This window comes from Panthera onca, chromosome X (assembly GCF_046562875.1).
Source record: "Panthera onca isolate mPanOnc1 chromosome X, mPanOnc1 haplotype 2, whole genome shotgun sequence".
NCBI classification, from domain to species: Eukaryota; Metazoa; Chordata; class Mammalia; order Carnivora; family Felidae; genus Panthera; species Panthera onca.
The window spans coordinates 116911569-117179685 of NC_138357.1; the positions used below are offsets into that span (position 1 = coordinate 116911569).

The 268117-nt window shown below is 39.9% G+C and overlaps 1 long non-coding RNA gene and 2 pseudogenes across 1 annotated transcript; 2 read left to right on the plus strand and 1 right to left on the minus strand.

The window, feature by feature from the left end:
• Positions 1 to 5893: 5893 nt before the first annotated feature.
• On the plus strand, positions 5894 to 234491 carry LOC145713946 (uncharacterized). Its single transcript, XR_014136738.1, has 4 exons — positions 5894 to 6065; positions 17485 to 17932; positions 21118 to 21308; positions 234034 to 234491. It is a non-coding gene; the product is annotated as an uncharacterized LOC145713946 (long non-coding RNA).
• Positions 41299 to 41474, minus strand: LOC145714047 (small nuclear ribonucleoprotein G pseudogene; annotated as a pseudogene).
• On the plus strand, positions 112465 to 119125 carry LOC145714424 (calcium and integrin-binding family member 2 pseudogene; annotated as a pseudogene).
• Positions 234492 to 268117: the final 33626 nt, after the last annotated feature.

The following is a 268117-nucleotide window of genomic DNA, read 5'->3' on the forward strand; positions in this document are numbered from 1 at the left end:
CCCCTAGTGGTGAGATGAGTGTGGGCTGCCTTTTCCACACAGTGGGGACTGTTGTAGGAATTGTACCTCCCTCCAGGGCTTATAATGGAATGTGAGTTCTATTAAACAAATGCATCACAACCTGGCATCAGTGCTGCCCTTAGATCAGGGCATTGTTGGGCAGGGGCGCTCCTGCTCTGGGCCCTTAACCTTAGAGGACCCCAGCACATCACAAATAATAAAAGGCAATGACTTTCACAATTTTTTTGAACTCATAAAATTTTAGAGTTTAAAAAGTTTTATGAGTTTTTAAAGTTTTAAAATCATTTAAAAAAGTATGACAACTAAATTATGTTATTGGGAATTATGGGAGAGAGATGCACTGGCTAACCCAGGCTCTCCAGGCCAGAAAGCAAGTCCCGCAAACCGCCCCCCCCCCCCCCCGGCCCCCATCTTACCACTTTGACCAGAGAAGATGATGATAGACTGGGAATCTGTAAATGTATTATGTGTGGGTGAGTGTGTCAGGAAAGCCCTACTTCTGCCCCAGGAAACCAGAGAAAGAGTGGCTGCTTTTGTTTCAAGTTGACCATCCTAAATCACTCCTAAGTGGGTAATTAAGCAAATGGCATTACCAGATAACTGTGTTCCCTCCTTCCCTTCTGCTCAGCTGGTGTAGTTTTGAGAAGTTCTTAGTGCCTGAAAATCTTGAGTTGATAAAGTGCCTTCACAGGCTTCTTGGGGAACTTGACCTGGTTGATTTGGGGCAGATCCAGTTAGACCTGGGACTGGTTTTCATTGTGCCTGACTCCACAAGAAAGAACTATTCTGTCATTTAGACACACAGTAGGGCTGGCTACTGGAGGAAGCCTCAGCAACTTTAGCCTGCCCGGAGGAATGGTGGCCCCCAGGCTGTGGGGTGTTGGCTGGGAACATGGGCTAGGCTATTGCTATAGCTTGGTTTGAAAACTCTCTATCATTACACTTCTGCAATGTGAACCTCATTTGTATTCTTGCTTTCAGACTCTGCAAATGTTACTTTGCAAAGTAGCTTTGAGGGCTTTATGATCTTTGCAACGTTGCTTTGAATCCCTTCTCTGGGTTACTTTCTATTATGAGTTGAATTGTGTTCCACCCCCCCCCCCCCCCCCCCCCCGCCCCCCGAAGGTAGATAGAAGTCTTAACCCTTGGTACCTGTGAATGTGAGAAATCGGTCTGGAATGTGTGGATATAATGCAGATGTAATCGAGTTAAGATGAGGTCATTAGAGCAGGCTGAAATCCAGTAAGACTAGTGTCTATAAGAAGAGGAAAGCATCAAGTGAAGACAGAGAAGACATAGGGAGAAGATGGCCATGTGAAGATGGCGGCGGAGACTGGAGTGATGCCAAGATATGCCAAGATAAGCCAAGAAACCCCTGAGGCTTCCCAAAACTGGAAGAGGCAAGGAAGGATTCTCTTCTATAGACTTTGGAGGGAGGATGGCCCTGCCACCGTCTTGATTTTGGACTTCTAGCCTCCAGAACTGGAAGAGAATAAAATTTCTGTTGTTTAAACAGGGTTTGTGGTACTTGATAACTACAGCCCTAGAAAACTAATACACCTTCAAAGATGGTCCTGGAGACACCTAAAGAAAATCAGCCTCATTCTTTAGAGATAATCCCCTGGACTGACCCAAGTTGCAAACAGTTGTAGGGATGGGAAAATTTTACCTTTTTCTGTTCTAGAGTCTTTGGCTGTTCTAATAATTAAGTCAACATTAGATTAACGGAGAAAAACAAATTTAGATTTGTACATAAAGAAGCCCCATAAAAATATGAGATCCAAAGGCAGTCAGGCAGTTGAAGCTTATATGACATTCTGAGCCTAGAAGACAGGTAGGGGTCTGGGGATCCAAAGGGGAGAAAGGCCATTCACAGGAAGGAAAAGGAGAAATTTGGGAAACAAAGGCTGCCCAGTTACACAGATAAGTTTCTTAGGTAAAAAGATATCTCTGGTAATAGTTCTCTTCCTGGTACAGACCCCTTTTTTGATGTAAATTTAGGTAGTTGAGAGGGAGATAAAGAATTTCTCCTGAATCTTCTGAATTTTGATTGCCTTTAGCTCAAAATAATCCTCATACCAAAGTGATATATTCCCGGTGGTAGATTCTGCTGCTTTCCACTGTTTTCCAATGAGGAACCCTCACATGGCTTTAAGAAACATCTTTAGGATGAGAGTAATGTCCTCACACAATGTCTGACTCTAATGTCATAGACAGAAACACAAAGACCAGCATGTATATTAGTGTCTCCAGGGTTAAAATGACTGCAACATTCTGTCTGTGTAGTGACATTTTACACATTCAGTTTCAAAGACAGAACTGGAACAGATGTGATTGCTAATAAAAACCCAGGGTGTTTTTTTTTTTTTATTTATTTTATTCTTGTGGCCTAGCAAATTAATTCACTTTTATGGAAATATGCTGAGAATTTGCCTTTCCAAGAGGAAGTTGGTAAATTGTTTTGAGTGAACAAATTTCTTTAGCATAGAAGGTTACAGGTTGATGTTAGAGACTCTGAAACTGTCAACCAAGGCAGTGTGTTTCTGCATTTGCATCTATTGCTTCCAGAACATATGAATGTTTAAAGAATATTTTAAAATTCCAATTTAGCTCCTCTGAAGTCATTTTCAGTCCTAGGAAGTGGAAATGGAGCTTACACCTGTATTTCCCAAGGGACTGATGTAATGCAATTTGTATAAAATAATCATAGGGAGTGAGAAGAAAAAGTGGATCTTTGCATTAAAATAAAATCAGCCTTGAAATCACTCTTTTCAGGGTCTGCCTTTCAGAACCCCATTTAGCTTTTTAAATAGACTCATCTTTCCTGACTTGCTTTGATGAACCACTTTCATCTCAGTTATTACTCCTGACATTAGCTACGTGTGCAATTAAGTGGGGCCATTCTTTTCTCTTTGAGAATGACTGTGTGCAGCTAATGTGCATTTGTAAAGTGTTCCCTTGACTTGGGAGAGTAGCTGTGGATAAGCAGGTAAGATGATGCCTGGAGTAATTTAAAGTTGTGATGGAGAACCCAACCACTCACTCTTAGCAAAGCTGTGAGTGGTTATCAGCACATGCCTGCTCTGCCTCCCTTTTATTCTCTCATTAAGAGTCATGGAGTTACCAGCTAAACTGGTTTTTCTTACTCCAGGGAATGAAAAAAAAAAATCTGATAAGCTTCTTTAAGGATTGGGGGAGAACTCCATATGCCACCATTACAGGTGACTGCATTTTTAGCAAGCTGTTAAAAAATAGGGAAATGACTCAGATAAAGGATTGAGTTTCTTGTGATGGGATTTTATTATTTTATTCTTATTTATTTATTTTATTTATTTTTAAAGGTTATTTATTTATTTTTTTAGTAATCTCTACCCCTAGCGTGGGGCTTGAACTCATGACTCTGGGATCAAGAGTTGCATGCTCTACTAACTGAGCCAGCCAGGTGCCCTGTGATGGGACTTTAGATATCAAGGCAGGAGGCATTTTTCTCCCGGCATGAGTGTGCCTGAGCTTAAGTCTGCCCCAGCAGGTAGAACAGGCAGAGCTGGAATAGATCAATGAGGCTGTAACAGAGAAAATTTGCCACCCACCAAAGATTTGACTCCCCTTTGTGGCATAGAGCTATTGGTTGGGGCTACATTTCCCAGATTGCTTTGCATCTGGGTGGGGCCATGTAACATTTTGTTATAGTTTGTGAGCAGAAGGATGTGTGTCACTCCTGGTTGGAGGCGATTGAGAAACAGGTCTGCCTTCTTGTCCTTCACTTTCCTCATCTGCTAGGCATCTTCACAGGACTCTGAGACTGAGAATGTAGAGCCAGAAGATGGAAGGAGTCTGTCTCCGAATCACCACATGGAGGGAGACTGCCCTGAACTCTTTTGAGAGCCAGAAGTGAAGTTTGATCGATGTCTAAGTCACTGCTTTGTTTTACCTCATTAGCTTTTATCACTACCTAACATCCTATATATTATTGTTCGTTTCTCTTTAACTAGTATGTGAGGACCATGAGGACAGAGATTTTTGTCTTGCTTGCTGCTTTATCCTTGGGATTTAGAACATTGCCAGGCACATATTAAGTGCTTGATGACATTTGTTGAGTGAATGAATGTAGGAATAAATTCAAGGAATGTCGTTGTGATATAATAGAATTTGAAGATCTCAATCCTGGTTTCATCAGGTATCATGACCAGAGAATTTTATTCAAGACTTTTTTTTTTTTTTTTTGGTGGAGAAATGAGGTAGAATCCCAGAGTTCAGAATGATTTATTCAGAATTACATTTGGAGAATCTGTATTAGTTATCTATTTCTGTGTAAAAAATTACGCCAAAATTTAGTGACTTAAAACAACAAAAAGTTATTATCAACCAGTTTCTGAGGGTTAGTAATACGGGAGTAGTTTGGCTGGTGGTTCTGGCTCAGAGTCTCTCATGAGGTTGTAGCCAAGCTGTCATCTGGGGTTGCAGTCAGCTAAAGACCTGACTGAGGCTGGAGGATTTGATCCCAAGATGGCCCACTCACATGGCTGTTGTCAGGAGGTCTTAGATATTCATGACTATTGGTCGGAGGCCTCCCTCAGTTCCTGACCACATGGGTCTTTCCGTAGGCATGCTTACAGTATACCAGCTGGCTTCCCCCAGAGCAAATGAGCAGAGAGGGCTGGAATTCTCTACCTTCCAGATAGGTAATTTGAATCTTTCCGGTAGCTTGGATTGCTACTTACATGTCCTTTTTAATGGAGAAGACACTGGCTTAAATCTGCATAACAAACCTTACTCTTGTTCCCTGTACTTTTCCTGGTCACTTCCCCATAATTGTCCTCCCTCACACCTCTCTCTCTCTCTCTCTCTCTCTCTCTCTCTCTCTCTCTCTCTTCTCTCTCTCTTTGTCTCTTTTGTTTTTAGCTGAAGATGGTATTTAAGCCTGAATTCTAAGCTAACTCTGTGAGTTACTCAGTTTTTCCAGGGTATCTCCCATATGTACATGAGGTATACATGTTAATAGCCTACAGTTTGCTTCTCTTGTTAATCTGTCTTCAGCTGCAAGGGTCCCAGCTGGGAATTTGGAAGGATAGCCGAAAATAATTTTTTCCTCCCCTACCTTGCCAGTTGTGGGATAGAACTGGATTTTGATCCCAAGACTGAATGATGTAGGGACTTTCTCCCCACATAGCTCACCTATGCTCACCCTTTCCTTTGCTGGATTCTGCCCTTTTCAGTGGACATATGATAAACACTGTTTTGTTTTTTTGTTTTTTTTTTATGTTTTTTTTTGTTTTTTAAATTTTTGAGAGAGAGAGGCAGAGTGGGAGCAGGGGAGGGGCAGACAGAGAGGGAGACACAGAATCTGAAACAGGCTTCAGGCTCTGAGCCGTCAGCACAGAGCCTGATGTGGGGCTCGAACCTACGAACCGTGAGATCACGACCTGAGCCAAAGTTGGACGCTTAACCAACTGAGCCACCCAGGCTCCCCAATAAAACACTGCTTTGATTCTTATCCATTATTTTTTGTCCTCCTAGTTTACTCAGGAACCCCCCAAAGGGAAAATGGAGTGATTGGCCAGGCAGGATTATGGTATTCTAAGGCCCGTGACCCTAATACCATCAATTCTGGTTTTTAAATTCCATCCTCTTTCCATTGTATCATCAAGGGGTAATTTAGAGCAAGAACTGGGCAAACAGGAGGAGTTGAGAAATGTAGCAATGGCCAAATGCCATTCAGGGGATATTTTTAGTTACCTAAATAAACTGTATTTCCACAATGTCTGCAGAACTTATGGTTTGTGTGCAGTAAATAAAATGATGGAAATGCCATGAAGGAGCCCAGCCAGATGACTTCATTTGTGTGCATTCTGTTCCGCAGGAGTCCCTTAAACAGCAGACGGGCTCCATGTGACTCAGTGAAGGCACACAAGCTGCTGTCCAACACCATTGCTTCTCTCTTGTGTTTATTGTATGCCAGTCTCACCACACTGTGCTCGGAGCAGTTTCCCAGGGAGTGTTCTGTGGGGTGCTCATCAGAAGAAGAAACAGAGTTTTGTGATCAAGTAAGAAATGCTACTGTGAGCAGAGTCAGTGGGATTCTTTCCCAAGGGATGTCTTAGCCGCTAAAGCACTAATGTGCATTATGAGGGTGGTATGTTAAGTAGTGTTTTCCAAACTTTATGTGAGCACAAACTTTTTATTTGAAGAACAGCTGTTAGTATCTGTGTCCATTATCAATTTCTTGTCTTTCAGCTCAAATATGCTCTTTGTGGCCCTGATTGTGATACTGGAATGGTTTTCCATTGCCAGCCAGCGCAAGGTTATGTTTAATAGGTCGAGGGTGCTGGAGAAACTCTGGAGGAGGAAGGGGCTTCTTTTCCTGCTTTCGGTGTGTTTCACTTCTTCCTCCTGTGGCATTGGGCTGGTGAAGCTCCCCCCAGTGCGTTTCAGTAGCACCCCTGCAGGCAGTTTCATGGCAACTTTTGCAGGTGCCCTTGCTGGGTGGGCCCAGAAACAACACCTTTCTTAGGTGCCCTGGCTGGCTTCCCTGTGAGTTCAACAGCCCCCCGCCCTGGGTGGCACCCTTGTGGCTTTCTGTAGAGTCTGGCCAATACCCTTGCCAGCTTCCCAGCAAATTCAACAGTACCTCTAAGGGCAGCTTCCCGGTGAATTTCATCGGCACCGGAGGGGCATTTTCCTTCCCACCACCTTCCCCTGCTGGCTCCCAATAGGGGGATTTCCAGGTTGCCAGCCCTGGCCTGTAGCTCCCAGTCATGGCTCTTGGCTTGTTTCTGGCCCAGGGCAATCGGACAAACTTCTCTGCTATCGAGTGCTCCCCAGCTCCACCTTCCCCAGTGAGGGCTGAATGCCAACCCCGGGGAGCCCTCTCTCCCCCTCCATTCCAAGTTTGTTTCTTCCTGGAGTCTTCTCTCTCTCTCCTTTTTTTTTTTTTTTTAATTAAAAAAATTTTTTTTTAACATTTATTGTTGAGAGAGGGAGACAGAGCACGAGCAGAGGAGGTGCAGAGAGAGAGAGAGGAGACACAAAATCCAAGTAGGCTCCAGGCTCTGAGTTGTCAGCACAGAGCCTGATGTGGGGCTTGAACTCACAAATCGCGAGATCATGACATGAGCAGAAGTCAGACACTTAACCAACTGAGCCACCCAGGTACCTGAGTCCTCTCTCTTAGTGCTGGGTTTCCTTTCTCCCTTCCTTTTCCCTCCCTCCCTCCTTCCCTTCTTCATTCTCTTTCTCTCTCCCTCCCTTATTTCCTTCATTTCTTTTTAAAATTTGAGATATAATTCACATACCATAAAATTCAGAGTTTCAAAGTTTATGATTCAGTGGTTTTTAGAATATTCACAGGGTTATGCAACTATCACCACAGTCTAATCCAGAAGATTTTATCACACCCAAAAGAAACTCTGTACCTGTTAGCGGTCACTCCCAATTTCCCACTCTCATCTCCCCAGCTGTCGACAGCCACTAACCTCCCTTTTGTCTCTATAGATTCACCTCTTATGGAAATTTCATATAAATATAGTCATATGTATGTGGATTTTGTGTGAGTCTCCTTTCACTCAGTGTGGTATTTTCAGAGTTCATCCATGTTGTAGCAGGTGTCAGAATGTCATTCCTTTTTATGGCTGAATAATATTCCATTGTGTGGAAATGCCACATTTTGTTTATCCACTTATCGGTGATGGGCATTTGGGCTGTTTCCATTGTTTGGCTGTTGTGAATAATGCTGCGGTGAGCATTCACGTACAAGTTTTTGTGTGAACATATGTTTTCACATTTTTTGAAATGAATTCGACCCGGGAGTAGCATTGCTGGGTCATATAACGACTGTGTTAACTTTGAATTTGACCAACAGAGAGTATCAGGTGACAAATTGCTTTATTAAAATATTTACCCCAGCCTTATTTTAATGAGCAAGCAGCCTTCGTACTGCATTTAAAGCATAATCTAACGTCTTATCGTGAAGTGCAGATAACGTGGGCTTTACAGCCAGTCTGGCCGGTGTCAGATCCCACCTTTACCATTTTTTACCTGAGATGTGGGACACTGAGAGGGAGAAAAAAACAGAATGCGATCTTCCCTGCTCAGAGGTTGTGGGTTGAGGTCAAATCCCCTCTCTACTGGGATGTGGAACATTCTGATAGGGGAAAGAACAAAGTATGATTTTCCCCGCTCAGGGGTGGATTCAGAACAATTATTTCTCTGTGACTTGATGTACTCAACTGTGTACCACTACATGTGAAACTGAGGTCTTCCGGTTAATTAAACATTCTGTCTGAGAGAAATAAAGCACAAACCCGCCACAGATAGAGTGCTTTTGAAAAGAATTCGATCATAAAAACCACGCACTCAACACTAAAAGTACAATAGCCCTTTGCAGCCATTTGAAGTGGATTTCCAGAAATCGGCAGTGATGTGTAGACTGTCACAACTTGAGGGACCAGGAAGCAGGGCTAGCCAGCACTGAGTAATAAGATGGCAGTTCAGCTGAAGTGGAGCTGAGAGACATTTTCTTGGCCATTCCAGGACCAGGTGCATGTGCCATTGGGTATTTTCAATATTTGTGTCTTTAAGGTAATCCAAATGGGTTCCTGTATCTTCTTGTCAAAGTATACATGAATAAATTGTGTATATTGGTGGTGGGGTATGCCGTACAGCCTTTCATTACTTCTGATTTGAATCAAACCAGTGAAAGGTTTAGGAGTAGCTCCAAAGATCATTTAGCCTTTGTAAATTCCCAGCAATTCCCCCCCCAGCCCCCAATCAAATGGCTTTCTAGTGGTGAAAGCATTTCATATAGTAAATGCATTAAAATGCTTTTTTAGATTCCACTATTCCAGTTAATGATTCCATTTTCTTTACAAGCTTATTGACTGAGACGAAAGTGATTTTCATGCAGGAGGCATGATTACACATTTAATTTCTGAGGACTGCCAGCATCCTGGCTCGGCATCATGTCCTCTGAACTTGCAAGCTGTTAGGACCAGAGCAAGTCTGTGATTGAAGCAGGTCCGTGCTCTGATGCAGTTTCTCTGGCTGTGGCAATTTCTGGGACTTATCAATGTCCAATGGGAAACAAGGCTCTAAGAAAGCCCACATTAACTGTGCAGGTGATAGAGAAAAATTCCACTAATTCTGATGATTCACCTGGGGTAGAGTACATATGCAAAAATTATATATAATTACAAATGCTCAGACCACGCTGCCAGAAGACCATGCTGAATGATACCAGAAATCCAGATTATTGTGCAATATGGGAATAATCTAAAGAAAGTCGGGTGGGGTAGATATTCTTACAAGTCTCAGTGTCTTCCCTTGTATTCTTCATGCCTAAAGTTTCAGTGAAACACATTTATGTTAGGGCTCATTTCCCATGGAGCATTGATCATAAGCTTTAGAAACGCCTGCAAGGCAGAATCCACAATGCCTGAGAGAGAGTGTGACAGCAATGATACCTGCCTCACAGACATAACTTGCCTGTCAGATATCATATGGTATATATTACACAGTAAATATTATATATCAAGTATTATGTGTTATGTATACTATAATCTTAGGTTTCAATAGCTTGCGGGTTCAGACAATGGCATAGGACACTCGGCTGCACCACAGTATGTGGAATGCTCAGATAGGAAGTGTAAGTAAACACTTATAAAAGGCACACACATTCTGGTCAATACTCTCATGTACATGACAGTTATTAAATGCAGTCAAAGGCGACCTTGAAAGAGTTTCTACTATATACATTCATACATCATAATAAAATCTATTACTTCTAATATTTATAGAGTTGTGATATATGATATTGCCAGTCTCTCAAGAAATCATGGATAGTAGGAGTGGGTCCAGGAGAATAAGAGGTTGGAAGTTCCAAATATTAAGAACAAACAAATAAACAACAGCGCCTTGATCTTTGAAAAGAGAAAGCCTATGAATTCCCCAAACTATAGGCTGGTGAACTTGATATTGATTTTAAGCCAGAGGTCGGCAGACTTTTTCTCTAAAGGGCCAGATAGTAAATATTTTAGGTTTTGAGGGCCACATGGTCTTCATCACAAGTATTCTCCTCTGCTGTTGAAGCATGAAAGTAACCAGATGATATGTACATGGATGCACATGGCTGTGTTCCAATAAAATTTCACTTTCAAAACCAGGTGGAAGGCCAGATGCAATATTCTAGAACGAGCTTAAAAAAAAGATTGTGAGCCCATTAAAAGAGATGGGTTGATTCTCAGGAGTCCGCATGAATATAGATAGTGGTCCTCAGCCCTGGCTACACATTAGAGTCACTCAGAGGAAGCTTTGAAAAGTCCTGGTGCTCAGCCTACACCCCAGAGCAATTAAATCAGAATCTCTCAGATGAGGTCCTAGGAGTCTTTTATGGAGACTTCCTAAGTGATTCCAAAGTGAAGCCAAGGTTGAGAACCACTGCATGAAGTCATGAAGTAGTGCTAAATTAACCTCATTTCTTTTTCCTCTTCCTCCTCTTCCTGCTCCTCTCCTCCTTCCCCTGGTGGATGAGGTAGCCAGATAGCTCTATTGGGACAAAGTAGTAGACGCAGTTCATCTGGATTTATGCTAGCCATTTGCCAAAGTCTTTTATAATTGTCCTGATGGACAAATTAGAACAATTGGGGTGGATGACAGAGTCAGTTTCTGATGGAATAGATATTATTTATAATTCTTTGAGGGCCCCACCCTTCCCCAGTGGTGACTGTACAATAGGCATCTAGTAAATCTTGTTGGGAGCGGGGATTGGCGTCCTACCCTATAAGAAATGATTGTAAATGAACAGAGATGTTAAACTTGGAAAATAAAAAATTTGCAGTGGGGGTTGGGAAGGGGCAAACATGATAGTTGATAGTTGTCTTAAAATATTTGCTGGGCTGTTACAGTGAAGAAAAATAGCTGCCTTTTGGATTTTCTTTTCTTTCTTTTTTTTTTTTTTTAAATTTTTTTTTTTTTAACGTTTATTTATTTTTGAGACAGAGAGAGACACAGCGTGAATGGGGGAGGGTCAGAGAGAGGGAGACACAGAATCTGAAACAGGCTCCAGGCTCTGAGCTGTCAGCACAGAGCCCGACGCGGGACTTGAACTCACGGACCTCGAGATCATGACCTGAGCCGAAGTCGGCCGCTTAACCAACTGAGCCACCCAGGCGCCCCTGGATTTTCTTTTCTTTCTTAAAAAAGTTTATTTCTTTTGAGGGAGGGGGAGGGGCCGAGAGAGAGAGGGAGAGAGAGAATCCCAAGCAGGCTCCATGCTGTCAGTGATTACTACCTGAGCTGAAATGAAGAGCCGGATGCCTAACCTACTGAGCCACCCAGGTGCCTTCTTCTTTTGGATTTTCCAGGGTAGAAATAGAATCATGGGAAGCCACTGGGAGACACTCTTTCATTTAACAACTATTTTATGACTGACTGCTCTGTGCCAGGCACTATTTGGGTACCCATATCAACGAACATATCAACGAACCCAGCACAGGCTAAGATCTGTGCTCTGTGGAGCTTACAGTCAAGATTTATTTTAATGTGTCTGGTTATTAGCAGTCAGAAAATAGAATGGGCAGCTTCAGGAGGCATTACTTACAGGTTGGATAACCACTTATTTCAGGTCATTGTGAAGCCACGAAACTCAAATAAGAACCTTCAACTTCGAAGTTCTGTGAGTCTAGGAAAGGACCTTACTTCCTTCTCTTTGGAGTCATCCTTCCTTTTCCTGCCACCCCCCTAATCCCGGCACTCACTTTCAAGGTGATGCTATCAGAAGCTTACAGTGTGACCTGTAATGCTGAGGTTTCTGGGACTCTTCATGCATATGCCACCCTACACATTCCATACAATGGAAAAATGACACCCTAGTGTCTGGGGGTGTAAGAATTTGAAATATGTGTCTTTGCATCTTGAGGTCTCAAAGATCGATGGCTGGTTGGTTGATACATGGTACTGGAGTGAGGTGTCCTGTTTCATTTGTGCTCATATGCTTGTTCTTTTTAGCTCTTTGTCACAACCATAAACTAGGAGTGGGTAGAGATAGGGAGGCTGTGAGGGGTGGAGGAGGAAAAGATCCTCTATTTTCTTTCACTTATCACACTGATGCACATACACATACACACCTGTATATATCATTTGCTGGGAGGCTGGTGGGCAAGAGAATGAGCACAGTGAGAGAGTAGAGGTGACAGAGTGGTCTGATGGGGCATGGCTCACACCTATGTCGGATGTCCAAAGCACATCTCCTAAGAAAAACATTCACCATTTTGGGAGGCTGGAGTTACATTTGAGGTCTGGAGCCTAGGGACAACATGGAAGGCAGGCTCAGCTCCAGGCTGGACTCCAGGCTGAGGGGGAGGACAGGCTGGCATGAGGGTGTGTGGGGGACATGGTTTGGGTGGTTGGGGGGAGCAGGAGAGAAATAAGATTGAGGGTCTTGTGACCCTGAATTTTAAGGACAAGGAGGGCAACAGGTTTTGCTTTTCTCTCTTAGGCATGGAGCCTAGGAAGCTTACTTACATTGCACAGTTACTTTTTATTTTATGTAACGGAGGAAACACAATTTTTTGTCCGTGTAATATTTGTCAATTTGAGGATTCACTTCCCTCAAGAATGTAAAGGCTCTGTTAATACTTTGTCAACAACTGAATTCACATTTTGGAAATATCTAGAAGCTGTAAAAATGATATAAATGTAAAAAAGAGCATTTACCGTAGCAGGATTGAAAGATAATCTTATCTGAAGGTTGTAATTGATTTTAATTATCAGAGCTGAGTCATGACTGGCCTCTGGCTTACTGTGTCATCTGTGGTATCAAGCTAAAGCAAGCCTGATGAACAGTTTCAGTTGTACCATTTGAGGTCATATTTGTTCACTGAACTTTACCCAGAGTCTTCCTGAAAATTTAGTCTGGGAGCTTGGCCCCAAAGACAGGAGTGGTTGATATAAAAATCAATGTCAATACATAGCCATTCAACAACATCTTTACTGCTTTTGTTTTTCTTTTTAAAGTAAACTCCACACCCGATGTGGGGCTTGAACTCATGACCCCAAGATCAAGAGTCACATGCTCTACTCACTGAGCCAGCTGGATGTCCCCATCTTTACTGTTTTTAATGTCAGTTGAGAAGAAGTAATTTAATGGTGGTTTAAATGAGATCAGAGGACATAGGACTTCCCTGCAGAATTACAGATCATATAGATTTTTCTCTAGAAGCAAGAGAGTGTTGTAGGAAAGTTTAACCAATTCTTCTTACTGCTACATGAGTCTCTTGATATCAGAACAATTCTGTGTGTCTAGCTCACTTTAGAAACATGGCAGGTTCCTCAAGGAGGCAGTGTGTGTGGCTGGGGTGCCCTCCCCCTCTTGGATGTGCTCTGCCTCATTTCTGCATGGTGCCCAGGTTATCCAAAGCTGGCATCCTTTTTGGCTCTTGCCAGCCCTCTCAGGAATTGGTGTGCTTATAGGGCTTATGAACTCCCTCTGTCAGACCTAGATATGCACCCCCCCCCCCCACTTCTACTAAGATAGCAGCAGGTAACTCCTCTAATACAGTGGCTCCCAACACTGGTCACACATGAGAATCTGATACCGATGTCCAGGCCCATCTCTGGAGATTCTGAATTAATGGCCTGGAGGGAGCACTAAGGATTCTGACGCACAGCCAGGGATGAAAACGTTGCTTTAATCAGTTGAAATTTTGGTTCCAGACTCTTGAACATTCTCAAAGTTAGGATAAACTTTCAGGAAAACCATGTAGTGGGGACAGTGTGACTGGACTGGGATTTTTTTTTTTTTTTTTTTTTTTTTTAAGAGCGAGAGAGTAGGGGAGGGGCAGAGAGAGAGGGGGGCAGAGAGAGATTCCCAAGCAGGCTTCACAATGTCAGCACAGGGCCCCATGCGGGGCTTCATCTCACAAACCATGAGATCATGACCTGAGCTGAAATCCAGAGTCTGTCACTTAACCGTCTGAACACCCAGGCATCCCTGGATTGGAAATATTTAAATAGCAGTTACAGTGGTCCAACAATGAAAGTTTTAGAATGATTCCTTCCAAAGGGGGTATTTAGAATCCTTTTAATAACATTTACATATTTCTGTGGAAGATGCAGTGAGTAAATCTTTGATTGTTAGGCCATGCTAGGCTTTGAAATACATTAGTATATTGCCTTAAGTTTTGTACATTGTGGTTCTGGATTTTCAGAAGCTGTATTGATTTGGCATGTAGATGAGCAGGACAGGATCTAAATTGTGAAATAGTATGAGAAAGGAATGGAATATGACAGATTGCTGTATTCACTCAGGCTCTGGGAAAATGCTTGTATGAGAGAGGTACTAAGCTGATACCTGTAGAATAAATTTTTCCTGGTCATAAAGGACTGATTTCCTTCAATTTTTAAAAAGTCCTGTTGCCAGAGAGAAGCCAGTAAATTTTTTTGTAAAGATGTGATGTGATGAAAGCTGTGGTTAAGGATTACTTCCATAATAACATATTGGATAGATGGCAGGATTCAAAGACAGCAGCTCAACAATACGAATTATATCTATAAGTTGAGAGAAGGGAAGAGTTGATGGCCAGAACGTTTGAGGAGGCCTCATGGAGGGAATGGAAATTGATCTGAGCCTTGAACGATGCAAAGGATATTTGGAGGGAGGGGAGAAAGTGGTTTTAGGGTGGGGGACGTTTACAAATTGTTATTCAGTCATGTTAAAAAAGACATAAAATTTTGACATCGTATTTCAGAATATTCTCTTCTGTCACCCTTATGGAGGCCTTCACCATTCACGCTTGGGCAATTGTCATTACTTCTGCTGTCATTACTCCTTCATTGCATGTAAAGCCTGCACTCTATGCTAGGTACTGATGCATATCGTACAACACACTCATGTCTCTCAAAGAATCTCTGTAGTATCTCTTGCTAAGTCCTCGCAGCCATTAAACTCTCTGGTTTTAGCCCCAACATCACCACCCACCCCACCTATCCCTCCAGGCTACTCCCCTTTCTTCATTTCTTTCCTTTCTCCTCCTGTCCTGGCTTCTTTCTCCAGTCTTGTGTATTCCCAGTCAACAGTATTCCTCATGCATGGAAAAGTCATTTTACTGAGGATAAGGCATTCAGGGGTATCTCCAGCTCTCCATAACTGCTTATCCCCAGCCTGCTGCTGGGGAAAGAATAGAGATTTATTTATTTATTTTATTTTAATTTTTTTAATATATTTTAAAGTTTTTAAATTTATTTTGAGAGAGAGCAAGAGAGCGAGTACACGTGTGTGAGCAGGGGAGGGGCAGAGAGAGAGAGAGGGAGAGAGAGAATCCTAAGTAGGCTCTGTGTACAGAGCCCAACATGGGGGCTTAATCTCAGGAACCATGAGGTCATGATCTGAGCCCAAATCAGGAATTGGACGTCTAACTGACTGAGCCACCCAGGTGCCCTGAATGGAAAATTTTAAAAATGAAAGTGTTTTTTGTTGTGCTATGGAAGTATGAAACACAATTCTTGACTTCAGGAAGCTTACAACCTCACTCTTGGGTGGGGATACACAAGACTGAAGGTGAGAAGCCAGGAAAAGGCTAAAATGTTCCACGTAAGTGGAGAGGATGGTGGTGTCTGAGATGGAGGAAAAAGGGAATTGCACAGCTCAGAGAAGAGACTTGGGGAGAGAGATCTATAGGAAATTTTTTGAGACATGTGTGCTGTGCAATGTAACTTCCTCCTTCACCTCCTCAGAAGACAACCAGTAACATTTTCATGGTGCAAATGGATCCTTCATGGTGTCTGAAAAGATTTACTCAGTCCTACTTGTGGTGAGTGGACAGAGGCTGTGATCTATGAGGGTGGGCACAGGGACTTTCTTGCCCTTCTGCTTCGTTTGAGCTAGCACAAGGCGGGGGCACAGGCTAGCCCAATAAACACTTCTTTTTAAAAAAAAATTTTTTTTTTTGACATTTATTTATTTTTGAGAGACAGAGAGAGACAGGGCACAAGTGGGGGAGGGGCAGAGAGAGAAGTTGACACAGAATCCGAAGCAGGCTCCAGGCTCCGAGCTGTCAGCACAGAGCCTGATGTGGGGCTCGAACGCACAAACCATGAGTTTATGACCTGAGCCGAAGTCAGACACTTCACCAACTGAGCCACCCAGGTGTCCCATCAATAAATACTTCTGATGTGAATGTAGTTTTATTTTTGCAACTTCCTTTGAAGCCCACAGTTTGATCCACTTTTCCACATAAGAAAAAGCGGAGCCTGGAGTACCACACCATCTGCTTCCTGGATTCTTGTGTGCCACATGAGGGGTATCGTAGGGTTTATGCCAGGTCCTGTGTTCTACTTTGTTATATCTGAATGCAGGAGTGATGTTTCAACCACAGAGAAAGCCTCCACCTTTGTGTCTCGTTTTCACTTTTCAGCCTGAAGATTATAATATCATGTTTGAGTGATAAAGCTGGGGGTGATATTTGCCTTCAAAGAAAGCAAGCTTCAGTCTACATATATTGAAATTTTATCCCTTTTTCACTGTGTTTCAAGAGCAGAAGATGAATGCCTAAAAATGTAGTGCTAAATAAAAGGAGCATATATCATAAGCTTGTATAAGGACACAAATGAACAGATGCTCAAGGACTTTTGAAATATTTGAATCCATCAGGAATTGTATTGGTATGCTATCAGTGTTTGCTGGAGTGAATGGTTAGTGATGGTTCTCGCTGCTCTTTGAAGTACAGTGGACATTCGGAAAGGGGGCCCCCTCTACAACAGAAGACAATGTTTAGATGTTGTAACCACTTATGGAGTCCAGGATCTTGTTTCTTGAAGCATTGCAGAATGTTAAGGGTAGAGACGAGGAAGCTGAAACCCCTATTAGAGACTGAGTTTGGTTCAGAACCCAGGTCTCTTGAGATCCAGCTTGATGTTCTTTTTATCAGATATTTTCCTGGCATTTGATGAGACAAAAAGTGTAGTTGACAGAGAGAATTTAACATTTCATCTGGAAGTATAGATTAAATGGTCTCTAAGAACCTATGAGGTCGATATTCCATGAAAGACTGTATTCCATATTCCATGAAAAAAAATGAGGATGTTTGTTCCCCTTTAACTGAATTTCTTGAAATTTTGTATCCTCTTATCTCTCTATCAGCAAATATTTTTTGAAAGTCATGGAGAAAATGACTGACAAATTTATTATTTTTTTTTAATGTTTATTTTTGAGACAGAGAGAGACAGAGCATGAATGGGAGACACAGAGAGAGGGAGACACAGAATCTGAAACAGGCTCCAGGCTCTGAGCTGTCAGCACAGAGCCTGACGCGGGGCTCGAACTCACGAACTGCGAGATCATGACCTGAGCCGAAGTCGGACGCTTAACCGACTGAGCCACCCAGGTGCCCCCTGACAAATTTATTTTTGACTTATTTACTTGAAGTTGCTGTTCTTCAGGGTAGAAATAAACATACTTATCACCCTTTCCAGGATGGAAAAGGAAGAATTTTCTGGGAGGTGCGAAGGCTGCCCTGAAGACTACCTATACCTTGGTTGGATCATCAGAGAACAGGAGAAGGTAGAGACATCCGCGTAGCAGTTTGAAGAAGGGAATATCTTGATCCTGGGTGCTGTGGATCCTTGGGATCAGGAAGAGCAACCAAGATTGCAAGTCTCACAACTGGAAGAGAGTGGAGCTCCAAGGACTGTCACACTTTAGATGTGGTGTAGGACACAGAGGATGCCCTGTGGATGGTCATGAGGATCCTGGTTAGCAGCCTGCCCAGATCGTTTGTGCTCAACCAGTAATGGCAGACCAGTTTTCGCCAGAGGCCTCAAGGCACAGGAAGGTGAGATAGCTCAGTGCTGCTTCAGTGGTGGGAGTCTCAGAAGGGGCACCAAGAGTCCGACGCTTTACTTTCTGCCAATGTCAATTCAGGTCAGTGGATGCTCAAGTCAGAGCGAGAGTTCTTTTGTTTTAGACTAAGCCATGCCATTGTAGCTGTTTTCTGAGTGTTGATACCTGTCTTGTTAATAATATAATATAAATAATAATTGTAATAGTAATAATAGCTACTGCGTACGTAATGCCTAAATTATGGACTGAATGTTTGTGTCTCCCCAATGTTGAAGCCTTGACCCCCAATGTGACAGTGTTTGGAGAAGGAGGTCTCTCCTTTCCTGTGCACATGCTGAAGAAAGGCCATGTGAGGACATATTGAGGAGTTGACTATCTGTAACTCAAGTGAGAAAGCTCTTACCAGGAAGTAAATCAGCTGGCCCTGTGATCGTGGTCTTCCCGGTCCTCAGAACTGCGAGAAAGTAAATTTCTGTTGTTTAAGCCATCCAGTCTATGGTATTTTGTTATGGCAGCCCAAGCTGACTAGGACAGCTACCATGTGCCAAGAACTTTCCACATGTTATTTCAACTAATCCTTAAAATAGCTCTGTAAAGTAGCTATTTGTATCTGGCAAAGGAAACAGAAACAGAGAAGTTAACCACCTTGCCCAAAGTCTCACAGCTAGCCTGCGAGAAAATGTGTATAAAGTTCTCAGTGCAGTGTCTGGTACAGAACATGCACTTCATAAAGATCCTTATGACTTAAAAGCTTATGTTTTTTTTCAGTGTACATTTGGGCCACGCTTTTGTCCCAGCATGTTAGCTGTCTCTGTCCTTTATGCTCCATAGCTACCACTTGACACAGAGATTATGACTCTACTGTGGCAGAATGGAAATGAATGAAGTTCAGCCAAAGGTGGCTCTCAGTATGGATAGAGAACCCAGTCTCATGGTTTCTTAAAGTTTCTTCTCTGAAGTTAGAAGCCTCTGGAATAAGAACCAGTAGTGGCAGAATCCCAATCAGGAACCAAATGGGGAGACTTCTCTTGAGAAACTCCTCTGCCAAGGCCCGGTCCTGGGCACACTTGTTAGCTTCCTTAGAGGAATCTAGGCAGTCATGGGGAGCAGTTGGCTTAGAGGAGGCTGGAGGACGAAGTCCACATAGGAAACTGGGTTCGTACTGCAAGGGGCTAGCTCTTCTCTGGATGGCCTTGCGTGAGGAGAATGACCTTTAGTAGAGGGCCTTTGGTTCTAAATTGATTTTGTGGCACACAGCAAACCCAGGTGGGTCTGGAGGGAGTGATGCACCTGTCCCCTTAACACTGGCATTCCGGACGTGGTATGGAGACATGGCAGGGCTAAGGAGATGAGGAGGAAGAAGAGAGGAGATGGGGACAGAGGGCAGGGAGAGGAAAGTGTTCAGAAGCCTCTGAATCTGGGAAGAAGTGGAGGAAGGGTTTCAAAGTAAAGCATTGAACAGCTGGACCCACGGACCTTTCGCTTCCTTCTTGCTCTCCGTGTGTCACTCTTGAATGAGGAGGATGTTCCTAGCTACTAGCATAAAGGATCATAAGAAAGGGAACAAGTAAGGAATAAAGTTCAGGGTTAATAAAAAGCACCTTTACTATTGAATTCTTCTGAGAAGTTTTCAGAAGTGAGTTTCTTGGGTATATTTTAGTTTATCTTTCATGGTAGGGAAATGTCAGCTACTCTCTTCTAATTAGCACTGTTAAAACTCCATGGTAGGATGGGTGACTAGAATCAAGACTTTCATTTCTTGTTGCTTTTGTACATGGAGCTGCCATAGCAATCAATGTCGGTGTAGCTTTCTTTCCCTCCGTACTTGGTGTTCTTTCTGACAGTAAGAAATCCTCTTCCTCCATGAAGCAAGTGTCATTTTGTTAAAACTGAATGCCTGTCATTTATTCCTTGCAACTAATGCGCACTTTATCAAAGGGTTTGCATGGTTCACAGAGAAGTCCCACAATGCAGTTCTCCGTTGGAAGCCATTTTTATTCCCTGAGGCTATTAACCGGCTTACAATAAAAACCTTTAAGCACTCCTCTTTTCTGAGAAAATTGCTCTCAGCTTCAGCAGGACTGAGCATACGTAATGGAAAGAGACAATAAGATCATCTTGCATGTAACTGAGTTCCCATTTAGGACTTAGTTTATCTGTCTAACCTGTGGAATTCTAGGATGCCACAGAAACAGTTCCTGAGATTTCAGTTGCACAGAGAGTATTTAGGATTGTTGCCTAAAGGTTGATTCTTCTGAGGGAGTGATCCACCCAGTTATGTAATAACCCTGAGTGGGGCAGTGGGTGCATTCTTCGGATGGACGAAGGCTCACTCTGAATGTTAAGGCAGTTTCTCAACCGTGGCACTACTGGCATTTTGAACAAGATAATTCTGTGTGGTGGGGCTGTCCTGTGCATTGTAGGATGTTTAGCAGCATCCCTGGTCTCTATCCGTTAGACGATAGCACCTTTCTTCCAGTTGTGACAACCAAAAATCTCTACAGACACTGCTGAATGTTCCCTAAGCGAAAATAGCACCCCCTGTTGAAAACGATTGACCTAAAGCACACACAACTATTTCTTCTTGGTACAGTTGTAGAATGGTTTTGAACACTTTTCTTAAAATGGCTGAACAACCTTAAGGAGCCACTAGAGGGCGACCAGGGATGCAAATTGGAGCAGGTTTATAGAGGTGTCCCACAGGGAACTCCACAGAGGCTGTGGGAGCAGAAGGGGTCCCCTTGAGAAGCTTGAGGAAATCACTGATAGGAGCAAGTCCTGCATTCTAAGAGCTTGGGAAGCAGCCACCGAGAAGAACACACTCCTCACCCTAAGAGCTGAGAAGACCTTGTGTTAGCAGGTGACTGTCCAGTGATAGGCCCCATCACCCACAGTGAGGTGTTCCTCTGTGAAGAGGGGTCAGTCAGACTCTTCCATCCGTTTGATGTGGTGTCCTTAGTGCAGAGACGGAAGAGACTGTTGGCCTTACCTTGATCTTTTTCATGCAGGAGAAATAGCGTTCAGTTCAATAAACATTTATTTTGTGCCTACTATTTATTAGGTTCTGTGTTTGGTTGTGGAGATCTTGGTAGATTGCATAAATGGTCACCAATTATTTACCCTCTGTATCATGTCTTTGGGTAGTCTCTTCCCAAACTGATTCTGGGCTTGGCCATGTGATTTGCTTTTGCTTTGGGTCAGTAGCAAATGTAATACAAGTAGAGACCTGAAAAGCTATTGTTCCCTGGGGCTTATCTGCTCTTCAGGCTCTTGGGACTCTGCCACTGCTGCCATGTGAAGAAGGCCCAGTGGCTTAGCGGCTCTTGTTGTCCCAGCTGACAGCCAATGTGTGGAAGCAGAGATGCCTTGCAGACCAGCAGCTAACTGACGTGACTCAGCTAAGCACAGCAGAAGACCAGCAAAAGAAAGCCCAGCTCAGATGCCAGTGCACAAAACTGTGAGTGAAATTGATGGTTGTAGTTTTTAGGTACTTAAGTTTCAGACTCGTTTGTTACATGGCATAAAGCTAACAGGTACAGAAACAGATAACATAGTTCTCGCTTTTGGGATCCCACAGTATAACAGACCACTGATTTTTTCCCCAAGGGAGGCTGCTTATGTAGTTGGACCCTCAGAGCCATGGTAGATGATAATACTAGTCACTAGTTAAAATAAGTTAAAAGCATGAACTCTGACACTGAGGTACTTGGGTTCTGTTAAAAAACAAAAATTCAAAAAAAAAAAAATTCAGCTGAGTAAATTTGAAGATCTGATTGGCTTAATTAAATTATTCATGAATCAGATAGCAACAGGGATGCTAGATGGAGGGGGACTGCAAGGAGTTGTACAAAATGGAAGGCTTTTATAGGAATGATGATGGGGCAAGGAAGTTGTTAGCAAAAGAAAAGAAAGGATTGTTCCAGACAAAGTCACTTTCCCTTAGGGGGAAGGGGATTGGGTCTTATTGGATGGAGTTCCTCATCTTCCTTGGTGGAGGCTGGGGGGGGGGGGGGGACGCAGAATGGAGAGAGCACATGTAACAGATTACCTCATTTGTGCTGATCAAAAAATTCCTGACTAACCTGTTAAGACTACGTTTCTCTCGGAGGTTGGAACTGCAATTAGGTTAGGTATTAAGCCCTGGTTTGGTGACTTGGCCTAAGTGACTCCATTTGGGGCCTGTGGTTTTCTTTTTAATAGTTGAAATCCCAGCTCCATTACTTACTAGTTGTGTGATGCTGGGTAGACGCTTAATCTTTGGGTCTCTATGTCCTCATCTATAAAAAGGAATAAAATAAAAAAATACCTACCTCATAGAGTTGTTGAGGTGATTAATATATACAAAGTTCTTGGGGTACCTGGGTGGCTCAGTTGGTTAAGCATCTGACTCTTGGTTTCAGCTCAGGTCATGATCTCACGGTTTGTAAGTCTGAGCCCCGTGTCGGGCACACTGCTGATAGTGTGTAGCCTGCTTGGGATTTTCTCTCCCTCTCTTTCTGCCCCTCCCCAGCACACGTGTGTGCGCGCTCTCTCTTTCTCTCTCTCAAAATAAACTTAAAAAAAAAAAAAAAAATATATATATATATATATATATACGCACACACACACACACACCCACACATATACACAAAGTTCTTTTAACAAAATCTACTACTTACAAAGTGTTTTGAAAGTTTTAGCTATATATAGTTGGTCTAAAATAGAATCAGCATTAAAGTTTTTTCTTTTTTCTTTATCTTTTTTAAACAACACTTTCCCCTAAATAGCAATGTATGTGTTTTTGGTGGAAAATTGAAAAAAAATACAGGAAAACTTTAAAGAAGAGAACAAATGTCATCCCTCAGATTTTGTGCCAACTTCAGCAATAACACTATTTATTTATTTTTTAGTTTATTATTTTTTTTAATGTTTATTTATTTTTGAGACAATGTGAGAGACAGAGTGCAAGCAACAGAGGGGCAGACGGAGGGAGACACAGAATCTGAAGCAGGCTCCAGCCTCTGAGCAGTCAGCCCAGAGCCCGATGCGGGGCTCGAATTCATGAACTGTGAGATCATGACCTGAGCCAAAGTCAGACACGCCACCGACTGAGCCACCCAGGCGCCCCAACACACTTTATTTTAAATCAAGCCACTATGTGATCAGCAGTTGGAAAAAGGTCATGTAAGACACTCAGAATAATTGTATCAAGTACTTAACCAGGTGGTGCCCCTTTATATAGACTTTACTCGATGTACATTTCTCCAGTTGGATTGAAGGGGATCTGGTAGTTCCTTGTCCTATAGCAACTGGGGGATAATTTGCAGATCCCAATGGACCAGCTGAAACGGTAGGGCAAAGTACAGAAGAAAAATAGCAAGGAAGGCAATGATTAGCAACTCTGGACTCCTGGAACATTTTTAACTACAGAGCACATTCTTATATGCTGCCTCTCTTGATGTGCAGGGCTGCTTGGTAAGTTCAAACGGGCAGTTGTTATTAAACCTGCTTTTGCCGAAGCAGAAGCTGCCTCCTAGAATGGTACAGCAGCTTGGTGAGTTCACACAGCTAAGTGATTGGTGGAGTTGGGCTCAGGCCCAGGGCCGCTGACTTAAAATCTGGTGCTTTCCTTACCTCCCTGTAATATCTCACCACTCTGGAAACCGTGCCTGCTGAGTGGGCAAGACTTGGAGCCAGTATTTATTTCAGGGGCTTTCCGGTGAAGTTAGTATGACCTCATTAGGACAACACAGCTAAGTATGAGAACATAGTAAGGTATCAAAGCCATGGTGAAGCCTGCAGGGCTAATTCTAACTACCGTATGGGCCAACATATAGAATTGGTGAGACTGGGTGCCATTCATGCACCATTTTACAATCCTACCAGCAATATACGAGAGTCCCAGTTTTCTTCATGCTCTTGCCTACACTTGTTATTGTCGGTCTTTTTAATGATAACCATTCTAGTGGGTGTGAAGTGGTATCAAGTATCTCATTTTGGTTTTGGTTTACATGTTCCTAACAACTAAAGCTGTTGAATATTTTGCAAATGCTTGTTGGCCATTTGTATTATCTCCTTTGGTGAAATGTCATTCAGATCTTTTGCCCATTTAAAAAGTTGGTTATGTGTTTTCTTTCAAATGTTTTGTTGTATGAAAACTCAACATGTATAAAGAACTGGGAAAAAGAGAATGGCAGCTTTGGGCACCTGAAGGTTAAATATGTCTATAGTCTGAGGAGGCTGAAGGGGTGGGCATAGTCTTGACCTTGTAGAGCTTCACTGTCTAATAACCACATGGGGCTATAGAGCATTTGAAATGTGCCTTGTCCAACTTGAGATGTGCTATAGTAGACTTCAAACAGTGTGAAAAACTGAACGTAAAGTATCTTCAGCTTTATTGAGACAGAATTAATATGTCACATAGTGTAAGTTTAAGCTGTACATACACACACATATTGTGAAATGATTACCACAATGAGGTCAGTTAGCACATCCATCACCTCACATAACTACTATTGTTATTTGTAGTGAGAATATTTAAGATCTACTTGAAGTATTAATTACATATTGAGATTATAATTATTTGGGATAGATTGGCTAAAATGAAATATAGTATTAATTTTATCATTTTGAACTTTTTTGAAAAAATTATGGCTACTATAAAATTTAAAATTACATATATGGCTCATAGTATATTTCCATTGTATAGTACTCTTCTAGAACCTTGACCATCAGGAATTTGGATCTTCATCTGTGGAGAAGTGGCAAGGCATCCATGAGTTTTAAGTGTGGGTAAATTATGACCACTTAAAAAAAAAGAGATTACATTGAATGTAGTGTGGAGAATAGATTACAGGGGACAGGGGTTGGTGGGACAGGGGTGGCTGTCAAGAAATGGAGTAAGCGGCTTCATAGTATCCAAGTGACAGATGATAGTAACTTGATGGTGATTGGGAAAAACAGCTTTCTGTTCAGTATCTAAACAGTATGGGAGAAAACGTAAAAAAAAATTATGTAGAAGGATGTCTGTCAAGGCGAATATCCAATGGAGTGTCCTTCACAAAGGAGCTGCTTAAGATTCTAGGGTCTTCTGTGTCTTAGGTGAAGACCACAGGTTACCAGGAGCACATAACACCTGTTCAGGGAAGAGCCACTTTTTAAATGGCAAATCTATACCATGCAAAATGTGACCATGGTAGATATTTGGCTTTGACCCTGAGCAAGGGGAACTATGGGAGTCTTTTGAGCACAGGAGTGACATACCCATCAAGTCATTGCATTTTAATTAGATGATGCTGGCCACTGTGTTGAGAATAGACTGAAGCAGGGACAAGGGTGGGAGAAGAAAGACCCATTTATTGAAATAAATATTGGTAGGCATTTTCATTGTTTCCAATTTTCTCTAACTTGAAGTATCTGAGAAATCAATGTGCAATACTTTATTACATCTTTCCTTTATTTTATTTTTTTAAAGTTTATTTATTTTGAGAGAGACAGAGTGTGAACAGGGGAGGGGCAGAGAGAGAGAGAGAGAGAGAGAGAGAGAGAGAGAGAAGGAGAGAGAGTTCCAAGCAGCCTCCATGCTCAGTGCAGAGCCTGATGCGGGGCTCAATCTCACAACTGTGAGACCATGACTTGAACCGAAATCAAGAGTTGAACACTTAACCCACTGAGCCACCCAGGCACTCCTCCTTTATTTTCTTAAGATAAATTCCAAGAAGTGGAAGTCCTGGTCAATGAGGACATCTGTTATTATGGCTTTTGCCAAATCGCCTTCCAGAAAGTTGGACCCAGTTTATAATGCTGACAACTGTGTGTGTAAGCATGCCTGTTTCCCTCTACTTGTGCCAGCCCTTGGCAATATTACTTATTTATTTATTTATTTATTTATTTATTTATTTATTTATTTTTGAGAAAGAGACAGATTGCAAGTGGGAGAGGAACAGAGAGAGAGAGAGAGAGAGAGAGAGAGAGAGAGAGACAGAATCCGAAGCAGGCTTCAGGTTCTGAGCTGTCAGCGCAGAGCCCAACGTGGGGCTTGAACTCATGAACCATAAGATCATGACCTCAGCCGAAGTCCGATGCTCAACTGACTGAGCCACCCAGGCACCCCTATATTACTCTTTCTTAAACTTAATCAGTAGTTCCAAGTATGCCTTTAAAAAATTCTTATATAAATTAGACCATTTTTACCCCTATGAAACACCTCTCCCCACTATACCCTAGTTCAGCTGTTCCACTAAACTTTGGGTCAATTAGATATTCAATCCTTTCTGGTTAGTGCTAACAATTTATTGTTTTTCCTGTTCCTGAAGGTGGGAGGACCTTGTCAAATTGGAATGTTATTTAATTTCCACTTTAATATTTTTAAAGCAATTAAATGAGAAACCCAAAATAAGTATAGAAAAGCAAGTCTGAGTATTTTTATGAACTTATGATTGGATATTAAACTTTTGATGAATTTTTAATTAAGAATCTCATAATTGCTAAAACTCTAAAGAAAACTTATTTCAGGCTGGCTTAATTATGAAGGCAGAGTAGATTTTACATTTTTTGGTTAATTTTTTTTTTTAGTTCTTCAAGATTGGCCACCAATCTTTGAGTTTTTCAGAAGGAGGCATCTTTTCCAAAGACTTTTTTTTTTTTTTAAGCTGAGAAGCCTTAAGCAGCAATTTAGAATTGTTTGTTGGGAGAAAAAAAACGTAAAGATAAAGAAACTTCAGTATGTTTATAAATATGCATGCTTATCTTTAAGTTCTATTTCTCTTTGTTCCCTGGAGAATCACTGGGTGAAATTAATTTTAAGAGAACGTTGACCAGGCCCTTGTAAGGTTAAATTATATTGAGGAGTGCTACTGCAATTTGATTATGTTTTCATCTTTCGCATTAGTCATCTAACAAAAAGCGAAGCCCTACTTCCATATGCTGAAGAGGTCACCTAAATGGCTTGTTCAAAATTCTAATTTTTTTCCTCATGAATAATTTCCCTCAAAAGGTAACCTTTGTCTTCTATGGGCATAATAGAAATATTTATATAGAAATAGCAAGGGAAAATTATTATATTTTGTGACATTTTGAGTTGTAAAACAGAATGATGCTTCCGTACTCCACAGCTGATCTTTTCTGTTTCCCAACATGGAGGTTTAGAAGAGAATCGACCTGCTATTGTAGTTGTGTCGGAGGGGAAGACACAGCTCCTATTACAGATAGGAGGAAGGGGTGCCCACAGGCGTGGTATGGTTTAGAGCTAGTCAGGAACCAAAAAGAAAGAAAAATTGTCATAAACCTGCCCCTGATGTCTCACATCTCTGAGATTAGACAATTCCCTATGTTTAATTGGTCCTCATTGATTCTTCCAGAAATTTCTTTCTTCCTTCTAAAATCCTCCAGCTTTGCATCTTACGCCATCAGACTTTACCACCTTCGACTCTTTTCTTGTTGCGGTCGTCTCCAGATGCCTGGGTCACTCTACTTCCTTGAAAACATGTATCCAGGCTTCCTGTCATTCTTTCCAGCACTACTTCGGCATACTTCTTGGTGATTTAAATACAGTTGATTCTCATTATTTATCATAGTTCTCTTCCGTAAAGTACCAGTGAACACTGAATTTGTGAATGCTGAACCACTGCCCCTCAGGGGAAATACAGGTGTAGGTTGTTGTGAGCCTCTGGATCGATACATAACCTTGTTTTATGTATGTTTCTGTTTAAAGACACATTATTTAACCTATCTTATTGATTCATTAGCCTTGAACTCACAGCCAACAGCACTATAACTCATGCCTGAAAGAAGCTTATCTAACATGTATATTTTCTCCGTAAGGTACAGGATAGCCTTCGTGCACTTAGGAACACTAGGCAACATTTCAGCACGACTCCTGGGCCATTTTAAACAGCGAAGTCACCAACAAAAAGCACAAAAATGCAGAGAACACAGCACTAAATAGACCGTGAAAAGGACACTTGTTTACAGTATGAAAGCTGAAACAAGAACACCTTGTTCGACCTCAGCGATGAGAGTGTGCATTGGGCAGCTAGAGTTTCTTCCTGCTCTGCACATGTCCACGGAAGACTACTATTGCACCATCAATATCAATTTTGAGATTACACATAAATTTTAGCAAGTAGGTGAATTCACAAATACAGAATCTGCGAATTATGAGGATAGACTGCATTTATGTTAATGATCCTTCTAATAGTATGATCTCTTCATTTCTTGACCTCCTCTCTGCTAACAGCCTTGTCTGCCACACTCTTTCAGGCATGCATCCCCAAGGTCACACCAAATGTTATGAAAGGACAGTATTTGTATTCATTTTCCCCTCCCTCCCTCTGAACATTTCTTCTTAGTACAAGGTTCTGAGAGTGTCAGAACCAAAGTAAATTTTTCTTTAATGTCCCACCCTCTTTGTTATGGACTGAATGTTTGTATCCTCCCCATGTCCATATGCTGAAGCCCCAACCCTTTTGTGGCTGTATTTGGAGATGGAGCTTTTAAGGAAATAATTAAGGTTAAGTGAGGTCATAAGGTGGGGGTTGGATCCAATAGAATGACGCCCCGTTGCAGCCAGGAAGAGAGCTCCCACCAGAAACTGAACCCTGTTGGAAACGTGATCTTGGACCTTCTAGCTTCTAGAAGTGTGAGAAAAAACAAATGTCTGTTGTGTAAGCCACTCAGTCTATGGTATTTTGTTAATGGCAGCTTAAGCTAAGACACCCTTTTCAGGTATTTTTCTCTCTAAAAGAGCTTTCTCACTGGCCCACCTAGGTCTGTTGTCCTAAACAGGTATTCCCTACTTCAGCCTTTTCCTACCCACCATCAAAACATGTTTCTTCTGTATTCCTCAGTACTTTACTTTTCTAAAATTGGCTCACTGATAGACCAATTAGTATCAGTTAGGATTATTTTTATTATGTCTACTCAGAGTTTAATTGTAAAAATAATACATGTTTGCTTTGGAAAAATCAGAAAAATAAAAATAAAATAAAAATAATTTTAGTTCTTTTTAAAAAATAATTGTTATGAATTTTATTATTTTATTATTTTTTAATTTTATTTTTTAAAATTTACACCCAAATTAGTTAGCATATAGTGCAACAGTGATTTCAGGAGTAGATTCCTTAGTGTCCCTTACCCATGTAGCCCATCCCCCCTCCCACACCCCCTCCAGTAATCCTCAGTTTGTTCTCCATATTTATGAGTCTCTTCTGTTTTGTCCTCCTCTCTGTTTTTATATTATTTTTGTTTCCCTTCCCTTATGTTCATCTGTTTTGTCTCTTAAAGTCCTCATATGAGTGAAGTCCTAGGATTTTTGTCTTTCTCTGACTAATTTCACTTAGCATAATACCCTCCAGTTCCATCCACATAGTTGCAAATGGAAAGATTTCATTCTTTTTGATCGCCGAGTAATACTCCATTATATATATATATACCACATCTTCTTTATCCATTCATCCATCGATGGACATCTGTGCTCTTTCCATACTTTGGATATTGCTGATAGTGCTGCTATAAACATGGGGGTGCATGTGTCCCTTTGAAACAGCACCCCTGTATCCCATGGATAAATGCCTAGTAGTGCAATTGCTGGGTCGTAGGGTAGTTCTATTTTTAGTTTTTTGAGGAACCTCCATACTGTTTTCCAGAGTGGCTGCACCAGCTTGCATTCCCCCAAAATAATTTTAATTCTAAGGGCACCTGGTTGGCTCAGTAGGTTGAGCGTCTGACTTAAGCTCAGGTCATGATCTCATGGTTCATGAGTTTGAGCCCCGCATCAAGCTTGCTGCTGTCAGCTCAGAGCCTGGAGTCTGCTTTGGATCCTCTGTCCCCCTCTCTCTCTGCCCCTCCCCTGCTCACACTCCCTTTCTCTCAAAAATGAATAAACATTAAAAAAAAGAATTTTAATTTGAAGTGTTGACGTTTTGATATGTTTCCTTTCAGTCTTTTTTTCTGTGAGAACTTGCCCAAGTTCTTGATTGCAAATCACATCAAGCAACTCTCATTACATTGAATAGGAAAGAAACTTATTGGTAAGCTATGAGGCAGCTCAAAGAAAACATGGGAAACTTGGAGAACCTGATTTAGACTGTTGTAGGAGGAATATGTTAAGCTGAGCCACTGGATCTTCTTTCAAGGACTCTGCAGTGGAATAGTTTGATTTGGGCCCTTCTGTTGCCATTGCTGGACGTAAATGCTGTGAGTGTACTGCTGCCCTGGACCCGGGGTGCCCTCCTGGCGCCACTGCGTGAATTCCCTGGAGCTGGGGTGCCCTCCTGGTGCCACTGGATGAATTCCAGCTGCCCCTGCTTCTTTGAGTCACTCACCCAAGATTCAAAGACTGATGTGGGAGTGTTGACTGGCCAGACTTAGTGTGCCCTTAGCCCAGGAGCCAGGACTCAGGGAAAGCCAGGATCTCATCTTTTCTATTTGGCAGCAGGAGAGAGGAACTGCTTCCCACAAGATTCACACAGTGGCAGATTCTCTAAGTTTAGGGACAGCATGCAGATCCTGGGAAGCCCCTCCTAAAAAAAAAAAAAAAAAGATTATAATTTATCCTTTGGCCGTATAATATTCATGTGCACCTTTATTTCCATATTAAAAACTTTTTTTAATGTTTATTCGTTTTTGAGAGAGAGAGAGAGAGACAGAGCACGAGTGGGAAGGGGCAGAGAGAGAGAAGGAGACACAGAATCTGAAGCAGGCTCCAGGCTCTGAGCTGTCAGCACAGAGCCCGATGTGGGGCTTGAACTCACGAACTATGAGATCATGACCTGAGCTGAAGTCGGACGCTTAACCGACTGAGCCACCCAGGCGCCCCTCCATATTTTTATGTCACAGCAATAAAGGAACCATGTGAATTTTGCTGTCCCTACCTATACTTCTGTCCACAAGTCAGCATCTAGTATTTATAACTTCTGACTTCCCATACATATTTCAGGTCTCCTCTGCCAGCAACTTGTATCTCAGATGCTCAGTGTTTTTGCCTAGTAGAGTGACTCAAATCTTCATTCCTGATGAAATGGAACCCTTGGTGGTCTTGCTTGGATTTGCCTGTAGTAACATTTCTCTAATTTTTATCACTGGACTTGAAAATAGTAGGAGGCACCGTGAGACTTCACCTGGGCTCACTTGTACGGATCCCTGTCTGCACTGAGCTGTAGCAGCCCAGCTGACCCCTCATAGTAAGGATCCATCAGTCTGGTCGAGACAGTACCCTCCCACCTCTTTTTTTCCCCCCAGCTCAGGGGAAAGCAGAAGCTGATGTGGTAATGTGAGAGTCCAGGCTTCTCTCTAAATGAGAACCATTGTTGCAGAAAATGTACTCCTTTAGGTACTAAAGCCCTTTACAAATAATAACTCCTTTAATTCTCACAAAAATACTATGAGATTTTACATTTTACAGAGAGGAAAATGGAGGCCCAGAGAAGTTAAGTAACCTGCCCAAATGCAACAGCTAGAAAGCAGTAGAGAGAGGATTTGGACCCAGGTTCCTGCTCAGTATGATACAGTATTTAGCATTGTTCTGTGAGATGGTGAGAAAATCATATTTCCTGCACACTGAAATGTGGGACAGAACTAGAAAAGCCTGTGACAAGCCTGTAAGGTGTTCCTCTGTCCCTGCTAGGTAAAAGCAAAATGCTCTGGTGTTTATCTGAAAAGACACAAAAATATTTGTTAGGTCTATTACTCCATAAGCATAGGCATTTTTCTTTGTTTTGTTCACTGTAATATCCCTAGCACCTACGAAATTACCTGGAGCACTGGGTGCTCAATGCACATTTGTTTAAGAAATGAGTAAATATCAGATCCCAGGGACTGGGTTAACTTTCCCCAGTGAGAAGGGCACACTAAGAAAGCAGCTGCAATTAGAATCCCCCCCCCCACCCCAGGGAAGCTGATGTCAACCCCACATCGTCCTCTAAGCCCCCATCCTCTGCACTGGACAGACAGGAAAGTTAAGTGCGGATGTACTGAAACCACCATCCCTGCATTTCTTAGGAATTTCGTGGTCACACTAAGTGCTGTAATTCCCTCGGACATGATATTGCTCTTTATTTTTCCTTTTAAGTGAATGGGGTGACTCTGGGGGGTCCCGTTTGCCTTATTTTACCTGTGCATCAGAGACAATATGGGGATTCTATCAGTGATAGATAAATCCTTAAAACACAGGTAAACCATCATGGGCTGAGTCCAGAGTGTCATTATGTCCACTTTAAGGCAGACTTCGACGTAGACTCAAACTTCGTTTATCACCTGAATCTTCTAAGTCTCTGATTAGTGAGTGCAGTGGTGTTAACTCAGATCCAATGTTCAGTAATCTGTGAAGAGGTATTTTCCTTTGCCCAAGGCAGTTGGGCAATACTTTGGTAAATACAGGTCCCTTGGGAAAAGATAGAAGGAAGACTGCCAATATATTTTCGTGAAATAATTTCAGGACTCTTTTTAAAGCCTCCCTGGCTTCCCTTCATTAAGGGGTTTCAGGGTCTGCGAACTGACATAGGCTCTCTATGTAGGGCAACTCTAGCAAGGACAGAGAATTACAGAGTCTTCAGGTAAGACATGAATGGGCTTATCAGATGTGGGAGGAAGGGTAGCTTGAACTGAAGATTGAGGTCCAGTGGAGTTTGGGATTTGGGTGTTTGAATTCTTGAAATCCTTCCACAATTGCAATTCTCAAGGTATACTTCCTTTATTGATGCCCTAACTTTCATATAAGGGATTTGATGAGGCTGTGATTCAATTGACATTACAGATTAACTCCCCATTAAAGTGGAGGTTTGATTTTGGGTGGTTTTATACTGCTGCTACAAAAAATAAGACATTCTTTTCCAGCACAGACATAAAAAGTCCCTAGTTTCAGTTTTTGCTTTCAGTCAAGAATTAGGGACTTCATTGTGGCATTTTCTTTCTTTAGCTTTTCTAATATTAGCCGTGTCACTCTTCAGTCCTGGTTTCTCACACTGTTATATATGGCATTACCAATGTGGTCCCCCAGGGCTTGCTTTCAAACAGATACTGGAAAGGTTGTAATTTGATTAGTTGCTTTTCCACTCTGGGCAACAGATTACCCGATTTCTGTTCCTGAAGGCAGACTGCCTTTACCCCAACTCGGTTATATAATCAAGCCCAGATTCCCCTCAATTCCAGATCTGCTGTCTAAAGTCCCCTCATTGTAACAGTTGCCGACCCAATGGTTCATGACATAAACTGATTTCGTTTATCCTGAGTAGAAAAGGAATTGATTGGAAGGATATCAAGTATTTCATGGAATTGATGGGAAAGCTGTTGAAACAGACTTAGAAAATGGACCAGAACCAAGGAGATCCAGACAGGTGGAGCCACAGAAAATGTCACAGACCAGGCTCTTTGGGTTCCATTGCTCCTCTCACTGGGCATTGAACGCTGCTGTCACTGACAAGATTGGAATGGATCCCAGACTTCCTTCTTGCCATCTTGTTTGGCTGAACTTAGGTCATGTGCCATGTCCTTCCTAGTTGCCTGGGTCCAGGGAAGGCAAGTACTTGGCCTTAGGTGTCTATGGGGAGGAGGCCCTATTTGTACTCAAGATTTGACAAGTGACAGATTACTCAGATATAGAATATGAACATATAGAATGACATTGGGGTTGCAACCTTGAGTAAAGGGTTAGGCCTCAGCACAGGGCTGATCCAGGCCTGCCTATAAGAATGACCTCAGAGTCCTGTTTCTTTGGAAACTGCAGTGATCAATAAACATGGAATGTTTTGCCTGTTTTGTTTGTTGTGAAACCTTGATATGGACTTCTGGACTGGGGCTGCTGGGGGTAGCATGCAGGTTTTGGGTGTGTGTCACTAGACCCATATGAAAGATTGTTGGGAAGCTAAAGCTGTGGCTTTTCTGTGTCAAGATGACCTTGGATATAGTTCTGTGGCAGCCTTGCATTTCTTGCATGGGTGTAGGGACAAAAGAAGCTGTGTACGTGGGTAGCTGTTAACCATTGTATTTGTTTCCTACGGCTACTGTATCAAACTTAGTGACTTAACATAATTTATTACTTTATAGTTTCACAAGATAGAAGTATGACATGGATCCTAATGAGCTAGATCAAAGTGTCAGCAGGTCTGTGTTCCTTTCTGAAGGCTCCATTTCCTGGAGCGTCCATTTTCTGGCCTTTCTGGATTCTAGAGGCCACCTGCATTCTTTGGCCTGGTGTCCTTTCCTCCATCTTTAAAGTCAGCAGTGGGGATAGAGTCCTTCTCACATGGTATCACTCTGGTCTTCTCTTCTGCTTCCCGCTTTCACTTTTAAGGACTCCTGTGTTGACTTTAGACCCATCTGGACAATCCGGAATAATCTCCCTATTTTAAGGTCAGCTGATCATCAACTTAAATTTCATCTGCAACTTTAGTTCCCTTTCTCCCTTTAACATAGCATATTCATAGCTTCTGGAAATTAGGATGTGGACATCTTTGGGGGACTTACCACAGGTGTCCTGATAAAATGAAGGTACTGTTTCTTGTCCTCTATCCTTCTACAAAGCTATGCACATGGAGAGTAAAGCCTGTAATGTGTCTTAAATCTGATTTTCAGTCTGAATCTGCAGTCACTGCTATGTGGATGCCCACTAGAACCACGATGTTGAGAGGGCAAACCTTTATTGGGAGTACTTTCACATGTTCAAGCACAATTTATTAAATCTCCATAGGAATCTACTGTTATTAGGAAAATGGACTAATTTTTTAATTGTGTGGCTCCCAGGATATCTTTACTTTCCCAAACCTCTGAGAATAATTCTCAGATAGGATTCTGGGCAATAGGTTTCTAGGACTCTGTAACTATTCAAATCTCCAAAGCTTTAGGACATTTTTTTTTTGTCAGCAGAAGGAGTTGAAAGCTACTGTTTTCTTTTAGAGGAAAAGTACTTTTAAAAAAACCTGTCTGATATAAATTTTAAATGAAGTCAATATGCTAGGCTGGGCTGTTGTAAAATTATTTTCATCATTGCATTCATTGTGTCAACCAGATCTTTGGCTCCAAATATGCTGTTCTCATAAAAATTTCATTTCAGCTGTCAGGGTAATCAAAATGGTTTCAAAAGCTTTCCTTGAATACTGAATTGAAATAAAATAATAAAATACACTATCAAATGCCAGATACTACAGGAGGAAGATGCCACATATAGGCAGGTTTTGCTTTTTAAAAAAGTTGATTTTATTAAGTTCTTTACTTTGATGTAATTTTGAAGCAACTATTCCTGACGTATACAATTTCAGCATAATTCAAGTGGCTTTTCAGTCCAAAATCATATTTGGGACTACATAATTAAACACACAAAATGCAGAATAATATCTCACTTATTTAAGTTGTCTTTTGATGCCACAGTTTATGTTGTATAATGGTATATTTACAGTGTATAATGTATAATTTTGTATAATGGTAATTTTATAGTGCATGGGCAAAGAAACAAAATGATGGCTACAAGTTTTATCTTTTAAAAATCTGATACTACAGATCTCTGTTTCTAAAAAACCACAAGCTACAGATGTCTGTAAGCGACACGATGTTATTATTCTATTACAGAATAAAAATGTTGTCGAGCTTATGGATGACATAAATGTGGCAACGAGAAACAAATTTTGGAGAGAACTCCCTGAATAGTCAAAAGGCTATGCAAAATGTTATTTAAAAGAAGCTTCTGTTTCAAAACGTTACCTAGCTCAGTCACAGTAAAACCTGAAATCAGCCAAGCACATCAGGCCGGATCTTGTTGGAGACACTGTGGGGATGGAAGTCGCAGAGTTGCTGTTGAGCGAGTCGGCTCTGGAGCAGCAGGTGTGGGATGTCTTCATTCTCCGCACTCCTCTTCTTCCACGAGAGCTTGCTGACAACCTTCCCATATCCGTCCGCGAGCTTCCATCTCTGACCACTGCTGTATTTGCTCCGCAACATTTCTTCTTGCTCTTGGTGTTCATTTATTCATCCATCCTTCCTTCCGGTAATTTTTTGTGGCGTGCCACTTTATAGGAATTTAATTATAGAAGAATTGGTGAGGGTAGGAATGATCTTGATCTGTATCACTTAATCACTCAGACATAGGGAAAACTTGAGGAAAAAGTGTCTCATCTATATGTATGCATCCTGCTCTGTTATGGCAGAGTCCTCTTCTAAGGGCCAGTCTTTCCTCTTGATTAACTAGCTAATGAAAATACATAAAAGGGGACATTCTCCCCGGAGGCGATGCAGCAATGCTAGTGGCTGTAATGGAACTTGGCAGATAGGCAGGGCTTTTCCTACCAAACACATACCGTGTAAGTGGTTACCTATGAGAAGTCTGGATATGAGCTGTGCCAAAATAGTGCTCCCAGTTCAGGGGCAGCCAGGAAATGGTTCTTGCCTAAGTTCCTCTACAGTACACGGGAGGAAGAGTGCATGAATTTTCAGCTATGAGTGTCTTTCTCTGGGGTAGGGGGAGGTGAATTCATATGTATCAACCGTAGAACAGATTGCAAAAAATGGCCTCAATACTTTTCAGCTCCTCCCATCAAGAGATGAACTCTATTTTCCCTATCTTTGAAATCGAGAGTGACCTTGGGATTTGCTTTGACCAATGCACAGTGGTAGAAGTGACATCAAGTGAGTTCTGAACCTAAGCAGCAAGAGGCCATGTGGCTTCTGCTTTTGTTTGTCTGACCTGCCATGTGGAGGAACCCGGGCAATCTTGCTGGATGATGAAAGACATGTGGCCCTGTCATTCCAGCTTGCCAACTGCCAAACATATGAGTGAGACTACCTTAGATCATCTGCCATCCGACTCCAGACGCATGCAGAAGTCCAGCAGGGATTGACTAAACTATAGCCCCAATGAGAACAACCAACCAGCTCCCCAAATCATGAGCTAAACAAATGGCAGTTGTTTTAAACCACTGGGTTTTGGGGTGGTTGGTTACATAGCAAAAGCTAACTGATATGAGTAGTCATATGAGGTGATTTTTAATCCTATTTTATTATTTTTTAAAGTTCATTTATTTATTTTGAGAGAGTGTGTGTGAGCAGGAAAGGGGCACAAAGAGAGAGAGAGAGAATCCCAAGCAGGCTCTGGGCTGTGAGTGCAGAGCCTGATGTGGGGCTCGATTCCATGAACCATGAGTTCATGACCTGAACCAAAACCAAGAGTTGGACGCTCAACGAACTGAGACATCCACGTACCCCTGATTTTTATCCTATTTTAAATGGGAAGGATGGGATGGATTCATCAATAGAGTGGATTAAGATCTATAAAATTTGACCCTGTGGCCTGAAGAGGAGAATAAGAAGAAAATAAGGATATGAAGGTAAACATATCTAAAACTACCCATGAAACACAAATCTCTTGCCAGCATTTGCTGGGGAAAATCCAGAATGTTTGAATGGATTTGAGTATCTTAAACACACCTACTGGTATGAAAGAAGATAGCTCTGATTTTAGATAGTACTCAACTTTTGTGGCATATGTCCCAGTTCAGATCAAACTAAGTTTCAGATGTTGGTGACCTTACGTGGTATCTGGTTTATATGTGTGATGTCCTTGAAGGCCATTTTTTTTTTTTTTTTCCTAAAAAGAGAGTGAGTTCTTTATAACTTTGTATAACCTGAATACAATTGGGACCCCATATGGCTCAGTCTCTGAGCAGTGTTGCTTTCAAAAAACAGGATTGTGGCAAAAAAGCATAATAGACAGTAATTCATCTACTCAGTCTCTTGAAAAAAAAAAAATGCCAAGAGGAGAGTACATTCTTAATGCCAACAAAGCTTAAGAAGCATCTGGGGAGCCTGGGTGGCTCAGTAGGTTGAGTGTCCGACTTAGGCACAGGTCATGATCTCATGGTCTGTGAGTTCGAGCCCCTCATCGGGCTTGCTGTCGGGCCTCCTGCTGTCAGTGCAGAGCCTGCTTTGGATCCTCTGTTCCCCTCTCTCAGCTCCTTCCTTGCTTGCTCTCTCCCTTTCTCTCTCAAAAATAAATAAACAACAAAGAAGCTTAAGAAGCATCTTCTTAGGGGTGCCTGAGTGGCTCAGTCTGTTAAGCGTCCGACTTCAGCCCAGGTCATGATCTCACAGTTTGTGGGTTTGAACCCTGCATCAGGCTCTGCTGTGACATTGTGGAGCCTGTTTGGGATTCTTTCTCTCTTCCTCTCTCTTCCCCTCCCCTGCTTGTGCACTCTGTGTCTCTCAAAATAAATAAATAAACTAAAAAAAAAGAAGCATCTTCTGTAGACATCTTTATTGTTCTCAATATTTCTAGTATGCTCTGGAGTGGCATTCCTAAGAACTCTCTTTCTGGAAGTGGCTCATAAAAATATAACTTCCTATTTTCTCTTTAGTCTTTGAAAACTCTGAAACCAAAATGCATGGCTCTTCTGTCTCTTGACTGTGTGTCCCCACTCAAGTATATAGCTGAAAATCTCGTGTTTGTCCCTCTCATCTAAACTCTCCTCTCACCACTGTGCTGGTCCCTCGTTTACTTCTTCTTTTCCATCCCTGTGTTGTTCATGCACAGCGACACCTTCCTCAAAGGTAGCAGTCCTTGCATCTGACCCTCCATGCTACGCTGGGGCCTCCAGGGTGGGTAATCTGTTTTCATTTCTTTGAGAATCATCTCATTGCTCAGATTCTACACACCCCAGGAAAGACTTGGCACTTAATTCTCAAGTTAAGATTTCTTCCCCTTTAGAAATGGAGGGGCGAGTGGGAAGGGCCGAAATGTCATATATTAATATAGCTTTATGTGAATTTGGATTGTTTAAATATGAAATAATATGATACAAACATACTTACAAAATCTCGTTTCTGGAACAAAATTCGAAATAGTGTGAACCGCTCCCTGCAAAATCAATAACACATATGTTTCAAGCCGGTGGACTGAGTGATTTGGAAACTCTATTTATGCTATTGCCATGGTCGCTGATAAACACAACTACATGATACTGTTCTTTGTCAGTCTTATGAAAAAGTTATTCTTGAATTATAGGGGTTTGAATTCTGAAAGGTGTTCTGTGGAACACCCTAGCGTAAATAGACTTTGGTAGTCTGTCCTGTTTGCTTTTGTGCCTGAGGCAAGGGGATAGGCACTGGGAAAAACTAGGAAAGGTGGGTCAGATTTTGAACCCTCATGCGGAAAGGGGGAACCAGACACTAGATGAACTGCTTCGGGATCCAGGTGACAATGGGCGTCACTGTGAAGGATGAGAGCCAGAGTGCCTACTTCTCCATGGCAGGACTGCTGTGGCATTTTCAGAATTGGCAACTCCAGGACCACGGGGACACATGGTCAAGGATGTCCCAAGATGTCTGTCAGTTGTGTGAGCACTGAGGCTTCCCCTAGTGGCTGCATTAGAAAGGACATTGATGGAGTGGACTGGAAGGGAGAGAAGGACTGTGAAGATGCCAGGTCCTGACTGTGGCTGACAAGCTGACCCATGAGCACAGGAGAGGCATCCTGTAAGACCTTTAATAATATTTTGGGGTGGGAGGAGTTTTTGGAGGGTCTGCGTCTGCAGGAAGAGTTAAATGCAACAACTTTGAGATACTGATGATAGTCTGAATTTATGGACAGGTGGCTTTGACCTTGGGATTCTTATTATACCTATACGTGCCAGTATGGTGGCTTTGCTCTTTAATCTCTTTATGGGCTTGGGCTATGTACTTAACTCCCTAAACCCCTGGTTCCTCGTTTGTAGAATGGAAGCAGTAATGGCCTTAACTTTATGAGATTTTTGTGAGGATTCAATGAGCAAGGAAGGAGCTAAGCATGGTGCATAGTCAACGTTGTAAGTGCTCAGTAAATGTGAGCTATCATTATGTTGTTAACACATTCGCTGTCTTTGAAGCATACATTCTCAGTTTCATAGAACCCTTGGAATTGCTAACAAGGTTTGCTGACCAGACTACTTTGATATCATTGGTAACTTTCGGGTTTTAGATCCTTCCTGATCTTTAATGATTGATGTGGCAGGAGGACACAAGTAATGATTCCTTCTTAGGCTCAGGCCTTCTGTAAAGGGAACTGTTGTTGCAGCTGGCATTTTCTAATTTTCTGCCACATCCTTCTGGGAAAAGAGTACTTCTTACGGAGGAGAGATGATATTTTATGAAGCAAGATCAAGCCATTCTGAGAGAGGAGAAATTACCCATATGTTTTCATTCACTGACATTTTGGGAAAATTACTACAATTTGCTTTCTTCTTTATTAAATGGCAGAAAAATTCTGTAAACGCAATTAATGGAAGTATTTAATTTTAACTGTATTAAAACCAATTTTTTCTGTCTCTGTTGCACTCAAAATGGCAGGTCAAATGAATCTTTGAAAGTATGACCAGGGGTTTCCATAGCAACCAGATGGGAATAAGGGAGAAGACCTAGTTCTGGGACATAGGTGGTTTTCTTCTACTTACCGAGAACCCTAGTGAATCTGTTTGTGGATGGGACCATGCCATGGCTCTCAGCGCACCCAAGTCTGGAGCTCCAAATGCTCCTTTCTACCCAAGGTGAGGCCAATGGAGGTCATAGTGACTGCTCATAGAAAAAGGACCCCAGGGAATAATAATAATACCATCGGTTGGATTATATTTTTCATTCCATAAAGTGTTTTTATTTACATTATTTTACTTAATCATGTTATCACTCTAAGGTAAGTTATTGCTATTCTAAAGGTGAGAAAACAGGTTAAGAAAGGTGAGATGGTGTGCTAGAGTCAAGTTGCAGAGCCAGGGTCTGAATCATCCAACTCCAAGACCAGCGTCCATTCCTTGGGGCCATGATATGGGTCAGAACCTTCTTCACAGGGTGTTCCCTGTTCTTCATGGCAGGGTGGGTGGTTGGAGAGAGTGAGGCTTTACCTGTGTCCTCACTGGGGGCTGTGATGGAGAGTAGGGCACAGCTTTATGTATTTCCATGACAAGCACACTTGCCAGGATGGGAGATTAATACTTTGTGGAAAAAATACATGTTGCATTTCTTCTATGGTTCCTGATTCTTTGCCTGCTGTAGTGTGGAGCCCCTCATCAGTTGTAGTAATGACAGACACTGTCTTATTGCATCTATTAACACATCCTTCCACAGTTTTCTTCAATTACACTGATTATTTCTCATTATGAGTTTATTCTTTTCTGAGCTTTTTTCTCAAGAAGCTTCTGTAATTTCATTCCCAATTATTATATTATTGTAATAAGTGGCTCTCCAGTGGCACAATGGGTCATTTCAACCTCTCGTATAAAGCAGCTTCTAATTTTTTTGTTGGTGAAAGAACTGGTTACTGATTAGAGTTGGATGGACTATGTGAGTATCCTAGATCTTTTTTTTTTGTTGTTTTTTGACTATTACAAAAGTTTATTTAACAAAAAAGTTCAATATGAAAATGTACACAACCCAATTTTTACATTTAGTAAAACAGGTGCTGTGGAGAAGCATTTGATTTCTCTGGGGAGCACAGAAGTTGTTTATACTTCTGCCAAGGTTTATAACATGATGATTCTATTTCCTCATAATACCACTATTCCAGTATTGTCCTGTTGTCCACTAATTGCCATCCCCACACATTCGTCTATCGCAAGATTCATAAAGGGATTGAGTCCCTGCAGTAGTCTTGGACATGGCTGCCACCATTTAATTTCAATGATAACTTCTTGTCCATGAATTTTGTCAGCTTGGGAGAGCGAGCTTTGCTCAGTGTCTACTCAGAGAGCTCAAAGATGCCTTGAAACAGAATTCGTGGCCTCCCTTCTACTCCCACAGTAGGCCTGGCATTTTCTCTCAATCTTTAATTGTGGTGAAATAGCATTGTAATTATTTTCCAACTTTAGAATTATATCCCTCTTTTACTTTCTACTTCCATCCTGCCACTAAGCATTTTTTCCCCCTGGAAACTCTCCTGACTCTCCTGCTTCCTTTTCACTCCCACAATGATCCCATCGTAATCCGTGGCCATCTTAGATCCACAGTGCCTCATCTGCCTCCTTCTGGCTTCTGAGTTTCTGGTCTTTATTTTAATGCATCCTACATATAGCAGCATGGATACTTTTTCTGCTTTTATTTGGTTTAGACCACTCCCATTCTAAGAAACCCAGAATAATTCTAAATTACCTCTTGAATAAAATTAAACCTCCTAATTATATACTCTAACGTCCTCAGCCTGTAAGCGCCTCCACTTAATGGCTCCCTTGCCTGCCCCACTCCACTTGGACATCCCACTTCAGCTACATGAGCCCGTTTGCACTTCCCACTTGGAGTGCACATTTATACCCACCTACTAACCCATGAGCCTTTGAACATCCCACCTCTCCCGTTCAGAATTCCTCCCCTCTTCATTTTACCGGGAAAATCATTGGTTTGACTTTGTTTAACTTGATGTTTCTCAAATTTATTTTACTGCAGAATAATTTTGCTTACAACATAGCTATTGAAACTATAGCTTCTGTCTATTCTTTGCTCCTCCAGGTCCACCCTCCCCAAACCCTCCTCTGCTCTGCTGTGTGTCCATGAGGGAGTCCAACCTGTATGAACCACATCACCAGGTCCTTCTTGACCTCTGTCATGGTCAGTTTTATGCATCACCTTGGCTGTGCCATATTGCCCACTTATTTACTTAAACACAAATCTGGGTGTTGCTGTGAAGATATTTTGTAGTTGTGGCTAACACCTACAATCAGTACACTTTAAGTAAAGTGGATTACTCTCCTTAATGATTGCTTTCATCCAGTCAGTTGAAGGCCTTAAAGGCAAAACCTGAGGTTTCCCAAAGAAGTTCTAGTTCAAGATTACAATATTTAACCACCCTGATTGCATGAGCTAATTTCTTAAAATTAATTTCTGTCCTCTCCCCCGATATAGGTTCTGTTTTTCTGGAAAACCCTGACTAATACACCCTTTAACTTCTGAGTTGGTTTGGCCAGTGAGGCCTATTCACAGGTGATTAGAGGGAAGAAGGAGACTGGGGCTAGCATATTGATTCCCTGGGTCACTCTCTGCTGGGTCGCTTATAGTTGGCTGTGTCTGTGGACAGAAATCCCAGCTCTGGAACCTTCTCTCTCTGATTCTTTTCTTCTTCTTCTTTAAAACATTTTTAAAAATGTTTATTCATTTATTTGGAGAGAGAGAGAGAAAGAGCTTGAGCAGGGGAGGGGCAGAGAGAGAGAATCCCAAAGAGGCTCCACGCTGTGAGCACAGAGCCCATGCAGGGCTCAAACCCATGAACCATGAGATCACGACCTGAGCTGAAATCGAGTCCGATGCTTAAGTGACTGAGCCACCCAGGCACCTCTGATTCTTTTCTTCTTAGTTCTGGGTTCAGTAAACCACCCCACCCTCTATCCTCTTTCTCCTTGGGGCCTAAGGATGGTCACAGCTCCTTGCTGTTACTAGACCTGGGGTCCCGCACTATCTTCTGTGGTTTCCCTGTACTCTGTCTTTATGTTTGTGAATAGCCCATTGTAAAAATTTCCCCCAGTTGCCCAATTTGAATGTATCAGTTGTTTCCTGACATGACCTTGACTGATATAATATCTCATGGAATTAGTGTCCCAAGAAACATACTTTGGGAACCTATGCTTCAACTTCAACCTTTCTCTTATTAGGGCAACAAAGCTGTAGGGTTCACTGTTTCCCAAAACAGTCTAGGAGAAGACAGGACAGACTTCATAGAAAAAGAGATTTGCGGGTTAATAGTTGAACTACAGGTAAGTTTAATTCAGCTGGAGAGAGGGTGGACATGGCAACAGAGAGTGAAAACTTCAATTTGTGGACTAGACAGTTATAAAATGCTTCTGCACATTTTATCTCATTTGATCCTCTCCGCAATCCTGTGAGGGAGGCAATTATCCTGTGTCATAGATAATCAAGGAGATGAGCAAATGAGCAAGGTGTGTTCAGGGGTACAGGAGACATTTGTCTGATTAAAGTGGAGAGTTCTTGGTGAGAAGTAGGGAAGAATAAGGTTTCCATAGGTCAGGCAGGACCAAATTATGTGTGATCCTGAGGCTGGAGGTGATTAGTTGGATTTGATGCAAGAGGCTGTGGAGAGCTTTTGAAGAATTCTTTGAAAATTTTTAATTTACTTTATAAATAATACATGTTCACAGTAGAATATTTAGTAATATAAAGTATAAAGAAGAAAACAAACATCACCCATAATTTTAGCATCAAGTGATACCCTGTTTGTGCTTCTAAAACTTGAGATCAATCAGCGTTCATAGTATTGTGCCCTGTTTTATTCATCTGACGCAGTTTCTCGACTGTGGCACACTGACATTGGGCAGGATAATTCTTTGTTGCTGGGGGAGAGGGTCGCCTGCGTATTATACAATGTCTAACAACATTCCTGGCCCGTACCCACTGGATGCCAGTAGCACCTCCTCCTTGTCCAAGCTGTGACAACCAAAAGTGTCTTCCAGACATTGCTGAATGTCCGTTGGTAGGCAGAATAATTCCCAGTTGAGAATCTGTGGTCTAACTTTATATTGTGAACATTTTGTCCCATATCATTAACAATCACTGAAAAAATCTCTGTGACAGATGCAACATACTTTATTTACTCATGGCTTTTTTTGTTGAATGTTTAGTCTGTTGTATATATATATATATATTACCATCATGAATAACACCATGAATGAGTATCCTTTCACATAAATCTTTAGTTGGATCTCTGCTTATCTCCTTCGGACCAATTCCTGGAAGTGTATTTCTGAGTAAAAGGGCATGAACATTTCAGGGCTCCTGCTACGTTTTTCTGAAAAAGTGACTTCCCGAATGATTTGTACAGATATCTACGTCTGCTAACCAGTGACGCATGAGTGTTCCCATTTTACCAGCCTTCGTAAGCACCGAGGATTGCTCTTAGAAACACTCTTGGTATGTTGTTGAAAAAATGATATCCTGATCTTCTGATCTTCTGATTTGTCTTTTTTGATCTTCAGTAAAGTTTTCTCATGTGTTGCTTAGAAGTCTGTTTACTTCCTCTAAACTTGTAAATTGTTGAGTGTTTTAAGCATTATGAGGGCAGCGTTTAGAAAAACACCTGATGGCCTGTGTTTAGGGGGAATGTACTGATTTTAGCTTCTTTTTCTCAGGTGACTTGCTTTTCTAATTTTCAGCTCAGATTCAGTTTCTTGACTATGTCAGAAAGTCATTTTCTTTGTGAAGAAAATCTGACTCTTTCTTCAACTTAAAAGAAGCATGGAAAGTAAGAAAGAAAATAAAAGGACTTGCAAATAGACTTTTCAATTTTCTTGTTTACAACCTCAAAGTCACCCTTTATGTAGCTGAGTCTGCCAGTGTTTTCTCATTAGTATTATAAAGTCGATTGTTATTCACTGTTGTGCTCTCCTGGGGATGTCAAACTAGAACTGGAATCTAGTCCAACTCTGCCGCCAGCTACTTCTGTAATCTTGGGCAAACTGCTTCATCTTTCTCAACCTAACTCTCCTCATTTATAAAATAATGTGAGAGAAGATGATCTTTCAGGGCCTTTAGAATTCTATAAATGTGTGTTCACATGACGAGAAGAAAAGAAATAACAGCAACAACTTGGGACCCTGGAGTCTTGTTCTGGAAGGGGAAGGAGAAGGGATGCAATTCTAAAATAATATACATATTTTGCAATGGCAAAATGCAACACTTGTATTTGTATTTCAGTTATTAATGAACCTTAATTCTTCTTCTTCTTTTTTTTTTTTTTTTTTACAATTCTGCACCCCTTTTGTTCATCAACTGGGAATTTTCCCCATGTACAAAATGTTACAAGGGCAGAAGTAGAATGTGAGTGTTTACATAGGTTGTTCTTGAAACAGGAAGTCACAAAATTCGCTTTGCCAATGCTATAATATTTATAATTGTTATATATACCTGTTATAACAAAACATATGTAAATATATGAAATATAATAAATATATATTATATATACATATATATCCATCTATCTCTGTCTATCCATCCATCCATCCATCCATCTATATATCTGCTTATTGAGTGTCTTCTCCACTGGAATGGAAGTTCCATGAGAGAAGAGATTTTGTCTGTCTTGTCCATCATAGGATCCTCTCAGCACCTAAGATAGTGCCCAGCACATGGTATCTGTTCAATAGGTAAGTAAGGAATGGATGCATAAATGAATACATGAAGATGTATATTTATCAAGAAGACAAAAGATATATGTTGGTGTGGCTGTGGAGAAAAGAGAACCCTCATGCTCTGTTGGTGGGAATGGAAACTGATGTAGCCACTATGGGAAGCAGTATGGAGACTCCTCAAAAAATTAAGAATAAAACTGCCACAGGATCCAATGATCTCACTTCTGGCTATATATCCAGAGGAAAGGAAATCGCTATTTCAAAGATATATCTGCACCCCCATGTTCGTTGTCAAACTATGGAAACAACCTAGGTGTCCATTGATGGATGAATGGATATCGAAACTGTGGTATATATGTAAATATATATAGAGTGGAATATGCACAAACCCCCACACACATACACACAATGGTATATTATTCAGCCATGAAAAAGAAGAAAGTCCTGCAATTTGCAACAATATGGATGAAACTAGAGAACATTATGCTAAGTGAAACAAATCAGACACAGAAAGACAAATACTATATGGTATTGCTTAGATGTGAAATCTGAAAAAAAAAAAAAAAAAGTTGAACTCATAGAAACAATAGAATGGTGGTTGCCATGGGCTGGGGCATGGGGGAATTGAGTCAATGGGTACACACTTTCAATTATAAGAGGAATAAATGCTGAGTATCTAATGTACAGCATGGTGGCTATCGTTACTAATTCTGTATTATATACTTGAAATCTACTGAGAGCAGATCTTAAGTGTTTTCTCAAGAAAAGAAAAGAGGAAAAAGTAACCATGTGAGGTGATAGCTGTGTTAATTAACTTGATCGTGGTAATCATTTGACAATGTATATATATATCAAATCACTTTAAATATATTACAACTTTATTTGTCAATTATACCTCAATAAAACTAAAAATAATGAAATAATGAATAATAATAAAAATAACTGGATATCTCTGCAGTATACAAATATAACTCATGAATACAACTTACAGTCCCAAGAGTTCTCTACTTGTAGTTTTGTGTCCATGGAGCTTGAACCCTAGTCATATTTCTCAAAATGTGCTTTCTGTAGAGGAACTCCAGCATATGTAGCTATTTTTTAAGTTAACTAAGAAGATGAAATCAGTCATATTTGGGAATGATTGACTGATGGAATGAACAGAGAAATGAAAACAATGAAGGAACAAATAAGCTAATACACAGGTAAAATGAACTTGGCTAAAAAATTAATTAAATTTAAATTAAAAATTTTTAGGGGCACCTGGGTGGCTCAGTCGGTTGAGCGTCCGACTTCAGCTCAGGTCATGATCTCACAGTTTGTGGGTTCCAGCCCCACTTCAGGCTCTGTGCTGATAGCTCAGAGCCTGGAGCCTGCTTTGGATTCTGTGCCTCCCTCTCTTTCTGCCCCTCCCCCACTCATACTGTGTCTCTGTCTGCCAAAAATGAATAAACATTAAAAAATTTAAAATTAAAAATTTTTATTTATTTAAGTAATCTCTACGCCCAGTGCAGGGCTCGAACTCACGACCCTAAGATCAAGAGTCAGATCCTCCTCCAACTGAGCCTGTCAGGTGCTCCTAAAAAGTTAATTAAAAAAAAACCCAGTTTGGATTGTTTGATTTTCCTTTGCCATCATTTAAATGTGTTTATGTAGACAATATTTTGGGAAGGAGCTCTACCAATATGGTTTTCATTTATTAGGATAGAAATTCATGAAAACAGATGCTATCAACTTTTTTTTTTTTACCACTTAGGATGTAGATTAATACAGGTTCACAAATGGATTAAAAAGAAAGATGATGAAACTACAGATGCAGGCAGATCTCTGTCTACATATATCTGTCTTTGTCTCTGTCTCTGTCTGTATCATCTACATCTGTATTTCTGTGTGTATGAGTATGTCTATGTATATTCTACATCTATATCTATATCATCTATTTTCATATCTATGTCTTCAGGTATAGATAGAGGGAGCCTCATTCAGGACTGCAAAATAGTGAGAGCCTTTGAGCTCCGTTTGCAGCCTCACTTATAAAATGAGAATGGAAATTTTGTCAAAGATGGTGAAGGAATAGCTATGATTGCAGTAATTGCAAGGCATTTGCAAAATACAAATAAGTTTTGTGAAATTATCGTTGCAGTAGCAAGCAGTTTCAAATTTATGTTGGAAAGCTCCTTTTGCTATGAAGTTGTAGACAAGCAGTTTGAAAGAGCACCAGCTTTCGGCTATGTAATTATGTGTAAAATTTGTTCCAGAAATTCAGCAAGGCTGGGGCATAGAACTGTAAGTTTTCCAAATTGTTTTCAAATGGGCAGTAGAGGTGTGTGGGCAGTCAGATATGCAAAAGTAGTAACATAAAGGAGAATCGATTTGAAGCACATATTCTCTTCAGAGACAAACTCCTTCAGCCCTTAAACAAGTTATGTTACTACTTAAAATGAATTACCATTTCCCATAGTAATTGATGGCAATTTGTAGCATTTAACAAGCACTTACAATGTGCATTTGGTAGTGAGCTTATACTTGAAGATTTATTCCTCAAAATTATACTTTAAGATTTATTCCTCAAAAAGCTTTCATTCAGTGTCTTTTGAGGTTCTAATGACTACAGCAACTATGTTTATTTTGTGGCAGAGACTAGTGGATTGTTCACCATACTTGTTTTCTTTCCTCCTAGACACAGAGCTGGACTACATTTTCCAGCTTCTCTTGAAGGTAGGTATGGTTATGTGTGACTGAGCCCTGGCCATTGGAAAGTAGGTGGAAACTGTGTGGGTCACTTTCAAGCTTGACTCATTATGATTTCCCACATGATCTTTCACTCTAAGGTGGCAAAGTATTTGTCAGTCCAAGTCCCTGGGATACTCTGTGGAGCAGAGACCCAACCCACATCCCCAACCTCTAGGTGACTGGGCTTTATTTGAGAGAGAAATTGGCTTTGATTGTTTAAACCACTGAGTTTCAGGGCATCTAGCATTACCATAACTAACGTATAGGATAGAGAATGGAAACATTCTGGAACAGAAGCAACAGAAACACATAAATAATCATTACAGTTATAAAAATAGAAACAACAAAAGTATGAAGTCATGCTTGACTTTTCCCATTGTAACTATTTGGGCCAGTTCATTTTCAGAATATTATGTAGCAGCTGCCTACATGATGGGAAATAATTGAAGTGGGGCCTTAATAGGAATTAACAAAAATAGTAACCAATATGAATGTAAAAAATTTGAGTTCAAAAATTACACGAAAATGGATGCCTGGCTGGCTCAGTTGGTGGAGCATGTGACTCTTGATCTTGGGGTTGTAGGTTTGAGCCCCATGTTGGGTGTAGAGATTACTTAAAAATAAGATCTTTAAAAAACAAAAACCAACAATTACATGGGAAGAAATGAAAATGAAAACACAGCGATCCAAGATCTTTGGGATGCAACAGAAGTGATTCTATGGAGGAAGTTTATAGCAATATAGGCCTACCTTAAGAAGCAAGGAAAATATCAAAGAAACAACCTAAACTTAAACCTAAAGAAGCTAGAAAAACAAAAAGCCTAAAGCCAGCCGAAGGAAGGAAATAATAAAGATTAGAGCAGAAATAAATGATATAGAAACAAAAAAATAATAGAACAGATCAATGAAACCAGGAGCTGATTCTTTGAGAAGATCAACAAAATTGATAAATGACTAGTCAGACTCATCAAAAAGCAAAACACAAAAAACAAAAAGAAAGACCCAAATAAAATAACAAATGAAAGAGAAGAAATAGCAACCACACTACAGAAATACAAACAATTTAAAGAGAATATTATGAAAAATTATATGCTAACAAATTGGACAACTTAGAAAAAATGGACAAATTCCTAGAAACATAACCTCCCAAAACGGAATCAGGAAGAAATAGAAAAATCAAACAAACTGATTACCAACAATGAAATTGAATCAATCATCAAAAAACTGCCAACAAACAGAAGTCCAGGACCAGATGGCTTCACAGGCAAATTCTAGCAAACATTTAAAGAACAGTTAATACATATTCTCAAACTTTTCCAAAAAATGGAAGAGGAAGGAAAACTTCTAAATTCATTCTTTGAGGCAGTATCACCCTAACACCAAATCCAGATAAAGACACCACAAAAAGAGCCTACAGGCCAATATTTCTGATGAATGTAGATGCAAAAATTCTCAACAAAATACTAGCAAACCAAATCCAACAATACATTAAAAAAATCATACACCACAATCAAGTGAGATTTATTGCTGCGATGCAAGGGTGGTTCAGTATTCACAAATCAATGTGATACATCACATCAATAATAGGATAAAAACCATGTGATCATTTCAATAGATGCAGGAAAAATATTAGACAAAGTACAACATCCATTCATGATAAAACCCCTCAACAAAGTAGGTCTAGAAGGAACATACCTCAATATATTAAAGGCTTTATATGAAAAACCCACAGCTAACATCATACTCAATGATGAAAAACTGACAACTTTTCTCCTAAGCCCAGGAACAAGACAAGGATGTCCACTCTGACCACTTTTATTCAACATAGTACTGGAAGTCCTAACCACAGCAATCAGACAAGAAAAAGAAATAAAGGCTTCTAAATTGGTAAAGAAGAAGTAAAACTTTCATTGTTTGCAGATGGCATGGTATTATATATAGAAAACCCTAAAGACTCCACACACACACACAAAAACCTATTAGAATTGATAAATCAATTTAGTAAAGTCACAGGGTACAAAATCAGTGTATAGAAATCTGTTGCATTCCTATACATTAATAATGAAGCAGCACAAAGTGAAATTAAGAAAACAGTCCCATTTACAATTGCACCCAAACCAGTAAAATATCTAGGAATAAACTTAAGCAAAGAGGTGAACGACCTATACTCTCAAACTATAAAACACTGATGAAAGAAATTCAAGATGATTCAAAGAAATGGAAAGACATTCCATGCTTATGAGTTGGAAGAACAAATATTGTTAAAATGTCTATACTACCCAAAGCAATCTACACATTTAATGCAATCCTTGTCAAAATACCAACAACATTTTTCACAAAACTAGAACAATCCTAAAATTTGTATGGAACCACAAAAGACCCTGAATAGCCAAGCAATCTTGAAAAAGAAGAATAAAACTAGTGGTATCACAACTCCAGTCTTCAAGTTATATTACAAAGCTATAGTAATCAAAATAGTATGGTACTGGCATAAAAATAGACACATAGATTAATGGAACAGAATAGAAAACCCAGAAATAAGCCCACAATTATATGGTCAAATAATCTTCAACAAAGGAGGAAAGAATATACAATGAGAAAAAGACAGTCTCTTCAACAAATGGTGTTGGAGAAATGGGACAGCTACATGCAAAAGAATGATACTGGACCATTTTTGTACACTATACACAAAAATAAACTAAAAATGATTTAAAGACCTAAGTGTGAGACCTGAAACCATAAAATTCATAGAAGAGAGCAAAGGCAACAATTTCTCTGGCATTGGTTATAGCAACATTTTTTTTTAGATATATCTCCTGAGGCAAGGGAAATAAAAGCAAAAATAAACTACTGGGATTACATCAAAATAAAATGCTTCTATACAGCAAAGGAGACAATCAACAAAAGTAAAAGGCAACCTACTGAATAGGAAAAAGTATTTGCAAAAGATATATCCGATAAGTGGTTGGTATCTAAAATATATAGAGAACTTATAGAGCTCAGCATCCAAAAAACACATAATCCAATTAAAAAGGTGTGCAGAATCTCCAAGGAAGACATCCATATGGCCAACAGACACATCACTCAACATCACTCATCATCAGGGAAATGCACATCAAAACCACAATGACATGTCACTTGACACCTGTCAGAATGGCTAAAATAAAAAAAAAGAAAACCACAAGAAACCCTGGTGCACTCACTGTTGGTGGGAATGCAAACTGATGCAGCCACTGTGGAAAACAGTATGGAGTTTCCTCAAAAAGTTAAAAATAGAACTACTCTACTGCACTACTAGGCATTCACCCAAAAATTACAAAAACCTAATTCAAAGGGATACACGCACCCATATGTTTATGGCAGCATTATTTACCATAGCCAAATTATGGAAGCAGCTGAAGTGTCCATTGATAGATGAATGGATAAAGAAGTGGGGTGTGTGTGTGTGTGTGTGTGTGTGTGTGTGTGTGTGTGTGTGATGGAGTATTATTCAGGCATAAAAAATGAAACCTCGCCATTTGCAACAACATGGATGGAGCTAGAGAGTATAATGCTAAACGAAATAAGTCAGTCAGAGAAAGGCAAATACTGTATGATTTCACTTGTATGTGGAATTTAAGAAACAAAACCTATGAGCACAGGGGGAAAAAGAGACAAACCAAGAAACAGATTCTTAACTTAGAAAAAACTAATGGTTCGGACTTCAAGCTGTATTACAAAGCTGTAATCGTCAAGACAGTATGGTACTCGCACAAGAACAGACACTCAGATCAATGGAACAGAATAGAGAACCAAGAAATGGACCCACAAAAGTATGGCCAACTCATCTTTCACAAAGCAGGAAACAATATCCAATGGAATAAAGACAGTCTCTTCAAGTGGTGCTGGGAAAACTGGACAGCGACATGCAGAGAAATGAACCTGGATCACTTTCTTACACCATATACAAAAATAAGCTCAAAATGGATGAAAGACCTAAATAAATGTAAGACAGGAAGCCATCAAAATCCTCGAGGAGAAAGCAGACAAAAACCTCTTTGACCTCAGCTGCAGCAACTTCTTACTCAACATGTCTCTGGAGGCAAGGGAAACAAAAACAAAAATGAACTACTGGGACCTCATCAAAATAAAAAGCTTCTGCACAGTGAAGGAAACAATCAACAAAACCAAAAGGCAACTGACAGAATGGGAGAAGATATTTGCAAATGGCATATCAGATAAAGGGTTAGTTTCCAAAATCTATAAAGAACATCAACACCCAAAAAAACAAATAATCCAGTGAAGAAATGGGCTAAAGACATGAACAGACACATCTCCACAAAGACATCCGGATGGCCAACAGACACATGAAATGATGCTCAACATCACTCATCATCAGGGAAATACAAATCAAAACCACAATGAGATACCATCTCACACCTGTCAGAATGGCTAACATTAACAACTCAGGCAACAACTGATGTTGGCGAGGATGCAGAGAAAGAGAATCTCTTTTGCACTGCTGGTGGGAATGCAAACTGGTGCAGCCACTCTGGAAAGCAGTGTGGAGGTTCCTCAAAAAATTAAAAATAGAACTACCCTACGACCCAGCAATTGCACTACTAGGTATTTATCCAAGGGATACAGGCATGCTGTTTTGAAGGGATACATGCATCCCAATGTTTATAGCAGCACTATCAATAGCTAAAGTATGGAAAGAGCCCAAATGTCCATTGATGGATGAATGGATAAAGAAGATGTGATACACACACACACACACACACACGATGGAGTATTACTCAGCAATCAAAAAGAATGAAATCTTGCCATTTGCAACTATGTGGAAGGAACTAGAGGATATTATGCTAAGCGAAATTATTCAGTCAGAGAAAGACAAATATTGTATGACTTCACTCATATGAGGACTTGAAGATACAAAACAGATGAACATAAGGGAAGGGGAGCAAAAATAATATTAAAAACAGGGAGGGGGACAAAAACATAAGAGACTTAAATATGGAGAACAAACAGAGGGTTACTGGAAGGAGTATGGGCGGGGATGGGCTAAATGGGTAAGGGGCACTAAGGAATCTACCCTGAAATCATTGTTGCACTATATGCTAACTAACTTGGATGTAAATTTAAAAAATAAATAAAAATTAAAAAAAAAAAGAAAAAGAAAAACCTAATGGTTACCAGAGTGGAGGTGGAGGAGGGGAAATGGGTGAAATAGGTGATGAGGATCAAAGGTGCACTTACCTTGATGTGCACTGAGTAATTGTTGAATCAGTATATTGTATACTTGAAACTAATATAACACTGTATGTTAACTATACTGAAATTAAAATAAAAAACTTAAAAAAAAGAAAAAATTCATTGTAAAACTGTTAATGGAGAAGAAGAATACTTTGGCATTTATAATTCAGTGACAATTATTTATCTATTTATTTATTTAACCTATTGTGGTAACTTACTAAAGGTGGTGATGATGGGGAGAGGGAAGAGAAAGAAGAGGAAATAACTAGCTATTGGCTTTCTCTCACTGGCTTTTGTGGTTCAGGACTTGATCCAAATAAGGTTAAGTGGGTCACGCTGTGTGTGACCACTTGGTAAAGGGGCACTGTGCTAGCCTAGTGCAAATATCCTTAGCAACCTTTACAAGGGGAGTCTTGAGTACAAGGTACTCTGGGGTGAGAAACCTTAATTGAGCATCATTAAAATGAAGCACAGGCAAAGGTGTAAAAAAGACCTTTCGTGCTGAGTGAAATCTTTTCTGCCCCTGTTGTGATAGCTTTAGACCTTCTCTTGTTTTGGAGTGCCTGGGTGGCTCAGTTGGTTGACCATCCAACTCTTGATTTTGGACCAGGTCATGATCTTGCGGTTCGGTTTGTGGGGTTGAGCCCTGCATTGGGCTCTACACTGACAGTGCAGAGCCTGCTTGGGATTCTCTCTCCCTCTCTCTTTCTGCCCCTCTCCATGGTTCATGCTCTGTCTCTCTCAAAATAAATAAATAAACTTAAAACAAACCTTCTCCTATTTTAACCATTTAAAAAAATTGAAGTGTAGTTGACACACAATGTTACCTTAGTTTCAGGTGTACAACATAGTGATTCAACTCTATATGTTATGCTATGCTTATGACAAATGTAGCTACCATCTATCACCATACAATGCTATTACAATACCAATGACTATATTTTCTAGCTGTTTCTTTCTTCCTTGTGCCTTGTGCATTCCACAAACGGAAGCCTGTACCTCCCATTCCTCTTCACTTGTTTTGCCCATCCCTCCCATCCACCTCCCCTCTGGAAACCATCAGTTTGTTCTCTGTGTTTATGAGTCTGTTTCTGCTGTTTTTGTTTTATCTTTTAGATTCCACATATGAGTGAAATAGTATGGTATTTGTCTTTCTCTGATCTATTTCACTTAGCATAATACCTTCTAGGTCTTTCCATGTTTTTACAAATGGGAAGATCTCATTCTTTTTTATGTATATATGCATACACATATACCACATCTTGTTCACCCATTTATCTGTTGATGGACACTTTGGTTGCTTCCATATCTAGGGTATTGTAAATAATGGTGCAACAAACATAAGAGTGCATTTATCTCATCAAATTAGTGATTTTATTTTCTTTGGGTAAATTCCCAGTTGTGGAATGGGAGTACGTGGTATTTCTAAGTTTCTGAGGGACCTCCATATTGTTTTCCACAGTGGCTGTACCAATTTACATCCCCACCAACAGTACCCAAGAGTTCCTTTTTCTCCACATTCTTGCCAAGGCTTATTATTGTCTTTTAAAAAAGTGGGCTCCATGCCCAATGTGAGGCTTGAACTCATGATCCTGAGATTAAGAGTTGCATGCTCTACTGAGTGAGCTAGCCAGATGCCCCTATTATTGTCTTTTTGATAGTAGCGGTTTGATAGGTGTGAGGTGATATCTCATTGTGGTGTTGATTTGCATTTTCCTAATGATGAGTGATGTTGAGTATCTTGTCATGTGTCTGTTGGTCATCTGAATGTTTTCTTTGGAAAAATGTCTATTCAGGTCCTCTGGCCATTTAAAACAATTTTTTTTTTTTTTTAACGTTTATGTATTTTTGAGAGAGAGACAGAGTGTGAGCTGGGAGGGTCAGAGAGAGAAGGAGACATAGAATCTGAAGCAGGCCCCAGGCTCTGAGCTGTCAGCACAGGGCCCGACGTGGGACTCAAACTCATAAAAGGTGAGGTCATGACCTGAGCCAAATTTGGATGCTCAACTGATCGAGCCACCCCGGTGCCCCTCTGCCCATTTTTAAAATTAGAATATTTTTTCCTGTGTGTGTGTTGAGTTGCAGAAGATTTTTATGTATTTTGGACATTAACCCTTTATTGGATATATCATTTACAAATATATTCTACCATTCAGTAGGTTGATCTTTTGTTTTATTGATGGTTTTCTTTGTGCAAAAGGTTTTAATTTTGGTATAGTCCCAATAGTTTACTTTTGCTTTTGTTTCCTTTATGTTAGGATACATATCTAGAAAAATGTTGCTAAGGCCAACATCAGAAAGATTATTGCCCATGATTTCTTCTAGGATTTTTATGGTTTCAGGTCTCACATTTAGGTTTTAATCCATTTTGAATTTATTTTTGTGTATGGTGTACGAAAGTGGTCCAGTTTCATTCTTTTGCATGTAGCTGTCCAGTTTTCCCAGCACCATTTATTGAAGGGACTGTTTTTTTCCCCGTTGTATATTCTTGTCTCCTTTGTCATTGAATAATTGGCTATAGAAGTATGGCTTTATTTCTTTTTTTTTTTTTTTTTTTTTTTTTTTTTTTTTTGTGTTTTCAATGATTTATCATTGTTTACACACATATTGGATCAGTTTATTTGTTATCCACAATTTGTCAGATCAATTTCGGAAACACAAATGCACTTGTTCTTAATAATGTAGCTGGCTTTGTATCAATGGCTGAGTATGGCTTTATTTCTGGGTTTTCTATTCTGTTCTATTGATCTAGCTGTTTTTTTTTTTTTTTTTTTTTTTGTGCCAGTGCCATACTATTTTGATACTGTAACTTTGTACTACATCTTGAAATCTGGGATTGTGGTACCTCCAGTTTTGTTCTTCTTTCTCAAGGTTGCTTTGGCTATTCGGAGTCTTTTGTGGTTCCATAGTATTACTTGTTCTAGTTCTGTTAAAAGTGCTATTGGTATTTTGTTTAGGATTATATGAGATCTGTAAATTGCTTTGGATAGTATGGAAATTTTGACGGTATTCTTTAGATTCATGAGCACGGACTGTCTTTCCATTTGTTCGTGTCATCTTCAGTTTCTTTCATCAATGTTTTATGGGTTTCAGGGTATAGGTCTTTCACCTCCTTGGTTCAGTTTATTCCTGGGTATTTTGTTCTTTTTGTTGCAATTGTAAATGAGATTGTTTTCTTAATTTCTCTTTCTGCTACTTAAAACAACTTTTTTTTAATGTTTATTTTTGAGAGAGAGAGAGAGAGGGAGACAGCATGAGTGGGGGAGGGGTAGAGAGAGATGGAGACACAGAATCTGAAATAGGCTTCAGGCTTTGAGCTGTCAGCGCAGAGCCTGATGCAGGGCTTATGAGCTGTGAGATCATGACCTGAGCCAAAGTCGGACACTTAACCAACTGAGCCACCCAGGCAACCCTGCTACTTCTTTATTAGTGTATAGAAATGCAGCAGATTTCTGTGTGACAATTTTGTGTCTTGCAGGTTTTCTTGAATGGAGGGTAGTCTCATCTCTGTTCATGGATATTGAAATGTGTCAGTATTTCAGCCCAAGTAATTTCTTACATGTACTATCATTTTGCCTCCAGGTATCTTTAACAAATATTTTATAAAACAAAACTTATCTAAAAATGGTCTCTTTTTAATGATTCTTTTGAATGTCACCAAATTTAGATGCTGCAAAATTGTAAGCTTTATCAGTTTGAATTCATTTAATGAAGAATACATGAGTTTTTCCAATTAATAATAGGAGTGCCATTCAAAGGGTCTTCCCACAAAAAGATATCTCAAAACACAATAGCAGAATCTCAAAGTTAAATAGTTTACATAACTGAGGTCTCATCATTTATTTTATTTAGTTTTTCTCGTGCATTTGTAGGGATTTTTTTTTAAGTTTTGTTTTAACTCCACAGTTAGTTAAGATTGTATGGATATGTTCTAATGATTTCTGTCTGTAGGCTTTATTTCAATCACTACAATTTTTTAACAGCTTAAATATTTTGGTTCTCCATTAGTTGAATACTTTCATTAAAGATATTCAATAGATTTTGGAAAAATGTAACCAAGATTTTGAGAACTCTTTGCACCACTCACAAAAATCCTATACATTGGAAGACTCAAAAGCTCAAACATTTATCAAATCTGATGGATAAGGGTAGCAAGTGTGTTTGCTATGGTAATTATTATTTTTTGCATTCATCATTGTTGCAGACTAGGAGTCTGGAGTTCTCTCTTATCCAGCAAGAGAACAGACACAGAATTGAATACAAGAGAGGCTAATGTCCAGGAGGAGACAAGAGCCCCTAAAAGGGGTTTCATGTCCATATTTATTAAGATTTTTTTTTAACGTTTATTTATTTTTGAGACAGAGAGAGACAGAGCATGAACGGGGGAGGGGCAGAGAGAGAGGGAGACACAGAATCCGAAGCAGGCTCCAGGCTCTGAGCCATCAGCCCAGAGCCCGACGTGGGGCTCGAAGTCACAGAGCGTGAGATCGTGACCTGAGCTGAAGTCAGACGCTTAACCGACTGAGCCACCCAGGCGCCCCTCATCTCTGTATTTATTGAGCACTCAAGATCTTACACACGTGGTGATCATGAAGAAAACAAGATGTTACACACGTGGTGAACATGAAAACAATTAGTAATCATAAACTTGTATGTGTAAGAAGCAAAAGGTCTGGGCGGAAGGGGAAGTGGAGTTTGTGATCAAAGCACAATAGTATATTGGCGCCAGATGGAAAGTAATTTCCTGTAGGTGATATAACAATTTACTCATGATCCTATTACAGTATCTCGCTAGCTAACCTTGGGCACTTTCACCCGTGGTGGTGGCTTTCTGCCTTAAGCTTTTTTCTACCTAATGTCTAACCTTTTTATGTAAGTATAAGGAATCCTTGAACCTATTTCCCCACACACCATTGTCTTTGTCATGCAAATTTTTCGTTCAGGTACTCTGTATATATAGAAACATTTGAAATTTTGACAGGTACAGCTTCTGTTTTGATTGGTGGGATACTCCTGCTGGTTTGAGCAAAATCATGAATAATGTATGCATCAAGCCAATTTTAAGAATATTTTATCCATAGGTTTCTTTATGAAATGATGCCATTGTTTGCCCCATGTCACCGTCCCTCATGAAATAAAGAGTACATATATTTCACATAAAAACAAATAATTTTATTTTCCATGTTGAATATTACAACCAAATTTGTAAGAGCATTCACAACATCGGATGTTTCACCTTTGAGCAGAATGAATGCCGAAACTTTAATTTCATGATATAGATGGAAAAATGAAGTCATCATTGGTATTAACTGATTTTCCATTTGAAACATCTGAAATTGTTGGTATAAATCTGATATCATTTAACTGTGAAGTTCTTTTCTGCTAATTGACCTGACACATTAGCTGTAATGTGATGTGCCTCAAACATTTGGAATTGAAAATTAGCAAATAGTCCTTTGGTCAAAATGAATAGCCTTGTTGCATAGAGTGCTAGGTCTTCATACCTTTGGCAACTGCTTGTGTTAAATTGCTATCTTCATTTGCAGACTTTTAAAAATGACAAATTTTGAAGCGGATGTGTGTGCTTCTCTAGTAGGTTTGGTCTTCTGGTTTTCAGGTGGAAAATGATATCATAAGGACGCTTATTGTAGATGGTGAAAGGTAAATATTCTGTGCAAGTTATACATTCATCAATACCTCTCTTGAGAAAAGGGAATTAAGTACTTAATTTTTCATTAAACATGCACTTTTTATGAGCTCACTGCTACAAAAGAGGTTATTGCTTTAAACTAAAAAGTAAAGTAAAAAAAATAGCTTTTCCAAATAATAAAATAAATGGTTGAAATTTACCCCATGCCATAAATGACAAGAACACTATAAAAAGAACATTCAGACTATTCTCCACATACTCTATGGAATGGTTACTGTTCAATCTGTATTTTACAAGTGTTTCACATGGTCTTAATTTAAATTGTATTGTGTTTCCACCAGCACCTGTAACTGGTGACCCAATTCATCTGTGTATTTCTCAGGCTGATAATGGACCATGGACTACTAGGCGGTTAGCAACAGCCAATACTTGTCTTACCACCACCACCCAATTCTGGAAGGGGTTAGCTGTTTGAAGGAGATTGCAAAAAAGGCCATATCTTTGCACTTCTCCTAATAAGAGATGGAGTCTGTGTCCTCTCCCTTTGAATCTGGGGTGGCCCTGTGACTTGTTTTGATCTAAAGAAAGTAGTGGAAGCATCCTTGTGGGATTTCTGACTAAAGCATCAAGACCCTTTACAGCTTCCTCTTTTATTCTCTTGTTGCCCTAAGATCACCATGGCCAGGATAGCTTCCTTGTTGATGAGAGGCCATGTATATAGAATAAGGCCCAGCTGTCAGCCAGTACCAATTGTCAGACATATGAACGACACTATCCTAGGCCAGCAGTTCTCAAAGTGCAGTCAGGTGACTCTTGGTGGTCCCTGAGGCCTAACTTGTGGAATCCATCTAAGGATTAAAAGCATAATATATGACAATACATTGAAAACAGTGCCTGGTCAACAGTAGGTACTCAATACCTGTTTATTATTGTCCTTAGACTCTTGAGATAAGTATTAGTGAATACAGTTTGTGACAGCCTACATGAGAAAAATCACAGGTCACACTCAGTATAACATTTTTTGTAGTTTAGGTGCTTTATTCTTTTAGGTTCTGTGGTCCATTAAGCAGTAATGATGGACACTGACACTGGGTTGGGTTGGTAGGCCACTAAAACTGAAAATAACCAATCAAACTAGCTGCAATCATTGCTTGCAATCAGTAACCAACCAACTTATACTATATCAGTTATAGAAAGTGTCTAAATTAGTGGCTTAAACAAACATTTAATATTTTCCACATAACAAAGAATCCAGAGTTAAACAATCTAGGGCTGGTGGCTCCATAATGAGAGCCCTATCAGGCTCTATCTCTTTCTTCAGCCATCCTCAGTATGTGATTGCTGCTCAGGCCATCATCAGCCACTTCTCCTCCAGCCCTGTGCCCACCTTGCAGGCAGGAAGAATGACAGTGCAGAGGACACAGGGTGGAGTGTGCCCTATCTGAGTCTACTCTGGTGTAGGAGCTCTCTAAGAAGCCCTGTAGAAGTTCGACCTACACCTCACTGGCCTGACCTGCGTCAGCTGGTTATCCCTGTGCAAGAGAGGCTGGGGAATATAGTTATTGGCTGGGCATATTGCCTCTTCCAGAAAAAGCAGAATTCTGTTGCTAAGGGAGAAGTGGGGATAGAGATTGGATTGTTAAAGGTACAATTCTCTTTGTTGTCTTTAGGTCTCACTTGCTATTGCACAAGGTCATTGTGAAGCTGGAATTACAAAGTAGATATGTATTGAACCCACCCCAACGGAGTCTGCCACACATCATGTTTTTCATTTTCCATCCAGTTGTCATGAAGTGACACTGATACATTCATTAAGGGACTAGAGGAATTTATAAGCATCTGGGAGACCCATCTCTCAGAGTGTTTATTGGAAAGACCATTTAGCCAATTCAAGAGATTGCATTGTGAACAATAATTTGTCATTTTAAGGGAGTATGGGGAAGTTAAGCCATTATGCTTTATTTGGGGGAGTTTATATCATCCCATCCCTGGATAGATTTTAACACCACTGGCAGGAAATAAAAACAAGTCTTTTTTCTTGTTCTCAGAGCCTTTTGAGGATGATAATATCTTTGAGACCAGGTTTGGGTTGGTTTTCTCTAGTCCCTGTGCAACTGTTAGCAAAAGCCTATTGTGATAACGCACATTTCTCTGTGAGACAAATGATGACAAAACACAGCAGGGTAATTTCCTGTGTAGGAATCCCCACTCCCACCCCCCACTAAAAATCATCCCACAAATAAAACCCAGTTCTAGACTACCTCCCTCCCCTTCATTCAAGTAGCTCTTTGTACCTCTATTGTCTTGTCTCAACAGTCACTCTGCTTTCTGTTCGTTGCCTTTGGATCTATTTCTTCTCCCAATTTCTCTCTATACTATACTAAAATAATTTTAAAATGTTTTTAATTGTTTTAAAATTGTATTTTAGAGAGAGAGTGAGAGCACAAGCAGGGGAGAGAGGCAGAGGGAGAGAGGGAGAATGAATCCCAAGCAGGCTCTGTGCTGTGTGGAGCCTGATGTGAGGCTTGATCTTACAATGCTGGGATCATGACCTGAGCTAAAATCATGTTTCCTAGATCTTTGACACTCAGACTGTGGTCTGAGCACCAGCAACATCAGTATCACCAGGGAGCTTGTTAGAAATATATATTTCCAGACTCCCATCTCTCTTACAGCACCCCAGACTTACTGAATCAGAGTCCGTATTTTAACAGTATCACCAGGTGATTTGCAGGTATGGGCGGGGGGGGGGGGTTGGTAGCAATGAGGAGTGTTGAGAAGCACAGATCCAGGATTCCCTGCTGAAGATGGTCTGATGCTGGGATTAGGAGCAGAGATTTTCAATTTTTATTTGAATCTCAGCCTTGTAACCAACTAGCCACATGACTCTGGGAGATTCAGCTATCTTTCCCAAACTTCAATTTCCTCATTTCCAGAATGGGAACAATAATTTTTATTTTACAAGGAAACTCTGAAAATTAAATTAGATAAGTATGTAAAGTGCCAAGCAGAGTACCTGGAACATGATCATTTGAAAAATAACTGCTATATGATCAATTTTTAATATTGCAGAATGTTTTTATTGACCTTCCATGTTAAATTTTTTCTTGCTCCTATTAGGTCATCCTTAAAAGAAAGAAACCTACAATAGTTAAGGTGATGCTACTCACCCTGGTTATGTTCATGGACTAACTGAGGCTTGTCACAATATTTGACTCAGATTATAATCTCGGGGGAGGGTTGATGGGTACAGCCTTAGCTGAATTTCTAATATATACAACCCTAAGTGCCTCAGAAAATGATTTTCCTGCAGAAAAATTGTGGCTTGGACCTGTTCTCTTTGAGGTAGGGATGGATGTTGGGGCCAGTTATGTCCCACTCCCACCTGCTTCCTTTCTGACTCTGTCCCATTTTGAAGGACTCAGACAGTGCAGCTGATGGGGTTCAGGGCAGGCCACCCCGAGATATGCCACTTGGGAATATTGATCATTTGGAATTCAAGTTACTTAAGAAACAGCCAGTGCAATAAGGACACTCTGACCCTCCTTTGTCTCCCTGGAAGCAGGAAATAAATCTCCAATGTGAAAGGTACCCTCCCTGTGTCAGGAGGTAAAGAGACATCCTTATCACCAGAAATAAAAAATTCAGAATCAAGAAGGCTATATAAACAAACCTTGTTACTTCTTCACTAATTTACTACCTGAAGCTAAAACTTCTTTGTCTTGTCAATTCCTCATACATTTATTGTTTCTTTGTCTAAAATGTATAAAAGTTGTCTGCTTTGGTATTTCTCTGAGACTCGTATTTCTATGAGCTCCTATATGTATGAATTATATTTGTTTCTCTCCTGTTAATCTATTTCATGACAATTTAATTCTTAGACCAGCTAGAAGAATCTTGAAGAGTAGATAAAAATTTTTCCTCCTCAACACTACCATCACACCTGGGAAGTTCAGTATTATTTTACAGTTGGGATGTGCTGACCTTTGACATTGGAGTTTTATGTATCCCACACATTAATATTCATTAGGAAATCCTTAAAACTGCCCTTTAAAAGCCAAATTGAAAATTTCATACATCAAGTGATGAATGAATATTTTAAACCATCACATATTGGCACTACCTGTTATTCAACAGTTAAGTTTGGAAACATCTTTATCTTTGCACAGCAGTGCTTATGTCATTATTTGCATGTTTTATGACATTTTGTCGCTATTATTTTATAAAAATGTCCATGTGAGAGAAGTGAAGAGAAGTCTAGGTCTCAAACTCAATATAGATTCTTTTTTTTTTTTTTTTTTTTTTTTAGAGAGACAGACAGACAGAGAGAGGGAGAGAGAGAGCATGAGTCGGGGTGGAGCAGAGAGAGGGAATCCAAAGCAGAGAGACACAGAATCCAAAGCAGGCTCTAGTTCTGAGCTGTCAGCACAGAGCCCGATGTGGGGCTTGAACCCATGAACCAGGAGATCATGACCTGAGCCAAAGTCGGACACCTAACCAACTGAGCCACCCAGGCACTCCATCAAACTCAATATAGATTCTTAAGCATGCTGGAAGCTGATAATCTTTAACTTTATTTGGATGCTTATCAGACTCATATGGGTAGACTGTGTTAATTATGAAGAAAATAAATAAAAATAATAAATATCTCCAAAATGCTGAAAATATATTGTTGAAGAGCATCAAAATGATCAATGTATTTTGAGTTTTTTAAAAATGTTTTTTAATATCTTTAGGAATTACATCCTTTTGTAGAGAAAGAAATACAATTTTCCCTCTACCCTTCTGGGTTCTTGGCTGAGATCCCCCTGTACCAAAAGACAGGTTAACAGGAGAAAAGCAAACAGAAGTTTAATAAAACGTATACCTTCTGTATACGTGGGAGAGACCCAGGAAGACTGAGTAATTCCCTGAAATAGCTCCATCTCCAGCTAAAGACAAAAACTGTTGGGCAGGGGAAAAGCCGGGTCTTTAGGCAAAGCACGGTAAACAAGGGTATGGTTGTTATGCAGATTTTGGTTCATGCCTTTCCCATTGACTAGAGTTTCTAGAGATTTAGTTATGCTCTTCTTCCTGGTACATAGAGGGAGATACCTTTACAAATGGAGATTTTTTTTCTTTTACAGAAGAGTAACTTCTACTTGGTTTTCAGAGCTTCTGTGTGTGTGTGTGTGTGTGTGTGTGTGTGTGTGTGTGTGTGTGTGTGTTTAATAACCAGGTCAAAATAATCTTTATTCCAAAGAGGTATATTTTGGGGTGGCAGATTCTGCTTTCTTTCATTCTTATGTAATCCTATTGTTTGACTTTCTCACATTGCAATTTGTATACATTGTTAGGGAGATACTTTGTATCAAGCTATGGGGCTCTTGTATCGTGATATTTATGATGCACACATAATTATGATATATTTTCTAGTTTTTCTCTAAGTTTAAAGTAGGTTAAAAATTCAAATGGTGGAGATTCCTGTTAATTAATAAATAATTCTGTTCTTTTTTTCCTCATAAACATGTGAGGTGCCTTAAATAATTGTTGTGGGTTCTTTTACTGAGATATCACTGGCACTAAATAAATGACAGGGCTGCAGATATCATTTCTAAATTATTAATCTCACAGCAATCAGGGAACCACCAAAATAGTTTTATGATAACCCAGAGGATAATTCATCATTAAGTAGCTTTTACAAATGTCATGGCTTATTTTTTCCCATTCCATTTGGGAAGAGGCATTTTTAGGTCTCAAGTTTTTGGCTAGAGAGTGGTTATTTTATTTTATTTTTTATTTTTTAAAAATATTTATTTTGAGAGAGAGAGCATGTGTGCATGCACATGAGCAGGGGAGGGGCAGAGAGAGGGAGAGAGAGAATCTTAAGCAGGCTCTGTGCTAATAGCACAAAGAGTGTTATTTTGCTTATTTATTTATTAAATTTTTTTTTTATGGTTTATTTATTTTTGAGAGAGAGAGAGAGAGACAGCATGAGCGGGGCAGGGGCGGAGAGGGAGACACAGAATCTGAAGCAGGCTCCAGGCTCCAAGCTGTCAGCACAGAACCCTAAGTGGGGCTCGAGCACGTGAATCGTGATATCATGACCTGAGCCAAAGTCGGACGCTTAACTGACTGAGCCACCTGGGCACCCCCAAGGGTGGTTATTTTAGAAACAATATATAGTGTTATCATTTAATGGGCTCAGATTTCCAAATCCAAATTTCTTTTTATGAACTCTGAAAGTCCCTGGTTTCCAAAAATATTTTAATGTCTCAAGGTGATCAGAGGAATCCCGTTCATTTTGGGGTTACATTTGGACTGACATGATGTGGTTTTTGCTATAAATTTGCTGTGTGATTTTGGGAGGTTTACTTAATCTATGGAAGTCCTGTTTTTCTCATATGTAAAGAGGAACCTAACAGTGTTAATTAGGTATTAATCTAACAGGTTGATGATTGAATTAAACTGGTTTGTACCTTGTTTATGATGCTCTTTCATCAGCTCTTAGTAGTTATTCATAAAGTATTGACACATTTAATTTATTTATTCATAAACTTCATCATCAATATCATTAATAAATGTATTCTTTTCATCAAGCACACTTGATTAGTTTAATAACTGAATGTTCCAGAGCACAGTGATAGGATGTCTGTGACTAAATATAGATTGTGGGGGGTATGAGTAAGTTCTGTGAAAAAAATGTATCCGTGTGTCAGATCCTGAAGGGCACTCAATACTTATATTCTTCTGCACTGTATTTTCTTTAAAATAGGTAAATCATTTTTGACATTATAGTCAAAAGCATTCTATGATTGCTTTCCAAATGATTAAGTAAATATAAGTTTAAAAGTATGGGGGCCCCTGGGTGGCTCAGTCGGTTAAACGTCTGACTTCAGCTCAGGTCACGATCTCGCGGTCCGCGAGTTCGAGCCCCGCGTCGGGCTCTGGGCTGATGGCTCAGAGCCTGGAGCTTGCTTCCGATTCTGTGTCTCCCTCTCTCTCTGCCCCTCCTCCATTCATGCTGTGTCTCTCTCTGTCTCAAAAATAAATAAACGTTAAAAAAAAATTTTTTTTAAAGTATGTACAATTCTAGTTTCAGTTCCTGCATTTATGCTTACTTAGGAAAGCTGGAATGGTCCTGTGAAACCTTTTTGGATCATTTGTTTGTTGGGAAAGAATTCTCCATGAATGTCTTGCATTTCTGCACATCTCCTGAACAAAAACATCATCAGATTTGCATTCCAGACTATGTTTTCAAGGCTGTTTGTAGAATGAAAGGCCTTAAGAAGATAGACATAGCATCTCCCTCCAAAGCAGAGGGCAGATTTGTCTGCTTTCCGGGATAGTAATCAGAATGTCTCTCTCCAGGTCAGGTTTGGTATCAGTCTCCTTATCAAAGACTGGCACTTCCAAGGCTTGGAGTTCCTCACTGCATATTCAGGCATTACTGGGCTTTCGCTGCATTACTGTGTGGGAATTGAGGCTTGGGGAACCAGTGAAAGTGATGTTATTGCGACTGCTGCTATTGCTGTCTTTTGTCCTTTGTCTCTGACCCAAGAGATCAATCATTCTATATGCATGAAACATAGAGGATGGGGCTGGCGCATGAAAGATTTTATCTAGTCACTTCCTGCCTTTGCATTCCCTCTCCTGACCACCTCCCCAGCAGGTGGTTGGGAGACAGGGACAGAGGAGATAAAAGGCTAATGATAGGACTTACTTTTTAGAGTTGTTTGAAGACTAAAGGTGAGAATGTTTGTATAGCATTGATTGCAGGTCTGGCACAGAGTAAATGTTCAATAAAGCATAGCTATTTAAATTTCCTTCTGTCTATTAAAGGGTTTTGTATACATTTCCCCAAGGTTCATCTGAGTATGGTTTTGGTTTTCTGTTAATTGGTAGATGCTTATGTCTCCATTGATTCAGGTGGTCATGTGAAAATCAGGCCTAACTTCCCTTGGGGAAACATCCCTAAATATTTTATATATGAAGATGACATAGTAACTACTAGTGTAGTGCATAGTATACAGCAGAAACTCAACAAATGTTAGATAGGATGATGATGATGATGACAGCTGTTAGTGTTATTTTTCCCTCCATCCAAACTCCCTTGTCTCACATCTTATTCTGTTGTTCAGCCTGGCTCTTCTCCATCTGCTGGCTAAACATACAATTTAAAGTTATGGAAAGAGAAAATATTCAAGGAGCTTAAAAAATTCAAAATGTGGAAGATCCTGTGCATTTGGGGATGCATGGTTGTCATTTTTTCTTGTGTTGGTTGCTTTATCTGGTAATGTCAGATAAGGAAGCAAAATGGTGAAGACAAATTAAATGATCTTGGTTTAAGTTTCATCTTTATTAATTAATTAGTTATGAAAATTTGTGAGTTTCCTCAATCCCTGTGCCTTAGTTTTCTCATGTGTAAAATGTAGACCATAACAGTATTGACCTCAAGGAATTGTTGTGAAGATTAAGTGAATTAACACTTCAAGAACACTTACAACAGTGCTTTTTTCATGGTGACCACTCAAGAGATGTTAAGTATTATTAATACACTGTTAACCTATTGTTTAGGAGGACAGGAGGCTTTTTTATTGGCGGTGGTGCTGATGTTAGCAAAAATATATTTCAGCAACTCATGGACTTTAAAGCAAAGGAGATCTATTAGGGGGAAAACTCTTCCTTATTATTTCTTTTGAAACCAATCACTTTCTATGGTATTATGTTGATTAAGACTAGACTTGGATATAAGTAAGAGAAAGTGCAACTTTTATGACTTAAATAGAGAGTTGTGCATCTCTGGAGGCAGGAAGCTCTTGGCATTGGCTTTGCAGCTCAACTATGTCACGACTAATATCTCTTAATTCTCTAGGCCTTTCCCTCATGGCCACAAGATGGCTACTACAGCTCCAGGCATTGGGCAGTATTCAAGGCAGAAAGAAGGAGGAAAGAGTGGTGCTAGCCATATTTGCCTATTTTTATCAAGAAAGCAAAATCTTTCCTGGAAACCCTTTAAATAAATTTTTGTTTCTGTCTCATTGGTCAGCATTACATTACATGGCCACTACTAGTGGCAAGGGAAGCTGGGAAAGCCAGTTAGTAGAGTTTCCAGTGTTAAAGTTTGAAAGCAACAAGGAATAAGGGAATGATGGTTGGGTCAGCCAATTAATAGTATTTGTTTCAGGTAGTATTTGGACTTTTTCTCAAAGTGAGCATTTGATCTAGCAAACCGCAGATTCTATTGAAAGTATAGTCTGACAGATTCTGTAATTGTCCATGAAAATCAAATATTATTTCTGGAAGGAATATTTTATCTAACTCTTTCCTGTTAGTAATGCCTGATATTAAATATGTCAGTAAATATTTGTTGACTTAATAAAAATAACCTGAGAAATAGAAACATAGAATGACTCTTCCTACTGGGTCATTGTATTAGTTGTTGATCCCTATGCAGTATTACCTCAACATTTAGTTGCTTAAGAAAATAAATATTTATTATGCCATAGTTTCTGTGGGGTATGGATTTGGGAACTACTTAGGTGGTGGTTCTGGCTCAGAATCTCTCTTGAGGTTGCAATCAAGATGTCGGCCAAGACTGCAGTCATCAGAAGGCTTGATTGGGGTTGGAAGATCTTTCCAGTTCCCTGAAGTGACTTTTGGTCATAAATCTTTGTTCCCTATCATGTGGGTGTCTCCATAGGGCTGTGAGTGTTCTCAAATCAACTGGGTTTTCTCAGAGTGAGTGATCCAAGAAAGGGCAAAGTAGAGAAGCTACACTGTCTTTTATGATCTAGGCTTGGAAGTGATACACATCACTTCTGCCACGTTCTGTTGGTCACACAGACCAAGCCTGACTTAATGTGGGAGAGGACTATACAAGGGCCTCAATACCAGAAGGAAGAGACCGTTGGATGCCATCTTGGAGGCTGGCTACTATAGCCATAGACCCAGTTAGCAGTGAAATGAGAACTGAAAGCCCAGTTTTGCTGGTGATCAATCTGTGGCCCATGTCACATTCTGATTTTTATTTTTATATATGTTTTAAAAGTTAGAACTAACAATAAAGATAAATTTTCGTTAAAAACAGTCATCACTTAAGTTAAGCTGTAGCATCCTCTATGTTTTGTACATACCCACATAGACACATTGACACACACACACACACACACACAAATACGCAGATGTTTTGCTATGGCTCAATTCCTGTCAATGTACTTTAGAGAGGGGAAAAAAAACCCATAGAATTCTTGCATACTGTAGCTAAAGCCCACAATTGGAAAATTATAATAGCTGTGTCATTGACAAGAGTATAGATGTGCCATCATACAGTTGGTTTCCTCTTCTATCAGTGAAATAGAAAACAATCAAGAAAAAAGAAAACCATCTGCAAGATAGAAGGGCATGAGGCAAAAGGTAATTGAAAGATTTTCAAATGAAAAGAGCAGCTTTTGTATTTTATTGTAGAGCAAACCAGGTTCCCAAGCTATTTTTTCATGTGCCTGTGTTTGTACAAAAATACAGATTGGGAAAAAATTGTTTGCTGTAGTTGGGTCTTAATGGGAAAGGAGCCCACACTGGATTTCATCTTATTACAGTGATATTATTTTCCAAGTGTATCTTAAAGAAAGTATAAATTTGTTTTCAGAATGACCAGTCCTTAACACTTTGCAGAAGTAAGCGGTTTTCAGTTTTATCCATTCTAGTTTTGGAACTAAAAATAATAGTGAGCATTTGCTTTACTTTAATAGTGTCCTTTTTATTCCTGTTCTTCTGAAACTCATCAAAACCATTTCTGGGTTTATGTCAATGAATTGATACCTCCTGGAATAATGAAGGGGGAAGGAACAAAGGAAGGATTTTTTTGTCTGGCCTCTTTATGGAAATATGTATTTCAATTATCTTCAGTTGAAATTGAAATGGATTCTTTTTGGCTCACATACTTATGTTTCTAAAACAAGTGTTCAAATGTAATTAAATATTGCTAATCACTGGCTTAATCTGAATATATAAAATGGATCATACTCCAGGGCCATTTTTTTATCCATTGAAAATACAAGTTTTTGAGAAAGGAAAGAAACCCAACATTTATAGAGCAGCAATATTGGGTTAAAGACTGTGCCAGGCAATGTTTAGATGTTTTGGGCTTGAAACATCTTGATATAGTGAACTGGATTCTGCTCCCAACTTATAGTTGGGAGCACTGAGTCTTAGAGAGGGTACCATTCTCACTTGTTCAATGACTGTTCCTTGAGCTCTTGCTTTAGGTGATATGTATTGTAGTGGATGGTGTAAATATAGTGGTAAATAGGACAGGACCACACAGCTGGTGAGTGGAAAAGCTATGAGTGGGACCGTGATAGTTTCAGAGTCCAGTGTCCCTTCATTCCACCTCTGTGCACTTCTGCACAAATAGCCATAACACAAGGAGGGATATATGGTGGTTGCAGAGAGGTATGTATTGGCAAGTTCATCTGGACATTCTGGGCAGGAGGCTTCCATAGTTGCTCTTTTCCTGACATAGGCTCCTTCCTCAGTTATGGACAGCTGGGGTTCCTTTTTCTTTTTTTATATTAGTGCATGTCAGTAGTTATTCCAGTCTATTTCTCTTCTACCCTGTGTATTCTAAGCTATTCGTCATCTGTTCTAAGCTTCTCTTAGCTTATGGTCTTTAAGTATGGAGGCTGGAAGGCTCAGAGCTCCTATCTCCAGCCTGTCTTCTAGCTATGTTGGACATATGACTTCATCCTGGCCAATGAGACATAAACAGAATCTGCTGTGCTGCACTTCTGCTTCTTCCTTCCTGCTTGGAGCATCTGTGATACTTAGGGGTGTCAGCCCTCTTGCGAAGGATGGGACAGACAGAAGGAACTTAGTTTCTTCCACCATTTATGAGCTGCTGAACCGTCTTTGGCTACCTATTTCCAGAATTCTTGGAACCTGGAATAAATACATTTCTATTTGGATGAACCACTATTAGTGGGTTCCTAGATATCCTTAACCAAAACACTGGCTTCTCCAGGTCATCTTATTATGCACCCTTCTGAAACATTTTTGAATTTTGATTCATTAACTCAGAAGGTACACAAGGCTGGCTTTCTACCTTGAGGCTCCAAGCCATTTCTAAGGAAATAGTGTTGTTCAGTAGTGAGAACAAGAGCCAGTCTCCCAGGTGCAACCTACAGGGTCCCATGCTTAGAAGGGCTTTCTGCCATCTCTGTCCTAAAATTCTTAATTTTTGAATAAAGGGCCACACATTCTCATTTGCACGTAGCTCCACAAATTATGTAGCTGGTTCAGGTGACAAATCAGTGTTTCCAATAAAAGAACTTTATTGTTTAGAATAGAATTTTACCTGATAGTTCATCTTGCCTAAATGAATACCAGGAACTCCTTTCTGTCTTAGTTACTGTGACAGTTTGATACTATTGCCTTTAAAATATCACACCTCAAACTCCAGCCAGGATAATTTTTATGTATGGATGTTATCAGTGATTTTGAAATTCCTTAATTTTATGTATTAGTTTATTGTGCCAAAGGTTATCAAAGGCTATATCTTCCTGAGATCCAGATAAATTGTCTCTGGTGGCTCTGTCAGCATGTATTTTACTTTTCTCCCAATCCATAAAACAATCTGATTTGGGGGGGAAAAGATTTATCCCTTAGAAATATCTGTTCACAGACACTTTATTTACTATACTCTTTAACTTATATTCATCTCATTCTTTAGTAAAAGTAAACATGTGTTGTGTGGTTTATAGAAAAGCTGCCACAGAGAAGCCTCATTATTCACGAGGTTTTATCCAGTTCAAGGTGTTATCCAGTGCAGATATGTAATCAGCAGCTCAGAGACTTAGCTACCTAAGGAAGGACTGATTTATTTTTTCAAACACTCCCCAATTTTAGCATTAATCCCAGGTTCCATTGAGATGAATCTTCAGATGAAATGCAATTGTTTGCATTATTCTGATCTATGTCCATAATAAGATGACTAGTTTTTTTTTTTTAGTCAAAAGACTATACAGTAAAACCTTGGATTACGAGTAACTTGTTCTACAAGTGTTCCACAAGACAAGCAAATATTTCTAATAAATTTCAACTTGATAAATGAGCAGTGTCTTGCAATATGAGTAGTACGTGACGCCGAACATCACATGATCACAACTGAGCCAATGGTTCTTCTCTCTCTCTCTCTCTCTCTCTGGGGGATTGTGGGCGATCATCTCCCACACTCGGATGCTCGGTCTGAGGCCATAGTGTTTGGCAGAAATCAGTGATTTTTCAGAACATTGGAAGGTGCCCACAACTGGCACTAGTGCATTTTTTGTCCCTTCAAAGCACCTATGGACAGTCCTTGCTTCTCCAGACAAGAGTAAGCTTAGGAATGCTCTGCTTCATTCTAGGTCAGGCTGTCTACAAATACAGACCCTTTCCTCTGCTGCCTTACTGCCAATTACATTAACTACAAACTATGACAAGAGTTGATTAATACTGTACTGTAGTCAATATCCATGTGAGTGTATACAGTGGCCCCCATGCAGAAAAAAGGCTGAAAAGAAAGGTGATAAGAAGGAAATGATTACAGTAGAAGCTAAGAAGGAAATCATCGAAAAGTACAAATGAGGTATGCGAATGGCCAAAATTGCAAGATTTTATAAGACATCGACGTCTGCATCTTGGAGTCAATAATGTAAAAGGAGGAAGAGGGATGGATATATCTAAATCTCATGGTTAATATTTAAACCAAGATTTGTGTCTTTCGAACTGACTTGACTGATAGTCTGTTTTGCTTAATGCCTTTTGGCTTGGGTGTTGGATGATCAAAAACAGAAAAGTATACTTGGTAAACCCTTATGAAGAAATTAGAAAAAAACATGGATATAGGACAAGTAGTTCCTGTACAGGGTTGAAGAGTGGAGAGAATTGGGAACAGTGCCTTTTAGAACTGCCTGAATTTGTGCTCATTTGGAAATCCTTTATGGAAAGCTGAGACTGGTCCCCTTCTTTTTCGTATCTTCTACAGTGCTATAAATTGTTGAATGAGGCCATTAAATAAGTAAATAAATACATACATAAAATAAACACCTTTGTGGTAAATGGCCCATAAAAGGTGTTTTAGAAATTGTCAACTGGCATTTGATTACATGTGACAGTTTCAAATTTAGCAAAGTCCTTCTAGGTTTGGCTAAGTAACTTTCTCCCTATCCCCTTCCATATTTCACTGATGTTCAAAACCAATCTCTAGGGGAAGGGCTTGTCAATTATTATCAGTCAAGTCCAAAATGGCCTCCTAATGCATTTTTCTCTGGCTTTGTGTTCTTCATTTATCACCTGCTTTGATGTTGTTAAACCCAAGGCCAACTTACAGTCTCTTTTTTACTAACAATGAAACACATTTATTTCAAACTAAGACACCTTGGGGGAAAAGGAGAGAACAAAGTTATCTGATTTACTTAACTACAGAACCAAGAAATGCAATAGCCCTCCTCAGTTTTTGTCAGCCCTTCCCCAAGGCCATAATATATTCCTCAAAATAAAACACAATCGACTAAGATGTACTGCAACTTTAGAAAAGGAGACATTGTTCAAAAATATAGTCTTTTGGGGTGCCTGGGTGGCTGATTTGGTCAAGTGTCCAACTCTTGGTTTCAACTCAGGTCATGATCTCACGGTTCATGAGTTCGAGCCCCACCTTGGGCTCGGCACTGGCAGCGCAGAACCTGGTTAGAATTCTCTCTCTCTCTCTGCCCCTTCCCTGTTCTCTCTGTCTCAAAATAAATAAATAAATAAACATTAAAAAATATATATGTGCAGTAAAACCTTTGTTTGCTAGCATAATTTGTTCCAGAAACATGCTTGGAATCCAAAGTACTTGTATATCAAAGTGAATTAGAAATAATGGAAACTCAGATGATTTGTTCCACAACTCAAAAATATTCATATAAAAGTGATTACAATACTGTAATATAATACAAAATAATTAAGAAAATGCAAAATATGAAGAAAAAAAACCAAATTAACCTGCACTAACCTTTGAAAACCTTTATGGCTGGTGTGAGGGAGATAAGAGAGAGGAGGGTTATTGTGTAGAAAGACTTCCACTATCACTAACAGAATCACTGCTATCTATCAATGCAATCTTTTTCTTTTTGTGTAACTTTAACAAGGAACCTATCCAATTGACACTTGCTTTTGCCTCCTTTTGAGGATTTCGTGGAAATACGACATTGCATTGTCGTTAAACAGATTCATCGCTGGCACTGCTACAACCTTATTCGGGTGGTGCTTTTCTACAAAATTTTGCACTGTTTCCCACATTTTACACATCTCCCTAATTCCATTTGAAGTGAAAGTTTCCTCTGCCTTTTTCTCCTCCTCCTCTGCAGTCGAGATGCAGACATAGAATTCTTATAAAATCTTGCAATTTTGGCCACTTGTATACCTCGTTTGTACTTCTCAATTTCCTTCTTAGCTTCCACCGTAATCATCATCTTCTTACTGCCTTTCTTTTCAACCTTTTTCTTCAAAGCTTTTCAAGCTTTTTCTGCATGGGGGCCACTGTATATGCTCGCATGGATGTTGACTACATTACAGTATTAATCAACTCTTGTCATAGACTGTAGTTAATGTAATTGACAGGAAGGCAGCAGAGGAAAGGGTCTGTATCTGCAGGCAGCCTGACCTAGAATGAAGCAGAGCATTCCTAAGCTTACTCTTGTCTGGAAAAGCAAAGGACTGTCCATAGGTGCTTTGAAGGGACAAAAAATACACTAGCGCCAGTTGTGGGCACCTTCCAATGTTCTGAAAAATCACTGATTTCTGCCAAACACCGTGGCCTGAGACTGAGCATCTGAGCATGGGAGATGATCACCCACAATCTTGCAGTGAGAGAGAGAGAGAAGAACCATTTCTGTTGTAATTATGTAATGTTCGATGTCACATACTACTCATATTGCAAGACATTACTTGTTTATTAAGTTGAAATTTATTAGAAATGTTTGCTCATCTTGTGGAACACTCGCAGAGCAAGTTACTTGCAATCCAAGGTTTTACGATGAACACACACACACACACACACACACACACACACACACAATGGAATGTTCCTCAGCTGTAAAAAAGAATGAAATCTTGTCATTTGCAACAAAATGGATGGACCTAGAGAGTATAATTCTAAGTGAAGTAAGTCAATTGGAAAAAGACAAATACCACATGAGTTCACTCATATGTAGAATTTAAGAAACAGAACAAAAGAAGGAAAAAAGAAACAAACCAAAACACAGACTTTTCTATAGAAACAAACTCGTGATTACCAGAAGGGAGGTGAGTGGGGGGGCAGGGGATGGGTGAAATAGGTGAAGAGTATTAAGGGTACACTTATCATGATGAACACTTAGTAGTGTATAGAATTGTTCAATCACTATATTGTATGCCTGAAACTAATATAACAGTGTATGTTAACTATACTGGAATTAAAATTAAGAAAAAAAGAATCTTCCAAATCAGCCTAGCATTAGACAACCTCTTCTGCAGTGCATAATAGTGGGGTTGGAGGAACAGTGTAGGGATTTGTGATGATCAGACTGATGTTGCCAACAGTGATTGCACTCATCTTCCATCTTTTCCTTGTCTGCTCTTTGCATCTCATGATCTTCAACATACGAAGAATCTCGACTGTTGTAAATATTTTGAGCCTTAGGGTCATCCACCATATTCGTAAGCAATAGCTAAGTAGTAAATACTCAGATGTTCATAAATACTAAATTTTAAGTAGTTTAGAAGGGGAAAAAAGTTGTTGGAGGTAATCACCAGGTGACTCTGTTTAATAGAAGAGGAAATACCGAGTGAAGAACAGTAGCCTTGTTTGGGACAAGATGGAATGTCATGGACATGTTTTCTGATTCTTGAACATTTGTGTTTCAAAAGCCCAGAATACTCCCTTAATCCCATTGATGATATCATAGGCCAAAGCTTTAGTTTTTTTCATCTTACTTACTCATTACTTAATTTTTTTAAATATCATTACTCATTACTCATTACTTAAGTCATCTAATCAACGAAGATGGTCAGTGTGAAAGGTGAAATCACAACATACGTTTCTGATGAATATTTTTAAAGAAAGAATTTTGATTGCAATTGCATTAAGTGTATATATTATTTTAGGAAGAATTGGTATCTTTATAACAATCTGTTATGAAAGCCAGTAGTATGGCACAATTCTATATATTTAATCTTATCTTTATATGTTTTAGTAGAGTTTTATAATTTTTATCATAGGGATTCTGCCTATTAAATAGATGGGTATTCTATGTTTTTGTTGTTCATGTAAGTGTGATCTGTTTTTCGAGTATTTTTTTGTCTACTCTGGGGAAGGAAAACTATTAATTTCTTTATACATTCCTTGTTTGCAACCACTTTACTGAACTTTCTTATCAATTTAAATAATTCCTAGTAGATTTTGTCTTGTTTTATATGTGTATTGTTTTTTTAATTCCTTTTTCGATTTTTCATCTTTAGTGTATAGAAATGCAATTTATTTTTGAGTGTTGATTTTGTATCCTGCAAAATTTCTGAATTTGTTTATTAGCTCTAACAGCTTTTTTGTTGGAGTCTCTGGGGTTTTCTATATTTAAGATCATTCCATCTGCAAACAGACAATTTTACTTATTCCTTTCCTATTTGGATGCCTTCTATTTCTTTTTCTTGCCTAATGGTTCTGGCTAGGACTTCCCAGTACTATGTTGAATAAATGTGAAAGAGTGGGTATCTTTGTCTTGTTCTTGATCTTAGAGGAAAAGCTTTCAGCTTTTCATCATTGAGTATATTAGCTGTATGCTTGTCATACATGGCCTTTAATATGTTGAGGTACATTCCTTCTTTATCTAATTTGTTGAAAATTTTAATCAATAAAGGATGTTGAATTTTTTCAGATGCTTTTTCTGCATCTATCGAGACAATCCTATGATTTCCCCTTCATTTTGTTAATGTGTATCACATTTATTGATTTGTATATGATAAACTATCCTTGCATCATTGGAATAAATCCCACTTATGATGTATGATCCTTTTAATGTACTGTTGAGTTTGGTTTGCTAATATTTTGTTGAGGATTTTTGCATCTATGCACATCAAAAGTATTGGCCTGTAATTTTCTTTTCTTATAGTGTCGCATGAGGTTTAAAAATTTTTTTTTAATTTATTTATTTTGAGAGAGAGAGAAAGAGAGGCAGGGAGGAGCATAGACAGAGGGAGAGAGAAAATCCCAAGCAGGGTCTGTGCTATCAGCACAGAGCCCTACGTGGGGCTCAAACCCACGAACTGCAAGACCGTGATCTGAGCCGAAATCAAGAGTCAGATGCTTATTCCGAGCCACACAGATGCTCCTGGGTGATGCATTTTTAAGATAGAAATAGAAGCCAGAGGCCAAGGAATACTGACAGAGACACTAGAAGGCTAGAAGATGAATGAAAATGGATTCTTCCCTGGAGCCTCCAGAGGGAATGAGCCTTGCTAGTGCCTTGACTTTAGCCCAGTGAAACTGATTTTGGACTTCTTACCTCCAGAAATAGAAGAGAATGGTTTTGTATTGTTTTAAGCCACCAAATTTGTGGTAATTTGTTACAACAGCAATAGAAAACTATTATACTTGCTTGCTCCTCTACAGATATTATCTCTTAAAAAAGTACAGTACTTGCATTCAAATTGTCCTCTCAATGTTTGCTTCTGGGAGAATGCAAACTATGACACTCACCATCTTTACTTTCCATCCATTCTTGCCACCCCATTCCAAGACATCATTGTCTTGTCTTGGACAGTTGTGGAGTCTCTACCTGAAATATTTTTTTTGCAGCTATTGAAATATTAAACCCACTACCAACACACAGCCATATTTATTGATTTCATTATAGGTTATGCTTTCTGCATTCTCTTCACTTGGCTTCCTTATCTCTGTAGACCTAATATTTTATTTGCTATGATAGTGTGAAAGGAGATTCTTGTTCACATGAAGTTAGGTCGCTCCTAGAAGTTCAAAGTGATTTAGCATTCATTAATTTCATTTGAACAAAAACTCTTATTTTTTTAACAATGATTTTAAAGAATTTTAAGGCACCTATTCATCAAGTACATTTATCATACTGCATTTATGAAGGCAAGGAAGTGAACACCTACTGTATTTACTGGAGATTACTTACAGAGATAGAATCTGTTATAGTTGGCTTAGGCAGAAAGGGAATGTTAAGGGGTACATTACATGGCAATATCATTGAAAGGGCTGAAGACACAAACTATGAGCGGCATTTCCAGGACTGACTTTTGAAACAAACCACGAAACCAGGTCTCCAGGGATACTGTTGCTCCTTCCACAGTCTGAAAGGTGCTTTTTGAGTGGGCTCCTACCACTAAAGTGCTGGCTTGGGAGCCACTGCCTCTGCTGTGTTAGGGAAGCCACTTCTGCTACATCAGGAAACCATAGCCTCAGCTGCTGGCATTGGAACCAGACCACTTCAGCTACGATCTGCATCCCCAAAATGAATTTCTCACACCTGGCCTCTCTTCCTACATAACTTGGTTCCAAATCCAAGTATTGGATGAGTGTGCATCTGTTATGTAGAATCTAAATCTCACCCACGATTTTTAGTTGTAAGGGAATCTGGAAAATAGAGCTTATTGCTTTCAAGTCTCTGTAATCCAGGAAGGCACAGATGGGGGTTGGAACAGAATTGAGCAAGCCAATCCCCCAAACCCACTACAGCTATGTGCTAGCAACAATATTGGAACAATAAGAAGGAAAAATGTTCTGCTTAATGTTCCCAGAATATAAAACTGCCTTAGCTTCAACAGCCCATTCTAGTTAATTGAGATTAATACTATTATTACTGTACTTTTTATGTAGCAATATTGGTTCTCCTTTGCTTATGCCAGTGTTTTGGGAAGCTTTCGTGAGTCCATTACAAAAATAAACTGACTCAGGTCACAGACTCCAACTTCCTTTTCTTATCTTCCCATGCACCAATCATGATGTTTTGGAGCCTAGGGGTGTTGCATAATAGTTTTTGGCTAATGATCTTGAGCTTTCATTCCACAACCAAAGGGGAAAGTTCTTAAATTAATGTAGAAATTATTTTGTTGAATTAGATCCTGGGGCTAAAAATCTTGAATTATGCCCCAATACAAGTAATGTTTTGTGAGCTGTTGTTATGCTGTGAGGCTTTGAGCATCCAGAGTCCATGTTCCGGGGAAAGGAGAAGCAGGTGGTATGACGTGAAAAGACTTCATGGTGAAGTCCTGTTTATTGTTTTTTTTTTTGTTTTGTTTTGTTTTTTTTTTTTTTTAACGTTTATTTATTTTGGAGACAGAGAGTGAATGGGGGAGGGTCAGAGAGAGAGGGAGACACAGAATCGGAAGCAGGCTCCAGGCTCTGAGCCGTCAGCACAGAGCCCGACGCGGGGCTCGAACTCACGGACCGAGAGATCATGACCTGAGCTGAAGTCGGACGCTTAACCGACCAAGCCACCCAGGCGCCCCGAAGTCCTGTTTATTGAAGCTAAGAAACTTTGATGGAGGCTGTTACTATTTTCCCTTCTTTCTCATTTCATAGTTTGCTTTGCTAAGAGTTCTGGTTCTCTTGGATGCCATGAAGGGGGAAAACCAGCAACAACCACTATTCACTTGGCAGAGTTGTTTTGCCTTTGCTCTCTATGGGAAACATTGATTAATTTAGCTTTGTGAAAGTAGCATTTTAAAGTACATGGTCGTGGGCTTTTATAATTTTATAATTTTACCCCTGGATTTTCATGCATATATCTTCAAGGATTTTTGGATTGCAGCAAGAAATCAAGGCATAACTTTAGGAAAATGGTTTATTCATCAAATGGTTTTGAAAATAAATGCTCTGTGAATGCAAATTGTGAAACTGGACTCTCAGAAACAGTTCTAAGAGCAAAATGTTTCTTTTCAGAGCACATCATTAAAGTTTGTATGTTGCAGTAATTCGAATAATCTTAAGGGATCTTGGGAAACCAGCAGCGAAATATAAAATAACAAACATCTGGAAAGTTGGCAGGCGTGACCTGGAAGGCAACCATGTGGAGTGACAGGTGTGTGATGTAAACGCTAGGGGATCAGGTGGGAGCTGTTAGTGTAAGAAGTAGGACTGGAGGCTGCCTCATGAGAGATTGAGGTTTTCTGTCTTTATTTGTTCCCAAAACAGATGACTGGAAAACTAGCCATTAAATGATGCATGTATTACATGTTATATACATCTTTCTAGGAATATTTTGTATTTTTATTAAACAAATTCAACCCTTGGTATTCTTAATCCTGTATAGAACTCTTTTTTTTCCCTTGGATCTATTTGGGCCCAAATAAATTAATGAATATTTTAATGAAACTGATATTATTTCTCATCTAAAATGATTATATAAAATACCTCTACCATTGATTTCAAACTCTGCTATCAGTTATAAATTGTCCACATAAAAATCAGTCTTCACTTCAGTTAAGCTTTTCTTTCTTTTTTGCCTTAGAGCAGTGGTTCTCAAAGCATGGTCCCCAGACTAGCAGCTTCAGCATCACCTGGAAACTTGTTAGAAATGCAGACTCTTGGCCTGACCACAGATCCACACAGTCATAAGCTCTGGTGTGGGGCCCACTGATCTGTGCTTAAATAAGCCCTCCAGGTGATCCTTATGTGAGAACCACTGCTACTCTAGGGCCAGAGACATTAGAGAGAGTAGGCTACGGTCATATCAACTTAAACTTTTGACAAAATTTTGTTTCTTTCCATTTGCGAGGGCAATCTTCCGTGTAGTTAATTTATGTTGGAAGACAGTGCTACTGGAACTAGATGTTGCTAAGGTCTTTTGCCTTGATGATAGACAAGGAAAAGGATGAGGAGGCTGGCTCTGAAAACTTGCGTTACTCATTAGCAGCTCTAGCCAAAGATGATAAAAGGTGACCTCTTGAAACAAAGGAAGGTCTGGTTGGAGTTGGGAAGATGGCTGACATAATCGAGAAGAAATAGGCTTGTCACTTGGCATTGATTTCTCCATAAATAATATCTGTAATATCTGGGTGTTTGTACAGGGCACAGAGCAGAGTTGGACTTTCAGGGGCACCCTTGACATGCATTATTCATGTCATGGTAGTGATCCCCAACCCAGAGACCTCAAGCTTGCTGCTGTCAAGGATTCAGTGGATCCTTTCTCTTCTGAGGTCGTCCTTGGGAGGCCTGGCTTTGTGCATGCTGCTTCCCAGTTTAAATCTAGACTGAGAAGCATTTAAGAGGGTGGAAATTGTTCACTGTTACAGCAGGTCAGAGGCAACCCCAATGCCATCCCATTCTCCTGATATGCACCAGCTGACTGTTAAATGAAAAGTTATTTTTTCCTTAGGGTATGGATGGGTAGGTGTTCACTGGGACTAAATTATGGTACCTAGTGCTCGGAAGGTATTATGAGCTGAATTGTGCCCCCAAAAGATATGTTGAAGTCCTAACCCCCAGGACCTCAGAATGTGACCTTGTTTGGAAATAGGGTCATTGCAGACTTAATAAGTTAGGAGTAGGGTGGGCTCTTAATCCAATATTATTGGTGTCCTTAGAAGAAGAGAAGACACAGAAACAGAGACACGCAGGGAGAACCCCATGAGACCACAGAGGCAGAGATTGGAGTGATGTATTTATAAGCCAAGGAATGCTGAGGATTTCCGACAACCACCAGAAGCTCTAAGAGGCAAGGAAGAATTCTTTTGTAGAGCCCTCAGAGGGAGCATGGCCCTACCTATATCTTGATTTCAGAATTCTAGCCTCCAGATTTGTGAAAGAATAAATTTCTGTTGTTTTAAGCCACCTAATTTGTGGTACTTTGTTACTGCAGTTATATGAAACTAATACAGAAGGCAAATGAGTTAGTTCAGTTTGCCTCAATATGTTTAAGAGAGCACACCTGAATAAACAGATTATTTCAGAAATGTTGGGAAATTAGGTAGTCTAGTTAACTGAATTTTCTAGTTTGAGCATTAACCAGCTTACTCAGTACTGAATTTTACCAACAGTGTTACAAGTGTTAATCTTCTGGGTTGTCAGTTGTAATTATAATGATGTAACTATAACTAAAAAAGCCACATGGCCACCAAATTATCTGTAGATTCTATAATATTTCCATGTTCTTAAAAAAATTTTTTTAATGTTTATTTATATTTGAGAGAGAGAGAGAGACAGAGCATGAGCAGGGGAGGGGCAGAGAGAGAGGGAGACACAGAATTCGAAGCAGTCTCCAGGCTCTGAGCTGTCAGCACAGAGCCTGATGTAGGGCTCGAACCCATGAGCAGTGAGTTCATGACCTGAGCCAAAGTTGGACGCTTAACTGACTGAGCCACCACTAATATTTCTGTGTTCTAATAAAGAGATTAAAGGACTTGGAAAAACTTGCAAATCAAAGACTTATATTTAACTGAACCAAATTCCAAGAGGTAGGAGATAATGTGATATAATGAAAACTAAAACTATGTTGCCTTTAGACTTTGATAGGTTTGTAAAGCACTTCAAGATGTTACAAATATTAGATTTAGTAAACATATCCTCATTATCAAACTAGTTATGGTTGTTAAATCTTGAGTCTCATCGATTAATCCAGTGTATTCATTTCTTCTCTCTCTGTCTCTGTCTCTGTCTCTCTCTGTCTCTCTCTCTCTCTCTCTTTCTCTCTCTTTGGTAGTCAAAACCAGTTCTGGTTATTTGAACTTTCTGTTCAGAACCTGGCTGGTGAGGTCACATTGTTATGTGACATGAGAGTCCAGTGGCAAAGCTTTCTGATGAGATAATCCATGAGTCATGACATAAGACAGGACAGCAGGGTGACTGCAGTCATTGGCCCTAGAAGAGAGAACCTGGGTAATGATGCATTCAGCAGTCTTGTGATTTCTCCCAGGGTCTCTCAGCTTTTGGACAATCCCACATTTGCTCTTAGGTCCTCAGAGGGTTTCCAAAGTCAGCAGGGTACAAGTAAAGAAAAGATATTGTCTCCTTATGACAGCTAGATAATGTATATAACATTATACAGACCATACAAAGCCTAACGTATTCATCCCTTGTGGCATTTAATTGATGCAGCTAGAAAGACAATCTGAATGGTTCCTCGAATGTGATAAAAATGCTGGTCTTTAGAGTCACTCCTTATAAAAGGTTTCAGTATGTGTCCATTTTAGGGTACTTCTTGCTTTAAGCAGACTTTGTGTTGATGGGCTGACCAAGAGCTATTATCTTAAACATCTCCTGAGCACAAGACTGGAGGAAAACAAAGACGAGTAACCCAGAGACTATTTATATAGTTAGGTAGGGGACATAAGTAAGTATATGGAGATTCTTAAGATAAGGTAAAACATGAAAAAAGAGATGCTAAAGATGCAAAGGTAAAGTATCATATTAGTCCAGATTCAGATGACTCCTTTCAGCCATGGATGTCCTCAGCCATAATGGTAATGAATTTTGGGCAGATCTTCTCTTATTTAGTTAAATCGTTAACTAGTCAATTCATTAAAAAAAACAAAAACAAAAAAAAAAACAACCCTCGAGTTAAACAATCATTTTGACTGATTTCTCTTGACCAGATTTTAGAATTTTTGACTGAAGAGACAGTGTCTTATTCTTTTGTTTTTCCCATATTGTCTAGGACAGGCATGAATGATAGATGTTCAATAAATACTTTGTGCTTCCATTCCTAATGCGAATCTGACACTAGAAACTGTGAATAATTTGATTTTGAAAGCCTGCATATTTATTTTTTTGTTAATTATTTTTTATGAAAAGGTGATGCAAATTTGGCTATATCTATCAAACTTTACGGACGTATTTATTCTTTGCCCCAGTAATTCTTCCTCTAGACATTGCCCCTACAGATATATACATACATGGAAGAAAGGCCATATGTATAAGGATACTCACTGCAGCACGGTTGACAACCTAGTGTCCTCAATAGAGGCCTGTTTTATTGGAACACAGCCACACCCAATAATTTACATATTGTTTAAGGCTGTTTTTGTACTACATGGGCACAATTGAGTGGTTGCTACTAAGACTATGTGGCTCGCAAAACCTAGAATAGTTACTATCTAGCCCTTAAAAAAAAGTTTACTGATCCCTGTCCCCACCCACCCCTCCCTCGCCTAAGTGATTCCATTTAACAGAATCTTACATATGCTCAAATAGTACATGCAAGTACAAGTACAAAGTTGTTAAAATACAAAATGGTTAAAAAGAAAACATAAACCACCAGCTTCACTCTTGAGAATGTACACAGGGGATGGCATTCTCTTTGACTTTAAGAATCCTTCCCCTCAAGAGAGAAAGGACAGAAGGTGAGGCTGCTGTATCATTATTTGACAAGGATTCATGGGGCATATGCTGTGGGAAGGTACTCCTGGGACTGCAGGTTGCAAAGACAAATAACACATGACCCTTCTTCTTGGGGGCTCACAGTCTAGCAGGGGAGTCAGACATGTTAAATAATTACGAAACAAAATGACAAGTGCTGTGAGAAAGAGAGGGAAAGAGTGCTGTGGGAACAACAGCGACAGCACAAAATGTGTGAATCTGCCCAAGGCCTTTAAAAAAAAAAATCATGCACTATAACTGAAAGAGGGTATTCACAAAAGGGAGTCATGTTAAAATAAAAATTGCCAGTGACACAGGTTTTACTCTTTCTGAGCAAACAAAGATGGTGAAAGAGCATTTGTCTAATTCAAAACCTAAACCAAATGTTTAGGCCAGGAATATCACTGGCTTGTCTTTATTTTATTTTATTTTTTTCATGGTTCTAACTCTATGCAGCAAGATTTGTTTTCTAAATGCTGACCTATTTAAACTTTTATAGTGGCTCATTTGGTGCTTCATGAAAGTAAAATCTGCATCTTACTGTCATAGGCATTTTTCACAGAAGTAAAATTTATTTTCCTCTTTTGGTTTACCATAGGTCTAGCAAATAATAGAAGCATATCAATCTGTAAATGTGTTTAAAAATGAAGGCAGTATTCATCCATGTGAATGGAGGGAGATGAAAAACCATCAGCTTCACTTCTAGCATGCTGAGCTTTCATTTTCATTTTTTTAAAAATGTTTACTTATTTTTGAGAGAGAGACAGAGACAGAGTGTGAGTGGGGGAGGGGCAGAGAGAGAGGGAGACACAATTTGAGCAGGCTCCAGGCTCTGAGCTGACAGCATAGAGCCCGATGCAGGGCTTGAACCCATGAACCATGAGATCATGACCTGAGCCGACGTTGGATGCTCAACAACTGAGCCACCCAGGCACCCCAATTTTCATTTTCATTTTAAATTAGTTCCCGCTATTTGTTTTAGAGGCTGTTATATTTAAGATTTCTTTACTATTTCTCAGATATGGAACAAAATGCGAAGATAAATGATTGATACATAATGTAGAAAGTTCAGGTTCACGTTACATTTCCTTCATCGCTTCCTTTTGCTCCCACAGGCCAATTCTCTACCTTTTCTACTCTCCTTTATGGATAGAAAGGCTGACCTGCATGGATTTTATGAATGTGCTTCCTGCCCCCTGGCTTCTGGTTGAGTTCAGCCAATGGGAAGCCCTGGTAGATTGCAGAAAGGGAAGGAAATGAAGTTCAGGGTGTTTATTTCCCTGTTTCTTCCTGTAGGATTATCATAAGCCACATCCTTTGGCTGAAGGAAGGACACATGGCCAATTTCACTCAATTCTCACTGTCTACAGGTTCCAGTAATGCCTTCCCCTTAGCACTTCTTTGCCTTGTTGTTACTAGCCTTGGGGTACTTCACCATTCTCAGTGATTTGCCTGTTGCTTCCCACACATTTGTCAACAGTTTCTTTATAAAACTCAAATTAACCCAGCTGACTATGCCATGTGAGGGAATTGAGGAATTCAGTATATTCCTTTAAGGTTTTTTGGGAACCCAAATCTTAAATGCATAGAGGAACTTACTATTCAAAGAACACTGAGATGGCTCTTTTTATAAAGGGAAGAATTTTATAAATCTAATATTTATTTATTTGGGGTATAGTGCAAGCAGGGGAGGAGCAGAGAGAGGGGGACAGAGGATCCGAAGTGGGCTCTGTGCTGATAGACTGACAGTAGAGAGCCCCATGTGGGGCTCGAATTCACGAACCACGAGATCATGATCTGAGCCAAATTCACTCAACCGACTGAGCCACCCAGGTGCCCCAAGAATTTTATAAATATAAATGGGCATCTCTTAATTTTTTAAAAATCTAGTTTATACACCGGGTTTATATGGAATGATGCTTTTTTTCATGCAGTTTCAAGTTTAGGGTTTTCAGATATCATTCAGAATAAATCTCATTCCTCTGTCTCAAGACAGTCCCCCAAATATTTGAAGATATCTACTATTTTGTCCCCCTGAGGTTCCTCTTCATTGTGGTGAGTCATGCCGTACTCCAACAAATACTCCTTATAGGGCATAGTTTTAAATTTGTTCACGATCCTGATTTATCTCCTCTGGATATGCTTTGTTGGAAGCATCCAGGTTGCCTGACTCACATGTAGTCTAGTGGAAAATTATAGGCAAAAGTAAAAATTTTAATCAAATCTACTAGCATCCATAGAACACTAAGGTATAATCAAATTCCTATAAGGTGCTTGAGTAGTCCTGCTGAAAAAACATGAGTCTGCACTGTAAACTGAAGGCTGCCAGCTGTGGTCCCACTAGGGCAGAAAAACATCAGTCCAACCAGCACTGCCCTTGTTCTACATGCCACACTTGTAGGACTGCATTTATTTCCCCACTCTGCTGTCCCCTCCCCACAGCTATAGCACACTGTTGAGTTATATTAATCTTCCAGTGAACCAAAACCTTCAAGTTTTTTTAGACATGGAGCTGTTAAGCTAAATTTCCCCTATCCTATATTTGTGTGGCCATTAGGTTTTTCATTTGACGAAAGAGTACTCCATGACCTTTGTCCCTGCTTCACTGCTTATTGGCTGGGCAATCTCACCTTGAACCTCAGGTTAGGATGAAGACTAAGAAACCGTAACAAAGAAACCCTTCATACAGTGGTTTATATATCATATAACAGCTGTGATGTGAGCAAGCTTTGCCCCATCTGGTCATCCAAGGACTCAGGTCCCTTCTGTCTGTAGCATAGCAATTCTCCTGTGGCATTATTTTCATCTGCATCCTTGGTGCTGGGCCACTGTCATGTCTATTTTATTTCTAGCTAGTGGGAAAAGAAAGGAGAATATATAAGAGGCACCTCAATATCCTAACAGACCTGGAAGTAGGACTCATCATGTATGCCAAGATTCAATGAGTCAAGACTTAGTCACATGACCACAGCTAACTGCAAAGAAGGCTGGGAAATATAGCCCAGTTGATCAATCATACACCCAACCACAACTCCATTTCTTTTCCTTTTTTTTTTTTTTTTTTTTTTTAAGAGAGAGGGTGCAAGTGAACAAGGGGCAGAGAGAAAGGTAGAAAGAGAGAGAAGTAGGGCTCACTCAAGGTGGGGCTCGTGCTCACCTGAAGCGGGGCTCGAGCTCACCCAATGTGGGACTTGAACTCATGAACTGTGAGATCATGAACTGAGCCCATGTCAGATGCTTTACTAAATGAGCCACCCAGGCACCCCACAACTCCATTTCTTTGTAAGAAGGGAAGTACGGACTTTGGTGGTCAACTATCAGCTTCCACTACTAACCACATTGTCTTAGACACTTTCTATCATTCATTTATTTATTCATTCATTTGTCCATTCATAAAACTTTCATTGAGAACTTAATGTCAGGCACTGAGATACATACTGGAGGAATGTAGAAGTTCATGAGACAGGGGCCATACAATGAAACAACTGAAAATTTAGTCTGTTAAACCTTCTTTGGATCTGAATTATGTTATCTTGCATATTACTTAACATACCCAGCTTCCTGTTACTTTTGTGTTTGGTCAGTATATCACCAATATTCTCTTCTGAATTCATGACCAATACGTTAAATGGCCAGAGGTGAGAATAGAACCTTTTGGCAGCCACTAGGAACTTCCCCCTTGGTTGACTTGACTCAACAATGAGTTGCTATGTGGTAAGGATATTCAACCATTACATATCTATCCAAATCTCATTCAGCCTGTCCTTAATGATATCTTGATGGACTTTGTCACTGACCTAGTCTTCAGATTCTCTTTGGCTACCACATTCCCTGATCTACCATTCAGGTGTCTCCATCAGAAACGAGATTCAAATGGCCAGGGGTTACTGGTCCTGAGAGAATCTTTCTCCCTCATATGTATCATGTCAGCCTTTCAGTCTTCATAAATAGTTTTTTCAATAAACTGTTCTAGAATCTTGTGATATAAATTACTCATTAGTCTATAGATACAGAATTCTTTGCCCTTTTTAAAAAATATTTTTTATTTTATTAAAATTTTTTTTATGTTCATTATTTTTTTGAAAGACAGAGAGAGACAGAGCACAAGCAGGGGGTGGGGCGGAGAGAGAGGGGACACAGAATCTGAAGCAGGCTCCAGGCTCTGAGCTGTCAGCACAGAGCCCGACACGGGGCTTGAACTCAAAAATGGCGAGATCATGACCTCAGCTGAAGCCGGACGCTCAACTGACTGAGCCACCCAGGCGCCCCTACCCTTTAAAAAGTTAAGACCACTTGCTCTGTTCATGCTTTTACCATCTCTCACATATTTCATGATTCTTTAGAGTTGTTAAATATCATCTCGTGTCCAAGGTTTCCAGAGTCCCAGGATGTAACTGGTTCAAGCTGAAAAACTTAAAATAGAAAGACTTGTTTTCTTCTTTAGGTCTTCTCATCCATCTATTTCTCAAACTCACTTTTTTTTTAATGTTTATTTTTTAGAGAGATAGAGTGCAAAGAGGGGAGGGGCGCACACACACACACACACAGAATCTGAAGAGGCTCCAGACTCCGAGCTGTCAGCACAGAGCCCGACACGGGGCTTGAACTCACCAACTGCGAGATCATGACCTGAGCCAAAGTCAGACACTTAACCGACTGAGCCACCCAGGTACCCCTCTCCAATTCACTTTTAACTTTCCAGTCCAAAGATCATTCTTCTTAACAGAGAAGAATAAGAAAATGGCTTTGGGTTGAGTAGGGTCACTTTCTCAACCATCTATTAATACATTATCTATTAATTACATTATCTGCCTTGAGTAATAACTTTTTTCCTTCTTAATTTGTCTGTTTCTACTAGACATTTAAAAATGGGAGCTCCTGTCTTCACTGTCTTCTCTTAGCTAAGCTCACTATATTTGATGCAGCCTTTCTTAAGCTTGGGATCTGTTAGGAAAGCTTATCTACTTTCCCAAATCAAAGATACTCAAAAAAACCTCTTACCCTTTGTCACTTGTATCCCCACTCAATAATTTATCTTGTTTTCCTCCCATCTTGGAGTGACCCAATCTCCTGGGTTCATATTTTCTCAGTGTCCCCTGGCTCTTTGTTCTGTGGCCAGATTTTTGAGAATTAGGACTAAACTATGCATGGTACACGTATATGTGTGTGTGAGATAAAGTATGTGTGATGAACCTCTTGCCCTTACTTGTTTAGTTATTTCCTCTTTGGTACTGAAATATCCATAAAGGCAAGATGCTGTCTTATTCACCACTGTTCCCCAGCATCTAGTACAACCTTTGATGTTAACGTGCTCCATAAATGGCTGTTGAATAAATGACCACTTCCTCATGCAAAGGACTTGTAAGCAGCATATCCTTGATGCAAACCCTCAGACAACTCATGCTCAAACCAAGTAACAACTAGCAACGTGTTTTTGTGACTTACTACAAGGATAGTGCTCATAGAAGATGGTCTCTTTTTCTCAAATATAAAGAATCGACAAAATAGTAGACAGAAAAGTAAGACAAGGTATTTTGGTCTTCAGCAATCCCCCAACATGTCATTTCTCTTGCTGCCAAGAGCATCCCTTTTCACCTAGTGATCTCTCATGGGTTTTTCCTGTTCTTAACTAAAATAAACATTGGGATAAAATGTTTATTAGGTACTTGATATTTGTTATTCCCAGTGCTAAGCCTCTCACTTGCATCTGTTCATGTATCCATGACAACATCTCCATGAAGTATGTATGATTATTCCCATTTTGCAGATGAGAAAGTGAGGCACAGGTTAGTATCAGTGTCAGGTTTCTGGTTCATAGTAAGTATTCAAGAAGTAGTAGCTATTATTATTATTATTATTTTCCTATTGTGGAAGTACCCCAAGGGAGGTATGGAGGAAGAGCTTTTGTAGCTCAGAGAATATGGTGATGAACTGCCATGTGCAGTCATTGTGCCAGAGTTCGGGGGAAGGTAGTGAAAAAATGAGCAAGACAGTTTTCATTCTCGAATTGTGTGTGTGTGTGTGTGTGTGTGTGTGTGTGTGTGTGTGTGTCTGTGTGTCTGTGTGTATGTTTGTGTTTGCAGAAGAAGCAAGGCAAAATGTCCTAAAAATTATCATGGAGCACAAAGGAAGCACAGAGGAGAGAAGATTAGCACCAGCCCCATGAAGGAGATTGCATTTGAAATGAGCTAGCAAATAGAGTTAGAATATCCTATACATGCAAAGGCAGAGAGGTAGGAGAGTGCAGGGCACAACTGGGGAATGTTGGACTGTCTGGTGGCTGTGCTTTCCTGTTCCTTCCATCATTTGGTTATAGGTTTAAGCTCTGGCCCAGCTTTTGTCCTATTAAGACACTTCCCCCTCCCGCTTCCAACACACACTATCCATTGCCTTCTTCACTTATTCTCACATTGCTTTCATTTTGACCCATTTGCCCTAATCCACACTCTGAGTTGTGTAATCTTAGGGTTTTTTTTCTTTAAGCTTATTTATTTTGAGAGAGAGAGGAGGAGAGAGAGAATCGTAAGCAGGTTCCATGCTGTCAGCACAGAGCCCAACACAGGGCTTGAACCCATGCGAACTGTGAGATAATGACCTGAGTCAAAATCAAGAGTCAGATGCTTAACTGATTGAGCCACATAGGTGTCCCATGTAATCTTGTGTTACAAAACAAATCCTGCCTGTTGGCTTCTAGACTTTCTGTTCTTGGCAATTCTGATAACGTGGTGTCTGCTGTTTCCCCAGAACTTGGATTAACACCAACTCCTGCCTTGAGTCAGCAGGAACCTCTACTCTAATTGTCCTTCTTAGTTACCTAACCCCTTCTCTCTTTTCTTGGCCCACTTCTCAGGCCCTTCTCCCCACACATACAGTCCAGTTTGATGGATATAGGGGGGCAAAATAGAATAGACCAATTTTACCTCTATTTCAGATTTTGACATGATTTGAAGACGGTTCTCCCACTCTCCCTTATTTTCTAAGCCAAAGATCTTCAGAGTCATTAGTTTCCCTATGACATGATTTGTGGCTACGTCATCATCAGCTTCATTATCTTCTGGATGACTCTCGTTTCCACCTTCCACTCCTCAAACCTGAAGCTTACAACTGGGACAGAGAGTTAAAATACCATCTATGAGTCACTTACATAACTCTACCGAAAAACAACACACAAAACAAAAGCAACCTAAAAATTAATGGAGTTTTGAGAAAGCCAAAATCAACATGTATTTCAAATAGGGCAAAGAATATATCCCAACCATCTCTGGATGCCTGTTTATTGGCATGGTGACTTGAAATTTTGGACATCATATTAAAGAAGTTGTATTTCTTAGTTAGGAAACCCTTGAGTTATTACAAAGGGATTATGGAAAGTGTAATGAATATTTAATGAGCTCAACGTATTGCTTTAATGGAAATCTTTGGTTACTTCTTTTGGTTTATAGATCTCTCTCTCCTGCTTTAGTCATCATAAATTACTTTCTGCAAAAACTAATTTCTAGACTCCCAGTAGTGTATCAAAAGAGTATGGTATTTTTTGTCTTGTACTTTCCATCATTTTTACTTAGGAGGAAACATTGTTGCTGCTCCTTCTGTATTCTGTTGACATTCACACACAAGTTCATCCGTGACCCAGTTGCGGAGCAAGCAGGAAGTGTCAGAGGGTAGATGTTCCTGGAGCAGCCCTCAATCAACCACAGATTCCCTCATCCCTTAGTTGGGCGACTCTGAGGCATAATCTGCACTATTTTACAGAATTCACAGGCATTAGCTGTAGCTGCCCACACAACTGCCCACACAACAGAACTTCTTTCTCATTGGCCCATTCCAGTACTGGTATTTCCTGGGCTCATCTTCCAAATAATCTCTTTACCCTTAAATCCTTGAGTAGGATTTGCTTCTGGAGGACAACCCAAACCAAGAAAATATTTTATATAGATTTCCCACATCTCACAGATTTCTTCCTTTGTGCTTTACATATATCTAAAGCTGTAGTGGTAAGGTTATTTATATTAAACTTCCTTTGTTTTATTACATTTTAAAGATTAGAAATGAAAAACATTCAGAAATTATAATTATCAAAGTATTTCATTGATGTAACAATAAATTTTCCCAGGCTGTAGCTTTAGGACACACTCAAAATTAAACACGTGCTTGCCCCTCAAGCGACTTTCAGGCCAAAAAGATTTGGACACCTCACAGCAAGAAAAGCATTGCCCTTGTGAAAAATTGGCATGACTGGAGCCATTTTAGAATAGAGCCAGAGTAGTCACTGTGGGGAAACTGCCTTACTCATATTTGTTTGAACTGGGCAAAACCTTTGGACGAGGCAAAACAACAGTTGTTCTGAGCAATTGCTTGAGAAGTCAGTGAGAGAATCAAGTCTCCTGATCAGTGGCCTGATGGATGTGGGCTTTTTGAAGGTAGAATCAGTAGTTAATCCATGTATAACCCCGAGTTGCTTAGCTTATTAACACCCATAGCAAAGTTTTTCTTTAACTCATGTAACTGTTCCCCCTCCCTTTTCCTCATAGAAACCCCTTGCTTTTATTCTACAAAGGGGACACTATTTGGGTTTTTATCTGATTCTGTGCTCCCCAAATTGTAATTTTTTACTCCCAAATAAATGTTCGTTTGCTTCTCATTGCACCTCTTTATTTTCAAGTTAACACTCTTGATCAAGAGTCATTTGGCGGGATAGTATAGCAATTTTATAATCAATAAAAATATTTTGGGAATATTTTCCCACTCTAGTTCATCATGTGCCATTTTGAGAGCTTTCCTTCTGGTAGCACAATACATATGTCCTCTTCCCCTTGTTTGTGATCTCAGTTTCAAAAATCAATGCATTTTTGATTGAGATAAAGATAAATTGAATAAATTGATATAAAGATCAGAATAAAGGAAAAGCTGGTCCATTTTATGATGACTTCCCACATTTAAAAGAAAAGATCAGATTAAGCCATCAGAATAGTCAAAATCTTAGAGGATGGCAAAGGAAATTGGGCTTTAGACCATTTACACTGACTATATGGGGCATTTTGCTTTGAGCAGAAAGTACACAAACAAGGCTTATGACTTATAAATGAGTAAAAAACTTTCATTGTAGGCATGGACTAGGAAGTAACAGCTTGGCAGTATGTTTTTGAGAAATTAACTCGGGAATGATAGCTGCATTATTAAGCATGAAAATAATTTTCATGAGGAGCAAACACATCTATTTTCCTGCATTTTGAAAACTTTCTTCATTAGTGAAACAGCTCATTTAGATTTCCCTGAAGAAAAGCCTGCTATGCAAACTTCAAGAGTCAGGCTTGCATTTCAAAATTCTTAAAAACAAGCCCAAATGATAAAGAAGATGAATCACCCTCATCCAATGAACACCAAGACAAAGGTGAAGCCAACAGGAAAGCTGGAGGGGGGACCACAGGAAGATTGAAGGCAAGTTGAAGCTCACCATCAGGTGCCCGTCTCCATCTTATTTTACAGTGTTACCTTTCCCTACCACCTCCTGCCCCAAGACATCCCCCCAAACTTCTCAGTCCCCAGACATATCCATATGCAGTAGGAATAACACCAAAGGCCTAAAAACCTTACCCTTGGAAATGCAAGACTTTCACTTGCACCGTGCATGTCATGAAAAAGATGGTTATCAAGCCTTCTATATAAATAGAGTTGTTTGAGGGGCACCTGGGTGGCTCACTAGGTTGCGCGTCTGACACTGGCTCAGGTCATTATCTCACGGTTGACAAGTTCGAGCCCCGCGTCGGGCTGTGTGCTGACAGCTCAGAGCCTGGAGCCTGCTTCGGATCTGTGTCTCCCTATTTCTCTGCCCCTCTCCCACTCATGCTCTGTCTCTCTCTGTCTCAAAAATAGATATAAATATTTTAAAAATTAAATAAATAGAGTTGTTCGGGGAGAATTGAGTCCCCTGGGATCTCTGGGGGAAAGGATGGAGCTCTTACATATGGAAAATGCATATTCATGAGGGCTCCTTAGGACAGTTAATGGGCAAAAATAATTGCAGGTGACTGATGTGAGTGGAGAGCCTGTCGGGATGGCCAAGTCCTTGAGCATGTGGATTAACACTCAAGACAAAACCTAAGCAAAGTATGGGCACCCATGATCAACAGTTCCCAAGACTGATCCCAATGCCACAAATGCAAAATTCCTCCAAATGAATCAAAGATCTCAAAAATATCTTAAAAGAAGACAATAAAAACATGGGTGAATTCCTTTATAACCTGGGAGTGATGAAACACTTTCTAGTTATGACTTGGAATCTAGAAGCCACAAAGGAGAAGATTAGTTTACATATTAGACTACATTAAAAAAAAAAAAAACCCAAACTTTTGCCTGGCATAGGATAATATAATATAATATAATATATTAAATATAATAATAAATATAATAAGGCATAGGACTAATGACAAACTGGGAAAAGCTTTTGTAACTTACATGTCACAAAATAAAGGGTAATATCTTTCCTAAGATCTATATGAAAAAGACCAAGTGCAGAATAGAAAAAATGGGCAGTATAGCAAAAGAAACGTAAATAGATGACCAAGCTCTCACCAGTAATAGCGAAAATACAGATTAAAATACATCAAGTGACCAATTCGCACCTACATATTCCAAATGAGCAAGTGTTTCAGCATTTGACAGCACACACTATAGTCAAGGCTGAGAGGAAACAAACACTCATAAAACATTGCTGGTGGGAAGGCAAACCATAACTTGTATGGAAGGGAGTTTTGTAATGTCTAATGAAATTACAGATGCATTTATTCTTTGAGCCGGGAACCCCTCTTCCAGGAGTCTATCTAAAATATATTTCTGAACATTTATGAAATGACAGATGCACAAGGTTATCGATTGCAGCATATTATTTGTAATAGCAAAAGATTAGAAACAACCCAAACATGCATGATACAGGACTAAACTATTGTGAGTTCATGCCATGGGGTTCTATGCACCCATAAATTGGACCAAGAAAGATACTGATCTGGTGTGGTCTCCAGGCTATTTTGTTCAGTGCAAAGTTGCAAGATGCAGAACCATGTAGCAGCAAGCTATGTTTTGTGCATTTCAGGGGTGGAAGATGAGAATACATCTATACATTTGCTTCTATTTGTAGGAAGAAATGCTGGAAAGATAAATAAACAACCTATTAACAGGTTAGGGAGTGGGAGGTGGAAGGAAAGAGAATGGAGGAAGGAAACAAGACTTATCAGAGTTAACCTTTTCACATAGCTTATGCTTTGAAACACATCAGTGTTTTACATATGCAAAAGATAAAATTAATTCCGAATGTCAACAAATGCCTAACTTGAAAATAGAAGGAAACAAGTGCTCTAACTCAATATCAAATTGATAGCATAGCTGCAGAGAGATAAAATATCTTCCAAGAGACTAAAACATAGAGCTTGTGCTGCACATCCTCAGTGTACATTCTTTGTCATGTTGGAGAAAACAAGGAGAGCATTGACAAAATGAAGTGTGATTATCAGGATGAGCATATTTTACGAGAGACGGTCCTGGTAATTTTTGTGGGGCCTGAAGCAGAACTATTACGGATGCTTAAATACCATATGTCTGAATATTTGAAAGTTGTCAGTCAAGCTAACAAACTTAAGTAAAATATGTTCTCTCCCTCTATTTTGATAGCTATCCTTTTGTCATGAGCAGAAGGCCAGGTTGGAATGTAGTATTCTTGGACTCCTTGGGCACCACGTCATATTGTGGCAGCAGAGAGGTTTATGCCCTTTCTCTTCCTACTTTGGGATCTGTCCCATGAGAAGACTCCCATGCACACATATGAATACCCCAGTCCACATATTAAGGCTCCACCCACTCCTTCACAACATGGAGCAATTCTTTGGCCACCTCTAGAGCTTAGCTGAGTCCCCACTAGCTGAGGAGTCTTAGGCAAGATGTTTGCCCATACCCTGGGAGTAGGCTTGAGGCCTTTTGGGCAGGGAATTCTAGGATCTGGGGGTCTCCAAAACATGGTCTAGAGCAGGGAGACACAGGCTCTGAGTGAGCACATCCTCTTGACACTCCCTTAGTCCCCTTGCCTCGAGATTGGGGGAGAATATGGCAAGATGATTTATTATGTATGAAGTTTTATTTATTCCCTTTATATTATCCATTTCTTTTCTTTCAAATGAGCCCTAGTATTTCCTTGCCTCAGGGACTTTTTGCAGCCCAGAAAATTTCAACTTGCTCATGTGAGGTAAGGAGAAGCAGGGAGAAATAAGTGTTTTTGAGGACAGCAAGAGGGAGAGGTAGAGAGATTTGCTGTCAACTAGAAAATGGCTGGAAGCTGAACATCCTGGAGGAGTGGGGATCTGTTAGGAAGAAGAGGAGAGACAAGTGTGCTGAGGTTATCATCTTGAACTGTCTGGTGATAATTCTCAAGGCTGCTTAGAAGGCTAATGGAATATGGTTTTGAATTTGGACCATTTGATAATGGAACTCATACTAATAGGTAGCAGCTTGGAGGCTTGGTTCTAAAGAGAAAAAATGTATGACCGTCTGCGATAAGATTTATGCTTTCAGTGTGCTTACATTTTGGTTATTTTAATTAGTACTACTTATATAATCTGATCTTCAACTCACCATATTGGCAGCATGTGAGATGCCATACATATATGCAGGTAAATATAAGAGAAAATTCTCTTTTTGTTTCCCCACTGAAAATACTTCTGATATAAATGGTCTTACCTACTAAACAAATAACTCTTTTTTTCCTTGGTGTTACCCATTCCTTCCTAGGTTTTACTTGGGGGATAACGTCTAGTAAAGTATGCATAGGAGTCTTTGTCTGGTTACATAGTAGCTTAGAGTAGTGCCATACAAGTGCAGTCTCAAAGTATCTGTGGACTAATGGTGGTACACTAACTGTAAGTTAACACTCCCAGCAAGTAAATAGATCAGGAGGAACAGCCTTAGAAGCATTTAAAAACGACAACATGAATGAACTTTGAAAACAGTTCAAATAAGTGAAATAAGTGAAATGAGCCAGACACACAAGGACAAATATTGTATAATTTCGCTCACATGAGGTACCTAGAACAGGCAAATTCATAGAGACAAAAAGTAGAATGGTGGTTACCATTGGCTGAGGAGAAGAAGGAATGTCAATGGCCATGCCAAAAATGGTTAAAATGGTAAATTTTATGTTATATGTATTTTACCACAATAAAAATTATTTTTTTAAAAAAGCAATGTACAGAAAAATTTTGTTTATTGAATCTAATAAAAATCTAGTAAAAATCTCATAATAAAAAAGAAAATAAGAAATAAAAATTTAAAAATAAGCCGGGTCTTGTAGTTTGCACGTCTTTAGGTTTTTTCCCCCGATTTCATTATTCTAGGGATTCGTTTCTCTTGGAACTGTACAAAAGTTTTGGTCCACAGCAGATTAAACTTAAAAACGATACCAACAAAACCAACTTAGTCCTTCAGTAGGGATACTTTTGCTATGCACTATGCTATATACTGGACTGTGTTGAAATCCTAACCGCCCAGGATGGCTGTATTTGGATAAGGAAGTCCTTAAGGTTAAATGAGGTGTAAGAGTAGTGTGCTGATTCGATAAGAGAAGACACGAGAGAGCTGGCTGTCTCTGTCTGCCCTGTGAAGGCACAGTGAGAGGGTAGCCATCTACAAGCTAGGAAGAGATCTTACCAGGAAATGAATTGGCCAGCTCATTGATCTTGGACTTCCCAGCCTCTAGAACTGTGAGAAAAGAAATTTCTGGTGTTTAAGCCACCCGGTTTGTAACATTTTGTCATGGCAGCCCAAGCTGACTTATGGCCACTGGCTTAGAGGATCAGTGTGAAGTCGCTGGTACTGGCATGTGATCTGCCTTCAACAACAAGGGAGCCATGTTGGAGGTGGTGTGTGGAGAATGAAAGAACAGCTCAGTTCTCTAAGATTGAAAAAAGAAATGCCTCTGAAGTGTGTTGATGCTATTCTGGGTCTTAACTTCAGCTTCAAGGGAGAAGTATGCTTGGGTAAATTGAGAATATTCAGTGTTTTAAATAGGGAGAAGTGTACTATTGAATAATAACTAGAGGATGTTAACAAATCCTAGTCTTTTAGAAGGCTTGTAATCCTCACTTGAACCAGTGTTTGCAGAGGTTGAAACAGTGAGCTTTTATTTAGGCTGAATGGAAAACAAAGTTATTATTGAAAAATTGGCTGAAATTCTAGAATAAGACATATACTATTATGTGTCACAAAGAAAGAAGAGAAGAACAACTTCTATTTTGATCAAAAGACTCAGGGCACTATGAAGTGATTTAATTTAACTCCATACTGTGTGCATTTGATTTAAAATTGAATGTGAAAATTTCTTCTTTTGGAATCATTTTAGAGTGATACATTCAAACTGAGACCCTGATGACCCAGGGAAATAAAAATGTGTAGTCCGTTGTCTGTCAGGATGCCATCAGAGTAAATTTCCTGAATTGGTCCAAGGTTTGGGGTTCTCTTGATCCTTTTTCCCCTTCTAGCCTGGTCCTCCCTGTGGCCTGTCATAGCATCCATAAGACATTCTCTAGAATCAGGGTAGAGTCTGTAGACAGGAGATAGAGCATTCATTTCACTGCTGAATAGCCTTCCATTTTATGTGCATATATATTATGATTTATGTACCCAATTTACCATATTCATGGATATCTGGATTGATTCCTTTATTTATTGTGTATATAAACATGATTCTATTTATATGATCTAAATGTCTCCTAGTACACATGTACAAGAGTTTAACCAGATATATTTCCAGAAATAGAATACATGGGTGGTGGTACATTATACATATGTTTATTTTTAGTAGGTAATGCCAAAGAGTCTTCTAAAGTGGAGAGTTTAATTTTTTTTTTTTACATTTATTTATTTTTGAGAGACAGAGAGAGAGCACAGGTGGGGGAGGGGCAGAGAGAGAAGGAGACACAGAATCTGAAGCAGGCTCCAGGCTCTGAGCTGTCAGCACATAGCCCGACGCAGGGCTCGAACCCACAAACCATGAGATTGTGACCTGAGCTGAAGTCGGACGCTCGACCGACTCAGCCACCCAGGTACCCCTAAAGTGGATGGTTTAAAGACTGTTAATTCTTATTATCAATCTGTAAATTATTTTAGGATTTTTTTGTGAATAATAAATAACAGTTTTTCTAAATCCTTACATCTTTGAGTCATTTGCCTTACCTTCCTGCACTGGCTAAGGACCTCCAGTACAATGTTAAGGAAGTGGTAGTAATGGATCCCTCTTGTGCTCTCATAATAGAGGAAATACTTTCAATATTTTGCCATAAGTGTGATATTTGCTGTAGGTTTGTTTTTATAGAGATTGATTATCAGGACAAAGAAGTTTATTTTTATTCTTATTTGCTAAAAATTTATGTTTTCATTTTTTATAAACCAAAGCTTTGTCATTTTTAATATATGATACATATTTAATATCAGTAATTTAAACCATACAGAGTAGTACGAAGAATAATTTTAAAAATTATTGTATTCTCCATCACCAAGATAACTCTGCTAACTTTTTTTCATATTTTAATTTTTGGTATGAAAAAAAAACATAAAGAAAAGCAGACAGAATAGTTTAACGAACCCTATATAGAAATCATGTCATCTGATTGGCATTTGACATGTTAGTTTCATCTGTTTTTAAATTCTGAAGTATTTTTTAAAAAATTTTTAATGTTTTATTTTTATTTTTTGAGAGACAGAGACAGAGTGCAAAGAGGGGAGGAGCAGAAAGAGAGGGAGACACAGAATCCAAAGCAGGCTCCAGGCTCCGAGCTGGCAGCACAGAGCCTGATGTGGCGCTCGAGCCCAAGGATGCAGGTCGTGACCTGAGCTGAAGTCGGGCGCTCAACCGACTGAACCACCCAGGCACCCCTAAATTCTGAAGTATTTTAAAGTAAATTTAAGATATTATATGGTGTTTCACACTTAAGATATTTATTTTGTTATCCAGCCCTTAAAAATAATATTTCATATAAGGCCACAATACCATGATCACTTTTTTTTTTTTTTTAATTCTTTTTTTTAACGTTTATTTATTTTTGAGACAGAGAGAGACAGAGCATGAACGGGGGAGGGTCAGAGAGAGAGGGAGACACAGAATCTGAAACAGGCTCCAGGCTCTGAGCACTCAGCACAGAGCCTGACACGGGGCTCGAACTCACGGACCGCGAGATGGTGACCTGAGCCGAAGTTGGACGCTCAACCGACTGAGCCACCCAGGCGCCCCCCATGATCACTTTTAGTAAAATTAGCAGCATTACCCTTAATACAATCTAAGAGTTCTTAACAGGTGAAAATTTTTTCTTGGAAGTGTGTGTGAAGAGTATCTTACTCTTTTTAAAGCACAGATATACACTTAGTACATACACAGAAATGCAGCATGCCTGTGGTATTAAAATTTCTTTTAGGGGACAGTTAGGAAAACAATGTCTAAAAAAGTTCCTTGTGTGGGTTCCTGTCCAAATTTCCCCAGTTTCCTCCAAAAGATTCTTTCAGCTGATACTTAGGTATGTTGGATAGAAGTCCTTAGTGAGACATATATTGCAAATATATTTTTATATGTCTTGTTTTAGCCTTTTGATTTTTCTAATGGGATACTTTAGAGAAAAAAATAATTTTGATGAAGTTCAGTTTATCAACTTTTTAATATTATGGTTTCTTCTTTTTGTATCCTATTTAAGAAACATTTGTGGTGCACCTGGGTGGCTCAGCCGGTTAAGTGTCCAGCTTCAGCTCAGGTCATGATCTCATGGTTCACGAGTTCGAGCCCCATGTTGGGCTCTGTGCTGACAGCTCAGAACCTGGAGCCTGCTTGGATTCTGTGTCTCTCTCTCTCTCTCAGCCTGTCCCCTGCTCAAGCTCTGTCTCTCTCTGTCTCTCAAAAATAAATAAAAGGCGTAAAAAAAAAAAAAAAGAAAGAAAGAAAGAAACATTTGTCTATTCTGAGCTGACAAATATTTTCTACTATGTCTTCTTCTAAAAGTCCTATATTTTAGCTTTTACATTGGGTCTATAATCTATACTGATTTAATTTTGTGTATAATGTGAGGTAAGGGTTAAGGTTTATGTTTTTCAGTTGGATATTCAGTTGTTCTAGCATTGTTTGTTGAAAAGACTTTCCTTTCCCCCCTTTGAATTGGCTTGGCACCTGTGTCGAAAGTCAATTAATATATATACGTGCGTCAATTTCTGTACTCTCTATTTTGTTCTATGGATCTATGTGTCTATCTTTACATAAATATCACACTGTTTTGACTACTATAGACTTATAGCAGGTCTTGAAATTAGGAAGTGTGAGTCCTCTAACTCTGTTATTTTCAAAATTGTTTTGGCTATTCTAGATCCTATGCATTTCCTTATAAACTTTAAAATCAGCTTATCAATTCCACATGAAAAGATTTTTGAGATTTTGATTAGTATTATGTTGAGTTTATAGATTATTGGTAGAAAATTGAAATTTTAACATTATGGAGTATTCTGTACACTATACATGGTATATGTTCTACTTGTACTTTGATTAAGTTGCTGGTAAAAGTGATAAACAAATCGCAGTATATTTGCCTTTCCTTGTGGCAAGGATGTGCAATTATATGTGAGTCTATTTGGTTCTGAAACTTCTGGGGTACTTCTTGAGTGCCAGCAAAGCACTGTCTGCCCTAAATCATTATGTTGGCGGCTGGGAGCTAAGAAAGAATCAGAGTTAAGGATTTATATCTGCACTGCATGCTGGCTTAGATTTCCTTTTTTATTTTTTAAAGTTTATTTATTTATTTTGAGAGAGACAGAGACAGAGCAAGTCAGCGGGGGGCGAGGGGGGAGGGTGGGACAGAGAGAGAGAGAGGGAGAGAGAGAATCCCAAGCAGGCTCCTCTCTGCCAGCCCAGAGCCCAATAGGCTTGAACTCCCGAAACCATGAGATCATGACCTGAGCTGAAATCAAGAGTCAGATGCTTAACCGACTGAGCCACCCAGGCACCCTCCTTTTTTAAAAAATATATGTTTAACCCTTTTTATTTTAAGTAGGCCACATCCAGTGTGGGGCTTGAATTCATGACCCCAAGATCAAGAGTCACATGCTCTGCCAGCTGAGCCAGTCAGGCACCCTTAGATTTCCTTTCAATAGATTTTGGAGATTTAATTAAAATCATTTTGAGTGTCATAATTAATCCTCTTAGTGTTAACCTTACCCAGAACTATTCATTCTTCCCTTTATATAAAATAATGCTATGAAATACTCTCAGAAGCACGTGGTAAGAAACGTGCATGTCTATCTGGATATGTTTTTCTATCTTTTCAGATGCAGAGTACAAGAACTTAGAAATATAATTTGTTTAGATGTTTGATCAAATTCTATGTCATCTACCACTAAGACACACTGATCTCCCACTCAGTGGCACAGGTTATCTTCCAAATATAAAATACCAATTAAATAGTTTTTCTTGGGGCACCTGGCTGGCTCATTTGGTTGAGCCTCTAACTCTTGATTTCGGTTCAGGTCATGATCCCAGGGTGGTGGGATCGAGGCCCACATTGGGCTCTGCACTGAACGTGGAGCCTGCTTAAGATATTTTCTCTCTCTCCCCTGCCACCCCTCTCCCCCTCTCATGTGTGCACTCTCTCTAAAATAAAAAATGAACAAATAAAAAGTTTTTATTTTCCATGAGAAGTGCCTGATTGAATATTGAAATGTTAATAGGAACACAGCTCAGCAATCATTTATTGATGTTATTGTTTTTGTCTCCTCCAATTGACAGTGATAAAACAGCTGCTTATTTGTTTTCTGCCCTTGCTCTTTTTTTATGATTTCATTTCATTTATTTTATTTTATTTTAAAAATATTTATTTATTTATTTATTTATTTATTTATTTATTTATTTATTTTTGAGAGAGAGACAGCATGTGAGCAGGGAAGGAGCAGAGAGAAAGACACACACAGAATGCGAAGCAGGCTCCAAGCTCCAAGTTGTCAGCACAGAGCCTGATGCGGGGCTCGAACTCATGAACTGTGAGATCATGACCTGAGCTGAAGTGGGATGCTCAACCCACTGAGCCACCCAGGCGCCCCTTTATTTTATTTTTTTAATTGAGGTATGATTGACATACAACATTATATTAGTTTCAGGTGGACAGCATAATGATTTAATATTTGTATATATTGCAGATGATCACCACAATAAATCTAGTTAACATCTGTCACCACATGTGGTTACAGATTTTCTTGTGATGAGAACATTTAAGATTTATTCCTTTAGCAACTTTCAGATGTGCAGTACAGTATTGTTAACTATAGTAGCCATGCTGTATATTATATCCCCATGCCTAATTTATTTTATAACTGGAAGTTTGTTTTTTTAAAAAAATTGTTTTTAATGTTTATTCATTTTTGAGAGAGAGAGAGACAGAGTGTGAGCAGGGGAGGGGCAGAGAGAGAGGGAGACACAGAATCGAAAGCAACTCAATGCTCTGAGCTGTCAGCATAAAGCCTGACGTGGGGCTCAACCTCATGGACTGTGAGATCATGACCTGAGCCAAAGTTGGCCATTTAACCAACTGAGCCACCCAGGTGCCCCTATAACTGGAAGTCTGTATGTTTTGACCCACTTCACTCATTTCACCCCCATCCTGCCCCTTGCCTTTGGCAATGACCAATCTGTCCTCTGTATCTATGAGCTCAGTTTTATTTTTTATTCCATGGTATACATATATACCACAATTTCCATATCCATTCATCTATCAGTGGACAGTTAGGTTATTTCCCTATCTTAGCTATTGTCAATGCTGCAGTGAGTATGGGGGTACACATAGGCTGAAATGAGGGATAGAAGACATGTTGCATGCAAATGGAAATCAAATGAGAGCAGGGGTAGCTATACTTATATCAGACAAAACAGACCTTGAGTCAAAAATTATAACGAGACAAAGCAGGTCATTATGTAATGATAAGGGGGTCAGTTTATCAAGAAGATGTAACAATTGTACATATATATACAGCCAGCATTTGGCATACCGAAATGTATTAAGCAAATACTGACAGATCTGAAGGGAGAAATAGACAGCAGTGCAATAATTGTAGAGGACTTCAGTACTTTACTTTCTACGAAAGATAGATCATTCAGCCAGAAAATCAGGAAACATCGGACTTGAACTACACTTTAGAGCTATGTGAGATGATGGATATGTTACTTAGTTTGACTGTGATAATCATTTTACAGTGTATATGTACATACAATTTTTGTCAATATTACTGCAAGAAAATTGGGAGACAAAAGAAAGCAAAGAAATTATTTAAGTAGCAGAGGTTCAACCCATTTTTTAAATTAAGTTTTTAATTTTAATTCAAGTGTAGTTAACATACAGTGTTATATTAGTTTCCAGTGTATAATATAGAGATTCAACAATTCTATACATTACTCAGTGTTCATCGTGTTCAGTGTACTCTTTAATCCCCCTCACCTATTTCACCTATCCCCCAATCTTCCTCCCCTCTGGTAACCATCAGTTTGTTCTCTGTAGTTAAGAGTCTTTTTCTTGGTTTGTTCCTCTTTTTCTTTCCCCTTCGGTTGCTTGTTTTGTTTCTTAAATTCCACCTATGAGTGTAATCATAAACTATTTGTCTTTCTCTAACTAACTTATTTCACTTAGCATCATATTCTTTAGTTCCATCCATGTTGCAAATGGCAAAATCTCATTCCTTTTTATGGCTGAATAATATTTCGTTGTACATACATATCACTTCTTCTTTATGCATTCATCTATCAGTGGACAGTTGGGCTGCTTCCATAATTTGGCTATTGTACATAGTGCTGGCATAAACATAGAGGTGCATGTATCCCTTTGAATTAGTGTTTTTGTATTTTTTTAGTAAATACCCAGTAGTACAATTACTGGATCATAAGGTAGTTCTATTTTTAACTTTTTGAGGAACCTCCATACTATTTTCCACAGTGGCTGCACCAGTTTGCATTCCCACCAACAGTGTACCAGGGTTCCTTTTTCTCCACATCCTCACCAACAATTGTTTCTTGTGTTTTTGATTTTAGCCATTCTGACAGGTGTGAGGGGACCTCTCCTTGTAGTTTTGATTTTCATTTCCCTGATGATGAGTGATGTTGAGCATCTTTTCATACGTCCATTGGCCATCAGTATGTCTTCTTTGGAGAAATGTCTATTCATGTCTTTTGCCCATTTTTAATTTTTTAAAAAGTCTTATTTATTTATTTTGAGACAGAGAGCATGAGTGGGGGAGGGGCAAAGAGAGAGGGAGAGAGAGAGAGAAAATTCCAAGCAGGGTCCGCATTCAGCTCAGAGCCTGACCTGGAGCTTGATCTCACAACCATGAGATCATGAGCCAAAATCAAGAGTTGGACATTTAACCGACTGAGCCACCCAGGAGCCCCTCCCCAATTTTTAATCGGATTATTTGTGTTTTTTTGGTGTTCAGTTGTATAAGTTCTTTATATATTTTGGATACTAACTCTTTTTCGGATATGTCATTTGCAAATATCTTCTTCCATTTAGTAGGTTGCCTTTTAGTTTTATTGTTTCCTTTGCTGTTCAGAAACTTTTTATTTTTATTTGTCATCCCAATAGTTTGTTTTTGCTTTCATTTCCCTTGCTTCAGGAGACATATCTAGAAAAATGTTGCTACAGCCAATGTCAGTGAAAATATTGTCTGTTTTGTTTTCTAAGATTTTTGTCGTTTCAGGTCTCACATTTAATTCTTTAAAGCATTTTTTTAGTTTATTTTTGTGTATGATACATGAGAGTGGTCCAGTTTCATTCTTTTGCATATAACTGTCCAGCTTTCCCAATACCATTTGGTGAAGAGATTGTCTTTTTCCCATTGTATATTCTTTATTCCTTTGTTGGGGATTAATTGGCTGTATAATTGTGGGCTTATTTCTGGGTTTTCTGTTCTGTTCTATTGATCTATGTGTCTATTTTTGGGCCATTCTGTTTAGATTCAACCCATCTTTTACAGTGTGGTGGTTTTTAATGAAGACTTTCCAGGGGCCCTAGCTCTCAATGCCATGTCTCAACTGCTCTTGGTTACAAAGAGAATGTTCTGTTGTTCTTGCAGCATCTGCCCAGACATTCCACATAGCCTTTTTTACTCTGGAGTCTTGCCACTTTACAAGGTTCTGCCCTGGAAAAGTAGGGCAAGGTCACCTTTGCTCTCAGATTCCCCAAACTCATCTTGTGGTTTCTGTCCTCTCCTTTCCTCTAATTGTCCTTCAGAGAGGGGCAGGCACAGGACATAGAGACTCTCCCCCTTTCAGAGAACATGTTCATCCCCAGTACATAAGCTGTATTTACTTCCCTACTGGTTCTTTCTTTATTTACATCTCAAGGAATCTTTTATTTAAACATTTTTTATTGGGGTATAATTTGCATACACATTAAAATGTATAGATCATAATTATGAAATTCAGTAAGATTTGTCCAATGTTTATAAGTATGTTACTCACACCCATATTAAGATAGGGAACATTTTCATCACCCCCAGAAACTTCCCTCATGCCCCTTTCCAGTCAACCCATTCCCAACCACTTTCCTAATTTTTATCAGTATATATTAGTTTTAGCCTGATTTAGAACTGCATATCAATGGAATCATATAGTATATACTCTTGTGTCTGGCCTTTTTTCACTCAACATCAGGTCTTTGAGATCCCAAGAGTATTTTTAATTTCACTCTTAAATCATTATGTTTTATCCATTCCTTGAGTCCTTCAAAGCCTAGGACTCTGTGGCTATAAAACCTGAACTTCTGAAATTGAAAAGCGCTTTTTTTTTTAATGCTCTTTTGCTATATCATCTCTTCCCTTTGACCAAGATTCATCCACTTAAGCAGGAAAGGTTCAAGAATGGCCAGGAAATGTGGAGGGAATCTTCCAAAAGCTCCAAGAATTATCCTATCACAGAGTCAAGAGCAAAGTCCGGATTTCAACCCAGGAACCCTGGAACATCTGCTATTAACATTGCTGCCCCCCTTCCCAGGTTTTCCTGGAGGATTTAAAGGTTTAAAAGATTTAAAGAATTGTCTGCTGAGAAGAAGGAGGAAAATGGAAAGTTTTGAAATATGCATTGCTTTTTACTAGAGACAGGTGGCCAAAAAGCATTCCTTTGGCAGATAAGCTGGCAGTGCTGCAACTCAGCACTAAGCAACAGAAGTTTAAGAATCAGGGCACCTGGGTGGCTCAGTCGGTTAAGCGTCAGACTCTTGATTTCAGCTCAAGTCATGATCTCACAGTTTGTGAGTTCAAGCCCCCCATTGGGCTCTGCAACTGACAGTGTGGGGCCTGCTTGAGATTCTCTCTCTCTCTCTCTCTCTCTCTCTCTCTCTCTCTCTGCCCCTCCCCTGCTCTCTCTCTCTCTCAAAAATAAACATTAAAAAAAAATTTTAGGAATCATGAGTGACTGGGGTGCCTGGGTGGCCTAGTCATTGTGCATACAACTTTGGCTCAGGTCATGATCTCATGGTTCATGAGTTCGAGCCCCGGTTTGGGCTTTGTGCTGACAGCTCAGAGTCTGGAGACTGCTTTGGCTTCTGTGTTTCCCTCTCTCCCTTTGCCCCTCCCCACCCGTGCTTTGTCTCTCTTGCTCAAAAATAAATATATGTATATATAAAAAGAACCAGTTGTGAAGGTTCTTACTAGTGAGATTAAGCCTTCTTCAGGGTATTCCTGATTAAAAACAAACAGCTGAACTTAGAAGTATGGCTGACCAAAATAAGTACCTTTCCATGCCTTTCCCCTCGTGGTTTGTAGAATTAGTTGAGTTGGGCTCTGCCAGAGACTAGTTGTGTTGCTTTGGGCAAGTCTCATCACTTTTCTGTGCCTTGTTCCTGCAGTGCTGAAATGAGAGGATTACAGATATAAATGGTCACTGCACTTCCTTCTAACTCAAAATTACAATAAATTAATGTTTGTAGTGTCCAGTAAAGGAGCAAATCAGTGTACATATAAACCAAAGATCCTTGCCAAAGATGCAGGACATGCTAGCTGGATGAACATGGAGGCTTATTACTGTGTTTTCTGTTCCCACAAGGAATGGCATCGTCTCCCTTTGGATCCATCATATATGCATGAAATGAAAAGAGGTAAAAATGGTTTTACTATGTTTTTAAGTTTTTATTAGGTAGTGCTAGGTATGGAGTGAAAGAAATGGAACTCTGATCCTCTTGTTTGGAAGCATAATAATGTGACTTTTAAAATAAATTCAGTTTTGGTGACAGCAAAAAATGGTAGTTTGCAGTACCAGTAAAATTTGTCCAATTCTTCCAAAGAACATGGGTGCACCCTAGCTTAATGTTGAGGTTACATAAATGAGAACATCATGGTTTTCAGAGGTATACTAATAAGTCACTATATACCCAGATGTTCTGGGTATAGTACTATTTAGTACTATAGTACTATAGTTTAGAACATTTCGCATATACCATATTGTGTCACAATAAATTATAAAAGTAAGGCTGATATATTATTGTCCCCAGAAAAGATGAGTAACTCACCCAAGGTCAGGAAACTAATTAGTGGAAACTTTCAACTATTACACGTGGGAGTTTACTTGGATATCATTTCAAGATTCGTTTTTATATGCCTTACTGCTTCTGAATTAAGCTTATAATTTTTTCTGTTTTGTTTGTTCAGTCATAAGACTCTGTTTGACACAAGTGTTTGTTCTACTGTTAATATTTTTTTGAAAACTGTCAACGTTGGAAAATGTTACATAAAAAGAATTATGGTGAGGGAACAGAAATGGTCTTGGGGCATCTGGGTGGCTCAGTCGGTTAAGCATCCAACTCTTGATTTCAGCTCAGGTCATGATCTCACGGTTCATGGGATCGAGCTCCGAGTCCAGCTCTGCTCTGACAGCGCAGAGCCTGCTTGGGATTCTCTCTCTCTCTCTCTCTCTCTCTCTCTCTCTCTCTGTCTTTGCCTCTCCTTTGCTCGCACACTCTCTCTCAAAATGTATAAATAAACATTAAAAAAAGAGAAAGAAATGGTCTTGCTTTGTGGAGTCTCCAGACAAAAATGACTAAATCAACTTATGCTGAAATCCTAACTTTGGCATTCTGAAGAAGGACACAAATAATAGATGGCAATGGTTAAAATCTAATGATTCTCTGAGATCTATAGGGATGTAGGAGGGGCAGGTACTGAGGTAGTCTTTAAAGTTTCTGAATTTTCATTCAGGCCATTACTTTGCCAACTGTTCCGTGCTTTCTCCTGATGCTATTTGTGAAGTGTTTTCCTTCAGAGAAGGGTCTCCAAAGAACAGCGATCTGGTGAGCAAGCAGCACACTGGGATCTCCATAAGAGAGAACTCCCTACTTGTGTCCTTTGCTCTGACACTCCAGGCAGCTCTGCGCAGAGCTTCACTCCAGGAGGTCTCTTCTGAGCACCATTGGTACAAAAAATTACCAACTTTCAAAATAAAGGTCAGTTCAGGGGCACCTGACACAAATTTCATCTCTCCCCTATGTGCCACCAGGTGAGCCTTCTCTGGAATAACATAAAAACCTGATCAGGGCAACTTATAAAATGGTTTGCAATAATAGAATAGCACCCAAAGACTGGAAATATTTCAAGTTCCATGGCAGATGTTATCTTAGGCCTGTGTGGAAAACTTTGGAGAAGACTGGGCCAGCTATTTAAATAAAGTGGGAGTAGCTCTTTTGCATTTGGGAGTGCAGGCTTCCTAAAGAGACGAATCAGCAGAATAACTTGGGGTTCTGGTTTAGAAACTTTAAGATTTTTCCAACATCATGATTATTCTTATTACACCTCCCCAAGGTGGGGACCAAAGTGTAACTACTTATCAGCTTCAAGCAAATGACAAGTCAATACAGAAGAGAGAGTAAACGGTAGATTGTTATGGCCAGAGGAGAATACCTTACAGTTTATTTCAAAACCGATGTCTACGGGATTTTATGAGACAAAAAGATTTGTATAAAGTATTATTTTGTGGGCCTTGTTTGTTATAGTCATGGTATAATACAAAAATAAATGCTTTCAGCTATGATCTGCCTGGGGAAATGGTGAATGGGCAGTGACAGGTAATGTTGATATTTATTTGCTATTTGATATAATGGAAAAAACATTGGATTTATAAATTAGAAGAGTTGGATTGGTTGCAAGTTAATTATGTGATCTTGGATAAGTCACTTGGCCCACTGGATCTCAAAATGTAGTGGTTCTTAAGACAAGGAGGGGTTTTAAAACACAGCTTCCTGGATCTCATCCCTTAGAGGTTCTGGTTCACTAGGCCTGGAATAAGACCTGAGATTCTGAATTTCTAACAAGCTTCCAGCTGATGCCGATGCTGCTGGCCTCGGGGCCATACTGGGAGGAGCAAGGAAGTCTGAGACAAGGCTCTCTTTATTTTCTTTTTTTTTTTTTCAACGTTTTTTTATTTATTTTTGGGACAGAGAGAGACATAGCATGAACGGGGGAGGGGCAGAGAGAGAGGGAGACACAGAATCGGAAACAGGCTCCAGGCTCCGAGCCATCAGCCCAGAGCCTGACACGGGGCTCGAACTCACGGACCGCGAGATCGTGACCTGGCTGAAGTCGGACGCTTAACCGACTGCGCCACCCAGGCGCCCCGGCTCTCTTTATTTTCAAAAGGTGACCACTATGTTAGAAAATTACTCAGGTCTCTTTTGGCCCATAAAATTTTCTGAGGTTCAGTTTTGTTCTATTTGCCCTGCTCGAAGTGTCTGTAATTTTTCTTTCTAATGGAGATGGCTAATGGCAGGGCATAAATTAAATCATTGAAGGAGCAACTGTCTTAGGGAAAATTTGTTGCTTTAAAAGTATTAGCCATTAGCAACAGGTGCCCACTTAAATATTTTATGTTCAGTTTTATGGTTGAGTCTCCTCAGTGAAATAAAAAAAATTCCTCTGGAAGGCTTGAGTTTGAGCATTAACTCTGCCGCTTACTAACCCCATGACCTTAACCTTTCTTAGTTTCCTCATCTGTAAAATGGGGAAACCAAGTCCAACTCTTTCCTGTATTGGTAGTTCCTGGAATATGCACACGAAAGCACCTTGTAGGTTGCTAGGAGTCATACAAACGTAAGGAGTGACTGTATTCAAGGCACAGTGAATAGGAGTCGCAACGCGGGGCACTCAGCCAGTTCCCGCATGATGCATGAGAGGCCATGTGGCCTCTTAACAGCACTCTACAAGCAGGAGGGATCATTGTTCTAGCTCTGTGGCTTAGTTTGTCCACAGGAGTGTCTGTTACATGCTTTTTACAGCCTGGCACTGAAATAGGAGAAATCCAAGCAGATAACGGTATGAGTCAGGGTAGCAGAACCACGATGAGTATTATGGAAGAAGAAATCTATTATAAGAATTAGATCTCGGCAGTGGGAGAGGAGCTGGGGAAGCAAACATTGGGCAGTGGCAGCCGGGAGCTGAAGGGTTGTGGGAAGGTCACTAACTAGCCCTGGCATCAACGAATGAGTCAGAGCTTCCAAGGAAACCCTGGCGCTTGGCACATCCAGTGTCTGCAGTCAGATCAGAAATGGGAGCTGGTAGAGTAGTCATGGCAAGCTGTTGGCTCTTTGTGGCCACTGCCTCTGCAAATTGCAGAGAATTATGTGGTGGTGGGCCTGGGATTGCTGTCAGTCAGCAGGGGCCAGAGAGCTGGAGGGGTGGAAGTGAAGAGAGTGAGGACCAGCCGGAACATGCTCACACCTGTATCTGTGTCTCACTACCTCTAACCACCTGTGACCTCAGAGCGTAATGGCTGCTGCTTCCTTCTGCCTTCTAAATCTTGTACAAGCTCACCTTTTGTTTAACTTAGAACCATGCAGAGGGGCGCCTGGGTGGCTTAGTCAGTTAAGCGTCTGACTTTGGCTCAGGTCATGATCTTGCGGTTCATGAGTTCAAGCCCCAGGTTGGGCTCTGTACTGACAGCTCGGAGCCTTGAGCCTGCTTCAGATTCTGTGTCTCCCCTTCTCTGTGCGTCATCCCTGCTTGTGCTGTCTCTCAAAAATGAATAAAAGTTAAAAAAATTAAAAAAAAAACAAAAACAAGAACAAAAAGAACCACACAGAAAGGGAGATTTTGGAGAACTTAATCCCCGGCATAAAAAGTTGATAGAACAATCCAGCATGATGTCTGACAACATTTCTGAAGCACATACTGACTGAATAATGAGCTATTTCCTTATCCAAAGGGGACAAGTTATCCCTCTCTAAAAGTGAGAAAACAGCACTGTGTTCAAAGACATATTCCGGTCCCAGAATAATAAATTATAGTCATTTAAACGTCTTGAGAATGCACATGCATATGTAAGAATTATGTATAAGGCCTTGTTTGTGTTGGTGGACATGCATAAACATTCACAAAATGCAAGCAATTTCCACATGTAACCAAGAGAAGGTCCTAGGACTCTCATTTATACAGTGTGTAGTAAGAGGATTTGGATTGCAGGGAACAGCACTACATGGTAATGCAAGTGGGAAGAGCTGTGCATGTGGGTCCTAGAGAATGCTTCCTCAGTATGTAAACAGAGGATATGGCAGAAAGGGTAAAAAATGTGTTGTTCCTGTACAGTCGATCCTCATTATTTGCAGATTCAATTTTCAAATTCACCACTTGCTGAATCTTATTTATAAACCCAAATCAATACTTGCAAGACTTTAGTGGTAATTCTCAGCCATGCACGGAGAAGCAGAAAATTTTAGTTACCTGACACACATTCCCAGCTGAGGTCGAAAAAGGCAACGCTCCGCCTTTTTGTTTCAGCTCTTCTACTGTGAATAAGTGTCCTTTCTGTGTGTTTTTTTTTTTTTTTTTTAATTTTTTGTATTGGTTTTTTGTTTATTTTTTGAGAGAGAGGCAGAGAGCAAGCTGGGGAGGGGCAGAGAGAGAGAGAGGGAGACACGGAATCTGAAACAGGCTCCAGGTTCTAAGCTCTTAGCACAGAGCCTGATCTGGGGGCTCGAACCCACGAACCAAGAGATCATGACCTGAGCCGAAGTCGGACGTTCAACCGACTGAGCCACCCAGGTGCCCCCCTGTGGTTTGTTTAGTAGTACAGTTTTCATATTTTTGTGCTCTGTGTTGGCAATTTTGCTGTTGAAAATGGCCCCCAGGTATAGTGCTGACATGCTGTCTAATGTTCCTATATGTGTGCTTCTGTTTAAAGACACTTTATTTAGTAGGTATTATTGATTCATTAACATTGAACTCATGCAACAGGAGCTTTAAACAGAAGCACACATAAAATAAGGTTACGTATTGACTGGTTGATGAAAATGTTATAATTAGAGGAACCCAATCCTTTATTACCTCCAGGAGCAATGTTCAGTATTCATTAACACAGTATTCAAGTATTCATGGCTACTTTATAGAACATAACGCCTACAGATAATGAGAACCAACTGTACATCTTAAAAGGAAGGGTGGATTACTTTCGGTCTCTCAGAAAAGGCTAGATGTAATGGTGAAAGGCAGATCTCAATCTGTCACCATTTGGTTGATGCCTGAAATTATATTCTTAGTCTAGTGTTTTGGCAGCTTATTGCAGTGCACATACCTGGGGTGATTGCTCTTTTAACCTTCTCAGCCAATCACACTTTAGTATGAATAAACCTCAGTAATTTTCCCGAGATCAAGAACCTATTTGGGATTGCATATAAAGGAATAGTCATGAAAGAAAAAAATGTGCTTTAGATACCAAATACATAATGTTCTGCCCTTCACAGAAGAGGCATATTGAGGAAAAGAGAAGAAATATTAGATCTGGAACTGTTCTCTCTTTTACTTTCCTATTCCCCTTTCCCCACTTATTTTCTTCGGACGATAGTACCTCAAATCTTGCAATATGCCATATGCTCATTTATCTCTGCGTCTTGCAAAGTTGGCCCCTGATCACTGACCTCTGCTTTCCTACGCCCTTGTCAGCCTCGGAGCTGCTCTTCATCCTTCAGGTCTCAACTTAGATGCCTCCTCATTCAGACTTCTTAGGTTCCCTAGGTCTTCATCAAGTATGACACTCTGTATTCTCGTATAATATCCTTATATGGTGCTGTGTGTTTCTTGTATAATATTCCTCCCATGGGATTAAAATGCTCTGTTTACTCTCGCCCTTCTTTACTGGGCTAAAGTCTTTTTTTTTTTTTTTTTTTTTTTTTTTAATATATGAAATTTACTGTCAAATTGGTTTCCATACAACACCCAGTGCTCATCCCAAAAGGTGCCCTCCTCAATACCCAAGGGCTAAAGTCTTAATGAAGATTTGGGAAAGATTTATCACGTTATCATTGTAAGCAGTAGTCACGTGGAAGAAATAACATATATTGTGGTTGAATATATAACTAGCTAGCATGTCTCTTCAACTTTTGAGTCAGATATAAGAGAAAAATTCCAATATGGGCTTTTCTGACAAGAACCTCTGAATATTAACTGTTCCCATACCTTAAGTCTGTGCATGTTAACTTAAACATCTTAACTGTATTTAGCAGGCAGCTATAGCTCTGTCATGAATGATCACAAAATCTTAGTGGCATATTAACTTAGCGGCATTTATGTTGCTCATGGTTCAGCAGGGGAAGCTGTGCTTTATGCTCTTGTTCTGAGAGTTGGCTGCGGTGAATTCTCCGTGTGGCTCATCGTGGGACTAGAGCTAAATGGTTAGCAGTTATGTAGGACAACTTGGCTCCTGGCAGTGGCAGAGGCATGCTCAACAATGCAAGCAAATTTCAAGTCTCTGCTTGTGTCATGTGTACTAATATTCTATTGGTTAAAACAAAGAGGGGGCGTGTAGAATGGGAGCTCTTCTACCCCTCTGGGCAAAGTTGACAAATCCTGCTCTTTTGGAAGAAGGACATAGACAAGATTTTCCAGGCTAATTTTGCTTCAGGTCTTGGGAGAGTGTGAAAGAGGACATCAGATGTTTTGCAGTAGTCTCAGGAATTGCTGGTCCCCGTCCTACCTGGAAATGTTCAGCACATCCCCTCTCTGGGGAAGTTAAATCTTTCTAAGCAACACCCTTCCAAAGAAGTAGTGTCATTAAATATAAAGACAATGAAGAACTGCTTTACATGATAGACATCACCCTTTAAAAATAGCTCATCAAGCTTTTAATTCATTTTTTTAAATTTTTAAATGTTTATTTTTGAGAGAGAGAGAGAGAGAGAGAGATGTTGCGCTAGCAGGGGAGGGGCACAGAGAGGAGACAGAGAATCTGAAGCAGGCGCCATGCTATCAGTGCAAGGTCTGATGTAGAGCTCAAACTCACAAACCACGAGATCATGACCTGAGCTGAAGTTGGACACTTAACTGACTGAGCCACCCAGGCGCCCCAAGCATTGAATTCTGATGATGACTGGTATCTTATGGAGATGAACAGAAGGTCTCCCCATGGCCATGGTGATGTCAACAGCAGGGCTTTCCAAAGGATTTTTGAGATTGCTGAGGAGATTAATGGCAGTAATGTCCAATAGGGAGATTTCATTCTGTGGGTTTTACTCTATTTTTTGTTGTTGTTGTTGTTGTTTTTGGTTTTGGTTTTGTTTGGTTTTTATCATTACTGTTTTTTACATTTAAATCTTAAATCCATTTGGAATTTAGTTTTGGATATGGTGTGAGCTAGGGATTCAATTTTATTTTCTTTAACCTATATAGACAGATGTGCCAGTACCATTTAACAAATACACTATTCTTTTCCTCTTGAATTTGAATGTTGCCTTTATCCTATATTTTAATGTATTTACTGGAATCTATTTCTGGGATTGCTACTTCACTCTGCTGCTTTATTTGCACATTTGCACATTTTGTTTTAATTTTAGAGAGAGAGAGAGAGAGCAGGGGAGAGGGGCAGAGGGAGAGAGAGAGAGAGAGAGAGAGAGAGAGAGAGAGAGAGAGAGAGAATCTTAAGTAGGCTCCACACTCAGAGTGGAGCCCAATGTGGGCTTGATCCCATGACCCTGGGATCATGGTCTGAGCTGAAATCAAGAGTTGGGCGTTCAACCAACTGAGCCACCCGGGCACCCCGATTTGAACATTTCTGTGCCAAACTATAGTATTTCGATGGTAGTGGTTTTATAGCATGTTTAATATCTAAGATAAGCCCTCCCAAATATACTATAATCTTCTCTTTAATAATTTTATTGGATTGGGTGTTTGGACTTACATGAACTTTATATGTACTTAAAAATTCTCGTTGGGGTCATAATGAATATTTTACTGAATTATATATTAATTTTAGGAAAATGACTTTTTATGATAGTTAGTGTTTCCATCAAAGAATACCTTACCATTTGTTCAGATATTGTTTTATGCATTCAGTAAGAGTTGGAAAAGAGCCAGGTATGATTTAAGACAGAGAGAAGGCCAGTATGGCTGGAACAGAGAGCCAGGGTAGAAAGGAGATGACCAATCATAACCTAGAGGGCATTCTCACTCTTCAGCATGACTTTATTGAAGATTTATGTGTTGAGGTTAAAGTTTACTTCTCAGAGGATATATATTATTTTATCTTCCTTATTTACAAGTCCTCGAAGAAGCCATTCTATATATTTTTTGCTGCAGAAGAAACTCTTGTTTTCATAACTTGTTAAAGCACCTGTTAAAGATTATCAGTGGGTAGAGACAGAAAATAGAATGGTGGCTTCCAGGGACTGAGGAGGGGGTGGGGAATGGGGAGCTTTGTATTTTTTTTTAAGTTTATTTTCAGTAGCCTAAAGATTTGTTTATATCACTGTTTAGTACAGATACAAAATGTACAAGTCTTCAAAAGTGATTTATACTAAATAAGAATAAATTTGACCTAAGAAAATGTTAAAAGAAAAAAAAAAGGATTCCCATTGCAATGAGAATTCCCATCAGCAATAAGAAATTTCAAAGATTTCACTGATTTCTGAGAATATATCCATAGATCTCAGTTTAGAAACTCTATTTCTTGTTCCTGCTTTAAGATACACCTTGGAAGGGCACCTGGGTAGCTCAGTGGGTTAAGTCTCAGGTTCTTGATTTCAGCTCAGGTCATGATCTCAGGGTTCGTGAAATCGAGTCTGCCTGGGAATCTCTCTGCCCCTCCCCTGCTCATGCTCTGTCTCTCTCTCAAAATACATAAATAAACATGAGAAAATTAAAAAAAAAAAGATACACCTTGGACAAATGGTAAAGCAACAGACACCATTTGTTTTTGGCATCCTCTCACTTCCTTTCTGTGTCCACTACCCCCACACTCTGCCACTCCTTTCCTTATCCTTCAGGTGTCCAGTGTCTCTTTGTGCTCCTTTGATCACTCAACCACCCCCACCTTCCACCACCAGTTAATTAAGTTATGGTTGACATACAAAAAGCTGTGCGTATTTAATATATACAACTTGAGGAGTTTGGAGATAAGTATATGGCCATGAAAATATCACCACAATCTATGCCATAAACATACCCATAACTTCCAAAAGTTTCCTCTTGTTCACTTTATTATTGTGTGTGTGTGTGTGTGTGAGATAAGAACCCATAATAGAAGATTTACCCTCTTAGTAAAATTTTAAATATATGCTGCGGTCTTTTAAACTACAGGTGGGGCCGTGCCCCCCCCCCCCCCCCCCCCCCCCCCCCCCCCGGTGCTGCGGGGGCTGCCGGGTGGGTCTGCAGTGGGCGGGGCTCAGGCTCTGGCGCCTGGGCAGCAGAAGCAGATCACCTCCACGGAGGAGCAGCTGGACCACTACCGGGACTGCACCTTCTTCGGTGAGCAGGACATCCTCACGCTCCACGCGCAATTGCACGGTTCTACCAGCTGGCCCCCAGCCCGTCCCAGTGGACTGTCGGAAAAGCCCCGTCGTCCATGTGCCGATGAGCCTCGTCATCGTGATGCCGGAGCTCCGGGAGGACCCATTCAAGGAAAGGATCATAGAGGCTCTTACTGAGGATGGCAGGGGGAACCGCACCTTCGGCGACTTTGTGGGTATGTCCTCTGTGCTCTGCGAGTTGGCTCTCCGGGAGCTCAAGGCAAACTATTCCTTCAACACCTACAACTTCGTCTGCAAGGAGGATCTGGAGCGGAAGCTGGCCGGGCTCACCCAGTCGGAGTTGGACGAGGAGGAGGTGATGCTCGTGTGCGACAAGATCATCGAGGAGGCCGACCTGGACAAGGAGACAAGGATGGTAAACTGGACTCTGTGGACCTTGAGGACGTGATTGCCAAGGCCCGCGACTTCCTCAGCACCTTCCACATCCAGATCTGAGGACGCTGCTGAGGGTGCGGTGGCCCAGAAGCTGACTATCTGGCTCTGCTGCTGTCTACACAAGTGTGACCTCCAAGCTGCCCAGAGAAGGGGCTGTGGCCTCTGGGGTTATTCCCACCAACATTTCCTTGGGCCCTTTCAGCAAAAGACCCTTACCCAGGGAAGGGGGGTGTGAGGAGCAGGGACCTTCCCAGACCCCAGGGCCTCCAAAGGCCTCCTACCTGTCCCCACCCACTCCAGCTCCCCAGACCCCGGTCCTCTCCCTGTCACAAACGGCCCCACTGGGAGGGGAAGGCGGAGACCTCATGGGGCAGGGGATACCCACGTGTCCAAGGGCTGGGCAGGCATCCCAGTCGCGCAGGGAAAAGTGAAAAATGAAAGAGGACAATGTTTTATGAGCTATGCGGTCTTTGTCTCAAACCCACAGCTGGGCCGCACACCGGTCCGCCGGGTCTCCGTCTCCCCCAACCCTCCCATCGTGAAGCTGTGAGGAGAGTGGGCCAAGGGCTCTGTCCCTGTCCCTAGCTCTGAGTCCTGGGCACCCCTTCTCCTCCACCCTCCCCAAGACCTGGAATTCTCACTGGTGTGTGCTGGCCACACATTTGTGAACTTCTGGTAGTAAAGCACTTTCATGTCCCCATAAAACAAAACGGAACAAAAACCACAGGCACTGTGCTGCACTGTAGATCTGTAGGACTGTTTCATCTTGTGCACCTGAGGCTTTGTGTCCTTTCACGAATACCTCTGCATTTATCCTTCCCTTGAGCGGCTGCCAACCGCCACTCTGCTTTCTGCTTCTGTGAGTTTGACTAGATTCCTTGCGTAAGGGAGATCATGTATTATTTTTCCTTCTGTGTCTGCCTAATTTCACTTATCATATCCTCCAGGTTCATCCATATTCCGGCAGATGGCAAGATTTTCTTCTTTTTAAAGGCTAAATAATATTCCATTGTTTGTATATAGCACATTTTCTTTATCCGTTCACCCATCAGCAGACATCTAGGTTGCTTCTGTATCTTGGCTATTGTGAACAATACTCCAGCGAACATGGGAATGCAGGTAGCGTTTTGAGATAGGAACCTTATTTCCTTTAATATATACTGGAAGTGGGATTGCTAGATCATATGCTAGTTCTATTTTTAATTTTTTGAGGAATTATTCCATAGCTACTATTCTAATTTACATTCCCAACAGCGTACAAGGGTTCCCTTTCCTCCATATGCTCACCAGCGCTTGTTACATATAAATATTTTTGATAATAGCCACCTTAACAGGTATGAGGTGGTATCTCATTGTCATTTTGATTTGCATTTCCCTGATAATTAGTGATGTTGAGCTGCTTTTCGTATACTGGCCATTTGTATGTATTCTTTTTTTATTTTTTCTTTTTCATTTGTACATATTCTTTGGGGAAATATGTATTTAGTTCCTTTGCCCATTTTAAAATTGGATTTATTTTTCCTGTTGTATTGTAGGCATTTTTAATACATTTTGAATACTAACCCTTTATTAGATATATGGTTTACAAGTATTTTCTCCCATTCTGAAGGTTGCCTTTTCATTTTGTTGATCGGTTTCTTTGCTGTACAGAAAGTTTTTACTTAAATGCAATCACATTTGTTCTTTTTCCTTTTGTTGCCTGTGCTTTTAGGTGTCTGCAATATTGTGATTTATAAGAAATATACATTTGGTCATCCAGATGACCAAAATACACATTTCTCATACATTCATTGGCTATTCAACCACAGTTCCTGGCTCAAAGCTCCCCAAACCCATGAAATTGCCTAAGTAATGATGGCAACAAGAGTTCTTTTGTAATGTTAACGAGGTGACCTTTGGACTGCACCTCAGGATGGGGCATCCCCTTGACCTCCTAAGTGGGGAGAGGGCCTGGAGGTTTAATTGATAGCCAGTGGCCAGTGATTCAATCAATTGTGCCTATGTAATGAAACTTCCATAAAACCCAGAAGGATGGGATTTGGAGAGCTTCCAGGTTGGTGAATGTGTGGATAATGGGGAGCATGGCACACCTGGAGAGGGCATGGAAGCTCCATGCTCTTTCCCCATACCTTTCCCTATGGATCTCTTCCATCTGACTATTTCCGAGCTATACCCTTTTAGAGTAAACCAGTAATCTAGTAACTAAAATGTTTCTCTGAGTTCTGTGAGCCACTGTAACAAATTAGTTAAATCTGAGGATGGGGAGTCGGGTCATAGGGTTCATAACCAGTTGTTCAGGAGTACAGGTGACAACCTAGACTTGCAGTTGGCATCCTCAGTTGGAGGGGGTCATTGGAACCTTTGATCTATAGCCAGTTGGTCTGAAGCACAGGCAATAACCTGGGCTTGCGACTGGCATCTGAAGTCAATTTTGTCGGACTGAGCCCCTGACCTGTGGGACTCGGTGCCACCTCTGGAGAGGTTGTGTCAGAATTGTGTTGAATTGTAGGACATGCAGCTGATGTCCAAAGAATTGTTTGCTTTTGTGGGGGATATCACCTCACACACACTGGAATTGGGTGTCAGAATCCCTTTAGTATCCTATCTAAATCATTGCCAAGGCCAATGTCAAGAAGCTTTTCCCCTATATTTTCTTCTAGTTTTATGGTTTCAGGTCTTATGTTTGAATCTTTAATTCATTTTAAGTTGATTTTTGCATATGCATATGGCTTAAGAGAAGGGTACAATTTCATTCTTTTGCATTTGGATATCCAGTTTTCCCAAATACCATTTATTGAAGAGACTATTCTTCTATGTGTTCTTGGCACCCTTGTCTAAAATCAGTTGATCATATATGCATGGGTTTATTTCTGGACTCTCCATATCCTGTTCCATTGGTTTATGTGTTTGTTTTTCTGCCCATACTGTTTCTGATTACTGTTGCTTTGAAATATTTTGAAATGAGGAAGTGTGATGCCTTCAGCTTTGTTCTTCTTTCTCAAGATTGCTTTGAATATTTGGGGTCTTTTGTGGCTTCATATGAATTTATGTATTGTGTTTTCTGTTACTGTGAAAAATGCCATTGAGATTTGGATAGGGATTGCATTGAATCTATAGATCAGTGTGGGTAGTGTGGACATTTTAACAGTATTAATTTTTTCCTCAATCCATGAACACGAGATGTCTTTCCATTTATTTCTGTCTACTTTAAATCCTTTCATTATTATTTTAAAGTTTTTAGTGGACAAGTCTTTCATCTCCTTGATTAAGTTTATTTGTAAATATTTTATTCTTCTTAGTGCCATTATAAATGAGATTGTTTTTTTATTTCCTTTTTGAATTATTAGTTGCTAGCATATGGAAATACAGCTGATTTTGTATCTTACAATTTTGCTGAATTTGTTTATTAGTCTTCACAGGGTTTTTTTGGGTATAGCTTTGATAATTTTTGTTTGAGAGGCAGGCTAGCATTGAGGAAAGAACATGTGCTGTGAGTTAGAAAGCCCTGAGTTTGAATCTTACTTTGAATTGACATATGATTCTAGGACCTTGAGTCACTAACCTCTCTAAGACTTGGTTTCATTATTCATGATACGGGGATGCTCCTTTTACCTACTTTTCTATTACATAGTGTTGTTTTGATGATTACATGAGATAATGAAATTGAAAACATCAGAACAGGGCCTGCCATTTCTAAAGCATGTGATGTGATCAGTAAATGGTATTCCCACCCCCTTTCCTGCTCAGTCTCACCTAGACCTGGCTTCCCCTAAAGACTTGGACCATTAATTTATCTCTCTTCTCCTCATTTCCAATTCAGCTCCCAGCAAAAATGCAGTTTCTTCAGTGCACCTGATCTTAACCACTTGTTTGTTAAAAGTGATCTGGACTAAACTAAAACACAACAAGAGGAAAGGGACATACATTGTTTGCTAAACTGCTTGTTATGGTTGTTGCATATTAAAATAAGATGCTTATGGGGTGCCTGGGTGGCTCAGTTGGTTGAGTGTCTGATTCTTGATTTTGGTTCCGGTCATGATCCCAGGATCATGAGATCAAGCCCTGTGTCAGGCTCTGCATTAAGCATGGAGCCTGCTTAGGATGCTCTCTTTCCCTCTGCCCTCTCTCTAAAATTTAAAAAAAAAAAAAAAAAAAAAAGATGCTTGTTAGCTGACTCTATCTGTAATCGCAGGCGTAATGTAAATATCTCTTACAAAAGGATAACTTCTACTCAGTTTTCAGAGCTTCTCCTGTGTTTGCAGTTTCTTAAAAATAATAAGCCTAAAATAATCCTTATGCCAAGGAAACATATTTTGGGGTAGCAAATTCTGCTCCCCTACAGGTGGTTACTGCAAGGTTAGTAAATAATAAGTGACATAAAATGAATCTAAAAACATTAGGTAGCTGGATATTTGATGGGAAGAGGAAGCTTGGAGCAAATTCACTGAGAGAGGGAAATGAGTCTTGTATCAGAAGAACAGGAGAAGAGTGAGGAGACAGGAGGTCCGTAGCTGTCTCCATTGGTCAGGAGAAGTGAGAATGTTTCTGTGAGGACTAAGAGGTGATAATGCAGTTGGGAAGAAAGGGCTTATAACACTCATGGCTCTGTCATGGCCTTCATGGCTCCTGCTTATCTTTTTGAGACAAAAGCATATGCCTCCTTCTTTAATTTTTTCTAGGCCTCCAGAGTGTTCAGAGGGCAATTTGCTACCTTTCAGCTCCCTACTTCGAGAAGTCTTTCCTCATGATACACTCAGCTCAAGGGTCAATGGGACTATATTTTGGAGAGGAGATTTCCCAAATTTCACAGGACTGAGAACCCCTTTCTGTCTGGTTTTCAGTACCCCATTTAGGTGAAAATGGATAAAATTAAACATTTAGCAGGCTTATTTCAGTTGCTGAGAAATGAGAGAAGTACTTTTCTTAGAATCAACAATAATTCAAAATGGAATAACTACATAATGTGTTTTGAAGAATATGGTGCTAGATAAGTGGTTTTGCCATTACCAGACCTTATCACTCACATATAAATACGGAAAATAGCAGTGAGCAAAGGGGCAAATGTCAATTTAGAGGAAGATGTTTTTGCTTCCATAATGGGTCCTTTCTCCTTGGTGGAATTTACTACAAGCGCATCTCTCTGACTGAAAAAAACACACAAATCTATTGCTTCTTGGTCATCCATTCAGTGATGACGCAAAGTCATCCTTGGAAACTTCCAAAATAGGGGATGACCATAGACCTCCTGTCCATGGGCCTTTCCATATATACTTTCATTTTCTAACTTTCATTAAGAATCTGGAACCAGTGATTTTGAAGGTTTTAAGAACAATCACATTTTTGGCTATGTACTTTATAATCTTTATGTGAATTATTTTTTTCATCAATGATGTGACATTTTATTATTAGTATTTACTTCCAGTAATAGTTACAAAATTTATGGGAACTTTTCAATTTCTTCCATATAAAAGATGAAAGTGAAGAGGCTAGGAAGACATATTTTTTATTTTTCTATTTTCTTGGAATTTTATCATCCAAAGGTAATTGTACTGAACTCGAATCATTAAATATTAAATTTCTCTACTAACTATGTGCAGGATAATGTGGTGGAATTTGAGAGAATTTCATAGAAATATAGATAATATGTCCTCTGGTCTAAGCTAATCACTGTTAGATCAGAAATCCATAAAACAAGATACTAAAATACCAACTTTCCTCTTGAAAAAATATATTTCACTCATTTAATCTTAACAGTAACTTTATGAGGTAGGGTTATTATCATCCCATTTTATAAATGAGAGGCCTCAAGAGGTTAAAGTCGGTAGTGGCAGAGCTGGGATTTGTTGGGGAGGAAGAATTTCCTCTGCCCTTCAAGATCCTTCTAGCTGAACTTAGAATCAAATTAATATGCAACAGATTAACAGGAAAAAATGAAATTTAATAGCATAAGTACAGGAATCCATATAGACATGAAAATTCCAAAGACAGTCAAGTAACATGAGGCTTATATGAGCTCAGGAGAGGGGTAGAGACCTGAGGATACAAAAGAAAGACCATTAGTGGGAAGGTAAAAAGAGATATTTGGAAAACCGAGGTGCCCTATTTTACAGATAAGTTTCTTAGGTAAAGAGGAATCTCTGTTAATAGCTCTCTTCTGGTCCCTGCAGGCAGTTGAGAGGGAGATAAAGACCTTTCCCCAAATCTGCTGGGTTTGGATTGCTTTTAACTCAAAATAATGCTCAGGTAAAGTGGCTGGTCTTGGAGTGAGTTGGCCTTGGTTCCTACAGATTCAAATCCAGGCAGTGTTCTCTACTGTCTAAACTTTTTACCACTCTGCAACACTCTCACTAAAAGAGGCAAAATCCAAAACAACAATGACAACAACAAAGAAGATAGCAACTGAGATTTTTTTTTTTTTTTTTTTTTTTTTTTGGGACAGAGAGAGACAGAGCATGAACAGGGGAGGGGCAGAGAGAGAGGGAGACACAGAATCGGAAACAGGCTCCAGGCTCCGAGCCATCAGCCCAGAGCCTGACGCGGGGCTCGAACTCACGGACCGCGAGATCGTGACCTGGCTGAAGTCGGACGCTTAATAGCAACTGAGATTTAATCAGTGTTTTGTTCTGGGGTGGGTTAGGAATCAGTACACTTTCAGGTGAATTTCATGTTCTATAGAATGTTAATGTAAGGGGAAACCAAAAACATCATCTAGTATAGTTCTACCACTGCTGGGTGAATAGTTCAACTTGACAGCAAATTTAGAGCATTGCTTCCACAAGTAAATGGACATTTCTAGTGGTAGACTAAGACTGCTTGCATTTCCTGAGAGCAACTTGAAAATTCATAGAGTTATTTTCATACGGGCCAGGGGAAGAAGCAACCCTGCTAAACAAATTTAAAAGGTGAATAAAAGTTTTTCGACCTCAGCACTACTGACATTCTGACTCAATCATTGTTTGCTGTGGGGAGGGTCCTATGCATTGTAGGATATTAGCAGCATCCCTGGCCTCTACCCACTAGATGTCAGTAGCACCTCCATTCCTTGTGACAACCAAAAATGTCTCCAGACCTTGCCAAGTGTCCCCTGGGGGGCAAAATTGGCTGTTGAGAACCACTGGGCTAATAAGAGACAAAAATAAAATTGCCTCATGATTATATGCTTGTTGCTCCTCCCATTAAAATCCCTGTAAAAGCCCTCTTCTTTGCCTCCTGGGCTCCTGTTAAGACTCTCAGCTTCTCTCTTATAAGACTCTTTTCATCTCTTCTCTGTTCTTCCTTTTCCCAGGCCCCCTACCACCTCCTCTTAGGGGATATCCAGAAACTCTGATTTTCTCTTTTTTTCTTTTTTTAATGTTTATTTCTGAGAGGGAGAGAAACAGAGTGCAAGTGGGGGAAGGGCAGAGAGAGAGGGAGACACAGAATCCAAAGCAGGCTCCAGGCTCCGAGCTGTCAGCACAGAGCCCGAAGTGGGGCTTGAACCCACGAACTGCAAGATCATGACCTGAGCCGAAGTCTGACGCTTAACCGACTGAGCCACCCAGGCGCCCCGACTCTGATTTTCTCTTAATTTATTGTGCAGAGCAGTTCGTTCAGCTGTTTTTTAGAAGTCCAGGAAGTTGGGGCACTGTGTGTATAGGGGGATGGGGAGGTATGTAGGGATGTGTGGTTGTGGGGTGGATGTGTAATCTTCAATTCAAAATACCTCAAGTAGTCTCCCCAAAGAGCTGTATGTATTAGAAAGCAATCATGCCAGTCCTCCAGTAGAAGCCCCTGTGATTGTTAGAAGTTTTAAATAGGAAATCTTCCCCTACCACCTTTTCTTTACCCCTACCCATGGGGATTATGGAAAATGAGAGGGTAAATTACAGAGCCAGGGGCCCAATGCTCTGATTTTAGAGGAGTTGTCTATAAATGCTATACATAATCAATTAAAACTTTCACCTCTTATTGATAAAATGTGTATATCAACCCGACATGAAGGGATGCAAACTTTCTAAAGTACAAGTAAATAGATTATAATTAGTCAAATAAAATCATATTAAATATACTCTTATGTACTGATGTACAGAATACAGTTTTATGATCCCACCTTATTTTGATTTCTGCCAATAAGAAGAAAAAAATTTGGGGGCACCTGGGTGGCTCAATCAGTTGAGCATCCAACTTCAGCTCAGGTTATAATTTCACAATTCATGGGTTTGAGCCCCACGTCAGGCTCTGTGCTGACAGCTCAGAGGCTGGAGCCTGCTTCAGATTCTGTCTCCTCCTCTCTCTGATCCTCTCCTGCTTGCTCTCTCTCTGTATCCCTCTGTCTCTCTCTCAAAAATAAACAAACATTTTATAAAAAAGAAAAAAAAAGAAGGAAAGAAAAAAAATTTACAAGTATGTGGAATTAAAATTGACAGGCATTTTTGAGGAAGGTCTTTTTTTTCTTAAGAACTTTTTGAGAAATTATTGAGAGATGTTGGTTTTAGGTACCCTTTTTGTTGCATTAGAAATTTCTTTGTCAGTGGCATAAACATTGTAGAAAAAACATCTTTGGTCATGCTGTAGTCTAAAAACCAGGAAAACATTCTGTTTCTTAAGCTTCCATGTAAATAATAGTAATTTTATCTACTAATACATAATTCATCAGACTTGCCTTAAAATGTACAAACTGTCCTCTATTTTTCATGGACTTTTGCATCCTCTGATTCTTATTTTTGTCCTTTGAGGTAAAAAAATACCTCAAAGAAATGGCTGTCAAAGTCTAGGCTAGTACACTATGCTGATCTTTACTTTGACTATCTTTAGTAAAAAGTCTTTCTGATTTTAATTGCACCACCTGTTCCTTTTCTTTTAACAGTGGATTTCAACCATCATAAGAATGCTATTTGTTTGTTTACTGCCTACCCATTTTAAAGGATTTTTGCAATGTCTGAACTGCATGTTTAGCCATAAGGGAAAAACACCCTGGTATTTGTCTCTGTAAAAATATATGTATAAATGTGTGTGTACATTGTTATTTTGTAATGCTAGCTTTGTTTTGACTTCACCAGTCTGAGATACAAACAATAACAGTTCAGAGTCTTTACCCAAAGTATAACATTTGGGTTCATACCTCCCAGGAAGTCTACTGTCCCCATACCCCCACTCTCAAACTTTTCAAAGACAAAATTAAAAATTTCTGTTTATCAAAAGAACACCCTAATTAAAGTTTTTAAAGACAAAATTAAATTGGTTAGATAATTGCTACACATACAATGCATAAAGGATTAGTATCCTGTATATATGAAGAACTTCTGCATATCAGTAAGAAAAAGACAAGTAACTCAGTGGAAAAATTGGTAGCTAATGCAAATGGGTATTTTACAGAAAAAGAAACATGTATGGTCAATAACCAAAGAGATGTTCAACTTCATAACAATTGGACTGATGAAAATCAAGGCTAGTGTTCATTATTTTGAACTTTATATATCACAGATATGTATGATAAAATGACTTAACACACATTTATAACAAAGGAAGAATAAACATAATATTCAAAATTATGTTTATTTAGAGAGGAGGCAGAATTATGGAATTGGGGAGGAATGCATATTCATATTGGTTGCATATTGGATGTAAGTTATTTGTAATGTTCTAGGTTTTTGGCTTGTTGATGGGTTCATTGTGCTTATTATATTATTTTAAAAAATAGATTATAGCCAGTTAGCTAGCTAGCAAGCTATACTTGGGCTATAGATGTTGATGGATTATAAGTCAAGGAGAATGATTCCAATTCTGAGCAACTGAGGTTCTTTAAAAAGTGAGTTGGGTTGGGTAGTAAACCTTTGTTAAAGACATTTCAAAAACTTGACATGGTAGAGGGCTTGCAGCTACGGGAACTAATATTAGGGTGGGGAAGGTTATGCTACAATAACAAACCTCTAATTCTCAAATCCCAGTGATCTGCTGTAAGAAAGGTTTATTCCTCATATCCACAATTTGCTCATTGTAGAGATCCAGGGACCCAAGTTGATGGAGGCTATAGTATCTAAAATACTCTGACTCCTTGATTGTCACAGAAGGGGGAGAAAATGCTGGAAAGTCTCAAACATGTAATTAAATCCTATAGTTTGAAAGTGACCCATGTAATTTATGCTCCCAGATTATGATTACAACAAATGTTAGGACCTTGACCAACTGCCCAGAAGGAGAGAAGAAATATATTTATGTAAGCACTAGAAGTCTTTAACAGAGCTGATTTCAATAGAGACAGAATGGCAATGATTTCATGTCTACATGACAAAGTATGACAGACTGAGGTAGGAGTTTTAAAGTTGTGATGCCCATGCAACACATCTCCAGGGATTCCCAGGAATACTTGGGCTAGGCATTGAAATGAGGAAGATGCAGATTTTATACTGACCGCTAGAAACAGGGATCAGAAAATTGAGGATTATTATTAACGTGAACACATTTGAATCGGAGGCAAGTAAAACTCAGGGAAACACCTGTTACATACAGAATGTTTCAATTCATATGGATGCAAGTGTTTCCTTTGGCTCCCATTTCTCTCATCGTGCCCCAGGAACAATGTTAGATTGGGGCTGCCTTTGAGGTCACCAGAGTATGTGTACAATCCTTCAAACTTTTAGGGGGCTAATTGAAGGGATGCTGAGAATTCAGTGTAAAATCAGGACTCCTTTATCTTGCTCATTTTCTTTTCTTCAAGAATCCTCTGACATTTTTGCAATTGTGATACTACAAATATTCTTAGAGTTGGACATGTTATAAAGTGTATTCTGGCACTAGGCTCCCACTATCAAAATCTGCTGTGGAAAATATTTGTTTGGCTTCTCCCTGGGTGTACTGCTGTAGAAGTCTCATTCATCACTTCTCTCCCTGCCTCTTTGGCAACTGGCTCCTGGGCAGAGTATAAGCTATGCTTATATGTGAGCCAACTCAGAACATAGACAATAAAATGGATTCCTCAGTATTGATGACCTCATGTGAGTTCTGCAGCCTAACACCCTGGAATCATCCCAATGCAGGCCCAGCCTTTTTTTCTCTCTCTGTTCCTACAGACTCTGGGATTCTTTTTTATTGCTGCCAAAGCATATTCTACATTGAGAAGTCTGCAGGGTGGGATGCCATCTCCCAGATCTCTTCCAGGAAAACACAATAATGTAATTGCCACTTAAAGACTATACAGAAAATCACTTCAGGAAAAGAGACCAGGGATAAAGAAAAGAAGTATTGGGAAGTTTCTAGAATTGATGTTACATTTGTCAGTTTTCATTAGGAGAAACAGAACTACTAGGAAATTTGGTATATATAAAATCTCCTTGTGTGTGTATACCCACACACAGATACAGACAGACAGACAGACACACACACACACACACACGCGCACACACACACACATCCTCCTATATATATTTAAGGGCTTTATTACAGAGATGTGATTTGACACAACTGTGGAAGCTGGTTAAGCAGTCTTTGTAAGGCTACTGTTATTACATCTGATGCTAAAATTTGAAGTCTGCAGGGCAAGCATTCGGGAAGGGAGAATGGATGTAAGTTTGGGCTGAAACCCCATGTCAGTTCTCGTTGCCCCTGACCTCGTTGTTAGTGTGGGTATACTGCAGAAGCCAGGGTGTTTCATCATGCAGCTAAACACACACCTGGATCATAAGTTAGAGAAGCAGAAAGAAGACCCTAGGGGAAGGTGAGCAGCTGTAGCCAATCAGCTGGCCAGAGACAACCTGTGTGAGCTACAAAATGGCTACTGCTTCTCTTCTGCTCTCGAATTCATAAGAGTTTCTCCCATGGCCCACCTTAAGGAACATACAGGGAAGGAAAATGTAGAAATGTAGTTCAGCCTAGCCAGGTTGAAAAATTACAGTGCCACCACAACCAAATGAATCCCCTGATATGAAATCTCTGGTTTTATTGATTGAAGATACCAGAAGCAACCCTGCCCTCAGGTTCTCTTTCATTCTCCCTGGAAGACCTCAGAAAACATCTTTGAGCTTCTGGACCACCTATACTTTTTTGTTTACAGGACTGTACTTTCAAGCATGAAAGATTAGTTAGAACTACACAATAGGGTCTTCCTATACTTAGAACTGGTGACTTTCTTCTATTTGACCTCCTGCCACACATAAACAAGACAATGTTAACTTCATAATAGTTTAACATCTTTTGTGCTCAGTTATGTGCCAGGCACTGTGCTGGGTGCTTCAGGAAACAATGATGAACCAGGCCCTTGAGGAACACACTGTGTAGTGGTGGAAATAGACGCATAAATAGAAAGTCATGCAGTATGGTCAATGCCAAGGTAAAGGAATGCAGGGTGTGCTGTGGGAGTAAGGGGAAAGGGCAATCTTGGGTTTGAGATGTGGATCTTAAAGAATGAGTTTCTTTGCCAGGCAAAGAAAAGTGCAATGTGCATAGCAGGCTAAGAGACGTCATAAGCAAAGGCCCTGAGGGTTGAATCAATAGATACTTGATGGAAATTCTTAGAAATTAAAGTATCATGAGCATAGAGTGGATAATAGGGAGTGGCAGAAAATAAGCCAAGTCATGGTTACTGCATTTGCTATTCTAAGGAGCTTGAACATCATTGTTTGGAGACACTGAAGTGTTGTACCTGTATGTTCAACAGAAAATCCTAATATAATAGTGTAAACAGGAAAACAATTGTGAGAAGTTGGAGGAGAGTCTATTAAGTTTCCTCCAGACTGAGAAAACACTTTCAGACCAGAAAACAAAGGAAGCCGCTCCGTACCATTTACACAGAGTTGTATTCAGGGTAACTTACTAACGAGGGATTGAGCAAACTATGCAGGCAGCACACAGCTATTCTCTGCCCCCATTTCCCACCCAATATGGACCTTAATCCCCAGCTTTTATGGAGTGAGGGGCATGGTAGTGAGGTCACAGAGTAGTTCTCTGCAGTGGCACCATCTGTGCGCCAGAGGCTCTCTACTAGTCATCTGAAGTGGGGCCTTCTGTGCACCACTTTAGGGAAGATCAGAACAAGCCTTCCCACATTCTGGTCAGGGCATACATTAACCTCCATGGGGCCTGGAACATGTAACCCCAAGGAAGGTCATTTCACATCCATGAATAAGAGAGAGACAACATTGTCAGCACTCCTTCAGGAGCTCATTCGTTTTCTGCAACAAAAAATTTGAAGGTGGGAAACCTGGGTATGGTATGGCCGCAGAACCATGTTAACCTTGATTTGGGCTTTTTCTGTTTCCTTGCTCTGAAAACCTTAGTGTCATCCCCACTGTCCTAGGATGGCTGTTGCTACACCTCCAAGATTCATGTCCATATTCATATTTATATCCTCATGGCTTCTGGCTCTACCTCATTGGCCAGAACTTTGTTGGATGGCCTCACCTAGCTGCTGGGGCACTTGCACATGGGATCTCTCTGGACCTCTAATACTTACCTACACTCTCTTTCTCGTGCTGCACCATATCCTTTACCTTGAACTAAAAGCCTTATGTGACTTCTTTGTGGAGTTTGATGAATCTTTTCAAGTATGTGAAGTTCTTACCATGGCCAGAAAGCCTCCACGATCTTGCTGCCTGGTACCTCTCTGACTCCATTTCCTTCAACTTCATCTCCCTTTCTCATTCTGCTCTAGTCCCCTTGGCACTCTGTGCTGGATCATACCCAGAAGGCTCCACACTTATGTCTTGGTATTTTGTTTCTTTTGTCTAGAACTCTCTTAGGTATCTCTAGGGCTCCATCCTATCCTCCTGAAAAGTCATAAAGACCTTTCCAGGCTATACCTTCCTTTCTAAAATGTAATCATGCCCGTTACTTTTGATTCCTTTGACTACCCCCCACCCCACCCCAGCGCCCCACACTAGAATGTAAAATGCACAAGAGATTTTGTTTTTATACCTGGAATGGTGTCTGACACAAAATAGATGCTTAATAAGTGATTGAGAAGGAATAACCAAATAAAGAGGGAGGTGGAGGTCCAGCTGGGAACGGAGGGGCACACAGCCCATTTGTTACCTGGGAAAGATTTCAAAAGAAAAGCAAGAATTAGGAGCTACTGGAGTTGGGTACAAAGGAAATGTAGCATGAGCCAGGAAGGGGAGGAGGTAGTTCAAAAGCATGAGTATTGAATGTCCTCCAGGAGAAAGCTTAGATCAGTAAACAAAATTTTATGTTGATGTTGAGTATAAGCTGAGAGGTTGAATAGACTCCTGATTGGGGTTTTCTAGGGTTTACCAAACATCTCAGTGTATTTTTTTTTTTTTTTTTTAGTTTATTTATTTTGAGAAAGAGCATGAACCAAGGTGGGGCAGAAAGAGAGGGAGAGAGAATCCTAAGCAGGCTCCATCCTTCCAGAGCAGAGCCCAATGTGGGGCTTGAACTCACAAACTATGAGGTCATGACCTGAACTAAAACCAGAGTCAGCCACTTAATCAACTGAGCCACCCAGGTGCCCCTCAGTGTATTTCTAATTAACCTGAAATGTTGCTAATGATGTGTGTATGTGTTCCATTGACTTTTTTGGAACATTAGATATGAATTTGGTCTTTCCTTTAACATAACCCCTATCCATGTAGCTTGAAAATTGATTCTGTAATTTGTAATGAAGCTTGTGTTGAACATATAGACAGAGAAACTTAGATCAACGCAGATCACTCTGTTTCTTGTTATTCACAAAGGGACACCTTCCTATCTTCTGCTAGGAGGGGTGTGTGTGTGTGTGTGTGTGTGTGTTTAAGCTTGTGGTGAGAAAAAACAGAGAGGAGGAATATATTGAAAATGAAGAGAATAAAATATAGAAAAGCATATAAAATAAGTATATTCTTGCAGATAAAAGTTAACACCTTTATAAAAGGGAGATATTTTTTTCCACTTTAAAATATCAGATTCATTTCGACAAGACAGAATCGATGCATGACTATAAAATAGTTTATCTCCAGTTTTCCAGAACTCTTAAGGTGACCTGATAAAGTCAGATAGGAAATCAAAGAGGTTGAAATAATTTCCACCAAATATTAGGCATCTCTTGGGATGTTTTGTTCTGTTTTGCTTGGGAATAAATAGTGTTTTGTTTTGTTGGTTTCTTTTTTTTTTTTTTTTTTTTGCTTCTTTGCTTGTTAATTTACACTTATTTGTCTTTAAATTGATGATATATGCACATGATAGAACATTCAAAATGTACAGAATAGAATAAAAAAGTAGACTCCTTACCACACTCCTCCCACTCTCCACCTACACCCAGTTCCCCTCCCTGGAGACAACCTTGATTACCCAGTATGCATGCTTTACTGAACCTTGCTTTTTTCACTTAATTATTTATTTTGGAGATAGTTCCATATCAGAACATAGAGACTTAGGTCTTCCTTTTAAGAACTGCATAGTGTGTGTGTGTGGGGGAAAGAATTGCATAGTGGGATTATGAATTTTAATAGGAAAGGTACTTCTTTCTTCACCTAAGGAAGAGATTAATGCTTAGCTTAATGAAGATGCAATCATTGATATGAGGAATTAAGATCTCACAGGGAGAGATTTTTAACTGAGTGAACTTCTGAAGGAGCCTTCCAAACTCTTCTAGAAATAGCCAGATAAAATACAGGACATCCACCTGGTTAAATTTGAATTTCACATAAACATATAAGAATGTGTCATGCAGGGGTGCCTGGGTGGCTCAGTTGGTTAAGCATCCAACTCTTGACACTGGCTCAGGTCATGATCTCACAGTCATGAGATCAAGTCTCTTGTCGGACTCTGTGCTGAGCATAGAGCCTGCTTAGCATTCTTTCTCCCTCTGTCCCTGACCCTCCCTTGCATGCTCTCTCAAAATAAATACACTTAAAAAAAAGAATGTGTCATGCAATATTTGGAAAATACATAAAAATATTTGCGTGAAATTCAGTTGGAAATATTTTTACTTAGCAATGGTTCATTGTTTATCTGAAATTTAAACATAACTTGGGGCACCTGGGTGGCTCAGTCAGTTGAGCGTCCGACTTTGGCTCAGGTCATGATCTCGCCGTCTGTGAGTTCCAGCCCTGCATCAGGCTCTGTGCTGACAGCTCAGAGCCTGGAGTCTGCTTCAGATTGTAATTAAGCCAAGTTAAATGTCTTATTGGAAAATTAAATATCGACCTTGTAGATTTCATATTTTGTTTTCTTATAAAGCCCTTTGGGAAACTAAAAGTCAGTACAGTGTGATTCAGAATGAACCACATATAGTTTGTTTTCCTCAGACTCAAATAGATGCACAATCTTCTCTAATGTCACCAGCTCTGATTTCTTACTTTATTGTTGCTCATGGGTATTCTCCCAAGACATCCCCCACACTAATGTGCTGTTCCTTCTCATCTAAATCTAATAACACCCTGGTGATTCCATCCAACTTGGAAGTAGTGACTATTCTGCAGTTGAGAAATGTCTTCTGGAAAGAATTTGGAGCTCAGGTATATACTTGTTCTTGGCTTCTATGTCTACTGATGGGAATTTATTTCTCTTCATATTAATAAAAATAATATCCCAAGGATCATGGAAAGTATTGTCTAACTTTGAAAGGCACCACATTTTGAAGAAAAGTAGTCTTTCAAAATTTTTATTGACTGTTTTAAACAAAAACGGTGTGCACTGCTTGGCCACTGCGAGTCCCCAGAGATTGGAGTGTTATTCTATCCATATCAGTGTTTCCTTGTAGCATTAAAATGCAAGGAGTTAATGATTGCATGCTTAACTATTGGAGGGAAATGTAATGGTGTCAGTTTCCCTTGAAATGAAACGAATCAAAAAAGGAAATAGGATAGATTGATGGGTGGATGATATGTACTGAAGCAAATAGAGTAAAATATTAATGGTAAAATCTAGATGGTAGGTATTCACTGTAATATCCTTTCAACATTTTGTATGTTTGAAATTTTTCATAATTAAATGTTGAGGAACAAAATTCAAGCAGTGTGTTCTAAAGGACTAGAGAGACTGGTATACTTAAAGGTGTGTTTATACTGTAGGTAAGGAAAAATATATTTCCCTCTACCCTTCTAGATTCTTGGCCAAGACTCCCTATAATAAAAGATATCAACAGGAGAAACACAAAAATTTAATAACATGTATAACTCCTGTATACATGGGAGATATCCAGGAAAACAGAGTAACTCCCTGAAATGTCCCACGCCTTCATCACGTTAAGTATCATCTTCAGTTAAAAACAAGGTGGGAGGCAATTATAGGAGATAATCAGGCAAAGCACAGGAAGCTAGGGTAAGAGTGTTATGCACATTACGTCTATGTCTTCTCAATTGATAAGAATTTCTGGAACTTTAGAGTCATCTTTTTCTTCTTGGTACAGAGAGGGAGACCCCCTTACAAATGGAGATTTCCTTCATAAAAGTAAATGTCTCTTACAAAAGGATAACTTCTACTCAGTTTTCAGAGCTTCTCCTGTCTCTACTGTTTCTTAAAAATAATTAACCTAAAATAATCCTTATGCCAAAGAGACATGTTTTGGGGTGGCAAATTCAGCTCCCCTTCAATATAGAGTCATCTTGGGCCAGTACTTCACTTCTCTGTGCCTTGGTTTCTTAATCTGTAAAAGCCTACTGCATAAGGTCATGGATTCTGTGAGACAATCTGCATAAAACACCATAGTGCCAAGTTCATGATGTTCAGCTAATGTTAGCTGCTGTGAAGATGACGAAGATGGAAAGGTTGGTCTATAAGATGCATCATGGCCCAAAAGGAAGATGTGATGAAAATATATTAATGGAGAGAGGTTCAGTGTAAGCAATAAATGGGGGGGAAAAGGAAAGGAAAATAAAGAATGAGAGGTCAGAACACAGAAGGAAGGTGTGCATGAAGTCATGGAGGAGGCTGGCCTGGTTGTGTTTTGGAGAGTAGGATTAGACTTTAATTCATTTGGAACTAAAATACTTCTGTCATATTCCTTGTAATGGTAGACTCAAATGCTCAAGCTGGGTAAGAAAAAAAAAAAAAAAGCCCCAAATGTAACTGGAAGCTGCCCTGGTTTTTGAAGACAAGATGTAGAATTTGAATGAATTCTTTTGTGGCTGGTCCTAGGATAAAAAGAAAGAAAATAAAAATTAAACATAAGAATAAACATGCTGGGTGGAAATCAATTTCATAATTTAAAACCAGTTTGAATACCCAGGTTTTTCCACCATTTTAAAAGTTCCCCTTAAAAAATCATTGGTTTCATTCTTCTGCACCTTGTTCACCGGTACCCTTCTCTCCCCTCCCACCCCACCCCCTACTTCTATTTCTTAGTTACAAGGTACTAAAACAAGGCTTCCCTTCTTGCCTAGGGCAAAATGCCCTTTCCTTCTGCAGAGACCAGCGGTCTTGTTTTTGTTTTTTTTTTTTTTAAATCTCTGTGGTGTCTTGAAATCATTGGAGATGAGAAGGGCTGACAGATGCACTTGAGTGCAGGACTTTTGGGCACAGAAGCCTAGTAAAGCCTTAAAACTCTGTCCACCTCCCCCTCACAATAGCTCCAGAGAGAATGGCAGGAGCTGGCAATGATGATAGTGTTGCACCAACCTCTTGTTGCCCAAGCCAGACTCCATCCACCATTTAAACCACAATAAACAATTTGGAAATTTAATTTCCATCGGAGGTTAATCTTGTAGAATCCAAATATTTTAATAGATCCCGAAAATAAGATTTTTTTTTTTTTGCTATTAAAAAATATACAAGTTGACTTTCTTAGAACCATTAGCAACTCAGCATACCTTACTAGATTTCTGTGTTTGCTGGCCTGTTATTACAAGGGGAGATTCATAGTATTTCTTCTGTGGCACTCTAGCAAGATGTTTATTTCCCTTGTAAATATAGAGAACATGCTTCTTTTGGGTCTTTGAATACTCAGTTTTATAATTAAGTGCAGCTTTATGTATATTTTTTTTAATCCTTTGTAGGTTGGTTAACATAACTTTGAGCTTCTTACATAACGGGCCTAAGCCAAAAAGAAAAAAAAAATAAAATTAAAGTGTATAAACACTTTACTTTCTTCTGGCATATTGAGAGGGCCACTCTGTATAAATGTATATATTTGGCCTGGGTTAAAAGTAAGTTCTAGATGCATCCAGAGAAGGAACAAAGACTATCATTGTTTCAGAGAATTAAGAAAGAACTTGGTGCTATATTCATAATCCTTCTGATGAGGTTTTGGGGTGATGGTGAGGTTCGGAGCCGACAGCCAAGAACAAATTCTTGAAGATGTCTTTGATGCAAAAAGGTGATTTTTATTAAAGCAAGGGGACAGGGCCATGGGCAGAAAGAGCTGCACTGGCTATTGATAAGATTGCCTTTTTCTTGTAATTTACTAAGATATTTGTAGACTGGTGGAGACTCTTAAACAGTTTAACCATTTGTTTTCTGTCATTTCCTTTGTCCTTGGGCAGCCTGGAGTGCCTGAAGAATATCACACATATCCCACCTTGGGGAGGGGGAGGTAATGCTAGCTTGTGCTTGGCCCTCAGCTTGCCTTATGGGCCTTCATCCTATCCCCCCCTGAAAAATTTTGAACCTTAAATCTTTAAGGTTGCTGAAGGTAGAAGGTCTCATCTTCTGTAGCTTCTTCCTGCTGAGTAGGGATGTAGAGATGTCCCTACCTATGGGTCAATATTAATCAGTTGGGGAACATATAGGGGAGTTACAAAAGGCAGAGGCAGCTGAATCCAAGGTAGACAGTGTGTATGAACCTCCTTGAGTAGAACGGATCATCTATTGGCTTGAAGTTATTGTAGTGATGGAGTCTTAGCACCAGGCAGAGAGACATGGGAGAAAAGAGCAAAACATAATTACAATAACTTGAAAGATAAGCCCAAATAAAAGTCCTTTGATAGTTGACAAAAATCCTCTAGTCCAGGAGTTTAACCGATCACTAAAGGAAAGAGATTGTTTAAAGCATCAAATCGAGTATTCATGTCAGTAATCTAGAAGTATTTTCGTGGTAATCTGGAGTGTATACACAGCATTTTGTTTTTATGAGAGCACAAGTTCCACCTTGTGCAGCACTTAAAACATTTAATGCTATTCTATTTTGTAGAACTGTTTTATGTATTTGAGTTATTTTAATATTTAATATTGTATAATAAGTATTTAACGTTTAATATATATTTAATAATATATCAGTTATATAATATACTCATATTATTATATAATTTAATAATATAATATTAATAATATTTAATAATATAATAATATAATGTTATTGAGAGTCATTGAAGGCCTTAACTCTGTAACAGGTGGTATATAGCCATCATATAGACTCTGTTTTGTTTTGTAATAAATCAGGTAATTTATAAGAGGTGCTTTTATAGAAACAAGAAACATATAGATTAATGATTAGAGAAAATTACAAACTCAGTGTCTACCGGTGTTGCGAGTGAGGAGATGTTTAGATGTTAGGATTGAAACATCCTCAGATGGAGTGGGAACAGACAGCAAGAATCAGATGGGTTTTTCTGGTTTGCAACTCAAATGTCTGTGGTGATCCTTTTGAATGGCCCCTTGTAAGAAGGAATTGTCGGTATAAATTGGGGAAAGGAGAATGAAAAAGAAAGGTACAACCACATAAGAGAAGTTTGCGGTCTTCTACAGGTTCACAGGAATAAGAAGGCACTTTAGTTCACTCATTGATTTCCTGTGAAGGAGGTACAGGTTTTATTCCAGATAAAAGAGCCCATGGAGAGTGCCCCTCTAACTTTACTGTAGTGGGAGTGCATAATATGACCCAGTAGGGGCCCTTCCATTTTGGAATTAAATCCCTTGCTGTACTAGACTTTTAACTAGGTCTCCTGGGTTTATATGGATTGGGTAGGTTTCCAGTAATTGTCAGATCAGGTTTAGGGAGGATATGATTTGCATATTTAGAGACTTCTGAATTAACCCGGCCTCAAGTGAATAATTTAATAAAGCAATATAGTTTATCTGTTGATAGGTCTACAGTGAGAAAGACCTTTGGTATATAATTGTTGAGGGAGTCCATCCTATTTTCTAGTTGTTCAAATAATCACATGTCCATGGGGTCCTGTTACTATCTGCACAGAATAACAAGCAAGAAGATTGTCCACACCTATGCTATGGTGACAGTTTTTCTGAAGTTTACCTCAAGTTGTCTAGTTTAGGCAAACAACATTTAAAGACAGTCAGAATTTGGGGTGCCTGGGTGGCTCAGTCAGTTAAGCGTCTGACTTTGGCTCAGGTCATGATCTCATGGCTCATGAGTTCGAGCCCTGCATCGAGCTCTGTGATGACAGCTCAGAGCTTGGAGCCTGCTTTGGATTCTGTGTCTCACTCTCTCTCTCTGCCCCTCCCCTGCTCACTTTCTGTCTTTCTCTCAAAAATAATAAACATTAAATAAAAATCCTTTAAAAAATTAAAAAAAAAATTTAAAGGCAATCTGAACTAAAATTGAACATCCATAAAGGTGCATTATTGAAACAGTTTTCTCTCTAAAACCCCTCATTTCCAGAGATAGCCAAATGAAGACTAATTTGCTTGAAAAACAAATTCAGTTTTAACAAATTTAGTCTGATTATTTACATAAGCTCAGCAAGAATGGTGATTGATCATATAGATCTTTTAAACTTTGCCTTGCTGGAACTTTTTATAAGGAATCTAGATTGAACTTTTTTTTTTTTTTTTTTTTGAGAGACAGAAACAGTGCGAGCAGGGGAGGGGTAGAGAGAGAGGGAAACACAGAACCCAAAGTAGGCTCTAGGCTCTGAGCTGTCAGCACAGAACCCGACGTGGGGCTCTAACACATGAATGCGAAATCATGACCTGCACCAAAGTCAGACGCTCAACCAGTTGAGCCACCTAGGTGCCCCTAGATTGAACTTCTTAGTAGCCTCTCCAGGCCAGAAGCTAAGCCAAGTACTTGCCGTCAGACATGCCTGCCATACCTGTAAATTAGGGCGAATTCCTCTTCACGAGGTTCCCGAGATATCGAGGTTCCTGCACCTGCCAGGAAGTGACATTCTTTACTCACCTGGTGAAGCTGCTGGGAACTCTGTAAACAAGGTATCAAGCCAACATTTCCAAGGGGCTTTATTGGCATCATGCTTCATAAAGTCAGCCTTAGTTCTTTAAAGCTGTATGGTCATATCTGAGTCTATGAATGTCACTCTCAAAAATGACGTTCCAGTCAAAGCCTTGGTAAAATAACCAGTATTCCAATGGTGCCCTTATTGAACTTATGCAAATAACTGTAATTGCCATGAAAGAAAAAATACTCACTGAGAGTTTTTGAATTCCAGAGGGTTTAAGTAGAGAGAAAAGTTAAATGCTTCAATTTGTTTACAAATGAATACTTTATCACATTTTTGCATGTCCTAGATACCTTAAAAGAAAGTTCTTTAATCTGAAAAAGCAAACATTCAATAACCAGGAATATTTTTAACAACAGTCACAAAACTGTAATCTTCCTCAGTTCACTTAGTCCTATGTTCCTAATTCTTGTTTGGTTTGAACGCAGCTTTTTAAAAAGTTCTAGAAATTTTTACTCATTTTAGTTTTAGGATTTTAAAGATGCCAGATACCTGTCTTTGTCCTAAAGGTTCTTTTTATAAATCTCCTTAAAGATGAAATACGTTTTGTAAGAGAATAAGTACAATAATTATAAATTACAAAACTCAAAAATGGACATGGTGAACAATCTGATGAGAGTTCATTATGATGAAATTGACAAGGTAATTAGGTATTTCTGTGACACTAAAATTTTGATAATCAGAATATCAAGTGATGACCTTATTACAAAAACATATTAAAACTTTAGGAATCGCACTTATATTTGATCAGTTACAGCATTTACCCAAGCAATTACAACCTAAGGTTTACCATTATTTGACAGTGCTTTCCAAGTAATTTAAGATCTCAAATAAAAAGGCCTAATTGGTCAAAAAGACTTCATTTACAATTTAAACCTTGGGAAAATTTGTTAAAACCTTAGAAAGTTATAGAGTACATCCTAAATAAGATCACAGATTATTACAAATCTTAAAACTTTAAAGTATTTATTCAACCAAGATGGCAATAAGAGATTTCAAAAGCAAATATGTCCAGTTGTATAGTTGTTAGCAAAACTTGGCTTCGTTAACATTGAGAAGTTTTAGCTAAGTAATCAAAACCTGATAAAGACAAAACAGAAGCTTTGTTTTTCTCAGCAGACAAAAGAGGAGAAACCTTTGCATTTTATTTTATTTTTTATCAAGAGCAGATCAACAATCCAAGAAAACTTTTTTTTTTAACATAGAGAAAAACAGAATTTTAATCTTATACCAGTGCATTTTTAAAACCCATTCATTGCAACCTTAGTACATCCTGACCAGACATAAAATTCCTTTCCAAAGATTTCCCTTCACAAACCTTCTACAACTTTTCCTTTGCCTTCAAATTTTGTCCCAAGCCATTTCTCTTCAAACAACCAATCTCATTTAGGACAAAATTACTTCCTTTTACCTTCAACAAAAATGTATTTTCATTCCTTATATTTTTCTTATAGATCTCCTACATACATACAGGGTTGCTTTTCTTATTTCCATCAGTCTAAATTACATTTAGCAGAATTTTAACTCTTAGAAACCTTAGTCTCCAGTGAAAACTAAATAGTAACCAATTGTGAACTGTTACATCAGAATTCCTTAGATGGCAAACTTATGAACCAATTAAGCACAAAGCATGTTTACCAATGGATCCAAATATCCTTAATTTCTCTATGATAAAAAGTCAAAAGTGCAAAGCTGCGTTTAGTAATCAGTGCTTTAGTATTTTATCTCATTAGATATCAAATGAATTCAATCCTATTTATCATGGAAGCAAAACTTGAAAGTTTCAGGTTACCAAAGACTGAAAGCTATCTTAACAATTACCCATGAAAACCTTGAGAAAGAATTAACCATCATTATAAGTCATCTTTTGCTAACAATTTGGAACAGAGATAACCTGAGATTATTTGACCTTTAGCAAACCTAGGTAGAATAAAAGTTTCATATTTAATGCTGATAACTCGAAGACACGTCTGTCTTAATTAAGCCAACAAAGTTAAATTAGTTTAAATACTGAATATGTTCCACTTGGGTCCACTTAAGACAATTTGTTACCTATTGTCAATTTTTCCTGGGACATCAGTGGGGGGGATCTGAAGTGAGTAGTCCAAGTAGGTGTGCTTTGCTCCTTGATACCGAGGGTGGGAGAAGGAGTCCATGGTGCCTGAGGTACCTAGGATGATGTAGAAGCCAGTTAAGGCAGAAGGCAGGAGCCAGGGGAGGGCAGAAGAGTGAGGTGCCAGCAGAAGGCAGAGAAGGATGATTCCTGGTTTTAAACCTGGTCAGCTCAGAAAGAGGAACAGACGCCATGTTTGGTGGGTTTTTTTTTTGTTTTTTTGTTTTTTTTTTTAATCACCAAAGTGGTAATATGCAGTCCAAGTCAGGCTGGAGAAGACAGGGAATTTCCCCAAAACAAATGCAGTTTCGGCAGCTGCCCCCCACCATCACCCAAAACCCCAACACTACCACCACAAAGTAGTGGTCTCTTCTCCCAGGTGAGAAGAGGATCCCCTTTGCCTCTAACAAAGGTTTTTTTGTTTTGTTTTGTTTTGTTTTGTTTTTAATTAGCTAACTGTACAGGTGATGGGGGTTGGAATGGTAGGGGTTTGGAGCTGACGGCCAAGAAATAATTCTTGAAGGTGGCTTTGGTGCAAAAAAGGTGATTTTATTAAAGCATGGGGACAGGACCCGTGGGCAGAAAGAGCTGCACTGGGGTTGTGAAGAGTAACTGATTACATACTAAGGACTTGAGGGAGGTAAAGTCAAGAAGTTTCATAAAGGGCTTTCCATATGCTAAAGAAGACTCACAGATTACTGGAGGCCTAACTATTGTCAAACTAAGGTTGTTTTTCCCTCTAGCAAAGCATTATCCTTAAGACAGTAGGAAGTTCCTGGAGATTAGGCTATGGATAAGATTGCCCTTTTCTTGTAATATTACTAAGGTATTTGTGAACTGATGGAGACTCTATCAGTTTAACCATTTGTTTTGTGTCGTTTCCTTTGTTCTTGGGCAGCCAGGAGTGCCTGAGGAATATCACACATATCACACCTGGGGGCGGGGGTGGTAGGTGGGTTTTAGCTTGTGCTTTGTCCTCAGCTTGCCTTGTGCTCCCTCATAATGGGGAAGGCCTTACTCTTTAACTTTGGGCTTATCATTTATATTGGGCAGTTACATTTTCCATTGTCTTAGGGTTGTGAAATTACCCACAGGGAGAAATTTTCAGAATGTCCAGACTATGTGGCTTTTATTGCCAGAGGGAGTGGGTGTTGTGGTTTTCTTTGAGTTGGATCTTATGACTCTTTTTATGACTTGCTGACTTTTAGGTTAAGGGTCAGCCTAAAATCAAAATCGCTTTACTTTGGTTGATTTGTCTCTCTAGTCACCTTTCCCTGTTGCCTCACCAGTACCCAAAATGTAAGTGTGAGGAGTGTTCATCTTTGTAAGGTCTGGGATTTGGTTGAGACCTTCAGTTGTCCAGGAAATCTATGTGGAATCCTGCAACTCCCTGCAGGAAGGAGCAAGTTCTTGCTCTGTTACCTTGCTTCTTTCCAAGATAATAATAAAGGCATGTCCTTACTGGCTTGTCTTACTTTGCCAATTTTGGAGTTACCTGGGGGGTTATGTAATTCAATATATTTTTATATTGAAAATAAGGACAGCTAATTTAGGTATGACAATCATCAAAAGACTACTTGAACACTTTTCACTAACGTGTGTAGTTGAGCTTAAAAAAATAAACTGTGGTTTGTATATAGACATAAAATCCTTGTTTTGCATACACCCTTGAGTATGTAATTACATACATACATGCATGGCTCTGAATTTAAAAAGGAACATGTACCAGGATGTTAGAATACAGTCAACTGTAGGCAAAGGATAGGAAATTAGTATGAAGAATCAGGGACCAGAGAGATAGGTAAATAAAAAATGTGTTCATATTCATTTTAAAGAGGGTACTTGTGTGAATGGGGATAATATATTGAGAGAAGCTTAATTAACTAAGGCTTTGAAGTAGCAGAGATATTTAATGAATGTTTGGCATACTCAAAATTGATTGAGGAAGTCTTCTCTCATGAAAATTTCTTGGGAAATCATACTGTATCCTTAAATAAATGAAATTCCAAGGAAAAGAATCATATAATGATTGAGATTTTCAGTGCAACTTATTGAGTAACACCCATGTGGGGGTTTGGGGGGAAATGTTATTTCTCTCTGACAAATATATCTTGTCATTTCCAAAGAACTCTGAAAATGGGGTTCTCGTCCTCAGCTACTTCAACCTTAATGGAGGAAGAGATGAGATGGGTAAATAACCAAAATAATGCAGCAATGGTTACATTTAATTTGAAATCACTTATGCTAATTATAAAGGTGGGTTAGAATGAAAGTTTGTATAAAACAAGAGGAAAATTTCCTGGAAAACAATGTAGATATGATCTGCTTGTGAATTTTATGCCTTACATAGATTTGTAAATAAGAATAAGAGTTTTGGGTTTTTTTTTTTTTTAATAAAATGAGAGGGAAAAATCCAAGCTACACACTACATAAAGATTTGTTTATGGGGAGCCAGTACTCATTGTTGTTTAAATGTTTCTTCCAGTTTTAAGTTCTATGGTGTTCCCACATTACATTCAGGATGGAATGTGAATATTTGGTGGCATATTGTGCCCTGGGTTATGGAGCCCTGCTTAGCCTTCACCATTTTCTCCTTACACTGAAGGTTAGAGCTACATTGAACACTTAGCATTCCCTAAGGGTGCCATGTTCTCTCACTGGTGCTGTGTTGACATGGGTTGTTCCTGCTGCCCGGAAACTTGTGTCCCTTCTTCTTTTCATGAATGCTGTCTCATTTTTCAAGACACATCTCACCCTACAGATTTTGATGATTTTGGTTTTGAATTTTTTACTAAGCCATTTTTCTTTTGATCCATTTTTTAAATTTATTATTTTTTAAAAGTTTATTTATTTTGAGAGAGACAGAGAGAGCATGCAAGCAGGAGTGGGGGGAGAGGTTGAAAGAATCCCAAGCAGGCTCTTCACTGTCTGCGCAGAGCCCCATGTGGGGATAGATCCCACAAACCATGAGATCGTGATCTGAACCCAAATTGAGTCATATGCTCATCCAACCGAGTCATCCAAGTGGCCCTTGATCAATTTTTTCAATGAATAATTTTTAATTTCCAAGGGGTTGGATATTTTCATTTTGTTTGAACTTATACTATTGATTTCCAGTTGTCAAACTTATATTTAAACAAAGATGACATTATGGTTAGTCTGATTATTTCTCTTTTATTTTGAAACTGCCTACATAATGGTCATACTTTATAAAGTGTTATAAATTATGCATTTACTGAAGTTATAATTTAGAGCAATATTCTCTGGCCAAAAAACCTTAGAGTCATTCTTGACTCCTTTTTTTCTCTTATGCCCTGCATATCTGATATGTCTGGAATCCCATTATCTTGACCTTCAGAATATATCTAGAATCCAACTACTTCTGTCACGTCTATCTGGGTCTCAGCCCACATCAGGCCTTACCTAGGTCCTTCTGGTAGCCTCTCAATGACAATTTCAGCTGTGGTTTTGCCCCTACATGAGCCAGTCTCTTTTTCAAGCAGTTATCTGTAAATTAATAAGATGCTAAGTCATCCCTGGAACCCACAATTTTTGGTAGTTTCTCATTTCTTTTTTTCTTTTTTTATGTTTTTTTAATGTTTTGTTGTTGGGTGTGCTATTGTTGATGTAGCACTGGCTGTCAGTTATGGAGACATTTTTGAAAGAGAGAGAGACAGACGGTAAGCAGGGGAGGGGCAGAGAGAGCAGGAGACACAGAATCCGAAGCAGGCTGCAGGCTCCAGGCTCTGAGATGTCAGCACAGAGCCCAACATGGGGCTTCAACTCATGAACCACGAGATCATAACCTGAGCTGGTCAGAGTTCAATCGATTAAGCCACTCAGGCGCCCCTGTAGTTTCTCATTTCACTCAGCATCGAAGCCTGAGCCCTTAAAACTCCTTGTAGGCCATGAACAGTCTTGTTACTACCCAGCCCCCACCTCCCTTCAGTGACATTAGTTCCCACTCAGTTTGCTCTTGTGGTCCCTGTAACACAGGAGGCAGGCTCCTGCCCAATTTTCTCCATCTAGAATGATTTCCCTGATAGCCATAAGAATAGCTCCTTCACCTCCTTCAGGTCTTTGCTCAAATGCTACCTTCTCACTGAAGACTTTTCTGACCACCCTTAATTGCAAATTAAGTCTCCCCAAAACACACATAACCGTCTCACCCTTTTCCTGTCTTGTTTTTCTCCATTTTGCTTATCGCTATCTTACATGCAAAATATACTACTTATTCATTTGCTCTTTGCTGATTGTTTCACTTTGGAACATTTGTCTCCATGGAAGGGCAGGGGATTTTGTTTCTTCTGTTCACTATTGTATTTCCTGTGATAAGCATAGTGCCTGGTATGTCATAGGTACTCAAAGATATTTGTTGAATAGTGGAGGGATAAATAAACATGAAACAATAAATGAATTCAATGACAGGAAGACATTCTCATAACACAGAGTTAAGTCAAAAATTGGGATTTAGGGGCGCCTGGGTGGCGCAGTCGGTTAAGCGTCCGACTTCAGCCAGGTCACGATCTCGCGGTCCGTGAGTTCGAGCCCCGCGTCAGGCTCTGGGCTGATGGCTCGGAGCCTGGAGCCTGTTTCCGATTCTGTGTCTCCCTCTCTCTCTGCCCCTCCCCCGTTCATGCTCTGTCTCTCTCTGTCCCAAAAATAAATAAAAAACGTTGAAAAAAAAAATTAAAAAAAAAAAAAAAATTGGGATTTAAAATTTATTTTTAGGGGTGCGTGGGTAGCTCAGTAGGTTGAGTGTCAGACTTCGGCTCAGATCATGATCTCATGGTTTGTGGGTTCAAGCCCCAAGTTGGGCTTGGCCTGCTTCGGATTCTCTGTCTCCCTCTCTTTCAACCCTTCCTCTCTTCATGCCCTCTCTCTCTCAACAATAAAGATTTAAAAAAAATTTTTTTAATTAAAATAAATTTTTATATTTAAAAATCTTTTTTACTTCTAAATTTTAACATAAGCTCAATTTTGTTTATAGAATATGTAGAAAAGGGCTAGAAAGAATAAAATTAATAATTATTATCTCAAAATGGAGCATCCTTTTGTTTGTGTATTTTCAGAATTTCCTACAATAAGTATCATAACTTTATGATCAAGAAAAAAATGAAATGTTATTTCTTAAAATGCATTAAAAGTTTTTTTAATGTTTATTTATTTTGAGGGAAAGAGAGAGAGACAGAGTGCGACCAGGGGAGGGGCAGAGAGAGGGGGAGACACAGAATCCGAAGCAGGCTCCAGGCTCTGAGCTGTCAGCACAGAGCCCAACGCAGGGCTCAAACTCACAAACCGTGAGATCATGACCTGAGCCAAAGTTGGACACTTAATTGACTGAGCCACCCAGGTGCCCCTGAAATCTTATTTTTTAAAAAGAAAATGATGAGTGTAAAAAAGAATGCCAAAACAACTTCTTATCTTCATGATATCAGATGATAGACTGGGCTGTCTTAACAGTTCTTTCCTTCCACCATTTTTCCCTACTTCTCTCTACCCCATAAAAAACCCAATCATTGACCATTTTTGATGCTACAGAGTTCATGCACTAAGGGAGTCACTTGTCAGGATTCCACAGAATTAAAAGTTTTGTTGAAACAACACTTTCATGATTTTTTAAAAATACCCATTTTATTTCCACTTTTATTATCAATTTATTTTAGTTATTTAGGCTCTAAAATAGTATTAGATGCCTGCTTGACTCATTCTTGAGAAATTTAGTGCCAATTTGAAGGTTGGTTCTAAGAATTATATGATTTTGTAGTAGAGGAAAAATAATTTCCCTTTACCCTGTTACAGAACCAGGCTAGGTCGCTGCCAGAAAAGCCAAGCTCACTCAGAGATCTTGGTGGATCAGGGTTTTATTTTACACCAGTGGGCTCAGAGGAGATCCTTCTCCAGCGATCTGAGTCCCGAGCACAAGCATGGGGGGACAATTTATCATCTGTTACTTATGTATTCCGCATTAGTAGTAATTTGGCCAGCACGGCGGGCAGGGCAGGAAGAAGAACCCGGAAGAAGGTCTCTAAGCTAGAAACTAGAGCTTATGTTAGCCCCGTCGGCCATCTTATGGTGTATAACCTTACTTATTTTCCCAACATTCCCCCCTTTGATGCCTTTTTTAAAAATCTTTTTTAGTAGGAATCACTCTTTAGCTCTAGGGGTTGGTACCCTCGGAGGGCTAAGATGCGTGTTGCAGTTTCCAGGTAATGTTGAGGGACCTGGTCAGGCATTGTATAATGTCCGCCACAAATGTGGGTCCGTTTTCACTGTGTATGGTTAAGGGCAGACCAAACCGAGGCACGATTTCCTGTATAAGAGCGTTGGCCACCTCACAACTTTGTTCCCTCTTGGTTGGGAAGGCTTCGACCCATCCTGAATATGTGCAGATTATTACAAGAGGGTATCTGAACCCTTGGCTTGGTTGTATATTTGTGAAGTCCACCTCCAAGTCTTTGAAAGGGGTGGCCCCATCCTTTGAATAAACCAGATCTCCTGGGTTTATATGGGGTGGGTTTCTAGTAACTGTCAGATCAGGTTTAGGGAGGATATGGTTTATATATTTAGAGATTTATGAATTAACCCGGTCTCAAGTGAATAATAAAGAACAGAAGTCTTTATCTATTGATGGGTCTACAGTGAGAAAAGTCTTTACATACAATTGTTGGGAGAATCCATCCCGTTTTCCAGTTGTTTAAATAATCATATGCCCATGGGGTCTTATTATTATCCTCACAGAATAACAAGCACAGGAGATTGTCTGTACAGTAAATACTGTGACAATTTTTCTGAAGTCTACCTCAAGTTCTGTAGTTTAGGCAAACAACAAACATTTAAAGACAGTCAGAACTAGAATTTAACATCCTTAACGGTGCATTGTTGAAACACAGCTTTTTTTCTCTCTCTAAAAACCCCCATTTCCAGAGATGGCCAAATCGAGACCAATGCATTTGTAGAACAAGTCCAGTCTTAACAAACCTGGCCTAATCATTTACATAAGCTCAGCAAGAGTAGCGATTGATAATGAGGATCTTTTAAAGTTTGCTTTGCTGGAACCTTTTATAAGGAAACTCCAGATTGAACTTTTAGTAGCCTCTCCAGGCTGGAAGCCAAGCCAAATACTTGCCATCAGACAGACCTGCAATATCTGTAGAATTGGGCGAATTCCTCTTCATGAGGTCCAAGATATCCTGAGGTTCCTGCACCTGCCAGGAAGTGACCTTCTTCACTCACCTGGTGAGGCTGCTGGGAACTCTGTAAGCAAGGTATCAGGCCAACATTTCCAAGGGGCTTTATGGCTCCATGTTTCATAAAGTCAACCTTAGTTCCTTAAAGCTGTCTGGTCATATCTGAGTCTATGAATGTCACTCTCAAATATGACATTCTAGTCAAAGCCTTGGTAAAATAACCAGTATTTCCAATGGTGACCTGTTAACAAGATGAACAGATTCTTATCAAACTTATGCAAAGAATTGTAATTGCCATGAAAGAAAGAACACTCACTGAGAGTTTTTGAATTTCAGAGGGTTTAGGTAGAGAGAAAAGATAAATGCTTCGGTTTACAAATGAATATTTTATGACTTTTCTGTATATCATAGATATCTTAAGAGAAAGTTTTCTTAATCTGGAAGAACAAACATTAGACAACCAGCAATATTTCCAATAAGTGTCACAAAACTATAATCTTCCTCAGTTCATTTAGTCCCATGTTCCTAATTCTTGTTCAGTTTGAATGCAGCTTTTTAGCTCTGGAAATTCTTACCCATTTTAGTATTAATCTTAAAGATGTCAAGTACCTGTATCTGTCCCAAAAGTCCTTTTTGTAAATCTACTTGAAGAAGAAACATGTTTTGTGAGAGAATAAGAACAATTATAAATGACAAAATCTCAGAAATGGACATTGTTAAAGATCTGATGAGAGTTCATTATGATGCAGTTGACAAAGAAATTCAGTTATTTCTGTGACACATAACACTTCAAGTAATCAGAATATTAAGTGATGACCTTATCCCAAAACATTAAAACTTTAGGAATTGCATATATATATTTGGGCAGGTATAGCATTTACCCGTGCAATACAACGTAAGGTTTACCATTGTATGACAGTGCTTTTCCAAGTAACTTAGCATCCCAAATAAAAGGGCCTAATTGATCAAAAAGACTTCATTTACCATTAGATCCTGGGAAGTTTGTTAAAACCTTAGGAAGATATAAAGTACACCCTAAATAGGATTACAGATCATTACAAATCTTAAAACTTTATTTATTCAGCCATGGTGGCAATATAAGATCCTAAAGGCAAATGTATAGCATTATATAGTTGTTAGCAAAACCTATATCCTTTAACATTGAGAAGTTTTAACTAAGCAATCAAAGACCTGATAAAGATGAAACTTAAAGTTTTGGTTTTCCTGGCAGACAAAAGAGAAAAAAAACCTTTGTTTACATTGTCTTATCAAGAGCAGATCAACAGTCCATGAAAACTTTGTCTTTTGAACAGAGAGAAAAGCAGAATTTCAACCTTATACCACTGTACTTTTAAAATTCCATTCATCTTGGGGTGCCTGGGTGGCTCAGTCGGTTGAGTGTCCGACTTCGGCTCAGGTCATGATATCACAGCTCATAAGTTCGAGCCCCACATCGGGCTCTGTGCTGACAGCTCAGAGCCTGGGGCCTGCTTGGGATTCTGTGTCTCCCTCTCTCTCTGCCCCTAACCCAGTCGCATTCTGTCTCTGTCTCTCTCAAAAATAAACATTAAAAAAATTTTTTTTTTAAATTCCATTCATCTCAACCTTAATCCATCCTGAGCACACATAAAATTCCTTTCCAAAGATTTCCCTTCATGAACCTTCTACAATTCTCCTTTGCCTTCAAACTTTGTCCCAAAGCCATTTATCTCCAAGCAACCAGTCTCATTTAGGAAAAAATTACTTTCTTTTACCCTTAACAAAAAATGTATTTCTATTCCTTATATCTTTCTTACATACCTCCTATTTTCCTACATACAGGGTTGCTTTCCTTATTTCCATCAGTCTTAAGTACACTTTGCAGAATTTTAACTCTTAAGAAACCTTAGTCTCTGATTGAGGACTTAGTAATCAACTGAGAGGTGTTTACACCAGAATCTTTTTAGATGGTAAATTCATGTACCAATTAAGCACAAAGTATGTTTTCCAATAGGTCCAAATAGCCTTAGTTTCTCTGCAATAAGAAGTTAAAAACACAAACCGACATTCAGTAATCAAAGCTTTAGCACTCCATCCTATTTGGAAAAGACCTAGATGTCCAATGAATTTAATCTCATCTGTCATGCAATCAAAACGTTAAAGTGTCAGGTTACCAAAGACCTTGGAAGCTATCTTAACAATTATCCATGAAAACTTTGGGACAGACAAAATTAACTATCGTTTTAAGTCATCTTTTTGCTAACAAATTGCAACAGAGATAACATGAGCTTATTTGACCTTTAGTCAACCTTGGTAGAATAAAAGTTTCATATTTAATGCTGATAACTTTAGAGACAGGTCCAACAAACTTAAATAGTTTAAACACTGAATATGTTTCACCTGCATCCACTTAAAATCATTTTTTCCCCATTGTCAGTTTTCACCTGGGAGACCAGTGAGGGTATTTGAAGTGGGTGGTCCAAGAGGGTGCTCTTTGCCCCTTGACCTTGAGGGTGGGTGGGGAGGAGCCAATGGTGCCTGAGGCACTGAGGATGGTATAGGAACCAGTTATGTAGACCACACCCAGTCTGATGCAGAAAGAGGAAGGGAAGGGGAAGGCAGAAGAGGCAAGGTGCCAGCAGATAGCAGAGAAGGAAAACCCAACTCAAAACCTTAGCTCAGACAGAGGAGCAGACACCATGTTTTTTTCGACCAAAGTGGAAATATGGAGTCCACATCAGGCCAGAGAAGACTGGGAATTTCCCTGAAACAAATGGAGCTTCAGCAACTGCTTGGGAACATTCCTTAAAGTCCCCATCCTGAGGTAGACTAACCATAGTTGGCTCCAATTATAGCTGTTAACCTGGGAAATGAGGGAAAAGCCCTCACATCTATTAGGCAGAGGAACAGAGAGAGAGAGTCAGCTTCTCCTTCAGTCTGATTCTATCTCAGCCAGACCAATAAGGTCCCCTTCTCAAGGTTCCTCCCGATGTCGGCTGGGTTACTGGGACTTTTCCTGGTTGGGACATTTATTCTTTTAATGTCCTTTCTCCATGCAGTAGGCTCACTGATACCTTGCTAAGGAGGTTCTGGGCCTCCCCCCTTTTGGCGGCTAGACCTTCCTTTTGTTGTGGCAGTCTTGTGCCTCAGGATCAAACAGGGTGTAAACCTTGCATAGCCTGTCATAATAATCCCCTGGGGATTCCCCTTGCTGCTGGGCATATTCATGGGCTTCTCAGCCCCTGCTTGGATCCCCGGGAGGAGAGGAGAGCCTCTTGGTACTGAAGGATGTAGACTGGCATCTGGAGAGCGCCTGTGCCTGGCCAAGGGCACAATCTGGCCACTGGTCCGGGGGAGAGGATCTGCCAAGTCTGGAGGTGGTGGGGAGATTGAAGGTGGCAGAGTACCAGGAACCAGGAGGTTCATGTGGCAGGGGCAAGATTGATTCTTCTTCTGGATCACCGGCAACAATTTGTGGAGGTCAGGACTTCTGTTGACCTTTCTTGGGCTGCTTTGTTGAGGCGACTAAGACCCTAGCCTGTCCCTGTTTGTTGCAGGTAAATTGCACCCAAGGGGAAGGGTTTGGGCAGTCTCTAACCAGGAGTCGATATACGGGAACTAATCAGGGTGACCTGGGTTTCTGGTGACAACACACCAGACGCGGCAGACTTTTGGGACATCTAAGCTTCTGAGGGCCATCCTACACTGAAACGCCCAGAGTCTAAGAGACCCCCCAAAATGAACCACCAGAGTCCAGAGTCAAAGCTAAGCAGCAAGGGTCATTTATTGCAGGTTCGAACCTGGACCTCTGCGCCCCCGTTGCCGGTGACGCCAAGAGGCCCTGAGAGAGGTTTTTACACCCCTTTTATAGACAGGTACAAACAAGTCATGGGGAAATCAGGAATTTTCCACAGTTACAGAGCTGCGATTGGTTGGTGTTTAAAGTTGGACACTTAACAGTATTCGATTGGTTCCTGCCTTTAGGTCAGACCACAACCGGGGGTACGGGTATCACAATGATTGATCAGGAATACACGGATGTGCCAGGCAACAATGATTGATCAGGAGTACACGGATGTGCCAAGTAACAATGGTTGATCAGGAATACATGGGCGCGCCAAGCAATTGTACAGAAGCAGAACAAGCTGGTTAAGCTCGGTTAGGTTTCAGTTTCCCGTAACTTAAGCTTTTAAGTTTCAATTTTCTCAGGCCTCTCAACACCAAAAGTGGGCCATTCTAACTCCCATAGGGTCATGAACTTCCTTGGGGTTATCTTAACTCCATAGTCTCCTGAAAACACCTTCTTTGCTCTGTTCTGACCCCATAATATTCCCGTGAGACCGAGTCGCAAAGACAGAGGGATAGGGATGCTCCCTCTAATGAAGAGACCAGTCACTTGTCCGTCTGGCTGTGTCCCGAAGGAACTTAGGTAATGCTTAGCAGTCTCAGCTTTGTGACATGATCAGAAACTATTACTATGCCGTCATAGACTGTATGCCGTTCACCACGGAATTGCAGACAGGTCCACTCAGACTCCATGGCTTTTGGGAACTTTAAGCGTGCCCACCCGTGGAGCCACAGAATCGAACTTGGCAGGCGAGCCAGACTAAGTCGCACATTCACACTCACATACACACCAGAGGTTATTACATTCCCTCCCACAGAATTCCTACCTGAGACCTCTGAGGTCTCTGGGGAGTGATCAGGTCCCCCTTCCACTCTTTGCGAGTGGGCCTGACTAGATTGGGCCCCAGCTTTACCGGTTCTGACGTTGGGTCCAGGTCCTCACCTGCCAAGTCTCCTTGAGTCCAATGGGAATGGCAGAGCAGGGCTGACCTGAGGTGACTCAGTGGGAGACTGCTGAAATTCAGGAAGGGCCCGCCTTCTCCCTTGTGATTCCTCGTTCATCACCGCCTCATTGTTCTCCCAAACCGGTGGCAACAATGAACCAGCGCAGTTGGGTTTCCTGGCCAGGGAACCAAATATGTTACAGAACCAGGCTGGATCGCTGGTGGAAAAACCAAGCACCACTCAGAGATCTCGGTGGATCAGAGGTTTATTTTACATCAGCGGGCTCAGAGGAGACCCTTCTCCAGAGATCTCAGTCCTGAGCACAAGCATGAGGGACAATTTATTGTGTTACTTCCGCATTCCATATTAGTAGTAATTTGGCACGCTAGGCAAACAGGACAGGAAGAAGAACCTGGAAGAGGAGTCTCAAACTAGAACTTAGGTTAGTCCCATCGGCCATCTTATGGTGTATAACTTTACTTATTTTCCCAACAACCCTTCTAAGTTCTTGGCTGAGACCCTGCTGTTATAAAAGACAGATTAATAGGAGAAAAACAAACAAGTTTAATAACGTGTATACACCCTGTATATGTGGGAGAGACCCAGACCCAGGAAAACTGAGTAAGTCCCTGAAATGACCCAAACCATAACCTTAAACAGTCTCCCCAACTAAAGACAAAAGAAAGATGTTGCTGGGGGTGGGGGGCAGAGGGGGGTGTTGGTGAGAGAACCAGTTATGGGAGGTTACCAGGAAAAGCCCAGTAAATAAGGGTAAGATTGTTATACAGATCTAAGTCCTTGTCTTCTCCATTGATAAAAGTTACTAGAGATTTATAGTCATCTTTCTCTTCCTGGTAGAGAGAGGGAGACATGTGACCAATGGTGATTCCCCGTATAAATGTCTCTTACAAAAGGGTTAACTTTTATTCATTTTCAGAGCTTTCCCTTTGTTTGATGTTTTTTAAAAAAAATAATTGGCTCAAAACAATCCTTATGCTAAAGAGGAATATTTTGGGGCTGCAAATTCTGCCCTCCCTCAGTTTCAACAAGTATTTTCTTCAGCATTTATATTCTTATAATGTGGACTAAATATCCACATATAAGTATGTGTATATTTTAGGTGCTAAACATAGGGTATAACCTTTTCTTCTTTCTACCTGATCCTCATGGTCACAGGGGAGAAAAGTAAGTAAGCTGGCATTTGGCCTTTTTATAACAACGACAACAACAAAAATCCTAGCAATCCCTATCAAAATAACACCAGCATTCTTCATAGAACTAGAACAAACAATCCTAAAATTTGTATGGAACCAGAAAAGACCCCAAATAACCATAGCAATCTTGAAAAAGAAAACTGAAGTTGGAGGCATCACAATCCCGGACTTCAAGAAGAATTACAAAGCTGTAATCATCAAGACAATATGGTACTGGCACAAAAACAGACACATAGACCAATGGAACAGAATACAGAACCCAGAATTGGATCCACAAACGTATGGCCAACTAATCTTTGACAAAGCAGGAAAGAATATCCAATAGAATAAAGACAGTCTCTTCAGCAAATGATGCTGGGAAAACTGGACAGTGACATGCAGAAAAATGAACCTGGACCACTTTCTTATACCATACACAAAAATAAACTCAAAATGGATGGAAGACCTAAACGTAAGACAGGAAGCCATCAAAATTCTAGAGGAGAAAGCAGGTAAAAATTTCTTTGACTTCAGCTGCAGCAACTTCTTACTCAACACGTCTCTGGAGGCAAGGGAAACAAAAGCAAAATGAGCTATTGGGACCTCATCAAAATAAAAATCTTCTGCACAGTGAAGGAAAGAATCAGCAAAACTGAAAGGCAACCGATGGAATGGGAGAAGATATTTGCAAATGACATACCAGATAAAAGGCTAGTATCCAAAATCTATAACGAACTTATCACATTCAGCACCCAAAGAACAAGTAATCCAGTGAAGAAATGGGCAAAGGACATGAATAGACACTTCTCCAAAGAAGCCATCCAAATGGCTGACAGACACATGAAAAAGTGCTCAACATCACTTATCATCAGGGAAACACAGATCAAAACCACAATGAGATACCATCTCACACCTGTCAGAATGGGTAACATTAACAACTCAGGCAACAACAGGTGTTGGTGAGGATGAGGAGAAAGGGAATATCTTTTGCATTGCTGGTGCGAATGCAGGCTGATGCAGCCGCTCTGGAAAACAGTGTAGAGGTTCCTCAAAAAATTAAAAATAGAACTACCCTATGACCCAGAAACTGCACTACTAGGTATTTATCCTAGGGATACAGGTGTCCTGTTTCAAAGGGGCACATTCACCCTAATGTTTACAGCAGCACTATCAACAATGGCCAAAGTATGGAAAGAGCCCAAATGTCCATAGATGGATGAATGGGTAAAGAAGATGTAGTGTGTATATATATATATATATATACACACACACACACACACACACACACACACACACACACACACAATGGAGTGTTAGTCGGCAATCAAAAAAGAATGAAATCTTGCCATTTGCAACTACGTGGATGGGACTAGAGGGTATTATGCTAAGCGAAATTAGTGAAAGACAAATATCATATAACTTCATTCATTGAGGACTTTAAGATACAAAACAAATGAACATAAAGAAAGGGATGCACAAGTAATATAAAAACAGGGAGGGGGACAAAATATAAAAGACTCTTAAATATAGAGAACAAACAGGGTTACTGGAGGGGTTGGGGGGGGATGGGCTAAATGGGTAAGGGGCTTAAGGAATCTACTCCTGCAATCATTGTTGCACTATATGCTAACTAACTTGGATATAAATTAAAAAATGAATTAATAAGAAAAATCCTAGAAATCATTTTGATTGGCAGGGGTTTTGTTTTTGTTTTTGTGTGTGCTATTGTTCATGTAAACTTGGCTGTCAGTTATCGAGACATTTAATTTTAAATCATGGATTCTTGGCTGTGGATTATTTAGCCCCGAAGAGACATAAGGTTCCTAAACATCCTACAGTGCACAGGACAGCCTTTACAACAACGACTTAGCCAGCACAAAATATTAGTAGCCTTGAGGTCGAGAAACCCTATAATCTAGATGGAGAATGGGTTAAAACAAGCACAGAAAGGATTGGCCACTCAAAGAATGCTAACAATTGAGGCCCTATTGTTGAGGAGGTGAAAATTTTCCCTTCCCCCCTTCATTTTCTGGGGTTTTTTGGCTGGTCTAATAATTATTAATAATATTAATATTAATAATTAATAATTATGTTCAAAGACCTCATAGATAGGAGACCTAAGAAATGACCAGATCAGGCTGTTTATATACCTTTTAGACAAAAAAACAATAGATTTGTGAAGAACTGACAAGACAAACAATCTTCGGCTTAGGTACAAATTAGTGAAGAAACTAAGCCAAGTTTGTGTTACCTACCCTTCTTGGCTCTGAATTCCCTATCTCTGGTGGTAAGGATGTTTGCCTCCTGGTGCAGGGAAGGTAGCTTTCATGCTGGAGATTTATTTCTTACTTAGGTAAGTCAGGTAAGTCTTAGTAGGTCAGAGAGGAGGGTCAGGGCATCCTTCTTGTACTGGCTGTTTCCCAAGTAATTTTGACTCAAAACAATATGCCACATTTCATATATTTTGGAGTGGCCTGCCCTGAGCCCCCTCACTGTTCTTAAGCTGTTTTCTGAGCCACGCATCTCATCCTTGCTTTAGCTTGTTTACTCTTTTTGCTTTAGTGGTAGAATTTTTAATCACATCCCAGCTGGGTGTTCTAGCTTTGGTACAAAGAACAAAGTCTCAGCTCTAACCTCCGGGCTCAGTTCTACCCAGGAAGAGAAGCTGAATAAATACTTTGTGATCCAGGGGGTTCAGTTTGGCGAGCAGAATTACTCATCGTATTGCAATATCATCTCACACGTGGATTACTCTGGAGTACTTGAGCTGTACTGGAGGCTAAGAAAAGCTGCTGATGACCTGAGCACATACCTACAGAAGCAAAGATGAATCAATACAGCTATTTAGGCCAGTTCTGCAGGGACTGTCTCTGAGACAAATGGAGTTGGGTGTGGAAGGCATTGTAGGAAGGGTTATCTGGAGAGGGGTAACGCAGGCATGGAAGGCAGCCTTAGGAGGCAAAAGTTGGATCTCTCTCTCACTTTTCTAGACCATCCAGGGTCTCTCCATCTCTTTTTGTTTCCACTCCCTCGTCCCCACAGCCACAACCTAGTGTCTTAAATTTGTGATAATAAGGATGCAGTGGGTTTGAAAGATCAGTTGCAGTAATTATGAAAGGACATTGAACTTTGTTTTTGCCTTTTCATTCGTTTTTCAAACACTGTTTATTTTCACAGTGTGTTAGAAAGCAACAGGGTTTTAATTTATATGGATGCTTTTAAAATTAAAGTTTCCTTTTTGAAATCTAAATATTCCAGGCTGCTCCAAGCTGTGAGGAGATTCACAGTCACATTAACAGTAATATCCATTTTTGTTGTTGCTGTTTCCCCTAGACCTTTTTTCTTTTTCTAAAGCTCTCCAAGTCATGTGGGAGTTTCTGGGGCATCCTTTTACAAAGCTGGCCCTGACTGGCTCTGGCGCAATCATCGTTGTCTGTGTCTTAGCCACTCTAGTCTTTATGTGCCTCTGCGGCTTCTTAGCTGGGCCTAACTGCTGCTGTGTGGTCTCTGTAGTTCGCTGCTGTTGGGTCCCAGTGTTGAAGTGAAGTGAAGGACTTGTCCATCTCTCTTCATTGAACTTGGCGCAGGAATAACCCAGTCATAAAACCTTTCCTCAACACAACTCTTTTGGCTTATGTGCCCAATTCACCTCTCCAGTGATACGTAAAAGTAGCCCATCTCGCTGGGTGTGTGTTTGGGTAGGAGAGAACAGAGAGAGGGGGATAGGGAAAGATATCCTTTTATCTCTTCACTGACTCTTCCCCTCTTCTTCTAGGGGTCACTATCATAACTTACCACCTTAGCGTAAAGAAGGAAAAGAGAAAAAATGAGTACCATCCCCAAACATAATAACCCTTACAGGTGGGCATAAAGTATCTAAATATTCTTGTTAATAGGGTGGCGACACCTCAAAACTCCTGAGGAGTACAGTTTACATCATTGTTTACGCAAATGGCATCCTAAAATTGAATTCTAGGAATATATATCCTCATTCAACTTTGTCACTCCTTAATTATAATTTAACTATAATTCTAACAGATGTTTCCATTGGTTTGCAACCTTTCCAAGTGTAGTCTGAAACTGGCCCCTATACTCAGAGGGCAGGGATGACCAAGGACGGAGGTAGCCACTCCAGGTTGGTAGATGGCAGTTTTAATAAAGCAAAGGGAACTTACATCCGAAGTTTATCTTGGGTGGCACTGAGATGAATGGATCCCCACACCCACCTACCAAATCTTAAGTTTATAAAAAGTCTCTAACTGGGCTGGCTCAGTTATATGTACTGTGCAGGTGTTTTCAATATCACATTACCATGTCAATGCGGTGTCCTTGGTACAGCCTCTGGGAATGGGAAAGGCAAGCAGAACCCACATTCCAAGGACAAGACCGGTCAATCAGCAGTTGTGTTCTTTTAGATGGTGTTCTCCAACAGTATCAAATAGCTCTAGCATTTCTAAGTTTTATGCTTTTATGTTGAAGAATTATTCTTCCCAGTGTTAATACTTTGAAGCACAGAATATGGGTTGTGATATGATGATCATTATGGACAACTGCATGATCTGCTGACAGCCCATAGCTTAATTTTCCCCTCCTCAAGCCCCCCAGCAGTAAACTGTCCAGGGCTTGGTAATGTAACATTTGCTTTGCCTACATTTCTGTTGGAATTGACAAGTAGAAATTGAAATAACATTCCAGGAGAATGTTGGTAGGTATCATGTTTCTGGCTCAGTGTTCAATTTAAAATCTATATAATGATAGAAGTGGTAAGGAACTCTGGTGGGAAAAGAAGAAATTTGGAATCTCTGCAAGAATGTCAATCAACTAGATATTTTGACAACCTGACATGTTATCTTATTTATTTTATTTTTTTTAATGTTTACTTATTTTTGATTGAGAGAGAGAGCGTGAGCAGGGTAGGGGCAGAGAGAGGGGGAGATACAGAATCTGAAGCAGGCTCCAGGCTCTGAGCTGTCAGCACAGAGCCCGATGCAGGGCTTGAACTCACAAACCACGAGATCATGACCCCAGCCGAAGTTGGATGCCCAACCGACTGAACCACCCAGGTGCCCCATGACAACTTGACATGTTATCTTAAATGAAAGCATCATTCATGGATCTTCTATTATTGGATTGAATACCTTGACCACAGTGTAATCTCATTTTAGGTCCTAGATGACTTACAAAAAATCGTTGTGTTAAGAATATTTGTAGTCTGGGGGCACCTGGGTGGCTCGGTTAGTTAAGCATCCGACTTGGGCACAGGTCATGATCTCGCGGTTTGCGGGTTTGAGGGCTGCATTGGGCTCTGTGCAGAGCCTGGAGCCTGCTTCAGATTCTGTGTCTCCCTCTCTCTCTGTCCCTCCCCTGCTCGCCTTCTCTTTCTTAAAAATAAACATTAAAAAATTTTTTTTAAATAGAGACTCTTACGTCCCTTTTCCTTATCAAGTGGATATCAGTATGGACATGGTCTTGAAGGAGAGCAGAGGTTACCACCCAAAAATAAATGACTTTTGTATAAGGATTATTTTGAGCTAAAGACAATCAAAACCAAGAAGAATTAGGAAACTCTTTATCTCTCCCCTCAAATGCCTAAATTTATATTGAAAAGGGAGCCAGTTCTAAAAAGATAGTTATTACCAGAGATACCTTTTTACCTAAGAAACTTATCTGCATAACAGGGCAACCTTTGTTTTCCATACATCTCCTCCCACTTCCTGTGAATGGCCTTCCTCCTCTTTGTATCTTCCTACCCCTACCCTTTTTCGCTCACAGTGTTATTTAAGTCTCAATTACCTGCCTGTCTTGGGTCTCATATTTTTATGTACGTATTACATCAATTTAATTATTAGGCAAGTTAAAGAACCTAAAAGGGAAGAAGGGAAAATTTTTCTATCTTTACATCCTTAAGCCTGCTTTATTCAAAACAACACATACTCAAATTGAATCACTCTCTTGATCTTGAACCTACAAATAAATGGCAACTATGGTCAAGTTATGTGCAGAGAAATATGAGCATATATTTGAATTTTTTGTTAGCCCTAGATGTCATATCAGGAGACACTTGAATCCTTTTACAAGTAGAACACATGTTAATAAGTGTATACTAACTAAAAATTTCTCTTTCCATTGTATTGAATATGTAAAGCAATTATGACTAATTTAATCTCTAATGATAAGCAAATGAATCATTTTATCTGTGACAGAGTACTAATAGTTTTACCACCTTGGCTAATTTTGGGTATTCTGGATTCTTTTTTTTTTATGCTTATTTACTTGTTTTTAATTTATTTTTAATTTTTTTTAATGTTTATTTATTTTTGACAGAGAGACAGAGCATGAGCGGGGGAGGGGCAGGGAGAGAGAGAGACACAGAATCCGAAGCAGGCTCCAGGCTCTGAGCTGTTGGCACAGAGCCCGACGCGGGGCTCAAACTCACAGACCATGAGATCATGACCTGAGCTGAAGTCGGACACTCAACCGACTGAGCCACCCAGGCTCCCCAATGCTTATTTATTTTGAGAGAGAGAAAACGTATGAGTGGAGGAGGGACAGGGAGAGAGGGAGAGAGAAAATCCCAAGTAGGCTCCCTGCTGTCAGCACAGAGCCTGATGCAGAGCTCAATCCCACAAGGTGTGAGATCATGACCCGAGCCGAAATCAAGAGTCGGATGTGCAACTGACTGAGGCACCCAGGCACCCTGGTATTCTGTATTCCTAATTGTATAATAAAATAATCATTGCACTGTGACTCCACCATTTAAATTGAAAAAAATTAAACCAACATTTTAAGGATAATGCTATTAAAAAATGAAAGATGGAAAAAAAAAATGAAAGATGGCTTGCCATTAGTTAAAAGAAAAAATCTGATTTTAAGGAACCAAGAGAGAAAAAGAAATCCTTTTAGGATTCAATTTATTATTCTCAGGAACAAAATGGATTTCCTTTCAATGTGTTGGAATAAAAATGGAGTTCTTTCTAAGATCATGACAAGTTTTATCTATGGGTATGAAATTTTAAATAGGAAGACTGATAGCAAGAGATAGGTCTTTATCTAGTAACATGGAGATAAATGATACTCCTAAGGGTATGGGGATATAGATAATGAATCATTTTTGAACATGCTTAGGTTTGCAATTCAGGAAACCTGAGGATGGTGGGTTCCAGAATTTTTGTCATAGAAGGTATTTCTTAATAGTAAAAATTTTGTGGACTCTTCTCCACATGGATAATAGTTGTATTTCTAATGTCTGTTGATTAAATAAATCACAATAAAACAGTTAAGATGCCAAAAATTACTTGAAAATAATGTCTATTTAATTAATAAAGCATTTTTAATACCTTTGAAAGACAGTGGTTAAAAAATGTTTGAGATACTATTTAGCCATTCTACATAAAATGTTTCTTGTACATATGGGTTCATGGACCCTCTGGAAAAATTCTTAACTTATGGGGTCTTGATTGCAGATTGAGAACCACAGTTGAGACTTCTAAAAAGTGATCTCACTTTCATGAAAATTATTTTTACTGTGCTTGACAGGACACTTTTATCATTCCTTATATATGATGTTGTTTATGATCATCTTTAACTCTTTTCATAGTGTTTCAGAAGTTCAAGTTGTTCAATTTTACTGGACTTTAAGTGAGGTATTTGAATATCCAAACTGAAGACATATCTTGGACATAGCTAGATTGCAGACTCACAGGCATAGAGAGTCCATAGGCAGGGATAACTTACCTTTTTTTGTTTGTTTGGTTGGTTTTGTTTTAAAGTTTATTTGTTTATTTTGAGAGAAGGGGAGAAAGAGAGAAAGAACACGAGTAGGGGAGGGACAGAGAGAGAGAGAGAATTCCAAGCAGGCTCTGCACTGTCAGTGCAGAGCTTGATGCAGGGCTCAAACTCATGAACTGTGAGATCATGACCTGAGCTGCAGTTAAGAGTAGGATGCTTAACCGACTGAGCCACCCAGGTGCCCCACAACTTACCTCTCTGTCTTTTTAATTTATTATGTGTTGTAATCATTTCTGAATTCATTGAATTTAAAATGCCTTTAATTGTAGGAATTTATTTCATATAACACTTATAATGAAAAAAATGTTGCAGATTCAACTCAGACATGATACTTTCAACATTATTTGGTTTTTAAATTTTAATCCTATTAAAAGAGCTGTTTTACATTTATTTTCGTCATATATCACTATTGTACTTTCATAAAATGAAAAATATACGTGAAATAAATTGGTCAAAATATTCCTAAAACCTTTTTTCATTCCAAATTTTCTAAATCCTTTGCTAGTCAGAGGCATTCATGTCCATTTTCCCTTCCCACAGGGTTGTCCCATCAACTGCAGTTGCTCTACTAGTGTCTCTGGATTTTCTTACAAGCCCCTGTCATCCATCTGCTACCTCTAGGTACTGAAAAAGCATTTTCAGACAACTAGGATTCATCTTCCTCCCTCAAACTGTACTTAAATGGTTTGGCCACTAATGACAAAGGATTGTTGGGGCCAGTCATACCCCTAGGAATAATTACAGGCAATGTAGTAGACGGCTTCTAAAATGACTCTCAGTGATCTTCACCTCCTGGTATTCACAGCCTTGTATAGTCAGTCCCCTTCCCCTAGGTATGGGCTAGACCTGGTGACTTGGTTCTAATGAATGGAATTCTGCAAAGTGATGGGATGACACTTATGAGATTAGGTTTCAAAAGACTGTGACTTCTCTGGCTATCTGATTCTCTCTCTCCCTCCCTCCCTCCTTCCCTCCCTCTGTTTCTCTCTCCCCGTCATATCAGGAGCTACTCTATCAGGAGACCACTAAGCAAGCAATCAACATAAGTCTCTGGCCCAGGAGCTCATGAGGAACCAGGGCCTCAGTTGAATGGCCTGTGAAAAACTGAATCCCGTCAGCAATCAGCTGAGTGAGCTTGAAGGCAGATCCACCCCCAGTTTAGCCTTCAGATAATCACCACCCCAGAGAACACTTTGATTGCAGCCTCTGAGAGGCCTGGAGCCAGGGGATGCAGCTAAACTATGCCGGATTTCCTCATCTACAAAATCATATAATAAATGTTGTTGTCTTCAGCCACTAGGTTTTGTGGTAATTTGTCATGCAGCAGTACATAACTAAGGCAGGCGATACATTATGAATACACAATGGCAATTGCCTCATGAATGTCACCTGGCTGATAGCAGTTATAAATTGTCATTGATTGAAAGACGCATCTCAATTTTTAAATGATAAGTGTGAATAAATAATCTACATTTCAGAATAAATGGAAAAGTAAAGTGGTTTACCTGTTTGTTTTTGCCGTTAGCACGAGAAGTCCTCAAATGAGAAAACTGTGTTTTATTCAGCTCTGAGCATCCATGGTGCCCAAAACACAAATGTTTTATCGATGTTTGCTGAACTGAATTATCCAGATAATTATACCATTGGACAAAAAGGCCTAACACGAGGCAAACCTTGAGAAAAAGAATTTGCTCATCACCAGGCTTACAGACGTATGACTCACATCCAATGCCTTAAAAATTTAAGTCTGTTCTCTTTAAAAAAAATTTTTTTTAATGTTTACTTGTTTTTGAGAGAGAGAGAGGGACAGAACATGACAGGGGAGGGGCAGAGAGAGAGGGAGACAGAACTCTAAGCAGGCTCCAGGCTCTGCGCTGTCAGCACAAAACCCTATGTGGGGCTCAAATTCATGAACTGTGAGATCATGACCTGAGCCGAAGTTGGACACTCAACCAACTGAGCCACCCAGGTGCCCCCAGTCTGTTCTCTTTTAAATTTAACAATGTCACTCATTCATTTGTTTTTCTAGTACTAAGGTTTAACAATATCCTCTTGGATATTGAGGATAAAAATGAAAGTGGGAGTTTAATAATATTTCTAATTTAAGTATTACATGATGTCATTTCATAATTTTGCTCAGAATTTTATAACAGCATGTAGAAGATTGCCAGAAAAGGAACATTATCTAACTTAGTTTTTAAAAAGAGAATGGGGGGCACCTGGGTGGCTTAGTCGGTTAAGCCACCGACTTCGGCTCAGGTCACGATCTCATGGCTTGTGAGTTTGAACCCTGCATCGGGCTTTGTGCTGACGGCTCAGAGGCTGGAGCCTGCTTCAGATTCTGTGTCTCTCTCCCTCTCTCTCCCCCTCCCCTGCTTGCACTCTGTCTCTCAAAAAATAAATAAACATTAAAAAAAATTTTTTTTAAGGGAATGGAAGAATAATCTTTTAACTCAGACTGAGTAGATTAAATTTCATACTCAGAAAATCAGATTGTCCAAATTAAGACAACAAACTGATTTTTCTGGGTAGACAGAACTGACATTTTATTGTGTGGGAAAAGGGCATCTAGTAATTAAAAGAGTAGTTTGTAAACTTGGAGCCTTGGATTGACTCATTTATGGGCAAATACAGGTGGCATGCTTTTTGCTCTCCTATTTAATAATTGCATGCATCTTTGTTTATCCCATTAGATCTTAGGCTTTTAAAGACAAGGGCCTTATAATACTAATCATTACAATGACAAGCAGTTTTGAGCATTTACAATGTGTCAGTCATGGTGTTAATCTCTTTATATGTGTGACCTCATTTATGCCTTAAAATCACTCCATAAAACAAGTAATACTTTTAGTTTTGTAGATGAGGTAAGTGAGCTTAGACAGGTTAAGTAACTTGCCAGTATCATTCAGTCATCAAGGATTCAAACCCAGTGCCATATTTTCAAGGTCCAGCCTCTGTGCCACTGAACTCTGTTGCCCCTTCTCTCAGTTACCATTGTATTTTTCAACACTTACCATATTGCCTTGCCCATAGGGTATGCTCAATAAATAGTCGCCGAATCAAAGTCATTAATATGTATCTATTGGGTACTATGTGCATACTAAGTGTTGAATTAGCTAATTGCCCGACTGGAAAGCTTTTTAAGAAATTTTAAGATGGGAGTATTAGTGCTTAATTTCTGTCCTCTATACAGCTGGTTCATAGAGTAAAGTAAGGAAGGGAAGGAGAGGAGGAAATTGTCCTCTGTCCAAGATTCTTCTAGCAGGACTATCTTGGACAAAGAAGTAAATTGATATGAGACAGATTAACAAGAGAAGAAACCCAAGGTTTTATTTCGTGTGCATAGAGGCCCAGGAAGAAAATGAGACTTAAAGAAATGACCAAGGCAGGCAGATTGAATACTTTGTAGACAGAGACAAAAAATCTGTGAGGACTTGACAGGACAAAGAAAACTTTGGGAGCTTCAATTAGTAATTCTGTTCAATTCTAAACAGAATTTGGGCTGAGGTAGTAAATTAGTAAAAAGTATTGAGGTTTGTTTATATAGCCTTCATGACTCTAAATGCCCTATCCCTGGTGATAAGGATATTTTTTTTTACCTCCTGGTATAGGCAGGGTACCTTTCACATGGGAGGTTTGTTTCCTGCTTTCAGAAAGACAGAGAAGGTTCTGAGTCTTTCTTATACAGGCTCTTTTCGAAGTAGCTTTTTTTTTTTTAAACTTTTTTTTCAATGTGTATTTATTTTTGAGAGAGAGAGAGAGAACAAGTGGGAGAAGGGCAGAGAGAGAGAGAGAGAGGGAGACACATAATGTGAAGCAGGCTCCAGGCTGTGAGTTGTCAGTGCAGAGCCTGGCGCGGGGCTTGAACTCACAAACTGCGAGATCATGACCTGAGCTGAAGTCAGACGTCAACCAACTGAGCCACTCAGGCGCCCCTCTAAGTAGCTTTAATTTGAAATAATCAATATGTCATTGTGGTACATTTTGGGGCAGCCTACCCCTGGCCCCTATATAAGCAAGACCACTCAAATTCTATAAATTCATGTAAGTGATAAAATATGCTTATGGCTATTTTCGTATAGTACCTTGAAATTACCAGATTAATTATGAATTTCTTTATTAAATATATTTTTCCCTTGTTTTTCAAATTAGCTAATCTAAGTTGTACTGCCATTTCTAGTTTTGGTTTTGTGATACAGGTATGCTTTTGAATTATTCAAAGGGAATAATAATGAAATTCATCTGAGAATGTTATCAATGAACTGATATCCTATTTCTTTGGTGGATGGTTATAATATGCAATCTTTTCAGCTCTTGAATGTAACACTTTGTGACAGATGATCCTTTGGAGACTTTATTATCCTATTTAATTAGAGATGAATTGGATAACTCACCTGTTTCTATTTAAAATTTTTAATAAAAGTAGATAATAAATTTCATGAGTGATATTTTTCATTATAAAATAAGTAGCTCTGTTCAAGTACTTCGAAATGTTCAAAAGGAGGTATAAACAAACTATATAGTAATATTCTTTCTGCTTTCTAAAAAACAGTTGTACTAACTAAAGGGGACCCCTAGCTTTCCTGCAAGGCTAGTTCTAGAGGTGTGTTTGATAGACTGATTCCAGCAGGCCCTTTTAAGGGGAAAAGGGATGGTCCTGTGATTAGTGTAAAAGGTTGACTTTCCCTCCATGGAAGACAGTATTAATTCTTCTACCTTCTTTACCCTTATTGTTTCTTCCTTTTTTCTTCCAAGATTGGAGGGATGCTGGTAGGGTCAAGAGAAGGGATACTGGGCTGAATTAGAGGAGATTAGATTTTCCAGGCTGTTTTTTTCCTTCCTTTTTTCCATTTTTCTATTCATTAAGTCATTCATTTATTGAAAAAATATTCACTGAATGAGAAACTTATGCCAGACACTGTGATAGGTGTATCAGATACAGTGGTGAGCAAGAGAAAACATTTGCTACCGTGAACTAATTATTTCTTGAAACATTTATATGGGGTAATTTGGCTTGCAAAGTGTTTCTTACTTTATGAAGTATGTGCCTTCAAGGAGCTCATATTCTGTGAAGAAACCAGAAAAGAAAAACTAAAACAAATAAAGATGGTTCCAACTTTCGATTGTTTGCACGTAGAAAACAAACAGGGTAGTGTATCAAGAATAACTATGTGGTGTGGCAGAAGGCACTATTATAGGGGGAAGGTCAGGGAACCTTCTTTATGGTCATGTTTAAGCTAAGATTTGAAGAGTAGGAACAAACTAGCTATGCTAGGAAAAAGCATTCTAGGAAGAGAGCGGGCAGTGAAAGGAGAACAGATTGGCATGTCTGAGGCCAGTGTGTCTGGAATCTGTTTACAGAGCAATTGTGGAATGAGATGAGGTTGGGGTAAGAGCCAGGAGTAAGACCAAGAGGCCGTGTTAGGAAAGCAGTTTAGACATTTTTCTAAGTGCTTTGGGGAGTCATTGAAGAATGTGATCAAAGAAGGTGACTTGATGTATACATATATATATATTTGTATCTTTAAGGATTTTATTTTTAAGTAATCTCTACACAGAATCCGAAGCAGGCTCCAGGCTCTGCACTATCAGCACAGAGCCCGATGTGGGGCTTGAACCCAGGAATCGCAAGATCGTGACCTGAGCCAAAGTCGGATGCTTAACTGAACTGAGCCACCCAGGTGCCCCATTGGCGTGTATTTTTTAAAGAAACTTCTGGCTATTCTATGAATACAGTGTTGAAAGGGAGCCAGAAAGGAAGAGGGCGGTCACTCAGGGGACTGTTGCAGTAGACCATGTGGCAGGCAATGGTATAGACTAGGACATGGTCAAGGAGATGGGCTTGAGACATATTTTGGAGGGAGAACCAATAGGAAATGCCAATGGATTAGATGTTTGTGTCTTGAGCACCTGGGTGGATGGTGGGGTCATTAAGTGAAATAGGAAAGAATAGGAGGGCGACAGAGTTGAGGGAGAAAAGCAATGGTTCTGCTTTGGACAAGTTTTTGAAGTTTGAGATACTTTTCAGTTATTCATTGGGAAGATAACCAGTAGGCATTTGGAACAGGAGTTAGGATTTAAGGTGAGAATCTGGAATTGGACACATACTGTAGGAGGGCACTGGCTTTTAAATGGTATTTAAAGCCAGTGTTCTGGATAAGCCTAAGGAAAAAGTAGAAGCAGAAAAGATGCCCAAGATTGAATCAGGAAATACCTAATATTTAGGTTAGAGAAAGAGTCAGCAAAGGAGACTGAGAAGGAGAAGCCAATAAAGTAGGAGGAAAGCCAGGAGAGTGTGTTTCATGGAGGACAAGAGAAAATTACGTACGAATAACCTGAAAATGGCATCTTACCAAAAATGTCTAAAAACAGTGTAGAGACAGTTTTTCATCATTACTGCTAGGGTTCTGAGCAAAATGGGAGACTTGTTCCTTAGTCTCCATCTCCTCCCATCCTCTTTTTACATACCACCCTCGGAATCAAAGTGGCTTCATTGGTTGCAAAAGCAGGTTGCAAAATTTCTTCTCCTTCCTTTTAACTAAGCTCAAGCTCCTGTTCTCTGGAAAATGTTCTACCTGGGTGTGGGTCCAACAAAAGCACCTTTGGTGTGAATGGCCAGTAGAATCAAACTTAAGCCAGGTTTGCAGTCCTGTAAAGTGGAGCTTTAGAAAGCAAAGGACATTGCTGAAGGAGGCAATGGGAGCCAGCACTACAGTTTTCAAGCCAAAACTACTGAATATTTTTGCACATGTATTTATTTTACCAAAAAATAAATTTTGTTATTAATTTTATTCTTCTTCATATATTTATTACACAAGAAGGCAATTTGAGTCTTCATTTTATGTATGTGTTCAAGGAATAGGTTCTGTTTAACTATTCTTATTAACTGAAGGTTAGTTATTTATCTTTTGTATTTCACTTCACAAAAAGGAAAGATGTATTTTTCTCTTACATTTGTGATAATCAGAAAAGTAAGCCTTCTTTGTGTTTTTAAAGTAATATTAAAATTCTAAGATTAGAACATTTTCTTCATTGTTATGAAAATATGAAGCCAAATTACCAGTAATACTTTATATATATACATACATGTTAAAGATCTGTCCTTTCCTTATAGTTCCTGATAGTTCTACCTTAACTGTTTTTGGAACGTCAACAAAAAAGTCCTTGTTTTGATGTTTTATTTCTATATTTTTTTAATGTTTATGTATTTTTGAGACAGAGAGAGACAGAGAGAGACAGAGCGCAAGTTGGGGAGGGGCAGAGAGAGAGGGAGATGCAGAATCTGAAGCAGGCTCTGGTCTCTGAGCTGTCAGCACAGAGCCCGACCCTGGGCTTGAAATCATGGACTGCGTGATGGTGACCTGAGCCGAAGTCGGGTGCTTAACTGACTGAGCCACCCACGCACCCCTGATGTTTTATTTCCAAAAATCATCTGTGGAACACAATAGAAAGAAGTAAATTAAATTTGCCAACAGAAGAGATGATATAATATTGATAAATCAGAGGAAGCCAATGGCTGGAGTAAAACCCCTCTTCCTTCTTCTCTCAGGCATAAAATAAGCATCAGAGACCAAATAAAATAAAACATGTAAAGGACCAGGGCAGAGCATTTTTTCATAGTATTCCACTGGCTAGATGTCTGCCGACTTGTGCTAGCTGAGCAAAAGGACTCTTCCAATTTTCAAGCAGCAGTAAAATCTTATTTAATTAAAACAATGGTTCAGAATTCTCATCATATCTAGTTTCATTTTACATCTAGGAGAAAGAGTGAAAGATTAAAAGAAAAGGCTCCACAAATTCATGTGGAAGAGTTCAAGTTCTACTTTAAAAGTGTTAGTTTCTGTGTCTTTTTTTTTTTTTTTAAAGTAACTTAGAGCTAAGTGAAAATTTAAAGGCATTTACTTGTTCACAGAGCATTAATTTTACTATGCTTTTCAGAATCCACTGCCAGGAACCAGGGTTGGCTGAAGCAAACAATACTTTGTGATACACCATAGACAATATGTTCTCACCTCTATTTTTGATCCTGAACTTTCTCAAAATCCACAATAACTTTAAGCAATAACTTTGCTCCAGAAGACAAAGCAGCTTTAGAGTATTTGTAGATTTGGGGGGTTGTGGGAGATAATGAAAGTTGGAATTTCAGAACGGCTGCATGAGGATTAAGGTATTTTATTATTATTGTATTTTTTACTGGTTAATTAAGTTCAGCGTTACTTCCATAAGGCAAAAATTACTTTTCTTTAGTTTTCCCATTCAAAAAGATTTGATATTTCTATAGTCACATGTGCTTTTTTCGTTCTGGGCACCGCCTCAGCATTTTTAGGATATAATTATTAAAACATTTGTCAAAACCAAGAGCCTAATTTTCTTGAAAATATGGGTTATATTTCTGACTTTATCTTGCCCCAGTAAAATGCATAGTATATTTCAAATTTTATTAAAATAGAATGGTATATAAAATATTCAGTTATACTCATTTAAAACGTTTTTATTATTTGCCATGTGCAAGAAAAGCTATGCTAGGCGCCATCGAGGGAAGCACAAAGATAAATTATACACAGCCTTTTCCATTACAAAGAGTTTAACCTAATCAGTGAAATTCAGACTTCAGCCTAGTTCTGCAAACCAGAGAACCCTCACCTTGGACCTGGCTATGAAATGTATAGCCCATCTTGCAATGCTCAGAGAAAGATGCCTAGCCAAGACTCTCATAGTATTGTCTGCCAGGGAAAGGTGAGTATGTTTTTAGGTCCTCAGTAGCGTACTTTATTGCTTAATACCTGGCATATAGTATGCATTCAGTGACTATTTGTTGAATGAATGTATGCTGCAAAAACTAAGTGATTTAAAGTGGTTTCTAACTAACCCCAGGCAGTTATATATACTGAGAGAAATAGGCTGTTTATATACTGTCCTTAAATGGTGGACATGTGTTTCCCACAAGGGTCGCTAAAGATAATCTTGTTGAGCCTGATTTCCTCAGTGTTTGTTTATTATTTTAGGATCTTTGGAAAGTGAAGTTTTTCTGACATTTCAAAGTTGGCATCCATAAGAATCACTTACATAGATTCTGAGATCCTCATCCTTTGAGATTTCTGTTCAAGAGTCTGGACTGTAAGGAAGCATTCCAGGTGATACTGATACAGGTATGTGTAGATCAGATTTTAAGAGACTCTGTCCATTGATCTTTAGGGTTTCACTAAAGCCATTATAAATAAAACTCTCTAAATTAAAAATACATACCATCGGTTTTAGAATAATTCTGAAAATAGAAATTAAGATTTCAAAAGCACAAATCATCATTTATGCAAAGTGGCTTTGCAGTTATCAGAAGCTGTGAGAAGCAGGGCTGCTACAATCTGTGAGACAACACAAGGTTAACAGTGATTAATAAAGATTTAAGAGAGGCTGAAATTGGTAGGTCAGTTGTAATAGTTATTCTAGTCATTGTTACTGAGTTAGCATATGGTTTACTGTTACTAGATCAATAAGGATGAATGGAGTCTTCAAATGTTTAGGCAAATGCATATGTGAAAAGAGGCTAAAACATAGGACTGGCTAAAGAAAATTTCCAATAGAAATTGTTTATTCAAGGGCAGTATTTTCTCAGAGATTTTATTGGGTTGCTGTTATACAAATGGTCTTGAGAGCAACAAGCTATAACCAAGAGCAAACTTGAAGCTTCTCACTTGTTAATATAATGCATACCTGTATTTGTAAATGCATTTTAGGGGTAGACTCAACACTTGGTGAATAATAAATTTGTTAAAAAATCAGACAACCACTTTGGTGATTTGAATTGAAAGGGATCTGTTTTATTTGATATAACAGATTCAGTGAAGGCAACAGGTTAGAACACTTTGAAAGAATATACAAGAATGGCATGAGAAACTACAGTCTCTGCTCTAGAATCTTCTGTAAGGTTTTCTTATTGACTATTTTAGAGGACAGGTGGTAAGAAATTAAATAACTATGTTGAGGCAAATTATTTATACATTTTTTTAGTGTTTATTTTTGAGAGACAGAGGGCATGAGCAGGGGAGGGCAGAGAGAGAGGAAGACAGAGGATCCCAAGTGGGCTCTGTGCTGACAGAGCCCCAATGTAGGGCTTTAACTCACAAACTGTGAGATCATGAGCTGAGCCAAAGTCAGACACTCAACCCACTGGGCTGCCCCGGCACCCCAAGGCGAATTATTTAAAGGGCAGAATCTAAGGAGATTATTCAGAAATAGTTGTTTCCAAAAGCTAACAGTGGCAAGCTGAATTGCAACCTTAGAAGCTCAAGAGGCAAAAGGGTAGTGCCTTTTATTTATTTTTACATCTAGAACACTGTAGACGATGAACTATTTATAATAGATAAGAGGAGAGCATATCTTCAGTAGAATCTGTAGCTTTCGATATCTCCCATTTGGGTGCTTGCTTTACAAATAAGTCCTCTTATTTGAAGTGATCTGAACAGATTTGTAAACTGGAAAAAGTCAATTAAAGTAAGGAACTCTAAAACATACATATTATAAACATGACATTCACTTGCCAATCCATCGCTGTAGGAGTTAAGCCCTCTTCCTAAAATGTAAGTCTGATTGAAGTTCCAAGTTGTCTTACTTAGGTAAAGAGATGGTGTTGTTAGGTATCCAGAGGGATTTTCTCTAGTTCTGTTTTGTTTAGGCCTTGAAATCTAAGTCCCATGGCTGAAAACGAGAGGGATTAAGTAGGACACACCTTACATTTGCAAAAATAGCCATGACTGGGACTAGCCACCTGTCTCCAGGACTGCAGAGAGGAGCCACCAGAATTAGCTTTTCTTTACTTATTCCTCTGCTCCATTCTATACATGTGGAAGACTGGGAAAGAGAGAGGTGAACTTTTGGGGAAGAACAGTGTTCAAGAAGAGAGGCAAACTCCTTTTCTCCCTGTGAAGGGAGGCTCGACCCTGAACAATTAGGAAATATTTGCAGGAAAGAAAGCTGACATCACATTCCTAAGTTGGATGGATGTCTGTGTAGCTTACTGACCTGCCCTGCTGAGAACCAGGTGAGGGAAGGAGCATTAGGAAGTGATCATAAGGGCCACCCTCTTGAGTTCCCCATGAACAGCGGATGATGGATTTTAGCTGTTCTTAAAGGAGCTGTTTGGATTGAGGTCTTACTGCAGGGGAGAAGAATTTGCCACCCCAAAATATGCCTCTTTGGCATGAGGATTATTTTAGGTTGGTTATTTTTGAGAAACAGTAAACACAGGAGAAGCTCTGAAAACCCAGATAGAAGTTACCCTTTTGTAACTCTCCTTTTCTAAGGGAACTCTCCTTTTCTAAGGGTGTCTTCCTCTCTGCCAGAAAGAGGAGGATGACCAAATGTCTAGAAACTCTTATCAATGGAGGAGGCACTGTCTTAAATTCATGTAACAAATACACCCGTGTTTACTGTGGTTTTCCTGGTAACTCCCATAACTGACTCTCCATCCCCAACATCTTTTGTCTTTAGCTGGCAATGGTATTTAAGGTGGTGGCTTGGGCCATTTTGAAGAGTTACTCAGTTTTCCTGGGTCTCTCCCATGTATACAGGAAGTATACATGTTATTGAACTTCTGTTATTTTTCTCCTGTTAATCTGTCTTTTATTCCAGGGGAGTCTCAGCCAGAGGGAAAGTTATTTTTCCTTCCCTACACTACTTAGTAAGATCTTTTGAGATCCTCACTTGTCTACATGTGATCACGCTCAGCTTTTAAAGACTTAGTTACATCAGAAACTATGACCAACCAAGGTGAAAAGCGCACCTTGCTGGGTAAAGAGACAGTGTCTGTTTTTCCTCTCTTCTCTGTCCTCACACGTGAGAGAGAAAACTGGGGAGAAAGGCAGGGGAATCTGAGAGCCACAAGAGAATAAAGAGGACAGCTTTAACACAAGTAAAAGATTAAAGTTTTAGCAAGACTGCCTTAAAAACTGGAATGAGATTGTTCTAATAGCTAAAAGTGATTAAGAAATTTTACCATAAAAATAAGACTCCAAAGGAGGTTGCTAGAGCACAGTTGCGATGGCAGTTACTTTAAAATGAAAATGATTTTACATTTGTATCTTGACATGTTGACATTTTCACTTAAAAAATCATGCTTGAATAATCCACTCCCTTAATGCATAGTCTATTATTTCCTGTGGTGTTTTTTTCCCCTTAAGTGAGAACTTTAGACTCCAGGGAAGCAATCCCACTAAAGCACCCTTTGAGATTGTTTTACTCCACCCACTTTGTCTTTTACTTTTCCTCCACCCATGTCTAATTTGGCAGCAATTTTTAAAGCAATTTGCATTTGTTGAGTCTTTCCAAAGGGATTCAAGTTATCATAACAACAATGTTCTTCTTTTTACACTAACTCCACTGGTTTATGTAATATTTAGTTCAAACACAGAATTAGAAAAACAAGTAAAAATGGCATAAATAAGTTTAGAAAGCCAAAAAACTGGTTCTTGGGAGATATACAACCTGAATGGTGCATGCAGAAGGGATGGGCACGTTAGCGATGCCTCTTACCCAACTCCTCTCTAGCGTATCTGCTCGCTTTGCCTTTCCACATCAGACTGACTAGCCCACAGCAGAGAGGGTGCTCATAGCTGTTAGGATCCTCATGGATATTTTTAAGCTGTGAGAGTAAATATTTTGAACTTCACTGGGGGTATCTGGGGATACCTTCGGCAAATGTAAACCCTTTTCTGAAATTCATTATCAGTGCTATACCTGCTTGAGAAGAATGTTTATTTAATATAAAATTACTCACTTCTGATGATCGCCAAAGTAAAATGAATACAATCTCCCTGAATGTGAGCAGCTGGGAACAACACCGTCCCTTTCTGAGCAGTAGAAAAGAATACCACCCCTCTCTAGAGAGCCTTAAACATCATCCAACTGTTTTCAATTGCATTTTCTACAGATTTCAAATCTCAATTTAATCGACCATATGCAGTATGCAATAATATGTTAATGTCTAATTTTGCCTGCATTGATCTCTCTAGTAAAGAGAGCTGAAATTAACAGCATATATTTAGATGCATGCCTATTATTTCTACTCCCCATTCAAGAGTTTCCCTTTTAGAGCTATTATCCTAATTTCACCTAGAATAGCTGTTCATTGTCTCGAGGAATCTGTTTGGTTTTTCCCCCAGATTCCATTCCATAAGAGCAACAAATCTAATTTCAGTCAATTCAAGAGTTTCCTCCAAAGCACACTGTTTAAGATTGAAGGTTCTTAAATATTACCAAGGAGTTAGAAATGGGAAAAATCTGATTCTGAAGCTTCTCCATCTTAGCTCCTTCTCATCCAGCAGATCTGTTACTTGTGACTCAATATCTGGGAATGGGAATTATTTCGACATGGGAATTATTTTGCTCCATTCTCACTCCACTGGAACACAGACCTGGCACCTCCCCTGATGGGGTTTTGGAGTGGTGGTGGGAGTCTGGAGGCCACAGCCAAGAAAGAATTCTTGTGATATCTTTGGTGCAAAAAGGTGATTTTATTAAAGCACAGGGACAGGACCCAGGGGTAGATAGAGCTGCTCTGGGGTTGTGAGGAGGGACTGGTTATATACCTGGGAGTTGGGGGAGGTAAAGGCAAAAGGGAGGTTTCCAAAAGGACTTTCATATGCTAAAGAGGACTCTTAAGATACTGGAGGCCTAGCTATTGTCAAGGTAAGGTTGTTTTTCCCCCTAGTGAAGCATTAACATTAAGACAGTATGGAGTTCCTGGAGAAATGTTATGCTCTGTATTTGCCTCAAGTATTTGTCAGTGGGCTGCAGGTTATGAAGAAATGCAATTTTAGCTACGTTTTCTTCTTGCCTTTGTTCCCCATATCACTATGGAGGGGAGGGTGATGTTAGGGCTCCAGGAACCGGAGTCTGTGGGTTTCTGGAGATTGTCTTGTTTCTTGTAAATCATTAAACAGTTGCAAACTGATGGAGACTCCTGTCCAGCACGAATGTGATCTCTATCAGTTAACCATTTGTTGTCTTTCCTCTCCTTTGTTCTTGGGCAGTCAGGAGTGCCTGAGGAATATCACACCTATCCCAAGGGTGGGGGGAGGGAGTTTGCAGGGCGTCAGCCTGCTTTATACTCTCTTATCTCATTGCTGGGGCACCACCTGCCTGGACTCACCACCACACGAATGCATTTCCTGCCTACAGGGGGTGGGGGGGGGGGCTGCATTTGTCAGCATCCACCAACGCCTAGACTTTTACCACTTCTACTTCTCTTCCCACAATGCAGAGGAATCTTTTTAAGTCTCTGCTGGAAGCCTCATTCCCCTGAAATCTCCAGTTCTCACTAAATGATGTTCTCAAACACTTTTATTTTTATGTCTTGAGAGTGTATGCTTTTGAAACAGAAAAGCCAGGAAGCAATTTGTAGATTTAAAAAAAAAAAAGTTTCTCCCTTGTTCCACCTCTTTCTTGAGAATAAGCAGAGACCGGCTACCTCTCTGAATGAAGGCAAGAGTGTAAACGAGGGTGAGAAAGGGGAAATAGATGGAGGATAAAGAACACAGGCTAATATCTCAAAATAGCTGTCACAATAACTTTCCCATTCATCCTGTTGGCAAAGTAAGCACAACCATTCTATCCCCTTCCTAGTGTGGTAGAGTCCCCTCTCTAAGGAGTGCGGTGAGAAAAAAACCTCAAGATAAGGGAAGGCAACCTGGCTACGTGCCTATGTGACATCCCTCATGACCCCGTAACATGGGACTTATCAGGCTGTACGTCCATATGTTACCCATATATGGAAGACAAAGAAGTAGAAAATGCATAAAAGGCTATACCACGTAGCATTCAGGGCTCAGTTTTTCAGGTACAAACCCAACTGAGCCCGTGTCAGCACAAATAGAGCTGCTTCCTGGAAAGAAAAGCCTCCGTGTCACGACTCTCTGTGCGAGAATCCTGCTACATTCCTTAGGGGCTCATCCCAGATTCAGAGACGGTGTATTTCCACCTCCTTTGCCACCAGGGTATGAACCTCGGAGTGCTGGGAGAAGTGACCTCGCCTGGTGCCAGTGGACCACTTGATCCATGGGAGACTAGCCCCTCCTGGCATGCCAGGGCGAGGACCCTCGTGTGCACCAACGGAACCTGTGAGGCCCGGGAGTGCCACCTATCAGGGGAACGTAGGTTCATTTTGGTAGTCCTGCCCCTAAGAGGCAGAAAGGAAGCCTGATCAACCTCCCAGATTTTCCCTAGTAGTTCTATGAGGAATAAGGAACAGAGCTGCAACTCTAAGGCACCGGGCGGCAGGTTGGAGTCGCTGCATGACTGTGTGGGGACTTCTCTCTCATTCATTTCCTGGGTCAATGACTATGGTAACTAGAGCCAACTGCCTCTGGTTAGTCTACCTCAGAACGGGGACTTTAAGGAACATTCCCAAGCAGCTGCCGACTCTCTTTGTTTCGGGGAAATTCCCTGTCATCTCCCCACTGACATGGAGTGCCTAATTCCACTAGTGGAAAACAAAACAAAAAAACCTGGAGTCTGCTCCTCTGTCTGAGGTGACAAGATTTAAAGCTGGGAACTTTCTTCCTCTGCCTTCTGCTAGCACCTTGCCTCTTCTGCCTTCCCTTCCCCCTCCTCCTGTTTCTGTACCTCCTGGGGGGCCGCCTGCATAACTGGCTCCTCAATGCCGCAGGCACCATCAGCCCCTCTTCCCACCCTAGTTGCCAAGAAGCAAAGACTGCCCACTTCAGATTTCTCCACCAGTGTTCCAGGTAAAAATTAGCCATAGGGAACAAGTTGTCTTAAGTGGACCCAAGAAAAACGTATTCGGTGGTTTAAGCTAATTTGTTTGTTGGTTGAGATAGACCTGTTATCAACATTAAATTAAAAACTTTTATTCTACCTAGGTTTGCTGAAGGTCAGATAAGCTCATGTTATCTCTGTTCCAATTTATTAGCAAAAGGATGACTTAAAGTAATGGTTAACTTTGTCTCATACTTTTCATGGGTAATTGTTAAGATAGCTTTCAAAGTCTTTGGTAACTTAAACATTAAAGATTTGCTTGCATGATAAATTGGGATTGAATTCATTGGATATCTAATGAGATAAAAAGCTAAAGCGCTAATTACTAGATGTAGGTTTGTGCTTTTGACTCATTGCAAAAAAGGACTATTTGGGTTTTACAAACATGCTTCGTGCTTTATTATGATTTTGCTATGGAGAACCTGCTTTGTGCTTAATTGATAAATTTACCATCTAAAAAAAACCTCTGATGTAACAGATAGTTAACAATTGGTTACTACTGAGCTTTCACTGGAGACTAAGGTTTCTAAGAGTTAAAATTCTGCTCAATATAACTAAGACTGATAAAAATAAGGAAAGTAACTCCGTATGTAAAAAAGTAGGAGATATGTAAGAAAGATATAAGGAATGAAAATACATTTTTCTTTGAAGGTAAAAGAAAGTAATTTTGTCATAAATGAGACTGGTTATTTGGAGAGAAATGGCTTGGGACAAAATCTGAATGCAAAGGAAAGTTGTAGGAGGTTCGCAAAGGGAAATCTTTAGAAAGGAATTTTATGTGTGGTCAGGATGGACTAAGGTTAAAATGAATGGATTTTAAAAGTACAGTGGCTTAAGATTAAAATTCCTCCTCCTTTGATCCAAAGGCTGGGAAAATTGTGGAGATCCCCTTGGTACCATCCTCCAAATCCTCCATATTTGTGTTGCTCCTGTTTAGCAGAGGAATGGCTGTCTCTGCTATATGAGGAGTGGATGATATATGAAGGACTTTTACTGGGATACATGGGAGCCTTTTTACTAACCTTATTCCATAGTATGCTGAAAATGGATATCCACATGGCTGGAACATATTTATATGGTCATTGTTGAAAAAGGCAAGGGACTAGACCTTGACTTTGGCCCTTTTATCCCCCCTGATGGCCAATTTTATCCTTATAAAAAATGTTTTTTTTCCAGCCTTTTAAAATATATCTGTAAAGAGGATTACTGTTAGGCCAAAATAAAACTAGTGCATCCTTCTACAAGCAGGGAAGTCTTCCCTGGTCATAGTTGATACCCCCAAAGTCCTACAGGCAGAAAACGGAGGGATAAGAGAAATCAGGGAAGACCAGCTCAGCTCTGGGGGGTAGGGTCAAGCCTGGATAAGAGTGATTGCTCCCAGCACCTCACAACACTGACAAGCCTTTGGCTGCCAATAGAATTGCCAGCCAAAACTCAGGGCCAGAAGATGAGGCTTCTCCTGGCCAACTATCGGGGTCAGGAGATGAGGTTTCTCCTGGTCAGCTACAGAAGATTGAGATAAGGGACTTTTTCTTATAGATGGGCAATTCCCCAACCAAGGTCAATACTCCTTTGGGAGTTTCTCAAAAATAATAAGCCTAAAATAATCCTTATGCCAAATGATGAGGGAGCACAGGACAAGCTGAGGAGAAAGCACAAGCTAACACCCACCCCCCACCCACCACCCCCGCCCCCAGGTGTGGTAAGAGTGATATTCCTCAGGCACTCCTAGCTGCCCAAGAACAAAGGAAAGGACACAAAACAAACATAGTTAACCTGATAGAGTCTCCATCAGTTTACAAATACCTTAGTAATATTACAAGAAAAGGGCAATCTTATCAATAGCCTAATCTCCAGGAACTCCCTACTATTTTAAGGATAATGCTTTGCTAGAGGGAAAAACAACCTTAGCTTGACAATAGTTAGGCCTCCAGTATCCTGTGTGTCTTCTTTAGCACATGGAAATCCCTTTATGAAACTTCCCCTTGACTTTACCTCCCCTAAGTCCACAGTATATAATCAGTCAGTCTTCACAACCCCAGTGCAGCTCTTTCTGCCCACGGGTCCTGTCCCCATGCTTTAATAAAATCACCTTTTTTGCACCAAAGACATCTTCAAGAGTTCTTTCTTGGCTGTCAGTTGCGAACCCCCAAACCTCACTCCCAAACCTCATCACCAAAGAGGCACATTTTAGGATGACAAATTCTTTTCCCCTTAAGGGTTTCAGACCAGTCTGTAATTTTGGGTCCTGTTAATGGCAAGTTCCATAGGCTTAGTTCCACCAACCCCCTCTACTGCCCGGCTGGGGCAATGGAACTTTAATATGAATGTTATCCAGGGATGACTTACTTATCTCCTTCCTAGTTGTTTCCTGAACCACAGATCAATTATTTTCTCCATGTTTTTTCTTTTTTGAAATGGGTCTTATGCAAATTTCCAAACTCTAGGGTTCTCACTATATGTTCTATATTATTGAACTGGACTTCAGCCTCAGTCCTCATTCAAGGTCCTTATTTCAGAAGCTTGCCTTTCTGTTGTAGGCTGAATAACGAGCCCCCAAAGATGTCTGTATTCCAATTCTGTAACATATATTATGTTAATGGAATTAAAGTTGTAACACCGTCCATCTTTTTTTATTTTTTATTTTTTTTTATTTTTTATTTTTTTTTTTTCAACGTTTTTTATTTATTTTTGCGACAGAGAGAGACAGAGCATGAATGGGGGAGGGGCAGAGAGAGAGGGAGACACAGAATCGGAAACAGGCTCCAGGCTCCGAGCCATCAGCCCAGAGCCCGACGCGGGGCTCGAACTCACGGACTGCGAGATCGTGACCTGGCTGAAGTCGGACGCTTAACCGACTGCGCCACCCAGGCGCCCCCGTCCATCTTTTTTTAAAAATTGTTTTGAATGTTTACTTTTGAGAAAGAGACAGAGCGCAAGCTGGGGAAGGGGAGAGAGAGAGGGGGACACAGAATCTGAAGCAGGCTCCAGGCTCTGAGCTGTTAGCACAGAGCCTGGCGTGAGGCTCAAACTCAGATTGCGAGATCATGACCTGAGCTGAAGTCCGACACTTAACCAAATTAGCCACCCAAGTGCCCCGTAACACAGTCCATCTTAAAATAGGGAGATTATCTTGACTTATCCAGGTGGGACCAATGTAGTCACAAGGGTCTTTAAATTGGAAGAGGAAGGCAGAAAAGAACATTAAAGTGATGTGATGTGGAAAAACCTCACCCTGCTCTTGCCAGCTTTGAGGGTGAAGGAAGAGGACCACACACTGAGGAATGTAGGCCTCTAGAATCTGGAAAAGGCAAGGAAACTGATTCTCCCTTAGAGCCTCCAAAAAGGAATGCAGCCCTGCTGACTCCTTGATCTTAACCCAATGAGATGCATTTCAGACTTTTGACTTCCAGAACTGTAAGGTAATAAATTTATGTTGTCTGACGCCGCTAAGTCTGTGGTAATTTGTTACAGCAGCTATAGGAAACGAATACACTTTCCATCATTGGATACAGACTTGATCTTGAAAATCCTTAAAAGTGAGAGTTTAGATCCTGCTAGGGCTCAACCTAAAGATGGGGTTTTTTTTGTTTGTTTGTTTTGTTTTGTTTTTTTCAGGCATCTCCTTCTTTCTTCCTATGTGATGTGTTCTCACACTCTGTACCTACCCTATGGAATCCCCTATTACCTGTAGACTCACATTTGCTGCCCCCTTGTTTGTTTTCTGGAAAAACCTTCCAGATTAAGCAGTCTCTTAATCTCTTTCTTTTTCCCTAATCATTCTTTGACTATTTCTAATTTGTCAGTTCTTTTCTTTGTTTGTTTTTTATTTTAGAGAAAGAGAGAGAGAGAAAGAGTACATGAGCAAGGGAGAGTTGCAGAGGCAGAGAGAGAGAGAAAATCTTAAGCAGGTTCTACACTTAATATGGAGCCCGATGTGGGGCTTGATCCCATGACCTTGGAATCGTGACCTGAACTGAAATTAAGAGTCAGACGCTCAATCATGTGAGCAACGCAGGCACTTTTGTTAGTTCTTATTTTATGGATTTGTGATTTCTTTCCAATTTGTCTTAATTAGGTTAGCTTAGCTTCTTGTTGACTCATTTTATTCTTTTTTTTTTTTTTTTTAAGTTTACTTATTCTTCAGAGAGAGAGAAAGAGAAACAGAGTACGAGCAGGGGAGGGTCAGAGAGAGGGAGACACAGAATCCCAAGCAGGCTTCACAGCTGTCAGCACAGAGCCCGGTGTGGGGCTTGAACTCAGGAACCGTGAGATCATGACCTGAGCCAAAGTCAGATGCTTAACCGACTGAGCCACCCAGGTGCCCCATCATTTTATTCTATTTTTTAATAAAAATATTTTTGGGTTATTTATTGGTTAATAATACTGGTTTTGTTTTGGTTCTGGCCTTATTTTCAAATTTTATCAATTCCTTCCTTTTATTTATTTGGATGCTTAATTAAATTTTATTATTTTTATATAACCGTTTATGAATTTTACTCTGAGCACTGATTTAGCTCTAGCATATAGATGGTGGTATGTAGTGTTTTTTTTTTTTTTAATCATGTTTTTGTTTTTGTTTTTGCTAGAAATTCTTCAAAATCTATTTTTAAGAATGAGGGATGGGGCACCTGGGTGGCTCAGTTGGTTAAGCATCTGACTCTTTTTGTTTGTTTTTAGAATTTTTTTTAAGTTTATTTATTTATTTTGGGAGAGAGAGAGAGAGTAGGGAAGGGGCAGAAAGAGGGAGAGAGAGAATCCCAAGCAGGCTCCATGCTGTCAGTGCAGAGCCCAACATAGGGCTCAATCTCACGAACTGTGGGATTGTGACCTGAGCTGAAACTACAAGTCAGGTGCTTAACTGACTAACCCACCCAGGTGCCCCAAGTGTCTGACTCTTGATTTCAGCTCAGGTCATGATCTCAATGTTCTTGGGATCAAGCTCCATATCGGGCTGTGCACTGACAGTGCAGAGCCTGCTTGGGATTCTCTCTCTCCTTCTGCCCCTCTCCCCGACTTGTTCTCTCTCTCTCTCTCTCTCCCTCTCTCAAAATAAATAAACATTAAAAAAAAAAGAGTGAGGGTTTTTTTTCCCCAAGTGAAAAGGCCTTTTAAAAAAACATTAACTTCAAGTTTTATCGCAATGTGTTCAGAAAATGTTTTCTGAACCAGTTCTGTCTTTTGGAAGATGTTGAATTTTTCTAGTGGTCTAATATAAGTCAATTTCTCCAACAATTCCTTGGATACTCAAAGGAAGATATATTCTATTTTTCAGTGTGCACAATTTAATATGTTTCCATATATATCATATTCTGTGGTTTAGGTCTCTTGTAGCATTACTTGGTGCTATAAACTGAATGTTTATGTTCCCCCCAAATTCATATGCTGAAATTCTAACCCACAATCTGATGGTATTTGGAGGTGGAGCCCTTGGTAGGTGATTAGGTCATGGGGGTAGAGACCTCAGGAATGGGATTAGCACCCTTACAAAAGAGAACCCAGCAAGATTTCTGCTCTCCAACGTGTGAGGATAAAACAAGAAATGGGCCATCTGTGACCTGTGCAAAAAAAAAAAGTCTTTTGTTTATAAAACATCTAGTCTATGGTATATTCTGGTTATAATAGCCCGATCTAAGGCACTTTGGTCATCTTGCTCTGTCTTAGATTATCTTGACTGGAACATTATCTCAAATGGAGTTGTCACCCAATCTGAGGGTGTCTTTATTTGTTTCCTTAAAAGGTGAATTAAGCCCATTTATGTGTATTTATATGACAGATGTATTTGTTCTTCAGTTTCCCATTTGGGTGTTAATGCATTATGGTTTTATATTTATAGAAGTATAACTTCCATGTCATTTTATTTGCTATCATATTTCTTTTGGTATTTTTGTTTCATTGGCTGTATCTGTTATTACACCTTTAAATAATATTTCTGATAGTCTCTTTCTTTATTTTTTTTATTTTTTTATTTTTTATTTTTTTTAACGTTTATTTATTTTTGAGACAGAGAGAGAGAGAGCATGAACAGGGGAGGGTCAGAGAAAGAGGGAGACACAGAATCCAAAACAGGCTCCAGGCTCTGAGCTGTCAGCACAGAGCCTGACGCGGGGCTCGAACCCACGGACCGCGAGATCATGACCTGAGCCGGAGTCGGACGCTGAACCAACTGAGCCACCCAGGCGCCCCATAGTCTCTTTCTTTAAAAAGTACATACCATGGTTCCCATCAAGAGCAACACTAAAACTGTTTTACATCTCCTTCCCCTAACATGCCTCTTATACACATTTCTCTGCCACGCTGTAAAGCATATTTCTAAGGAAGTATCATGTGAGGAAGGGAATAAAATGTGGTTAAAAACCACCGAACAATTAATAGATTAAAATATATATTGAGCACTTTCTAAGTCCAGATAGGTGATGCAGCTGTTGATATGCACAAATAAACAGGGCAGGGCTTCACCCTTAGGGAACTCACAAAGCAGATAACCAGGTAGATAATTGAGAATTGGATAAGAATGCCTGTCGATTATATTTCTCAGCAAGAATACCACATGTCTTATTATCTTAGTGTCTTCACCTAAAGATTTTGAGACATTCTGAGAAAATAATCTGCCTAGTTACTTAAGTGCCTTATATAATGAACCCTATTGGGACATTTTCATAACAAGGCAGTATTACTAGAATTAGCCAGTGAATTGCTGCTGAAATTTAACTGAGACAAAAGCATCCTCATTCTTTTTTTTTCTCTGGCATAAACTTTTCTGGATTGTTTTGGACCAACTAGCTAGGAAAAAAACTGATATTCAAACACTTGTATGAGGGCAATAGTTTAGTTTTTTAAGGGAGAGACAGTTTTAAGGTTATTCTGCTATAATTTATAACAGACTTAATGGATAAATATAGGGAAATGTAGGACAAGTCATATCAGTGCACATTTAACAGATACAAAATTTACCATAGTGACAATGTAGACAAATGAGTCCGGAGTGATATTCTTTATACAGGTAGCATGTAGTAGAGCTAACTAGCCCAGGCTGGGGATCAAAATGCCCACAGTCTCCCTAGCCCCACTCTGAAACTTACTAATTGCAATATTGGGTGACCAGTCTTCTGCGTCTGTGACGTGGGAACAATACCCTAATAACCACTGTGGGGATTGAATTTAGAAATGTGATGACTAGACTGCTGTTGTAGAAGCACAGATAACTGCTTCATTTCCCACCACCATGTCTACCTTACCTGTATGTGCACCTACAAACTTGCCTTCTTTCCTTCAGTCCACAATGCATCAATCTCCTTGAGCCTAAGACCAAACTATGCATGTGCCCTGCATCCCATACCTTCCTGCCTTCTCTGCCAAAATTCTCCCCTTCTTTCTCTTACATCATTTATTTTTCTTCTTTCTGGTTCGTTCCCATCAGCATATGAACTTAGAGACCTATTTCCGCTCTTTAAAATGAGAACCTCTCTGGACCCCATAAGCCTTATTAGCTATCCATTCATTTTTCTTACTGAAAACAAAACTCCTTGAAAGAGTTGCCTCCACTTCTTCAGCTAGCACGCTTTCCTTAACCTTCTTCGGTGAGGCTTCCTTCTCCAACACTCCACTGAACCAGTTTTTCTCAGCACCATCAATGATTCTCATATTGGCGTATCTCGAGAGTTTCTCAACTTGGGCACTGCTGACACTGAGGCCAGGTAATTCTTTACTTTGGGGAACTGTCCTGTGCATTGTATGATGTTTAGCACCATCCCTGGCCTCTACCTACTAGATGCCAGTATCATTCTCCCAGTTGTGATAACCAGAAATATCTCCAAATGTCTCCAGGGGAGCACAGTCACCCCAGATTGAGAACCACTGCTATCCTACTGTCAATTCTCAATACTCATCTTAGTTGCTCTCAGCAGTATTTACCATAGTTGATCACTCACTCCCCCTCTTTTGGCTGTGGTAAATATGCATAACAAAATTTGTGGTTTTAATAATTTTTAAATGTATAGTTCAGTGGCATTAAGCAGTCCTATTATTTAATACCATATAAACTATGACTCCCAAATTTGTCTCCATCCTTTCAAGTGTCCCCTGAGTTCCAGACATACACATCCAACAGCTGACTCAACATCTCCACTCGCTCTTAAGTGACTAATAGGTATGTCACGCCCATCGTGTCCAAACTCAACAATCCTACCGCCCACGAAATCCATTCCTCCGTGGACATTTCTCCATCTTAGTTAATGCCATATCATTTACCCAGTTACGCAGGGCATCCTTAACTCCCCTCTTTCCTTTATATCCCATTTCCAAATCCAATCTGAATCTGACCATTTCTGTTCACCTCCAGTACTACCTGGCTCATCCAAACTAACATCTTTAGACTAAGCTATTGAAATCAGGTTAACAGATCATCCTGTATCCACTCTTCCTCAGCTTCAGTATTCTCCACACGGCACCAAGAATGTCACATACACATACACAGACACACATACACACACAGCCCTGCTACCCTGCTCAAAACATTCCCGCTACCCTGCTCAAAACATTCTTTGATCAGGACTGGAAACCACTATTCTTTTTTTTCTTTTTTAATGTTTATTTTTGAAAGAGAGAGAGAGAAGACAGAGTGTGAGCAGGGGTGGGAGAGGGGCAGAGAGAGAGGGAGACACAGAACTTGAAGTGGGATCCAGGCTCCGAGCTGTCAGCACAGAGCCCAATGAGGGGCTTGAACCCACAAACCACAAGATCATGACCTGAGCCAAAGTTGGACGCTCAACAGTCGGACACTCAACCACCCAGGTGCCCCTAGAAACCACTATTCTAAGAGATGCATAGATAGATAGACAGAAAAATAAATAGATAAAAAGATGATAGATGGATAAATATTTTGAATTCTAATTTCCATTGCACAGAAATATTAATTTTGTTTGCACAAGAATTTTATTTCACCTAATGAAATAAAAATGTATATTTTGGCATGGCTAAATATTTAAATAAAATGGCAAAATTAACTCCTCAGTGGAGGAAATAATTACCGTGGGGAGAAACAAGGAAGGCAACTAAACAATTCTCTTCATTGGGGTTGGTGGGGGAGATGAGATGCACAGCCTAGATTTGAACTTATTATGATCAGTTTTCTTTTTTTAAAAAATTGTTTTTATTATTATGAAAATAACTGATGCTCATTATGAAAATTTTGGAAAACACTAACTTTATTGGGAAAATAAAAGCACTACAATTAATATTGCAATATGTTGCATGTATGTCATGCACAATTTTTGTTTACTAAGCATAATTTTTGTTTCAGTTTTATGACATTCCTAGGGGGAACAAGAAGATTGGAGATGAAGTCTCTCCAACAAATTATAAACTCCGTACTAGCTACTAAGCTATGTACTAAACATAGTATTAGTACTATGTCTCTCATAGAAGCCAATACTGGATCTCTCATATGACATCATTTTCTAGGGCACCACTTATCCATCAGGTTGATTACTTTGGTTTCCTGTCATCATACAGGGACAATGGTTTGTTTTTATTGGAATAGATACATCTTTTGGATACGGGTTTGCTTTTCCTGTCTGCCAGTTCAGTAGTCAATGGTCTTAAGACTTTATCCACTATCAAGGTATTCAGTGGCCAAGGAACTCATTTTACAGTAAAAAGATGTGCAGCATTGAGTTTATACCTATGGGATACACTGGTAAGATCCCATCACCTAGAAGAGCAGTGTCCTGTTAGAAAAGTAGAATGGCCCACTGAAGACTGTTTGGCACCAATTGGGAGACAAAATCCTGAGGGACTGGAATTATACCTTAGTGGTACATGCTTTGAATCTGCAATAATTCTGTAATACTTTTTCTCCCAGAAGCGTAACACTGGTCCAAGTCTAGGAATCAAGGTGTGGAGGTAGTGGTGTCTCTTCTTTCTGTTATACCAGATATTGCACTGATTGACTTTTTGGCTTTTGATCCCATAGCTTAGACTCTGCAGGTTTGGTTGTCGTGAGCACAGGTGGCTACAGAACCACGATTCATCAGAGTTTGTCCCCTTTTGTCAAGAAGACAGTAGCTTTCCCAGCATCTCTACTTGGCAGCACTCTGCTTGTTTTTTTTCCCTCTTAGTAGAGGGAATGGAGCTTCTCTTAACAGGAAAGGAGTCTGTGAAAGTTGGAATGTTAGCTAGGTATATTGTCTTCTTCAACAATTTTAAGGATCTGTTTATAGGACAAAGGTGTACATATATTGAGTAGACAACTAACAATGTCTGCCTCACCTGTACACTCTGAAATTAATTTTAGAAGACTAAGGAGTGTCCATTTCTTCAATTGGAGGAATAGATAAAAGTATCATTATGTAAAATTTAGGGGTGTACGTTAATTTGAGAAATGATGATATGAACTGTATTAACTATAGTGCACTACAGAAGTGCTGAGAAGCTGAATCAAAGTATGTTAGTGTAGGTTAGTCAGGTTAGACTATGTCATGCTGTGGTAATAAGTGAACTCCAAGGCTTATATCAACAAAAGTTAGTTCTCACACATGCTACATATCCATTATATGTTATCTCTGGCTCTGCTCTGTGCTGTCTTCACTTTGGAACCCAAACGGACAAAGAAGTCATTGATAGCAAAATTACCATTAGACATGGCTATTTGTAGCAAAAATAAAAGTCATGGTACATCATCTGCTTTCTTTTAAAGCTTCTGCTTGGATGTGACTCATACAATTTCCACCCATACTTTGTTGGCCAACACAAGCCTTATGAGCTCTCTGAAGTCACTAGAGTGGGGATGTATAATTCCTTCCGCTAGGAGTGGCGCTGGAGGGAGGGAAACCCAATACGATCAACCGCAATTAGTTTTTCTCCTTGGTGTATATAACACTTTATAATGAATTGTATTCATTCTATTTAATAGATTTTTTCCCTTCTAATGAAAATATTGACTATAAGAATGTAGCAACAATTTAAAAGCTACATTCAGAAAAAAAGGAAGCCACAATCTACCACTTTAATCACTCATTCAACAGATATTTATTGATTTCCTTCTATGTTCTAGGCACTTTGCTAGTTCCAAGGAATCGTTTGGCTAAAGGAAAATCAGATAAACTCTCACTTAGAATAGAGTGTGAATAAGTACTGTGTTAGTGGAATGCACAGGCAGAGAAGAGGAATCTAACTCAGACTAGATGCATCAAGGAAATATTCCCAAGTGAGGTGACATTTAAGGGGAAAAGGGGAGGAAAACAGCAAGCAGTACTTAATGGTGAAACATCAAGAGCTTTTTCATGTCAGTTATTTCTCAATAAAATGAGGGAGAGAGCTTTTTCATTGTGATTGGGGAAAAAAATACCAGTATGCCAGGTATTACTGTTTATACTCAACATTGTACAGTGCAGTAAGGCAAAATAAGAAATGCAAGGTATGAGGTTTTAAAAAGGAGAAATAAAACTGTTTTGTAGATGATATAATCATTTGTAAATGATACGATTGTGTGTGCATAGCTAATCCGAAAGAATATACAAATAAGTTATTAGAATTTATATGTAAATTTAGCAATGTTTCTATATAAAATTAACATATAAAAGAAGTTGAATTTCTTTGGACCAGCAACAAACTCTTAGCAAATATAATATTTTTAAATGATGCCGTATATGATAGGATGAAAATATAAAGTACATGAGAATAAATCTAACTAGAGATGAGATGTTCAATTCCATAGGAAAAAATATAAAAGCTTTATAGAGACATTAAAAAGACTTAAAGAAATGGATAGCTATATCTTGTTTAAGGGTTGGAAGATTCAAATATTATAATTTCTTTTTTTTCTCAAATTGATATAGAGGCTCAACGTAATCTTAATAAAATCCCAGTTGTTTTTCTTTTCTGAGAACTTGCCAAAGTGACTGTAAATTTACGTGAGAACCTAAAGGATCAAGAATAGCCAAACTCTCTTGAAGGAAATTAAAGGAGGATATAACTTCTTTACCCAGCCAATGGTCATTAGTGTCAAACAACACTATGAAGATAAGTGAGGTGACACATGCCCATGGGATATGGCATTACTAAGGCCATCAGTGGTCACAGTGAGAGTACTCTGTTGGCTTGCTGCAGATGGACTAAAAAAGAAGTGAGTTGAAAAGTAAAGGAGTGACTTGAAAGTAGAGACAAGGAGCATACTACAGTATTCTTATAAGAAGTGTAGCTCTTGAAGGAAGGTCATCGGGGAGGATGGATTGAAGTTTTTGTTTTTTATAGGATGGGGTCATTTTCCTACATACGCTTGATAAAAAATGATTATATGGTGGTGCCTGGCTGGCTCGGTTGGTGGGGTGTCCAACTCTTGATCTCAGGGTTGTGAGTTCTAACCCCATGTTGGGTGTAGAGATTACTCAAAAATAAAATCTTAAAAAAATGATTGTTTGGAGGAAGCTGTTGATAGAAACAGAGAAAGAGGCAACTATTGGGTGATAATCTTTGAGAAGTTGGAAATGTATGGGATCCAGCATATAAACGTGGAATTTCCTTCTAGAAAAAGGTGATTCATGTCTTCTGACACAGTAGGAAAGAGAATGAGAGTGGTGTTGGAGTAGGCAGCTGGTGTGGATTAAAAGCTGATTGAATCCACTCGATACCCTTATTTTGTCACTAAGTAGGAGGAACTGACAGCTAATAAGAGGGAGGGTAGAAAACGGTAATGTATTGGACCTTGGGGACTCCATTTAGAGAACTGAAATAGGAAAAAGCCTGAAGAATCATAAAGGTGTTTTCTAAACAACATGGAGAGCTCCACTATATTTGGAGGCATAGATTTGTAAGCTGGGGCTTTATGTTTGAAAATATGTGGCTGGGGACACCTGGGTGGCTCAGTCGGTTAAGCATCCGACTCTTGGTTCAGGTCATGATCTCACGGTTCGTGAGTTCGAGCCCCGCATCCGCCTCTGTGCTGATAGTGTGGAGCCTGCTTGGGATTCTCTCTCTCTCTCCCACATCTCTCTCTCTCTCTCAAAATTTTTTTTTTTTTAAATTATTTTATTTTTTATTTTTTTTAATGTTTATATTTATTTTTGAGACAGAGAGAGACACAGCATGAGCAGGAAAGGGGCAGAGAGAGAGGGAGACACAGAATGTGAAGTAGGCTCCAGGCTCTGAACTGTCAGCACAGAGCCTGATGCGGGGCTCGAACTCACGAACTGTGAGATCGTGACCTGAGCCGAAGTCGGACGCTTAACCGACTGAACCACCCAGGCACCCCTCAAAATTTTTTTTTTAAAAAAGAGAGAAAATATGTGTCTAATAAGAATTAACATAAGAATAGGGTTTACGATGTGCCAACCACTTTTCTTAATATTATATTAACCCTCACAGCAACCCAAAAGGTATGTACTATTATTAGCCCCATATTACTGGAATAAAGAAATGTTGTGACCTGCCCAAGGTCACATAGCTAGTAAATGGTGGGGCTAGGATTCCATTCTAGGCAGCCTGGATCCAGAGCCCACAATTCTTAAACACTGTGCTATGTTACGGTGGTTGGAAATTTTGTTCTGTGACCTCACCCTTTGGTGATTCCTGTAAAGGGACTGTTGGATGGTACAAATCTATTGTATGTTGACAAGAGACATCAGGGTATAGTTTTTTGTTTGTTTTTTCCATTTGTCTGTTTTGAGATGAAATCAGTTAAGAATTTCATGCCCATTGAAAAGAATAGCTCTTGGATGGCTAGACCAGTGAGCTTTTGTGTTTCTGTATTTACCCTTGATTCATGGCTGCAATTTGAGAATTTGAGAATTTGAGAATTGAAGCTATAAGCTCTCCATGTGTCTGCCTGTCTGTGTGTCTAGAATTTAGAAGGTCTTTACTTTCCTCTCTCTCTAGAGAATGCTAATCAATTAGATTATAAAGTATGTCCAAATTAAAGGAGTTCTACGTCGAGCTCCTTGGCTCTCAATCTGTGTTGGCTTCTAGATATAAATAAGTACATACAAAAATTTAATATTCCCCAAATTTCAGGAAATAAGGAAATTGAACTTCTAATACTTTAAATGTGCTAAAACGTTTTTAGAAAAACTAAGTAGGGGCGCCTGGGTGGCGCAGTCGGTTAAGCGTCCGACTTCAGCCAGGTCACGATCTCGCGGTCCGTGAGTTCGAGCCCCGCGTCAGGCTCTGGGCTGATGGCTCGGAGCCTGGAGCCTGTTTCCGATTCTGTGTCTCCCTCTCTCTCTGCCCCTCCCCGGTTCATGCTCTGTCTCTCTCTGTCCCAAAAATAAATAAAAAAAAAAAAAAAAAAAAAAAAAAGAAAAACTAAGTAAAAAATGTTTTAAGAATCTAACTTCACATAATTTTGGCAAATGATACTAGTCGAATAATTTTGGTTTAATAAAAACATCTATGCCTTCTGTGATTTATCAGTGTTATATACATTTTTATTCTACTTGTATGTTTTTCCTAAATGTATACAGATGAAGTAAGCTAACATTACTCCTACTTAATGTCTAAGATTACAAAAAATGTAAATTTGTGTAAAATAATTGAGTCATTCTGAAAACCTTTTTATTTCAGCAATAATTATGTTTTGTAGTATGTCAGCTTAAAGATAATTTCCAAAATCTTAAAGTAGGTCAAAATTTGGGGCTGATATTATATTGAGTTAATTAATGACTCAGCATTGGATACTAGGTCATATAATTGCCACGTGTAATTTTATGTTTATAAAGTTTTGCTCTTTATATATGCCACAGAGAGGCTGTATTATTCAGCCATGTCAATGAATGTGTTCATTTTTGCCACTTTGAGAAGGAATAAAAGGGAAGTGTGTGGCTGTACAAAGTTGTATTATGAGTTTTGCCTGTCTGCTAAAATGTTTTTGCAAGACAAAAGGTGTCAGTTATCTACCCCTTCCCTCTTTTCTTCATGAAATAAAAGTTAGTTACCTTTTTTTAAGGTTATAATTAATATGTGTCACTGAAACTACACTAGGAGAAATAGTGATGGAAAAACACAGCTGTGTGTGTGCCTTTGTTTTTCAGGAAAAAAAAGTATTTTTGTCTCTCTTTTTTAATTTTTTTAATTAAAAAAAATTTTTTTTAACATTTATTTATTTTTGAGACAGAGAGAGACAGAGCATGAACAGGGGAGGGGCAGAGAGAGAGGGAGACACAGAATCAGAAGCAGGCTCCAGGCTCTGAGCCATCAGCCCAGAGCCCGACGTGGGGCTCCAACTCACGGACCGTGAGATTGTGACCTGAGCTGAAGTCGGACGCTTAACTGGCTGAGCCACCCAGGCGCCCCTGTCTCTCTTTTTTTTAATGTTCATTTATTTTTGAGAGAGAAAGATGGAGTGCAAGCAGGGGAGGGGCAGAGAGAGAGAGAGACACAGAATCTGAAGCAGGCCCCAGGCTCTGAGCTGTCAGCACAGAGTCCGACGAGGGGCTCAAACCCACAAGCTGTGAGATCATGGCCTGAGCTGAAGTCAGATGCTCAACCGATTGAGCCACCCAGGCACCCCAAGAGCATTTTTGTCTTAATGCAGTAGTATTCAATCTCTTTCTTTCTTTGTTGGTGTCTGAACCCCTTTATATTCTTAGGGCTTTATTGAGGATCACCCCAAACTCTTATCTATATGGATTAACTATTAATACTTATTGCATTAGAAATAAAAACAGAAAATTTTAGAACACTTATTTGTTGACTCATTTAAAGACAGCAGTGATGAACATATTGCATATTGATAACATCTTAATATAATGAAATTATTGCTATCACTTTGTTCCAGAATATGAAAGAGCTAATGAAGGACAAAACTTGGAAAGTGAATTTTATTTGCCCTGGTTTATAACACTTGAGTTTGAAAAAAAGTTATAAAGTGTGAAAATTCTAGCAAAGTGTGCTCAATTTTGATGGCCTGATTTCCTTGCTTTACTGCTTATTGCCTTTGTCTACAATATAAAGGGTTATATTTTACTTTCTTGATAGCAGAGATTCTATGTCTAATCCGAATAATTTCCTGTGTTTTATGTTGATTTCATTATATGCTTAAGAAAAAAAAGGTTTTTCATTCCTCACTTGTAAAAGAACTAAGATTCTTTACAATCGTGTTACTTCTTTTTTTTTAATTTTAAAATGTTTATTAACACTTTGATTAAATATATAACCAATTGTTGTTCTCAGGCACCAATAATCTTTTTTTCTTTTTTTATTGACATACAACTGACATACAGGGTTATATTAGTTTCAGGTGTACAACATAAGGTTTCCACAATTCTGAACATTACTCGGTGCTCACCATAAGTGTGGTCACCCTCTGTCACCAAACAACGTCATTACAATATTATTGACTGTATTCCCTATGCTGTACTTTTCACCTCCATGATTTATTATATGGCAGCTTGTACCTCTTAGTCCTCTTTATCTATTTCACCCATTGCCTCATCCACCTTCCTTCTGGCAACCGCCAGTTTGTTGTCTGTATTTGAGTCTGTTTTTGTTTGTTTCTTTGTTTTGTTTTTTAGATTCCACATGTAAGTGAAATCATATGGTATTTTTCTTTCTCTGGCTTACTACACTTAGCATTATACCCTCTAGGTCCATCCATGTGGTTGCCAATGACAAGAGCTCATCCTTTTCTATGGCTGAGTAACGTCCATTGTATGTATATGCCACATCTTCTTTATCCATTCAGCTATGGATGGGCACTTGGGTTGCTTCCATATCTTGGCTATTGTAAATAACACTGCAGTAAACACTGGAGTGCATGTATCTTTTCAAATTAGTGTTTTTATTTTCTTTAGATAAATAGCCATTAGTAGAATTACTAGATCATATGTTATTTCTGTTTTTAATTTTTTGAGGAACACAGTGGTCGCACCAGTTTGCATTCCCACCAACAGTGCACAAGGGTTACTTTTTCTCCACATCCTTACCAACACTTGCTGTTTCTTGTGTTTTTTTTTAAGTTTATTTATTTATTTTGGGAGAGAGAGAGAGAGAGAGAGAGAGAGGGAGGAGAGAGCATGAACAGGGGAGGAGCAGAGAGAGGAGAGAGAGAATCCCAAGCAGGCTCTGCACTGTCAGTGCATGGAGCCTGATGTGGGGCTTCGTCTCACAAACAGTGAGATCATGACCTAAGCTGAAACCAGGAGTCTGATGCTTAACTGACTGAGCCACCCAGGCACCCCTGTTTCTTATGTTTTTTATTTTAGCCATTCTGACAGGTGTGAGATGATATTGAAACGCCCAGAGTCTAAGAGACCCCCAAAAAATGAACCACCAGAGTCCAGAGTCAAAGCTAAGCAGCAAGGGTCATTTATTGCAGGTTCGAACCTGGACTTCTGTGCCCCCGTTGCCGGTGACGCCAAGAGGCCCTGAGAGAGGTTTTTACACCCCTTTTATAGACAGGTACAAACAAGTCATGGGGAAATCAGGAATTTTCCACAGTTACAGAGCTGCGATTGGTTGGTGTTTAAAGTTGGACACTTAACAGTATTCGATTGGTTCCTGCCTTTAGGTCAGACCACAACCGGGGGTACGGGTATCACAATGATCGATCAGGAATACACGGATGTGCCAGGCAACAATGATTGATCAGGAGTACACGGATGTGCCAAGTAACAATGGTTGATCAGGAATATACGGATGTGCCAGGCAACAATGATTGATCAGGAATACATGGGCGCGCCAAGCAATTGTACAGAAGCGGAACAAGCTGGTTAAGCTCGGTTAGGTTTCAGTTTCCCGTAACTTAAGCTTTTAAGTTTTAATTTTCTCAGGCCTCTCAATATCTCGTTGTGGTTTAGTTTTGCATTTCCCTGATGATTAGTGGCGTTGAGCATCTTTTCTTGTGCTTGTTGGCCATGTTTATGTCTTCTTTGGAAAAATGTCTATTCAGCTCCTCTGCCCATTTTTCATCAGATAATTTGGAGGTTTTTCGGTGCTGCGTTGTGTAAGTTCTTTGTATATTTTAGATATTAACCCCTTATTGAATAAAACATTTGCAAATATCTTCTTTTTTTTTTTTTTTTTTTTTTTTTTTTAAATTTTTTTTTTCAATGGTTTTTATTTATTTTTGGGACAGAGAGAGACAGAGCATGAACGGGGGAGGGGCAGAGAGAGAGGGAGACACAGAATTGGAATCAGGCTCCAGGCTCTGAGCCATCAGCCCAGAGCCTGACGCGGGGCTCGAACTCACGGACCGCGAGATCGTGACCTGGCTGAAGTCGGACGCTTAACCGACTGCGCCACCCAGGCGCCCCTGCAAATATCTTCTATTGAGTAGGTTACCTTTTCGTTTTGTTGATGGTTTCCTTCACTGTCCAAAAGCTTTTTAGTTTGATGTCTTCCCAATAGTTTATTTTTGCCTTTGTATCCTTCATTAGGCAACCATAATCTCATTTTAATCAGGTGTTCACACCTCCTATGACAACTTCTTTGATTTTGCCTTCTCCAAATCAGATCCTAAAAGTTTAATAAATCTTTCAGAATATATTTGACACCTAAAACTATCTTTGTAATTTTTTAGAGGGCTCCTGGGAAATCACAAAGTTTTGTTCTTTCGCCTTCCAAAAAGAGAAATGTTAGGTTTGCTTATTAGTTAGTATTGATGAGTTGCATAGGAAAAGTAGTTGAATAAGAAGAGATACTCAGCTTTCCCTAGGTTAAATCTGTGTAAGTAAATGTCACTCATTAATATAAGTATTTTAGAAATTGTGGAGTTTATGGGATGTTCCTAGGGATTCATGAATGCCCTCACTGTCCCTGGTATGTTTCTATTTCTCGGAGTTTTGATGGTGCTTTGTCTGATATCATCTGATAGTATTACAACAATACAATGTTATCAGTCATAATTTCAGTTATTTCAGTCATAATTTTCAGTTACACATCTAGGTCACAACCTTACTTCTTTAATTTGAATCTAGCATCTTTTAGTCCCATGGATTTCAATTGGAGATGCACATCGGATTTGCCTGCCGAGTTTCGTAAAAATACAGATATCAAGAACCTAATCCAGACTTACTGAATCTCTTTAACTTGATATACTTGATATCCTTACATATTCTTAGTATATGCTTAGAATATTCCTAGCATATTTTACATATTATGTTTCAGGATTTTTATGTATTTCAAGACATTTTCCTTTTGAATAATTATGTTCATTCATTTTTTGGGTGTTATGTTAATCCATTTCTATACATCAAATTTAACATTCATCAACTTTGTTGAAAATAGGCATAATCACTGTGCTTAAAGACATTTTGTCTTTCTTAACATTTGTGTGAATGTACATTTTGTGTATATTTTTAGAATGACTTTATTATCGTTGTTTTTCATGGCCCAGAAACAATCTAATTTGTCAGCTGCATTATTATTATGAGCTCTCACCATACCTTTTACATATGAAAACCTTCAGTAAATGTTTGCTTTCAGTGCAAGTCTCTTTGCTCTGCAGATAGGTTTTGTTTTACTCTAATTCTTGCCTGAAGGCTCTGCTATAAGCTACAGGTTGTGTGTGCATCTTCAATAAAAAGGACCATCTCAGAACCTTGTGAAAAATGACCATCACAGGCAATTCAAATTACTGAGACTTTGAAAGAAAGATTCTTGGGTATAGGCTTCTGATCGCACCATTTAGACAACTTGGTAAACATACCAGGGGACTGAGTCAGAATTTCCAGAAATTTTTAGTCAAGAAGCAGATGATTTCATGACATTAGTGACCCAAGATCCATGAGAACAAGAACTAGTTAAAAGGACTGAATGAACTGATGATAAAGGGCACATAATTTAAAATAACGAACTCAAATTGACCAATGTGTATTGGTTGTATCATTTGAAATAGGAAAGAAATCTGAAAGCAGAGACCCTGATACCAGAGTGCTCAACACTTACAAGCTGGCTGCACAAAGTATGGTGCAAGGACCAACAGCAATCAGCATCAGTTGGGACCTTGTTTAGAAATGCAGACTCTGAGGCCCTACCCCAGATCTACTGAATCAGAACGAGCATTTTAACAACATGTTTAGGTGATTCATGTGCACTTTAAAGGTTGAGATGTCCTGATATAGAACACAGGCCAACATACTACATAAATCAGTGAGATGACAATGAAGTATTGATTGTGTGATGCTTATTAATTAATGGCCCCCAGTTGCTCGGTGCTGGGACACATGAAAATCACCTAGAGAACTTCAAAATGCAGACTCAGCACCAGAGACTGCAAATTTCAAGTGGGGCCCAGAAAACAATTTATTTTGAAGGAGCCCCCCCGGTAATCACAGTTCACAGCCAGGTTTGGGAGTCACCGCAGGGTATGAGAAGTGAGACTTCCAAGAAGAGGATTGAATGGCCAGAGGAGTATGTCTTGAATTGAACCTTAAAATATGGGTTCAGTTGTTGCCGGATGAGGGCAATGTGTGTGTGTGTGTGTGTGTGTGTGTGTGTGTGTGTGTGTAAAAACAAGACTGTAAAACAATGTTATTATAACTTCCTTCCAGAGTGAGAAACAAAAATGCGAAGTAAAGGAAAAATGTATTATTCTCTTGGGAGTTTTGGCAGGATTTTAAAACAATAACATTTCTCTGTTAGAAACTAGGATGGTATGATGCTGCTCATAATATCTTGGGAGCCAGTGTCACATTTGATTTATGTTTAGAAACAATGTGAATGGATAGAATATTATCAATTCCCACTTGGGGCTAATATATACATTCCTTTTCTCACATAAAGTCAATTTTAAACTCTTGCTCTACATTGAGTAGAAATAAACTAAGCTTGGATTCATTTTAAGGAAATGGAAAATATTTGCATGTGTTGGCATACTAGTTTGACTTTACTGGGTTCATTAAAAATCAGATGAGATGATAGATATGATTATAATTTAAAATGTGGGAAATACTATGCAAATATCAGGTCACAATCTGGATCCTTCCAGCCTCTCCATTCCTCCCCGCTTTACTCTGACTTTGCATACAACCTTCCTATTCACCATGGGTCTTCTTGACCCCCAATCAGATCAGACGTCCTCACTCCAAAACTTTCTTGATGTTTTTTTTTAGTCAACCCTAGACCTTGATTATATGTCCAATGTTGCATTTTATAACCATGTGTTATAAGTTATTTTTTTATATGTAGTAGACTTTGAGCTCTTTGAGGCAAATGATGATTTTTAAAGTTTATACTTGAATATCTGGTGCTGGAGTTTCATTTCCCGTATGTTGGCATAAACCTCCTAACAGACCCAATCTCTTATGGATAACAACTATAAATTCTGGTCAAATGACAAAAACAAGTACATGGGTGCTGTGGAGAATAAACCAAGATGGGCAGATTTTGCAGGGGAGTTCGGCTTTGGAAGAAATGACTGTCACATTGCAACTTACCAGTTTTTGCAGCTTTGGCACCATGGCAGGCTGTGATCACAGCATAGTGCCGTCTTTACCCGCTTTCTTTCTGGCCTGGGCAGCAAAAGGACAGAACTCAGGGAGGCCAGGGCTGCTGGAAAGTGCAAGGAAGCCCAGAAAAGAGATAGCCAGGGCAGGTGGACTTCACATTCTACATTTAAACCCTACTCACAATCTGACTTCATGCATCACACACATTCTGAAGATTCAAAGAAGCTTGCCACTGAGGTGAATGGAACTGAACTGACATAGGAGTTTACCACAGGCAAAACAGAATTTTCCGTTACATGTCTGTTCAAAGAAAAAAAAAGAAAAGAAAAAAAGAAAATCATCCATGTCATTTGGAGGAATTGAACAAAATTCTGAGTCTCTGCAACATAACTTATAATCCAAAAATCATTCAACATACAAAATGTTAGGAAAATATGACTCCGTTTTAAATGAAAAGGCAATCAATAGATGCCAACCCTGTGATAGCTGAGTTGTTGGAATTATCAGACAAGAACTTGAATGCAGCTTTATAATCAATCTCAACAAGGTAAAGAAAACTATAACCACAATTAATTAAAAGATAGGAAATCTCAGCAGAGATACAGACATTTCCCTTTGGTATTTCATTATAATGGTGAAGTAGCCTCAGGAGCTAGCCACCTATCCTACCCTATTCTTGCTTCTCTTCCTACTACCTTCTTTGTGCTTCAAATTAATATTTCACAAAAGGTATATATTTAACTCTAGCAGTATAATAATATCTCACAATCTATGATTGATATTTCTTTCAGGCCTACTTCCATTGAATTACTAGCTCATGCATGATGAAATGTCACACTGTGGTCTGGCTGTCAGCGAATCACTTAGCTAAACAGGCTTTGGTCTCTGCCCAGTCACCTTTATTAAATCTGGTTTGGGCATTATTGTCATAGAGTGTTAACATTTCTAGCTAAACAAACTCCTGGAAAAGAATGTGTTTCTCCTATAGACTTATGCCAAAGCTACACCCCAAAGTGTAATATATTGGGAAATTAATTTATTAATAGCAGCTAATGTTAATGATCTACTTAAAATAATTAAATCCCAGAAAACTTTCTTTTATCATTGAGTTTAGGAAATAAATACAGCAATTTATAAATGACACTCCCTCTCATGATTTTTATGTTGATATAAGATTAAGTTTGGACATGCAGCTTTCTAATTTGATGGCAGTGGAGGCAGGACCTGTTAATAGTCATTCCATGACCACAATCATGGCAAACCTTAAGATAAAGTTGAATGGATCAACAGAAGGACACTCAGTCCTTACCGATATCATGGGGTCACTTTATCTAACTCTAGACTGTACAGTCATATAAGCCAAAAAATCCACTTTGCTATTTGAACCAGTTTGGATTCAGTTTTCTGTTACTTATAGTTTCAAGTAACCCAACTGATATAAAAAGGTGTGTGGGCTCCCGGGTGGCTCAGTCATTTAAGTGTTTGACTCTTGATCTTGGCTCAGGTCATGATCTCATGGTTTGTGAGTTCGAGCCCTGTGTCGGGCTCTGCACTGGCTTGGGATTCTGTCTCTCCCTCTCTCTGCGCCTCCCTCTCTTGTGCGTGCACGGGAGTTGTAGGGTTACTTATAACTTAATATCTTGCTTGAGTATATGCTTCAACTGTCATGAAAAATAATTTAGTTGGAATTTTAAAATCTCATTACTTTCTAAAAAGTGTTTCTCAGAAACATTTTTGCAATTTCTTATCACCATCTATCAATGAACTGCAAATGCAGAAAATCTGAATTTTTCTCTTTAATTGTTCAGTGACATACAATTTCTTTCAACATTGCTGAATTGTTCTCTTGACTTCAGGTCTTTATTATATGCTGCTTCTTCTGTTAATAAATCTTGTCTCCCAGCTCCTTACTCAGCTAAGAGATCATGATTCTGCTTAAGAGATCTTCTATGATGCTGTAGATTATATTCTCCCAAAATGCTATATATTCTCCTTTTGTAACTTATTTTTCCAGAAACTTCTTAATATCTTTCTTTCTCAATATTCTCCATGAGGCAGGTTCCAAATGGCAGGTTGGATTATTGCTTCCAATTCTTTAGCAACTCCCTGTAATAGAATTACACATCCATGCTTTTGGCCACATGTCTCTGCGGTAGCTGCCAGTGGAGTAAGTGGAGGGTGTATCTCTGCTTCATTAACTTGAGTTTGGCCATATGATTTGATTTGTCCAATGAAATATGGGCAGAAATGACAGTGTACCATTCCTGAACTGAAGCTTTAAAAAGCATAGTACATCAGTCTGGATCCAATCAGGAAACAAACCACACGGTATTTTGAATAGAGAAAGTTTAGTATAATGATGACTATATCAAACTATGATACACATAGACATAAAGGGAACCCTAAAGAACACTGCAGGGATGAGGGAGAGAGTACTCAATGAAGGACAAACTTGGAAGGGGGCTGCCTTCCCATTGACACCTCACTGGAGAGGGTATGGGTGCAGCACATTGGATAGTGGAGAAGTTTGCTGGGTTACCCTGGCCAGAGCTGGTCCACAGTCACCAGGTCTCAGGAAACAATCCTTTGGGGTGCAGGTGAACTGAGGCTGATGGACAGCAGTGCGGAGGGAGACAAGGTATCTGGAGTAGGATGGTAGGCAGCCTGTGATTCGCGGTATCTGTGTTGGGAAGGGTGCAGGAAACAGCCTCTGGAGCACAAGTGAGCCAAAGCTCATGGATGGGTATGCAGAGAGAGCTGGGGCACCAGTGCTAGCATGAGGTCTAGAGTGCAGCAGTGTCCACATTAGGAGGGCCATGCCTTATGGGTCACTAGGCCTGTGGCAGACTGGGAGATCGTTCAGTGATGGTGCACTTTCAGCACATAGCTGGGACAGAGCACTGCTGTATGTTCCCTGCCCCCCTCCCCACACCATGGAACAGAAGCAAGAAAAAGAAAAACTTGGCACACTGGAATAAGGCAAAGAAGTTCCCTTCCTCCTGAAATGTCCCTCTACCGACAAAGCTTACTATAGAGAACATGAATACCGGGGGCACTGAGTGGCTCAGTCAGTTAGGTGTCCGACTTCAGCTCAGGTCATGATCTCCCAGTTCGTGGGTTTGAGCCCCGCGTCGCGCTCTGTGCTGACAGTTCAGAGCCTGGAGCCTGCTTGGGATTCTGTGTCTCCATCTCTCTCACTGCCCCTCCCCCACTCGCTCGCTCACTCGCGCGTGTGCTTTCTCTCTCTTTCTCAAAAAATAAACATTAAAAAAATTTAAAGAACATGAACACTGTAAAGGACAAATAATTAAGAAGTCCAGTCTACTATTGCGAAGCCAGTACTGAATGGTGAAGTTGGAGTTGAGAGGCAATAAACTGATAACTGACAAGCATTACAAGTTTCCAGTAGCGGGGCGCCTGGGTGGCTCAGTCGGTTAAGCGTCCGACTTCAGCTCGGGTCACTATCTCACCGTCCGTGAGTTCGAGCCCCGCGTCGGGCTCTGGGCTGATGGCTCAGAGCCTGGAGCCTGCTTCCGATTCTGTGTCTCCCTCTCTCTCTCTGCCCCTCCCCTGTTCATGCTCTGTCTCTCTCTGTCTCAAAAATAAATAAACGTTAAAAAAAAATTAAAAAACAAACAAACAAACAAAAAACAAGTTTCCAGTAGCTCTTTGAGCTGCTGCTCTCCATGAGAAGATCATGGGCCAGGGAAGCATTTCTTTTTCAGACTGAGTCTTACGATGTAGGGTAGAGATGAGCTCTAGGTGGAGCTTACCCTAGTTGAGACCATTGAAATGACAGCCAGTTTATAAATCCTGGAGTGTTAAGTACATATTCATTGCAGCAACAGCAAGCTGTTGAGATTTTTTTTAATGTTTTATTTATTTTTGAGAGAGCACGAGCAGGGTAAGGGCAGAGAGAGAAGGGGACTGAGAATTCAAAGTGTGCTCTGTGGTGACAGCAGTGAGCCCAATGTGGTGCTGAAACTCACGAACCGTGAGATCACGACCTGAGCCAAAGTTGGACGCTTAAGCGACTGAGCCACCCAGGCGCCCCTAAGCTTGAGGTTTTTGAAGTTATTTGTTATACAGAAGGAAAAAAAAAACCTGGCTACTACATTTTGTGTTCCTCCATATCCCTGTGCCAGTGCCCAGATTATAAGAGCTCAATATATACTTTTAGATGAATTGTTACTCAAACTTTGGGGTCTTCTCCTGATTGCTCTGAAGGTTTAGCTCAGGTGTTATCTAATGGGCTACAAAGTGACTCACCATTTCAGGTACACAGCAGAACAGGAATAATATTATGAAGAATCTTGATTTTGAGTCTGATCTTTAAAAGAAAAAAAAAAAAACCCAAAAACTCTTAATGGAAAACCTAACCCCAGGAATTGGTTTTTTAGCTTTTTGAATCCTTATAGCTCATTCAGTGTGGAGCCTTTATACGATGCAGCTAGGCTATTAGGTCTGGCTTCATCATCTAAATTGGTACCTTTTTGATGTAGCTTTGGGGGAAGAAGGTGAAAACTAATCAGAAGAAGATTGCCTTGTATGTGAGCCAGCTATTGCTGAAAGGGTGAATTTATGGGGGAAGAGAGAAAACAGATAATCAAAACATAGCCTCTGCTCCTAGGGCTTCAACTATCATAAGTTAATTTTATGTTCCCATCTTTTTCTCCTGTTTGGGGTCACAGAACACATCACATCCTCGTATATAACTGACTAACATTGAAGAACTCTGTCCTTCCTCGCATTAATTCTTATGTTGATATTACTTTCATTACACCACAAAGAAGCATCGGCAGGCATTAACACATTCTTTGGTCAATTGAAATTATTTCCTGAATTTTATTTTATATTTCTGTATTATTTTATACATACTCGATGAATATCTTTAATGTAAAGATATGAATCCCTTTCAAGAGTACCTGGTAGAAATGGTGGCATGATATTTCAGACATGATTGTTGGTTTGGCCACCATCGCTGGTCATGGCTCTTGGTGTCGTGAAGAGTTTGGCCCTGCTTCTCAAGGCGTGTGTGGTCGTGCTGCCCCCTCATTCGTGACCGCAGCTGTGTTTGAAGAGCTCGCTATCAGCTCTATGTCTGCCCTGGAACCTCACACTCAAAATGAGCTGCCCTGAAAGCACATTCACCTTGGACTTTGTACAGCTGCTGCGGTTGCTGCTGCTTCTTCGCACTCATCGCCACGATGCCACAGAGAGCTTTTCAGTTAATTTTTTCATGGTGGGTTTTGCTTTGTTTGTTTTGTTTTGCTTTGCTTTTTAATTAAACACTCTCTGAACACTCCCTTTGTCAGTGGTATGGTCATTTATTTTTCTTCCAAGGATGTCGTGAAAATGCTTTCACAACAAAATTGTACATCATATTCATATTGTTTTAGGTCCATAACCTCTCTCTCTTTTGGGCTTCTAAAGTTTTCCCTCTCTTTAAAAATTTTTTTTTTAATGTTTATTTATTTTGGAGACAGAGAGAGACAGAGCATGAACGGGGGAGGGTCAGAGAGAGAGGGAGACACAGAATCCGAAACAGGCTCCGGGCTCTGAGCTGTCAGCACAGAGCCCGACGCGGGGCTCGAACTCACGGACCGTGAGATCATGATGACCTGAGCCGAAGTCAGCCGCTTAACCGACTGAGCCACCCAGGCGCCCCAAGTTTTCCCTCTCTTTAATACTCATCCAATACTCATCTAAAGAATCTAAAATTGGTTACCATTTATTCATTTGCTCTTTTTCTGGCTTCTCTTTCTCTGAGGTGGAATAACTTTTGATACGTGTCTCTGAGCAGGGTTTTCAAGGAGTAGAAACGATATGGCTACTTATAAATGAAGATTGCAAACAGAATGTAGACCTAGATAGAATTTTAGATAACTTTTCTCGACCTTTCTCCTTTTGCAGTTGAGATTGAAAGAGGTGAAGCGGCCTGCCTTAGGTTACAGAACTAGGCGGTAGCCGAGTTAGGACCAGACTTAATAGCCGTTTCTTCCCTCCCAGTTCTCTTTCTACTGTACCGTGCCACAGAGTGCCACAGAGTGACAAATGGGAGAGCAGGAGGAGGTGTCAAAGATCACTCTATTTAACCATATTATTTTAAAAACAAGAAACCAATGCCAGGGAAATTTGGACATTTGAAGTGACGGTAGTGATGTGGGAAACAAAGGCAGAAGGAAATGGCAGATAGAATTAAATTTCCTTATAACCTGCATCCCATTGACAGATTCTTGAGGCAGGCAGAGTAAAACATTTCTCCAGGAACTGCCCACTGTCTTAATGCTAATGATTTGCTAGAGGGAAAAACAACCTTGACTAGGCCTCCTACTGGAGGCCTGTGAGTCTTCTTGAAAAAAAATTTTTTTAATGTTTATTTATTTTTGAGAGAGAGAGAGAAGTCCGAAGCAGGCTCCAGGCTCTGAGCTGTCAGCACAGAGCCCGACGTGGGGTTCGAACTCAAGAACCAGGAGATCATGACCTGAGCCAAAGCCACTTGTGAGTCTTCGTTAGCATATGAAAATCTCTTTGGAAACTTACCCTGGACTTTACCTCCCCCAGCTCCATAGTATATAATCAGTCTCTCCTCATGGTCCCAGGGCAGCTCTTCATGCCCATAGGTCCTGTCCCCGTGCTTTAATAAAATCACCTTTCGCACCAAAGATGTCTCCACGAATTCTTTCTTGGTCGTCGGCTCTGGACCCCCAACCATCACCCCCCAAAACTTCATCAAGTAGTATTCTTGGCCTTCCAATAAACATCCCAGAGGGGACGGCTTGTTTTTTTTTTTAAATCTCAGAGTAAAAAGTACCTCAGCGAATCTCTAGGCCAAAGGACTGACCCAGGTGAGATGAATCACTGAGGGCATCTGTAGCTTATACACTCATGCTTGTTGGGAACCTGAGCCATTCTCAAGAGTAGGCAGAAGGAGGAGGTGTGCTAGGCAATCTCTCCCAACAAAAATATCACCCTGTACATATCCTTTTTGGGAGATTAATTCTTTTGGGTACTGAAGGCTTCATTCTTTCAGAATTCCCTATTAAAATGCACATAATCCTAAAGCATCATCTTGAGTCATTTCAGATGTTATTAGCTAATACTTCAGGGGTTTTCCTTAAGGGAAGGGCTCCCTTGATGTGCTCTTGTAATAAAGAAACAGAACTCGGGGAAAAGAGTTCTGAAATGAGATATTTCTTTTCAAATCAAGCTCCCTAAACCAAACTTAGGACGAAGTTGGATTTAAAACCTTGCCGCTTTCCAGAGGAAGCAGTAATCAGCAAGCGCAGTTACACTGAGTAGTTTGATCTGAATTATGCAAAATGTGGGTAGAACCCCTAGATTTCCTCCTTGGTCTCATTTTGCAACTGCTTATGATCCCACATAGAGGAAAGGGAAAACTGGAGGTGAGTTTTAAGTGAGATAATCTAAATTCATTCTTTTTTTTTTTTTAATGTTTATTTTTGAGAGAGGGAGAGAGAGAGACAGAGCATGAGCAGAAGAGGAACAGAGAGAGAGAGAGGAAGACACAGAATCTGAAGCAGGCTCTGAGCTGTCAGCACAGAGTCCAACCCGGGGCTCGAACTCATGAACTGTGAGATCATGACCTGAGCTGAAGTCGGACACTTAACCGACTGAGCCACCCAGGCGCCCCAATCTAAATTCATTCTTGATTTTATTGGCAGTCTGCATATTTCATCTATTCCAACATGCCCCTTCCCCTCCGCATTTTAACATTTCTGAAGTCAAAATGTCCCTGATGTGTGGTGGTGTCTTACAATCATTGGCACCCAGGTGGTCATTGTCAATGAGTTGTTGCATGAATGCGCAGCAGCTTGATCATTGTGCTTATGTTGTCATTTCAGCTGACTTATTTACACTGTTATTACCACACGTGTTGAATTTAACAGGCAGTTGAAATATATTTCATGGATTATTTCATGATGTGGTCTTGAAACATCAAGATTTTGGGGCGCCTGGGTGGCTCAGTCGGTTGAGCATCCAACTTCGGCTCAGGTCATGATCTCAGCTCGTGAGTTCGAGCCCCGCATCGGGCTCTGTGGTGACAGCTCGGAGCCTGGAGCCTGCTTGGGATTCTGTGCCTCCCTCTCTCTCTGCCCCAACCCACTCCCATTGTGTCTCTGTCTCTCTCAAAAATAAATAAACATTAAAAAAAAAATCAAGATTTTGTGAATCAGACTGGCATAGAAACAGCATCAGGGTATAAATTTAGATATTACTTGTAGAGACCAAGGGCAGGCCACCCCAAGATGGGTCACCTTGGTATGAACATTATTTTGATTTAAAAGCAGCCAAAATTCAGCAGATTTAGGAAAAGTTCTTTACCTCCCCCTCCACTGCTTAAATTTACTTTGGAAAGGAGATCCTGAACCCAGAAGAGAGCTATTAACAGAGATTTCTTTTTACCTAAAAAACTTATCTGCATAACAGGGCAACCTTTGTTTTCCAAATGTCTCTTCTCACCTTCTAGCTAATAGTCTTCCTCCTCTTTGTATCTCCAAACCCCTACCCCTCTCCTTCCTCAGGATGTCATATAAGCCTCTAGTTGCCTGGTTGTCTTTGGGATTTCATGTTTATGTGGATTCCTTGTATGTACTGTTATGCCCAGAATTCGTGATCCCCAAAGACCACCAGGAGCCAAGTCCGATGCAAAAGCAAAAGAGCCTTTATCCGAGCTAGCTCGAGCTCAATCCCCTACCTGCACCGACGCAGCGGTGAGATACCGGGGAGAGAGAGCGAGTTTCAAAAGCACAAAGGTTTTATTGGGGTCTAGGGGCAGTTGGTGAGGTAATGGCTGTGGCCTCAGCTGATTGGCTGGGGAAGGGTCGGAGTCCTGTTACGCAGGTCACCGCGCGTGTTTTGATCGGGAAGTTTGAACGGGTGAGGGGGAGGTTACTCAAGGGGAGGAGGTGTGGTCATGGTGAAGGACACAGAACAAGATGGAGTCGGCCGGCATAGGCCCGCCCTTTCATGTACAAAACTAAATTTTATTTTCTCCTGTTAATCTCTATCGTATCAATTTGATCCTTAGTCCAGCTAGAAGGATCTTGAAGGGCAGAGGAAATTCTTCCTCTTCAACATTAGTGAAACACATAGCGGTCACTGCAGAAATAATGACAGTTTCACATTTTTCTTCAGTGCAATGACCAAGTGCTTTATGGCATCTAGGAAGGGAAGATGATCACAAGTAGATAAAACTCTATTACATTTTGTTATTCCTGTTTATGCAAAAAGCTTTGCCTATACCTCCCCAAGCAAGACTGTACAGTATCAGCATTTGCAGAATGGGTGCTGGCCACATGGGAGAGAATCTCAAGGATAACAGTGGAGCACCATCTTAAGAAATGTTGTATTACCTACAGAGTTCTCAGTGGCGCAGAGGACAGGATCATATGTAGCCTACAGTATAACACAGATACAAAAACAAAACATAAGAAATTTTGTGTTGAAAATTAATTCCAGAGTTGGGTAAGGAACTTGAAAACCTCCTAGGAATTAAACCAATTTATTTCATGCACATTTTTCTTTTGATGTGTACATAATAGTGAACCATGATTAAAATCTATGTTTAAAATCTAAGCCTAGGGGCGCCTGGGTGGCTCAGTCGGTTAAGCGGCCGACTTCGGCTCAGGTCATGATCTCGTGGTCCGTGAGTTCAAGCCCCGCGTCGGGCTCTGTGCTGACAGCTCGGAGCCTGGAGCCTGTTTCAGATTCTGTGTCTCCCTCTCACTGACCCTCCCCCGTTCATGCTCTGCCTCTCTCTGTCTCAAAAATAAATGAACGTTAAAAAAAAAAAATTAAAAAAAAAAATCTAAGCCTAAAAAGTTCTTTCAAAAGTTATATAATAAAATTTCTAAGTAATTAGGAAGTGTTGTATCATAATTTAGTTTGAGCCATTTTTTTCTTTTTTAGTGTTATACAAGTAATGGTGCATCCTATAATCAATGACATCTTAGATCCAATGGCAAAGGCTGGAAAAATCCAGGTCCTGTAACTGTCAAATACTTTGCACTATGTCCATTAATAGAGTGCATTCAGTGAATGGAAGAGAGTTGAAGAAGAAAGAAGAGGGGGAACAGTCATGGTTACAAAGTCTGTCTTAGGTAATAGCAATATCTATGAGAGAAGGAAGCTATCCCTCAAGTTGATTTTCAAGTTGCTTTGACATTTACAACTCAAGATTGATCACTTTTTATCTAGTGTCAGATTTCTGCTGAAAAATTATCAGAGGCATGAACTGGAATTATCTTGATTTCCTGGATGAGATAATTAACTATGATGATTTTATAATCATACCTGTGATGACTCTACAGGAGGCCAAATATACTTATGGTGTTAACCTTTTGAGTAGTTTGGTGGTTATTAAGCAGCAGGTAATCAGATGAAGTGTGGAGGGCAAGGTCAAATACATCTCACCAAAGCAGATGAAACCCCCTCCCCCATAGATGGCTGCCACGGGCCAAAGATTTGGGTCCACTTACTTTACATCCTAGAAGCCCTGAGTAGCACCTATGTGATCATAAATGGGGAAGATTATGTGCAGACTTACAGCACATAAGTGACTGTTCACGTTACACCATAGTGGCCTTTCTTCAGTTATACTACCATTCAGACAATTTCTTTTTTTCCCCAGGATAATGACACTTAAAAATCGAAAACAACAATAAATAAAAAGTGCATTACAAGTACGTTTCAGCATTATACATTTCAGACAAAGACACACTCGTTAATTTTATTTGATACTATAGTTTCTATAGTGAGAAGATTTCATTAAGAACAGATTTGAATAAATCTTCATTTTACAACATTTTATATACAAACCATATATTTTTGCTTTCAAATCGTTTGTTACTTATATAAAGTTTTTGCTATTCAACTGATACATATTTCCATCTGTGAAGTTGTATTTGGGTATCTTAGATTGGGATGGAAGGCATTATAATTCTCATTAAAATTAATAGAATTTAAATTAAAAAAATTTAATAGCTTTTCATTTAGCAGCAGGGATTTTCAGGCTATGAATTAATGAGGGAATACATATACTTAGGATTCCTGGATTTAAAGAAGAAATAACCTTGCTAATGAGTATGTGATCCAAGGAAAAATATTTCTAGATTTGTACAAGTTTTGAAGTTTCTTGAGATTATATCAAGACATCATGAAAGACCAGCTACCCAGGGTTGGTTTTGGCTGGAAGCCCAGATGCCTAATACCAAAAGGTTCATGTGTGGAAGGAAGGGTGTGCCAAGTTCACTGGGATGCTTTTCTAGGCCATTTGTTTTCTCTTTTGCCACATTTACATCTAACTCAATGGCTTATTTTCTCATCTTTGTATCCCTACTGCCTATCCAGGGTCTTTTTTTTGCGTTCCTCCTGTCCCAAGCCCCCTCTAACTAATGCATACAACTGGGCTCCTACAAAGCCAAGACTGAGAACCCCTAGAATAGAGGTATTAAAGGGGAAAAAAAGTTATCATTGACAGGTTACAATCAAAATACAAAGAAAATGAATATTAAAGACTCATGAGTGTATCTCTGAAGATAAATCTTCATATTAGATAATCAAATAATGCATCAACTCTTCAGAAATATTTGGAAGTTTGCTACCAAAAAAGATCATTTTTCATAAAGCAAAAGGAGACAGATAACACAAGAGCATGTGCATTTACAGATTGTTAAGGTTTTTCAAGTGCAGTAAACTGAACAGGCTGAGGTTGACATGGGAAAGTTTAAGTAGACCGAGAAAGGTGAACAGCTCTGGGATAACATTTCAGAATTTTTACATTCTGGCAGTCACAACCAAGTCTAAATTTGCTTAGAGATTTATTTATTCTATAAAATCTGGATTTTTCTATATTAACAATACCATAAAAGAGTAGTATGGACATATTTGAATTCAGAGATCCCGAGTACTAAGACCTATATTTTCTTGATGAGTTTTATTAATGTGAGACTTTAAAACACTTCTGGGATGTTGGTTTCCTTTTTCCTTGGCCCTAAGAACTCTAGTTCAGTGGTTCTTAACTGGGGGTGCTTTTGACCCCCAGGGGAAACTTGACAATACGTGAAGACATTTTTGGTTGTTTAACCGTGAGGGTGAGGAGAGGATGCTGTTAGCATCTAGTGAGTGGAGGCCAGAGATGCTAGTTCTCACAGTGCACAGGATATCCCCCCATGACAAAGGATTGCCTGGCCCCAAATGTCAACAGTGACAAGCTTTTGAAATCCTTTCCTAGATGATGCTGTCAGGGACTGGCAGAGTTTTTATTAATGAGTAGTTTAGTCAAGTACTTGAAATATGCATTGTGGGGTGGGTTTTTTTTTTGCATTTTTAATATATATTATTGTATTTAATCCTCATCACATCCCTATGAAGAGGGTATAATTATTACCATTTTGTAGGTGAGCAAATGGAGGCATGGAGGTTTCAAATAATTTACCCCAATTCAAAGTTTGTACAAGGTAAATTGACTGCAGAACTCAAGCTCAAATCACCAAGCTTCATGGAAGCTTTGACAGAATGGCTAGGCGCATCCTAACACAATATGATCCAGAATTTTATCCAGAAAGACAAGAACTAATGTTTTGTGAAATTTCAATGAGCTAGTTTAGATTTCAGGAAAACTACAGCAATCCAAAAAAATCAGTGGTTATTTGGTTATGTTTTACAGGTTTGTGACAGGGAGAACCTATTTCTTATCTACATTCCCCTCTGAGCCACAAGTTTTTTGATGTCAGGGAATTTATCTTATCCATTGTTTGATCCACTGGACCTTAAACATCTCCTGATACATAGCAGATGTGTAGTATTTATTGAATAAGTGAACGAGTAAATGGCTGAATAAGGGATGATAGTTATTCTCCCTGAGCAATTTTCATCCCCTTAATTTATACTGTGGTATTGCTAGCCACCAAAGTCTTTGAATATGGAATCTAAATCTTAGTCCCCCATAACTCTCTCTACTGTACAAGTGATAAAGATGTGCACTTTCCCCATACAAACAAACACGCGTGTTTGCCCATATTGACAAAGAACATGGATAATTCATTCTATGGGAGGGAAAAATCAATCAAGAGTGTTTGTTTTCACTGTGAACATCACCAGGAACAAGATTGTTGCTGTGCATTTACTGATGAAATGTTTTAGGGGCAGCTGTAGATAATTTGCGTTTGTGCTTCCGGATCACAGAAATCTGCAGTCGCTTTAGAGACAGCAACTCTATTTTGTTTCTGTTTGTCTTAATCTCGCAGCTGAGCTTTACTGGCTCCAGTGTCATTTTAGTATTGTTTCCTTGCCAAGGTGAGCAGTGAAAATCACTTGGTGTTAGGATCGAAGATTCATTACAGGCATAGCTTTCATTCAGGTGGAGGCAAGCGTGACCACTGTTGACTCTGCAGGCATCTGCTGAGGAGCAAAAACTTTGGGGCATTGGGAATGTATCAACTCTCTATTGCTGCCTAACAAATTACCCCCAAACTAAGCAGCTTAATGAAGCAAATATTTATTACCTTATAACTTCCGCGAGTCAGGAATACAGGCACGGTTAAGCTGGGTCTTCTTGTTCACAGTCACTCACAAGGTCAAAAACAAAGTGCTGACTGAGACTGCAGTCATCTCCAGGCTTGACGGCTTCTAAATTTACTCACGTGGCTGTTGATGGGATTCATTTCTTCATGGGCTGCTGGACTAAGGGTCTCAGTTCCTCCGTGGTTATTGACCAGAGGCGGCCCTCATGTTCCTGGCGTGCGGGCCTCTCCCTGGGGCAGCTTACAGTGTGGTAACTGGCTTCATCAAAGCAAGCAAGGAGGAAAAGCCAGAGAATGCAAACAAGATGGTAGTCACAGCCTTTTATAATTTAATCACCAAGGTGACACTGCATCACTTTTGCTACATTCTACTTATTAGGAACTAATCACTAGGTTCAGCCCACACTCAAGGAGAAGGGACCACATAGGGACATGAGTGCCAGGAGGTGAGGATCATTTTGAAACCATTTTAGAAGCTGCCATCATGGGAGACTTAGATTTCAGTCAAGTGACAGCAATTAGCATTGTGACAATTACTACATTATTTTGCTGCTTGGCCCTTAGTTTCCTCATTTGTAAAATGGAGGGTAGGGGTTGGACTGAGTTGCCATTTGTGTTCACAAAATGTTCATATAAGTATATCCCACTTCTGGGATTGATTTGTTGCATATAAGTATAAGGCATTTTTTATTGTGCTGGTTAAGCTTTTTGGCTTCAAGGAGTCAGGTCTTCTTCAAGTTACTGCAAGGAAAGTGATCATCTATAGTTGGGACCTGGGTGGTCTGAACTGAAATGGGAGGTGATAGGTGATTCAGAAAACTTACTCCTTTTAGACTCTCTGAGGGGCCTTTATCATGGCATTTTAAAAAAGTTTTTTTAAATGTGTATTTATTTTTGAGAGAGAGAGAGAGAGAGAGACAGAGCGTGAGTGGAGGAAGGGAAGAGAGAGAAGGAGACATTGAATCTGAAGCAGGCTCCAGGCTCTGGGCTGTCAGTGCAGAGCCCAACGTGGGGCCCGAACCCACGAGCCACGAGATCATGACCTGAGCCAAAGTTGGACGCCTAACCAACTGAGCCACCTAGGCACCCCTATCATGGCATTTTTACATTGCTCTGAGACAGTCTCTTTTCTCCTCAGTCTTCTTTCTTCCCAACACATATCTTTTACTTACTCAGTTTCTCTTTTCTCCCTATTTTAATTTGCCATCATCCTACTTTCTGACATTTCCTCTATGTGTCCTTTAAACAACTGATGCATTCCATATCTCCCAGTGTAAATTCCTGAGAAAGACAGTTGTATCGTTTCAGATCATATTTTCGTGACAAGCTTCCTGGAAGGTGTGGAAGGTCAAGACAGGCTCACTGTAAGTGATTTTACACAGATCCTCTGGTGTTTTGAATACCTTATATATGGAGGAACAAATCCAAAGATTACCTCTGACATGTCCAAAATGCTTCCACCTCCATCTTAGCTTTTTTTCTCTTTTCTCATGGATAAAAGAAAAAATAGTACACAATTAAGGGGGAAAAAATGTAGGAAGGAGTGCAAATACATTATCTGTGCCCTAGACTCTATAGTAAGATAGAAATCTGAACAAGAAAAATGAACTCAAATGTATTGAGTGATTTGTTCTATTGATGAATTTTGGAAACTGACATTCTGACCCTCCTCCCCCACGAGAAGTATACTGGGCAAAGAATTATCTGAGTTATCTTTCATAAGAAGGTTTCAATTGATTTCAGCAGCCAAGACTTTCAGTTGATTTTCAGCTTTCCGGTTGATTTCAGTGAAATTGGAACTTGATAAATTCATGTTGACTTCCCAACTTAAAATGGAAGTCACAGCAGAAAATCCAGATCACTGAGAACATATTCACTCTAGAGTGAGGATGGAGAATGGCTCAATGCACAAAAGTCCCATCTTCAGTTAGGAATTAACATATTTTTTACATTTCCCTACTTCTGTTTAAAATAGAAATTCTAGCTTACAATGTAATTTCATTAATGCATTACTCTTGTAATTAAATTTGAAGACCCATCAATCCTTTTTTCATCTTTGTTGATATTTATCTTCCTTTTAATATCCTCTGAGGCTTCATTTCTTCCAGAAAATCTTTTGTAACTTGATTCTTTAGTTGGACTGATAATCATTTACATGCTCAATTGAGTCCATGTTTCCTCGTTCCAGATTTAAAAACCTTTATGCCTTAGTCAATCAATTAACAAGGTATTATTGAATATCTTCAGTTTGGGGGTACAGCCTATTATGGAGCTATGATATAGCAAGGGAAATGAGAAATAATTTTCTTAACCCTACGTTCTACTTTTAGCCCTCAAGCCTGTGGGACTTACATTTCACAACACCTTCCACTGTGGTAGTTATGGGTATCTACTGATCACATGTCCACAATTCTATGCTTCTTCCACCACATTCAAATATATCCTGCTACTTAGGCTAGGCTACCATATCCTATTGCTTTTGACTCATGTTTTTCTCAAGACAGCCCAGACTCCTTGCTCCCAAGTATGCCAAGCCCTGTCCCTTTTGCATCTTTATTCGTGCTGTTTCTCTCCTTTTCTTTCTACCTGCCGAAGGCATTTGTGGTCCATCTCGGGACCTCTTCTTTCCTCGTAGCGTCTGCCATCTTCTGTAGTCTGCAGGTGATCTCCTCGTGTCTGATGCTCCCATAGCAGGCAGAATACTTCTTTCATCCTTGACTGTACTGCTTTCCAATCGTATATGGATATAAGTCCTGTCTTTAACCAGACAAGAGGCTCCTTGGGGGCAAAAGGATGGTAGTAGCTTCTTTTATGACACTCACAAATCCGGTATAAAAAGCTGAATTTGGTAATAATTAGAAAACACCTATAAGGTTTAGCTTAAGGTCACAGAACAGCAGAGATGATAGAGTGAACTTGCCCTTTGGTACAAGACAGACTAACTAGGAAATTGAGCTTATGAGACATTATTTCTTGATTCATTCATTCATTTATTGATCCTTTTACTTATTCATTGACTCCCTGCTATACTCCAGGTGCTGATCTAACTCTATGGATAAAAAGTATGAAAGACTGGACAACATGATTCCTACCCCCTTGATACTTGCAATTGCACCAGAAAAAAAAATAAATAAATCCATGTAATTTGGATGGATAATATTTCTACATATTAACTTATAAAAGTTTTCTTTTTAATTCCCATTTTTCTCTTCCCCATTCAGTCAAATGGGCAGCTGTGTGTTCTTTTCTTTGATGGATATGTATGGAAAGAGTTGAAAAACAGAAGTCGTCCACACACTTTTCTGACTTTAATTCTCCAGGAGCTTAAGTCTTAGGGTCTCTGTGATATCCTGAGGCTATCCTAGAAGTTATCAGATAAGGTAAAAGGGAGTTACTGTGAGTTTTCAGGAATATTCAGAGTTTCAGAAGAGCAGAAGGAAGAGAGGGTTTCCTCCTTCCTGGACTAGAAATTAATTTCCCTAAGGTAGGAAAATGAGATGAAAAAGAGAAACCCAGGGTCTTGGAATAGCTTGGGTCTATAAACTGCTTCCTGACTGTTCTGTTGGAAGACCCCAAAGCTGATTGGCTCAATGGTGCATCATACAGATGTGAGTAGAAAACTGTGTCCCTGTCCCAATGGTAATGGTGTCAGAGATGGGGGATGTCTCAACAGGAGACTTCATGGACCATAACTGAAGATCAGATGGTCATTCTAAATCCTCCTCATCCCTGTCTCCAGTCAATATTTTGTCCCAAGACACAAACAACTTGATACATTGTGGAGAAGGTGAGGAAGTGCAGAGTCTTAGTAATCCATTAGCCTGTTGGAATGGGAATTTGGATTCAGAGATTAAGTTGAAGTACAAAATAATAATAATATTAATAATATAATAATAATAAAGAAATGATAGATCATGTACCCATAAGACTATGGACTGAAGTATATGTCTGCCTTGTACTTTAGTGTCACAGTCCCATATGACAAAATGTTCCCTTTGGACAGCCCAGATGATTAATATCAATTCCTGCACTTGTAAGTTTAACAGTATGCCGCAGAAATAAATTTCATTAAAAACTTTAAAAACACACTCACTGTTTGACATTCTATAACAGGTGTCACTATACTCCAGGGTCCCACAAGATCCTCAAGTGAACCTTCCTTCATGTATCACTTGAAAACCCATCACCAGATTGCCAAAGCAGTGAGTTTAAAAATCTACCAAAAGTTTCGTCTCCTGGGTGGCTCAGTTGGTTAAGTGTTCGACTCTTGATTTCGGCTCAGGTCATGATCTCACAGTTTTGTGAGTTCGAGCTCTGCATTGGGTTCCATGCTGACAGCACAGACCCTGCTTGGGATTCTCTGTCTCCCTCTCTGCCCCTCACCCACTTGTGCTGTCTCTGTCTCTCTTAAAATAAAGAAGTAAACTTAAAAAGAAATCTACTTAAAGCAAAACATAATAAAATCAGACATACTCATTTCACAGTAAGTGGTGATGGCCACCCAAGAGAGGAGCCCTCCCTCAACTAGTTAACATATTTCTTTTGTGGCTTTGAGGGGTATTCTGAGGGTTACCATGATACAGGGATTTTTGGTTTTGTTTCTTCCTACAAAATCCTGCACCTTTGGACATTTTGAAAAAAAAAAAAAAAAAAAAGAGTTTAGCTCAGCTTTTATAGTTGGCAGTTGACAAAGTCCACTTTTCTCTCTTGCTGAGTAGTAGCCTTGCTTCTGTGAATTACATCAGATATAAAGGGGGTTCACTTAGCATGCCCAAGGCAGAGTCACCAGAATTGAGACTTTCTGTGCTTGGTTGGCTATTCAATTTGGAAAGTCTAGGATATGGATGTGATTCCCATGGGCGACAATTCACTTTTTAATTTTTGCACCCCAGCCAGTCACACCAATACTGTGTTCTCTGGTCAGGCATCCCAAGAAAGTGCTGTCAGAAGTCAAAGGGGAACGTATTTCTCGATGGAAGATTTGTTCGTAGCTAATGAATATTTTCATCACCAGATCTTATGTTATTCTGCACAAATATGAGCTTATCGATTATGTGTAGAAACTGCTTTGCTTAGTACCACATTTACTCCAAAGGATTTACATGGTAAACTTAAGTGAACAGTCTAATCCAAGCAGAATTAGCTGCCTTAGTGACAAGAGAAGGAAAATTTACATTTTAAAAAAGTGATTTTGAAATTTCATTATGCATGTGGAATTTCTCTTGCCTTTAGCCTTTCCTCTACGGAAAAGTAAAACTTAATCAGTCTCATATTGATACTATGGTTGAGTGTCTAAATATGAGTATTATTGTAATTTATAAGTCATAATCCTCTTGTTGGCATTTTAATCCCTCCAAAGGCCTTTTTGCTACCCCAGTAAGATTTTGTTCCTGCCTCTTCCCCTTATGCCCCACCCCCAAGTCAGTGTATGTTTCTTTTACATTAATATTAATGTAATGTAAGGGAAAGTGCAAGCAATGATAGCTAAAAAAAAAACTGAATAAAGTTTTAAAGATTGTTTTTTACTCCTATTTGGACCTAAGACAACAGAAACTGAAGTATTTTTAAAATTGTGAACCGCTGATTATAAAAGGAAAGCATACTACCTCAGGCAAGACTATGGAAACACACCCTCCCCTCCCCCCACCCCACCCCCCCCCCCCCCACGCACATAAACACACTTGTGAACCTAGATGCTCATCAAATCGTGCGGCTGCAAACCGCTTGAGTAGGTTGCCATTTTCTCGCTGGTTTGGCATCTCAATATTGTGGTTACAGCTCATAAGTATGGTTTATAATGTAATTTGCTCCAAATTTATATTGGTGAAACCAAGTGGCCAGAAAAATATGAGTTAATTTAGGGGGCTATAATCTAATATTGGTATGCTAATGGCATTTAAGAGCTTCTAATCTTTCCAAATGAGGTCATGACATATCAGAGCTAATAGGCCATCTTGAAAAGATCCTAAGAACCAGATGGCTGGGCAATGGTTTACAAACTAGATAGTTTCCATTCAGGATATTTTCCATCTCAACTTAGGAAACAAATAAATAATTGTTATTTTGAGGAGGAATGATAACACAAACATTCTAAGAGTTAGATATTTTTAAGGGACGGATTCCTTACTACTTGCTTTTTAGTTCTCAAATATGTCTATTGTAATCTTTGCTGGATTTTTAAAAAATATTGAAATATAACATAGATTCAATAAAGTTCACTAATCACAAGTGCACAACTTGGTGAATTTTATGACCCAGGACCTGATATAGAGCATTCCCAGCACCATGGAAGGCTGCCTTATGTATGCCTTTTCCCAGTCAATACTCTCTCCCCAGAGATAATCAGTATTCTGCCAGGCATCAGTATCAGTGAGCTTTGCCTGTGCATACAGTTCATATAAAGGAAATTATATATATGGTATGTACTATTTTGGGTCTGGTTTCTTTCACTCATCCTTAAGTCTGTGAGAAGCATCTGTGTCATTGCATGTTGTTGTAGTTCATTTTCTTTTTACTGTTGTATGATATTCTATTATATGAATATACCACAATTTATTTTTCTCCTATTGATAAGCATTTAAGTTGTTTTCAGTTTGGACTATTATGAATAAAACTACTATGAACAAGTGTCCACGTCTTTGGAACACATACGCACTCATTTTTCTTGGTTCTATACCTAGGAGTTGAATTGCTGGCTCATATAGTAGATGCATGTTTAGCTTAGTTAGATACTGTCAGTGTTTCAAAGTGGCTTTACCAATTTACATTCCCACCATTAATGTATATGAATGTTCAGTTGTTCTACATCCTTGTCAATACTTTGTATTATCAATCTTATTAATTTTGGCCATTCTACTTAGTGAATAGTAATATCTTATTGTGGTATAAGTTCCCCTTTTCCTAAGGATTAAAGAAATTGTGTATCTTTTCATGTGCTAATGGGCCATATGAATATTCACTTTGCAAAATGCCTGTTCAAATCTTCTGCCCATTTCTAAATTGAGTCATTTATCTTTTTTGTATTGATTTGTAGGTGCTCTTTATGTATTCTGGGTATAAGTAATGTTTTTGCATATGTGAACTTTTTCTGTCTGTGGCTTATCTTTTTATTGTTTTAAAGGTGCCTTTTGGTAAATATAAGTTATTAATTTTATTGAAGCCCAATTTATCAGTATTTTATAGTTATCAGTCTTCAGTCATTTTATATATGGTGTTTTATACCATTTTAAAGAAAAAATTTGAACCTTTTCTAGTTTCACTCACATAATATAAGAATTGAAAAATATAAACAAAAAATTTTAAGAAGTGAATCCAGTATTCTTATTGATGTGGATAATCAAAATTTTAAAGTGCTATAAAACCTGCTAAAATGTCTAAAATTTAAAAGACTAACAACATAAAATGTTGGTGAAGATGTGGAGCGACTAGAAGTCTCATTGCTGGTTGGAGTATAAAATAGTAGAATCAGTTTGGAAATCCATCTGTCAGTTTTTCATAAAGTTAAACATTCACCCATCATATGACCCAAAATTTCTATCTCTAGGTATATACTTAAAAGAAATGAGAACATATGTCCACAAAAAGCCTTGTACAAGAACGTTTATAGTGAGATCATGACCTGAGCCGAAGTTGTATGCTCAACCGACTGAGCCATCCAGGCGCCCCAAGAATGTTTATAACAGCTTTATCTGTAAGAGCTCCAAATTAGAAATTACTCAAATATCTATCAACAGACTAAATAAGCAAATTGTGGTAAATTAATACAATAGAATACTACTCAACAATAAAAAAAAGGTAATAAACTACGTAATACAAGTAATAACATGAATGAGTCTCATAAACGTAAGCGAAAGATATCAGACACAAAGAACACATACCACACTGCATCATTTCATTTATATGAAGTTGTAGAACTTGCAAATTAATATAGGGTAGTAGAAATCAGGATAAGCAAACAATTTACAGTTCAAGCAAATATTTTTCACGCAAGGAAAACACTATAGAGAATAGGGACAATGCAGAGAGAAAACGTGTATTGTCTGAAACACAAACCCAAATCCTACTGGCAGGCAGCTTCAGTTTCTATTTGAGAGTATCAAGACAGTGACTGTTATTATTAGCAGCCCAGAAAATATCAGCCATGTGTGTCTTTGTCAGATGCTTTATTCTCCAGCACAGAAGACCATTTGGAGCTTACAGCTCATAGAAAACCAGTAAGTGTGGCTACTGGGGAGATAAAGGTATGGGTAAGAGGTGATAGTCAAGAGGGTAAAAGGGCTGGAGATGGGGCAGAGCTCAAGATAAAAGGAAGGAGGAGGGTCCCCTTTACTATCTAAGGGAGAGGCAAGTTAGAAAGGGCTTCCAAAGCCAGAATTCTGAGAACAGTTTTAAGTAGTCTTCTGCATTCTCCCTTACCACTTAGTTACAATCGCCGCTATGACACAGATTAATCTACCCTTTCCTTATTGACCGTTGTTAGTGTGTGTCATCGTGAGACCTTTGAACAGTTACACTTCAGGTTTCAGCTTTATATCAGTGCTTATTTCCCATTTCTTAATATACTTTAATTAGACCATAGGCCTTGGTGCATCATCTTTTGGTCTATTCTAGGTACAACTACAGATGGAATTATTTCCATGGTATGAGGAAATAAGAAACTAAGGAAAGGAAAGTGTGGTATCTCTGTTTTTCACTGCAGTGTGGAAAGATGTTTTAGGAAGCCTAAGGCCCATTTTTAGCATGTTTGAGATATTTTCTTTCCCTCTGAGGTCTACATGCAGGGGAAGTGGTCATGGAGACTTATTCATCCAAAAGGTAAAACTCGGAATATTAGCTTAAAGATACAAAAACTGAGAAAGAGTAATGCATCCCTTATGGCCAGAAGTTGGCTTGGAACTATCAGCTAATCCTTGGTGTCACCAGGAGCTATCCTGGCGCAGGTAGGCCACGGTGCTTTCCTGTTGAACATTAGCAATATTATAAAACAAGCCCACTCTGAGACCATGATGGGTTAAGACAAAAAAAAAAAACCAAGACCACCCAGTAATCATGTCTGAACACAGACAAAAACATGAGCATTGTTCAAACCACAGAAATGACCAAAAATCCTCTTATCTTGGCTAATATAAGTGACTTCTGCTGCATTATCAATTGTAACTTTATTTATTTATTTATTTATTTTTTTTTATAAGATTGTGAAATCTTGCTCTTTTTTTTTTTTTTAACGTTTATTTATTTTTGAGACAGGGAGAGACAGCATGAACGGGGGAGGGGCAGAGAGAGAGGGAGACACAGAATCTGAAACAGGCTCCAGGCTCTGAGCTGTCAGCACAGAGCCTGACGTGGGGCTCAAACTCACGGAGTGTGAGATCATGACCTGAGCTGAAGTCAGCCACCTAACCGACTGAGCCACCCAGGCGCCCCTATCAATTGTAACTTTAGCCTCATGCTAGTCTTCCCTCCTTTAGATAAGATTTATTAAGATACCCAGTCATAGAATTATCCCCATTTCCTGACAGCATCTAACCCAGAATAGTGTCTACTTCCTGAAGTTTTCTCCAAATCACCTACTCCAACCACATACTGTAATAAATCCTTTTTAACATCCTCTTATCGAGATACCCTATGTTCCCCACTATGTACATTCACTCTCATTGTGGTAAGTCAATAACGCCAACTGTTTGACTATAGGTATGTTCCTAGTGGTCTTTAGCTGATGGATATTAACAGAAGTATAAAGAAATTGAGTGAAATTGCTAAGACAACATGAATACCAAGAAAAATCACATCTTGTGTATTTTCTGCATATAGGTCAGTACCCAAAGTCAAATTTGTGCCACTTAATGAGACTTCTTGCTACTAGAAGCAAAAACAAATAAAACAACAACAACAACAACAGACTTTTCTACCTCATATCGAAAGCTTGTACAGATTATGTGTCTATTCTAGATAAAGATGCCCAGGGAAGAAGTTTTAGGTGCCAGCCTTTGATAGGTCTGAGAGCACAGATATCATTATCAGAAGTTGAGGCTCACAGAAGATGGAGAAGGACGAGTAGACCACCCCTGGGGTGATCACCATAATGGAAAAAAAGTGTAAGAGAAAGGCAGGGTAAGATTGAGTCCTGGGACCCCTCCCTATCATTTACACGAGAACATGTGATGTGTACCTGAACCCTGTCCCAGCTCAGACATACAAATACTAACTTCGTACAGACTCTTGGTGAACAGCTCTATTCTCAAGGCTCTAGACAGTTTTACCAAGACATTGTCTTTTTGACATGGTATTTACACTTACATTTATGCTAACTATGTGGTATGCTAACTGTGAGATCATGACCTGAGCCGAAGTTGGACGCTTAACCGACTGTGCCACCCAGGCACCCCAAGATTTCATTTTTTTGATTGTTGAGTAATATTCCATTGTGTGTGTGTGTGTTTATATATATATATATATATATATATATATATATATATATATATTTTATATTTATATAATATATATATTAATATATATATATATTCATTTGTCAGTCGGTAGTTTGCTTCTTTAAAGAATTTCAGAGGTGCCTGGGTGGCTCAGTCAGTTAAACGTGTGACTTTGGCTCAGGCCATGATCTCATGGTTCATGAGTTCGAGCCCCACATCAGGCTCTGTGCTGTCAGCACAGAGCCTGCTTCAGATCCTCTGTCCACCCCACTCTTTGCCCCTTCCCCATTCATACTCTCTCTCAAACATAAACATTAAAAAAAAAAAAGAATTTGACAGCTGTTCTTGTCATTTTTTCTCACCAGTTCTTGGGCCAGAAGTAATCATGCCCTCCCCAGCAGTGCTCTGACACTAGGGGCACCAAAGAACCACAGTGAATAATTATTTATCTATTATTAATTATTGCTTCTTAAAAGACGGACTCTTTTAAGGAAGTCCCAATAGTCCATAACTTCTAAGTCCAAACAGCGATAATGTTTTTCATTAAAAATAGCTTAAAATGGCTGTTGATTAGTTTATTATGCTTTTTCAAAGGACAAGATCAGAAAAACCATCTAACACAGGGGAGGCATGATGGAAGACTTTAGAGTGGAAAGAGAGTAGCCTGTCCTTAACCAATTGTGATTGAAATTGCTTGCATTTGTGAGTTTGACAAGTATTTATGTCAATATGAATCATTACTAGGGCCCCTTCTAGGACCTTGAAAGGAGTCATTGCAAGTGTGGCACCCAGAAGCTTAAGCTTCTTTAGTAATGCTTCCTCTGCCCCCCTGCTCGCAGGCATTAAGAGAGTTTCAATTGCAGTTGTCACTTGTTGATCAAAAATGAATGGCTCTCTAGCAGTGCGGATTGGTGGGAGAACAGAGTTAGGATTCCCTTCCCAGGTGTTGGGCACGGTCAATGTCTGTCTTATTAGCTAGCACCGAATCCCCAGGGCCGCTATGAAGCCTTTCACAGAAGAGGTGTTCATAGTCAACTTGTGCTTCATGAAGAAGGAAAATATGAATTCTAATTCCAGGAAGACAGGGATGGTGAACTTCAGTGACTTATTGAGGGAGGAATAAATGATACCAGAAGTGTGCAAAGGCCTTTCTTATATGTTAGAGTTTGGTAAACCAGAGCTCATGGAATGGTGGGTCAAATCTAGCCCACCGCTTGTTTTTGTAAATAATGTTTTATAGGGGGGTACCTGGGTGGCTCAGTCGGTTGAGCGTCCGACTTTGACTCAGGTAATGATCTCACATTCCTTGGGTTCCAGCCCCACGTTGGGCTCTGTGCTGACAGCTCGGAGCCTGGAGCCTGCTTTGGATTCTGTGTTTCCCTCTCTGTCTGCCCCTTCCCCACTTGTGCTCTGTCTCTCTCTCTCTCAAAAATAAAAATAAACATAAAAATTTTTTAAAATAATGTTTTATAGGAACCCAGCCATAATCATTTGTTCACTTATTGTCTAGCCTGTTTTCCTGCTACAATGGCAGAGACTACATAGTCCGTAAAGCCTAAGATGTCTACTGTCTGGCCCTTTATAGGAAAGGTTTGTTGACTCCTGACATATTTGATCATATTTTGATTTTGAGTTTTATTTCATTCCTGTGAGGGAAGTCAGGTATTATTATTTCCACTTGACAGTAGGAAAGAAAAACAAAACAGATCTGGAGAGGTTAAATGTTGTTGCCTGGTTAGTTACACAGCAAGTAGAGTTGAAGCTGATCCTGAGTGCTGGGAGTAATTTAGGTGTACCACAAATGAAGGCTGCTAAACTACTTATAAATGAGCCCGTGTTATGAAATTTTAGACATGAAAAGCTTTGCTCAGATGAATTCATTAAATGAAGCAGGCCTCACAGTATCCACTAAGGCTTTGGGGCAAGTGTGGTAGGAGCCCCATACATCTCTCAAGCCTTACCAGTTAGTCTACTCAAGCTAACTTCCAACTGCCAGTGTTTACATGTCTTTAAGTGCAAGGCCACTCTGCTCATATATAGGACAGGCTGGAATTTCTGGGAAAGAATACTTTCCAGGAGCAGCAAATGTCTGACAAGAGTCGGTGGCTAAATACCCCAGCTCCCTTGCTAAATAACCCTCCTCAGCTAAATAACCTAAGGCGTGGGTTTACACCACTTCCTTGAGTTTCCCTGTAGGATTAGGCTCTATTTGCCTACAGTGGAAGTTGGCTTAATAACACATCCTTTCTTGGCTGTCTTCTCTCCCTCTTCTTCTCATTTCCCCTCTCTCCTGCCAGTGTTATCTGCACCTCCCAAATAAACTACTTGCTCTCACAACCTTCTCTCAGCTTCTGCTTCTGGGGAAACCCAAGCAAAGACAGGTTGGGATAAATGGGAGCACTCCTGGAGAAAAGCAAATATTTGGCCTCATGCTGATAGCTGACCATGCTGTTTCAAAGGGGGAAGATCAGTCATTAAGATGGGGTTAATCTCTTGTGGTTCATTCTATTAACCCCACTAGTAGTTTGCTGATGAGGGCTCACTTTCCCTGCAGTCACTGGTCTTGGAATAACTCCACCCGCCACGTGGGGAGGGATGTGTGCGTCAGCCAAGACACATGCGGTTGCTGCTTTAGTGGAAAAATAGCACAATGTCATCAATCAATGCCTCACACATGCTCTCAGCCGAAGGGCAATTAGTGTTACTCAGGACGAAAACTAATATAAGGCTGTGGATGAATGGGTTATTGAAGAGACTATCGAATCAGCCTGGCTGTAAGAAGCGACCAGAGGCAGCGGGAGTGCTCCTTGTCTGTGCCAGGCAACAGCTAGTGTAGAGCAGCCTTCTGCCTCGGGCTTCGAAGGGGTCATTCCACTGATAGGAAGATTAGTCATTTTTACTACTTCCTCTTTTCTGGTTCATCCCCTCAACAGACTCAGCAAGCAAATAGGGTACATGTACTCCTATGGTTGTGGTCATGTTCTCTTTTTTAAAAGCGAGAAAATGGAATCCTTTCAATGTATTCACAGTATTTTTTTTTTTTTTTGCAAACTTTTTCCTTTTATGGCTACTTTTGTCTCTCTGGCTGTATTTCTCTCTTCCTTCTCCCATGGTTCTTTCTCCCCTGCAATGCTGCCTCATCTTTCTCTCCCTCGTTTTTCTATGTGCTTCTCTCTAGATTCCCTTTCCTACATTCTCTTTCTCTCTGTGCCCCCACCCCCTTCCTCTGCTCTGGTCCCTTTTTTGGGGGAAGGGGGGTCCCTGGGACATTTTCTCATGTTCTGGCATTCTTTAAAATAGGTTCATTCATTGAATCCTTGATATAATCCCCCAAAGAAAAGCAGTTACGGTTACAATCTTTCTATGTCATTTGTGGCCAAATAACCTAGCATAAAATCAGTTAGATTCATTCTCAAGTAAAATTCCCTTATGATCTTTAAAAGCCTGACTCCTAAAGTTCCCCATCTGGATAGACTGCTTCTCTGTCTTTACTGAAGCCCTGCTGTCGGTGCTAAACATTACCCAGGCAGTGGGGGAGCACAAAGTTCAGCCATCTTTAGAAATAGGTTCTAAGTATTGTCTCCTCCTCTGTTTGCCTGGAGAGGGAGAGGCGGGAGAAAAAGTATTAACTGGGGAAAGGCAGCTGTACGTGTCTGTGGTCTGCTGTTCACTGCCACCTGGGGCTATGGCTTATTGGCTACAGTTCATGAGTGGGCCTGGGAAGAGAGAAGAGAGGCACAGCCTTCACCCCTGAATGGAACAAAGATGTCCACAGGCTGGATCTGACTGAATCTGAGATATTCCTGATGTTATCACAAGACTGAGACCCGGGGCTTCCAAATAACTCCTGATTTTCTGTCTTCAGCCCAAAGGCAGAAGTACTAAGAACCTGCTGGAAAACAGTGAGAGGAGAGAAAGAAAATGCCCTCTCAAAGTCTCAAAATGATCTTGCAAACTAAAATTACAAAGAAAGTGAATAAATCATATGCTAAAAAAGAGAGTTGACAAAATCATCAGTCAAAACATGAATTCACGGATGATCAGCTAATAGAACAGCTTGTAAAAGACTCATAAGTATGTCTAAGATGATAGGTTAAAAAAGTAAATTTTCATAAAGTGAACAGGAAATTATAAAGCAAGGCAGACTTAAAAGAATCAGAGTAGGTAGATAGGAAAGGAACCCAATAGAAAACTTAGAATGAAAAATGAAGTTATGGGAATTAAAGATAGGATAGGAAAGATCCTCAATAGATAGGATAAAATGAAATCTAGACACATTTGAATAGAGAATCCGTGAATTGGAAAACAGTCTTGAATAATTCATCCAGCATATAGCGCATAGATACTGATACCAAATATAAAAGAACAGTTATAATGGAGAAAGATTGAAAAATACATAAGCATAATACAAGTTCCATCAGAAAAAAAAAGGGTAGAGTTGAAGTAGCAAATCTTAAGGAAATATTGATGAAATTTTCCCTTAATCGAAGAAAAAACTTGAGTTTGGAGAACAAAGCTCACTTTGAGACTGAGAAGGATAATTAAAATTATACCTCCTTTAGACACACGTTGCAGTGGCAATGAAGAAGAACAAGGATAAAGAGAAAGTATCTTAAAAGCTACCAAATAGGAACAGACTAATAGAACAATTAAAAAGAGAGAAGACTTCTCATTAGCAACGATACTTGCAAGAATACAGTGGAGTAATATATGTGAGCTAGAAATTTATGTGTGTATGAATAATTATTCAAAAGTGAGGGAAAATAAAGATATTTATGGGTCGACAAAGGCTGAATTTATGACTCACAGACCCTTACTGAAAGAAATATTAAAGTATATACTTTGGCAAGAAGAGACATTAATGCGGAGGGAATGCTTAAGATGTGTGAAATAATAATGAACAAATAAACTTATAAAATCTGTCAGTAAGTTTATTTAGTGACTGAGAAGAGTAAGAACGTTTTTGGAAACAAGAGCGAAACTAAACCTCAAAGCAACAGTAAAATGAGGGGGATATTCAATGCGTAGAGTGAGAGCATGCTAAAATCTTTGCCTTAGCAAGGAGGGTAAGTAAAACTGAATAACTTTGGCTTAGAAAATTTTATACTTAAATATGTTTTTAAAAGTGGGTGGATAACCTGCAAAAATATATATAAAAAGATAAATCCAAGCGCAAAATAATAAAAACATACTTAAAAGAATTAAATTCACCCTATAAGAGACATGGACTATTACACAGGATTAAAAACAAAACCAAAATCTGCGACCTTTAATTTTAAAAAGAAACTCCTAAAACAAAACCACATGTAACAATGTAAAATAAAGATCCAGAGGAAAATACATCAGATTGATATTAATCAAATTAAAACCTGGGCAGTAATAGCAATACATAAAATGGAATTTAATTCAAAAGCATTGCCAGAAATAGTGAAAAACATAGTATTATACTAACTGTAAAAAAACAACCAGAAACAAAAGGGGACAAAAAAGGGACTCTTTAATCTGATAAAGATCTATTAAATACCTACAAAAACATCACATCTATTTTTATTATTGTGTGATATGAATCATAAACATTGTATATAAAATATACATACAAATTAAATATGTAGAAATTAAAAAAAGATTTTTAAAAGAGAGCTTAACATCATTTTTTTTTTTAACGTTTTATTTATTTTTGAGACAGAGAGAGACAGAGCATGAACGGGGGAGGGGCAGAGAGAGAGGGAGACACAGAATCGGAAGCAGGCTCCAGGCTCTGAGCCATCAGCCCAGAGCCCCACGCGGGGCTCGAACTCACGGACCGCGAGATCGTGACCTGAGCTGAAGTCGGCCACTTAACCGACTGAGCCACCCAGGCGCCCCTTAACATCATTTTTAAACAGAATCATGCTCTTTTGTCATAGTCATATGACCTGAATGTATGGCTATTTCACTAGGTGTTTGCATTTAGATATGGTATTTGATTTTCACAGAAACCTGAAGGTAGCTCAAAATTAATTTAAGGAAACATGGGCTGAACCTCACTTTGCAAATCTCAACATCACACACTCCATATGATTTTTCTACTGGTAAATGGATATTTCAATTATTAAAAAAGTTATTGTCTAGTTGGCAGATGTTATTATTTGTTTACATCAACACTAAAGACTTTTTTGGAATGAAAGACATCACATATAAAATTAATAAGCGAATGGCTTCATGGGAGATTTTTGCAACATCAAAAACTAGAGTCAAAGGACTGATATCTAAGTATACAAGGAAATCATCCAGATAAGCAAGAAAAAGGGGAACTAGAAAAATGGGCAAATTATATGAAAAGGCAAGTCACAGAACTAAAATTCTAAATGGGCAAACAAGAAAAGATGTTCAGCCTCCCTGGTAATCAGAAAAATGCAAAGTGAAACAGCAGTACACCTTATTCTCATTTTATTGCCAAAAAAAAAAACGGTCAAAAATACCAAGTGTTTGTGAAGAGGTGAGGAAATAGAAACACTTCTGCATGGCCAGCAGGGGGTTAGAGTGGTACAGCTATTGTGGACAAAAATGGTGGTGTCCTAAGTGAAGTTAGGCACACTCCCTATGAGTCGGCAATCCCACTCCTTTGTGCAGGATGTAGAAACACCTGCACACAGACCCACCATGGTATCTGACAAGGCCTGCTCATTGCAGCATTGTTTGGGAAACACAAGCGGTTGGAGGTAAATCAGCTGCCCACTGGTGGGGGAATGGATACATAAAACGCATACTGTTCAGGAATTAGAAGCAGTTGCAGTATGGAAAGACCTTAAAAATACACTCTCAAGTAAAAGAAAAAGAAACAGATGAGAGCTACAATACTACTGTATAAATGTAAACACGCAACAGTTGGTAGTTGACATATATATGTCATTGGAGATACAACAGACACATTCATGTGAGCTTCTGGTTGGAGTGGAAATGGAGCCACAGGACTGGTAATTGGTGATGAAAGAAAAAGACAAGAAAATGAAAGAAGAAAGTGACTATGTACGACCCCATGGTGATAAAATTTCCTCTTGTCTGAGGAATAAAAGAACTCAAATTTCTGTATCTGGAATTTAAAGAAAAGTGATTAATTTTTGTCTGTGTTTGTTATCCTTCATTCTTATTGAAACCTTTCTTTAGTTCCTTCAATTATACGTTATAATGTCTTGACTTAAAAAAAAAAACAGTCATGATAGTTGGGCTTAACTTTAATTTTGTCCCTTCTTTTCATGTATAACTTCCTTTTTCTGTCTCATTAATGGCCTTACACTTTCATAATGTTGTATCTTAAAATGTCTACATCCTGAGGGAATAAAAATTCTGTGCCAAAGAACTCTCTTTTGTGTTACCGCTAACCTCCTCAAGATAAATTCTATTATTATAGTCTACACAGGTGATGGTAGAGTTTGAACTCATAACCCATTGTGAACACATTATGCTGATGACACAGAGTTCATACTGTTTGTGTCTATTAAATGATTCTGCATATCTTCACTAATAAAGTTTCAGGATGTTTCGATTCGAAGGTATTGTATAACTGATCTAGTTTATCCCTTTACATTGAACCCCCTCATTCAAGCAGTGGTGTATTTACCATGAAGCCAGTGAAGCTTAAGCTTTAGGGGCCCTACCTTGCAGGGGCTTCTTCCACATCTCTACCAGCACCTGAGAGATGTATTGGCATAGTCCCAGGTATTTGTAAAATCTGCAAAAGAGGTTGAAAACGAGATCCGTTAAGACCACTTTTTCCATTCTGATTTCCTCCCCATCACACTTCCTTTTCATGTTAAGGAACCCTGGAGTGGCCAGGAACATTGTTATTTTTGTAATTTTGTATTATTTTACTAAAGATTAGCACCGCAAAACTTGGGTCCACCCCAACCTTCATTTATAATGCTAATAATCATAGTACTCCACTGTGTGTTCCGCCCCGCTCCCATCCTGCCTCTCAGGGGTAGTCACTGTATTGACTCTGTTTATTGCTTGTTTGCCTTTTTGTTTTATTTCATAACATGCAAGTTATAGGCTTTAACAATGTAGGATTTCTTTTTTGACTTGCAGTCAACTTTGTGACAGGATGTCGTACTTTACTCTCACCCTGAGTATTGTTGCTCAGCTGTGGTTCAATCATTGTCACTTCTGTTTGATATTTCATTGTGGGAATGTACCATAATTACTTTACCCATTCTTCTGTCAATGGCATTTGGGTTGTTTCAAGTGTCTTGCAATTTTGAACAGTGCGCTAGATAAACATTGTTGTACATATTTCAGATAACCATGTACAGGAGTTTCCTTTGGGTATATACCTAGGCGTGGAATTTCTAGTGCATAGAGTTTGAGAATGAAAAACAATAAAACATACCATAAAGTTGAACAACATATTTAGATTAATATATATTGTATGAGAGATATATTACATAAGAGATCCATTCTTCCCCTCTTTTCAACACTTGGTATTGTCAGGTTTCCTATTTTTTTGCAATCATTTGGGTATACAATGTGGTTTGCAGTCTTGTCTTTCCATTCGTGATGATGAGTTAAGGTGTGCATCTCTTCATGTCATTTTCCAGTCTTACGATAACCTTGTAAATTAGGGATTGTACACAGAGAGATTAAGTAATGTATCCAGGGTCATCCAGCTAGTAAGTGGTGGATTGAGAATTCAAACCCAGGTCTGCCTAATCAAAACCCTCACACTTATCAATTCTGTTATATTAACCACTACATTTCTTTTCAACAGATTGTGGGGAATAAGGATCTTGAAGAAGTTGCTGTTCCAGATCTTGCAATACTGAGAACCCAATCATTGAGAAGCCTTTCTTTCCCAAAGTTTGAATTAACAGCAGTTGACCCACCAAAAGTAAGCTCTATGCCTTTTGGGTATTTGCATTTATCAAAAGAAATCTTTGGAGAAGCAGAATGGCCTGATCTATCTAGTCCTCTGAATTTATGAAGTGGGTATAGTATTCTGTTTGCTTGGTGATGAACATTTAGACTAATACTTAAATCATTCCACAAACACAGAGTGAGGCCGGCAAACCAGGAAACACAGAGCTGAGAAAGAGTTATTGGCTTTTGAGTTTTGTTCTCTGAACCATTACTCTGGCAGGAAAGAGGAGATGTCATATTTTATAAAATTGCCAATTACAAAGATTTCTCGAATATGCAATTAATCTACTACATTTGTGTGTGTGTGTGGTTTGGGTTTGTTTGTTTTAATATCAAGGCCTCCTCTACCCTGGGTTCTAGTAACCTCACAGAGCCCCAGGAGTGACTTGAGTGGGGAGGCTGGTATTAGATCCAGACCTTGTCTCTTTTGTCCCAGCCCAGGCACTCTGTGAGACACCTTGAAAGGAACTGTCATGGGACAGCCAATCCTTATCTACCTTTCTGCCACTGGGACATAGGAGCAGAGCAGACAAAAGCTACAAATGCCTGCCTCTGGCATTGATTTTTGAAGGAGGGGGAAAAAAACTCAACAGTAGCAACTCTAGAATTTCCGATGCACAAATGTCACAACTTTAAGACATCTGGCATCTTTTCAGTCTAGGTAGCTGATTTTAGCACCCAGTCAAGGGATAAAGAAAGGGTCCCTTTGCAGAAATTTTGAAAATAAGCATATCTGCATCTTCACCTTGGAACCTCTGAGAAGGGGTAATCATAGGTGTTTGGACAAGCTGGCTGTGGGCAGCTGGAAAGATAGGGAAGAAAGCCCACTTTTTTTTTTTTTTTTAATAACAGCTGTAGTGAAATATACCTCACACATCATAAAGTTCACATTTTGAAAGTCTAAGTGGGTTTTAGTATATTCACATAGTTATTCAACCATAACCGCAACCTAATTTTAGAACATCTTTATCACCCCCCCAAAAAACACTATACTTGGCAAAATCACTTGTATATTCTGGATACACATCCCGTATTAGATATATGATTTGCAAATATTTTTCCCGTTCTGTGAGTTGTCTTTTCACTTTCTTGAAGTCTTTGAAGCATAAATTTTTTTTTTTTTTTAATTTTTTTTTTTCAACCTTTTTTATTTATTTTTGGGACAGAGAGAGACAGAGCATGAACGGGGGAGGGGCAGAGAGAGAGGGAGACACAGAATCGGAAACAGGCTCCAGGCTCCGAGCCATCAGCCCAGAGCCTGACGCGGGGCTCGAACTCACGGACCGCGAGATCGTGACCTGGCTGAAGTCGGACGCTTAACCGACTGCGCCACCCAGGCGCCCCTAAATGTTTTTAATTTTGATGCAGCGTAATGTATCTGTTTTTCTTTTGTTCCTTATACTTTTGGTAGCATATCTAATATATGACTGCTGTCTAATCCAACGTCCTAAAGATTGATTCCTATGTTTTTGTTGGGAAGAAAAACCTTTCTCTGTCCTTCAAGGTCTTTCTAGCTGGACTAAGAATCAAATTGACAAGAGACAGATTAACAGGAGAAAGTCAAACTTACTAGCATGCATAAGGGGAATCCACACAGACAATGACATTCCAAAGACAGTGAGACAACATGAAGTTTATATGAGCTCAGGAGAGGGGTACGGGTCTGAAGACACAAAGGGGAGAAAGACCATTAGAAGGAAGGTGAGAGGAGATGTTTGGGAAACAAAGGTTGCCCTAGTATGCAGATAACAGATTCCTCTTTACCCAAGAAATCTAATAGAGTTCTTCCTGGTACAGGCACAGAGTAGAGGGGGAGGTAAAGAGCTTTTTCCGAATCTTCTGGGGCTCGTTTGCTTTTAACTCAAAATAATGTTCATACCAAAGTGGCCCATCTTGGGGCAGCCTGCCCTTGGCCCCTATAGTGCCCTCTTCTGAAACTTCCCTGAAGTTTCACACATTGAAAGTTGAGCTGGTAGACTGTGGCATATTGTCGAACCACTCCTGACAATATGTAAGTTCAGTTCAACTCATTTCAGGAGGTGGTCATACAGCTATGTTCTCAAATTTAGGCCTATGGTTCAAGTAATCCAGTATTAGAAATGCCTGTTGTTGGGGCACCTGGGGGGCTCAGTTGTTTAGGCGTCCGACTTTGGCTCAGGTCATGATCTCATGGTTCATGGGTTTGAGCCCCACATCAGGCTCTGTGCTGACAGCTCAGAGGCTGCTTCCGATTCTATGTCTCCCTCCCTGTCTCTGCCCCTTCCCCACTCACACTTTCTCTCTCTCAAAAATAAATAACCATTAAAAAAAATAAAAGAAATGCCTGTTGTTTAAGAAAACAAAAGAAAAACAATGGTTAATGATTGGATCAAATTATAAACCAGTTTTTGAGTGCTGAGGAGAGCCAGTGGAAAAGATTTCTAGATGTCAAGCTCGAAGCATCTTCAGATAGAGTGAGAGCAGGCAGAAGCAGTGTGACAGAACTTCCTGGTTTGTAGTTGTGAGTGTCTCTGGTGATCTTTGAGTGGCCAGTAGAACAGCAGGCATGAAGACTGTGTACACATGAGCTGTAGTGATGATTTTTCTGAAGTTTATATCGAGCCATTCATATTTAGTTTGCAGGGCTTTGGGAAAAGGGAAGTTTTTGTTCTCAAATGAATCCACCTCAGAAAGGAGGGAGAAAAATCAACATTAGTTTGGAGAGTTATAGCTAGACATTGGAGGAAACTGTTATGCCCAGAATTCATGATCTCCAAAGACCACCAGGGAGCCGAGTCCGATGCAAAAGTAAAGAGCCTTTATTCGAGCTAGCTCGAGCTCAATCCCCTACCTGCACCAACGCAGCGGTGAGATACTGGGGAGAGAGAGAGAGTTTCAAAAGGACAAAGGTTTTATTGGGGCCTAGGGGCAGTTGGTGAGGTAATGGCTGTGGCCTCAGCCGATTGGCTGGGGAAGGGTCGGAGTCCTGTTACACAGGTCATCGGGAGTGTTTTGATCGGGAAGTTTGAACGGGTGAGGGGGAGGTTACTCAAGGGGAGGAGGTGTGGTCAAGGTGAAGGACACAGAACAAGATGGAGTCGGCCGGCATAGGCCCGCCCTTTCAGAAACCAGAAGAAATCAGGATCTAGTCCAGTTTATAATGAAAAGGCCAAGTGGGATGGCAACTATTTAGCTTGGCTTTTGGCCTCTGGAGGATGTTAAAAGTTCAATCTGGAGATTCCTTATAAAAGTTCCAGCAAAGCAGGTTTTCAGGAGCCTATATGGTCACTGCTATTCTTGCTGCACTTATGTAAATAATGAGGCCAAATTGTTTTCTTCCTTCTTCCTGCCTTTCTTGACTGTCTTTCCTGTCAGTCTTTCCTTCCTTCCTTCCTTCCTTCCTTCCTTCCTTCCTTCCTTTTCTTCCTCCCTCCCTCTCTCCCTTCCTTCCTTCCTCTCTCTCTCCCTTCCTTCCTCCCTCCCTCCCTCCTTCCTTCCTCCCTCCCTTCCTTTTTTCCTTCCTTCCTTCCTTCCTTCCTTCCTTCCTTTCTTCCTTCCTTTTTTCCATCTTTCCTTCTTTGGATTCTATAGATTTGGGTGAATTCCTCTTTTCTCAAAGTCCCCAGAATATCCTGAGGTTCCTGCACCTGCCAGGAAGTGACCTTCTTTACTCACCTGGTGAGGCTGCTGGGAACTCTGTAAGCAAGGTATCAGGCTGCTCTTTCCAGGGAACTGTATTGGCTCCATAAAATCAACCTTAGCTCCTTAAAGCTGTCTGGTCATATCTGGGTATTTCCATGTCTTTCTCAGATATGACATTCCAGACAAAATCTTGGTAATATAACCAACGTTTCCAATTGTGTCATGTCATAAGGAGAACAGATTCCTTTTTTAAAGTTTATTTATTTACTTTGAGAGTGAGAGAGAGAGAGAGAGAAAGCATGAGTGAGGGAGAGGCAGAGAGAGAGAGGGAGAGAGAATTCAAAGCAGGCTCCACGCTGTCAGCGCAGAGCCCAATGTGGGGCTTGAACCCGTGAACCATGAGATCATGACCTGAGCCGAAATCAAGAGTCAGATGCTTAACTGACTGAGCTGCCCAGGTGCCCCAGGAGAACAGATTCTTATTGAACTTATACAAATAAATAAATTGACATGAAAATATAAGAACACTCACTGAATTTCTGAAGTTTGATGGGATCAGGTGGGGGAACAAGATAAATGTTTTAATTTGTTCACAAAGGTACATTTTAACAACTTGCTATAAGTCATTTGGAGAGAAAAAATTTCCTTAAATTTGGAAAAATAAAACATTTTAAAGAGTCAGCAATGTTTCAAACAAAAAGTCATAAAAATTTTAATTATTCTCAGTTCATTGAGTCCCATCTTACTGATTTTTATTCTGCTTGAATCCAGTTTTTACTAGTTCAGAAATATTCTTACCTAGTTCAGTTTTATAATTTAAGGTTTATCAGAAACTTGTACTCAAAATTTTTTCTGAGTCTCACTGAAGAGGAGACACATTTGCAAAATAGCATCAGAGTAAGACAGTAACTGTAAATGATGAGACTTAAAAATATCCATGGTCAAAGGGCTGATTAAAGTTCATTACAATGCAGTTGAGAAGGAAATTCGGTTATTTATGTGACACACAACACTTTAAGCTAATAACATACCAGAACATCAGATTTCTAAGAGTTTTATATAATTTTTAGAACACTTATTTTAATAACATATCTACATAAATATAATCTAACAGGGTTTAGTGCCACCTATTTGACAGTGCTTCTCATGTAATTTAATGTAGCAAATAAGTCTGTTTAGTTTAATATCTCACAAAATCTTTGAAATGTCCAGGAACTTTCTGGAACATCTAAGTTAGACTGTGGTCAAAAGATTACAGAGGATGGGGAGAAGGCAGCGGAGTAGGAGGACACTAGGCTCGCCTCCTTCCATGAACACAACTAGATAACTATCAAATCATCCTAAATGCCCCAGAAATCGACCTGTAGACCGGCAGAACAAATCCCACAACTAGAGGGAGCAAAGAGGCCCCGTGGAAGAAGGCAGGACATGCAGAGAGGTGGCTTGAGAGAGAAATGGATTGTGGTCACTGCAGTGGGGAGGGAGCTGCGGTTGCAGAGAAGGATGACAGACAGACTAGCGCACAGGGGACGACATGGGTAAAACGACTCCCCATAGCAATTGGCTTGGAGAGTGAGAGGGGCTGAATTTTGTGACTCCTGCCAACCAGTCTTGAAGTCTGGAGTTTTAAAGGTCTGGGGTCTATGTGCTTGGCTGGGATAGAGCCCAGAGGATACTGACTGCCTGCTCTTGGAGAGAAGGCAGGCAAACAACCCACAGACATGCGGCATAGAAACAGCGATCTGAAGAGCAACTGGGGCACACAGTGGGGAGGTTATTTGCTTATCTTGGAGCATGTCCCAGAGAAGCAGCATTCCTGGAGAGACCTCTCCGGGAACAAAGGAACTGGCTGGTGCCATTTCCCTCCCCTGCCCCTCAGCATAAGCACAGGGCCACCTACAGGAGTGCTGTATCCACACTCATGACCTAACTTGCCTACACCAAGCCCCGCTCCCCTGCACTCAGTGGAACCACCCTTCCTAGTCACACTTGCCTCAGTCCCAGCGCCGCAGGCTCCCTCCCCCAGAGGACTGACCCAAACCCTTGTCAACGCCATGTCTCTTAACCTGGGAGTTCTGAGGAGCCTCTGTTCTGGCAGCAGTAGTGACAGGTCTCGTTTCACAAGCAGACCAGAGCGCACCTCGTTAAAATGCACCACATTCAGGCCAGGGACCCAACACTGCCTGCAACAGGCAAAGAGAGCCTCTGCGGCTGACTGGCCTGAAGGATAAAGTGGCCAGGACACGACAGCAGAGCACACAGAGCACACGCTAGACACATTCCCAGAAACAACCCTGGGGAACAGGAGACACCACATGGCAGGGCACGATAGCACCTCTTCATAAAGCCATTACCCTTGAGAACGGGAGATGGAGGTGCCTTTCCTAACACAGAGAAACAGGCACAGAGACTTAGACAAAATGAGAAGACAGAGAAATTTATCCCAAACGAAAGAACAGGATGAGGCCACAGCCAGAGACCTAAGTGAAACAGATAGAAGTAACATACCTGGTAGAGAATTTAAAGTAATAATCATACAGATACTCACTGGACTGGAGAATAGACTGGAAGACATGGATGAGACCCTTAACAAAGAGATAAGGAATAACATAGCAGAGATAAAGGGTACAATAAACAAAATGAGAAACACCCTTGATGGAAAGAACAGCAGGATAGAAGAAGCAGAGGAACAAATTAGCGATCTAGTAAACAGAGTAATGGAAAGTAATCAAGCTGAACAAAAGAGAAAGAAGATTTATGCAAAATGAGAACAGACTTAGGGAATTGAGTCACTCCATCAGACATAATAATGTTCCTATTATAGGAGTTCCAGAAGAAGAAGAGAGAAAATGGGGCAAAAAAATGTATCTGAAGAAATAATAGCTGAAAATTTTTTAATCTGGGGAAGGAAACAGACATCCAGATCCAGGACGCACAGAGAATTCCCATTAAAATCAACAAAAGCAGACTCACACCAAGACATACTGTAATTATTGGCAAAATATAGTAATAAAAAATTTTAAAGCAGCAAGACAAAAGGAGATAGTAACTTACAAAGGAAAGCCAATATCTCTGATGAACATAGATGCAAAAATCGTCAACAAAAGACCTAGCAAACAGAATCCAACAATATATTTTAAAAAGTCATACACCACAATCAAGTGAGATTTATTCCTGGACACAAGGGTGGTTCAGTATTCACAAATCAATCAACGTGATAAATCACATCAATAAGAGAAAGGATAAGAACCATGTGATCATTTCAAATGCAGAAAAAGCATTTGACAAAGTACAACATCCATTCATGATAAAAACCCTTTAAAAAGTGGGTTTAGAGGGAATATACCTCAACATAATAAAGGCCATCTATGAAAAATCCACAGCTAACATCACCCTTAATGAGGAAAAACTGAGAGCCATTCCCCTATGATCAGGAATAAGACAACGATGTCCACTCACCATTTTTATTCAACATAGTACTAGAAGTCCTAGCCACAGCAATCAGGCAACAAAAAGAAATAAAGGCATCCAAATCAGTAAGGAAGAAAGAAAACTTTCATTATTTGCAGACGATATGATACTATATATAGAAAATCAGAAAGACTCCACTAAAAATCTGCTAGAACTGATAAACAAATTCAGTAAAGTTGCAGGATGCAAATCAATGTACAGAAATCCATTATATTTCCATACACCAATAATGAAGTAGCACAAAGAGAAATTAAGAAAACAATCCTATTTATAATTGCACCAAAAATAAGATACTTAATAATACATCTAACCAAAAAGGTGAAAGACCTGTTTTAACTACATTTATTAGAATTCTTAACATTAGAAACCTAAATTTCTAATGAAAACTAAGTACTAAGCAATTGTGAACTGTTATACCAGTATTCTTTAGATTGGCAAATTTATGAATATATTTCATAACTTCTAGAATCATTTTTTTTCTTCATAGTACAGTCTTTCAATAAAGCACAAAACACGTTTATTAACAGAAACAAGTTTATCTTCAGTTTTTCTGTAACAAGACAAAAGTAGATAAACCTATGTTCGGTTCTTACTGTTTCATTATTTTATCTTATGTGGAAATGATCTATATATTCAATAAATTTAACTTAACTCATAATTTAATGTAGCAAAACTTTAACGTTTCAAGTTACCAAAGATTTTGAAGCTATTTAAAAATTTACTTACCAAACTTTTTATCTTATTTCCATCTATTTAATTTACTTAACAATTTTGTTTAGATTACCCATGAAACTTTATGAGGCATTAGAAAAAGTCAACTATTATTCTCAGTTGTTTTTTTTCTGATAAATTTTTCATGGTAACATGAACTTATATGACTTTTGGCAAACACAGCTAGAATAAGTTTTGTATTAAATTTTTTTTAACTTATAGTGTATATGTATAATTAACATATAGTGTAATAATGATTTCAGGAAAAGAATTTAGTGATTCATCACTTACATATAACACCCTGTGCTCATCCCAACAAGTATCCTCCTTAACCCCTTGCCCATTTAGCCCATCCCCCCACCCCAAAACCCTCCAGCATCCCTCAATGTTTTCTGTATTTAAGAGTCTCTTATGGTTTGTCTCTCTCCCTGTTTGCATAGTATTTTTGTTTCCCTTCCCTTATGTTCATCTGTTTTCTATCTTAAATTCCACATATGAGTGAAGTCATATGATATTTGTCTTTCTCTGACTGACTTATTTCGCTTAGCATAATACACTCTAGTTGCATCCACATGGTTGCAAATGGGAAGATTTCATTCTTTTTCATCACCAAGTAATATTCCAGTGTGTGTGTGTGTGTGTGTGTGTGTGTGTGTGTGTCTTCTTTATCCATTCATCAGTCTATGGACGTTTGGGCTCTTTCCATACTTTGGCTATTGTTGATAGTGCTGCTATAAATAGTGGGGTGCTTGTGCCCCTTTGAGACAGCACTCCTGTATCCTTGGATAAATACCTAGTAGTACAATTGCTGGGTCATAGGGTAGTTCTATTTTTAATTTTTTGAGGAACCTCCATACTATTTCCAAGGTGGCTGCAGCAGTTTGCATTCCCACCAGCAGTGCAAAAGTGTTCCCCTTTCTCCACATCTTTGCCAACATCTGTTATTTCCTAAGTTGTTAATCTCAGCTACTCTGACCAGTGTGAGGTGGTATCTCAATGTGGTTTTGATTTGTATTTCCCTGATGATGAGTGATGCTGAGCATCTTTCATGTGTCTGTTTGCCATCTGGATGTCTTCTTTGGAAAAGTATCTATTCATGACTTTTGCCTACTTCTTCACTGGATTATCTGTTTCTTGGGTATTGAGTTTGATAAGTTCTTTATAGATTTTGGATACTAACCCTTTATCTGATATGTCATTTGCAAATATCTTCTCCCATTTCATAGGTTGCCTTTTAGTTTTGCTAATTGTTTCCTTTGCTGTGAAGAAGGTTTTTATCTTGATGAGGTCCCAATAGTTCATTTTTGTTTTTGTTTCCCTTGCCTCTGGAGATATATCAAGTAAGAAGTTGCTGTGGCCAAGGTCAAAGAGGTTGTTGCCTGTTTTCTCCTCTAGGATTTTGATGGCTTCCTGTCTTATGTGTAGGTCTTTCATCCATTTTCAGTTTATTTTTGTGAATGGTGTAAGAAAGTGGTCCAGTTTTCCCAATACCATTTGCTGAAGAGAGTGTCTTTTGTCCATTGGATATTCTTTCCTGCTTTGTCAAAGATTAGTTGGCCATAGTTTGTGGGTCCATTTCTGGGTTCTCTATTCTGTTCCATTGACCTATGTGTGTTTTGTGTAGTACCATACTGTCTTGATGATTACAGCTTTGTAGTATAGCTTGAAGTCCGGGATTGTGATGCCTCCTGCTTTGGTTTTCTTTTTCAGGATTGCTTTGGCTATTTGGGGTCTTTTCTGGTTCCATACGAATCTTAGGATTGTTTGTTCTAGCTCTGTGAAGAATGCTGGTGTTATTTTGATAGGGATCTCATTGAATATGTAGATTGCTTTGGGTAGTATCAACATTTTAACAATATTTGTTCTTCCAATGCATGAGCATGGAATGTTTTTCCTTTTTTGTGTGTTTTCTTCAGTTTCTTCCATAAGCTTTCTATAGTTTTTAGTGTATAGATATTTTTACCTCTTTGGCTAGGTTTATTCCTAGGTATTTTATGGTTTTTGGTGCAATTGCAAATGGGACTGATTCCTTGATTTCTCTTTCTGCTGCTTCATTATTGGTGTATAGAAATGCAACCGATTTCTGTACATTGATTTTATACCCTGTGACTTTGCTGAAATCATGTATCAGTTCTAGTGTTTTTTCGTGGGGTCTTTTGGGTTTTCCCCATAGAGTATCATGTCATCTGCAAAAGGTAAAAAATCCTTGGTGATTTGGATGACTTTATTTCTTTGTGTTGTCTGATTGCTGAGGCTAGGACTTACAACACTGTGTTGAATAACAGTGGTGAGAGTGGACATCCTTGTTGTGATCCTGACCTGTGATCCTGAGCTGTCAGTTTTTCCTCATTGAGGATGATATTAGTGGTGGGTCCTTCATATATAGCTTTTGTGATCTTGAAGTATGATACTTCTGTCCCTACTCTCTTGAGGGTTTTTATCAAGAAACGATGCTGTATTTTGTCAGATGCTTTCTCTGCATCTATTGAGAGGATCGTGTGGTTCTTATTCTTTCTTTTATTAATGTGATGTATCACGTGGACTGATTTGTGGATATTGAACCAGCCCTTCATCCCCAGAATAAATCCCACTTGATCGTGGTGAATAATTCTTTTAATGTATTGTTGGATTTGGTTGGCTAGGATCTTGTTGAGAATTTTTGCATCCATTTTCATCACGGAAATTGGTCTGTAGTTCTCCTTTTTAGTTGGGTCTTTGGTTTTGGAATCAAGGTAATTCTGGCCTTGTAGATTGAGTTTGGAAGTTTTCGTTCCCTTTCTATTTTTCGGAACAGCTTCAGAAGAATAGGTGTTAACTCTTCTTTAAATGTTTGGTAGAATTCCCCTGGAAAGCCATCCAGTCCTGGACTCTTGTTTGTTGGAAGATTTTTTGATTACTGAATCAATTTATTTACTGGTTATGGGTCTATTCAAATTTTCTATTTCTTCCTGTTTCACTTTTGATAGTTTCTATGTTTCTAGGAATTTTTCCATTTCTTCCAGATTGCCCAATTTATTGTCATATAATTGCTTATAATATTCTCTCATTATTGTTTGTATTTCTGCAGTGTTGGTTGTGATCTCTCCTCTTTCATTCATGACTTTATTTATTTGGGTCCTTTCCTTTTTCTTTTTGATTAATCTGGCTAGGGGTTTATCAATTTTGTTAATTCCTTCCAGGAACCAGCTCCTGGTTTCATTGATCTGTTCTACTGTTTTTTGATTTCAATATCATTGATTTCTGCTCTGATCTTTATTATTTCCTGTCTTCTGCTAGTTTGGGGCTTTCTTTGCTGTTTTTTTTTTTTTTTTTTTTTTTTTTTCCAGCTTTAAGGTGTAAGGTTAGGTTGTGTATTTGAGACCTTTCTTCCTTCTTTAGGAAGGCCTGATTGCTATATACTTCCCTCTTATGACTGCCTTTGCTGCATCCCAGAGGTTTTGGGCTGTTGTGTTTTTGTTTTCATTGGCTTCCATGCACTTTTTAATTTCCTCTTTAATTTTGTGGTTACCCCATTCATTGTTTAGTAGGATGTTCCTTAATCTCCAAGTATTCATGATCTTAACTTTTTTCTTATGGTTGATTTAGAGTTTCATAGCATTGTGGTCTGAAAATATGCAAGGTATGATCTTGATCTTTTTGTACTTGTTGAAGGCTGATTTGTGTCCCAGTATGTGATCTATTCTGGAGAATGTTCCATGTGCACTCGAGAAGAATGTGTATTCTGCTGCTTTAGGATGAAATGTTCTGAATATATCTGTTAAGTCCATCCAGTCCAGTGTGTCATTCAAAGGCATTGTTTCCTTGTTGATTTTCTGCTTAGATGATCTGTCCATTGTTGTAAGTGGGGTGTTGAAATCCCCTACTATTATGGTATTATTATCAATGAGCTTCTTTATGTTTGTGAGTAATTGATTTATATATTTGGGTGGCTTTCACATTGGGAGCATAAATATGTACAATTGGTAGATCTTCTTGGTGGATAGACCCCTTAATTATGATATAATGCCCTTCTTCATCTCTTGTTACAGTCTTTATTTTAAAATCTAGTTTTACTTAGTATGGCTACCCCAGCTTTCTTTTGACTTCCATTAGCATGATAGATGGTTCTCCATTCCCTTACTTTCAATCTGTAGGTGTCTTTAGGTCTAAAATGGGTCTCTTGTAAGCAGCATATAGATGGAGCTTGTTTTCTTATCCATTTTGATACCCTATGTCTTTTAATTGGAGCATTTAGTCCATTGACATTTAGAGTGAGTAGTTAAAGATATGAATTTAGTGTCATTGTGTTGCCTGTAAAGTTGGAGTTTTTGGTGATGTTCTCTGGTCCTTTCTAGTCTTTGTTGCTTTCGGTCCTTTTTGTTTTGTTTCATCTTTTTTCCACTCAGAGTCTCCCTTAAAATTTCTTTCAGGGCTGGTTTAGTGGTCACAAACTCCTTTAGTTTTTGTTTGGGAAACTCTTTATCTATTTTCAATGACAGCCTTGCTGGATAAAGAATTCTTGGCTGGATATTCTGATTCAGCATGTTGAATTTATCCTGCCACTCCTTTCTAGCCTGCCAAGTTTCCGTGGATAGGTCTGCTGCAAACCTGATCTGTCTTCCCTTATAGGTTAAGGACTTTTTTCCCTTGCTGCTTTCATAATTCTTTCCTTGTCTGTGTATTTTGTGAATTTGACTACGATATGCCATGGTGATGATCAGTTTTTGTTGAATCTAATGGGAGTTCTCTGTGCTTATTGGATTTTGATGTCTGTGTCCTTCCCCAAATTAGGAAAGTTTTCTGCTATAATTTGCTCACATAAACTTTCTGCCCCTCTTTCCTCCTCAGCTTTTCTGTCCCTCAGTTCACCTCTCTGCACCGCATACCTGCCGAGTTCTGTGGCTCAGGTTATGCAGATTGTTGTGTCAATCCTGAGATCAATTTCCTAGATGTGCAAAGTGGTTTGGTGCTGATCTAGCTGCATTTCATGGATGAGACAAGCTGAGAAGTTCCATGTTGGTCTGCCATATTCCCTCCCACCCCCCATCTGAGGTCCTTATGTTTTTTTACTTTAATTCCAATATATTAATATATAGTGTGATATTAACTTCAGGTATACAATATAGTGATTCAACACTTCTGTACATCACTAAGTGCTCCCTGTGATAAGTGTATTCCTTAATCCCCATCACCTATTTCACTCATCCCCCTGCTCACCTCTATATTTAATGCTGGTAACTCATTTTATTTTATTTTATTCTTTTTATTTTTATTTTAGAGAGAAAGAGAGAGCACGTGAGTGGGGGAGAGGGGCAGAGGGAGAAAGAGAATCTTAAGCAGGTGCCACGTTCAGCACAGAGCCCGATGCAGGGCTTGATCCCACCACCTTGGGATCATTACCTGAGTAATGCTGGTAACTCTAAAGACATCCATGTTAATTAAACGAACAACCTTAAATTAACTTGAATACTGAATATTTTTCCAGATCATGTGAACTTGGAAAACATTTGGGTTAGTTTCTTTCTGATTTTTGGGATGCCCAATCCTTACAAATACTTGCCTTCAATCCTACTGAATAGTACTCTTTTATAAGTTAGTTTCAGCAATACTATCTGGAAATAGAGAAAATATCTCACATTTATAACATATATGGCCACACATACGCAGACAAGATACATGGACACACATACAGACAAGATGCAAACAGTCTTATAGCTTTTGTTCTTACAAATATTTGTGGAAAAGACATTAAAGACTCAATTTCAAAAACACTTCCCCCTGTTTTTCTTATGAAAAACTTCTTCCTAAAGTTCATATTTTAAAAAATGGCTCATAGATCCTAGAGAAGATGATGGAAAATTTATATCACAAAAGCACAAAGAAAGTATTCAGGTTTTCTCCAAGGTGGAGATTTGGAGCATTATGTGCCTTGTTATCAGAAGTATAACAGTCTGGGCACAAGAGCCCTTCTGGCAGTTTATATTTCAAACACGCCTCTTTCCCCCTTTTTTTTCCTTGCAGTCTCCGGTGATTATGGTCTGTGTTTACATTTTAAAGACATAAGATTTGGGGCGCCTGGGTGGCTCAGTCGGTTGAGCATCCGACTTTGGCGCAGGTTACGATCTCACGGTTGGTGGGTTTGAGCCCCCCATCGGGCTCTGTGCTGACAGCTCAGAGCCTGGAGCCTGCTTCCGATTCTGTGTCTCCCTCTCTCTCTCTGCTCCTCCCCTGCTCACATGCTGTCTCTCTCTCAAAAATAAAGATTTAAAAAAAAAATTTTTTTTTAATAAATATATAAAGACATAAGATTTGGGCACCTGGGTGGCTTAGTCAGCTAAGCATCTGACTTTTGGTTTCAGATCAGGTCACGATCTCGTGTTTTGTGAGTTCAAGCCCCACATCAGCCTCTGCACTAATAGTGCAGAGCCTGCTTGGGATTCTCTCTGTCTCTCCCTCTCCCTCTCTTTGCCCCTCCCCCCCTCTCTTTCTCCAAATAAATAAACTTAAAAATGTTTTAATTAAAAAAAAAATAAAGACGTAAGATTTATAATGTTAAGGGGAAAAGAATGCAAAAAAAATTTCCCCCCAATGTTTCAGGGTAATTGCTATTTAAAATTTACTTTTGGGGAGCCTGGGTGGCTCAATCAGTTAAGCATCCAACTTCAGCTCAGGTCATGATCTCGTGGGTCATGTGTTTGAGCCCCACGTTGGGCTCTGTGCTGACAACTCAGAGTCTGGAGCCTGCTTCAGATTCTGTGTCTCCCTCTCTCTCTGCCCCTTCCCCTGCTCAAACTGTCTCTAAAATGAATAAATGTTTAAAAAAATGTTTTTTAAATAAATAAAATAGAGTTTACTTTTTTCTTCTCAAGTGTAGGACAATTGTGTTCCAATATCCTGATCTATTATAATATCTACAAACATTTTAAGAAGAATAAGTGAGGTTTGGGGAGTGGTAAGATAGTGGGACTTGCTTCTACAATTGCATATCTGTTTTTGCAGATACTTGTAAAACAAAGAATGGTTTCTAAATCCCCAAAGAACTAGATTACAGCCCGAATATCAGGGGACTAGCTCACTTTTTAAACTAAATTTGCTTCTTTATATTGGGGAGATTTTTAACGAAAACAGAAATCAAAAAACGTATGCCCCTGTAAAGTCTGTATAAAGCATTTTAATGAAAGCATTCTTTCTGGGAACACAGTTCAACATTAGCTTCTATTATCCCCTGAATATTGGCCTTTCACAGATCGTTTGCGGGAGGGGCTAGGAAAAATTTCGTTCTGTTTCTTCTGTGGAGGTGAGGAGGTGCTGTGACTAGCCATTAATCTTTTTATTTTATTTTAATTTTTTTCTTAATGTTTATTTATTTTTGAGAGAGATAGAGACAGAGCACGACAGGGGGAGGGGCAGAGACAGAGAGGGAGACACAGAATCCGAAGCAGGCTCCAGGCTCTGAGCTGTCAGCACAGAGCCCGACGTGGGGCTCCAACTCGGGAACGGTGAAATCATGACCTGAGCCAAAGTCGGCCGCTTAACCGACTGAGCCAGCCAGGTGCCCCGCCATTAATCTTTTTAATTCTTCTCTAAATTTGGTAGCATCTTCTAAAAGTAGAGGCAAAGGAACTTTTACAATTTAAGGCTCAGCTGCTGTCCAGGGACATGAATTCTTTTGTACTGGGCCTTCTAGGATACACCTGTCAAGTACGTGGCATAGGAAAGCCTGATTCTGGCAGAACCAGGTTACCAATCCCTGGAAGGTAGGAGCAAAGGAAACTTTATCGCCAGTGTCAGATGCTTTTGTTAAATTCATTTCCTTGCTTTCAGCATTTATGTGATCAGCCTGTATACTTAGAATCCAGAGATTAGGCCTGAGTGCTCTCTGTAAATCTTGTAAGTAAAGGGAAAACAGGCAGATGAGGCCAGATTTCAAGGGGAATTTACATTGGATGTGGACATTTGTTTTTTTTTTTTTTTTTCAACTTTTTTTTTTTTTTTTTTTTTTTTTATTTTTGGGACAGAGAGAGACAGAGCATGAACGGGGGAGGGGCAGAGAGAGAGGGAGACACAGAATCGGAAACAGGCTCCAGGCTCCGAGCCATCAGCCCAGAGCCTGACGCGGGGCTCGAACTCACGGACCGCGAGATCGTGACCTGGCTGAAGTCGGACGCTTAACCGACTGCGCCACCCAGGCGCCCCTGTGGGCATTTGTTTTTAAGTCTTAAGTCTAATTTTTGTTCTTTCATCGTGTCAAGGGAGCCCCTGAGGCTAGCCATGATACTGATAAAACAATTGAGAACTCTCTATAGAGAATGTTTTTAAGTGTAACCAATTTAATGGTCCATTGTCTGGCCATGGGTGAGTAGCATCTATTAATAGGGACTTAGAACAATAAGCTTCTTTTTTTAAGTTTATTTTAATTAAGAAAAATTTATAGCTTATTCATCCTGAGAGAGACAGCGCGAGTGGGGGAGGGGCAGAGAGAGAGCATCCTAGGCAGGGTCCATGCTGCCAGCGCAGAGCCCAATGTCGGGCTCAGACCCACAAAACTGTGAGATCATGACCTGAGACCAAGAGTCAACTGCTTAACTGGCTGAGCCACGCAGGCGCCCCAAAACAATAAGCCTCTTAACGGTGTAACCAAAGATGCAAGAGGCATCCAGAGAAGGCATAGATAACGCAGCCCCCATGATCCAAAAGTTTACTCCTGGTTAGAAGGTGCAGGAGGATCAATAAAGTATTTTCCAGACTGAGAAGACACTTTAAGACTGAAAAATGAAACAAGCCACTGCATACCGTTTACAAAGCTGTAGTCAGGGTAACTTCCTGACGGGCTGGGCTGGGTGTCAGGCAGGCAGACAACCTAGGTGGTGTGCATCCATTCTCTGCCCCCGTCTTGTGCTCCTTCTGGGCCTTAATCCCCAGCTTTCGAAGATTAAGGGGCATGATGGTGAGGTCACAGGGTAGTTATGTAAAGTGGCGCCATCCGTCATCTGTCAGAGGCCCTCTACTAGTTAGCTAAAGTGGGGCCTTCTGTGCGCCAGTCATCTCTACTAGTTATCTAGAGTAGAGTCTTCTGTTCGCCACTTTAGGGAGGATCAGAACAAACCTTTCTGCATCTTGTTCAGGCCATATATTAACCTCCACAAGGCCTAGAACCTGTAGCCCTGAGGGAGGTCATTGTGGCTCTGAACAAGGTGGAGGGCCAAAGGTGGAGTCAGTGTTGTTGGCATTCCTTCAACTCCTAAAATTACTCTAAGAAAGCAAAGGCCTTTGCTGCTCAGGTGGTAAGAATGGTGTAGTGAAAATGGTATCTCTGGTCCCCACAAAAACAGAACATACCTCTGGCCACAGACCTGCTCATCTGTGCAACTGGGCAGGTGCTACTGGGATGGGACTTTTTAGCACTACCAGGTGATAGGTGATGAAGGGTGATTCGACAAGGCTGGAAACTCTCATGACAAACACTCCTGAGCTGGCATGGCTGGACAGAGAGAGAGTTGGATTCCCAGTCTGTTTGGTCACCAAGGGGCACCCTGATAAGTGCACCCTCTGAATGGTGGAAACTGAAGAGAATATTCTCACTGGTCACAAAGCCAAGTTCTTAGGACATAGTACAACATGAAAGGCTTGATCTGCTTTTTCCTTTTGGCTAGGCCTTGGGTCTCTTGGAGCCCCATTAATACCTAGGAGGTATTAAGGGATGTGCCACAGGGCTGGGGATTATGTGTTGTTTTATAGCATACGGCGTTGCACAGAAGTTTTCTTGAGGTTGTGGGTGAACTTGTCAATCTAACTTATTCTGTGACCAACTTATCCTAACGTGGGAGTCTTCCTGAGGTGGCAAGTGTTCTAACAGCTTTTAAGTGCTTGACCCAGGGCCCATTAATTTTGTGGCTTTGGCTTCCGAGATGTCCCTTAGCAAGAGCCTGTACATTTTTTGTAATGTTTATTTTTATTTTTAGAAAGAGAGCATAAGTGGAGGAGGGCAGAGACTGAGAGACACAGAAGCAGGCTCTAGGTTCTGAGCTGTCAGAACAGAGCCCCATGCGGGGCTTGAACTCACAGACCATGAGATCATGACCTGAGCTGAAGTTGGACGCTCAACTGACTGAACCACCCAGGCGCCCCTCCATATGAGTTTTAGAATCACGTTGCCAGTTTCTTCAAAAAAAGCAGCTGGGTTGTAATAGGGAATGTTTTGAATCTGTAGATCAATTTGGGGAATGTTGTCATCTTATCAATATTAAGTCTTCTGATTCATGAACACGGCCTGTCGTTCCATTTATTTAAGTCTTCTTTAAATTCCTTCAATGATGTTATATGGTTTTCAGTGTACAAGTCTTGTATTTCTTTTGCTAAATTTATTCCAACGTATTTTGTTATTTTTGATCTATATAAATGAAATTGTTTTCTTAATTTCATTTTTGGATTGTTCATTGCTAGTGTATAGAAGTACAATTGATTTTTGTATACTGATCATGTATTCTACCTTGCTGAATTCATTAGTTCTTTTTTTAAATTTTTTTAATGCTTATTTATTTTTGACAGAAAGAGACAGACAGAGCATGAGTGGGGGAGGGGCAGAGAGAGAGGGAGACCCAGAATTCGAAGCAGGCTCCAGGCTCTGAGCTGTCAGCACAGAGCCCGACGTGGGGGCCCGAACTCACAGACTGTGAGATCATGACCTGAGCCGAAGTCGGATGCTCAACCCACTGAGCCACCCAGGCGCCCCTGAATTCATTAGTTCTAATAGTGTTGTGTGTGTGTGTGTGTGTGTGTGTGTGTGTGTGTATTTCTTAGATATACAAGGTCATGTCATTTGCTAATAGAAATAGTTTTATTTCTTCCTTTGCAATGTGGATGCCTTTAATTTATTTTTCTTGCCTAACTTCCTTGGTGAGGACTTCTAGTACAAGGTTGACATTCCTTGTATTGACTCACTGATCTTAAGGAGAAACTGTTCAGTCTTTCACTATTAGGAATGATTTAACTTTCATTTTTTTGGTAAATGCCCTTCCTTAGCATGAAGAAATTTTCTTCTGCTCCTAATTTGTTGTTTTTATTATGAAAGTGTTGGATTTTGTCAAATGCTTTGTCTTCATCTATTGAGACGTTCATGTGGTGATTGTCTTTCATTCTATTAATATAATGCATTATATTGATTTTCACATGTTAAACCAAGTTTTAATTCCTATGATATATTACACTTTTTATGTTAGTGTTCTCTTTTATCTTGATCGTGAAGGGAAGGAAAAATTCTTCCTCTACCCTCTAGCTGGACTAGGAATTAAATTTACAGGGGCATCTGGGTAGCTCACTCAAGTCCCACTCTTGATTTCAGCTCAGGTCCTGATCTCAAGGTTGTGAGATGGGGCCCCCGCACTGGGCTCTGCACTGACAACATGGAGCCTGCTTGGGAGTCTGTCTCCCTCTCTCTCTGCCTGTGAGAGAGAAGTGAGATGATTCATTTTCAGAAATACCAAATAAAAGCTGTGCTGTCTAGTTACAACCAATAGGTTGCAAACCTATTGGAAACATGTATCAACCCCCCCAACCCCCCCCCCCCCCCCCCACACACACACACAGTGGAGTCCCAAGCCCTTAGACACTTCACTTCCCGGTTCTTCTTCCCCTCTCCATTTCTCGGGCTTATTTTTCATGGGCTTTGCAATGAGCATGTGCCAAAGAACAGAAGTCTCTGTGTCACCTCAAGGAATGTACATTTGTTCCAGTCAGACTACTTTTTTACTTTGCCTGGGTATAGGCGACTTCCAGGTAGGGTAATTTTAGACTTGAGAGAAAGAGACAATAAATCTGTGAGGAATTGACAGAACAAAGAAAACTTCACTTTGGGAGTTTCAGTTAGTAAGGAATTCTTTTTTCTTTTTAATGGCTATTTATTTTTGAGAGAGAGAGAGAATGAGTGGGGGGGGGCGGGCAGGGAAAGAAGGGAACAGTGGATTCAAAGTGGGCTCTGTGCTGACAGCCCTATGCAGGTCTCGAACTCACGAACCACCATGAGATCATGACCTGAGCCGAAGTTGGACGGTTAACTGACAGAGCACCCAGGCACCCCTAAGGAATTCTAAACAGAATTTGAGCTGTCAGAGTAAATTGGTAAAAAGTAACAAAGGTTATTTATATAGCCTTCTTGGCCTTGAATTTCCTATCTCTGGTGATAAGGAAATCTCTTTACCTCCTGGTACAAAGAGGGCAACTTTCACATGGGAGATTTATTTCCTGCTTTAACAGGGATGGAGGAAGGTCTGAGTGTCTTTCCTGCACAGGCTGTCTTTTAAGTAACTTTTATTTAAAATAACCAATATACCAAAGTGGAGTACTTTGGGACAGCCTGCCCTTAGCCTCTACCATCAGTATAGCTAAAGGCTTGTCAATTTTGTTGATATTTTAAAGATTCCACATTTGGTTTCATGAATTTTATTGTTTTTCTATTCCACGTTTTATTTATTCCTGCTCTAATCTTCCTTATTTCCTTCTTTCTGCTTGCTTTGTATTTAGTTTGTTCTTCTTTTGCTAGTTTCTTTTTTCTTTTTTTTTTTTTTTAAATTTTTTTTTAACGTTTATTCATCTTTGAGAGACAGAGAGAGACAGAGCATGAGTGGGGAAGGGATAGAGAGAGGGAGACACAGAATCCAAAGCAGACTCCAGGCTCCGAGCTGTCAGCACAGAGCCCGACGCGGGGCTTGAACTCACGAACTGCAAGATCATGACCTGAGCCAAAGTCAGACGTTCAACCGACTGAGACACCCAGGCGCCCCTGCTAGTTTCTTAAGATGGAAGATTAGGTTATTAATTTGAGATCTTTCTTCTTTCCCACCCTCTGAGTACTGCTTTAGCTACATCTCACAAGTTTTGGTATGTTGTATTTTCATTTATTTTCTAATTTCCATTATGATTAGTTCTTTGACCTATTGGCTATTTAGAAATGTGTTCTTTAATGTCCACATATTTGTGAATTTCCTAAATTTCCTTGTTTTTTATTTCTAAGCTTTTCCATTGTAATTTGAGAATACACTTTGTATTATGTCAATTTAAAAAAAGTTTTTTTTAATGTTTATTTTATTTTTGAGAGAGAGAGAGCTAGAGCATGAGTGGGGCAGGGGCAGAGAGAGAGGGAGACAGAGGATCTGAAGCAGGCTGCAGGCTCTGAGCTGTCAGCACAGAGCCTGACGTGGGGCTTGAACTCACAAATCTCAAGGTTATGACCTGAGCTGAAGTCGGACACTTAACTGACTGAGCCACCCAGGTGCCCCTGTATTACTTCAGTTTTTAAAAATTTATTGAGATGTGTTTTTGTGACTCAATGTATGGTCTATCCTAGAGAATGCTCTATGTGCACTTGATATGACTATGTCTGCTCTTGTTGGGTAGAGTGTTAGATGGATGTATGTTACGTCTAGTTGGTTTATAGCATTGTTTATGTTTTTTAAGAGTGAATTTTCAGAGGTCCTTATGCTACTACTCTGGAAGTGATTTTCCACTACAGTTAATTGAACAGAAAATAGCTTTAGGATGATGCTTCCAAAGTACAAGGATTTTCCTTAGGCTGACAACATCAGTATTGATAAGATAACTTACTTGTACTTGTCAGTTCACTGCCTGGTGAAGCTGTAACCTTGTCTGTAGTTCTGTGAAGTGGTGTGACACGTTTTATGATACCAGTGAAAAGTTTTTCTTGGGCAGGCTCTCAAACTGTACTTAGTAGTTGAAGATGTAAAATAACTTTCCTAGAAGTATCTAATGTGAAAAGTTATGGTCGAATCTTTGCAAAAACCATACAGATAAAAAAAAATAATAGGAAGACCTAAGAGACCGAATTTAATTGAGATTTTGCCATCTAGAGGACATTTGACACTGTATTGAGACATTTTTGGTTTTCTTCACTGGAGATTGTTACACGTGTCTAGTTGGCAGAGGCCAGGAATGCTGCTAAACTTTCTAAAATGCATAAGACAGTCCCCATGACAAAGAAGAACATCTGGTCCAGAATGTCCAAGTGCAAGATGGAAAACCCTTGCTTATAGTTGAAATCTAATCTGTTGAGATCAGAAGAAGAAATATTTAAGTTTTACTAGTATAAACATCATGCATATTTTAAATGCCTTGATTTTTTTTTTTATTATTGACTGTATTCCCATGACTTACTTAATAAGTGCCCTAATTTTGTTTCATTGAGGAAAGGAACTCAGAAGTACAAGGTAGAAGTGCATTTTTAAAGTTAATGGATGACAAACTTGAAATTCAGGATGTATTGCTGACATCAAAATAAGAGATTAGCATAAGATAAATAGTACTAATGGAAAGAGGCCTTTGATAGGAAGTAATTAATGATTTCACACAGAGATTAATCATGAAGAGGTGGTATTTTCTTGAGGACTGATAGGAATTTGAAAATTCCTGATCTGATTTGAAAATCAGATACCTTTTTTTCTACCAAAAAAAGCATTTTATCCATGAATAATGATAACTTTATCTCCTCTTTTCCAAGTTGTATGCCTTTTTATTTCTCTAGTCTAATTGTTTTGGATAATTTTTTTTTAATTAAGTAATAATGGTAATAAAAACTATCCTTGTACTGTCCACTTTTAATGGAAGTGCTTCTAGCATTTTCCCATAAATCATAATACTGACTTTGGTTATATTCTATCATGAAAAGGGAGTAAATTAATCAATTTGTTTTATCAACAGTTTATTTAAAATCATGAATAGGGTGCCTGGGTGGCTTAGTCAGTTAAGCGTCCAACTCTTGATTTTGGCTCAGGTTTTGATCTCAGTTCATGAGATCGAGCCCCGTGTTGGGCTCTGCACTACCTGCTGTCTCTCCTTTCTATCTGCCCCTCCTCCTGCCCCCACAGGTGCCCTCTCTCTCTCTCAAAATAAATAAATAAATAGTAAAAAACTAAAAAATAAAATTACGAGTAGATATTGAATATATCAAATGCCTTCTCAGATTCTATAGAAAGTATCATAAGTCCTTTTCTTTTGATTTAACCTTCCAATCTTCGGCTTACTTAATCTTTCAAACAAGTTTTTTATAGTCCCACGTTTATCAGGTAGAATCATAGTGTCTAAGAAATTAACTTTCAGTCCTCACCGTTGCCCGGTTCTAATTGTAATTTTAGCTGTCAGCTTAAACATGATGCCCATGGTCTGTTCCACAGTTCACATCCTCTTGGATAGAGGGTTACCTGAGAAAGATTCCCTGTGTCATTTTAATTTTTCATTCTCTGGAATTCTGTTCTCTGACATCCACATTCCCAACGCTACTGCCAGTCTCTCATGTTATCATCCACTAATTTCATGGTGGGAAATGCTTATCCATGAGTATTAGCTCTTCCTTTGGAAAGCAGGGTATTTGTGATGCCTTTTTTATTGTGTTTCCTTCCCATGGTTTCTTTCCCTGTATGCTTCCAGTTTGGGGGTGGCCAAAAGGAAAATTTGCATGAGATTTAGAAGTTTAGAAGTTAAGCAGCATCGGGGCGCATGGGTGGCTCAGTCAATTAAGCGTCTGTCTTCGGCTCAGGTCATACTCTCACAGTTTGTGGGTTCGAGTCCAGCATTGGGCTCTGTGCTGACAGCTCAGAGCCTGGAGCCCGCTTCAGATTCTGTATCTCCCTCTCTCTTCCCCTCCCCCACTCGCACTCTGTCTCTGTCTCAAAAATAAATAAACATTAAAAAAATTAAAAAAAGAAAGGAGTTAAGCAGCAGCTATGTTTAGCAGCTATGTGTAACAATCCACTGTGTAGTGCCAGGCAAGTTGTCACTGATGAGCCGGCTGACCTTGTCAGCAGGGGGCAGTACCTGGACACATAGCTCATCCAGCTTCTTCTAGATTCCCTCTTTAGAGTTCTCTGGGACAGGTGCACGTGCAGTGCTAGGGCAAAAGTGGCTCCTCCTGAAGGTTACCGTGGCATTGAGCTGGAGGTAGCAAGAGACGGATGAAGGTTCCGGTTTGTCTTTGCTTTCATCTAGACCCAGCTCAACTCCAATTGCTGGCCTGGGTGCACTATAGTGCCTTCTGGCTCAACACTAGGTGCAGAGAAAACACTCTTACACAAAATATTCCCTACAATAAACCCTATGATAAATCCCTTACTCTGCATGAATTACTCTACATACATTGTGTTTCTGCTTCTCCGTTGAACCCTGATTGATTCAGATTTTCTCCTAGAAATTATTTCACCCCCCCCTTCTCATTAGTGACTTTAGGGAGTCTTTGGGTACAAGATTATTTCATACAGAATCATTGAAATTTTATATATTTTGCATCATCAGTTAAATATCAATATTAAAATGTCATTGAATCATCTTGAGGAAAATGTCCTGATTTCTCAAGTGCTAGTGAATTATTTTTTTCTAAGGGGAGGTGGTCTCCTGAATGGAAGCCACTGAAATTGTTGGTAATGTATGTTGATTCTCCAACTCTAATAGTCATATTTCAGTTAAAATATTACGTGGCTATCCTGGGAGACCATTGGTCAGATTCCCTCTTGTGGAAGTTGAAATTGTTCTGAATTGCCCCGATTCATCATAACACTCAATATACAATTAGTGAGTCCACTCTTGTTGGAAACAAATGGGACTAGAAATTGGAACTTTTTCCCCTTGTACTTAACTAAGTCACTCTGTGTGCGTGTCCCCAAAGACAGCTTATATGTACTGCAATGAATGAAACATGGGCTGCTTAAATATTTCTGTGAAAGTTTTCACTCAGTGCAGAGATGGCGCCAGCTTACTATAATGATGCCATTTTTACATTAGAGAGGAGCCTAATAATTAGACCTTCCTTTTGTGAGGCCATAGAATTGCATTTGGCTGATAATGTAGTTTACATTTTTTGCCATTGGCACTTTCTGAGGAATTGATCCTCTCATGGGCAAGCCCTTCTGGGTTCATCATTTCCCAGCATATCTCAGCCATAGCACTATAGCATTTGGGGCCAGATAATTCTTTGTTTTGGAGGACTGTGTAGTGGCATCCCAAGCCTCTACCCGCTACGTCCCAGTAGCACCCCCACAAGGAGTTGTGACAACCAAAACGGTTTCCTGACATTGCCAAGTATGTCCTGGGGGACAAAATCACCCTAGTTTGAGAATCACGGAGCATTTTGATTCAGACACACTTGGACACGGGTTGGAGGGCAAAGAAATCTCACAAAGCGAGGGCTTAAGTCATGGTGAGCACAGTCTGAATACGGCTTAATATTGTTTGGGGATGAGAATAAAGAGGCAGTAGGAATATGCCAAGTCAATGCTGTGATCTTCATTACTGCTATATGAGATGAGCCAGTATGGAACATGATGCCATCTTTTCTTAACTACTAGAATGCATCTGATTCTCTCCATTTCTCTGCATCAGCTTGCCCAAGGACATAAATACGTTTGCACCTGAGGGTTGCTAATTCTATTCATTGACTACATGATAGGTGTTATAATAGAAAAGTAACCAGTAACAAAGTAATTATATAAAAAATATCGCCTTTGGACTTCAGTTTCCAGTAATAGGACGGGCAGTTTCCGGATTGACCCTCCTGCTGAAAACATCTAAAATACTAGATGTTAAAAATTAGTTAAAAAGCTGATATTTGGGAAGAAAGAAAGGAACATGTAGTTAATAGATGGAATCAAGATGGAAACCCAGAGAGGTAAATAGTGAACTGAAGGAGTCTTTGACACTGAAAGTACCGGCCAAACTGATGTGAACTTGCACTTCAGTGTCACATTGTTGTGTGGCATGGATTCAGAGAAGACAACCAAGGGCTTGCCTAAGAGGAAGAGTCTAGCAGAAGGCTCCAGCCAGAACACTTTGAGTCCAAAGGGCTATAGTGTCAGGGGGCTGCAATGAACATCGCTCTCTGAATCTCTGTAGTGAGAAGACAGGGAAGAGATGCCCTCGGGAAGATGTAATCATAAACTGCCTCTTAAGAGCCCAGGCAGCCCAAATTCATATTTCTTGAGTGTTCAACAAAGCTGCAACCAATAATCTAATGGTTTTAGACAGATTTGCTAAGTGCCCACAGCTGGCAGACAAAAACAAAAGCCAGTTCTCTCTATACTAGGAACTTCATTCCAATCTCCAAGGATTCCAGCAAATAAAATTTTTAAGGAATACAAGCAAGAAGCAAAAGAAATTTTAAACAATGCAAGAAAATATGGCACCATGAGGGAGAATTAGCAGACAAAAACAAGAGCAAGGAGAAACAGACTTACAAAGATTTCACATATTAGTCACAGAATGTAAAATAGCTAATGATTACTAACTATACTTAAGGAAAAAAAACGGATAATTTTTACAATACATGCAGGGGACAAGAAATTGTCGGAAACGGCCACATAGATTTGAAATAGAGCCTTTAGAACTTAAAAATTAACCAACTAAGGGTGCCTGGGTGGCTCAGTCGGTTGAGTGTCCGACTTCGGCTCAGGTCCTGATCTGGTTCGTGAATTCGAGCCCCACGTCGGGCTCTGTGCTGACAGCTCAGAGCCTAGAGCCTGCTTCGGATTCTGTGTCTCCCTCTTTCTCTGCCCCTTGCCGGCTCACACTCTGTCTCTCTCTCTCTCAAAAATAAACATTTAAAAAAAATAGGTAACGGGGCACCTGAGTGGCTCAGTCGGTTGAGTGCCCAACTTTGGCTCAGGTCATGATCTCACAGCTTGTGAGTTCGAGCCCCACGTCAGGCTCTGTGCTGACAGCCCAGAGCCTGGAGCCTGCTTCAGATTCTGTCTCCCTCTCTCTCTGCCCCTCCCCCACTCATGCTCTGTCTCTGTCTCAGAAATAAACATTAAAAAAAAAAAAGAATTCAGCATAAAAATTATGAAAAATAAGTACAGGGGCGCCTGGGTGGCTTGGTGGGTTAAGCATCTGACTTCGGCTCAGGTCATGATCTCATGGTTTGTGGGCTCAAGCCCCACATCGGGTTCTGTGCTGACAGCTCAGAGCCTGGAGCCTGCTTCAGATTCTGTCTCCCTCTCTCTCTGCCCCTCCCCTGCTCATGTTCTGGCTCTCTCTCTCTCTCTCTCTCAAAAATAAACATTAAAAAAATAAAAAAAAAAAAAAAGAAAAAGAAGTACAGAATTTAAATAGACATCTCAGAAGATGCCCGAACATATGGAGAGGCCATCAACCTCATTAGTAACAGGGAAATGTAAAGTAAACACCCAGTGAGACGTTGCTATACATCAAATGGACAAAAATTTAAAAGTGGAAAAATACAGATACTGGTGAAAGATATAGATCAACATATTCTCTTCTGCGGTGGTGAAAATTAGTATCACCACTTTGGAAAGAGTTAGGCAGTCACCTAGTAAACTTGAACATGTGCATGCCCTATGACCCAGTAATTCCAGTACTAGATATGAAACTTAGAAAGCCTTTTGCACAAGTGAACCAGGAGAAGCTATAAAAGTTTTCATGGTAGCATTAAACAACTCAAATATTAGCCAAAGAAAAGTGTATAAATATATTGTGGTATATTTATGCCTTGGAATGTGTAGTGTAAGTCCTGACAGTTGGCTTTTCTTTTTGTAATGCAAGTGCCTGATTGAAGTTTTGATTGCCCAGGATCTACTTCAAAGAGGGCTATCTTGAATAAACACATTGCCCAGCCACACTAGACTAGATAAAAAGCCAAGCCACTCCCTAACCCCTAGGCTTCTTTGTTTTAAAAATTTTGGTTGATATCCATAAATGACCATTTGGGCGGCTATTTTTTTTCTCTTCCTGTGTTTTGAATTCCTGCCCTTATGTTTTCAATTTACAAATAAAGAGTGAACTTGCGGAAATCCTAGGCCCCATCCTTGACCCCAATAAAAGCAGAACACCAGGCCCTTAAGCTGGTATTCTCTCTCTCTCTCTCTACCTGCAACCTCATTGTGTAGCCCCAGGTGTGCTGTGTAATTTCCAGGTCCCGTAAGTAATAAACCTTCATTTTTTCCCAACTTCCCTGGTGGTTATTGGTTATTGCTGAAGAGCACCTTACAATCATAGTAAGAACCACAAGGCCCATCCAGCCGTAACACTACTTATCGATAGGCTGGGACTGGCACAAAACAAATCTTACAGCAGCAATGAATACGAGCGAACGAGGACTGTGTGCTTCAACGTGGGTGAATACCGCACATAATAGCAAAGAAAGCAAGTCTCAGGTGATTGCCTACAGTGTAGGTCCATTTATATAAAGTTCAAAGGCAGGTAAAACTGGACAAAGGATTAGATTGTTTAAAGATGTATTCAAAGTCGGGGGAAAAGAAAACAAATAACAAAATTCAGAATAGCGATTACCTCTGGGGTAGTGTCTTAGCTCCAGCTGCTACAACAAATTACCATAGACTGGGTCACTTAAACGGCAGACATTTGTTTCTCACAGTTCTGGAGGCTGAGAGGTCCAAGATCAAGGTGCCACAGCTTCAGGTCTTGGTGAGGGCCCTCTTCCTGGCTTGTTGAGGGATGTTTTCTTGTTATGTCCTCTCAAGGGGTGGGTGAAAGGCTAGCTCTCCTCTTCTAAAGACACTAATGCCATCATGGGGTTTCTATCCTCATGACCTAATTCCCTTTCCAAAGGCCCCACTTCCAAATAGCATGCCCTTGGGGTTTCAGCATATGGAAGGGGAGGACCCAATCATTCAGTCCATAGCAGGTAGGAAGTTGTATATCACTAAGGAAGGACACTGGGGATTACTGAGTTACCGACAGTGTTCTATTTCTTAATTTTCACGTGAGCACAGAAGTGTTCACGTAATTATTCTTTGAACTCTACACACATATTTTACAGGCTTTTCTGTGTGCAATATAGATTTCAGAGTTACAAAATAAAAGCGAGGAGTTGTATCACAATCCCTCTGGATGACTAGACTAGATAAAAAGCCAAGGCCGAATGCATTGATGTCCTGAAATTTCTGACTCATTGTAAAAGAATGAATATTAACTTTAACCCAGAAAAGAAAGGCACTCCTGATTTTGTCAAGCTCTTGTTTTTTCCTGCTAGCTTGTGACTGAGGGTTCTCACACTTCGGAGAATCTAAACGTCAAAGCATACTAAGAGCTTTTATCCCTAGTCTGTTGGCCCACGAGAAAGGGGGACTGTCTTGTTCACCTGTCCATTGTCTGTGCACAAAGCCAAGGCTAGCTCTCCTCTTGGGCAGCCTGGAACCCCCTGGCTCCCCAATAATTGCACAGAGAATTGAATAAAGAGTTCAGTGGGGATGTGTGGCGAGAGACTCCTTGTACCCTAGAGGTCCTTCTCAGTCCTCCCCACCTCCAGACTGCACATCTGCCCATCCTTCAAGTGCTTGCTCAGAGCCTCACCGTTCTGTGAGTTCTTCTCAGAGCTTAGTTTGAGGCCAACACTTCCTGCCCTGTTCTCCTCACATTCTTGTTTCTCAGTTTTCATTTTGCCCATTCTTGACTATTTGTGGGGATGTTGACCAAGCCCACTTACCTTTGCCACTTTTTTGTGTGCATATTTGATTGATTTAAGGAGTGGTACGATGGGTATCTCATTGGAAAAGAAAAGCCATTTCATACTGTGTTTGGTTTTCCTGGTCCCATATAGCTGACTTAGGGGACTCCTCTCTAGTGAACAATGATACAAATATATTGGGGTGCCTGGGTGGCCCGGTCGGTTAAGCGTCCGACTTTGGCTCAGGTCATGATCTCACAGCTTGTGAGTTCAAGCCCCGCATTGGGCTCTGTGCTGACAGCACAGAGCCTGGAGCCTGCTTTGAGTTCTGTGTTTCCCTCTTTCTCTGCCCCTCCCCTGCTCAAGCTCTGTCTGTCTCTCAAAAATAAATTATATATATATATATATATATATATATATATTTTTTTTTTTTTTTTTTTTTTTTTTTTTTTTTCCAATTCACATTAGGGGCACCTGGGTGGCTCAGTCGGTTAAGCGTCCGACTCTTGATTTCGGCTCAGGTCATGATCTCACAGTCGTGAGATGGAGCCCTGTGTTGGGCTCTGCACTGACAGCAGGAGCCTGCTTGGGATTCTCTCTCTCTTCCTCTCCCTCTGCCCCTCCCCCATTTAAACATTAAAAAAAATTTACATTTTCCTGGCAGGAACTCGTGCTTTCCTCAGTTTTGCTCTTAGCACCTTCATAAGATTCTGTGCGTAAAACAGCCACAGAAATCAGTGGTGGGTTGGAGCTCTGTGAGGCTCATGGAGAATGTTATCTGACCTGACGTTGCCCTTCTCCCTGGGGAATGTGCCCACAAGAGGGAGAGGACACGGACTGTCCTTCCACTGTCGTAGTAGCGTGAGCACCCCTGAGACTCTGGGACTCATCTCAGGCCTGGTGGCTTTTCCCATGGGCGTAGCACTTATTCTTGTGACCTCGAGACATGGTGACTGTCGCTAAGAACAGCAGAAAGGAGTGTGTCGGGAGGGCGCATTGTGTGGCTCCTGGAGGAGAAGGGCGAGAGGCTGTGAGCCCCTTCACCAGGGCACTGCTGTCGGACCTGACAGTCTTCCTGGTTCTCCTGCTCAGCCTGTCCCTCGAGGTTCCCTGGGGAAGTTAGAACTTGTTGCAGCCACACGACTCCTGAAACAGAATGCTACGGGCACCAGTGACAGTCGCAACAAAGTTTATTACAATGAGAGGCAAGGCCGACCGATCGGGACCAACACTCCTGATAAGAGTGTGGCTCCGAACAGCCGGGGTACAGAGTTTTAAAAGCCGATCACATCGTTTTATCATTATCTGGGAACAGAACAGAGAAACAGTTCCCAGATGAGTTAGAAACAGTTGCCAGATGAGTCAGAAACAGTTATCGAATGAGGTGATTATTTTAGACTTTCTGCCTCTAAGTTGCAACCAGCGGATCTCCTTGACCTTGTCTCTGATGCTCTTTTTTTGAGCTTTTGTTTCCTTCGTTGGTAAAGCCTGATTCACAAGAGTATGAAGTATGATTTACAAGAGTAAAAGCAAGGCTGTTATCTTTTGACCTTCAGTGTCAAAACAAAGTTGTTATTTTTCAAGCTAAGCGTTAGCCCTACACTACAACTTAACCCTTACAAACTCACCTTAGGCCACAGCCTGCCGGCCTTGCCTGGGGTGACAGCAGGGGCTGGTAGTGAGGATCCTCTCAGTGTACAGTCAGCACCATCATATCAACTGTTGGCAGGGCCTGAGCCCCTCCCTTCTGCTCTGCTGAAGTTGACGCCTAAAACCTGGGCCTCCCCTCCCTGGGATCCCTAGGAGGAGGTGAAGGGACACCTCAGCCACCATCCCTGCCAGGGGGCAGCTGGGGCTGACAGCTCAGCGAGAGCCTTCTCTGGCCTGGGCTCACTGGAAGTCTCTCTGCTGACATGAGCCCACCAGCCTCTGAACAAAGCCCTTACCCCTTGCCACCCTAGAGGGAGAGTTCAGGGCAGCCACTGAACCACCCCTGCCTGGGGCTCCCAGGACTCCCAGGGGAGCTCTGGGTGGCCTCCCTGTTGTGAGAGAGGTCCTCTGGTTGGTAGCTGGGTTCCTCACCTGGATTCCAGTTAGGACCCAGTCTCAGTCTCCTGTCTCAGCAGAATTGGGACCATCTCATTAGACCAGGGCCCTTCCTTTCCTGAGACCTTCCAGGCAGAAGTCAGCCCACAGCTCTGTCCACCCTCCCAGTACGGAGAGAGCGCTGGGGGGGAGGGGAGGGACGGGCAGCGTGGATCACTGGCTAGCCCCCTTGGTTATGGACAGAATGTGTTCCTCAGTCCACATTCAGGGACCCTGCCTGGAAACCTGACAAGGTCCTGGAAGTTCATCCTCTGCTTTTCTGAGTCTGTGCCCCTCAGACCAATACCCTCACCTTCTGGATTCCCCGAGGGGAAAGTCAGGGTGAGCTGCATCTGGCCAGAGCTGTACGGCACCTCTGAGGGCTGACAGCAGCTAAAGGGCTGTTTGGGACCCCAGTGACATGCATCACAGCCTGGGACTCCTGCACCTACTGATCTGGGTCTATCGGCCTCACACGCAATTCCTCACCTCCTTGAGTGCCTAGGACATGGGGCTAAAGTCTGCTTACCCCTGCGTCCGGCCTCCCAATGCCAAGAGCAGGGCTGGGGCTCTGGGAAGCCCCATGGTTTGGGGAGGGTTCTTCTCATTACTACTCAGGGTTCTCACCTGGACACCAATTAGAGCCAAAACTCCTACCTCTGTGACACTGGAGCCACCCGTTACACCGAGGTCCTCCCGTCCCTGTGACTCCCCAGGCAAAACTGAAGGGCTCTGCACTGTGCACCCCAAGATAAGAACATGTGGGAACCTCTGTGCTGAGGAGAGTCCCCTCATATCACTGAGTCCTAACCTTGATTCATTAGTTCTTGAGTCTCCCATCTCTGCAGAACTGGGGCCACCCCCACTAGACTCTTCTCTTCCTGCTACCATGCAGGCAGAAAAGGTGGCGGGGGGGGGGGGGGTGTTCCCCAATCTAACAAGTCTCCTCTAGGCCTCCCAGGGTTACCAGCTCGGGCAGGAGCAGGGGAGATTTGGGGGGCCTCTTATGTTCTCAGGTGGGTGTTGCCCTCACCCCTCCACTGCCCTCACCTTGACACCAAGCACTGTGGTGTCTGGCCCGTTCTTGGGATGCCACCGTCAGCTGACCTGGGCTGCTCCCCTCAGATCTCACCTTCCTGGCACTACTGAGTTGGAAGTCAGGGTGAGCCAAATCCAGCCACAACTGTTCTGGGCCCCCAAGAGCTGACAGCTGGGGCACAACTTCACATGATCCCACTGTTCTGGTTGAGTCCTTTCCTCATTCTTCCTTCTAGGTCCCCACCCCCCACCCTTGATGTCTATCAGCGGTTCACACTACTCCCTCTACTGACCTGAGGTCACCCTCCGTAGACCAAGTCTCTAATGTTCCTGACAAGCCTATAGGTCTGAGGGCAGCCACAGGTTAGTCTGTGTGAGACCACCTATATCCTGGGGTGTTGATCTCCCATTCTCCTACAGAGCGTTCCACATCTTGGCTCCTGTCCCTGGATTAAAGGCTTCCTAGGGACGCCTGGGTGGCTCAGTAGGTTAGGCATCTGACTTCAGCTCAGGGCATGATCTCTCGGTTCGTGAGCTCACAGCTCAGAGCCTGGAGCCCGCTTCGGATTCCGTGTCTCCCTCACTCTCTGCTCCTCCCCCGCTTACGCTCTGTCTCTCTCTCTCAAAAACGAATAAACTTAAAAAAAAAATTTAAAGCCTTCCTAGGAAATGCTACGCCCCTGCAAACTCGAGATGAAGCTTGCAGATGAAATCGGTGTGGCGGGGCGGCGGGACACAGGGCAGCTGTACGGCTGTCAGAGAAAAAGCTGGCTGATTTATTCCTTCTCTTCATCAACTGGACTTAGCCTCTTCTGTGACTTTGGTTCTAACACACTGACTTTCTATGAGGCAGGGCTGGAGATGATTTTGTGAGCCCCTATCTTTTGAGGTCATCTGGCGTTGCATGTGTAGATGATCATATTGTCGCCAAATGTCTTTTTCGTTATTCGCACCACTTGATAGTTTATTGTTCTAGCTGTGTATTCCACACCAGTAGCTTGTGCACAGAGCCCTCTTTTTCTCGCCTGAGACATATCTCAGGGTAGTGAAAGGAAACGTGAATCATGACACACAATATCCGAGTCTGGCTGAGAGGCGCAGCATAGCGTGGGCTCTAGATGAATTCAGGCCATGGATCCACACTGGCCCTGCAACCCAGCAGCAGCGTGACCTCACTCACGTTAGCGTACTCTCTGAACCCCGGGTTCTTTATCTGCGGAGCAAGTTTGAGAAGCCCCGCCTCCCAAGACTGATGGATGTACAGAACATATGTGGCAAATCCAGCTCAGAGCCTGACAAGTACTGAGAGTTTTTTGAAGAGCAATTGTTCCCATGATTATTTTGACCCAGACAATATCACATACCACGCTGGGATTTTTTTTTTTTTTTAATTGAGGAGGAAGTCAAAGAATACGCAATATTCTAGAAAAAAACTCAAAAAACCCAAATCAGCCAAATTCTACTTCCTAAGTAAAACTAATATTTCTCCATAAAATGCTTAGTCATTTGATGTGGGCACGTAGTGGACTTCCCAGTTGGATACGCCATGAAGCTACTACAGGTGTGCAAACGGCAGGGACTTGCTACCCTCTCAACTGTGCTTGCGTTTAAT